Below are 288,358 nucleotides of genomic sequence, written 5' to 3' on the forward strand. Positions count from 1 at the left end.
GGCTAAACTGTGCTTATCTATTGTTAGATTGTTACATTTAAGGATCAAATCCTTCAGAGAGCACAAACCTCCATCAAGGCCCAACAGACCCCTTATGAGACCCCTTCACTAGATCAAGAGTTTCATTTGGATCTGCACTATTTCACACACTGATTTCAGCAATGAAAATGTTGAAAAATGCGTTATCTCACAATATTAAAGAAGGGGAACAAAAATCTAGATCCCCATCCAAACTTAATTTGTTCTTCGCTGACCCATTCAGCACCAAAAAACTAAAGGACAGAGATGAGAACATAACCTTCTTGGTAGAGGTAGCAGTGGCATGATTTGAAAAGTTGTCCATTGTGGTGCAATACACAGGTACATGTGATTTATGCAGAGAAAAAGTCTAAAGTAATTATTGATAATAACTGCGGCTTTAAGTTTACCAAGACAACTCTCTGAAACTCTTTCATTGAGTATGTTTATTCATGAGATTTATGTGTGTTTCCTCTGACTATTGTGTTTCCCTACGTGTGTGGATGAGTGCTGTTATTCTGTAATGCACTTGACGCATTTGTTCCGAATATTCAGTTTAATATTCGAATATTTATTTAGTATTACAGTTCATAGTAAATGGTTTGTATAATTTTCTGTGACAGTGAAGAATCTGAATACCTCTTCCATCACTTTTGCGCTACTTGGCGACGACACAGGAAATAAGCAAACCTTCAGTAAAAACAAGAACGGAGCCAGCAAGTCGCTTCAAGTATGTTCGATTTATTTCCATAAAAATTAGTGTCACCACAAAACATGGTACGAAGATACAGTAATGAAAAAAAGCTTCTGACGTCTTTGAATAGTTTCATTAGAGTGTTTTTTTTTGTCTTCTTTTTTAATGAAACTGTATAAGGTCACACAAACAGAGAACAGATGAGAGGAGGAGCTCTGAAAACCACAATGTCCTACATGATATATTGACTTACTTCTTTAAAAGCCCTTAAGAAACAGAGCCTGTCTGGACAAACTAAACAACACAAACTCCATTTTCAGAACAACGTTTCATCACAAACAGGGAACAGGCCACTCAGGGTTTTTTTGCACCAGTAACGACACATTTAAAAAAAAGAAACCACAAAGACTGGTTGATCACATTAGAATCACGGTTAGAAAAGTATACTTATGTTCCGTACATACAGTATATAAAATGAAATGTCACACATGTATGTACAGAAATGTAGCCACCACACTTACAGTTACACTTTTAATAAAAAATAATAATTTACATTACATAAGACAAAATGTGTTATCCAGGAGTCATTACACTTTCGACAAAATAGAGAAAAACGTCACTTATTTAAATAGAAAAATGTCAGGTAACTCTTTTTTGAACTCACTGTGCAAATCCGTTTCCTCTCGTCATGTCATGAGGAAACGTCATATGTACATTGTAAAGTAATGTCTTTAGCCTCGTCTGCATCTGTTAGAAAATCTATATTTGATAAGGAGTGCATACTTTAGAGCTAAGTGCAAACAAATTGCCTCTCGATGTTGTGCATTAAAATCTTGAGTTTTTGGCGGTTCATATTCAAGCAGCAATAACCCGTCCACGTAGTAAAATATCTGATAGAAATTCTCTAAAAGGTTATTTTCTTTATATTTTTTAAAAGTCTAATATTGAACCCACAGTTTGAATGGCCAGTGATATTGCTTTGATCTAGTTAACAGCTTAAGTAAGGATAACAATCTCCTTGGTAGTGCAGTCCCCTAAAACGTCAGCTTATCTTCACCTCATCCCTGTCGGAGGCACAGAGGAGGAAGCTGACGGCACAATGCGAACGTGTTGACTCTGACCGAGGCAGAGTGGCGAACCGGCCTGATTGGCTGCTGAGAAACGGGCGGAGAGGTTGGATGGATTCTCCTCCGCTACCAGGCACTTTGTTCACTGTGGTCCCCAAATGTAAAGACACGTGAAAGCTGAGTTGAGCTGTCGCCACGTCTCTGCTCTCCGCCACCTCCCGCGGCCTCTGGTGTTCGGGACCTCAGTGTTCAGGCGTCAGAGATGCAGTTCTGGATCTTGTCCATCCACAGCTGAGCGCTGGGCGCGTCTGAGGCGCAGAAGTTGTAGACTCGCTTGCTGGTCTTCAGCTAGAGAGGCATCAGATAAGAAGAGTGAATACATATGGAGTGAAGGGACAGAGAAGTACTTGAATGGGCTCCAACAACAGGGAAAGCTTCGCTGTTCTCCACATGGACAGAAAAGACAACGTCACAAGTCAGGTTTCACTCAAATGTGACAGAAAATTGTAATTTCCAATTTGTTAAAGAAAATATGAATACATGTGCAGCTCCATCTACTGCTATTATGACATAGTAGTAGTTCTATCTCTCCAGCGATTAACCCTCTATAGCACAGTGTGGCCATATGGCAAAAATGACTGTATCTCAGGTTTACTGAAAAGCAGAAATAAAGAAGGTCTTTTATTTTGATAGAACAAATGCACATCTCAGCACATGACCAGGAAATCCTGTTTGCATCTCCTGTTAGTGGACATGGGAAACTAGAGATGTCAGGGCTCCCAAAATTGACTAATTGTTCAATAATTGGCGTCAAAACTAAAATATTGAAAAAGTATCTTGGATTAGTAAAAAAAAAAGCTAAAGAACGGCAATTACATGAAAAAGTGGACAGAGAAGTCACTTTCTGCTTCATGGATTAATTTGAGGAAGGTGATACTCATCGGATCTTATGTCTTTTTAGTGGACATTTAAGTCCCATGTATTCATTGGGCTTTCATGTGTTTATTTGCTGAACCTGTTTCTATCAGCTTGCGAGGCAGCTGGCTTTCTCCCAAGTGGCTTTAGTCTAAACCACAGTGGATCGGACCAATCAGCGTCCTGCGTGTGTTAGGTGTGATGACAGCCAGAAGCTGCTGAAGAGGTTAGCGAGGATGCTGCCACAGCATCAGTTTCATCAGAACTGGGGAGTATTTCTTCACTAAAAGAACATCAATGAGGGTTTTTTCTCAATGGGAAAGACTCATTCTTCTCCAGACTGACTTGTGCAACCGTGATAAATGGTGATAGACAGATGGTTCATCCAATCACATGCCAAGTATTTCCTGAAAGCACCTGGGCTTTACTAACCAGTTTCCAACAAAGCTTTCCCAGATGGTTCTGTGCAACAAACCATCTGCTGTTCGGTTTCTATTGCACTTGGTCTCATTCGGTGTTTGATGCACCAAACTTTCCACCTCTGCCAAACGTAGAATCTTTTTTAATGTCTAAACTTTGTTTGGGTCTATTTTTGCTGGAAAAGCCAGCGTTTTAACCTGCAAATATTTGACTGTATCCAAAGCCACAGTGCATCTGTTCTACATTGACTGTGAAAAGGCTGCAAGCGTGTTTTCAATATGCAAAAAGCTGCAAAACACTGGACCTTCGTGTTTCTGCGTACTCACGTCAAAGAACGCCTTTTCACTGATGTGTTTCGGTGCTCCTAGAGTGGGCGTGGCGATCACCACGGACTCCACCTCTGCCAGATCGATGTGGCCCCTGCAGTTGGTGTCCTCCCCGGTGTCGTAGTACCTCATCTGTGGAGACATTGGAACGTTAAACCTGCGGCACTGTCTCCTGGGTCGAGGCTGAAGCGTCTCTCAGGCGCGGCGCGATCTCGCTCACCTGGTGTTTTGTGATGTCCAACACGAACCAGCGAGGTTTCCAGCCTTTCAGCAGCGCCCCGCGTTTATACAGGATCCCCTCATATGACCTGAAGAAATAACAGTGAGATGCAGGCACATTTCAACTGGACGTCCTCTTGAACCGTATTTCTACCACAGTTGTTGTTTTGTTCATATGGAGCCCCTTCCAGCAGGAAGACAAACTCGTCCTCCATATGTTCTGTTTGTACATTATGTTCCCCGCAATGTAAAGAGGCCAAAAGCGGGTGTGCGTGTTTCTCTGTGAGGGTTAAGACCAGGGGGTTCCGTGCTGGAGGTTTCAACTCTCATATTTCATCTTTCCCTACATTTTTCACTGATGTCCAGCTCATGCTCCTGGCTGAATAATTCTGCTGTAAACATCTGGCCATATTGAAACTTATATGATCCATCAACGATTTATTATCGCACATGATAAAATGTTGGTGAACATTATTTGGAACGAGAAATGCGATAAGCAGGGACAAGAAAGTTAAAAAAAGAATTTACATAAAGTAGATTTCAATCACCATTTGTCCAGCTCAGGAAAACATCCAGATATTTGGGCCAAGAGTTTGTACTTTAACCTCACAGTAATTGTAAAATTACACACCCAGAGTTTAACAGAGTACAGACAATCCTCACAAACATGACACGCAGCATACCACAGCCCTGACTCATCTTCCCAAACCGAACCGGCCCTGAGCAGCAGTTTGTGAGTGAATCAAATGTGGACCTCATGTTTGTGTTGGGACTCAGGAAGTTCACGGCCCACCTGTTCTCCTCGCTCTTGGGGGTAAACTGGTTGTAAAGCGTTGCAGCGCGGCGGTTGATGCCGTTGGCCGCGGTGGTGGTGCGATCCTCGCCCAGCGGGCTGTCCGGCAGGTGCAGCATGGAGCGCCGCTGGAAGACCTGCAGGCTGGACGTGGGAATGAGGCTTGAGATGGACACTGACTGTTTGCAGAGCTGCTGACACACAAGACAACAAATATGAGAAGGGAGAAATACACGTGAAGAGCTTTACACAGTTGTAATGACTGGATATGACGATGCCTTGTGTTTTTACCTTCGCCAAGGAAGCTTTGTTTTTGTATTTGAATATCAGGCATGTTTTGAGGACTGATATTTATGAGTGTGTGCAATTTCGTGCCGATCCAAATAAAAAATCTGGATCTAGTGAATTTAATGGTGGTTTCATAAGGGAACTGTTGGGCCTTGGCAGAGGTGTATGCTCTGGTTTTTTTTATGTAAGGTCATCTTTATTTTTCGAACACTCACATTGCCTTCTTGTTTGAGGTCTTCCTGAATGCTGATCCTGACTCTCTCCAGAGTCGTCTGCCATTTCTCAGGAGCCTGGTTCAGCTCGGCCTCCAGCTTCTCAATGTCCTGCAGCACACGTGACAACCAGTGAGGATGATAAATGCAACACGTGATCCAACACAAACTTGAGGTCACAGTTTAGGTAGAGGGCTCTTACGGCGAGGAGTTTGGTGATGGCATTGGGCTGAGCGCGGCTCACGCTGCTGTAACACGGCCAGACGATCCTCCTCTTACTGTTGGAGATGGTGTCCGCCTCCTCCGAGCTCTCCGACCTCGCAGCCATCATCCGCCAGTCGTAACAAGGCCCCGTGGACAGAGTCTCGTCCGTGAAGAAGTCCCATTTGTTCAGGCTGGGGATTCCGGTCGATGGCTTCAGGATCACCTGCAACACAACGATTTTATCGAGAATCAGATGTCGTCCTATGGTGTTGATTACGTAAAGTACTGTGGGAGATGGTCAAATAGAAATAGAAACTTCTCTATGACAGTTATTAAGAAGTTATGCAAGTTCCTCTTATTGAATTACAACACAGCTGAAATATAACAGGAAACATCATCAGCATCGAGAGACTGAAATCAGTAACAGAACTGTCTGTTAGAAAACTGCACGAAGAAAAACACTCCTAAATTATCATAAAACAAAATAACCACAATCATAAGTTTGAAAAAACTCCAGAAATATGAGATTCATAAAGAATTTCATCAAATCTAATTTGGTCAAAGCTACAAGTCAAAGTGGCAACAAGACAAAAACTGTCGGATACATTTCATATTTTTTCACTCATAGTGTGTTCCGGCTTTCATAAAAATACCAAGTTTTTAGTTTGGAAATTGTATCTATTGTGTTAAATATAGCAGTAGAGGAGGAATTATCCAAATTCTTCAATTGAGTAAAGTATTGCTATAAAGTAATGGTATATAGTTTGATCCCACCACTGAACAACAATTAAATATTATTTACAAATGATTTAGTTTGACAAAGGAAACAATAACCGTCTCGTCTGGTTACTGCAGGAAACAACTCATTACTTTTTTGATAATTCATTAACAAACATTTGGACTATGTCTGTCTACAGTCCACACAGACCAAACGATAACATATTTATTCATTTTATTTATCTCTATTTAAAGATCTGATGCAAAGTGTCCTCTCAGGCTGTGAAGTTGAAGTTGCTGCTCCTGTGCACAGAGCTGACATCAGCATCGTTACGGCCCAGAGTGGCACAAACATGTTGTGGGAGTGGGAGCTCGGCTACATGAGAGCGGTCCGGTGGTCACAGACACTCACCTCGCTCTCCGAGGGGCTGTACATGTAGTTGAAGAAGATGGGACTCCTCCTGTGCATCCTGTTGATGCAGTCCCAGATACAGATGCCTCTGCGGGCCTGTTTGTCACCTTTGTCGTCAAACAGCAAGCCTGTTAAGAAACACAGAGATGATGATGATGATGATGATGATGAAGAACAGGGAACAGAGTTCGTCTCTCAGATTATTTCGCTTGATACGAACGCTCCAGTCAGAAAGGTCGTAGGGTCTTTGGGTTCTTTGTGAACCAGACTAATTTTACAGTATATCAGCACAGAATTTATCTTCAAATAGAGACACAGTAGAACAGACACATCTCACATCTCACGTCTTCGTTTTTTGATTTGTTTCTTTTGCTTTAACTCAGCATCACTATATCAATTATCTCTCCAGGTATGTGTCAGAAAACATAAAAATAATTTCTACTCCATCCATTATCTGTGCTTCTTTTCCTTTGAGCGTAACAAGAGAGAGCTGGAGCTAATCCCAGCTGACACTTCGCCAGTGTATCTCAGGGACAAATCACACGTACAGAGAATTAAGATTAATTCTCCCTAACCCCAATCTGAATGTCCCTTGGATTGAAGGGATTTGACCCGGGAAGCTTTTTGCTTTTCCTTTTAAAAGTAAAGGGAAAACTGGTAAAAGAAAATATCATTCGTTAATGTTAAAATACTAATTCATCGGTTTTATGAAAGTCACATACAGTCAGTTTCAGTGCAGAATTTCCACAGCATAAGAAGAGATAATATTAAAAAACAACACAAAATCCCCCCCGGTTCAAATTGCAAAGGACACTGACCATGTTCCAAGCGCTCATAGTCTGAGTCCAACAGGAAGTTCTTGAAGCGGTTAGAGATGTGATGATAGGCCAGGAACTTCAGATAATACTGATTAAACTCAAACTCCAGAGGATGTTGCTCCAAAATCTGCAAAGACACGAAAAGATGGATGAAGATTAACAGGGAGAGAGAGAGAGGGTCAGGGTGAGTGTGGCAGCTGTCCTTGTGTTGTGGCTTCATATCCCTGCACTGCACAAATGACCAACTAGAAACAGGAAAGAACGTCTCCTGTCTGTGTGGGGGCAAAGGTTGACGATATCATCACTGCCAGACACAATCCAGACTGGGCCGCAGCCCCATTGTTCCCATCCAGTGGTGTGAGGTGGCCAACCAGAGAGAAGTGCCGAATATTTGAGGCCACCTGGGTCTACTGGCGAAAACAACAGCTGTTTTGGAGATGATGCTCGTCTATTTTCAGCTCTTGTCCGAATCCCCTTTCCCCCTGTTTATAGTTCTCCAGAACCCCAGGGCCCTTGCCAAACTGTCTTCGCTGCCAAGCCTACGGTTTCAAAAGACAAATGCAGAAACTATGTGTTGATGTAAGTGTAGGGGAGTGGGTCCGTACGACCCCTGGAGACACGAACGAACCCACAACATCCTCAAAAGTTAGTATTTCAGAGCGGACACTCAGTCTCTGGACCTCAGCTGTATGAGCACCCCCCCGCCCCTCAGTGAAATCCTGAGGCACACACGAACATTCCTTGAGACTCTCAATCCCCAAAACTGCAATTTTCCACATGCTGCTCTAAACACGCACTGCATTGTGAAGGGATGCTGAAAAACAAGCGCAGTCAGCTCAGCGCTGATCACGGGGGGTTCAGGGACCATCTGGGCTGCAGCCCCCTCGCACACACTCGGCTGCAACACACTGGTTTACACATACATTGCTGGGAGGTGCAAAACTGAACCAAATGTATAGTTAATGACAGCTGAATTTCTCACATTCCTCACCCCCTCGCCTCTTTGGTATTGAGGAATGCGGTGAGCTCACAGAGACGATGTGAGTGACGTTCGGGCCGCGGAGGGAAAGCAGAGAGGAGTCACGTAGCAGGGGCAGGGAGACTGGAGCGTACAGGGGAGCGGTGGAAGTGGGGAGCAGTGACACTCACCTGGTGCACGCAGTCCAGGAACTGCAGGAAGATGGGCGTGAAGCCGCTGCCCTGGCTGCTGGGGCTCAGGTTGCTCCGCTGGCTGAACTTGTGGCCGAACGACAGCCACTCCTTCTCCAGCAGCACCTGAAATCCCTCCAGAGTGCGGTAGAAAGGATCGCTCAGCAGCTGCACCAAAGACCCCACCTGCACACGGAGAGCGAAAAAACATCAGCGCCACCAACGGTAGACCAAAGGGAGTGATGCTTCTTAGACAGGGATTCTGCAGGTTTCAACAAGTGGAATTTAAGACCTTTGACCAATCTGACAGATATGAAAGAATATCAGAGTCCTAGAATTGCAAATTGAAGATAAGGTGAAGTAGCCAGTTAGAGGAAAACCATCAAAACGCCAAGTTATCTCCAGTGTTGGGATGTAACAAAGTTCATTTACTTAGTTAAAGAGAAGATAAACTTTATTCTTATTAGTTAATCGTTTTATCACCATAGGACACGAAAAAGTGGCAGCTGCTCTGCATCCAGTGTCCAGATTTTTTTTTGTCTTCTGACCACATAATGTTTAACTGATCATCAGCTATCAATAACATTTATATAACATTGGAGCAAAGTCGCACTTGAAGTCACTCCACAAAACACCATTTGAAAACCACTTGTCTACACATGCAATGTGTTTGGCCTGCTTCCCTGCCCGTGTCTCCTCCAACACTAACTAATGAGGCCTGACGCGTGTGGAATGAGCGGGAAAAACAGTCCGTGGCTTCCCCTGAGGGGTTTGTGAGACGATCAGGCCCTGAGTGGTAGAGAGAGCCCCCTGCGCCCTGGCACTCGAATAAAACCCTCAGATTATAGTGGGATTACAGCAGATTTGAGAAAAGGAGAAAGGCATGAGAGAGCGGAGTGGATATGAGAAAGAGGGTTAGACAGAGGATAAGGAGGAGAAACAGGACGCAGGGTTTAGAGAGAACGCAAAGGCGGTTCTGCATCCTGTCTGCTGGGTGTCTATGGTCCGTGGACAGACGCAGGAGAGCCAGAGCATATGGAGCCCATTTGCCTGTGTGGACCAATCAGGACGTGGCGTGATGGAGCCGGTGGCCCGTGGAGAGAGAGATGCTCCGGGCCGAACACGTGCCTGGCATAAGGGGTCCACAAAGCGCGCTCTTAAACAGCAGCCCAGGGCTTCACAAGCCCACCGTAAACACATTCGAAGGTCGAGCACTTTGCAACGTTAACAGGTCAACATGGAAAATGTGAGCTCAGAGAGCAAGTATGTGATGAAACGCTGAGTGCAGCAGCAAACAGATACTGTAAATTGATCAGGATCGACACGGACAGTTCTGTTTACATGCCTCAAAATCAGAGCCGTGAACGTTCGTGATTAAATTCGGCACAAATCAGTGACATATGGCTCCAAGACCTCGGACCTTTTCCTTATCTATCTCCAGCACCATCGTGTCAACAGTGACACGAGCGATTAGAGGATGAGCGGGAGAGGCAGGTGTGGCCAGAGTTATGATTCACACATGGCTCGTGCAGAGGTGCCGTCTGCGGAAGATCTCTAATAAACTCTGTCGTCAAAATCCAAACATCACATTTAAACCATTATAAGCTACGTGTTCCTGCTTTAAGTCTCAATATATGACAGCAGGACGATGAAGCTCTATCAACATGACACACAGTCATTTAAACAGCTGTCTACAAGTAAAGCTCTGTTTATCAGGTACTTGCTTGTTAAACTGTTGTGTGACTGCATCTGGATCCTTTTTATATCTTTATTGGAGAAGGGTAGTGTTTTGTTGGTTTTAACATGAAAAACAGAAACAAAACAACAACAACTGTTGTATGTTGTTCATTATGTAGACAAATGTTTTATGAACAGTCAGTTATTCATCTTTAACAAGTTTTAGACACATCTTAGAGTTCGTAGCCATCGGCAGATCATACATGGTGCTTGCATGAGTGAATCTGTGCACGTTCCATCAACTGCCTTTTTCTATATTAGTTCAAGGGGATGAGGACGGAACTGGATAATTACACCGAGTGCCAGTAACCCCGATACATGGCTTCATTTCATTGCTGCTCCCCACTAATGGTGGTACTTTATTGTAATGAATTAATGCGATTCTTTTGATCCACAACCTCCCTGTGGTGTTTTTATCAACTGCTATGATAATAAAGAGGGGAAAGAAATGTTACGAGGACCCCCATCTGGACTTGCACCAGGGAAGAAGTTGGTTCAAACACTTAGCGACACAAACCCGACAGGCTTTTTGTGTCCCACTCCCAACCGGAACCGAGCCTGATGTTTTGCCGATTTAAAGGCACATGCAGCGTAAAAATAAAGTAGACAGACCAGCCAGCATGACCAAACACAACCCGAGTATCATTTCAAGATTTCTGTCCGAACCTGGCCCTACTCGTCAGGTCCTGACAGGTCCCGGTGGGGTCGGGTATCCACACTCTAGTCTACAACACTTTTCAATAGCATACCTTTTTTCATTATGTTTGCGTTCAAACCTCTCTCAGGTATTTTATAATATTTCTGTTCTTCATGCAAAAAAACCCCAAACATCTGTAGACAAACAGCATGATAGAAACACACCGATAAGACAAACTTCTCACCCAGTTAAACCTCTAGATATCGTGCTCAACCTTTTTCTCACATCTGTGTGTTTATCGCTCAAGGTATTTGTGCATTTTTCTCACTTGTGTAGTAATGTCCCAGCCATCCTCCAGGCTGAGCAGAACGGATGAGCCGCTGTCCAGAAGCTCCACCAGAAACAGTGCCAGCTGCAGGATCTTGTGAATCTGCGGGGGGGGGATCAACATATGTGAACATGCACACACACACAGATTAATCCTCCCTGTGCATACAGTATACCATGTTTGGTCTACTGGTAATTATTTGCAGAGTTGCCTACTAAGGGTTTCCCACAGCTGATATTTTTCGGCAGCGTATGATATGTTCGATGTAAGGACAAAGGCTGCAGAGGGTCGATCAGATAAGCAGCACGATAAGAGCTCTGCTGTTATCCCATCGTTGTGAATCTGCTTCCCTTGGGAAACTGGCCTCAGAGTGGATTTATCCGTTATGTGAAACTGATGCAGAGGATGAGCAGGAAGAGCGGACAGCGGGGTCGTTCTCACACACTTTTTCAAATCTGACTCGGAGTCACTGTGTTGGGGGTAAAAAGTGCAGAATCCTGTTGCATGTCTTGTGTGTGTGTTTTGTCACCTGCAGGATCCATTCAGAGTCCTCCAGGGCTTTGAGGAAGGAGTCCTCGGAGTCTGAAGAAGTGGCGCTGGGAGCGCAGGCCCGCAGCAGCTTTTTAAACGCGGCTTTCACCTGCCGCGTGTCCGCAAACTCCACCGGCACCAGCTCACAGTTCAGAGCGGAGTCCACTCTGAGGCCCTGTCGAAACAGAGACATAGACCGAATAAATACAGTTACAGTGTTGTTTACAAAGTTGACTTTTAGCTGGAGTACTCTCATAGTTTTACATGTTAACTCAACTCAACTCTGTGATACATTGCTAGTATTTCATCCTACTCATTTACACACATGGAGGAGCAGTTACAGGACCGTTCACTGTTAAATAAATGAGGTGGAGGAAAAAAGCCTTTCTGAATTCTTTACATCCACTGTATTAACGTCTCTGCACCGGTGACAACCGTGGCTAGAGGAGCGATGTTTTCAGGACGTCTGTCAGCCTGTCTGTCCATCCCACTCTTGTAAACCAAGAATTTCTTCAAATTCTGCACAATTTAGCTAATTAAGATTTTGGTGGTCAAACTTCAAAGGCCAAAACTCAATAATCCATAAACTTACTATGACAAAATACACTTAACACCTTCTAATAAATTCCGTCACAACATATATTATATGAGTCTGGACAGAGATTTACAGATCATTTTCAACTTGGCAGAGGCAGACAACCACAGGGCTGTAATTCTCCCTTGCGTCACTTATTTACAAGCCTTTAAACCTTTCATCACTTACGCTGTGTCATTGCTACACAGAATCAAGTTTAATTTACTCGTCGAGCAGATATAAAAATAACTACATTTGAAAACAATTTTTATAGACACTTTTTTACAAAGAGAAGAGAGAAAGAGGAGGGACACAGAACAAACAGCAAATCTTCCTCATCTGACCTAAAACAGCTTCTGAGTTTTTCAAATTGTAAAAATACCAAAAGGTCCTCGAGCCACAGGGAACAGTGACATGGTTTTCCAATGCAGTCACAATCTTTTACAAGAAATAACAGAAGAGAGCAACACTTAAAGCTTGGCTGGTGAGAGGCCCACAGCATCCTCATGTTCCATAACACCAAAGACTGAAATCAAAGGACTGGGTTTTAAAGACTTGTTAAGGACTTTTAGACATGACAAAATAAAATAAGTCGTTTTCAGTTGACAGTTTGGGACAAACAAACGTCATTTTCTGATCAAAGGTTGAATAACAGCACCCTTGACGGAGGTTGGAACATAATCATTGACATGGTTCAAGTTTATATTCGATAAAACATTTCAAAGAACAATTAATGTGTAACAACTGTAAAATATGGCGAGTGTCTTTTGGGATACCGTGAGATGGAGAAAGCAGTGACAAGACACTTCTTAAAGGGAACTTCAAAAATAGATATTGGCCAATAAATACATGTTGAAAGACAGGCAATGATTCCTAGAAGTCGTTATCAACCCGTTATGACACATATATATTACAAGTCTGCATTGTTTATTCTGTAAAATAAGTTTTCATGAAGTTACATCATTTATTTGAATAATAACACATCAACAGCCATGAAGTAGCTCAGGTTTTAAATAGAGTCAGACTGGCTGATTATAAGTCTTTGTTAAGACGTATCAGGGTTTATGTACGATACAGATGTGTTTCTGAAAGGCTCCGCTGATAAATCAGTCCGACTCTGTTTAAAATCTGAGCTAATTTATGGTTGTTGATGGGTTATTATTCAAATATATGATGTAACTTCATGAGTTGACTTTCTCTTACAGTAGTTGGATTAATGATACAAACCTGATTTGAATTATCATCCTTTCCTGGAAAATGAGCACGGACATCGTGTTCGCGTGAGCTTTTTGTAATAATCCTCGTCTTGTCTGAAGTAAAGCTTCAAACATACTGAGATGATTGTTTTTACATATTTTACAACCTTCCTAAGATACATCTGAACAATGTTATAATGCAATACCTCTGCCATGAATTTGAGGTTTTTAGTTTCTGTCGACACACACGCTCAATTACATGTGAATTACTGAGGTCACAGTTACAGGTGGTGTTGTACTGGGCTGCACTGTATTAAGAGGGGATTAGTTTGATGTGATGTTTTGGCTTCGCTTTTCCTACACGAGGGAGTCGAGTGCACTAATCCTCGACTGTGACTGCAATGCAAAATCACAACTGAATCAACACCTCGACGTCCGTGTGACTTCATGGCAGAACAGTTGTTTTGGATGGAAACAGATTGTATCTCACCTTAGGGTCGAAACACAACAATCACGGATAACGTTTCCTCTGAGGCACCAGAGAGCAGCTGTTCTTTTTTCACGCTCACCCTCAGATGGGACTTCTCTCCGAAGATGTAGAGGGCCGCTTGCTGCTTGAGGAGCTGAGCCTGCAGGCTGCTGCTCCCTGCGGGGGGCGCCAGATCCTTCCCTGCTAGTCGGCTGCCCACGTCCGCTACCGACGTATGCTGGATGAGTCTGCTGCTGGAGCGCAGGCTGGCCCACATGCCTGCAAACACACAGATGCAAACAAAAGTCACACACACGCACACACACGCACACACATGTGGGGTTTGGGCCTGTTCAAATGCCACTGATGTACACATGCTGTCAAACAAACTAAAACTGAGTAATGGACAACACCTGACATGCGGACTACATTTACATGCACGGCAGTACAACAGCGATTATATAAACACCCTCATTCTCTCAGTCCACCAACAAAGCGGTCGCCTGTGTGGCTCGGGAGCGTTGAGATGTTAAAAGCAGAAGTTGATGGAATTTCTTGGTAATTCGATGAATCAAGAAGCCATTTCTCTGAAATCAGCGTGCAGTGCTTTCAAACAGCATGAATCACTATCCCCAGCATGAACGACTTGATTCTTCACAGTAATCACCTTCAGGTCTTGTTGAATTTGTATGGTTGTCAAACTGCTACTAATTTGGGCTTCTGCAAACAGGCCAGTTATATAACAGCTGCCGACCAAATGGATGCAAATTCAACTCGGAGATAACTTGAAATTCTTTTAGAGCAACAACTACATGAAACTGGATAATTCTCAAAAGCCGTCAGTAAAACGTTCCTGTGGGAGGTGGATTTAGAGTTTAGATGTGATGTGTAATATAGGACCAACAATATTTGCATTTGAAAACTACAAATTTCTTTTGCCTGTGTCCTATCCTCTCACAAAGTTTTGTGGAAATCTGTTGTGTAATCTTGCTTACAAACAAACGGACTAACAAACAAACAAACCAATGGACAGGGGTGAAAACATAACTTCCTCGGTTGAAGAAACAAAGAAGAAATATTACAAAATACTGATACTGACAAACAACTGAGGCCAGGTTCGAAAAACCTTTTTGATCTAGATCCATGAAATATTCCATGAGAAATCAATAAGAACTGTTGAAAAATGCCCAATCTCACAATGTTAAAGAAAGTGAAAACAATAAATATCCTGGATCCACCTCCTGATCCGGATTAACACCAACATTTAATGGGTTCTTTCTTGTTTTTGTTTAATCGTGCAAACTAACAAACAAACGAATCGCAGATGACAACATAACTTCCTTGGTGAAGATAACAACGTGTTTACCTGATAATTAGACTAGTACGAGTCCTGTCATAACATCGTACCACACACTCATTTCAAACCAATCCTTGGGGATCACATTTTCAGAATACCCAAGCTGTTTTCATTACACTAAAGACGACGACCAGAGGGGCTACGCTGTTTCTGTCTATATGTGTGTGTGTGTGTGTGTGATTCATGACTTGTCTGCCATGACAAACAGCTTAGTTTCCTCCCAAGCCTGGACCTGGCTCTTAACTGACCACAGCGGGCCCCGGCTGTGCCAACACATCAACAATGGAAGAGGCCACATCAGAGCAGCCACTTTGGTTTGTGAAAAACCACAGCTCCCAGTGGAGTGCCCACAGAGTCAGCCATGATTAGTACTGCGTCACTCAACCTCTTTGTAAAGGGTTTGCAGCGTGGTGCAGCGTGGTCGTTATTGGGTTAGGGAGCGCGCGTGCAGGTTAGCGAGAGGAAAAACAACAGCGGCTGGCGCGTGGAGAACGTGTTAGGGAGCGAGGCAGCGTTGTGGGAGGAGCGGCAGACGAAAAGAGACAGAATGACCGTACCTTGATGGGGGATTCTCTCCTTACTGGCAGGTTTTTGGTTTGAGTGAGTGAATAGTTTATCTCTGTACTCAAGCACTGGGTGGTGTTTTTTGTACAGGTGGTAGAGAGAGAGAGAGAGAGAGAGAGGGGGGGGGCATGGAAAAGATCAATGACGTCAACATCATCGGGACATCACCACCAAACCACCACTTCAGACAGACATGCAAATGAAGAGTTACGCTGATGAGGGTCAAAGGTCGGACTGGTCCACATAGGATGAGGAGAGTGATTTTTACAACATGCATGAATATGTGTGTCCAGGATTATGAGCGATGGTTTGAAGACTAAGGGACAAAGTTACCAAATGCCAGTTTGTCAGGAATGAATTTGTCTCAATCAAACAGGCTGGAGTCCCTGCTCATCATTTAACAGAGGTTGATTACATTGTTACCACATTATTAAAGGGTCACTTCTTTATAGAACACTCTGCGTCCTACACTGATGGACATCTTTACAATTAAAGGAAAAACGTTTTTTCTAATAGACAGCAAACTGACCTGTTTTGGAGATCTGGAACTTTATCATTCACCTATATCATCTGCTTTTGTACAGTACAGTCCGGAACCACCCACCACTATAATTTAAGTATTTTTGTGAAATTCTTTAACTTATTTGTTGAGTTATTTTATGAAATACTTTGAGACACATTTTGCAGGGTATACCTGAAATAATAATCCAATCTGAATTTAAGACATTTTAATACTGTTTAAGGCCTCTTATTTGTACAATTGCATTTAAGACATCTTATGATCCTGTTCATGCAAACGTCTTTGTCAACTGGATATCATAAGAGTAGATCTCAACAATCTGATTCTGTTTATTAAGTTCTCTTTCCTTTATGGATTTTATTATTTTATTTTCTATACCTTTATTTTTGTAATTATTGTAGTGGTGGTGATTTGCTTTAGTATTTTATATTTTTTACTAAGCTGTATTCTGGTACTCTCTTTTAACTAAATGCACGGGGAGTCTATTCTCTCAGTTGTAGTACAGTTATTATGTCTTATTTTTAAGTACCTTGGTATTTCCCAGGGAAGAAGAATGCATGTTAAGGCATAAAAAATATTCTAAATGGGAAATACACAAGCTGTAATCTGGGATTCTCTTACAGAATCCTCAGTGACAGCAAACAAACCAATTTTTTTAATTAAATAACATAATATTAACTAATAAAAATAGATACCAGGACTAAAAACTAGCTCAAATAACTAATTGTTGAAAATAATTATTAATACAATATAAATAGTTTTCTACTATCTGGCTGTTTTTTAATATGTTATTTTGAAACAGCGAACAAAGCATAGATGCATAGCTTTTCACCGTTTCACAGTTAACTTATATTAGAACTTGATGTTATAAAATCCCTACAGGCTAATACCTGCACTCGTCTAATTTGACATTTAAGACTTAAATTACATCTGTAATCTTTCGCAACATAAGGCATAATCTATGCCTTATGTCTGCTCTCATGCTCTCTCTGTCTAACATCTTCTCGTCAATACTGAATTACAATTTGGCCAGATTTATTAGTAATAGTTTATTAGATGAAAGTGCTGCTGCCACTTGAATATTTCACGTTCATGGTAATCTAAGAAAACTCAGACTAATTCTCGGTCATCCTGACACAGATGTATCTCCTGGGTCCAAAGAATGTACAAGAGATAACCCTGTTCTCTGAGGCCAGCAGCTCTTACTGGAACGTGCTGCAGTCGGGTGGTTGAAACCCTTTTTACAAACATTTCACGTGACGTCTCATCCTTTTTAGTGCGTTAAAAAAAACATTGAGTCACTTTCGGAATTGCTTTCACCTTTGACCTTCATCTGAAGCAGTGACTAACACCTTAGACATGCAACAGAACACAAAACACCTGTGACTGAGGGGAAAAAACTGCAGAGTTCACATTCAAGTTTACACAATCCTGATGGTGTTTGTTGCAGCTAAACAGCACATTAAGTTTTTATCTGGGAGATTCCATTTACTGCAATGCTCATTTGACCGGAACAGTTCAAAAGGTTAAAGTGTCCTTGAATTTCTGCCCTGACATCTGGATCTGGAGACTTGAGATAAATAGCAAAGATTTGCAAAGTGATTATTATACAGCTATACGCTACAGATCCTCACAGAGAGAAACCACAAAGTTTAAACCGTGTTGCATTTAGAGTCGGCTTCTCCTCACTCCAGTGCTTAAACTATTCTTGTGCTGTCCTGTTAAGCATTAAATTCAAAGTGCTTTTAATTTCAGCCTGATTCCGTTTACATCCCAATAACTTCCTTTATTGCTTTTTTTGCCTGCACCGCTTTTACTTTCTTTCTCTTCACTTGTTGTTTTTCCTTCACCATGTTTGTGAAATACTTTGGCTAAACTCCTGTTGTTTTTAAACATGATATATCAATAACTCCGTCTTCACTTGACTTAGAGCGATTACAGTCTTTGGTCTGCATCTTCACTTTTCAAGAAATCTTGGCCTATTGACTCCAGCTGCCCTGTAACCCTCAAATAATAAGAAGCATATAAATATAATGGATGGTTCAATCTTTTACATTGTTTAAAAGGTTGTTTTTGACTTGTTTTTATGTTCTGCTTTTAACTGCAATTATATGGCGCTCTTATTCTCCAGCCTCATATTTTATCTCACATTTTACTTACTGGGTTTTGTTTCCATCAAATTTGCTGTTAATTAACAGTTTTTATTTCTACAGTTTTTATTTATATATATATATATATATATATATATATAAACATCATTGTTGTTGGTTTGCATAATATTTCATGACCATCTGAGAAATAAATCAAGACAAAAGTATCCTTCTTCAAAAGTATCCTTCTTCAGGAAGTCTGCAGACTTCCTGAAGAAGAATACTTTTGTCTTCTGAACTTCTCCATCTGAACATGTGTGATTTTGCATATTGTAATGTCATATTTCTAAAATGTGTTTTACAACAAGAGAAAAATGAGCAAATATGTGACCAATGTGGAAAAACAAATCTGAGGAGAAGAAAATCTGGAAAACAAGGAGCTCTGGCAAAAAAATCAACAGCCTCCATAATCTATTGTGATTAAAATGTAATGTTTCCCTCAACTGAGTGGATGATGTTAAAAGACTATGATGACTGTACTGGTGTAGTGTGCTGTTTTGTCTGGCAGCAGGCGGACTCACGACGTCGTGCCGAGCAGGAAGCAAAACCACAGAAGCAGAAAACACTCACCTCCTCTGGTGAAGCTGTTTGAGAATGGGATGTCTAAATGGACAGGAGCCATCTTTGGTATCCTGGACGTCCTCCTTTCACTGCCTGGAGACAAATCATTCATGGGGGTGTCAGAGGAGATGGATGGGCTGGTAAGTGACCCCAAGCTGTCCTGTGATTCTTACATAACCTTTTATTGTGTACACTTCCTTCCAATTGTTAACAAATATCAGATACAGTATTTCTCCCAAGCAGTCGCTCTCTCTTTCTGACACACACACACACACACACACGCACACACGCACAAGCGCACACGCACACACACACACTTATTAAGATAAGTAGGCTTTGCTTTGCTGACCAGAACAAACACAAAGGGGATGTGATGGCAGAGAAAATACAGAGCTCGAGTGAACGAAAATAAATCTGCAGAGTGCAAGTCTGCAGATTTTCTCTTTATCAGAGGTGGTGAACTCTCCGTGGCCTCTTGTCCCTTGTAAACAAGCTCAAGTTTTTTTCCCACGACAGCACCAAGGCCATCGCGCAGCACATTCAGGTCAGGTGGGAACACGTGAGTCAGGTGATGTAGCTTTACTGTGAGGGAGCTAACTGACCAGAGTCAAACCTCACACTGCTTATTGACTCCCTGCAGAGTTAACAGTTATGTAGATAATATATTAAGATGAAATAAATGAACATAAAAAACACAATGTAGGGTTTGGGTTGGGCTTGGTCAGTTTTCTATCGGGCACGGAAGTGCTCAGAAAGAAAATTGTTGCCCAAGCTGTTCTCTGTCCTCAGATCAAAATAGTCTAATGGCAGAAATAACTGTTTCACTATGAGTAGATTATATTATATATTGATACATAGTACATTGTTATTTTCATTCCCCAAATAAATAAAAGCAGAACACCAAAAATTGGTGTTGGAGCAGTGTTACCTGGTGAGAGGCCGATGAGGGAGCGGTTGGACAGCGTGTTGTTCCCGTTCATTTTGAAGTAGATGGGGATGGAGTTGAGGATGGCTTGCAGGTACTTCTCTTGTTCAAGACTACTGGAGGAATCTGAGGACGAGGCAGGAACTAAAGGAAGAACACAACACTTTATTCACAAGGATTGGTAATAATGACCATCACTTGAAAAAAATCTAACTGCAGATCACAGATCTAGTGTTTAACAGAAAAAAAAAGCCTCTATTGGTTGTGTTTATTTCTGTCAGACCTGAATGACATTTCCAGACATTTCCCCATGTGAAGAGGCAGGTGTCAGGGTGGAACATGCAGGAGGCAAGAGGATAATGCATACAAATTCCATTGTGGAAATCCCGTTATGGTTTACAGCGTCATGCCGTATCACCAAGAGCTCTCGGATCTGTTTTTATTCCTGCAATATTTGTATTCTTTTTATTTTTTTCAGTTTTGTCACGTCATGAACACACCCACTCACTTGGTCATCACATGGGCTCAATTGGACATTTTTCGGACATTTTACTAGGGAGCTCGCAAGAAAACTCGTCTGGAGTAACCGAGTATCTGAGGTCACTAAAGTCACTAGAGTCAGCTTAAGTGTTGCCTGCTGATTTATGAGTCAGTGATATGTCATGATCATTTGATCATATCAAATGATCAAATAGATAAAATGAGTGTGGCCAGCTTTAATTCCTCGTGATTCTAACAGCATCCCTCTCACTAACTTCATAAAACAAAACCATCCATACCGTTAGAGGAGGGGTTCTGTGACTTGAACAACCCCACCACGCTCTTGCCGTGGAAGCCTCCTGAGCGGAGCAGGATGGCTTTGGTGCGCGGATGTTTCCAGCACACGACGGGCAGACGGTTGTGTCTGTAGCAGCGCGCCACTTTGTGTAAACTGCTGTCCTGTACTCCCTGGGGAACCACCAGTAGCCCCGGGTAACTGACAGAGACAAGACAACAGAACAGAAATCTCAAACACAAACAGTTTTCAAGAAAGAAAATTGTCCACGCTGCAAAGCGGTTTGTTGATACACGTATGTAGCAAGACATAGAAATGCAGCTGAGCACCTTCAGAGTTTGCAGCCAACTCGGGATTGAGGCTGTATTAGTCACGCCATGTGTGTTTTTGCATAACAGGCTGGATTTGAATTTAGTTGTCTGAATAGATACGTCAAACATCTGTCTGCCAGGTAGAGGAGCACCCCCCCCCCCTCGCTGGCCTGTTGAGATACTGAGGCTCAGAAAGCTTCTGGCAGGGCTACAGATCCTGGAAACTAATATTCTCAGTCCCGCTGTGCAGTGATTAGTGGAATCAGCACAGAACAGCAAGTTTCTGGGCTGATTTTTAGTGTAGCCGAACCGCTGCAGCTAGAGTTGATGAACTGGCAGGCAGGCTCTCCAGGCTGTGAGGTAGCGTACCTGCGGCAGAGGGAGTAGAGCCTGTTCACGGCCGTGATCTTGAACAGCTCGCCTGATTTGGAGCGAGACGAGCTGGCGGTGATGGTGCCGAGGCCCAGGCGCTGGTAGTCACGGAAACAGGACTGCTCCACCAGCTGCTCCATGGTGGACTTCTCTGAGGCCCGCAAAGTGCTGCTGGGTGGCGGCTCGCCATCGTCCGATACTGAAACACACACACGAACAGGAAGTTAATCTTTAATTCCTGCTCCCTCAACACCATTGTCGGTGTGTGTGTGTGTGTGTGTGTGTGTGTGTGTGTGTGTGTGTGTGTGTGTGTGTGTGTGTGGTTTCTCTCACTTGAAATGTCGTCATCTTCATGCCAGGTCATCCTGCTGCCTCTGTCATTCTTCTTCAGCGTGCTCTGGCTGCCACGGCCCATGGTGATCTTTCCAGCCCTCTTCGCTCCCTTGACTATAGTTTTGGACAAAGTTCTTCGAGGACCAAAGAGTGGACATACTTTTACTATGTGCAGCTTTAGCAACAAAACATTTCAATATTTCCAGAGGAGCAAAAATATATCAGGGGGCAGCATGATTGTGACAAAACAAACCTGAAGCCAGTGTTCCTCTCTTTCTGCTTCGGAAGGATTAGCTGAGGTGCGGTTTGTCCTGCAGCAAATGCGAAGGAGCTGAAGATGGATTGTGGGTAGCGGATCCTCTGGAGGTGCTTCCTGAAGATCTCGACCATCTCCGAGCTCACCTCCTCATCAAAAGCCACTTTTATTAACTAAAAAGTTACAAATCAGTAAAACAGATTATTTAACACTGGTTACATAACATTTCATATTAATATTGGATTCAAATTCCATACAACCTGTCAGGAGCATCTCATGTTTATCACTGCTAACGTTCTTCACCTTTTTACCCCCAAACATTTACTAAAGTGTGCTGATCTGCGTCTTTCACATCTCACATTATTGGTAAAACAGCTCATGCATAGTTTCCACAACAAACACCCCACACGATTACTGCAGCGAGGTCAGAAACAAGACTGTCCACAACAGATGTCCACATATGCCAAGTGACCTACACTCCATAAACATGGCCACTTTCATAATTCGAGTTTGTAAAGAGATAGGAATGAACCATAAAAAGTTTTACAGCAACATGTCTAAAGACTAAAAACACATGCTTGGCGGAAAGTTGCTTCTCTTTTGATTCTAGGAATCAAGCTCATGTTATGAAACACAGGACATGGGGTTTATAAAAGATGTGTCACACTGGATGTTAATTGTAATTTTAAGTTTTGTCGCTTATTTATTAGCTTGTGCATAGTCACAGAGTAATCAATAACGTTTGCTTGTGTTTGTCAGATTTTTAGCAGCATTACACGAAAACTACAGGACGAATTAACACGAAACCTAGCGGAGGGGTGTGGTATGGGTCAGGGAGGAACCCGTTACATTTTGGTGCGGCTCCGGCTTGGGGTTCGGATCCAGGAATTCAACTTGTGAGATGACATTTTTACAGATTTCACAGAGAATAATACATGGATCTAGATGAAAAAAATCATTTATTCGGCTGATATTTATGAGTGTGTGTAATTTGAAGAGAATTCAAATAAAATCCTGGATGTAGTGAATTAAAATGTGATTTCATAAGGGGACTGTTGGGCCCTATTGGGGATATACGCTCAACTGAGTGTATTAGTTATTATTAGTAATATTATGATGTGTGAATATCTGAGAAACAGAACCACGGATGATACTACATCACCAGCTATAAGTTGCTCAAGAGTCATCTACACTCCCTGAGAATCACATTCACTAAAACCTCTCACATCTTTAGTGATTTAATCTGTGGTGTGTTTCAGTGTTTACCTGAAATGTTGCAGAGCGGAGCTGCAGACCTTCCTGCATGTGCTGCTGCAGCTGGTTCTGGATGCTGATCTTCTTCTCTTTGGTCAGGGTGGACACGGGGAAAGCCCTGATGACTGACTGCTCCCCCACTGGACACATACAGGAATAAAGATCACACCCACATTGCTGCAACATCTTACTGACACAACACACTGCAGATTTGAATTTTTGGGGAATTTTATGCTTTTGCCAGAGAGTTAACAGGACACATGTGACAGGAAATGAGGAGAGAGATAGAGAAAGAGAGACAGTTTGGTTCATAGTCTGCTCCACCATCCCGTGGCCACTAGGGACCCCACCCCCTGATGACTTTACTACTTGAGAAACAGTATTACAGTGATGAAGAGTAGGATTCACTCGGGTTAAATGTGCAGAATGCATTGTTTATTTGTTGTTGTGACCTAACTTTATGATAACATGATTTTCATTCAACAAAAGAAAAATTATGTTTGAATTGATTTGAGTGGAGAACTATGCTGTGGTTGTAAATACATGGCACACAATTATTAGCTGAAAGTTGTTTTTCTGCCGACAAATTGTATTTGATGTTGTATAAAAATGTATTTGAAAACATATGTATTGTATTAGCACTAGAAAAAAAATCTAATGTAGTTCAGTATTTACCCAGTGGATCATGGGGGATTCCTTTGAAAATGATGCGATATGTTGTGAGAAAGAGAGCTCCCTCTGCTGGCAGAATGTGTGGGCCCCCCAGGAGGCCCCCAGTCGCCTCCTCCCTGCCGTCAGGGTCCAGAAGCACCCGCAACCCCTCCAGCACCATCTCCTCCCCAGGGAACAGAGCTGGACGTAGAATCTTAGGCTGATGGAATAAGAAAGAACATTATGTCCATGATACAAACCTGCACAGGAACACGTCTGAGCTTAAATAAGTCATTTGTTGTTGACAGTTAGCTTCTCAAAATGAAGGACACAGCAAGAACATTTGCGTCAGAATAGATTTTTTTTTTTTTTTAAGGCCAGGAAATCAATTTATCATCATAATGTCAAATCACAACACCACATTCACGCTGGACAAATATAAGCTTTGCATGCACATCATGATGAAAAACACAAATTGCAAGCAAACTGAGGATTTAATAGCATTAAAAAAAACTCAAATGAATGAATTCTCTGTGTAGAGACCAGTTTAGCATTTTTAACCCTAAAAAAAACGCATGATCTGTTTGTAAAAGAAAAGCGGTTCTGTTTGAGCTGTCGAATGGAATCATCATTAGTTTTCACTTTGTGTTTGTCAAGTTTGAACATACGGACCCTGACTGACAGGATATAATGGACCGATTGAGCACAGTTATTTTCCACTGGGACAGAAACGAACGTGCGAAAGAAACAACAACTAAACAATGGAAGAAAACTAAAACACTTTAAAGGTTAAACTCAAAACGGCACTTACTCACTACTTTTAGTCTACTCACGCAGTTGAACGAGTTTAGAAAGAGTGTGTCAATAAAGTCAGTATAATAAGTGTAACCTTTTATTATTTTTTCTTTAAAAAAGTGATATTAACTGCATCTGAAAAACAAACATTATCTGACAAACCTACTCTACTGTATAAACTGTCCAGTCTGCACCGTGTTGCTTCAGCTGCTTCTGGCCTCCGCAGCCACAGAGAAACACTCAGTTGTTCCGCTGTCACAAACAAGGACGGACATTAGATCATTCACAGCATTTCCCCATTAAGGCCACAGCCAACGTGGAGGAGTTAAGGTCCGAGGAGAATAAGAGCTTGATGAATCCGTCCTTGAATGGACACCGAGTCCCTCTGCACCTCATTGTTTCGGATGCTTTCGTCAGGACTGCACCTTAACTGCATCCCCGGTTTTTCCATTTCATGTCACTGGTGCTGTTACCACTACTGCTATACTGGCCAGTCATGGCTCCACAGTCAGTGTTGTTTTTTAGTATGTATTTGGCATGCAGCTCAAAGCTCGCAGCCCACGATGGAAGCTTTGTCCAACACGTGAACCGTGTAAGACGTTAGCCACAAAGTGCAGCAGACGGACTGCTCACCGTGGACTCCAGGTTGCTCCCCAGGCAGTACAGGCATGATGTTTGTCTGTGTGTGTAAGGGTGTGCAAGAGAAATTACTGGGAGCTGGCAGACACGTAGCACAGCAGGGTCCAAAAACACCAACTGGTAAAATATAAAAGTGCGATGATGACTGGAAAACACGGGATGAGATTTTGCAGTCGGAGAACGGGCAGCAAACCAGACACTGAGCGTGTGGACATAACTAAGAGTTTGGATATGAGGAGAATCAAAACAGTGCAGTTGGATGTACAGTTTAAAATGAGTCTAAATTCACTGTTAAATACAAATGTATGTATTTTATCCAGCACCTGCTATCAGAGTTTAAACCTCTCATGAAAGTTATCAAGGTTTTTAGTGACAATTGTTGCCATAAAAAAGCCTACACCTCCTGTTAAAGTTTTGTTTTTAAATATTACAGGATATGTAATCATAATAACTTATTACTTCTTCAATGTTTCAACAAGTTCAATTTAATACTTTTTAAGACCATAATAAATAAAATGTAAGACCCATGTCAGGTAGCACAGATATGAGGGGAAATATTTACTAACATTTACCCCTAATTGAAGATGAGGTGAAGTAGACTTATAGAGAAAAACCCATGAAATACTATGTTATTTCACAAACTGCAGGAAGAGACAGTGGGCGTCCTCCTAGTAGGTAGGTCGGTGTAATGTAGGTATCATGTTATTTTGTGTTTGTAGATCAGTTATTAGTTTTACTTTGGCCTTTTTTGTAGTTTCCACGATATCAACCAACGCTGTCTTGTGATAGAAATTCTTCTCTTTTGAAACACAACTCAGATATTGTGCTTTCAATTTGTCTCTCTCTAAATTTTAGTCTTCACATTTCTAATATTTCAGTTTCAAGTTTAGGATTAAAATACGTGAACTCCTGCTATATGGTTCTTTTTAATAAATAGTGTATGAATAGCTGAAGTCCCAGCAGCTCACCTTCTGAATGGGAGGTAACCTCCTGCTCTCCCTGTGAACTGCCTCTAGAGCCTCCATCTGCATAGCTACAATACCTGTGGGTCAGAAGTTGAAGTCAGTGAACATACGCGCGCACACACACACAAGTGCACACACTGGTGTTGTAACAGAGGAGCACGTGGACATTCACATCTTCTTACAACCACCATGTGTATTTAGAGATGTTAAGGCCATTTAACATGTCAGGAGTTAATCAGCTCAGAGGCCTGTGCTGCTGTTAGCCTGAGCTGAGAATACTCTCATCCCAGGGTTACTGTGTGTAGTGCTGGGGGGATTAGGACATCGACAGAGTGTGAATGAACACTGTGGGTGCTGTACCTGGTATCATGCTGTGCAGGCTCTTGATATGCTCCTGGGTAACTCCGCTCTCGGTGCACACCTTGTCGATGAAGCGTGCGATGAACCTGACAACAGAGTTGGCCACGTCGCTGCTCTCCGAGTCCTCGAACCCACTCTCGGTGTCGAAGCTCTCTGCCACGCTGCCAGCGATGCTGTAAAACGTACATGACAACACGGTGAAAATGAGACATTGATGGGTGCAGATTTGAGATCTCACACTTGTGTGCTCACAGAAATGGTATGAAGATGCACTGTGATTAAAAAAACAGTAAAAACAAGAGCAATTTAAAGCCTGGCGTGAGATGCTTTGATCTGGCCCGTGAGGCAACTCATAAGAATGTCATGTCAGCAATTCATTTTATCTGTGATGAAATAAAATAACAGCAGAACAAGTTAGTAAACTGACATGTCCTTCAGAGTGGTCCCTTCTGGCTGGATGCCTGTCAGGCTCATGGTCAGAGTAAAGGAAACATGCACTTTGCTGTTATATTTCTGACAAGCATCATGGTGAGAGGTAGATGCAGAGGGTTGATGTTTAGGACGACACAGTGAGCCTAGTTTTCAGGGACGTGCTCGCCGTGATGACAAGGCCCATCTCAAGCATCAAGCTGGAAACTTGCAGCTGCTGCAACAACAAGTTGGATGAAGTTCACTCTCTTCAGCAGAGTTTGGGTGCATAATAAGCAGCTTCCACAAGACCACATTCTGACAGTGATGATGTTGCACAGGCAGGTTTTGTGGTGAGCAGCTAAGAAGGAGAATTTGTGAAGGAACCTCATTGCTGCTGCAGAGTTAAACCGTCAGTTTATCTCAAAGAACCATCACAGAACAGGTTACATAAGACAACACTGAGGGAAACCAAAAGAACTTTCCAGTTTTCCTCTGTGGCCTGCAATGAAACAACAGATATAACAAATACAGACCAACTCGCCATTTTCCTGTGTGGGATTACTGCCGAGTTTGAGCAACTTGGTTTGGCTAAGAGTCAAATCATCATCATCAATACCATCTGACATCAGATGCCTCGGAGAAAAGAAGACGTTCCAGCCCACACATTAGAGGTTATGTTTTTTTACCTGTGTCTGTTTGATGGTTATTTTGTTGGTTTAGTTGTTAGCGGGATTACACAAAAACTACTGAATCGATTTCTACCAAACTTGGTGGAGAGATGAGGCCGGAGTAGAATACATCAAATTTGGGTGCAGATGCAGCCCAAGGATCAGAACCAGGATTCTTTTCACTTTCTTTCCAATATAGAGCGTTTTTCAAGATCTTTGTTGATTTTTCAGGGACTAATGTGGAGATCTTGATTTTCCAATATTTCGAACTATATTTTATGACAAATACATTGTTTCATTTATTAGAACACTTCCATTTTTTTCCATTTACCACCAGACAATCTAGAACTTAAACAAGAACTAACAATCACGTGTAGGAATGTTTGGCCTTGGCGGACGTATGCACTCGACTGTGTGCCATTCTGGTTTAATTATTAATAATTTATTATGGCCTTGGACAATGTTATGGAAATTGAAATGGCCCTTGATAGAAAAAAGGTTCCCCACCCCCCTGGGTTTAGTGTTAATGATAATCAATCGCTTGGATTCTATTAGCCAAGAGGAATGTTTCACATGAGGTGATGCAACCTTCCCTGTGGATGAACAAACACAAGTAAGTGATGAAATCCAAATGTCTTCTGGAAGAAACAAACAAGTCTGGGGCAAAACTGAAAGAAAACGAAAGGAAATTTCCACACAAACAAATTCTTGGCCACAGTGTTTCTGACATTTCATTAGAAAGAGAAAAACAAGAATAGAATAGTATCACGGTGTTCTTGAGGCTATTTGGGAATATTCGAGAGATAAAGAACGGAATGTTGACAAGGCATGTACTGTACATGATAAAAAAAAAGTAATAGGATCACTGGATTCTTCTGGCTAATTTGAACAAAGATCTTTTCGTGCCTTTAAAATCTAATATTGTGGGGGATAATCCCAGATTCATTTAATGCTACAGTTACTAAAGAGCACAGGAAATCACTTTTACTGCTATGTTGTTTAGCTTGGGTAAGTACAGTGTTGGTCCTCTTAAAGACGCCCTGAGGGGTTTGAACCTCCCAACAGAAGTACATGAGCCTCACTCTGTTTTGCGCAGTAGCGATGGCAGCCCACAGGATGGACGTGGGCCGGAAACGTTCCATTTGGCTAAATTAGAAGGTATCATGTAGACTGTGAGCTATGCCACATCCACCCACGGACCTATCATCACCTTATTAAGTGAGGAACACATGCTCCCAGGTCATGAAACCTTACCTCGAGGTTTCCTCCATGTAAGACTGATTGTTCTACCTTACAACCCTGAATACGCCAGGAATAAGTTCTGATACAGTCCATGTTTTGATGTTAGTGCACGGTCAGAACATGTGAAAGATGTTTAACAACAGTAAATCCTAGGCACATGCTCCCTCTGCTGTCGCTCCCCGTACCTGTTTGTGACGATGCTGTTGCTGCCGCTCTCCCAGTCGGCGGCGGGGGGGTTGCGCAGCAGCTTGATCTTGCTGGTGTCCAGAGGCACCAGCAGGTAAACCATGAGGCTGGCGTAGTGGATGGCCTGGCTGAACACGGTGCTCTCCTCGTTCTTCACCAGCTCCTGCTGCCTCTCCTTGCTCAAGCTGGGCCACGAACGCAGCTGCTCTGCCGCCAGGTCCATGGCTGTCTGCTCGTCATCTCTGCCGACTGCCGGCACAGCGGTCGCATCCTGGAGAGGTCGTGGAGTTTGAAAGAATTGTTTTTTTGGTGCTAGCCACTAGAGCGGTGACTTACATGGTGACAAACAATTTGATAATTATTCTAAATAAATAAATCTGAAATTGTGTTCCATAAATTATGTTGTGGCCACAGCAAAAATTATCTCAAGAGCCACTGCAAGATCCCAGTCCCCAGACTGAAAACCACAGCACATCATGAAAACTGTTGTGCGTGTCAGAAAATAAAAAAAAAATGTTAAAAATGGGTAACACAATTTGCTTTAGGCAGAAGGACACATATTTATGTTTAGTTTTGTCGAAAACAAAAATACATTCAGTTTAATATTATAAAATAGAAAGAATGGCAGCAGATAAAATGCTAAAATTTGATTATAGTATTTACTATATTATTATAATATTTAAATCATTATTTAAAGAAGGGTTAACCAGACTTCGCATGAATTCTCACACTACATTAAAACATTTGAATACAGTATTACCTTTAGCCTGGCAGTGATGCCACCTTTTTCCTCTGCCATGCTCAGATAAAGGGCTCGTATCTGGCTCTGGACCTCACTGTAGAAAGTGGCTTCCCAGAACTGCTGGTTGGTCCAGATGGGATGGTCCTGGATGCAGGTGTAAGCAAACTGGTTTATACCAGCAGCCAATTTCTGGAAGAAAAAACCCAGTGGACACAGTCAGCACTACGCAAAAATCAAACAACATTAAACAGATAAAGAACATCCTCCACTCTGCCTTTTAGTAGAGGTTTGAGTTGGGCTGGGTTTCTTTTTCAATTTTACAGATTATCCAAAAGCTTGTTTATTAGTGCAAATCATCTCCTGCTCACATTCATTACATGTGTGTTTATAAATCTAAAGATAATCACTTGAAAAACCCAGATTTAGAGATTGTGAACCGATGATTAACCTTAATAAGCGCCTGCAAAAGTAAAGTAAAATGTGTTAAAGAACAAGTGGGGAAAAACCCAGGGTCATTTACGTGTGAGTTTCTCTGATATTTATGTTTACGTTGTCTCCCATCGGAACAGATTCGTTCCAGATGTTGAATCTTTAAGGGTCAGAAAGTCAGTAATGGTGTTACTGATACAGTTTCTGATGTTAAAATCTAAATTGTACACTGACTAAACAATAAAAAAAAACATACACACACACACACACATTACCTCGTCAACCCCAGTAAGTACAAACAAATATTTTACTGTGTAAACATCAGAGGTTAAAACGGTTAAAACGTCAATACCTCTAACATTGCAACTGTAATAGGAGTCTCTCTTTTATTGAAATACTTTATTTCTTCCTGTGATGATGACAACTGCTCCTGATCAGAGTTAAAATATTTGTGCTTGGGTCTGTATTGCACACTGGATCCTCATAAAATTGTCACAGTCGTAAGTATATTTCTTACTGGGAATGTGCGTCAGTAAAGGGTCTGAGCTGAAGAGTCACTGTCAACTTCTTGAGAGACGCAGAAAACCACGCCAGCCTCAGTATTTAAAGTGAAATCAATCATGCTCCTTGGGTCGTAACTTTCTAACAGATAACAACCCCCTAGTGGAGCGACAGACCACTCCTGCTGCCCACTCTGTTTGGAAACTGTTGTTTTTCATTAGCGTGGACCAAGAGTGAAGCAAGGTTTCATAGCACAAATAACATGGTCGGAACCAGGAGCGCAAAGTGCCAATAAATGACCACCATTCATCATCCACGTCCCTGCAGAGGCTGATGGCCAGGTGCACGGTTCAAGCCTCTTTATTAGATTAGCTTCTGATTTCTTGAGTTTTTCTTTGCAAGGAGCGCAATCATAACAGCTCTATTCCCATTGTTGGTGATTCTGAAATATTTTGTTTGTGGTCCAGTCCTATAAATACGATTGTTGCTGAATGACTGAGTGATGAAGTTACACCATCTGATGAAATTTGACCTGATGCCATTCTAGTTGTTTTAAAATTATGACAAGACTACAAAAGTCCATGTTAGACTATGCTTGGTCATGGTTACTCTGTGAGCTAAAAATTTGAAAAACACAATATTGTAGTTTCCAATATAATCATACTGTTAGTATATATTACACACACCCTCCTCACTATAAATCCACCTCCTCCTACCATCTTAATTTGTCTCACTTAGCACAGATTTCATCTGAAATGTACAAGAGGTCTGTTGGAGTATGAGGCAATATGAGGATGACATTGAGTTTGGTTAGATTAACGGTTTTCTCCATAGAAACAGAAAGGATTACATTAACTATGCTATGTTTAGAGCAAACAAAAATACCCTCTTCATTGAGTATGGGAATTAGGCCAGAAAAACGCAGGATGCAATGACAAGGACAAATCTGCTGAGGCAAGAAATGCTTTGAAGAGAGATTACAATGCTCTGATAGCTGCCCCTCCTTAAGCTATCAGAGAGCAGACTGTGGGATACATGGTCTCTGGACTGGGAGGTCAAACTTAAAGGGGTATTATGGTATTTTTCAAACTGGGACCTATGTTTAAAAATGTGTGTGTGTAATGAATGATACTGTATCAATCGGTCCAGCAAATCGCCTCCACGGTCAGCCACGACACGGTGGCAGTGGCTACAATGAAATCTTATGGGGCAACTGCGTCAGTCCCTGATATGTCCACTAAAAGTTCTTGTTTCCTTGGCAAAGACCCAGAATAACAATTTGAGCCCATTATTGGCGGAAAAGAGAACTTTTAGTGGGCATGTCGCAGTTGCCTCATAAGATTATACCTGGACACTTCTGGCGCGTCATGGCTGCCGGCGGAGACAATTTACTAGAACGAATCCAAAAGTTTTTGTAACTACCTTTCATTTAACACCCACATTTAGAAGGCCCATGTTGAAAAATACCAGCATTTCCCTTTAAAGGATGGACCGAATGAAACTTGGTCAGGGGTGAGAGGGTTCAGAACTGTGATACTATTCTGTCATTTTTCTGAATTTGTTTGTTTTCGTGTCTTACAACAGATGTTGTGTGGGTGTGCGTATACAGTTATGTGGGGGGGTCTACGTGTCTGATTTGTCTATGTTGTCTTTACACAGCCTGGCCGTACTTTTCTGACCTGTCAGATATGTGCAGGTCATTTTGACCGCGGTCATCGCTTCCTAATATGATACTACATGGGAGCTTACAGAGACATGCACAAGACAGATGGTCGCAGAGGAGGACAGGGAAGGAGAAAAGAAAGCAGAGGAAAGGGAGGAGGAAGGGGGAAGTAGCAAGTGCCGATGGAGGCAAAGGAGGGAGTATAGAACCGTCAGGGCCGTCTGAACATGTGACTAGAGAAGAGGAGGACTGCACGGGTGAAAAACAAGCAGAGAAAAAAAAGAGGAGACAATGTTGTGAACAGGTCAGAGGAATGAGGTAATCAGGATTTGGGCTGTTGTTCTGAACTTTGGGACATGATCCTAAAGTTCAGAGTATGATAGACTGTGGCCTCCAGACATCAGCCAGAGACCCATCCAGCATCACACATGTCAAGTGTGTCTCGCAGGGAATGAGAGATGGCGCGTGCTCTCACTGAGCGACGTGTAAACTTGCGTGTGGACTCCGAGGGAAGATATTCTGTATGTGCTATGTCACCAGCCTTTAGGCAGCAACATTTTTTGACAAGTGCCCTGGGAGAATTCATAGAATCTCTAAATTGCAAAAGCAGTCATAATTTGTGGACATGTGCCTTGTGGGAATGCATGTCTGAACTGTGCACAATCCATCTCCGTGTTTTTCGCAGTTCTACGTGAGTCAGTGCATCGTGGAGGAAAACTACATGAATCCTGAAACCACGAGAAAACCTGCTTTCAAACAAATTGTATTTACACTATTCGGTCACGTAAAACAAACACAGAACATCACGTTGAAAGTCAGACTAATAAACAAACACATCATGGTATCCATAGGCCATGACTGTGTAAAAAACATGTGCGTGGGTAACATAAATGTTCCAAAGCAAAGTAAACATGGATACGGTAAGTCAAGAGCGGGACATTTCTGAGATATACAGGGTTCACCCAGTACGTAATTTTCCTCACGAGGACCTGATGCAGAGCAGTTTGACAGAGCGAGCTGCCAAATCCCCCCCGTGCATAAACTATGGCTGTAAGAATGCTAACATCCAAGTGTTCTCGTTGTGCAAGTCATCCAGATTTGTATTTCTGTTTTTCACTTGCTGCTGTATCCAATCTGTGTTTCCCCGTCCCCCCCTCGCCAGACAAACCCATTCACTCAGGTGACACATTCAAATGTCAGAAGAAATATCATGCAGGTTTCAGAGAGCACGATAACAACAGTTCCACATGTCAGTGACACCTGCTCATCTCCTGATAAACCCACTCCTCGCTAGATAATAAATGCCAGAGCAACAACATGTAAAACCTCACCTCTGACAAAGGGCCAGTGTGCAAAGGTTGTGCCATGTTTAAAAAGGCCAAATGACTCCATCCGTGCACAATCGCGGCACGAAGATATTTTGCAAATCCGCTCCAATTTCCTTCTGTCTGAGATGTTAACAAATATCTATCAAATACTGTTCCATAAACACCTTTGTCCGAGGGAAACATCCACAAGGGGTCGAGTTGGGGGGAAACCAAAGAAATGGCAAAGCAAGACATCTGAACATATAATGTGGGTCAACTGCAAAACCTCCTCAGTGTCAACATATGGCTACCAACTAAACACAGTCTGTCTCTATCCAGCACAATCTGGGAGCAGATGGTTGCAGATCAACGGAACTTCCCACATTCCCCGACCCGCAAGAATTATGGGTCATGGGGACAGCGACACTGTACACATGGACCCAGCCAAAGTCTGGCCACTGATACCCAACAGGGACTTGAACAGCGTCACTAGCAGTCTTAAATGTGCAGTGGCTAAAAATGTTTGGTAGGCAACAGCAGTCAAAAACAAAAACAGATATTTAGATGAATGAGAAAAGATTGAAAATGTGCAGTAAATCAAACAGGGCCACTGCCTCTTCTCATCCTGCTTATGGGACTGGTTTGTGATTAATGTCAACATGCAGTTACTCTAAGTGGGTCAGTGTAAAACATACACTTTTGAGCAGGTCGATGATTTGTTTCACTGCACAAACAACCTGCTCACTTTCCTAAAGATATTTACAGAGCCTTCCTTACACAATGACGCAACAGCACTGCACCATCATACTTAACACCATCAAGCCACTTGCACAGTAGGGCTGTAATGCACAGTGAGGAGTTTATGTGAATGTAAGTCGAATGAAATATGTCCTACACCAGGTCTGCTATGTGAGTTTAGGGTTAATTACAGATATAATAAAATTCTTCATTAAAACGTCAAAAAACGACAATGTTCAAACCCAGTTAAATCCCCAATATAAGTCAAGGTAAGGGAACATTTCCTTTTAACTGCTTCATATCCGCTTTACCCGTCTATGCTATAACTTCCCAGGCAAACGGCATCCGAGGACAGAAAGTTAGCCAGTTGCAAGTTGGCTGTTCTTTACTTCAGCTGCAGCTTCACGATGTCATCAAACTAGATCGTTATTGGTTTGATGGAGAGACCCCTTACGGGCAAAGTTACATATTGGACGTTTAAGGCTCCGTCATCTGGAGCGTGTTCTTTCATTGAGATTACTGACAGCACACTCAACACTGTCCTACTTTACTCTGGAATTAAGAAAAATCAACATGGTACTTTTAACTGAATTACTCTCACATTATATTCAGTCTATTCAGTCTTTTCTGCTCAGACTCAAACACTGGTTGATCCTTAATGAAGTATTAACAGATATAGATATATTACAGCTACTGTAATCTGAGTACAAGCTACTTTTTCTTTACAGTTCTTTACAAAAGTTTCATTTTAAATAAAACAGGCTGAGGACGGAGGGAGAATGATGAGATGGTATATTTTAAATACTTAAAATGACTGTAAAAGCAACTGCCTGCTATCTAAATGCATCTTGTTGTGTAAGCTGCAGTGTTGCTCTTTAAAAATCAAGGCCATCATGTTACCAAACTGCTGAGGCTAATTTTCATATTACTCAAATCTGCACATTAAAGAGAAGGTTGTTAAACACGTCCAGAAACATGTGATGGATCAGTTGTGAGCTGTCAGGATCATGCACGCCTCTCAATCTAATCCCATGAAGACAGACGGCTGCATGTTTTTCTCACACTTCTACTACATGATCTTTGCACCACTAAACTCAAGATTACAAATCATTTCAGCAGGCTCCCTCCTGACCCGTCTTTACTTGTCATCGTTGAGCGAGGCAGAGCTCAAGCTCGAGACCAGTTCCAAGTTCCAAGTCTGTTGCATTCTCAAAATATTCTTTCTTCTGAGCAGCTGCCAGCGCCACACAAGAAAATCATTTATAATGTTCAGACTGAGAAAAGCAGGAAATCACACCATTGTGTAATAATAACTATGACTTATATACTGGTACTTGTAACACGGTAAAAGAAGTAAGTGATTCAGTTTCAGTGCTGGTGGCCAACACATACAGTTTATCTAAGAGGGCTGCATCACTCTGGGGCATGTGAAGTGGATGACTCATGTGGTTTTGGAGATCGGGCCAGGTCCCAGTCCTGCCCATCCGGTCATGGCACCGGTACCCAACAAAAAGCCAACGGGGACAGTTGTGTCTGTCGCCATGGCAATGAGCAAGCTGTGGGGACACAGTGGCGGCAAACACGGCAGCTACCCTGTGTTGATAATGTGGTTTGGAAGCAGAGTGCCATGGCTGGACTTCCACATTTAAATGCTTTGGGATCAGCAAAGGTCAAAGGGTGGGGAGAATTGTCCTCCCTCTCACTGTTCACTGCCAACAGGCTTCTGATAACTGAGGCCCCACCACCTGTTACTAAAATATCAAAACAATACATTGGCTCATGTTCCTTTTCGACACAACAGCAGCACTAACAGGGTTTATAAGTATCCCTTTCATTAGTTTTTGAAAGACTGGGGATCATGATAAGTAATGAGCAGGACATTGTATGGTCAAAATGGTGTAGTCCATACACATACACACACAAATACACACATATATAGGCCCTGTTCAGACCTGGTATTAACATGTGTCCTGAATGTTTCTCCAATTGTGACCAATCGTGATCAGCTCTCACTATCACGCTCCACGCCTGTCACGTTCGTGCAGGCTGAATACTGTTGTTTTCACCAAGTCTGAGGTTACAGATGTGTCCAATGTCAGTGTGTTTGTGTGTGTGTGTGTGAGTCATTGTGTGTCGGCGTCAGCAAGAGAGAGACAGAGCAGAATCAGGAGGGTCTGAATGAAGGAATGATAATTTTAGCCAATTAAAGAACCATTATGTGGAGATCAGTGTTGATATTGTTGCGGTGGCCACAAACAAATGTGTATGTAAAGACACTGTGACGTTTCATTGTGAAACTTGAGTGGGTCAGAGAATGTCAGCTGAGTAGGTGGTCCTTCATATGTGGCCTAGGACACATTTGCGTTCACACACTAAAATAATGTGGCTACATTCGTACAGTGATCAGTGAGTGATCAGATCTCAGGACACATACGAAGCTCTGACCACTTGCGATTGGATCCCTCAGGACAGATGTTAAGACTGAGTGTGAATGGGGTCCTACACACACACACACACATGCATATATTCAGTTTCCTTACCCTGTAAAAGGCTGTTGACAGGGGCAGCAGGGCAGCGGCCATTGTGAACTCCTCTGAGCTGGAGCAGTCCTGTGGGCCGAACACAGAGAAGAGTGAGCAGGGCAGAACACAGCAGGAGACATGTTACACAGCTCTGTGAACACCTTTTACATGGAGCCACGCTGGTGTCCAACAGAGAGGTCACACACACACACACACACACACACACACACACACACACACACACACACACACACACACACACACACACACACACGGGACGACATTTCTGTCAGATTTGGTAACTTAAAAGGAAAATCATCACTCTCATTATACTGAAATAATGAATGCATGTATTCTGAAATGTGAAATTCTAAGAAGAAACTACATGACTGACGAGCTGCTGGAGATGGTCAGTGCAGAGATGTGATCTGGGTGGAACAATGGGGGGGGGGGTGAAGGATCTTTAGCAAACATCACTTCCTGTTATATAAAGACACTCTTGTTAAATGTCTTGTTAAACAACCATATCTGCAGAATCCACTCACTCTGCTCAACTATGGGGACTTATGCTTTCAATAGCCTTATACAATCCCTGCCCTGACACACTTGTCAGAGCATTCCAGTCTTTTTTTTTATTGGTCATTTCTATGTTTTGAATTTCTCGTTCCATCATACGACGTTGCATAAAATTCTCTGGCCACAGAATGCTGCGTTATCAAACAACCTGAAAATAATAATTTTTTCCAAAATTTAAATCAGGAAATAGCCGAGAATGTTCCCTCTCTGGCGGCCACGCACCACGCCAACCTGTCTTTGGAAATGTTTCAGGTCGAAGAGGCGGAGCTTGATGCTGCTCTCAAGAGAATTGTATTAAGATGAATGGTACATTAAGAGGCTTAGAGCCGGCCGGGGGACTTAGGGGCCCAAACAAAATTTTCCCTTAGAGATCACAGAGAATAAGAGGAAGGGACGCGAGCTGGACTTAAAAGTACTTCATTCGCAGGAAATTGGTACTTAACTCTGGTGAGCTTTTCAGGGATTTATTTTTTGAACCCCGTAAATGAGAATGGCCAGAGGTAACTTGATTTAAGACTGTACCAACAACAGCACTGATTCTGACATGGTGCCGCACCTCAGAACCCTCAGTGGAAACTCATGGACAGAAAATGTGTCTTTTCCTTTCTTCCTCTTCTTTTTTTTTTTTACAATAAACTTTCTCTTTTAATGTTGCATCACAATGAAAAAGGAAAATCTTGACTTATGGCTGAGTTTTTCTCCACACTATCAGTGTTTAATTTTGGTAGGAGAGATAGGGAGAGGAATGCAGCACTTTCTGATAGCGGTCTGCACTGCTGGGGGGGCCTCTATTATCGCCATTCCTCTGAAAAAAAAAAAAGAAAAAAAAGAGGAGGGAGAAAATGCAAAACACAAGTTCCACATGAAAGCCTGGCCCCCCCGTCGACCAGGCAACATAGTTTCTGTTTTATTTTCCTTGTCGCTTGTGTTTTTCTTTGCAGTTATTTGGGCTGCGGTGAAATGTTCCAGCCTGGAGCGGCACCAACGCATTGTTTACCAGCCGGACCTAACAATGCAGCAGGTCGCAGGAGTTCACGCACCGCAGACAAAATAGAACAACAAGTGGAAATTTGCACATGCAAGTAGTATCTAACAATCCAACAACACACAGTACAGTAATGCATGTAGGAGGGTTTATGGACCAGCAACGTATGACTCAGACGTTTTCTGCTCTGAAAAGAAAGGTGTGCTTCAGATTACGAACACGTCGAGTGCTTGTTTCAACACGTCGTGTCTCAGGTAAAGTGACATGATCAGGTTTACTTAAACCCCACTTATTATCACCTGCAAACCTCCACCTTAATCTCCTGTAAGCAGACAGAGAGGGTAAGTGACAGCTCAAAAGCTTTGGAGGTCAACTAACAAAGAAGAACGGATAAGAAATGAAATCTGGAGCAGTTCTGGAATTAGACTGAATGAAAAGTGAAAGTAGAGCAGAGCGATCTGTAGTGCTTTAGGACTCGATCATTGGGATTGAGCAGAAACGGATCCACATGGTGCAGGGTGGAAATTTATGTTCTCTTATTCAGGATTTCTAGAATGGAGGGATGGTAGGTTGTTGCAAACCCCCGTGTTTGTTTGCACGGACACCCTGCCGTCTTCCTTTCCTCCCATTATGTACGTCCCACCATTTCTTTCCCTTATTCTTGAGGCGGCAGGAGCTGCGAAGGTCTATGATGACTAACACAGCCGCTCTGTGTCAGACACGTATGCAGCGAGCAAAAACAAGAAGCTCGAACATGTGACACACAAACGCTGGAGGATGTGAACAAACAAGAGCTTCCTGTGTGTTTCAGGGACATTATCGCTTTCCAGGAAAACTGAGCAAAGAGCTGACACGGACGAGTGCTTATGGACATAGAAAAACAAAAGCGTTACAGTTGATTGCGGCTATAGAAAGAGGAATAAGCCATATATTTAACCTCTGGGATGTCAAGATGAGCAACAAACCGATTTTCCACAGTGAAAGCATGAAATCCGATTAACGCAGATGTTTACCTGGACATACTGATGCACGTACATCTTAGGGAACGTTATCTGACCATGGGAATGATACTGAGTGCAGATTCCCAGTGACCATATTACGTAAAAAAAAAACAATCCATCAGGAAGATCAAGGCAGACAGGGGCCATGTTCTCACAGCAAGAAACTAATTTATGATCTAAATAAAAATGTAACGAAGTCACGTATTCACTATTAAAGGAGATGTGCACAGTGACTGAACTCCAGCAGGCAGCCCCCAGGCTCCAGCGGGGACATGGGCTCAAGTTGGTAGGGGCTCTCGTCCATCAGCTCAGACAGGACAGTCACATTAAGTGCCTTCTACTTTTCCAGCGTTTCCGTATCCTGCAGCCGCTGCACATTACTGTTCCGCATCAAGCTCCGGGATCGTGCAGAACGCATTGACTCCATGCGGTTGCGGCCACTTCCCATGGACCTCCCGCCCTGTTCCCCCTCTCCTCGCAGTGAACTGCCATTCAGTGTGTTTTTGAGCACCATCATGAGGCCCTCGGCCCTGAGAGCAGAGCACAGAGGGCTCATAATCCTATCTGACAGGAAATGGTTGGGATGCCAGGATACATCCACAGCAGGGCTCGTTCCCCCACATGGCTTGCGCAACGTTTACTTCTAAAATCGGGAGCACCCCACACACACAAACACACAGGCACACACACACACATACACAGGCCCACAGGCACACAGGCACACACGCACGCACGTGTAAACGTGCAATTAACTCAAATGCCTTAATGATTGCTGTTACTGTGCGTGGCAGAGAAACAGATAAGGATTACAACAGATGTTTAAACAGGAAAAAATGCGTCAGTGTAAACTTTTGGTCCATGTTAACTCATTCCAGAGAGTGTCTCGACATTGTTTTGCGAATCATAAAAAATTTGAAGAATGAAAAACAAATTAACAATTACTGACACGGCACAGTACCATCTGACTCAAATGTCCTAACCTTTGACCTCTTGCACAGTTTTCGTATCACGGTTCGCCTGCAAAACCTTTTTTGGACTGAAAACCCTGATTGCAACCAGACAACAGAAATGTCATTCAGCCTGATGTTTGACATTCAACAAACAATGAATGTTGCAACTGGCCTCTTATTGATGATGTCATTGCGAATTACTGTGTCACATCAACACGTATTCCAGAAATCCAAATGAGGTATCATGCTGTCATTGTACAAAGAGCAAGCAACATTTTTGAAAGAATAGGTCACTTTGGCTTGTTAGGCACTCAAGGGTCTCTAACACGCACACACACCCACACACACACATGCACAACTTCTTCACTCCCTGTGTTAATATCGTGTCGGGTCTCTTATGTGGCCGGGCGTAGAGAGAAAGGGCAGAGTGCAGAGTATGAAAGTAATTACTGGTCATGCAATTTACTATTTATATTCCTTTCACAGCTTGTCGGAGACAAATCCCTCACAAGTCAACTGAGACTAAGAAATGAAAGCCAGGAACAACTGGTCGCCTTTCATGTTTAAGCAAGAGAAAAAGAAAGAGAAACAATACACAATAAAATCTAAAAAAAATAAAGACAAATGAGAGAAAGGCTGACTATATCGTACCCATGCTGCAGTTAACTAAAGTGCACTCCACATCAAGTCTCTTCTCCATCTGTGAAATTACTGCTTCTCTCCCCATGTGTGGCTGATTGGTTTTTCAGCAGCGGGCCAGAGGACACAAGTTAGTCTTTAAAACTACATCAATATGGTAATAACATATATAGATTTTAGTCTATGTTAAAAGTGAGGCAGACCTCTGTCGCCTTCTCTTATTATGAACGGATCAAATCAAAAGTGTGGTTTTAAAAGCTTGTGTTGAAAACAGTAGATAAAGTACAGACTACATCTGTATTTCCAGATGTGCGAGACAATTATCTGTTTTTTCTCCGAATCTGTCCTCGACAAAAGAAGAGCTGTATCACTCCAACTAGACTCATGCATTCCATATTAATCTCCTCAGTGCATTCTGCAGGGGTTCACTCTACTGATCATCATTTTGTTAACAATCATCTCATGTCCTGCTTTGAAACAACTGGGGAAAAAAAACACCCTAATCACGCATTGGTTCCAACAAAATCTAACACATCAGGATCTCATTTCAGTGCAAAAAAGACGGCCTGGCTATCAGATAGCCCCACAACAATTGTACATCAAAACAACACGCAGCTTCACGTCAATTCAGACTGGAATATAACTCAAGTCCTGACTCAAGAGGTCGTCATGCAGAAGAGAGATTGGTGGCTTTTTGGCTTTTTGCACATCACTGACAAACTACTGCCATTGTTCATCTCTGCTCCTGGAAATGAAGACTGTGCAGCATTTGAGGGATGACTCAACAAGCTGTCTATTTCACGTCACCCTGCTTACGTAGTGAGGCATAAATTACTTTGATTAATCTGCGTAGTAAACCAAAAGGTAGACATTATATTGGCCAAAGTCATGAAAGCTGCACTTAAGTTCATTTTTAACTGTTGTGTAATTGTGGACACGTCAAATATCACGTCAGACGACCTTGCATGTCCCTGGCCCGGGGAGACTGTGGGATTAATTGCTTCTTTTTTTTTTCATTAAGGGGAAAAATAAAAAGAATGACTGGAATGCGAAGTCGCTCCATAAAAGTTGCACTCTGTGAGGACTCCTTAAAATATTTTAAATCCATGGAAGGGGGCTGATTCAAGGCAGTAAAACCTGAGGAACTACCAATAAAGATCTGGCTGCTCGGGCTGAGTGAAGCCTCACTGACTCTTTATGAGCTGCGCAAAAACACATTACTTACTCACTATGACAAGTAGCCGAGGCATGAGGACCAGGAAGAGACAAACACACTATCTGATGAACAATGAGCAACATTGTCGAGACGCGCCGACACGCTGCCAGGTTGATGTAAACAAAGACAAACTTGAGAATAAAGATGTAAAAAATGTGGACGAGAAAGGGTTCGGCTTGTGCTTCTTAGGTTATGTGCACTACTGCCCCACTTAAACATCGCTATTTGCTCTATTAGAACCAGATACGGCTCATAAAAAATGGCATCTGCTGAGAATTTGGGGTAGAGCGCTAAACCATTTGCATATTAATCTAGACACGTACTACTGTACAGTGAACTTTGTCATTAGATATTTTTGGGGTGAAATTAAATAAAAAGGGCGAAATGTTATAAGTCAATTCCTATGATCAGTTTTGGTCACGTGTGTCGATGAAGCCTAAAAGAAAAACATCTGCAGACATTAACTATGGACTATATATATATATAATTTTGACAACATGCACAGTTTCTGATGTGTGGTGCAATTTCAATGAATGTTGCTTTTGTCGGAGGCTAGAAACTGATTCTAGTGATGATGTAGTTTTCTCCCTAACATTTTCTTTGAAAGTAGTTTTTGATGAAGAGTCTTAAAATGAATCGGTGTGATGTAATTCCCTCAGTGTTTAATGTATTACTATTTATTATTTAATTATAATTATTATTAAAGAAATATGAAACAATTTGATTATTCAGGCGACAATTTTCTTGAGCCCAAGATTATGTCATATGTCATATTATGTCACATAATGAAGCAGAGGAGACAAAAACCGAAATGACACAACTAATCTAAAGTTAATGTTCAGTAAGTTAAGATTATTTGACTGATTCTACATCAATATCTTGAAAATAGAAGAACAAAAAAGTCATTTAGAAAATGACATTTTTGTTGCTTCCATAGCTGCATGGACTCTCTTCAATATGGATGCAAGAGGTGTGTCTGTGACTTGTGTTCTGTCTGTTCCTCACCTGGAGGGCGCAGTTAATCATACGAATGATGTAGTCAAACTGTTGGTGGTCCAGTATGGCGCGGTTCTGCTGCACATGAAGACTCAGTTCTTCAGTCAGACACTGGCGAGCTGCTTTGCCTTTCAGTGCGCGCAGTGCAGCCGGCAGCGTCTGTTGAGAAAAACGCAGACACGGAGGGTTTTCATGAGAGAAGAAGATACTTTTAAATAAAAATGAATGAGGCAAGCAACAATTTGTGATTGATCAAAAAATAGAAAACACATTGAGACCCTGTACACACATAGATTCTTTATATTGTCATAATACCATTTCATAATGATGTCATCATGATGATGCAAAGGTCAGTGCATTACACTATGGGACATCATTTTCTGACTTCACAGTGATTAGAATATGATCAAAACATTTTTTCAATCTTTATAAGCTTTAGCTCGAGTCTATAGTTGATGCAGAGATACCTGGGAAATGCATGCCATGAAAATGTATGATTGATTTTTGTGACTTCTTCATGGCATCACTTACAATAAAAAACAAGAATCATTTTAAGCTTTAGATTGTCTCTCCCTTATTGGCTGAGATATGCACTTGGTAAATGTGTTTTTTGGATCATGTTTTTGCTATGGATTCTTACATTTGGACACAACGGATTATATATCTCCTATACGAAGCCAAGGGGATACTTAAGCAACTGGCAACCATCCCACTTTAAACATACTGGATGCATATTGGGTAGAGTGTTCACCTATGACTTTACATACGTGGGGCCACAATAAAGGAAAAACTTGAACAGACGTTTTTGTGTAAGACATATGCTTCTAGAGGAAAAACCCATGTGACAGGAGTTATTGCTCAGCAAAGTTAGCAATATACCGACATGGATTCAGAGAGTGTTTTGGCATCGGCTCTAACCATCTCTGTATGTGAGTGCTTATGTGTCAGCTGGGAGATATTAGGATGATGGAGGTGAGGAGAGAGCGGCTCTCTGCAGCTCCAAAGCTGCCTGCTGGAGTGGTGCAACACACAGAGCAGATGCCTGCAGTGCTTGAGCTTGTTTAGAGGTTGATTAGCCCCACTGATGAAAGACATTGGGTATTACCTGTTCAGTCTCCAGGGTCTTGTTGTCAAAGATGAAGGAGATGCAGCTCCGCACCACCTCCAGCCTGCGTGCGCTGTTAAACACGGAACCACTCTTACCCATAATAGACACTGGAACACAGAAAGCACAGGACAGGAGGGGAATCACTGCAGGGTGCGAATAACAGAGTAAAAGGCACAGTTTGTACCCAAACAGAACACCACAGCTATGTTATAACTTAGGTAATATTCATAATGTTGCAGACACAGAGGGGCTGTTATGTTTTGTCACATGCCAGCAGTTTAAAAGTTGGCCCTACCGACGCCAGGCCCCGCAGGAACAACGCACTTCCTCTCAAGCCGTACAGAAGCTGGTAAGCTGCTGTGTTTAGCCACACCCTCCTGCAGCATCTTCTCCACCTTTTCGTCAGCCAGCGGGGGGAAGGGTACCTGGTGCACGCGTAGGTGGGATCCCTCTGACGGCCGAGGCACTTTCTGGAATGCCATGTGGGGGTTCGGGTTCTCCTACAGTGTATCGACCGGGGGCAAACATGCATTAATAGGACACACGGCTGTAAATATAGTGGCTATAAAGCAAAACACGTGTAGAGCGTGCTAAAACGAGGACATCTGCCCTGTCCAGGAAAAACAAAAAAAGAGGAGTTGCAGTTCTGTGCATGAAGACTTACGTTTCTGTACAGCTGCTCCGACAGTTCTCTGATGTGCTTCTGCATCTTGTTAGGGCCGACCTCTTCTTCCTTAAAGCTCTCAGTGTCTAAGGCCACCAGCTAGAAAACATACAACCAATAAAGAAAACATCAAAACAGTAATATGTGCTGTTACATGGGTGCATCATCATCATCATCGTCATCATCATCATCATCATCATCATCATCATCTAGTAGAACACCCTTCCCAAGGTTTTACTGATGAACAGTGTTCTTGCAGGGCAACCCAGAGGTGTAACGACTTGAGTCAGAAACTTTTGTTTATTTGTTAGTAAGCAGCATTACCCAAAAACCACTAAATGGATTTCTCCGAAACTTAATGGAAGGATGTGAAAATGAACAGGAAAGAAACAATAACATTTTAGTGCAGATCCGGATTAGGGGACAAATCCAGGATTTCTTTTTCACTTTCTTTCACATTGCAAGATAGTTTTATGCAATTTCGGGCAGATCCAAATAAAAATCTGGATCTATTGGATTTAAATGTGATTTCAAAGGGGTGTAGGATTTTTTCAGCCACTGTATGGTGACAAATAAGGTGAGAAACCTGTAACCATCACCAACGTGGAGCTCTGAAACCTAATGTGGCCCTAGCTATAAGGCTGGTTCTAATTTAAGGGGACTGGTGGTGAAGGTATTCTACTTCTGTTTAAAGTTAGGATAAGCTGTGTATTTGGAAGCATTGCACATTTCATCTACTTTATTGTTTTTAAACTACGCGACTATTGTGGTCCCACCGCGATCGCACCATCATGATATCGCCTTCGATTAAACAATTTTTTTATTCGCTCATAATGGGTGAACTGAACTGTGGCTTGGAGAATCATTACACCTCTGATTATAACCAACACTGACCTTATTGATTAGTTGATAACCAGGTCACTGGATGAGCATGAACAGATTGACTGCATGTGACTAGACTTCAATAAAAATAGTTTCTTATCCACGTAGGAGTAGGACAGCGTCTGTGTATGAAGTCCCCGACTTCAAGAGTGAAGGCTAATGCCGCTCGGCTGTAAGCGGAGCGTCGTGGTACCGTACCTCATCAAAGAGATCACAGGCTCTGTAAGGGGGACCTCTCTCCGAGACGAAGCCAGCGAAGGCCATGCCATCCAAAACCTTGGTCAGGAAATCGTTCTCAATGAGGCCTCGCTGGCCCAGGAAGGCAGTCTGGATAATGTCAGAATTAGAGCAGTTACAATCGCAGACAGGTGGAAGCAATGTCATCCTGTTTATATGGGTAAACTGTAGACTGAAAAACAAGCACAGTGATTACAGAATACGATTACAAAACTTTCCCCGCGGTGGGGACTGACACTGGCAGCTCCGCCTTCTGAAATCACTGATTCTACAGCGTATTGAAAAAGGGCAATAAATCTTATTCTGACCATGTGCGAATTCATTTACTTTACGCGTAATTATTTGTGCTTGTGGGGAGAGAAGATAAAGCACAGTTCACTCAAGCTGCCTCCAGTCAGCAATTCCAGGCGACTAAGCTGAGCATTTGTTTATAATGCGATCCATGTGGGGTACTTTGAGGATGATGTGCTGTGGAGTTACCACGGAGACACGAACAGACACGAACAAACAAAATCCCCGGCACAAAACAAAAATGTAAACCTAATGTGTTTCATATGGCTCATCGCCGGGCCATGCTCAAGGTTACAGGACTGTGTCCCAAGCTCGCATAAACAAAGGCAGAGCCTCACTGAGGAGTCACGGCGCCTCTACAACGCGTGTAAAACAACATGCGCACTCACACATGCATGCACACAAACACACTCTCTATACATCCCTGACAGGTTTATCTGTTTGGTATTTACAGAACAACGTGTTTGCTGAGGAGGGTTTAATCTGAGGTCACACGCTGGAAAATGAGGTTTCTGTGCAAAATCTGACTTTCAACAGTGGGAATTGTGTTAGGTCGTTATCTTACCTTGTGAAAATGAATAACAGGCTCAGAGTGGATGCGGATGAGCTGCAGGCAAGACCTGTAGCCCTGGAAGAGTTGTGCAAACAGCCTGAGAAACACGGCCCTCACCTCCTTATCCTGGAACACACACATGCACATACACATGTACACAGACATGAGTCATCAACCAGCTATGCAGTCTAGTGAGTAAATTATGCAACATACATGTTGTTTGTCTTGGGGGTAATGGGTTACAATCAGTCAGTGACTGTAACCTCGTAGCAATAAGATATTTAGTTTGATGATGGTTAAGATGTCCTCCTCATGTGTGAGAGGAGGAGGAGGAGGAGGAGGAGGAGGAGGAAGAGGGCATGTTAAAGCCATGACGACTTACCAACAACTTGAGGTTTGAGGGTGCAGTGCGAGGGGGAGGGAACGCATTGTCAGCTATCTCCAGATCAGGATGCAAAACCTGAGAAAATACATTTATTTCACAGTAATTTATTTATTTCCACATCACATAACTGCCACGGCAACATTAGTCAACGCTCCTTGGAAAATGTATCACATGATTCAGATGTGGCTGAACAAGGAGGTACTTTTTAAAGTTGCTCACTTCTAAAGCAGTCATATTAATGTGTGTGTTAGTACGTGTGGGCCATGTATGAGTGCGTGTTTGTGTTTACCAGGGAAAGGGAAGTTTGTGTTTGGTGCAGCAGAGGTTCAGGGAGCAGGGACAAGTGGATGCACTCAGGAATCTTTATTGTTCCTCCATCCAGGTCAGCAATAATAACATCCAACTGGTGAAAGGACACAGAACAACGACGGGTCAGGTGGTTTGATTGCAGATGGAGGTTGTACAGTGTGGTGCAACATATTTTCCAAAACCAACTAAATAAACATCCTGATTATTCACATCCTCATGTGTAAAAACGTCAACTTCTTTTCTCCTCGTCAGTAGGAAAAACAAAATCCTAATATGCCACGATGCGTCATTATCATTTCTATCAAAATAGACTCTAAATAACAAAATTATTTCTTAATGATTTGCATGTGTTTGGAAGCACAATTTATGATCTACGAGTTCTGCACGCAACATAGAGAGATTGCTGGATGCATGCGACGCGTTCCAACTCACCAGATCTTGGATTTCAGTCTGAAACATGGAGTGCACGCCGATGATGAAGGGAGTGGGTGAACTCAGGACCTCCAGCAGCCGCGATGGTAGAATAGGGATGTACGGGTAACTGAACACATGAGGACACAATGATGAATACACAGAATACTTTCAAGTATGTTAGGAAGAGAGAGAGAGAGGTGAGAATTCAAGGATGCCTGAGCAACTGAGAGCCTAGAGTGTACAAGGGAAGTGCTTGACTGTTCTTTATTATAACATTGAAATGAATAAAATCACATTAAGACAGAAGAAAAGTTAGTAACTGTGTCTCAGATGATATTCTTACATTTTGCAATGTTATCTTTTACAAGCTTAAGTCTATCTAATAATTCCAGAAATCATTGTGTGTCTCTCATATCTTGAGAACCGTCTTTTTGCCTTCACACTTGGCAAGTGCATTGTTAAGGGCCCAAGGAGGTGCAGTGTCGAAATTGGTGGAACTCATCAATGAAAGTGACAAGCGGTTCTCCAGGTCAGGGCTCTGTGAACTGAGTCGAGCTTCACTAAACTTTGGATAAACAGGCCAACGGCTCTTTGTGCAGCAGCGGTGGAACAGCTTCAGCGTCTTTACCTAACGCGGCTCAATTGCTGCAGGTCACATTTAAAGTTTCAGTTTTAGAACGGGCTGCACTAGTTTCATTAAATAATAGCAACTAGGGCAGAGCAACATGGATACAATTACTTTAATACTGATAAACCCATGAGAGCATGTTCTCCTTTCACAGAATATATAGTACATGTTCGCCAGAATGTTGAGGAACACAATCATTGATGACTGAATTCCTATTGATACTGTATTACTATCAGTATTGTATTCTTAAAAGATGCCCATTAACTGTAGGATGACTCACTGGAGCACTGTCTCCTTGCCTCAAGTTTAAATGTCCTCAGACAAAACAGTGAACATTAGAAGATTACATTGCCTACATGACACTCAAGAAGGTGGTGAGGTTAAAAAGCCTTTCATGTCCCATGGCTATTGAATCGTATCAACAGTAAAAAATGTGTGCCAGCCAGGTGAACAGTTTCATGATCTGTGCAGACCTGTCTATACTGATCATGTGACCATTATGTGCTTGCCCATATCAGACACCTTAATGGCTTTTTTTGAAAAATGGAACTGGACCTGGAAAAGAAAATGCTCACCGTGCCAATGAAAGCCACTTATAGAAGAAGGGCATTCTTAGAGTGAGTGAGTGGAAAATCCCTTGAAAGTTACAACATGTACGCCGTTAAACAAAGTGTGACAGTTCAGTGTTGAACAAAGTTAATCATCAGTCGGATCATCCACAGGAAACATAGCAGCGGTCGAGGAGGCAGTGGAAAGTCACATGAGAAACTGTCGCGCTGCCGGGGTCAGACACACACACACACACACTCACCTGTATTTAAGGGGAAACATGAGGGCTTCCAGGGCGCGGCTCGCCTCGCCGAGCCTCTGGTAACTGGTGGAGTGGAACAAAACCTTGTGTTCTGTCAGAACCGCACAACACAGGCTCAGAACGTTTTGGATTCCTGGAATGAGAAATAAAAAACCATGAGATAATGAAAAATAAGGAGGTAGTTGTTGTAACGCGACTGCCACATTGTTCCAGATCATTTATCACTCGTGGCTTTTTGTGGGGGAATTTTCTAACCTTGAACACAGATTAGAACAAAACTATCTTTTAAGATTTATTTTGTAATTTTGGCAGTGCTGCAGAGCAACCATATCAGGCGTCACATAGATGGTTGTCGTAATACTTAAAGACTGGAGTGCAATTTCCGGGAGTGGTCTCATTTTGAAATCCGAAGAGTTAACTAAATTTTAACTAAATCTTACTTTTCAAAGACTCTTTTGAAAGACTACCACTTATTCTCAAATTAAGATTAAATCTGTTTAAATATTAATTCATATTAACTCTTTATTAATGTCAGTTGCAAATGGTTTGATATATAATAAAGGAGCCAACAGGTTGATCACATCTCCTGCAAGCTGTCCACTATTATCTAAAACCACGTAGGCTGCTGGCTCATGAAGACAAAAATAATAAGTTTCCACAACCAAACGGGACAGTTTATATTAAACACTGAATGCAAAGCCTATGGGAAAACTCATCTCTGAGAAAACAAAGGAAATTACACACTCTCGCACGGTATTAATAATATTTCAAATACTGATGTGACATTCAGGAAGAATTCTAAGTTTACAGTTCCTGTTATTGTTTCCTTTCAAGCGACTGACAGACCGATTCATCACACGTCGCAGTGATAAGGAGAGAGGAACACGGGCAGACGTATCCGCACCACTGGGGGCGCTGGGTCTGGATGTTTGGCCGCCTCAGTGGAGCGTTTCAGTGATAAACAGGAAACATGAGCCTCAACAAAATCTGACAATTGAAACTGAATGAGCCACCGACCATACCAACAGAATTAATTCATCACTTTTAGACAAGGTGGGTCCAAAGGTCACTCTTTCTATTAAAAGAGACGCACAAGACTGTGCCTTGGTCATGTGACCACATCACTGAGGCTCAGGTTGCACAGTCACACCTCAGGTTCAGGTGTTGACTTATCTCCTGGAAACAGCGACACATTTCCGACCCTTAGATAAAGAGGAACAGGCCCCGGACAAAAGCAGCAAACAACAAACAGGCTGTTGACGGCCGGTTTTATCTCGCCCCACGGAATGTACTTCCTGTCCAGTGTGACATGTTTAACACACATTCCTCTCTGGTGACTCCGGTGAACTGTGCACCCGCGGCGATGTGCCGACCTGCCTGCCTGCACAGCTACTCGCCCGTCCTTATACGGACATGAGGATGACCTAATAGGTGGGAAGGATGCACTTGTTCTCTGCGAGTGTAACTGATCAGCTGACTTGGGATATTTACCTTCGCCTCAGCAGTTGTAAGGGAAGAAGAATGATTAACTGAGACATTGTCTGAGTCTGTCCGTTACTTTCACCCTGAATGCAACGAGAGCAGATTCTCCTGACGTCCTGCTACACAATCATATGCAATTTTTTTACTACAACTATTTACTGGTGCAACAGCGGAAAAATGAAAACTTGTATAATTAGAAGACAGACCGAGGTATTAACTTCATTGATCATATATTGACCTTCTGTTACAGGAATAGTGAAATATTTTGAAAACAAAGGTACAAGGGGAGAGTATAACTCCGCCCTCTTTTGCCACGTTAAAAAGTGAAAAGGAACTCTGGATATGTCCGTTTATCCAGATCAGCTGCAAAACTTAATGGGTTCCTCCGGGGATCGTGCCCCTCCTCTCCACAAAATTTCAATAAAATCAGTCGAGTAGCTTTTCCCATTATCGTGCTAACAAACAAACAAAAGCAAATGGAAACACAACATCCTTTGCAGAGATAAATAGGATGAATGGCTTTCTTGCCAGGAGAGGGATAAGAAGAATGGTATGGTCACAGGCTCCAGCCGGGAAATTGTTAACATAAATTAGCATGCAGATTAGAGTGTGGATACCTGACCGGAGCCCGAGGGGTCGGGCCGGGTTTGGACAAAGTTTTGTTAAGGTTCGGCTTCGGTTTGGGTTCAGTCACATTGGCCTAGCTATCATCTGGATTTTTTACTCTGCACATGACTTGCTATCAAAAGTGAATAATAGTAGTGAATAAACAATAACAATATAAAGAATAACATGTCACCTGTCCTGCAGCAGCCTAAAGGTTCAAACATGTTACTATACGGCAGTGACCAGGCTGTCGTGATACTCTGACCTCAGATGACATGGAAATACTGTATAATTAAAGCAAGTCAGACTTGAGCACAACAGCACTTAACACTCATTGTTCACATACTGCTGTGCACTGATGAATGGAAACCAGCTTATGAAGACTGATGGACCACTGTTGGGTATTAAGTCAAGATTGTTTTGTTTCGTGTATCCAGATCAGCCACAAATGCCTGACTTCCACATGACCCTGATCACATGTGTATCGTGTAAGTACCCCCCATGCGCATGTTCCCCAGTGTGTCCAAACAAAAGGAGGATGGTGTTAATAGACTCAGGAAATAAAACACACTCTGTTTTCAAGCACATTCTTCTTATCAAACGTGGCTTTGTAGGGGCCAACTTTCCATTACAAATCGCATTTCAGGTGAATTATATTAAATTTCAATCTCGGCTCACAGATGTTCGCCTAGAGTTGCAGAAAATTAAATATGATTTTTCTGGAATGACCTGAAAAGTGGAAAAAAATAAAATAAAATAAAACAATGGCTCAATTCATGGTTTATGCCAAATTGTCTTTTTCAGATGAGCACAGTGCACTCCCCAATAACTGGAACTACAGACTGTACAGTATGAGTCACAGTGAATCAGGCCTGTATCTCTAACACAAGCACAAAAACAGATTTATGTTCTGACTAAACATATTGTGCAAAGAAAACGTGAAACCAGCAAACTAAATCAAATCTTCATCATGTGCACATTCTTGCCCGGACAAAAAATTACTGGGATGGGACACAGTGAAAACCACATAATCTTGCCTCAGACACATTTAGTGCAGAATTAATCCAAGTTCTTATGGGCTTACTGCAAAAGTCCCCAGATTGTAAAAGTTGTACGGCACAGTAGTTTATCACCATGTGATCAGCAGAGCCTCCAAAAATCTGATAAGGATCATCAATGAGTGAATGTAAAACATGTCACAGACAATAATCTGCTTCTTAAATTCAGCTAAGAAAACTATGGCAGTAATTAAAGACAAATGTTTTTAGAGTGTGAGCGCTCAGATTAGAACAACCAGCCTCACAAACCATACCAAATTTTCCAAAGGCCAAAAAGAAGTATTGTGTGGATGTGACATCCGGCAGCAGGAAACTGTTCTTCCTTCAACAAATCATGTAGCAAATAACAAATAAGTGACACATCAACATGCTGTTGTTGGGATTTAGTCCCACAGTCATTAACAAGTTATGTCCTGACTCAAGTCTCATCCTGTCTCATGATGACCAGTCAGTAGCTATCAAAGTGCCTGGACCCACCCAGCTGCTGGAAGAGCAGAGCAACACTCTTGCACGTGACGGGCAGTGTGTCGTTCAGAGGCGTCTGGATGAGCTGCCGGTCTCCTGCTCCCAGGCTGAACAGCTTCTGTAAAGAAAGACAAATGCAGCCAAGGTCAGAAAAGTTGTCATGGAAAAAAAAAAAAAAGGTTTCTGTGGGCACCAGGGCTGCATCATTTAAACAAGACACATGCTGACATGGCTGAATAAACCAACTAAATGAGTCAGCTTCTCACTGAGCAAAAGATCGTGACTGGTGCAACCCACAGATGCAACAACATTCCAGGAACCTCACCTCTAAAAATAGCCTTTCATTTTGAAATATACAAAAAAAGACAGACTCCTAAAGCGTGTGTCTGCGCTGCTGAAATGTACCTTTACTGATTATTCGAGTCAAATTAGTGATGCAATACTGGGAAATGTTTGAAAGCACGTTTATCACGGTTGACATAAATGCTGAACAGGCTTAAAATACGAAAACTAAAGAATATACAAATATTTATAAAAAACAGAGAATAAATAAATAAATAAAAACATTATAAATATTACACAATTAGATTATTGCACAATAGCAGTAATTATGTAAATCGAGGTCTCCAACTCAACTGGAACTGAAAGCCAGTGAGAGGAAGTGGGTGTTAAGCAATGTTTAAAGCTTCTCTAGGGTCTGAGCAGTTCTGATACAAATATATAAGCTGCTCCAGAGATTAGGGGGCAACCACTGCAAAGGCCTGGTTGGTTCCCCTCAGTGCTCAGGAATGACGGTGGAACAGTTCAAATAAATGATGTGGTGCCAGCCCTTATAAATATTTGTTTTTATTAATAAAACCTTAAAATGTATCCTGAATTTGAAAAGGAGACAGTGAACAGAGGCCAGTACTTATGTCATGTGATCTCTTTCTCCTTTTCCAGTGGCTGGTAGAGAAGAACACTAGAGGAAAAGTTCATCATTAAAGAGAAAGATCAAAGTCGTACTGATACATTTTTTGCTACTCTGCTGAGGTTCTCCGTGCAGGGGTGATGAGGATTCCTCCACAGTTGTACTAGTGAACTAACATATTTGTGAGACATGCGCTCCGGCACCGGGGCTCATGTTAAACAAACTGTCACTTGCTTGACAGTTATTTTTCCAAAGGTGTCAGTAAGTAAACTGTTGCCTGGTTCACTGGATTAACATCCTCACCTTCTGACACCAAACTGCAGCAAGGAAAGTAATGATGCGTGTTAGTGCTGTGACTTTCTGAATATATTCCTCCAAACTGCTATTAACACAGTTTAAGAGGTCTTCGCTGTTATTGGTCCCACTTTAGACTGAGGTATTTTGCTCCGAGCAACACGATGGAAAAAATGACAACTATGTATCAGAAAATGAGTGCCTGCGGCAACAAGACACTCCTAATTGGCTGCACAGCAGACATAAATCATTTTAGTGGCTGCTCCATCGAGGCATCAAGTCCAGCCCCTGGTCTTGTCTGCCTTCTGGGCCGGTAGCAGAAGTGTGACATGTTTTGCGGACCGCTGCACTTTGGCTGTGCCTCAGGTGAGACGTACCTGGGATCCACCAGCAACGGGAACCTGGAATGTGAAGAGGTTGGCGACCAGACCCTCTAATGGGAAGTTCAGGCTATCGATGTGGACGGTGTAGATCAGACCCAAGCAGCCCTGCGAGAGCAACCAGTGAAATACTAGTAAGACAGGGATACACACAGAGGATAACTACTCTTTATAGACATTAATATTGCAGCTCGTTGTTAATCATCGTCTGCTTTTACTCTATCTGGGCCATGAGACAAGAATGGTTAGGCGTCATAGCTCAGTTTATTTAGCTCATTGTAACAGCGGAGCACTTATTGCCTTAGATAGCATGACTGAATGTGAGTCTGTGATCAACTTTGGAATGAAAAGATCTGACGTACGTAGGCTTTACTGTCTTCACTTTACTCAAGTATGTAAAAAAAAAATATCTGAATATTCCTTCTGGACAAGACAGAAAAATATTTTCAATCAAGATTTCATCACGTCGTGTCTTATTACCCGGAATATTTCGGGATAATCCAGCCTGGACACGAGAATGAGACTCTTTGGTGCAAACACTTGAGCTGGCTGGATCAGTCCATCCTCCTCTGCCTCCTCATCTTCATCTTCGTCAACCTCAATACTCTTTGATCCCTGAAATATCAAAAACAAGCACAAAAAAAACCACAATTTCAGTTGAAGAGTTCAACACTGAGGCATGGACAATAGACCTTGAATGAAGATCAGCATGGTTCAGGAAAAAAATTACAGATTTTGATATACAACAACATCCAAGTTTTAATGTAAATTACTGTGTGACATATCTGTGAAGATTCTCAGTCAACAAAATCATGGTATCTTCCATGAAATGTGTAGCCTACATAGGCAACTGGAATTGATTGTGTTTCTTGAAAGTAGTGACTGGAAACTTAATTTCACCTCTAAAAATACTGAATAATGTGTATTAATACTGACTAATGTTTATTGCAGAGCCTGATTGTTGAATTCATAATTAAAGTTACTTATAGTAAAAATGAATGTTTAATGTAAATGATCAAGTCTCGATTACATTTCTTTGTCATGAGAGTTTGACAACTTAGTTTGACATCGCTTAGAAATATTTTTTTTTTATGGCCGATGCATTGGTATTAAAAACATTTTTACTATCTAATATCATATTGGAATCCACCTCGAAAAATCCATATCTGTCGCGGCCTTGTATATTGGATTTAAATTCAAATTAAATCCAAATCAATTGAGTAGTGGAAAAGTTGGTTGTACAAAACAAAAATATCAACTTCCAAAAATTCCTAAAGATGCTCTTTTGTCTCCAGAGAGGAGAAACACTTTTATGAAAGTTTGGACTATTAATTAATCTCATTTCCCAAACAGTCCCTTTACAGTTGCTGATCCCAGTCGAGTAACTGAATGAACACAACACGTTTAATAAAATTACAATGAGGTTAATGAAAGATCTCCCTTGGAAGAGGCAAGAATCACAATTTAAGTAATTGTAATTGTAGGCAATAATATTGCCAAAAACATGAGTGCAGTTTAAAATCAGATTTTGAACAGATTTTAACAATTACCGAATTCAGATCAAATTAACTCTATTTTTGTCACGTCAAACATTTTATATACCTCTACCCCAACAATTCTTTACGGGCAGCAATCTGGTTCTAATTGAGATTTAATTCTCTATTGAGAATCCCTGTGCTCTATCATAGCACTGATTCACCGACCTCTCCGCGCTCATTCCAAACTAAAGCCCTTATCACAATCTGGTATATTTCTCCAGGCAGTGAAAACATGCCATAAGTGCGTCGGTATCTCAGGACTGAGGAGCACGGGATCAAAATATCTCATTCAGATGAAGGTCACATTTCACCATTATTCTTAAGATTTGGTTCAATTATTAGACAAAATACATTCCTGCGCCGCCTGTCTGGACTCTCCCTGGAATCCGACGGTGCAGATAAGGATGTGGGTTAGAGGCTAAAGACTGTCCAAACACCCTCACGTTTCAAGAAGCATCGTCAGAGACATGAACTCAATCCAGGGAGTAGTGTTTGCTTTGCAGGAACAAGTCTGCATGAGGTCAAATATAGGCTCATCAAATTTTTAACACAAGACTGACAATAAAAGTAAGGTGGAGCTGTGGTTGAGAAGTTGATCAAATCCAACGATTTATATATAGGTTATATAAGGTTTATACATATATATTACAGTCTGTAGTGTGCCTAAAGTGACCATGTCTTTGTCTAGTTACATACTTAACATAACTTTACACATATTATTATTTTTTTTTAGAAACACGTATCAAGTTTATAGAGGGTTAGGGTTGTATAAATATATTAGCCAGAAATAAAACTTTGAAACAGGTTGTACTGACTTTAACGATCGAAGCGCAAGCGCATTACAGTTTGTCCAAATCCAAAAAGGGTTGCTGCGCAAGGTGCATGGTTCAGATGGGTTACACTGGAAGGCTATTCTAAGATCACATTTGTGTGGTAGTAAAAGTGAACGCTTCTCTGCAGAGGAAACACTTTCACTCTGCACACAGCCAGACCATCTGTCTGTGCTACGAGCGGAGCCTATGCGTGCTGCGCACCCAACTATGTGGGTGCAAATTACTACCTTGATGTTGTGCCCTTGAAATAATAGTTAAATACTGCGCCACTGAAATCAGACCAGATTTTTGTGGGTCAAAAGCACAATTACTTTCCACTGCCTCAAGATAGCAATGCACCAACATCTTGACTGATCACACCACAGTTTAAGATTAGGAGGCTTCTGGGTGTTCAGATGGTCACAATATGGGCACTGGAAAGGAAAAGTTTAAGGCCTTTACATTTTTAAATGTTCTTTTTGACAACCCTAATCTCCCATTAAAGATTAAAGGGATGAGAGGGACTGCTTTGTGAGAGCAAAGTTTAAATCCTCGCACTCAGATCTGAGCGCACATGAGTTGATGACTGGGATTTGAGTGAGGATCAGAAAACAGTTGGTATTCTACAATTTGTAATTAAATAATTGCAGTAATTACTGTTGTGAGAGTAGCAACTTTACAGCTTACTCTGTGCTCCAGAGCTAATATAAACATTAAATGTGGAGTGTGTGTGATAAACAGTTTCAGGGCCTCACTAACAGCCTTACTAGTCCCCTGATAAGAGTAAACAAAGACACAATTACAAAAACATTAGGCCCCATAATCAGGTCTAAATCTGTTGTTAAGGACAAATCCTATGAACTCAACGGACCAAGTGTGTGGAGACAGAAAACAGACAGGGATGAAAGAATGAGGACGATACACTGGTCTAATATAAACACATTTTATACAGCACAGGGACAGAGTCACCAACTAGTGGCAAGCAATGACAAGCAGAGTTATAGTGAGTGATTCTAATCCAATTTCTGTCACACTAACTCTAAACCAACCATCCTGACTTTAACCACTCATCTTTAGGGCCTAACCCTGACCCCTGGCCCTCAGGAGTCAGGAGTTTAAAACCTTGCTTCAGTCTACCCATTAAAATAACTTCTCAAGGTCATAGTGCCTTGACCCACCAATCATCGTAACCCTAACCACTCTACCTATATGCCCAAATGTACCTGTCTTGGTTTGGCAACCTAGATTTCAGACCTTGAAAATCGAAAAATAGAAGCGACACCAAACAGAAAAATTTATGAACTGAAGTAGTTATCCAAATAAAGATTTACAATTTAAACAACCCAGATATGATTCGGTATGAAGGTGATACGGGGATGAAGAGCTAATACCTGACGGGAATCAGCCAGTTTATTATAACCCTAACCCTTTTGACTCCCCATTACAACTGCCCAGAGGATGGAAGAGGGAGTCGTCAAGATAATTTAATAGCCCCTTAACTCTGGCCCTAACCCTTATCCTAGCCCTATCAGAACCATAACCCTATCAGAACCATGACCCTATCATAACCCTTACCCTAACTCTATCATAACCCTAACCCTATCATAGTCCCAAACCTATCATAGCCTTAATCCTCGCCCAATCATAACCCTAACTCTATCACAACCCTAACCCTAAGTCCAAGTAGTAGGAGAAGAGGGGAGATGGAGAGAAGACAGCAAGAGATGGTAAATGTGCCACAAATACCACTGTCACTTTAGTGTGTCCGGTAACACTGAATTACTTCTGGTCAAAGACATACGATTTCACATCTAGTTTGCCAGGTAGGTGTGATGTTAGCTATAGCAGTGGGAGAGTTGTGAGTATCGGTGTCTGCAGCTGCACTGCCGGCCACGGGAAACTGACTAATCCTCTCAGCACGTTAGCGTTGCGACAGTTTCCTGCCTTGTTGCATTTGTCCATACAGAGGAACTTAGCCTCTAAGATCTGAGTTGGCTTACAAAGTGGATTTATTTTGGATTGATTCAATGTTTGTTTTGTTCTAGCTATGAGGATAAAAGTATCGTCTTCAACACAGTTAAAGATGCTCTAGATTGTGTTGTTGCCATGTCAACCTGCCTCCATGTCTTTGGGGGGCAGCTTTTTTGGAGGAACACTGAAGGAAAGCGTGTACTTGCTTTGATGTTGACTTTAAGTATGAACAGTCTTTCTGCAGAACCGTTTACACCTAACGACTGGGCTATTTTTGGTTATTTTCTTCCCTTGATGTGACTATTTTCTGTAAATCCAACCTCCCCTGATGCGTTGGAATCAGCGTGGAAAAATGTGCCCAGTGGTTCCAACAAATGTTTGTGTAATTATGGCACAAACAGTGAAGTAACGAGAAAAGGAAGCGCTACTACACTCTTGAGTATCATCATTCCACCAAAGTGACTCTTACAGTTAATGAAAGGTGTCACCGATTTACTTAAAACTTTTAAAAAATGTAGGCTGAACTAACAGGAATGTGACGGCCGACTGCCTTCCACATGTGAGAGGATGTGAAGTCACAGTGGGCAGAACGACCAGAGTCATTTAAGGCCTCTAACGATGTCAAACACAATGAAACAATTAGCCTGGTATTCTGTGGGCTTTTGGCAGGGGGGAGAAATTAACGAGATCATTAATAAGTTAGAAAATGATCCTGTCCCAACAAACCTGTTGCAATCAATAATTTATGGGGGAGGCTTGAACATTGGTGCCGAAACCACCAATCTGCAATCAAACTCAATCTTGTATGCATGAGTAAATCATATGAAAGGCAGCGGAGAAGAGCACTGGTCCATCTTCTCTTTTATAACAGCATCCCTCGGCCAGCTCACAATTTATTAGACTGGATCCACGCAGGCTTTTGTTTTCTACCAATGCATCAAATTCTGGAAGACATCACACACGCGGCAGACATTCCTCAGAGTTACAAAAGTGCCAAAGACTGTTAAAAAAAAAACAATAAGCCGAAAATGGAAAACAGAATGAAAACAATCATGTTGGCCAACGAAGATATCCCCTATGGTCTCTGAGAGTCATGAGAGACACATGAGGATGAAAGTGACCTCATGCTCATCATTGAGTCCCCAAAACTGGGGATTATCACAGTGATGAGCTTATGTGACCCTTATAAGGAGGATGAGGAGGATGTGATGCACAGATGTCTGATGGAGGGACAAGGTGATTCCACTTATCACAAGGCTAGCGTGGTGGCAGAGTGGTTTGCACTGCTGCCTCACACCCCAACACATTCTGGGATAAGCTACAGCTACTTGTGACCTTCAAAAAGATCTGTTCATTAAAATCAATACAACTAGAATGGGCCTCAGTAGAGCTAATACCTCTTCAACAGTCCCCTTAAAGTCAATCAAGATGCACCAAATTGCACAAACTCCTAGATATCAGTCCCCCCTGTCCATCAAGAATGAATTATTCCCTGGGAAAAGTGGTGTAAATGTTGAAGATGTCCTGTTTCGCAATGTTACAAAAAGTGTTGTCTGGATGCACTGCCAAAATCAGGAGTTCTTTCTTGGTCCATGTCACATCTATTCACCAGGTTTCCTAGGAATCTGTCCGGAAGTTTTTGAGTAGTCCTGCAGACAAACAATTAAACCAACTGACAAGAACAAAACCTCCATGGGGGAAGAAATGAAAAGGGCCCTAAAACAAAGATGTTAAAGGACAGTTCAGTCGTAGCATGTGCCCCCCCCCCCCCTTGAGCGTGTGCATGCGTGCGTTGCATTCGTACCTGCAGGTTGACCTCGGCCTCGTAGAAAGTGAGGCAGGAGCAGAAGTGTCGATCTGATTCGATGTCTGTCAGCACAACTGTGAAGAAGGTGGGTGCTTTCCGATCCCTGGACAGCCTCCAACCTCCAGGCTGGCAGAACTGAAAAGATGTTCGATAAAATATCATTACATGAGCACAGCAACTACGACAATTCACCCACACAGTCTGATATATAAAGTGTTTCAGTGGCTGAAGAAGCAACAGCAAAATCTGCGTGACGTCTTTAGACATTTATGCAGAGAGCTCACTTCAGAGACAAACATTTCAATGTGTCTGTTGACGTTTTGAAGTTGTAGTTATGTTTTGGACACTCTTGGCTGGCGACCTATTCAAACCTTAAATGGACAGGGCAGCAGCATATTCCAGTAGGTGGTTTAATCCTAATACCCCCACAGAGAGCTGAGACAGGATGTCCTGTTTGAGTCCAGCAGTCACGTCTGCAGAGCGGGAAGTGGCATGTTCAGCAGACCAACATGCACGTCAACAATTTTAAATATGACGGAAGATGTTAAAATACCGGCAAGTCCAGGAATTAGGCGAATACCAGCTGAAATATTGTTTAAAATGTTGCCGTCAATTGGATTGCATTAGTCACCAATTAAGAAAAGGATATTGAAGTGAAAGTGAAGTGAACCATGTAAACAATCTAGTGTTGAAATTCAAACTATCCAGATTACAGATTTGTTTCTGAGACTTCTTGGCTTAGCTTTGGACACATATTGGGTTTCTTCATGAGTAAATCGAGTTCTTCCAAAATCTTCCTGGCATAACTTCTTATTTATTTTCCCAACACCCTGTTTATTGGGGATTTGAGGATTCAACACAAATTAACAATTTTCGATGGATGTCCAAACCGAGCAATATTTTATCAAATTGTGGGCACAGAGACTGAGAGAGGCTGTCCTCATCATAAAAAGCATCTTTAACAGGTTTGCATGTCTCAAAGCAGCAGTGTGAGTCATCACCAGTCCTGACAAAAAACATCTGCGAGCGCTGAATAAAAACAAGCTTCTTCTGATAAAGTGTTTTGTTCGACTTATAAAGTTTGTCAGTAAAATGATTCTAGATGGAGATTTTAGTTTCACATATTTTGTCAAGATTGACAAATATGTTGCTTTCACATAAACAAGCCAGTTGTACAAGTCAATAAAATGTATGAGCATGAAGAACCATGATAAACTATCATGTCAAAGCCCCAAAAATAAGCAATTTATAATGAAGGAATTGATAAATGATCATTTGAATGTGAGAGTGACAGAGGGCCAAAATTTGTGATCCAGGCAGGCATTTAGTCCGAGAGTTGAGTGTTTGTGTCTGGTCTCTGTTTTTGCTGGAGGCCCAACTGGCCTGGCTCTGAAAACGTTGTTTAGACTGCTCCTCAGGGGTTACACAAGGGATTACTGGACACATGGAGGAAGAGGAGAGGGCCGGCTGAAGGAGGGGCGAGTGAGGGCAAAAAACAGATGGATTGATGGACAGATGGATCCGTGTACAGCCAAAGAAAAATATACTGGCAAGGTAACATATCTGTGGCAGGAGAAGAAGAGGAGGAGGAGTAGAGACAGAGAGGGAGAGAGAGAGACAGAGAAAGGGGAGGGCGGTGGAGACTAGGACAGAGGAGGAGAGGAAATGGGGTAGGAAGGATTTGGCTTGTTCGACCTGGAGGATTGGACCAGGACGCCACCATCTTCCAGCAGATACAATAGCTCACAGGAAATCTGTTAAACCTGCCTTGTTTGTGTGTGTGTGTGTGTGTGTGTGTGTGTGTGTGCGTGTGTGTGTGTGTGTGTGTGCGTGTGTGCGTGTGTGTGTGTGTGTCTCTATCAGGCCAGACAGAAGCCAAGGACAAGTCGGGATAGCTGTGATCCTGTCATAAACTATTCCAACTATGCCATTCATTGTTGTCAAAAAAGAGATAAACACAATTGGGCCTGCATAGTTCAGAAGATCACAGCAGATATAGCATCCGGCAAGTGTGTGTGTCCATTGTACTGTATGCATGTGCATGCATAAGAGATAACTGTAAAGGCGAGCAGGTTGCAGAGAGCATGTGGCGGCGCGATGATGAGAAGACGACATTAAATCAGTGCTTCCTTTGATCTGCTATCTGGCCTTTAGGTCTGCAGAGACACACTCGAGGGCTGGCGCAGGTTCAAAGTCACCTCAGGGAGTCAACACTATATTCGGCAACCACTGCATCCAGACAGACTACTCACATCGTTTTAGAAACAACTTATGGACGTCATCATCTAGTTTAAATGTTGGATGTAATAACAATGTTACAAATGGGGCAATTCAAGGAAATAGAAAAGGCAAAAATCTGATCAAATGTTTCCATATTTCCTCCCCTCTTGCCTTTTTATGTAACTCAAGCTTTAAAAATATTGTATCTGCGTATGACTCATTATGATTTTCAGTGTCAACTGAGCATGCATCCTAGACAAAGGTGTTTACATATAGGGCTTGCTGTTTACTTGTGAATAAACTATTTGAAATCAAGTTGAGAGTCTTGATGGTTTCAGAAATCTGTCCTGCATTTTTGCATCTTTTGCAAAAAGCCTAGAAACATCTGCTGGGGCTGCACTGCTTTCCACTAATGTTGTTTATCATTTTAAATTTAACTATGCACAACCGTAAGTAAACAGAGATAATATGTTCATGCTATTGTTTAAAACTCTGGCATGAAAGATTTCTCCAATTCAATTCAAAACACACAATACAGTGTGGATACAAACACAAACACACACACACACACACACGCAGGCACGCACGCGCGCGCACGCGCACGCACACACACACACACACACACACACACACACACACACACACACACACACACACACACACACACAGATGATGAAGTCCTGGCAGAGGTAATGGATGAAGATCTAATATTTCAGATTTGAAATGATCAGAATGACAGGGACAGCAAAACAGTAAAAACTGCAGGAAATATTGGGACCTTATCCTTTTTCTGTCCTGCTGTTCTTAATTCTAAAAACTAAACAAAAAACTGTTAAATCACCAGGACAGATGAAGCAACAGAGCAAAGTACACAAGTGAAAGCACTGAATGACGGCATCAAACACGAGCTGTGCTGTACATTCAGCTATAGAAATCCAACACACTGGAACAGGTGCGAGGATCATTGTATAACATTAGCCTTAATAAACCCCGCACACCAACACACCATGCAAACACGCACGCACACAAAAGGACATCTATTCCAAAATTAGACCTAAGTCAAGTGACAAAGGAACTCTGCGACACACTCGCTGTATTGATGTCAATACCTGCGGCTAAATCCTCTGCATCACATGTGCTGCACCCTGGCAGGACCAGCTCCCACCACCACCACTTCACAGTTCACCTACTCATTCAGTGACACTGGATCTTCAGTCTGACCTGCTAAGCATCGTCCCAGCAGAGTGCTGCACCAATAAAAGAGGAAAAAAACAACATCACACAGGGGCTCTGCCTGATCAGGACAGGGTTGCATTCTTATTCAGTGACGAGGCATTAATCCCTGGTCACGCCAGTGCAGGCTAGATATATAACTGGCAGCGGCAGCCATGAGTAAAGATGACTCAGGACAAAGAGACGTAGAGGACAGTATCTGTCTTCAGAATCAGTGTTATTTTTCTCTGGTGTGAGACCAACATTTAAGATTCCTGTACTTGGGAGGAAATACAAACAGCCTGAAGGGGTCATAAAACCTTGAAAGGTTTCCCGTTGCGACAAATGAGCTCAATCCCATAAATCCTTTCAGAGAAGGACTTATTTCATAATTTGGTTGAGTTTCAAACCCAAAATGAAATCAGGCAAGTTCTTCGTGCAAAAACTAAGCTCTGGCATCATCGAGGATGACCTAAGCTGAATGAGGAAATATCACTAAGAAAAGAAATGACATACAACGTAAACATTATAACAATTGAAAAACCTAAAAATAAATTTAAAGTAAGTAACACGCTGCCAGATAATCTCTAATCTTAGATCAGGTGTTAAGGAAAGGATGTGAAAAAGAAATCAACAGATAAGCCATAATCATCATCCTTTCAGACAATGCCTGGAGTGACTATCAATACAATGTGGTCAGAAAAACTTCAACAACAGATGTGCACTACACCGTGTACTTCCATTAGGGTCTTCCTTACTCGTTCCCCGTGCACGTGGAAGAGACACATGCCAGGAAGACAACACAATGACGGAAAGTGAAGTGCAAGGTGTCAGGGGCCAGAGCGGGCCAGGCCGGGGGGGTGAGAAGGTCAACGGCGTGCTGCCTGCCGAGCGCTCCCTACTTTATCAGGTCCTGCAGGATGAGCATTGGACAAAACAAGCAGAGATGGCTGCTCCGGCCGAGAGGTTTGGCGCACAAACATGCATGTGTCTCATCTGTCTCCTTCACTCAAGGTTAGCGTGATGAGTGCAAGAAACAACGCTGTCAACAAAATGACCATAATAGCACCCTTATCCAAACACCACTTAGTGGTCGCAGAGAATTCATTTCTGCGCCAAAGCTTTTAGCTCCATCACTAGGAGCTGCGGCAACTGAGGTAGCATCTCCTACCCTCCATTTCTATTCTTCAACTTAGTCCCCCCGTCACCAACACTCCTGGTTTCCCTTTACTGATATGTTATGCAATACGGGACGCATATGGTTCATTTTAGGCGTAGATATTTTTAGACGACCATAATGAACCACAGTAAATAGAAAAATGTCTAGTCAGGCAGGACAGGAAGAGTCATCTAGCGAAGATTAGAAACAGCGCTGTACACAAAATGTCAAGCTTCATAAATGCCATATGTGTAGGAAACCTAACACTAGAAAAAGAGCCTACTACGATGTGTATTTATAGCCCAAATGTAAAGTCCAACAACCCTGCTGAATTTCCACAACATCCCTCGGGAAGATTTGTTCACTCCGGGGTGAATACGTAGTCTATTTCAAAACACAGCATAAATTCAAAACACAACCAGTTCACCACATGCAACTTGAAAACAGAGATGCATAAATAAAAAAAGCACCCTTTGGAGGATTGGACATTCCTACGATCAAAATCAATCTGCTGTCAGATCGCTTCTACTTGCACTCCCAAGCTCACGCCTGGAGCTAAACCTGAAGCATCTGTGTGGTGTTCAGGCCAGGCGAGGAGGTCCCAAACAATAAATGGATTTTATGATGTGTGGGTTCTTGTCAAGATTGGGTTAACAAATACTACATCTTCCAAACATTAATGAATTGAATCATAGTTCAGGGAAAAGGCTGCGGTGAAATATATTCAGGACAAAAAATTCCCTTAATGAATCCAAGGAAAATCCCTGGATTTTTCCCGTCACTGTTTAATACCAGGTTATAGTAGTAAAACTGATATTAAAACCACTTGAACAGTTAAAACAACAAGCAAAATGCAATAAATAACCGCATAGATGTGATGAAATGTGTCAAAACTGAAGTATGAACAACGGTAAGATCAACTGTGTAAAGCTTGTGGCATTTCTGCTTAAACAATCAATGACTTAAAGAAGGAGTTGCTCTGTCATGTCTGGGCATGCCTGCTTGTGCTGCTCTGTTTATCACAGGCTGACGTTGTGTTAGCACACTGTGCTTTTTAGACAAGAATAAAATTGATGTCGAAGCCGTCTGATAACCACAGAGTTTCACAATTCATGTGAGCCGTCTTGTATCGAACAGAAATCTGGCTCCAGACGGCACTTGGCTCTGCACAGTAAACAATTGTCAATCTAGCCATTGTCAAGTATAAATACGTGACAATGGCTGTATGTGTACGGCACATATTATGTTGCACGTAGAGAAGCATACTTTATTTAAAGCTCCAACACTGGTGACATATTAAAGAATTAAAATCGAACTTACACCTGACAAACACCAGAGCATAATAAACATTTATGATTCTGGTATTTGCAGAAGCCATGGTAAAAAAAAACAAAAAAAAACTGTCCTGCCGGGGTTCCACCTGTTCTTACCATAAACATTTAAAGGAGGGGGAAGTGAAAGATGGAGACTTCCCCTGAATATTCACAGTTTTCTTGCCAAACAAAGCATTAGACCTCATAAGAATTCAAAGAGGTGATGTCATGAAGGACCACAGAAGGCATATTTTATTACAAACGCACCTAAATACCTGAGTAAAGTTATAACATAAGTGACTTTTACTCGTGTTGGTCTTCTGTGCAGCCAGCGTATGAAGAATATAATTTTTGTCCTCCCCTTCAGCGCAACTTCAAAATTAAACTAAAGTATCAACCTGGTATGTGCTTGTGCTTCTCATAAAAGCAGCTCCCACTGATTTAACTTTGCCCTTTTGCTCCGCTTATAGAGCTGTGATGTCTCTGCAGGAACCTGCTACAGGTCAACCTCTGGCCTCCAAACCTAGACAGCCTGCAGCAACGCATTTGACCTTCGAGAACCTCACTCAAATCTGCATAACTGTGACCAGGCCATGGATCTGAACTACTTAAATAATGTAGTATGAAGCACAGTAAAGGCTCAACTACACTCAACATTACAAGTGAATGTGGAAATGGGCAGTGTAGCCAATAGTTAAAGTGAGACGACTGTAGGACATGAGGAAGAGACTTCAACAATGACGGAACATTTTGAGGAGAGACTTTGAAAGTTGGACCACTGCCGCTCTCAACACGGCCACTTTTGCCTCCTCCTCAAGAGGTACATTATCAGAACCTCCTCCACCATCGCCATGTTTGTGGTCGACTCTCTACTGGTTGTATTGCTTAACAGCCATGTCAATGTAAAGGATGGATAGCAGTAGCCTAAAGTGGCACCTGAGGTTATGTCCAGACTGAATGCAAACTCCTTTGATCTCTGAATGACCCATGTCGTGCATTCCTGTCTGCAACGGTATCTTTTTTTCTAACCACTGGGGGAGCCAGAGCTGCCACGCACGACTGTTATATTTCTTTATCCAGTTCTGGTCAACATCAGATGGCTCCCCCCTATAGTTACCTGCATCAGCTGAGAATGTGTAAACATGGTTGGTTTTTCCTTCATCTGTAAAAAGTAAACACGAGACATGAAAACACACCTCTGAGCTCATGGAGTGATGAATGAAAGAGCAGGATAAACAGCTTTGTCCTGAGGTTGTATATCGGTACAATGGCTGTCCTGCGTTTGACTGCTGAGCCCCGGCCTTTGGAGCCCTGTAAGATAATGGCTGATAATGACCTGGCTGTGGAACAGGTGCTTCCTCCACCGCCTTGTGGGAGCTCTGGCAAAGTTATTCACTGCGGGCCTCAGTCTCACTTCTGCCCGTAATAAGTTCAGTTGAAACCACAACAAGTTTTGTTCCTCCTCTGAGTAAACACTAATGTAGCGTGGAGAGTAAATGAGAATATGTGCAGTATGTGGCATACGTGATGAGGAACACAGAAGGGGCTAACGAGTTTCTATGTCCATCATAATGAATATGTTAATATGAGACTTCCCGCTCATGAAATCACACGCTACACCCACTGGAAGGTGACGTGTCGAAACCAGCGACTTTATCTCACCAAGTACTTCTCTGAAGCTGCACAGCTGAGATTTGAAAATTACGAAAGTGAAAGATTGTTATCCTGGAATTTCTCACAGCTGCATGGATAGTACACAAGAGAAGACAGCTCTCAGAGTAGAGAAGAAAAAAAGAATACTGTGCACACTAATACTATCACTAGTGGGAACACTTGGCACCTGGCCACAGGAGCTCCACATACTGTGTTGTACAAAAACAACAAGGGGAGGTGGTCTGTGACGTATCCTCTGAACGCGTCCTCACATCCCCTCTCACCAGTCCTCATACATATGTGAATGCAATCCAAGCATTTTTATGAATGACTGCTTAGAGTACATAACACATGTGTAGTTCATGATCGAAGAAACGCAGATGTTCTTTTGCTTCTCATACAGTGATGTATTTAGTAGCTTGATGTTCAGAGTAGTTTGAGGCATCAAACTTGAAATTTAGAGAAACCTTTCCACCAATCCACAGGCTGTGTACCACTTTGTTCCACTGTGGCATACATTTTCTATTAGTTCCAGGTGGCTTATTGGCACCACCGATTCTCCAGTAAAATAATAAAAAAGGATGAGTTGTTGCACGGATTAAAAATGGTCCCTACTGAAGTTTTATCTAAAATGAACTCAGAAACAAAACATCACATCATATCTACAGTAAAGATGAATACAGCTACACCAATACCAGGGTCCAAAAGTAGTACCCGCCACTCACCAAATGGGAGTAAAATTTCCTCACTACAACAGATAAAGCATGCTGACTATGTTTAGCAATTTCACCATTGCTATAGCTCAACAAAAAACACATGATTGTGTAAGTCTTGGTGCCAGGGAACTGTTAGCACTGAAGTCTAAAAGAGTCTGAGAGCACTGGCATCGACCAAAACGGGCAGCACAGTGATGTGGTAGTTAGCCCTTACAGCAAAAAGGTTCCTGGTTACAATCCTGGTTCTGCCAGGGTGTTCTCCGGGTACTCTGGCTTCCGCAGTCCAAAGACATGCAGATTGGGGTTAGGTTGATTGGAGTCGTCAAATCGATTGAATGTGTGAATGTGAATATATGTTTTTATGTTGACCCCTGCGATATGCTGGATGGATGGACCAAAAACGTAAATTTGGACCTTGACTTGAACGCATTAAAATCATAAAATAAAAAATGCACTCCCTCTGCAGATAACATTGTTTTTCGCTTAAGAAGCACAGCGACATCAGCACTTTGAAAGCACAGCTGGATATGTACAGTATGTTCATGATTCAACACAAACACACCTTGTTACAGACTGTGTTTCAGTGTAGCCATACTTGTGGTTTCATAGCGGTAAACGTGAACATGAGGATAAGACTAAAGGCCTCCAGGAGCCATGCTGCTCCATAAACCCAGAGACACTAACAGGGTTTGACAACAGACCAACACTACCATCCTTTCAGCCCCAAACTCTTACTAGTAGAGCTGTCGATGAATAACAGCAATGTAATGTATTACTGCACAATGTTATTATGCTGTCAGCAGCTAAGACTGTTCCAAAGAATCTGACAATTTTTCCCCCGCTGCCCGAGTCAATACCCGAATGTCTTCTTAAGTGAAACTCAGCAGGCTCAGCACACAGCAGTTTGGGCCAGATCACTTCTACGCCAGCACAAGACGGAACCATTACAGCAGGACTTTTTTTTGGATTTGGCAAGTCTTATTTTAGTGCCTCAACACTGAGGAAAACACCTGAAACTAGACATATAAACATCTGCATACAACAGGCAGTACTGGGATTTATTTCTAAATTAAAAGGTAAATAAACGGGTCTCAAAGGATCTCATAAAATCACCTCTGGCAGAAATAGAGGAACTATATATACATTGTATGGAGGCAATTAGCAGTTTGGATTGCTGCAGCTATAAGAATGTAGGCGTAAGAATGACAGTTATGTCACCTAGTTCTAGCCCTGGTATCAGCAGCAGTCAGCATTTTCTATACCAGCAACAGTGGAATTCACCAGTAGCCAGTGGGAGGAATGTCAGGAGACAGCCAGCTTTTTAGACGGGAAGGAGGAAATGTACAGGATGGCTGAGGTATCCCAAAACTTTGCTCTTTCTGGCTCCTGGCACCATTTCACAACTGCACGTTTGTCTGGGTGAACATAGAGTTGTTATTGTCATTGTCTTTTTTTCAATTTGTGTGGCCGTACTAAACATGCCTGTTTGGAATGGGCTGTATTCTTGGCCTGTGGTAATGCTGGTTGCATCTTTCTGAAACTGTACGTAGTAATTGAGCCGCAGCAAGTAAAGAGAGACTGCAGGAGTAAGTCAACAGAACCCTGAAACCGCGCCGCCGCCGCTGCACAATGAGCTGTTCACCAAGTTCAGTGAAGCTCGACTTGATATGCAGAACCTCAAACTAGAGAATCAGTTGTCATTGCCGTGATTGCGCTGTTGTCATGATCAACTAAGTCCATTAAGTTGAGTCCTAGCGCTGCCACAGAACGCTAGTCACCTGTTTATTCAAAGTTTCCAAATCGCACCAAAATTCGACACTGCACCTCCCTGGGCCTTACACAATACACATGCCAAGTGCAAAGCCAATAAGGTGAATGGTTCTCAAGATATGCGAGACACATACACACAGACAGACAGACAGAAAGAGATATTTTTGAATTATTAGAAAGAATGGAAGTTTTCTATTTCTAACTCATTCCCTTTGGTCTATCAGGAGGAAAACAACTAAATTCAAAGTGTCTGTGACAGAATAACAAGGGAAGGAACGCTTGGTTACTATTACAAAAATATATATAAACAAGAAACCATTAAGACTGAAATGTTTTACTGTATTTCATGTTAAAGCTCGGAGTATGTGCACTCTCCAGCGTACTGCGGCTTGATTTCATCCTGTGTATTCCCATTTCCTGGTGAGCTCACAGCACTTTTCAGCTTGGAAAGTCCTGCCTGCTTGACAGCCCCAGCTTTGTTTCCTGATGTGTTTAGCTTCACTGGCACACGGAGCATTGATTACTCATGTGTGGATCTTCCTGACAAACACATGATCCCATTCTTCCCCCCCCCCGGCTGGAACAGCATCCTGCTATGTGGAATGCACTGTTTAATTTTTCTCGCATAGTTTTTACAAACAGCGGGAGACCGACGTGCAGCGCGACATGTCAGGTTTATGGTCACTTGAGTGAGTCCATCAAGTGATACATCTAGGATGCATTCTTTCATCTCATTGTGGTTTGGCCCAGAGCCTGAAAGTGAATAACCGAGGCTGTTGATTGTGAACAATGCAGTTAAGCTTTGTCATGACTTGCTGCCCAGAGAACGAGGGCCAGATGAATGACTCTTCACAGCAATGAGCATGTTTCTTTTCTCCAGTGAACTGAACCTGACCCAGGGGTTCAGGTCAAACTGGAGTCAGGTCTCAACTGGAGCAGACAATTTATTTTAGTGAAACATTATGTATAAAGACGCCTCTTTTAAAAATGTTCTTCCAACTTTTCCACCCTGGCAGTCAGCTATCCACATGACACCAACAGTTTACAAATTTTCTGAACAAATCAAGCGCCCTTACTGGAAGCGTGAGGCACGTTCCTCACTGCAGCAGGAATTTGGGGAAAAGGGAGGAGTTCAAGAAGTTGAAGTTCTCTACAACAGAAACGAAACCAGCGTTTACAGTTTGGTCAAGTCAGGACAATTCCTTCATCTGAGGAAGTTGAGCCCCAAGAGGACATTTATTTATTTTTATGTCTACACATAACTGCTGGGAGAAAAAAACATAGGGATATAAAGAGGCATCACATATGCAGCATCTGTGTCTATGATGCAGTGAGCTTTCATAATGATGCTACAGTATATTCACATCTATGTATTTACTACATGTTTAAAGTCTAATACAGACAGAACAATCTTTTCTGAGGGTTGAGTTACTCTTGAAGATTGCAAAATGCACATGTACAATGTCACTACGATATAAAATGATGATACTATAGGCATATAAATAGAGAGGGTGAAAACAAAGCATTAGCACCTGCAGAGCCACCTGCTGAAGATATTTAAACCACGGTTATAGGAATGTACTCCTCTCTTATTTAAAATATAGATTGTAGAAGAGAATATCTTAAAGGATTGTTAGGTCAGACAATTTTAAATTGGGCAAAGAGCAGAGATGCAAAGTTGGAGGGGGGAAGAGGTAACCACCAATTCTTTATAAGACAGAGTGATTCTCTTGTTAATCCACAAATACAAACACTGCAAATAAAATCAGCTCTTCAGCCCAAAATGTCTTGTAGAAAATTTTTTGATTTTTTTAATTTAAGAAAAATTTTTGGACTGATCTTGATTATAGGGAAAGATTTAAGCCATTAGTGGAGCTGCATCGTAGGACACTTTCCAGTGGGCTTCAGCTTTTGGCCACTGCGGTGGACATTTGTATAAATGTCTTTCACTCAGTAACAATTATGGCTACAAGTATAAATCTGAGTTAGGAGAGGGACAGAAAAGCAAATGACCGACATGGTATGCGGTCAGGGAAACAGCTCTGCGTGCCTCGCTGACTGAGTGGAACAGAAAACCCACATCACATCATGTGTGTTGGACTCGACCAATACAGGACGACTATTGTTCAGCGCTGCAGCATCTCACCCACAGCCACACCATGTGGGACTACGTAGAGATGCAGCGGTCTGTATATTAGGGTAAAACTCCCACTGTTTTTACTGCTAAATGCCACAAGCCTTTAAAGGTAAGGTGAGGAGAGGTCACCTGCAGACTTTGAAAACAAACTGAGGGATAGTCGAGGAGGGACAACGTGTGACAAACGGAAGGTCAAGGTTTTTGAATCAACAAATCCTTGCATGATGTTTCAGCTGCTGCGTCGAGAGAGGTCGGCCTCGAACTGCTGACCAAGGTGGTTTTAAAAATGTCTGACCCACATAAGAACATTCATTTATAAGTATTTGGTGTCCAAAAGGCAATAAAATAAAAAATGTAGCTGATTATTGCATACACCAATTCAAAGTAATTATAGCTCTAAGTAACCTTTAACACAGTTGGACTCAAATTAGAACAGTTGCAAAGTGGATATTAAATATCTAGTTGCAGTAAATATTATTTTCTATTCATAAATTAGTTTTAAAATTATCATTGAAAATTCCTAAAACTAAACATTGTGTAAAAAATGCTGTTCCACAACTTTCACATTGGAGAGCAGGAAATAACTTAATTAACAAATATTTGAAAAGATAAATAAAGTCTCAAAATGTATATAGAATTATCGTTAGATCAGCTGATAAATTCATGAAGAGATTCTCATCTTTGAGCTGCAGTATAGATGGACGTCCTCGTTCTGTACACTGTGCCTGAGTTATTAACACAGACTCGATTGTGCTGCATCACCTCAAACCCGATTTTTTCATTGTTTTGACTGATCTGGGCCTACGTAATCAGAGGAGACATTTGGTTTTCCTGCGGGGAAACATTCCCTCAGAGGAGACAGCAGGAATGAGAGTGTTGACGGAACACTGTCTGCAGGCTGCATGTAATGGACTGACCCTCACTACCACACTGAACTTTGTGGTGCTTTGAAATGTGTTTGACCTCTCAGGTATTGTTGTCAAGACATCTCTCTACACCCAACACAGACGCACATGCAAGCAAACACACACAAACACACAGGTATACAGACTGAAGGTCAAGGCAGGTAAAAACAAGCCATCCTTAAGTAGGAGCCCCTACTGAGCTACATTTTGGCTGGATGTCTGTTCCTGACAGACTGACTGACACTGACCGAGTGATGACGTTACAACCTAGGTCGACTTAATACCAACCTTAAGTTCCAGAGTCACTGTAACGTTAATTCATGTGATTTATTTTGAATGTATATAAAGTAGAAATCAGGGGCTGGGGTCGGGGTGGTGAACATTTTTAAACCGGTCAGTCTTGACTCAACACACACCCCTATATGATTTAGACTGTGGCGGACTCCTCTCGTCTGTTGGCCATTTTTCTTTTATTCAGCGCGAGTGCCATGCATGATGGTGCATACTGTTTGGTTGGCGATCAATCACTTGCACACTATCTTTCACGATGCATTGTGGGATACAATGAGTCGGGTCCACTGCGTGGACTCTGTAAACATTCAGACAGCTCTATCAAATGGTGAATTCACAATATAGGGGATTATATAGTGAGAGGTAATGGATTTCGGACACAGCCAGAACCGTTCTGCGCCGGCTCCTCAGACACTCCTTTGTTCCATCCTTCTATATATCATATCTTAATTATGTTGTCATATTGCTAATTACTAATGAAACAATGCGCCCTGACACTGTCGGCAGAGGTTGCTACTTTTTAATTTTCATTATTATGAAATTATTATGAATTATTTTCATCACTATGACACTGGTAAACATTGTTAAAACCAGTTACTGTCGTGTAGGAACAGTATATATACAAACTGACCTGACTCTATCAGATGCAATAACATAAGGAGTCAGCGAGTAAGAAAAGCCTAATTGCATCCTGTATCTTCTTACATCTTACTTCTCGTCTTTCTCTCCACGGTGACGATGGAACTGATAATCAATCTAATATATAACTCAATTTGTTTTATGTATCCCTATTCTTTCATACAACAACACAAACCTTCCTTTCATAAACTGGAGACATATTGCTTCCACTGTGATTAAGTGCAAAGCGTGAAGATTTGATTTAGGTGGAGTTGGCAGTAAAAATTTGCAACTCTGACAAAACTCCTTCCCGACAAAGGCGGACTTGGACAAGATTTGGTGTTTGTTACCTCAAACACTCACCATCACTTGGATTAGATGGATTTAAAGAGTTTAGTGTCCATCTGGTTGTCTTACAGTGGACACCTTCAGTTAATACAGCCAACATGGAACATGACAGAAAAATGTGGCCGTTACAAACAGAAACATCTGAGGGGAACAAGTGCATGAGAGAAAAAAAGAGTGATCCTGAAAAGGCACAAATCTACATTTGACTAAAGAATGTTGACTCCGAGCAAAGGATGTTATTCAGATTCACATAATCCAGCCATTTAACAAATGGTGCTTAAACAAGTAAACTCAGAATATAAACAGCGAACACCACAGTAATTCTACGCATTTGTGTCACATCCAGCTCTAAACTCTCCGGTGGTAGATATAAATAGCTAAATACGGTCAACAAAAATAGATGGTCACTCTCCAATAAAAAGAAAAACGTTTTTCCTTTTTTTTTTTTAGATGGCGCAGGATAAGAATGACTATGCTTGATACTCAAACTGTAGAACCAGTCTTTTAAACCAACTATTCGTCTTCATTCAACATTGTGTGCAGCCGTTTCTTTAGCCTCCTTTCCAGGACTCACGTGTATGCGTTGGAGTTTTCAACTAAAATGCAGCTCATTCTCTTGTGGTGAATGTGGTGACGTCATGTGCTGCAGAACAGTATTGTGTTTAGGTTGCATAGCACCACGTTGAGCACAGCAAAAGTTATGCGGACGTCAACTTTTCATGCGGCAACAGAGGCACCAAATCAAATCATTTTATAAACTAAATGCAGCCGACAGCCAATCATAATAAAGTGAAAGAGGAGACAAAAGCAGCTGGTGAATCTGGTTGTGGATTCCCTTCTCTTTAGAATTGAATTAAAAGCTCACCATGGCATGTTAGCTATGTTGGTTGTCAGCCATCGTCCAGCCACCGTGACCTTGAACCAGCATTACAAAGCTGGTTCAAGGTTACAAAGTTACCAACACTGACTTGTGGGGCACTTTAGTTTCCCTGTTAAGCCAGTGGTGGAAGTAGCCACAGAGCCACATGGACATCTGTATAAAAAGGAGAGCTGGCATGGTGGGGCAGACGCCGTTGTGTTTCATGTCAGGTCTATAAAACACCAGCATGCTGAAATCACACACTGGGGCGACATCATGCCGACTTCACTCCCGAACAAATCAGCACGTTTCCAGAGGATTCGCTCAGGCAGGCTGCTGATGATGATGACGCCTGCGTGAAGCCACTGTCCGTTTACAGTATACCATGAGGACTGTGTCTAGATACTGGAGGGCAAGGCTGTGGAAATGTACTAGGTGCACAACTTGCTGACCTCCATCTACAGACCCAGCTCATCCATAACAGATGAGGATTTGAGCTGGTTCCTATCATCATCACTTGCCTGAAAAGATGAGAAACACATTTTTCCACGCACAAGTTGTAAATGCTTTTTCTTGGTGCATTCCTCATCTGTGGTTATTTAGTTTGCTGGGGGCCTGTTGTGACCGCAAAATGCTTTTCGTGCTCAGCTTCATCCACTGTTTTCTACAGATGTGCTCCTTAGTGTTTGTAAACGACTCATTTTCTTTTTCATGGAGTCGAGAAAATCTGCAAATAATAATGGTTTACATACCAGCCCAAAACAGAGCCAAAATGCAAATTGCTTAGTGGGTCTGTTAAACACTATGGTGTATCTTCATTAAAGCTTCAAAGTTGGAATTTCAGTCATTCGGCTCTTGAGTTTGTCACACACCACATACTAGGAAAGCAAATTTCTGGAACAAACCCCTGTTTTCCTGTTCCTTTCTGACCCCACTGGTTGTTGTTTCATACATGAATCTTGTTCTGTGTGTTATTCTATACTATACTGTACTTGTACTTATGGTTGTAGCTCAAAAGAACATATAGTGTGTAAATTTCAGCAAGCATGCAGGGTATTTGCCAAAAAGCCCTCGCATTGAATGCATCCTTGGTTCTGAATGACACCAATGAAAAACTTCATGCCTTATCCTTCTTTACACGCTGGGGATCGCAGTATGTCTCAATTTCAGTCTAGGCTGACACATAATGAAGAAGCATTGGAGGGAACACTTCAGCATGATGGAACACACAAACACAGAGACACACACAGCCACAAGAAATGTTATGCAGGTCCTGATGACATCTGGAAACACTAAGATAATAGATTTAGCTAAACTTGTGGCAGTGTTTCTATATTTAAACACAATGAAATCACGACAGGATACTTTATCATGCAGTGTCACTGCAAGGTTAAATACCAGTGTTAGTCATTAGGGCATCATATCAACAGAGACTCCACTTCTGGATGTGGCAGATTTTCATTCTTTACAGTTTTTAATAGTTAAATGAATGTCTACCAATTTGTTAACTGTGAGGAGTGACTATGCTTTGCCATTTGACACATCACTGTTTGACTCTCAGCAAAAACTCATGAGACACTCTTGGTGGCCACCAACAGGAAGACGCTTGCATGCTATTCAAACCGCCCACTTACAATAAGTCTATTTGTGCTCACTCCTCATTAGTTGCCTTATAAATACCACTTCATAAACACGAGTCTCTTTGACACATGTGTGCACTGAGCCAGAGGTTTCAGCTGCAGCTATAACACTCTTGGTCATTGTTTATCAATCTGTACAAAGCAAACAAGAGTTAATTCTCATCTAAAAATATTTATTTCCAACCAACGTTTATTGTTAAACTTTTAATCTGCAAATTCCGTACAAAAAAGTAGATTATATTTGTCTTTCTGCAAAGGATCCTATCCCAGTGCAAAAAAAAATGACCTCATCTAAACAGGGGATGTGGAGGAATGTGATGTTTAGTGTAACCCTCTCTCTTCATCTTGGCTGAGACATTTGACCCATATTATGCAACTTGTAGGCCTCAATACCTGCTGTTCTGCTCGCACTGGGGTCCTTAATGATAGACCTTTTCTTCTTGATCTCTGACCCTCATAGATCCACCAGACACAAAATATATTGTTATATATAGCGGTAATAAATCTAATTATCAAAAGTCGAACAAATAGTTCCTTTCAGTGGGCCATCAGAACTCTAAATTCATAAATATGATGCAGTATATTGATATTCACATCACATCATTTTAAGTGCAATATATCCATTCTATGCACTAACTAACTAATAGCTAACTAATACATAACCTTTTATAGCCTCTTTTATTTTGAAGCATGTATTCGTCCCATATATATTTAACTTTGAATTTTAAACTGGTTTTTAATACATTTGCACCGTTTTTAGAAGCACCCATTTTTATTTTACAATGACAATAAAGGCTTTTTATTCTATTCTATCCTGTTCTATTCCATTCTATTTTATTAGTGTGAACATGAATGCAAATCTTTTCTACATTGTTCTCTGAACTAGAAGTTTACATATTGGTGCATATATGCAAACATGAACACAGGTATAGATGTCGTAAACAGTTTTTTACTGCTTGGCCAAAAAAACTATATATCTGTCAGGCTCTATTTTAAACCCATAACTTTACAGGGGCACAGTTGATTTGTTGCTAAAACTGAAGTAGATGCAGCTGAGCTGTTTCAGCCAGACACAGTCAGTGATGATTATATTGAATTTCAATTAAATGGACCAAAACGCATCCTCTGTATTATAGCAAGTAATAAAAGTAATTTAGGTTCTGTACTGAAGAGACCAGAAGAATTGTCATACTACAGAAGTACGTGATGAATGGTACTTTAAAATGATTAAGTTCTCTGTTGGGATATAAAGTCATCTTGCTGTTTTCTCTCTTCTCTGCCAAAACCGTTCTGCTTGGTCGTTAAAACGTTATATATAACACATAATACAGATCTAACACAGGAGTAATGTCCTGTGCATTAACTGCTACTGTGACCCCAGAGATCGACAGCTCTGATATTTGTCCATTGCATTCTCCATATAAGGAGAAAAGACCCCCTGTCGCAGAGCCCTTCGACTGGCCCAGTAGAGAGGGAGGGAACATAGTGAGAGGAGAAACTATTTCCTTCATTTTCCTGACGAGGAAGATGGAGACAGAGGGAAACTAGGGAAGCAGATACAAAACAATGTAAAAATTCATGGGGATGAGGTTTCCAAATAAGTGATCTCTGATAGGGTTTAGAAGAAACTCTTGAGTAAACAGGCATTATGAATTTATCTGAAACAGGAAATGCCAACATCTGCAGCACAAAAAAAAAAAGTTTCTTGGAGCGTAATTTGTCATTTTGTGACAGAAAATAGTGTAGACAAATATTTACTGTATTTGTACTGTATTGTAGAAACATGTTTAACGCTCATGACAGGCAGAGGGTAAAGGGCACAAGAACAAGGACAATCACTAACTAGACAAACACAGCACAAGCTGCGAACTTCACACATTAACTAACAACAGCTCCAGAGATGCTTGCTCTCCTGTTATGATCTATGAAACTGTGATATTGGTCCACACTCACAGCAAAGGTCTCAGTCACAATAATGATACAACCATTCAAACACAAGTCCATCAATTATAAAGAGAGTTTCATAACTGATCATCAAACCATGGACAGGAGAAGGGCTGTGATTTTTTTTTTATGTTAAATATTTGCACTGTAGTACATGAGGATAGAGAATCAACACACAGAAGGGTCACTATTGTCCAAATAAAGTCACTGTTACATTTTCTAGATTGATTAACTTCCTCTTTGTGATCTCAATAGTCATCTTCTTGAAACTGAGATCTTCAGGTAATCGCACTCTGTTCAGTCGGAGTTATGTTGAGTTTACTGGAGGCTGTGGTCACTCACCATCTCCACCCCCTGAGGAAAGGCTGTTCCCTCCCAGTCCTTCTTGGGGAATCGCTGAATGATCTTCCCACATCCTTCTCCTGAACCTGCAGATAAAAAGATGAAGATCTGTCAGTGCATTGGAGGAAGAGGACATCAGCATGGCATCTCTCGTATGGAGCTGGGACACAACCCAATCCACACAGTTTTCTCAACGGCTTGCACTTTAGAGTTTGTGTTACTGATTTATATTTAGTTTTTTTGGTCAGATAAACCTTGGCATAGAGGACAGTGATGGACGGATTTCCAGATTTTCATACTTCACACTTAATTACACCTAATGTTCAAAGTCAAATTGATTCACTAGATTTTATTTCCAGCCTTTTCTTTAAAACCACAAGTAAGCAAAAGTTATTCATACATTTTTAAGATTTTGGTAAAAGTGAAGTTGATTTCACTTGGTCTGAGAAAACTATATCGGTTATAAAGAGGAATTGTGAAACTTCTGTGAAAAAAAAGGTCTATCGACCTATGTTTGACGATAGAGCAAAAAAAAAAAGTATGTGATTCTGTCATTTCAAATAAACCACCAAAGAGATTATAAAAATGTATCTTTATGCCTTAGTGAATTAGATACAGTAATGAATGACTTTATCACCAGGTTGGATAATAGCAGGCACCCCAGGCATGTGCACTGTTGTCTTCACAATACAGAAATTGAACTTAATAAAAAAATTAACTAAATGGAATGAAATGATATTATGTTCGTCTTTACCATTATGGTGAGTTATGGTTAGCGAACAGCTATATTTTAAAAATAAAACCAGAAAAATTGCATTGTCCGTTACAATAGCCTATGAAGATTAAATTTTGGCCACAGTATTGACAAAAAAAAAACTGCTGGTAGGTTCCTGGTAGGGACTGATTAGGTCAAGATGTTTCAGGAGGAATGTGGTCTAAAGTGTGAGATATGGAACTTACACCACTAACGCAAAGCAGATCACAGGAGCGAGAGGAGGGCCATTAATTTTTTTTAGATGTCAGATAATGCTCTGATCAGGAAAAACTGGGGAGGAGACAAAGTCCAACCAAGAAACACAGCATATGAAATTGTCTAATATTGTATGATCTATATGTTGCGTTGACAACATAAATATAAAACGAAATTAGTTTTTGCCTCCACTGTTACGAGTGTGTAGTCATGTGACTCAACTCTGCATATTAGCATGACTCTAACCTCAGCTAGTTAAAAAAAAAAAAGTGATGTTGCAAGCACCAGGTCAACAAGACAAAAGTAACAAGCTCCTAAATTGAGGATGCAACAGACAAAAAAGCCAAATGACAATAAACCAGAATAGTAGGACAAGTTAGGTGGTGAGGATAAAGAAAGATGGATTTTCTGAGCCCTTTAAGAGAGGGCAGGTATAACAGATGGCTTTACCATCAGTTTACTGACCAGCGCTCATAGATGCATTAAGAAGCTGCTCGTGGCAGTTCCCAAGGTCATGGACTTCTTTGTCAGATTTAAGAGTATGGATTCATTGCCCTGACCTAAACATATTCAGGTGTCCTACCAACGATTATCGGAAGTAAGACGTTAATTTAGCGGACATTTAGCCTCTGTAGCCGCTTTGACCAAACTTACAGACACCCCAGGTCCAGTACGATTTTTTGATGTACGCTAATATGTAGCTATTTGAAACACATGTCCGGTAGTTGTTCTATATTGCCATAATTCAGGAATATTCATGGCCATATTAGCGCTAAAAATCTGCAAAATCTGGTTACAGTATGTAGTTAGTGCTGCAGAGCTGGATACTGATCTATAGCAGGTGTAGTGAACTTCACATTCAACCACACAGACATGCGAGGTTGACCGTCGAAAGCATAACCAATAAAACAACCCCCTCGCAGATTTCCCACAGGACCCCACAGGTCTTGCAAAACTCTGAAGCCTAAATTGGATGCAATAATTCATGTCAACACATGTGCAAACACAACACAATATGTATTTAGGGAGTTGATATATGACATGAACACTATTATTAACTATCTAGAAACCTAACAAATGGAAATATTTATCTAATTAAATAAGAATTCCCCTCATTTAACACGCCAAAAACAGCATGTTAAAGTCTGTTTCACAATATCCACTTTGTCACACTGTGTTGTCTGACCCAATGACTTCATCTCAACGTTATTTTAAACTCTTAGTCACTCTTTGACAGTTAGGACACACTTTCTATTCATCAGCCTACGCAAAATGGTCTCCTATCAAGAGAGCGAGAGACAGAAATTGAATACATGTGGCCCATTTTCTTGGAATTCGTTTAACTACTATGGATAAACACACATACAAATATTAGTTTTTTTGTAATGAATTAAAGGATAGACCAGGAGCCCAGTAATCCTTTGACAAAGTTTATGTGTTTTGTCGTATGTTTTGCCCGTGTTGTAACAATATGCCTTCCAGCTGCATATGAGAGAGTATGTTTTTGGGAAGTGCCAGGACACAGCACTGTAATCTGCAGGAACATGTGTTATTGTATTGCCACAGTAGAGGAATAAACCTCTCATTTTTGTACAGCATCATAAATTTGATTGATCATCTCTTGCCAATGCTAGTGAGGACTTGCTAACATTACCGGCTGCTGTTACCGGCTGCTGGGGGTAGTCACGTTTACAATTCAGATCACGTCCCAAAATTGTTTTGCATTATAGCCACCCTGACAACTGTCATTATATTCTCAATGTCGGAAAAAAAAGTAGTGGTGTGAGATCAGTTATGCCATTGAATGCATTTCAAAAAGCCATGACTCAGGTCAGATACCATGCACAACTGCTTCAGCAAACAGCAGAATGAAACGCTACACCTCATGATAATGACAGGAGCTCCTCAGTGGCCGTCCGCTGAGTGCCTCAAGCCTGCTGTCAACAACTAGACCTCAGAGAGCGACTCAGGAGTGAGGCTCTCGAATAAATGTGTGGTACATTAAACAGAAAGGAGCTGGTGATACGTTTCCCCTTTGTCCACCTGAGGCGGGTGTCCAGACGCTGCATGGAGACTGGTGCTTGCAGAACACCACGTCTCTCTGACCGTTACGTGTCTTCGGGTCTTTACAGCTCGTCTAATTGAAATCACATGCGCCGAGTACTCCGAGTTCTAATTTTCAGCCACAGATGAAAATAAATGACAGAATTCCTCGAATTCCACGAGGCTACACTCTTGTATTAAAACGAGCCGGGCTTTCATAAACTACCCCCCTGACAGCTATAAAGAACCCCATCACAGCCGGTAATAGAACCCAGGCCTGAAAAAGGAACATGCTAATTTGAACATCCACTAGCAAGGCGCAAGGGGATGAAATACAAAATCAAGTTTATTTTTTAATTTTTGGCAGAAGCTGTTGAAACAACAGGAACAAAACCTGTCCAAGGCCATGGCACGCGTGTGCATGTTTAAGAGTATGGCTCATTTCCAGCTCAATACAGAACAGCCTGTGTGTGGTACTGCTAGGACTATAAAACAGCATTGTAAAAGCCTTTCAGCTTTCTGATGCAACACTATATCTACATGTCATAGTTTTATTACTGTATTGGCTACAGGGGTGTAGTTATTCGACTAAACAGCCTTTAATAAGTGACGTAAGAGATTTGCATATACCAGAACAAACAGGCCTTTTCTCTATGCACAGATTTGATCTTATCTTTATTTGTGCATAACCAAAACCTATTGTGACCTGTTATGACACTCAACAAAGGTTTCTTAATACTGAAATAAGAAAACACAATTTACGAACTAATACCAACTTTATTACTGGGGTTTGGACCAAGTTCCAAGCCATAAAACAGCTCATAAAACACAACCAATAGGAAATATCATCGGATATAACCGTTCCAACTGCATTAGTAGTTCTTAACACTTTTTTATCAGATTTCAAAGCAGCCCAGTGATTTGCTTAATATGAGATCATGACACACACACTCACCAACGCTAACCTTGACCAGATGCCTAACCTTAACCCTTATCCCAAATGAAATAGTAACCAGAAACCTAGAACCAATTCTTCTACCCTAAAAAAGCAGGACCTCATTTTAACCATATTCAGTGCAAAGTCCCCAGTAGGACATAAAAACAAGCTCACAGACACACATTAATATCTGACTTCAACACTTAGACGGATTAAATGAAGCTAATAAATTATCACCGAGTTGCGTGTTGGAAAGTTGTTTGTCTTTCTTGATTAGAGCAGATGTTTCTCCTCTTGGGGAAAAGAAATCTCCATCTTCCTGATTTATCTCCCTGCTGTTACTGTTGATTGAATCAGCCAAATGCTTATTTTACCTTGTATGGAAAGGCCACCAGTGGACTCTGCCAGTTTACGCAAGATTCACGTCAGCCTGTAACCTGATTTTGGCCCAGTCGTGCACACAGGTGGACCATTTTTGGCACCAATTCACAGGTAGCACTTATTCACTTTCCTCCACACAAATATCAAGACCCGAGATTACAGGGAAAATACACCCAAAAACCACTTTACGCAAAGCCATTTCAAGGGATGAAGATATTGACGCTCACTGAATCCGTGACTGACTCAATGGGATCACGTAGGTTTTGTTGGACATAATACATCAAAATGTGTTTGGGTTAAATGTAGAGCTTTTTCAGCTTGTGCATCAGAACATGTGGCTACAACCCAGAAAACCACCATCACCACAGTCATGTTGCCTTATTCTTTATAGTATTTGTCCCTCAATCTGCTGTTGAGCTTGAGTACAGACGGGTTTCAAACACCATAATTATAACTGATCTGTAGAGTATGACAGAATTCAGATGTGTAATATCTATATCAGAGACGATTTTTCAATTTTGATGATTAAATGGTTAGATTAGGAAAAACAAATTTGGTCTCAAAGGCGACCATCGGCAGGAAACTAAACCACTTTAAATATTTAATGTGGATGATATGCAAAGAAATAGGCTGTGGTTTTGTTTGCATGGCAGAAGGTTATCAGAGATGAGCAAATTGATGTTTTGATAAATATCTAATTCAGGAAACTTCCTCACCTCCAAAAACTGCAGGAAATATGTGGTAGACATAGATAGAGAGTCCTTAGGTCATGCCTGGGTCTAAATGTTGGTAGATGTTGGTAAATGTTTGTTAAAAAATAACTGGAAAAAAATGCCACATGAGGACCTTCAAAAATCAAAATACAGCATACATGGTATTCAGTTTCTTCAGTATCCCCTCTGCTGATAGCCACAAATATGCAACATTGTTTTCCATAGAAATCAATAGGTTAGACATTCCTCAGACTAATGATTCACATTTAAACCAATGCTAGAAAACTATTGTAAAACCCTGCTGTTACTATACCATATTTTATTTGTGCCGGTACCTTCAGAATGAGAGGGGTTTAAAAAGAGCTGATTTGATGGGCGACAACGGGGCAGTGTGTATATGCAGTGCTTTATTTCCACTCCCTGCAGGCATATGGAGCGTGCCAATGTTATTTTTTCTCACATGTACGCTGCAGCTTTGATAGTAATAAAACAATAGCCTGCTAATACAAGCGCTCTTGTCGACCCACTTGTCAGAATACCAGGTGCACAAAGTGAAAATATTTGGCATTATATCTCTTACAAAGCCACAATTCAGGGCAAGCCCACAGGCACCACAAAGCCTGTCTGTAAAACCTACGCAGACCAAGGAGCCAACACATCCAACTCATGCCAACCTGTTCAAAGAGCAACACGTTAGCAAAAGTCCATGCCCGGAAAATTTATGTCAAACGATTTGGAATTACTTTGTGATGAAACAAACCTTAATTGCCTTGATGAGGCAATAAAGGGGAAACAATTAGTGTTTAATTTAGCTTTATAGTTTCAGCTAACATCTCTTCATGCAAATGTTAAGTTCACACAAGGTAACTTTAACATAACTTACAAGCAAGTACGCAGTTCAAAACACACCAATTAAAATTGATCAATTTGTATTTAGCGCTGGGAAATGAGCCGAGCTTAATATACTGTAGCAATGAACACTAACTAAGAGAGTCTGTAGTTATACGATGGCTTATTGCTAGTATCTTAATATTGTTTTTGCAAATAACATTTCTCTGTGTCGGCCCACCATAGAAAAAAACAAAACATCCAACACCTTGGTGACTCGCCCAGGCAGGCAGTTAGTTTAATGGGGGTATCTCTCCTTTCACGCTTAGGTCCAAGCTGGCGAGCTTAGTGCTTATCCTGGATCTCTTTCCTTTCAGTAACTACTAGAGTGCAACCTGAGCATATGTACACACTTTATGGCTGACAAAAAAAAAACATGACGACCGCTAATGGTGTACACTATTCTGTGGTTGCGGCAACGTGCTGGCACTTCTTTCACACAGTGGGAGAGCCTCGCTTCCCACAACCCACTAAGTTAGACTGTTAGTCAGGCAAAGAGAGCAGGGGAGGAAAGAGAGGGAGGAAGATGAGACACAAAAAAGAACAAAACGTAGGAAGTCATGATGGGACCCATGTTAGTCTAATATCCCAAGATTCAGGCAAACCTCTTGATTTATAGGAAACACTGACTTATGCAGCTCTATGGTCTGTTGGAAAATATTTGGGCGAGTAATTCTTTTATTTGAAGAAGTGGTTGACTTGGTTTAGAGAAAGGGATTACCACATTTTTTATAGAGATTTGGTTTTTTCCCAAACTGTATTCCAACATCCTATTTCATCCGTCAAATTTTTATTTACTCTTTAAATCTCAAGCACTGCCTTATGCTCTTTTACGGCCACTCTGTTCCTCCAAGGAACGATGTCTGGCATTGCCATGCCTGCACACAAGGTAACCAGAGTCCAGACTGTTCTCATCTCTTTTTCCTATGCTGTAAAATGCTATGAGAGACCGGGAGTCCCTCACTATCTTCAAGAACCTCTTGAAGACTCATCTCTTCCAAGAGCATATCCTCTCCAAAAACCTCTAACACCCTTACTAGCACTTTGTGGTGCACTTCCTTTGTCCTATTGAACAAATTTAGCACTTATCAAGCCGTTTTCAGACATAAACTGCAGAAAATGTCCAAAATATTGGGTCCATACACAAGCATAGTTCCCCTTCCAACTATGAAGAACCCAACAGCAGACATGTTCACAACAACGGGAAAATGTTCCGAACATTCAGGCAAAGGGTGGCGTCTAAGTATTCAAGAGGCAGAACATAACGTATAACTTCCACCAAATCACGTATTTTGTTTACAGCACATTGACACCTGCACAGGCCTTGATTGTCAAAAGCTCTTCAATCTCATTGTCTTTCCAAGTTGACAACTTTGTCTGCGTCACCTCAGCATATGGCATATAGTTATTTGTATTCATTTATTTTTTTCAGTCTTGCATCAGTTGCTTGATAGAAACATCATCAACACAGCCACTCAATTTTCAGGACATTTTCCTGCTGTCTTCTCACATGGGCTCACATGGACAATTTTTAGACACTTTATTCGGGGGCTGGCAGGAAACGTTCTGCAGAAGGTCCACATTATCTGACTCAGATATTTGGACAAAACAATCTGTACAATGAGTTTATGTATTTAAAATGTCATGCCTACAACATTTCCTGACATGAACTTTATCATCATTTGCATGACCACAGGAAACACAAAGCTCTAACTGTGTCACACCTTATCAACAGACTGACTTAAGAGTAACAGAGGCCAGTGGAGTTTCCCCCACATATCAGCTTTAAACTCTACAACAGAGGAAGGAACTCCTCCATTGTGGTGAGGAGGCCTCTCACCGAAAAGTTTAAATCCAACCAAAAAGCAGCCAGATGTGGCGTTGACAAGAAGACAATCAATGGAGGCAGCAAATCTAAGATGTAAAAAAAAAAGCAAAACAATTTTAAGCCATCAAGTCATTAAGCCTGAGAAACTAAATGTACCCGTTGACCGCAACCAGCCTGTTGGTGATGAAATAATAATAGTTTGTTACTGCTGCTGTTACTGTCTGATTATTATTTACAGTGCTAACCACTGTTATTTATTATGCATATGAAGACATAGCTAAGTGAACGCAGCATCTATAATCACCCACAGAAGACAATGTAAATCAATTGCTCTCTACTTGAATACTGACTAAAATGGTAGATATTACAAGTGTGGCTTCCCAAGATCAAGATCATCTCAATCAGCAACCAAGTGTAAAAATAAAAAGATAAAGATATGTTCTGAAGAATTTGGATTTATAGTCCAGTTATTAATATGTTACTATCCTGTATGTCCACTTCATATCATGCTCTGAATGCAAAGCTTTTATGACTGTCTGTGAAGACATTTTATGAATGTTTGACATGGACTTTGTTTTAATTTTGTGTGTGACTTAATTTAATTTGATTTCAGTTCTTTTCTTTCTGTTCACCACTTAAGTCCTTTTTTTTTGCAGAAGATACCAGATGCACCTAAGCCTGAATCGCAAACTGCTCATTTTGACATACATGATTACTTGCAACAACTTTGTAAATGTTACAACAAACTATACCAAAGAATATACCATAAGCACTGAGCAGACAATCATGTGTTTATGTTACTACTGATAAAACAAACTACACGGCCTGACTTCACTTGAATAACGATTTGGAAAAACAGGCACAACACATGGCAGCACTTCAAGATCTGGCATTTTTGGAGTCAACATCACCAGCTGTCGGAAGAGATGCACTCCAACGCCAGTGAATGCACACAATGTTTACTTCATATCTATTACGTCAAATCTAGACCATAATATGTTCACATCTGGCAAGAAATGTTCTAATAACAGAGTTTAGAGAGAAAACCATCAAGATGAAATAACAGACTAGATAATTATTTATTATACCTCCTCACCATGCTTTCAAACAACACAAGCACTATATAAATATATGCTCAACTTTTGTTTTATTGCTGTGGGTATCAATAATATTTCGATAACTATAGTTTTATTGCCCAGCCCTTTAAAAGGCATTTATGAATTAAAGTACTGGCTGATAAAGAAACAACTCAACATTTGAAGGTTGCATTGCATCTTCACAGATACACATCTTATCTCACACGGCAATATCACCAAGTCAAAAGATATCAACAGATGGAAGTATTTTGCTCTTGGTCATTTGGAAGTTATTTTTCAGAATTGTGCAACGTTACATAAGCTATTCCCCAGGTCCTGATCAGAAAGTCCAGACCATAGTGTCGCACAATGATGGAGATCGGGCACAGTGTCTGTGAAACACATTTCAATAACAGTTTGATTCAATAAAGACGGATGATATCCGTCCAATAAAGTGTTTGAGAAAAAGCATCTGGAAAAATTCCTCTTTTTCACTTGGCAAATTAGAATTTATGGTGAACAGCACATCAAACTGTTCCCTTGCCAATAAAGAGAAGTTGTTCCACTGCAAACGTAAAATACAGAATGAAGAGCAGGTTCAACACAGTCTGCTTCCATCTGAACCAGGAATTTCACATTCCAACATTATTCATGAAAATATTTCCAAGGTTTGTGGCTCCTGACATTGTTCCCCAGGGAAACCGACTCTGGTCAGATTTCTGATGAAGGAATCTGCCTTTTATCACTTTCACCATTGCACATTATTTTTCACATATCTGACGCACTAAAATGACAAACAGCGTACCTGTGATAGGGTTTTAAGGCCAACAATAAACCAGAGTGCTGCCCCACTTCCAATTTCTGTTTGTATTAAATCACTTGCTCCAGCAAGCACAATGGCCATCCGTTATGTGACTTCCAATAAATATTTTCTAAATAGGTCACCTGTCTCGCAATGAAAATATTCTTGCTGGAGACACGGAACCTGGATTTATATTCCTTCCAAAAGGGCAAAGAGTACAATAAAAGCAAAGTGTCAAACTGGATCATTGCAGTTGCAAGGTCGTAATCCAGACAGAGTCAAATAAGGATCTTTACGACATAGCACTTCATACTTGTTTTGCTAACTTTAGAGACTAGCTTTACAATTCAGCGTTTATCTTTCAAGATAACTGAACTGGCTCTGCCTGTGTTCCTACCTTCACATCATCCTGTGTCACCCAGAGAGAAGCTTCATCACCACCATGATGACTAATAAGGCTGGAGCCACACACCAGGTTTGATCTACTTTAAAAGCAAAGCCTTCTTCTTATTGCACAGGTTCATGCAAACAATTCTCATCAATGCTTAGCAATCAAAACTAGAGGGTTTTATTTTAAGCTATAGATTCAGTCAATTCAGAGACTGGTTTAGTTTTGTTTTAGAGTGTAATTCTGAATCACTACAAAATTGGATCTGAGCCTATACCTCAACAGATTGCATACTTAGCATTATTTACAACTGATCCATCCATAGTAATCTAACAATGAGAAGTGGGTCAGGCCAGTGGAGCACAAGCCAGCCCGGTGCAGGAGGCTTGGTGATGACCCACGTAGGAAGGGATCCCTGGTTTGAATTAACAAGCGAGGTGGTTGGGCAAAATCTGTTGTCTAGACGATGTGCTGCACGCAACCAAAGTGGTCTCTATATAAGCCTCACTGGGTAGCGGCTCTCCTTTGAATAGTCGTGAGGAATAAAAACAGTCATTGCTTTGTTTTCCTCTGTATTCTTAATCAAAAAGTAATTTATATTTATATTTATTCCCCTTCCGAGAAAAATCTGTCCCATTCGCAAACGAGGACATCTCTGCAGGGCTGTAACCCAAACCAACATGTGATATGCTTCATTACACTGAGCAAAGCATAATGAAAGCAGACAAATACAATTTAATAAGGAGCGGGGGGATCATTCCTTTCCTCACAGAGGCTTATGAGGATGAATCATAAGCCGGTCAAAGTGTCCCGATCAACCACAATGGGAGGTGGCTTTTGGATTTTGTATTGCTTGCTCTCTCCACAGACACCATCATCATCAACAGCATCATCATCATCAGTGACCAGTGGAGAAAGAACTGAAGTCGTGGTCCCTGTGTCCACTTGTGGCTTGAATGTGAATCGATTCAGACTCTCCTCGTGCGACGCCAGGAACATTTTATCCTCGGAGCACGAAAAAATTCATTCGTCAGTTGGAGCTGATGAAAGTCTCTGTTTACCTATTGTGCATGGCGAGCTATGGCGACTAAGAGGATTCAGCTGCTCTGGCCCCTCTTTGACACACATGGTGCTGGACGGACGCCACTGAGATGAGGCAAGCAACTTCAGTTTTGTTCCCTTATGGCAGATTAGCCGAATATTATTTTTGCAGTCCCCGGGCTGCCTGCTGGGGCTGGATCCTCACAGGAAGATGAGTGACAATAAAACGGTGCAATGTGGACAATTTGAAATGTGAGCATTCTGTGTCCGTGCGAGTGCCAGGGGGTTTTCATCCAGTTATGTATCAAGTGTTTAGAAACGCTTGCAAAAGCTGTTCCCTGTTACGGATGGGAAGAATGCAAGGCTGGACCTGAGGCTCCACATGCAAGGGGAGCTTCCTGTCCCAGTGCAGGGGAGCAGAGGAGAGGAGTGCACAGACCAGTCCGGGAAGAAGGACTGCCTCTCATGCAGCTGTATAACGTTACGCCCATCATTTAAAAAAAAAAAAGTGGAGCTCTCTTCCGGCAAAAACAAATAAAACACAACAAATCAGTGACAAGTGCTGCTGAGGTGCGTAAACGTAGATGCAAGGCGGAGCGTGCAGGACAGTGCAGGACCACCGCTTCCAACATTACGCAACAAAAACACCAAACGTGGATGTAAACACCGCCTACAGACACCACTGCTAACATCGATTGTATCAGCAAAACAAATATGATCAGGGAGCTTGATCGTGTGTGATCACATGTGAGCTTCATTCAGAAAGTGAGCGCGATTGTCCGCCAGTGAAAGCAGCCCCCGGACCTGACAGGAGCGCGATCAACAGGGACAGGATGTGACACATTTCTTTTGAATCCATGAAAAGTTTCGCTAGATCAAAGTCAAATATCAAAGCGCGTCGTGCGTAAAGATCCAGTGGCGGCTTCTCGTGGGGCGTAAACACGTAAGCCCACCGGATCACATCCAGCATCGGGCCAGTAAGAGAGGAAATAAAAGGAGAACACGTTCCCACTCTCGCCTGGTAGCTGTGTGGCTAACCTGAAGCTAAAGGCAAAGCTATGTAGCATCAACATCACACACACATACACACACACACACTGTCGGCCTGGACACAAATAATTCAGCCTCGCAGCTCAATCTGTGCGTCGCCCCGCCGCCCAGACTTACCGGCTTTTTCGTGATCGTATCCCACGACAATGAAATAGTCAGCCAATCTAGCCATGTCTGCTGCTTTTCCCGAAATATACCAACACAATTCAGCATTTTCCCTTCTTCCAAGGCACAGCCATGTTTGACAGAAGGAGTGTCACTGCGCCTGCGTGCAGGAGCGGGAGACATCCATGGGCGTGGGCCCTCCAGTTTACAAATACAGCACTGTGTCCCAACACTGGCCCCAAAGCACGAGGCCCCCTCCTCTTTGATAGAACAGAGACAGCCAAACATACCGCAAAATAATACAGTGCATTATTATAACTGGGGTGGTTATATTTATAGAGGGAACACAGCAGGAAACGTGTTACCATAACAGTGATTATTACCTTGTTGTTGCAATTAAAAAAGGTAAATAATACCAGTTTGGGATTTGACCTAATTATTTCTAAGGGCTCCTGTATTGGTCCACACACCCCGATTTAAAAAAAAGCTGCTCCCAAAGTAAAAGTCAACAGCTGCTGAATAGCATTCACTGAATTAGGTTAAATAAATCAATCTTAAATGGTGGTGAAACTATTTGCATCACTGTGGTAAATAATATGATCTTACTCTTAAACTTACTACCCACTGTTTTTGTTATGACAATATACAAGCACTTTATTAGGAACGGCAAACTAATGCTAGGGTAGTTCATCCCTTTGCTCCCAGAGCAGCCTCAGTTTTTGTGGCATTGATTCCACAAGAGGTTGGAAATGTTCTTTTGCGGTTCCGCTCCACGTTGACATGATTAAATGAAATTATTTCTACAGATTCTTTTCAACTGCACATTCAAGTTGCCAATCTCCTGTTCTGCTGCATCTCAAGTGTTGTGTTGAATTCATATCTGATGACTGAGGAGGCCACTGAAGTTCACTGAATTCACTGTCATGGTCAAGAAACCAGTTTGTGACTTTTGCTTTGTCACATGGTTCATTATCGTGCTGGAAGTAGCCATTAAAGGACCCTGAATTGGAAAAATGGTAACCCCTTCAAATCATGATTTATTGATATTGATATAATGGGGTACAAAGTGTGCCAAGCAAGCATTCCTTACACCAGTAGCAGCAGTAGCAGCCTGCACAGTTGACACAAGGCAGGTTAGGGTCATCGAGCCATGCTGTTGATGTCGAATTCTGACTCCAACATCAGCAGCCTCTGTAGAAATCTAGAGTCATTAGACCAGGCCACGTTTTCCAGTCTTTAACTCTAGAATGCTGGTGAGTCTGCGTCCACAGCCTCACATCTCTGTTCTTGGCTGACAGGCTTCAGGAACCTGATCTGATGCTGTTGTCATCCACCTCAATGTTCAACATGTCGTTGAGGCGTGTTTTTCAGAGGTTATCTGAGTAACTGTAACTTTTCCGTCAGCTACAAATCATCCACAGAATTCCAGCTCACTGGATTTTGCTAATTTAATTACCATTTTTTCTACACCATTGTAGTCTATTTCCTTTCAATCCTAAGAGATCAACAGTTTGAGAAATGCTCAAACCAGCTCGTCTGGCACCAACACTCACACCACGGTCAACGTCACCATGGGATCACATGTTTTCCACATGTTTGATATGAAAATTAACTGAAGCTCCTGACGTGCATCAGCATGGTGTAATGCATTACACTGCTGCCACAGTTTATACATGATTGGTTAGTTGCATAAACAGGCGGGTGTTCCTAATAAAAAGCTCGGTGGGTGCAGATTTATCGGAAAGTTTTTGTTTCGTGGGACACTCCACTGGAGCTAATATTCGTTCATCTGTGGGCTTAACAGCTTTTAATTGAAAGGAAACCACTGGTCACGTGTGCAGCCAGTATGTTCGTTATCTTCGAAAACATTACTTCAACCCAAAGACCTGAGGGCCTCATCACTGCCTAATATGAAAAAGCTGTCTGACTTAAACTGATAGGGGGGGGGTTACTCCATGGGTCAAATTTTTAACCCAATTTCACTTAATGCTTCATGTTTTGTGGTGAGCAAAGCAAGAGGAAAGCATTCTTGGTGCTTTCAGAGGCATTTATGTTGTTTTTAAGCTTCTATGTTAGGCTGAAGGCTGCTGGGCATTGACAGTAAATGTGAGGCACAGGGCAAACTCATTTGGTTTGTGCACAACATTGAATATTTATGAGAAGAGGAAAAGCTGCCACAGGGAATCGCACATGTGCACCAGAACTTAAGCTAATGTGTGTGAGGGGAACGCACAAATCAGTCCCACTGTCGACAATAGCAGGATAACAACAGGCGATCTCCGCTGCAGCTTTTCTCTCTGCTCACCCCGCTTTTTTAATGTCTCATGTATTAGTTGTTGTTTTAGTTCTGTCTTCTTTCTCTATCATACTTGTTGCTTTTCCTGAGATGGTCAAGTAGTTAAACCAAGTCAAAATACAGATGGTGTGCGCACGCAGTGTTCATTGTCACACAGCGATAAGGGGAAAAGTCGTGGGACATCGAAGAATACACATTTCAGGGTGACAAACCTCTTGAGGTTCATCACAGCTTTATCAAAGATATGAATCATCCAATTTGTACCGCTGATGTTCACACCCTCCTTTTCCTGGCACACACGACAGTAGAAGGTGGTACCAAAACTGCCAGTCATCCGATGATCGTAACTTCATGGAGGACAAGCAAAATATTGCTATATAAGGAGTCGAAAAGAAAGAGCAGAATTTGTTTGTCGTGATTGCACAATTTCTCGTTGTAAACGCCGGAAAGGACATTACTTGTCTGCTGGAGGCAATTATCATTATAAAGTGCTTACAAAACATCCACTGGTTTACAGCACATGTGTTTGACATTTATGGGGTTTTTTCTTCTAAATATGACACTGTTTGTGGAATGAGGACGGAAGAGCTATAAATAAACTAAGGCAGGTTTTGTTTCAGTAACTAAGAACAGCAACAAAAAAACAACAATTATAAGAATCATAAGATGCAGACATGTCAGAATGGAAAGCCACATGTGAAGTGAGCTGAAAATGCTGAGGAAAGAGTCCATGGTATTTCCTCTTCAACGAAACTGAAACAAAAATCAAAAAGCGAAAGCATTACAGCAAAATACTACTAATTTACTCAATACAGCATGGACATTTTGACTCTGGGATTTCGACACTGATAAAGCCATATGGCTTTTCTCTGGTATTTACAACATTTCAGATACTGAGTGTTTATGGGTTTATGTGCTCAGTCTTTCTGGGGTGTAAATTATTTTATCGTAACAATAACAAACTCTCTACTAAATTAGACAGTAGGATAAAAGCTGCAATAAATAAAAATTGCTTCCCCCGTCAAGCGTGTTTTTTCTGATGGCTTTTTCTTTGTGTCTTTACCCCCCGGGGCTTGTTACCCACATCTGCCTCATGGACCCCACTGACAGAGCTGTTGTTTTGAGCCCTGCAGAATAAACAGTTTTTAATGCTGTGGAATAGAATATCTTCATAGTGTTGTCATGTAAAACCTCAAGCTGGTTTGGAGTGACTCATTATAGTGACTGTCTCGTGAAATCAAATATGTGAGGGGATGATTTTTTTTCTTCGGGCAGACTCGATGGCTCTCTCATTATCACCTGACAGATTCTCGTGTATGAATTCCTCAGTGAAGACATATTACCTATAATCCTTTACAGCAACAAACCAGCAGCCAATATCCTTCACTTTTTAATCCACATTATTGCTCCAGTTAATTTACTGTCTCCTGCTTTATTTATGGATCCTTGTAAAATTCCACTTCTCATTTATCCAAATATAAAAATAAAGTAAGCTGAGCCCCGAGTCAAATATTTGCCTTGTACTAAGAAATACAGTCAGTATATTGTGTTTACAGTCTTGCATACTTACTATATTTAATCAGTTACTCAATGCTCGTTTCTTTCCAAATCTCAAATTCATCATGCGGTGTACTTCTTGAAGCTGACATGGCCGTTCACTGTGTCAGGGAGTGCCCCTGAAAAGCAGACTGGAGAAAACATTCCTTAAATTTGACTCTATACACTTGGAGTGAAAGGAAAGTTAACAAAGAAGAACAATACAAAGCTGACCTTACTGTTCAAACATAACAAGATCAATGTTTGAGCCTTTTCTCCTGCGATTATTTAGATTTCTAATGGCACCTATAGAAGGCAGCCATGCATGAGCATACTGTACACTCACTGGTACAGGGGAATGAAGTTTTGGATTTATGTAACTGATGGCTGTTGATATTTTGCCATTAAAGACATTAAAAAAAACATAAAAAACACCCTGAAGTACATTTTATGATAATTCTAAGCTGTTCTTGCATCATCTTCAATGAGCTGTGACAAAGGGGATGTTTCAAAACTGGACAAATGACTTCATTGCAATTATACTAAAACGTATTCTTTACTTTTTTAAACCGATTTTCCTTCTGAGGGGTTTCCCTGAGTTGCGTTGTTGCCCCACACGAGCAGCAGCAGCAGCAGCCGCGGTAATTTAGTGGATAGGGTTGGGGGAAGGATGAGAGAGTGTGTGTCAGTCAGCGAGCCCCTCCCACCTCCTGTATAAAGGCTCCCAGCCTGGTGTGTAGGAACTATTAGCAGAGTGACACAGCTGCCTTACAGAACAGAACCAGAGGCAATTGCAAGAAACCTGTGGAGTACTTTTTACAGCTGATTCTACAAGGAGAGCTTTCCCCATTCAACTGACAGAGGAACTGCAGGTACGAGCACTTTCTTCTAAAGGAGATTTTATTTGTGATTTGCTCTGCACAGAGCTGATGGCTTTATCCTTGCTTTTATGAGGTCAGGGCACAAGTGTAGGGACAAGGACAGGTTATCTGTCTGCTTATATAAGTAGTACAGCTCCTAATTTGTGCGACTGTAAAGGAATTGTCCTCAAAGCATCCAACAGAGCCGGTTCACCATGTATTGTTTATTTTTGTTTTGTTCTGTTTAATGCAGTGAGTGAGTTGAACGGCATTTCAGGTTCTGTTGAACTTGTGAGCAGAGCCTATTTTGAACCCCTCATTGGTAGACAGTGTCCTTCGCGCTGTTGGCCAGAGGCCCAAAGCATAGTTGTAGGTTTACTTAACCAAGCAAAAGCTGACCTTAGCTTAACTTTTTAAATAAATGAATGATAAGTGCAAATAACTTGGCTTTTGGACTCTTGTGTAAGCAAGTATCTCAGTGTGGCACTTGAGGGACAACTGTATGAGCGAGTTGTACATGCACAGGGGGACAGTAGGAAATTCATGCAGTTAAATATTAATTGATTGCAAAGATAATTAACCGAAAAATGTTTTCTCTTGTCTCCATAGGGAAAAAAATGAAATTCATCTTCCAGTCCTTCCTCTATTGCTGCCTTCTGGCGACAATAGCACACTGTGTGGAACTTGAAGAGAATTCACAGTTGAAAAAAAGGTGAGTCATTCATTCAGTATGAAATATGTTTTCATGTGATACAAGATGTGATACCGGTCTGCTGGATTATCGACCTGAGACTGATTGTTTTTCCTCCTCTTCCAGGCTAAGCATATGGCTGGAGAGCCGACTGAGACAGGATCTGGACAGTGTATCAGTGGAGAAGACAGCAGAGGCTGAGCACTTAGTCAGAACAGAAGATATCAGGGATACCTTGCTGCCACATTCCAGGTGAGACACAAACCAATGCCCTCCTGAAAATCTACAAACAGCCTTTTTGTCATTTAAATGTTTTCTCAATGTTTAATGCACATCTCAGGAATGAACAGCAGAGATTAACGTCCTCTTGTCTCTTCCTCTGTCCTCCAGCACTGACATCAGTGTCCGAACCAAGAGGTCGAAAAACTCATCCGGCCAGTCAAGAAGACAAGGTTGTTCACTGGGCACCTGCACAGTGCACGACCTGGCCCACCGCCTGCACCAGCTCAACAACAAGTTGAAGATCGGGAGTGCCCCTGTTGACAAGATCAGCCCACAGGGATACGGCCGCAGGCGTCGATCTCTCCCAGCGCAGATCTTCTCACAGAGGCAAGAGCAGGACAGGCTGAGGCCCCAGTGGAGAATAACTGACTCGCAGGTTCACAAGCTTATGGCTCTTCTCAAACGGACATGAGCGGGACCTTGCAAGAGGAGTTGGGAACACAAGCAAGGGAGTAGCAGAGAGCCAGTGTCCTCTCTGCTCTGTTCTAAAATTCTCGAAATGCCTCAGACTCTTGCCAAGTATTCTCCAGCACATTTTTTCCAGGCATGAGGACTGAGTCCGAGCAAAGACTGGCTGCACTGAGTTCCTCTCAGGGCTGAGCCTCGCAGCTCAGCGATGTAGAGCGTGCAAACAGCTGCAGCGAGCTTACAGACACTGGATGGCACAGCGTGGAGAAAACTACAGGTGCTGCTCTCTGCTTGGCAGAGGGGAAGGAAGAGTGCTGATACCTGACAAAGTGCACACACATCCTCTGGCTTAAAGAGGGAACTCTCTTCTAACATTCTGGGACTTTACACACTTATTCCTCAAGGCCAGGACTTGTATAAGTGCTATCCTCTAAGGATTAAACCAACATGTTCCAAACTGTCAGACTGTCAGTTCTTGTCTGCACTTTTCCATTTGGACTTAGGGTCAAATGAATCATCAGGAAAAGACATCTTCATCACAATATGCCAAACCGGAATAGCTCTGAAGCTATCGGTTTATATCAAGTTTTGGACACTGTATAATGGAAAATGCCTTAGATTCTGTGAGATATATGTGCCAGTCCGTGATGGATTGAAATATACTTGAAATTGTTATTGTTTGTACAAAAACACGTGCAATCTATATTTGTTTTTATTGCAGGTATATGTATATATGAATTCCTTTATTTAAAATATTATATCGAGGTTACATTAAAGTACTTATGCGGATAGAACTATTTTTGTACAGGAAGAAATATATATGGGCATTGTAGCTATGTGTCATTATTCTTTTGCAAACTGTGGTAATAGGAAATCTTTTTATATATATATATATATATATTTGTAAATGTGTTCTATTTTATTTGTGTCAAAGCAATAACGTTGTCATTCAATAAACTTTTTGCATACAAAATCTAGACCTTGTCCGGACCTTTGCTCGTGGCTCTTGTAAACTGAAAGTGACATTCTATTGTCTGGAGAGCGGAGCTGCACAGACACAGAGCACCTGGTCTCTGTTAAGTGATTATAGGGTCTCATTAGAGCCTCCCCTCCTCTCGCTACATTCCCCTAGTTATGACGCCCCCCCTTGTCCCATCAACAACATAAAAAAAAAAAGGGCAGACAGGGTGCCAGGCAACATTCCTGCTTGGCTAAGCTCATATTTGTTGGCTCACCCCGCACCACAGAGCAGCCCTAAAGCCATCAGAGGAGGCTGAGGCTTTAGCTCCATCTGTGTTCAATGCTAGATGATTGGGACATGAGAAGGCCGATGCAGGGGGTTCCGGTCCAACATTCCTGCGAGTGCATCGCAAGAACCGTTCCAAACGAAGCTCTGACCTTCACATTCACGCAGACCCCCGAGACTGAGCAGCGCTGAGAGGCTGCAGATGTCTTTCACTTGACACATTATCGCCCCTTGTTTCACAGAGCCGAGACACACATATATGTAGACATCAGAGATTTCTTTTTTGGCTCTCCTCTTTTTATTCAGACCAGTCCCAGAATGCAAAGGGTCAACATGTGCACTTGCCAGTTAGGAAAGGTCGTAGCAGGGAGAATGTGGCGTGATCACTTCACAGAGAGATGGACCACGCGGACCCACTGCGGATCGTCCAGATGTTGAGAACGTGGCACCTCATCCTCCAGCTTTGCACATTCTCTGCTATAAAATTTCACAGTGCAGCATTCACTGTATCACATGTACAGTTTTACTACAATAGATCAAGTCAGGAATTCACTGAATGGTATGAAGTCACACTGAATGGATACTTAGAGAAAGAGTTTCATTGCCACTAGCGTGACTCCCAGCTTTTCTTGGAAGCAACTAAGTAACTACATATGAATAAATCGGGGGGGAAATGAAAGCGATGCCTATGACTGAAAAAACTGAGATTATTTTAAAGGACCTATAGCTCTTCACAACTCTTTAAAGTCTGATTATTAGCCACTAGAAACATAGGCTGAGACAGGTTCTGCTTTTTTTTTATTTCACTGGAAAAGCCAATCACAGAAAACTTCCTCATTTGATTGTGAACAGGTTACATAGAAACTAAGTTGCTCTTACTATGCTCTTATTCATAGTGAAGGCAAATGAGTTAAACCAAAATTGGGGATTTTTGGTATTTCTTGGTAAGACCAGACAATTGAATTCAAATCAAGTGGGAACAGAAATGGTTGAGAACTATGACTATACCTTAAATAATATATATCATATTAGCTGAGTAAATCATACAAAACTGTCAACTTACTCAAAAACAACAATTTCATCCCAATAAAGTAAAATAAGTGATGTGCAACATACATATAAAAGCAGGATATTCGTCCTCTTTACTTTTGCACCAATGAATCTATGCTTACAATATCACTTAATTCAAAGATTTATTTTGGGGGGGGTCCGTCTTTATTTGCATTTCTTTTTATCTATTCCTGAAGAAGCTTACGGCTAAATTAAATCAGCACAATGTACAGTAGCTATGTCAACAACACAACACCTGTCCAACAAATGACTGAATGACATCAGGCAATTCACAAACACTGTGAAGAAACTAAAACGAACCGAATATGCCACCTGGTGGCTGGTTAAGTTACTTGTATTTCTATATTTTGAATGAGTTTCTATGCAAAACAGTCACAGAGAAAAAAAAGAACATTTACAGTGTTTCTTATCACAGTAAGAGTTATCTAAGAATAGACTCTACTCTAACTGTGTGAACATGTCACTCCTTCAGTAAGCCAATCAGCGAGGGACGCCAGTGATGTGATGATGACCACAAGAAACAGATCCGTGTAGGTCAACTGGTAAACAATAATACCCAGTTTGCAGGACTCACTGCATACAAAGCATCAAGTCTTATTCTATTCACTGTTGGGTTCAGAAAATATTATTTTAAAATAACCAACCCAGATATTAATAAGATCCCCTATTTACACTATGTGGCACTGGTCATTGATACTGTGTCACTGGCACTACAAAGGACAGGAGAGGAGAGGAGAGGAGAGGAGAGGAGAGGAGAGGAGAGAAAGCAGATGAGCGATCAGCCCGACAACACTGCTGTCAATCAAAGTGATACAGGCCCAGGGCGAGGAGTCAGTCCTCTAAAGCCAACTCTAAAAGTACCCTGATAACCTGAGCTGAGAGGATTAGCTTTATAATCTCGAACACTGTCAGGCTAAATCAGGGCCTGTGTGCCCCCTGCTGCTTATTACTACATCAGTAAATCTGGGTCCTATGGCAGAGTTAGGAGTTCCGTCATGCTGTGCTGCAGGACGGATCATTCTGCACTGGAAGGGTTTCAGAGACAGTGCAGTGATCTGGCTGTGAGAGTCTGCCCAGAGACTGATGATGAGGTTTGAGCATTTGTCTCATTGCAACATAAACACAACACAGACATTTACTCCATGCTGTTCAGTGGTGCAGTGAGCCCAGGTCAATGTATTGTACTTAAGTTCAAGAGAGCAGGGTTTTAAAGCCCCTGGGAAATCAGTGAAAATGTTTTTTTTTAAATGCCCTATTCCATAAACTTAAAGAAAGTGAAAAAAAGTTCCTGGATCTGCCACCTGATCTCGATCTGCACCAAAATTAAATTGAACCCATATTGCATCTTTCCAACTTTCGTGTTAATCTGTCCAGTAGTTTTTGTATAACAATGCTCACAAACAAACGGGGTGAAAACACAACCTCCTTGGCGGTTATGAATAAAAACATTAACAACAAGATATAAAATAATATAATCCAATGGGGAAATTTGCAATATTACAGCAGCAAGAGACAAAAATAGGCATCAGTAAGTAATAAGTAACATGAAATATGTAAGTGTAAGGATAATAATACTTAAGTGTAAGGAATAGAAAGAAAATAGAAAAAAATTAATGGAATAAAGACTAATATATACAGTGTAACAACAAGCAAACGCAGTGCGAGAAGATTTTAGTCTCCAAGAAAGAATTGAGAAAAACTGGGAGAACATTGATTTTCCACATTAACCCGAACACATAATCAAGCATATCCGTTGGTTCTGCATGAAAAAGTAGCGTAGCTGTTAAAGCACCACGAAAACAGACCTCTGAGTTTGTTCAGCTGATGTACTCGTGCTAAGCTGCAGCAATGAAGGAGTTAAGGATGGAGTGATGTGCACTGCAGGGTGGAGGATGAGATATCATATACTCTGGTCACAACAAATACACAGCATGACTTGGATGTTCCTCTGAGGGAGATTGTGCACAGGTTTTTAAACGCTTCAGAGACAAAAGAGCCTGACAAGGTGAGTGGACTTATTTGTCTTATTACTAGATGATCACGTTTAATGTATCTCTCAATGTTTTCAATTTTCATTTTTAAAAAGTCTTGATTTATAGTTATACTGTATGTGAAACTTCAAATACTATCTGGTGTGTATGCATCTGTATCCAAACCCATCCATTAGTGCAATCATATCTTACTAGAAATGTATTTGCTAGAGATTAGGGAGGCTGCTTTGCACCTACGGGTGAGTGCACTTCCTCTGTGTGTCTTTCTTCTCCAGGCCTGATCCACTGAGAAACATGAGAAGAGGAGATTCGTTTCCTTTTAAGAGTGAGCTTCTCGACTCGCCCTCTCTCCGTCTCTCACTATCGCTCTCTGTAATGTGGCAAATGGCTTTCTCTTGCGTTGTTGACCTCGCTCTCAGATATGACTTTGTGAGAGAGCCCAAGTGGGGGCATATTGACAGTGAGGTGTCTGAGAAAAGCCAAAACAAGAAAAAGATAAAGACAGCAGAGTGTGGGTCTATGAGCCCAGTACTTTGGAAATAAATAATGAATGATGACACTGTGGATGATGATGTATAGTCAACCCCACGTTTCCATTTGTGCAGACTCACAGACACACACTCACATTAGCACAGTGCAGAGTGAGCACCATTAAGCTACACCCCACATTAGTGTCTGATGATTCTCCCTGCAGAGCTGCACTTTAACACAGTTTTCCAGTCCTCAGATCTGATGCTTCCTAAACCAGACACTTTGATCAATTAAGACAAAGGCTCCTGCAATGATGAATACAATATTTCATCTTCTGTGTCATTAGACAGAGAGGATTTCCACAAAACTTAATGAAAAAATGTGGTATGGGCCAGAAAAAAAGACAGACTAAATCTGAGCAAGATCAGGGGGTAGACTCAGGATTAAAAAAAAATGTGCCCCCTTTTTTTAATCATTGTGTGATAGAGAGGTTTTCATGGGAATAGTCATGGTTCTTGCAACACATGATATTTATGAGTGTGTGAAACTTGCACCTTGATTGAATTTAAGGGGCCTGTTGGGGGGAGGGGGAGGGGGTATGGGTTATGGGCTCTACCGACTGCCATTGTAGTTTCTGAAATATGATCCCTTTACAAATATTATGGATCAGAAGCATTATAAAAATGATTAATATCTTACATGTGATCTGAACTGCAGTAGTCTACAGGAAATGAACATCAATGTGTGTTAACGGCCGTCTGTGTTACAAGAGATAGAACAATGAGTGGTTTGTAGCCTTTTTTGGATAATTCAAGCATAGAGAGACGCAGCATGTGCTTTTTCACTCTCAGCCATATCATTGTTATACTTCAAGGAACTCGACCACATGTGCATCACAAGCAGATATGAGAAATCACCTTGTTGTTGAGCTAAAGCGTTTATGCGCAGCATATGCTTCCATTTGTCACAGATTATGATCTGAGGCCATGATTTATTATATGCTGGTTAAACAGCCTGATGAATACAGTATCCATATGAAGACTATTTAACCATACTGGCAACAAAAGGAGTATTCTCACTATTAACAAAGAAGAAGCTTGTGCATAGTGGTGTACGAAAGGTCAGTGTGGTGTTTAAAAGTGAGCAGTGTTTTTTCCAAGTCCACGAAGGCGTCTGCAGGTGGACAGGACGTTGTAGCTGGCCGTCAATTGTTGGGTCAGGCGGCTATTCTCACTCTCCAATTCTTTCACCCTGCTCTGAAGTTGTTGAGCTCATGTTGACGCCTGAGTCGTGCTCGCTGATTGGTGGCACGTCTCTTTTCTCTTACTCTGATTTCACAATATTGACAGGCCTCTGCTGGTGACATGGTGGACATAAGTGCACCGAACTCCCATGTTTCCAGGGAGATGATGAAGTCAGGATCCAGGCTTACACTGAGATCACTTGTGTCGATCTTGGTTACCAGGATGTCACTGTCAGAGTCAGTATCAGTGCCAGTGTCAATATCAGCGCCCACTGATGGTGGTGGATCGGTGGTGTCATTGAGGAGGGACAGATAGTCAACGCCATCCAGCAGTGACCATGAGGAGCAGGATGGTTGTGGACATGGGGACAACACACCTCTTTGCGAATCAGTTGGTGACATGGGGGTGAGGGGTACATCAGCTGGCATGCTGACGGATGAGGGTGGCTCTGGGTGTTGAGTAACCGTGTCTTCTGTGAGCAGACGATACATTATGGAAGATGTCGGAGGACGTGGTGCAATTTTTTCCTCGCCTGGCTATTGTTATGTGAGTGCTGAACAAAACATATGGTCCTAGTCTTATTGTGATAACATCAATCTGTGCCCCAGTGTACAGAGGCATGCATAGAGCTTTCTGTAGTTGTGCCATGTCATAGATATATTTGAGTGAGACAATGCAATGCTCCAGGTTTAGTCCTTGCAGCAAAACATATGTACTGTTCTTGTATGCCATCTGCCATACAAAGGTGTTGGCAGTAACGGATATCCTTTGAACTGCACTGATTGGCAGTTATATTGTAACTCAGTTTTGGACTTTTGAAGTGATATAGGGCCATATGGTAAAAGGTCTAGTATTGGTTGAAGGTTTTCATTATATTGTCTTTCTGCTTTGTCTTTCTTTTTACGTCGCGTCCTAGTCATATTATTTCTTGTCGATGTACGTTCCATTATTTGATTAGTTAGTTTGTTCCGATACTTCTTCATGCCTTTGTGGAATATTCATAGCTTCGTACATGCTTTCACATGACAGTTGTTCTACTTCTAGTTTGGCCATAATGACACCTTATTCTATGTCATTAAGCACTTTTCTTTAAATCAAACACCTGAAATGAGTGTGCATCCGTACCGTCTTCACCTACTCTTACCCCTCTCTTTATTTAATTACTCCCATTCAGTGCTTTACTTTGTTCAGAGGCTTGGTTAACCAAACCAATCCTCCAACATGCATTGCACACATTTAGTAGGAACTCATCCATTCTCTCCGCACCATGGTGTACCATATCTAGCACGCTGATCATGCATCAGATATGTTCTGCATTGAATTTTTACCCCGCCAGGGATTTTTAGTTTTTAGTAGGGTTTTGCATTTAGATCAATTTGTTTCAGTAATTTTAACTAGGTTCTTTAAGCGAAATAAAAATCATAATTTCCACACCTGGGCGGAATCCTGCACTCAGACATTCACCTCTGAGTTTTATGACCACTGATGTTCTGAGATGCAGGTCTGCCCCGGTTGAGGTTCCTCAGGTGCTCTGTCTCTCCTATGCTGGCTCGCTATTAAATGTTGGAGATAAAAAGTCTAATACTGGGCCAGATACTAACTACTGGTTATCAGTCCAACTCTGACACCATTATAAATCTTAGTCTTTGGAGGCCTTTGATCTGAGCCTTTAATCAGTATGACTTCATGTACCATTATCAATCGTAGTCATTGGAGGCCTTTGATCTGAGCCTTTAAACGGTTTGATCTTATTAGCCTGCCGCTGTAACTGTTTAACATGTCTGAACAAATATTATAAGTACATAAGCTTGCAAAGAATTAATGTATACAGAATTTTCTACAACAGACCCTAGTCGAGATATCATCTGTATAGTGCTTCACTGAGTCTGACCTGAGAGGACAACATCCACAGATATGGCTTCGGGTAAAGGTAAGCTTAGACCTCGTGAGATATACTGGAGACATGTTATGCAAGATAAAAAGCAAAATGCTCGTAAACTAGAGTTAAGCTTTAGACTTAACTTTCTACAAAAAGGAGTAAATCAGCAGTTAAGTTTGACAGCATTTTTTCTTTGTCCATTAAATGTCAGAAAAATGTCTAAAACAACTTCCCAGACTCCAAGTTGATGTTTACGAGTGTATTTTTTGTGATGTTCAGTTCACTGTCAGTAATGACAAAGGAAAACTAAAAAAATCGAACATTTAAGAAGCTTCAGCCATCAAAACATTTTGTTTTTTTGGTCTAAAAGTTTTATCATCCAGCTCAGCAGCATGAGAAAATATGTTTTTGTAGAAAGTAGTGGATACTAGAGGCCTAGCTAGCTAGTCGCTAGGGACAGTAAAATTAGCATTTCAGCATGATGCTAATGTTTTATGTATAGTGTACGGTGTTAGCTAATAGGCTAGCTAGTGTGTGGGTTTAAAATACATTATACTACCAAGATGTTGCTCCATTGATCAAATTTAAGTACTGCTAATTTGCAAGACCCAACCTTATCAGTTAGGTCACAACATGTGATCTAGTTCATTTCATTGTGTAACAGATTTGAGCTTTGATGTATTAATGCAATTCAATTGTTTTGTTGTATTGTTTTGTGGTAAAGCAAAACAAACAAAAAACCCACAAACAACAATCAAAACAAAAACATTTTTCCTTGATGTGAACAATTAAGTTCCTAACCTGGACATGGGATGGCGTTGTCACACTAACTGTGACTACACAACGGTTTGACAAAAATTAGGGTAAATGTGTGAAAAGTGTGTGTGTGTTTGTTTCATAGAAATGATTTCAGGTATGTAGCCTATGTGTGATGAGCGGACAGTTAATAATTCAAAAGGCCATCATCTCCAGATCAATACCAGTCTATGAGCCTGTCCCTTTTCACAGTGTGTTGTGCCATAAAGCTCCATAGCAGCGTTGATGCACACAGCTGTTGTCAGGCCAGTGTTGTGTGTTTGGAATGATAAGCTTCCTGGAAGCACCCGGCACAGTGGAACATTGGCGGACATGATACCACGCAGCATGCAGGCCTTTCTCTGTTGTTGCACCAGCACTCCACTGACCAACACTGCATCCTGTATCACTCAGGATATCAACAAGACACTGTCAGTTCAGCCAGGTTATCTCAAAGCAGAAATAGACAGTTCTCTGTTAGGCATGGCTGCTGCAGTATATAGGTCAGAGTCTGGTGAACGACTGTAAACTGATGCACTGTTTCCAAAAGGACATCCTGTTGATAGGCTGCGGTGCTGAAATGAACTGTATTGTGAGGAGACAGTGATAATAGCTCAGGAAGATTTACATTCCTGCAAAGCGTCATGACTGGAATTTTCAAAATGTCATTGTACCAGTGCACAATTTATAATGCTATTAGCATAAGTATGGTGGTAATCCATGTGAATATTCCACTGGACCAGCTAATGTTTCCTTCACAGTATCACATAACAGTCATTTGCTTATAATACTCATATTGTTGTGACATCTTTTATAATAGAAGGGACTTTTTAAAAAGAAAATATACCCAAGACTGAAAAAAACAATGAAACTAGATAATAAAATAATAATAAAGTATACTACATGAATTGGCAGTTGATGTAAATTGGCGAAGATAGGAATGAAATGTTTTTGGTCTGCTATTCTATTCACTGGCTACAGACTATTTTGTGCGACAAAAGTATAATTTTTTTCACTCCAGCGCTTGATTGATTTTCCTTAGGCTGCACAAGTCATTTTCTTTTCCATGAAAAAAGAACATTAATGTGATAGACGATGTCTGACGTAGCAGTGACAGTCCTGGTTGTGTAGGAACAAGAAAGCCCAGATAGACTGAAAACCCAGCAGTGTGCAGAAGTTGTTTTATATCTTTTAATATGGAGTTTGGAGAAAGAAACCAACACCTTTTGTTTTGTTAATGTTTTGAAAAGTTACCCTGCAGCAGGACATCTGCAACAACCACAGCGCTTCAATGTCACTTGAGCCCATTTTGAGCAGTTCACACAGAGCTCTGCAGGTGGTGACCCTGTGCAGCAGTTTACTCTTGAGTTTCCTGCATCCAAACACAGGTACAACTGTGTGTTTACAAAACAGCAGAAACCAGACAGAGCAAGTGGAGTCCATGTGGGGGAAACAGGTTGTCTCTGTGTCCTGTGATCACATGCCATCTCACTATACCGTCTGCCTTCCTGCAGACATGCCTCGCCAATTCCCAAGGGTAACTCTTAGCGAGGCGCAAAAAGAGACTCAGATGCTGGCGGAGAAGGTTTATGCATCTGCGTTAAAGGAAGAAGACACCAAAGATGCCTTATCAATGTTCACCGTGCCTGAGGACTGCCCCATCGGCTTCCAGCAAGCCATGGAGCACGAGCTGCTCAAGGAGCTGGCAGAGCAACAGTCAGAGCAGTCTACCAAGAGGTAGGTCTTTCTCCTGGTGTGGCACCAAATCACAGACAATCATCTGATCCACAGATCAATGTCATAAATGATCTTTTTTTTTTGCAGGAAGAAAAGCTTGAGGATGATTCGCTCCCAGTCATTGGGCCTGCAGATGCCAATGAGTACAGATTGGACGAGGCCAGTGACTGTTACACCATACCTGTCCCCAAGCTCCACCTGTTCATCAGTGACAGAAAACCGCCCTGATTACCAGAGGGTCACTATTAGTGGTGATTACTGTGCTGGAGTAAGTACTGTAAACCCCAGCATTAACCTCTGATCATTAGAGTTAGAGAAATTAATGGCCTTGCAGATTTACATATACATACATTTGCACAATTCCCAGTTAGCTGAGACGGGACAATACTTTGCCTGATTGTGTTTTGTGTCCTTTCCCCATTCAGATCACAGTGGAGGACTATGAACAGGCTGCCAAAAGTCTGTTAAAGGCCCTGCTTATTCGTGAGAAATACTCAAAGCTGGCCTATCATCGGTTCTGCAGAACAACGACCCAGTTCCTCTGCAGTGCTGAAAACATTCCATGGAGCGAGGAGGATGAGGTTCAACCAGGTTTGAAGCGTTTGAAGCATTGATAATGTATATATATATAAAGATGAATGACATGACAGCTCCCTGTAAGTGAAGCCAAAGTGTCTCGATCGCCCCCCTGGTGGCTGGCTACAGTATTGGCCATATATCCCACCTCCTTTATGTTAGCAGATGGGACATGGACCAAACTACAAAGTCAAAATACACGTCAAATACATTTTTCTCATCAAACTGATGTTTGTTCAAGTACAATTTTTTTTGGTAGATTTGGTTTTAATTAGTAATTTGATGCTATAAAAAAAACGGGGTAAAACGTCATGATTGACAGCTGAGACTGACTTGTGATTGGCTGAGCATGCCTGTGGGACCTTGCTACTGCGTCTCAATCCAAAGATTGCCACTACATAGACTCCAAATGACAACTTGGGCACAAAATGGCAGCATTCATGTCTGTGTTATCTTGGCTTCATTTCTGGATAGTGGGAGGAAGTAGAGACGCGTCATCCATCTTTATATGCAGTCTACGGTTTGAAGCACCACTCACTGATTTCTTATTGTGGTTTATATGACAGTAACATAACAATGCTGTGTCCTCCAGATATGTGCCCATGTCCATTAGGTGATGAAGATCCCTACAGCATGGACAACATCCCAGAGAACCTCAACTATGAACTGAAGATGAAGGATGGAATAGTGAATGTGTACGACAACGCTGAGGCGCTGATACAAAACCAGCCCCATGACCTTCCTTATCCTGACTTAGAAACATTCGCCATCGACCTCGGCCATTTGCTGGCCATGATTGCAGATGGACCCACGTAAGTTGACGCTACAGTTATGCTGGTTGAAAAAAAAAACAGCCCTTGTTGCAAAACTGGTTGTTTCTGCCTCAGTAGAACTTAATCACACACGTACGAGTTGCATACGATGTAAACCAAGCTCCACTTTCATTTTACAGGAAGACTTACTGTCACAGACGACTAAATTTCTTGAGTTCAAAGTTCTACCTCCACGAGATGCTCAATGAGATGGCCGAGTTAAAGGAGCTGAAAAGTGTTCCTCACAGAGATTTCTACAATGTCAGGAAGGTTAGTCCAACCACCGATGTTATGTAGAGTTTGAAATCCAATATAGTTTCCCAAAGATTACCTCTGTAAAAAAATACTTAACATATGACATTACAGTCTGAAGAATGACATTTTAAAGCACATATTTTAAAGCAGCCTATTTGTCCAGCAGACTGAACATATTGCTTGTTTTTCTCAGGTGGACACTCATATTCATGCAGCTGCCTGTATGTCTCAGAAACACCTGCTGACTTTCATTCAGAAAACGTATAAGACCGATGCCGACCGTGTGGTGCTGGAGACGGCCGGACAAAATATTACTCTGCAGGAGGTTTTCCAAAGCCTCAATAAAGACCCATATGACCTGACTGTGGACTCTCTGGATGTACATGCGGTGAGAAAAGAAGTTTCTTTCTTTCATGCATAAACGTGTACATTATGTTCTCATAAAAAACTGTGCTGTGTTAATTAATGATGGTGGTATTTTTGTCAGAATGTGGCAAAATAGGAATTTCATGTAAAAAGAATCTCTCTGCGGTTTTTAATAGTGCGCAACAATGGCTGCCGACTTTTAGGAAACCTCTGGTTCTGGAAGCAAAAAAAAAAAAAAGCTGAAAAAGGAAAGAAGGAAAAGGACTATACAGATTTTTTTGGTTTAATAGTGAAGGAACTACGTATCCCATAAGCCATTGCAAATGATCCCTTGCAAAAGACTCAGCAATTCTTGAATTTAACCTCGTTGGAGTAATTTTCACCCCTTTGGACACTTTTTCAACTCTATAAAACAGCACCATGTTAGAAACGGAAAACATGATCGCTCTGTGGTAAATTGAATGCTTTAACGCTGAGTGATCTGATTGTAGCTAACATGGTAATCGCGAGCTCCACCAACCACAGGCATCAGGTAGTGCAGTACCCGAATGCAAATCTTAAAACGCAGTTCTACAGGTGGATTAAATGTTGTTTCACAATCTCGTAGCCTGTGTGAAGTCTACCTTGGATGGTTGATAGATCTCTATCCAGAAAATGAATGGGACATTAAGATCTGGAACAACACTGTTGAAAAAATACCAGAATAAGTACTTTTCCATACCTGACCACCCAGGGTTTATAATTATTTATAATTTATTTGTAATTCATGCATTTTGTTCCCAGGGGAGACAAACCTTCCACCGGTTTGATAAGTTCAATTCCAAGTACAACCCAGTGGGCGCGAGTGAACTTCGAGAAATCTTCCTGAAAACAGACAACTTCATTAATGGAGAGTATTTTGCTCGCATCATAAAGGTATCAAGTCATGTTATCCTGCAGTTTAAGTCAGAACGGATGCAGGGACAGTTGAATACACTACTTCTCTCTTTTAATAGGAAGTGGCCCATGACCTGGAGGAGAGTAAGTATCAGCATGCAGAGCCTCGTGTGTCCATCTACGGACGCTGTCCAGAGGAGTGGGACAGTTTGTCCAAGTGGTTCATCCATCACAAAGTCCACTCTCCAAACATGAGGTGGATCATTCAAATACCCAGAATATAGTGAGTGCCACTGATAATCAAGAGTCGAATTAAAAATAATTTGTGAAAATATGAAATCTTGAAATTGCCCAAATGTTTCTTTATGTTTTTTCAGTGACATTTTCAAGTCGAAGAAGCTGGTACCTAATTTTGCCAAGATGCTGGAGAACATTTTCCTTCCTCTGTTTGAAGCCACCGTTAATCCACAGGACCACAGAGAACTGCACGTTTTCCTCAAATACGTAAGATGTCCTAAAAGATGCATTTTCACTGCTATTAAAGTACTACCACTTTACATTAACTTAGTTAGCATTCAGTATATAAATGTTTGATAATATTTAATAATATAGTATCGTACAATTATAAGAAATTTGTGTTGTATTGTTTTTAAATGTAGTATAACACATTTGTAGTAATACAAAAGAAGTCTTACGCTTTTTGATTGTATTTGACTGTAAGAAATTACATTTGTGACGTTTTCAGACTTCAACTCCACCATTTTTGTGTGTCTGTGTGTGTGTGTGTGTGTGTGTGTGTGTGTGTGTGTGTGTGTGTGTGTGTGTGTGTGTGTGTGTGTGTGTGTGCAGGTGTCAGGCTTTGACAGCGTCGACGACGAGTCCAAACACAGCGATCACATGTTCTCCTTCAGGAGCCCGAAGCCAGAGCAGTGGACTGCAGACGACAACCCTCCCTACAGCTACTACCTGTTCCACATGTATGCAAACATCATGGTCCTCAACAACCTCAGGAAGTAAGAGCTCATCCACCTCATCCTCCTCTTACTACACACACCTCAGTACAGGACAGTTGACTTTACGGTCTGTGGCAGCCGACCTGGTGAGTCCAGCACCAGTGGGGGGGACATTTTACTTTCTAGAGCCCTCATTGAAGGAAGTGATCAATCATTGGACAGCAAGAGGATTCCAAGTATAGAACAACCGGCTGATGAGAGTATCCAGAGCATCTCAATATAAAGCTGATATCTATAAACACAAGGATGAACAGAACGACACTCTCTTCTGATTCTCTCGTGTATTGATCGTGTATTATGTCCTTGTGTGTCAGGGAACGTGGACTGAGCACCTTCCAGTTCCGCCCACACTGTGGAGAAGCTGGATCCATCACTCATCTGGTCTCTGCCTTTCTCTCTGCTGACAACATCTCACACGGACTCAACTTGAAGAAGGTACTCGACATGTGTCAAGAGGGTTATTTTGAAACCTACTGTTACAGTCTTAAGTTCAGATGCAGAACTAATAAGGAACAAGGAGTAATGCTTCCCAGAGCAGGGAGCAAACAGCGCCCCCTCCTGGACACGGGCTTGGGAACTAAAGGTGGTCTTAATTTACGATGGTGTTTCTTTGCATCACTTGTATCATAGAAGGGAAGTAACAAGTGAGCAACAAGTAAGTAACAAGAGAACAATATAGGCTACAACTAAATGGTGGAATGAGCTCCCCATGGACATCCGGACATCAGAAAGTTTACACATCTTCCGCCGCAAACTAAAAACACATCTCTTCCGACTATACCTTGAATAATATTTTTAAACTAACAATTTAGTAGCACTTAAATGGCACTTACTTATAGCACTTTGTAGTTTTGCTTTTTTGAAGAAATTGTACTTTTTCGATTCTTGTTGTTCTGGGTTTGTACCCTCATGGTTGAATGCACTTATTGTAAGTCGCTTTGGATAAAAGCGTCAGCTAAATGTAATGTAATGTAACAACCAATGTTTTATTATTATTTAACTTCCTTCCTCTGCTTATTGTTCTCTTCTCTATTGGCTCATCCAACTATTTTTATTATCTTTTTTTTTCTTGATTATTTTTCCTTTTGACTTAATTATTCTTTCTTTTAATAATATTAGTAATATGACCTTATTTTTAATCTTCCTCTTTGCCATTCGTATCGTTACCATTGACCAGAATAGGTTAGTTTGAGTGTCTCTTTACTTTAGACCGAAAAGCTATGTAGCTCAACACTCAAAGCAAAATTTTCTTGCTTCTGTCTGTTTTGAAATATTTGTTGGTTTGAGAGCAAGTTTTTTTACCTTGTTTATCGAACATGTTTATAATCGTGGTTAATGATGGATCAGCCTAAAATTTGAGATGGACATTATATTCCAAAAACACCGGAACCACAAAGTTCGGCCTTACGAAAAAAACATTGATGACAGTGACACACTGATCAATCTATAACCCAAACTGTCCAGATTAAACTGGACAATACGTATTTTACAATGTATAAAGAGATTATTATACACAATATACGATGATTATATACAATTATATATGTCCACGTATGTTTCTTCAGAGTCCTGTGTTGCAGTACCTGTACTACCTGGCCCAGATGCCAATTGCAATGTCTCCACTCAGCAACAACAGTCTGTTCCTGGAATACTCCAAAAACCCTCTGAAAGAGTTCCTGCACAAAGGCCTGTGTGTGTCCCTGTCCACAGATGACCCCATGCAGTTCCACTACACCAAGGTACACACAAACAAACAACACAGTGTTAATACAGACTGCTGTTCAGTATCTCACATTCCTCATGTGATATCATGCCAGACTCTAGCGAGAGCTTTGCAGTGCAGATCATTCTGATGTGTTGTTTGTGTGACTCTAGGAGCCACTGATGGAGGAGTACGCCATCGCAGCTCAGCTGTGGAAGCTCAGCACCTGTGATGTTTGTGAAATAGCCAGGAACAGTGTTCTGCAGAGTGGACTGTCTCACCAGGTACAGAGACACTTCCAATCCACATCTCCATCGCGTTTCAAAAACATTCAACCCATTCGTCTCCAAACTATTTTTTTATTTGTTGTTTATTCACAGGAGAAGAAGCACTTCTTGGGCGTGAACTACCTGAAAGACGGACCCGAAGGGAACGATATCCGGCGGACCAATGTGGCACAGATCCGCATGGCCTACAGACACGAGACACTGTGTAATGAGCTTAGCTTCATAGTGGAAGCGGTGAAGTCTGAAGTCGTAAATTCCCAAAGTGACTAAAACAGACATCACATTAGTCTACGCATGCTGAGCTCAAACTTACCTCCATTTAGCTTTATTTTGAAAAGTGCCATTTAGTGACTGCGATGGTTAAATAATAATAAAAAAAACATATCCAGTCAGTTAAAGTACAATGTTAAGCTGGTTCCATGTTGAAAAAAAAAGGTTATGGTTGGGTCTCAAGGGTTTAGACAAACTGTACAGAGCTGCACGTGTGTACTATAGTTTCACATACTTGTCATTACACAAAACCCACTATGTATAAACACTTGTACTTTACACTCCATTTCATGATCGGGGTGTGTGAAATAAACTGTTGGAAACATGACAACTTTCAGGTGCTGTATACACTGCACATTGTCCATAAGAACACTTGTTGAGAGCTTTCCACACTGTTAGTTCAGACAGGTCAGAGAGATGGATGATGTCTGGGACACTTCCTCCGTCTCTGCCTTAAATAGAAAGAGGTCTCAGTGATAACTAAGCTGTTAAAAAAGTGCTTACAAAAGTTTATTTACATGGATCCTCACGGTCTACAGCAGCAAACACAGTGTTAAAATAGTAAAATCATCATTCTTTAAAATGATTGGATGGCAAACATCGCCATCTAGTGGCTGGGCAGCACCAGTTCATGACATCAGACGATAACAATTTACAAACACATCCAGTGCAACTTGTGCAAAAATAAAATGCACTTTAGGGTCATTCTGTTGCATCACTATCAGACAAATTAAGAGACACGTCTTTGTCCTCGTCCTCCACTTGTATCTTCTCCTCGTCCTGAGCGTCCTCCTCGGTTTGCTCCACACTCTTCACACACGTCCAGTCTTCTGTCTCGATGGACTCCTGCTGCTGCTTCATGTCAGAGCTCTGAGACTCAACCCTTCTCCTGTTCAAAGAGAGGAAAAACATACCACGTACTGATATATGTAGTAATAACCAAAGGAAAACAGATATGATAAAAGGAACAGATCACTATCATTCAGGACCAAATATAATTTAACAAATAAAAGACCTAGGTAATAGTTTTATATAGTATTTTCATATAGAAAAACACTTACGACTTCAGGTAGACAATGAGGATTATTGCAGTAAGAAGAAGGCCGCAGGTTGAGGTGATGAGAACAACCTTTCCTGGAACATTAAAAACATGAGAGGAACAGAACATCAGTCATAAAAAATGTTTATAAAAAAATAACATCCAAGCATTTATGATAAAAGGTCTTTAGTTATATATTTAATAAAAACAAATATCTGTTGTGGAGAAGACTCTTGTACCTCCTGCAGAGCGAATTGCACTGCCGATGTATCGGGCTGGTTCTCCCTCATGGTCTCTGGTTTGAGGAGCTGAGGAGGAAGAGGAGCGAGGCGAGGAGGAGGAAGACGCAGACTGTGTCGTCTGGGTGGAGTGTGTTTGCTCTGAGTGATCGCTGCTGCTCAGAGGGCTGGTAGTTGTTGCATCCTTCAATTGTGTTACTGCGTCTGTGAGTGAAGACCATGACAGATTGGATTATTTCCTATAAAAACATGTCATTTAATGAATGTAAATCTGTAGAATTCATTTGTTTTAACATTGAGGGAAAACTTCTATCTGCCTCCCACTTGCAGCTATGTACTGATTTTGATAGTCTTACACAGCTGTACTGACACAGTGTAGGAAAATATTCAAACTATATTTCTGAATGGTTGTTATGGTACTTCATTGATAAACTAATTCAAAAATCATGTTAAAGGAACACATCACGACTGTGGAGGTTTTAAACAAACTCTTCACGTTCCCTCTGAATTCAACCTTACTATACTTTCAATATCTTCTCAGATTTTTATCCCAAAATATGTAGAATATTTAAAAAAGGCAGTGACTCTAAACTGAGTCTGAGATTTACACATTATATCTTCAATAACCTCCTGTAATTAAATGAGGGTTAAAGCACTAGAGAGAATTGAAGATAAACAAGTTAATACCTGATTCATTGAAGCAGAACACATCAAATTGTGTTTTCACAGAGGCTCGCCATGGCACCAAACCTGTCTGGCCTCGTCCACAGGTAGAAAGTGGCTTGATGCGGGGAACGACTGCAAAATGTTCATCAATCCATCCAAACCTAAACAAAATAAAAATATCAAAACCCATGACAACAGGCTTATTATCATCTGACTGAGCTGACCCTGTGCATTTCCTCTCTGGTCCTATACCTGCACGTTTCTAATCCTCTGTCGAGCGCGCTGTTCACTTGGGCTTTGGAGGCGATGTGCACTCCGAGGGACAAGCAGAGGCTCCGAGCTTCAGAGGCGTTGAAGGCGTACTCAGGCTGGTTGAGGAGATTTAAGGAGCTGACCTGGAAAACTCCAGCAATACTTTGGTTCATTGCTGGGAAAACTGGAACAAAACAGCAAATACAACATTTTCACATTCAGGTTTAACTGTAACATGATTAAAAAAACAAAAAAACATTTTACTGCTGCATATACACGGTTAGTTACATTGTAGAAATATACAAAGTGATAAATCTTGGAAATGACTCACCTCGGATGTTGCTGGTGTCAACACTTTGACCAGAGATGAGTGAAGTAAAGGACAAGACAGATGTGAGGCAAAGCCAGATCATATTCATGACTGCTGCGAGTGGAGACGGACGACAAGTGCTGCACAGTTAATGTGTCTCCGAGCCAAATGACAGGGTTAAATAGAGTTGATTCTGTTCACTGGAGTCTCTGGGCGCTCATTGTCAGAAAGTAGAGGAAAAGGAAGAGGGAAGTGCTGCACACAAGTCAGATTATGAGACCATCATATGTCCTAAGAGCAGGCCCCGGGAGACAAAGAGATAAAACTAATATGTCAGCAGGACACAACGCTGAGAGACATTTACGTGGAAGGAAGGTTATCACAGGAACTTTCAATATTGGTGCTTTCATGAACTAGTGTGACCTTCACTTCTGGCAAAGATATAACAAAATAGAATGATGTGAGCAGTGGGAAAAGTGATACGAGTATTTTTCTCTTCCACGTACTCACATACGTACTTCACATTATATTATGTTAACCTTTGGTTATTATTATGTTTATATCAGTTAATGGAATGATTCTTTGCTCGCTGTAAAAGGAGTAGAATTTGCTCCGAGTCAGATCAAAGAAAGGAAGGGGGAAAAAAAACCCTTATCCTTATGACTTAGCTGTGACCTAAACAAAAAGGATCATTTGAGCTGCTCCCTAAATTCAAGATTTTTTTTCATACTTGAACAAGAGCCTTAATTTGAACGCTTTAGAAATCCATTCCATTTGTTGGATGTAAGTTTTATGCTCAGAGCAGAGCACGTCAAAATCGAGTTAAAACCCTTATAGAAACTTGAACATAACGTGTTGAAAATTGGTTTTCAACACGTGATAAAAGTCCGCACTCATAAAGCAAGTGATTTGCAGTGTTACTGACATGTGACTGTGGCCGCTCTGTCCAAATGATTTCCTCCCTCGGGGCCTCACTCAGTCATGATCACACTTATGATCTCTGGTGTCCTCCGATGAGCTTTCGGCACATGACGACATTCCCACTTCCACAAAAACATCTCTTCGCCAGCCCTGACGGCAGGAAATGACGCCAAGCGCGCTGACGAACACGCTGCCCTGTTTTGTCAGATGTGAGGTGTCAATGAGGCGTCCGGCGGGCACAGTAAATGACGATCTGGAGCTGTGGACAAGGACAGACAACTTCTCTCAAGGGGGAGATTTGTGCGTCTAAAGGGTCACATTAGGACCTTATATTGTTAGATTACAACAGTCAATGGTTTCCTCAGTTGATTAAGAGAGTCCAGTGGGATTATGATGGAATTTGGAAGTGATGGTTTTGGGAAGTGAATACACGCATGTTGATGTGTTGTTGGCTCTGCTTTGTCCCAAATAAACCGTGACCGTGTGGAGCCAGGACCACGGAACTGAAGCATCTAAAAGGAATTGAGCCATTATAGCAATGTCTTCAATGAAAAAGATGAATTGGATAATTCATACCAATACTTTGACCTGTTCTATATGAATATTAATATATTTTCAAAAACTATTTATTTCAATTGCTTCCATGTCATGTGACCAACTGACTCCAGTCAGGTGCTGAATGGTATTGCTACTCTAGATCAACAGGACACACTATTGGACTTCAGTGGTAATGATATATATTTATCTGGGATTTGTTTGGAGTCAGTGGGTCACATGACATGGAAGTGATTCAGAACAATGTAGTTATCTCCTCTTCAAACGGGAATTTATTGATGGTCCCTAAGGGAAAGCCCTGTGATCCGGAGTAAATGTTGAATATTTGTCGTTAAGTTAAGTTAAGTTAAGTTAAGTTAAGTCAAGCCAACTAGCTGCTGGCTCCAGCTGCATTTGTCCATCCAAGTTTAGTGGTTTTACTTTTCACCTTAAACTCTGAACAAGAAAACTGCAAATGTCACGTTAGAAAAGGGAGAACAGCGGTAATCTCCTTTCATGCACCTTTATTCAAAGGTGACGTGTTAGAGTGAAACATTCACAAAGAACCAACAACACAGGCAGAAACACATGTGCAAAGAAGATAAAAACACGTCTCATGCCGTCGACACAGTGCTCTCACAGAAGAAGAAAACCTCTCAGTGCTCTGAAGACAATCCAAAAGGACTCAAACGAGAACCGTCAACTGCAAATCATCGCACTTACGGAACTACTCTGGAATGTGCTTATGTTTTATATTTAAGACTTTAAATAAACATGGTAGAACTTAAAAAACAGATCATAACAATTAATTCATTCCTCTATCTTTAAATAAGGATTCAATTATTATCTAATGAACATAAAAAGATTACACTTTAAAGCTGAAGTGGGGAACTTTCACATATAAATAGACGTTCGTCACATTCAAGCCCTTGTTAATTATTAGTTATGAATCAGCTGCAGGTGATTCTCTTTGTATTTCTACCAGCAAATTTGCCAAAGCTGAAGAGAAGAGCAGCTGTGGCGAAGGAGATGATGTCGGTTATGTGCTATAGAACTCAGGAACTGATGCTCCAGATAAAAAACAAGTTCTGCGTTCAGAGAAGAGCCGACAGTTATAAAAAGGAAACAATTGATGGCGAGGTCAAACACAAACTACCATTGGTGTGTAGCCTCCTCCAAAAATATAGCAGCCGTGTAACAGACTGTATAAAGATGGAGGATACGACTGCTCCCCAAAAGTGAAACCAAAGCACTCCGATCGCCCCCTGGTGGCTGGCTGCAGTGTTAGCCATAAATCCTGCTTCCTCCAGGTCAGTGGATGGGACATGGACCAAATCATTTCTTCTTATAGGTGGTTTCTGTCATTTTAGGGAGCTCTTATCACACATGTGATCATTTTTTGGACAAGTTTGGTTTTAATTTATAAAAATAGGATGAAACATCATGATTTACAGCTCAGACCATCTCACGATTGGTTGAGCGCGTCCACCAATCAGACTCATGACATTTTCAGCACAAGATGGCAGTGTTAGTATATTTTGGCTTCACTTCTGGATAGTGGGAGGATGTGGAGACACGTCGTCCATCTTTATATAAAGTCTATGGTGTGTAGCGAATGCAGCCGTTTGCTCTACCTAAATATTGAATTACTGTCTCGTGTATGTGTAATTCCTCTCACTGCCAGAAGGGGGATATTACAGTTCAGCACTTCAGGTTTAACATTACAGTGAAATAAATATACATTTTTCCTGCTGTGGCATTAAATGAAAATGAAAATGCCATATTCATCATCCAAACTACCGGAATCATTATGTATGCATCTAATTTAAATACATATATTTCTTCACACTGCACTGGTCCCTAAACAGAAATAATCGTTTTCTCACCACAGCAAACAATACGTTGACTTTTCAATCCAAACTAAATAATAACTTAACGCTGACAACCAAGGGGAAGGCAACATTAACCGTGAAGCCTCCTTCTGACCCTCCAGAACCAGGGTCATGGATTCAAGTGAGTCCGGGTGTGATGATATGGTAAATGGACAGAGACAAAGAGTAACAGCGGCCCCTGTCACTCTGTGGCGGGGTTCTTTGGTCGTGGCGCTACACTCAGTCCGAACATCTTTATCTCGCGTGGTAGTTTACGTGTCCTCGCGTCTGTTGTAGTAGTGACTGAAGAATGAAAAAATACTGATGACCAGACACATCACGACGAACAGCGTCAGCGCCATCCAGAGAAGTCTCCGATTCAAGGAAATCTTGGGACAATAGCGACCGAGACGTGCCAGGACCTCCTCCATCCTCCTGTGACAAAGACCCCATAAAGAGCACAGTACTGTACATATCAGATATTTCAATTGCTGCTGACATCTTTACTTCCAGCAAGGAGGTTCTATTTTCATCTGTATTTGCGTCTCTGTTATTTGGCAGGACTACTTAAAAACTACTTAAGAGAATACCATGAAACTTTGTGGAAGGATGTGGTAAACTGTAGGTCTGGGAAGAATCTATTAAATTTTGGTGGAGATCCAGGTCAGGATTGCTTTTTTACATTGTGAGATAAGACCTATTCATTTCAACATTAATGTTACGGGTGTTGATATATTTACGAGTGTAATTTGGTGCAGATCCAAATGACAATCTGGATCTAGTGAATTTAATTTCATTGTGAGGCCTTTGTGGAGGTATGTACTCTACTGGGTACCATTCTAGTTTTTTTACATTCTCTATATTTACCTGTTTGTCTTAATTTTTCTTCCACTCTCCTCGTCCTTATTTGTTGATTCTAGTAATTTCTCCGCAGTGTTTTCCTCCTCAAGCTTCTCGTCTTGATTAACTTTGTTCTGCTTCAGTCCTTCTTGGTATCTGCATTTGAAATGTTAACATTTACTGCATATGGTTGAAAGAATGTCCACATAATCTAAATGTAAATGTTCCAATACACACACAGTACGACACAAGATTCACCTGCACCATATGAGTCATCACACATTGCGTGTTTGTGTGTTGTCAATGAGCAGGAGACAAAAGGCCTCACCCTTTATTGTACGCCTCCTCCTCAATCTTCGCCTTGAGCTCGGCTCTGATCTCGGCTCTCATCTCCTCTAAGTTGACTGAGGGCTTGGCCGGCTCACTTTCCTGCTCCAGCACACTCTTTCCACTGCATTGTTTCAAATAGGAAAGAACAATCAGCCTTGGACACCATCACGGCAGCAGGCGTTACAAAACTGTGATGAGTGTACAGTTAGGTTCCATCACAACCCTGCATGTGGCCTTATCTTCTAATGGACAAACTGCAGCGTGGACTGAGTGGCAGCGTGCATTACAGGCACCATCATACACAAGGAGAGTACAAACAGAGAAAAATGGAGCTGGCACTTAAAACAATTCCATCTCCTCAGAGAACATCGAGCGCAGACACTTGGGAGCTTCACTCAGTCTCACTTTGCAACCAGGATGTGATTAGAACCGATGTCTGGACTTTGTCAAACTCTTGCACATATGTTTAGATTATGACCCTGGATAGCATATCCATCACCCACAGCAGGGTTGGATTATTATTTTATGCTTTCAGGGTTATTTTCACCCCGCTGGTGCTTTCTCTGCAAGGCAAAGCACATCCTGAAGGCCACACAAACAGGTCGAAGGTCCCGCCGCAGCAGAAAACGCTTTTGATAAGGATGATTAGAAGTTCTGGGTTTTTCTTGGCCCATTGTTTCAAGGACTGTGGAGTGACCTTGGGAATGAAGGTATGTGGACATACTGTACATGCAGTGTGTGTCTGTGTGTGTGTGTATACGTGTGTGCATGCACAAAACACAACCAGAAAACAAAACATACCATTCAGCTGCTGGTTGTACCGCCTCTCTGGGAGTGCTGACTTTCATATCATTCGCTTCACACTACAGGAAGCGGATTTACAGAATTGTTATTATTATTTTTCTAACAATAGTACAAAATAACATGTACTCAATTACTGAAGTATTCATATCCTTCAAGTAAAAGTACCAAAACCACAGTAAAATTACTACATTACAAGTGTTGCATTTACTGTGAGAGATGTTCTATTTTCGCTCTCCTGCAAACCAAGGGTTATCAAGTACATGTGGGTTGATTAATGGGGTTGGAAAGAAGAAAAATAGAGTTCTGTTAAACAAATTTGTGGTTATATTTTAGATTGTCTCTAATCTTTGCAGTTTTCTGTGAAACATTGGATTTTTCATCTTCGGAGTTTTGCCTCTTTGGTGGAACTGCTAACAACGCAACTCATTATAAACATGAAAACCACATAAGATGTGATTTTGTGAATGTTATGATTCCAACTGTAAAGTAACTGTAGCGGTCAGATAATTACAGTGGAATAAAAAGTACAGTATTTCCCTCTGAAATATACTAAAGCACAAGTACAGTAGTTGAGTATAGTTACTTGCCATAAAACTTAATTAATATAGATTCATGCCTTTGGGCATCTTATTCCTTTTAACCAGTATTTTGCAGCAATACAAGATAGAGGGTTTACATTTTAAAACACTATTTATCCATTTTGCAGAAAAACAGTAAAACAAATAAAGAGTTATAAGTTATGAGTAAATGTCCTTGGATAAATTTACTCTACTGACTTTAAGTCAGCAGTCATGCTGAGAGAGTGGGTGTCATGTCATTCAACGCATAATATGTCATTTCCCATCATTTCCAACAGGACAGGAGGACCTACCAGGACAGGAAGAGCAGCACCAGTAGTGGGGCCAAGGGCTGGGTTGGGGCCTGAGGACAAGCTGGGCCCTAATAACAGGTTGGGGCCCAGGGCAGCTGTGGCTGGACTCTGACCTGGGATGTTCAGGAGGTTAAACTTCGGCACCACTGCTACACTCACCCTGCGTCTGGGCAGAGCCTGGAGAAGACCCAAGAAAAGAAACAGAACAGAACAGGCAACAGTGTTGGTGGTAAGAGCAGGAAATGAGAGCAGTCATGAAATCTTGTACAGACATTAAATTCAGAAATTACCTTTCCAAGGGTGAGGGACATTGATCTTGACGACCGTGCAACTCCATCATCTTCATGAAATAAGACAAATCCAGCATTACATAGGAACATGTGTAATGCTGGACTGCTGTAATAGGACTGTTCTTATGCTGCAGAGCTGCAGTGAAGCTGTGTACACAATATGTGTAAAGTGCAAACTGCAGTCAGGTTGAATAAGGTTCATGCTTTATCAAAGTCTTGGCTGGATATATAAAGCATAACAAACTTTTCATTTACAAGAAATATGATGTCAGTTGTTTGAGTGAGATTCATTCCCCGAGTTTTCCTTTGCTTTATCTGAATGTCGTCATCAGCGCATGGTCTTACCTCCAGTGTCCACAGACCCACTATAACAGCGATTTGAGTTCTGGTTGGCCAGCTTCTTAAACTCCGTCAGCTCGGCATGATCCTTCTCATACGTCCGCTTCAGATTCTCCACGTATTGCATCATGACCTCAGTGGCCTTGTTCATACGTTTCTCCTGTTGTACAGTGAAGGAGTTGGTCAATACAAAACTACATTACAGAATGGAAGCACAGAAACGGGAACCTACTGACAAAAAGCGTTTATTCTGCCATGAGCTTTGACATATATCAGCTGACTGACTGATCAATAGTTAGATCAATATCTAGATGTGCACTGGAGCTTGTTTCCTGAAATCTTATTGAAACAGGCTTGAAAGGAGTCAATGACTCAACCATTCAGAGAAATGTGCTGTAAAACCAAAACAATGAGCCAAAAGGAAAAGTGTCATAGAGCTGCCATGCGACAATACAATTGATTGTGTTTCATCGTATCTTTACCCAATCACTGGCTCCAAGTTATTTAACCACAGTAACTGGTGGTAAATATAATGTCACTGTTATAGTAACCATATGTTTGTCTCTTATTGGATCCAGCATGTGATAGTGTGAGTTCACAAGAAGAAGAAGAGTTTATGAATATCATTAAAAAGGCGTTGTTATTAATAGGTGGTAATTTATCTGAGTGGTTTAGGTGTATACATAACAAAAGACCATTATATTAAGGGAACAGTAAATTTGCCATGTTAGTGACGTTGGTCGTTGCCAAGACATCCTGCATGAGACGTTATCGTTCAATCCATGAGCTGTGCTGTGTATGTGCACAATGCAACATCTGTCCCTTAACAGTCGTGCATTGTCTCTTGTTTGCACCGTCATCTGCACGTGTTAGTAGAACTGCACCTGTCGAACCGCCCCGACGATCTCTGCCCGGCTGGAGAGGCGTGTGGCCAGGCGGTGCAGCACTGACACCGTCTCCGTGAGGCGCTGGTAGGCTTCGCGTTGCTCCAGGTTCTGGCACTGTGGCGAGGTCGTCTGCAAGAGACACACAAAATAGTCTCTCAGAAAAACAAAGTGCAAATACCTGGGATGAGACTCTTTTTCAGACTAGATAAACATTTACTGTGGGAAACATGAGGTGATGGAACTCTTATGAGCCACAGAGGATTCTTCCTTTCTAGTGAGCTGATCTGATATTGGCTGTTTTGGAGGACCGACCTTCAGCGCTCCTTTGAACTCCTCCAGCTCTTTCTCTGTGTCTTCCTCAGTCATGTTCCTCTCCCTCTCCGCCTGTTTGAGCCGCGTCTCCAGGGTGTAGTTGTCATTACGATAAGCCAGTGACAGCTGGACAAATGCATTCTGCGGGGAGGAAGTTAAAGCAATATGAACAACACGTTTAGCGCAGAGGAGCTGCAGGCAAATCAGATGAATCCATTTCAAAAGTCTCCCACACCACTCAAAACACACATATACACTAAATGCATTGGAATGTATGATCATCTGTTAACGTGTGAGGGAGAATCGAGCAGCAGCTGAAGAGGAGCCTGGGGAACTGGCTGTGATTGTGACATTCAACCTCCTCGTGCTTTGCTGTGTTGATCAAAGCCCGTCTGCACAGTTTTTCCAACATACATGGGCAACAGCTGAGAGGAAATATATGACCTCTGACTGTCCTGATCCAGACACGTCCCTGGGGGAGCAGCCAGAGGGGCCGCAGCCTGAACCCTGACAGCGTCACTAACGTTTGCATTTGCTCCACAGGAAATCACTCCGGAGTCTCTTCGGTCCGATCAGGAACAGAAAAACACTTTCCTGTTGACAGGACAACGTCAAATCCAGGGAGCCAATTTTTACGACTGTGTAATGAACTACTTTGGTAACAAAACAGGTTTTGATAAACACGGGGCTGCACGTGTCAAGCGTTCAGCGGCGAGTGGAACAGTACATCTCCACTGTGAAGTGTTTGAATGGAGGTTTCTGCTCAAAGTAAACACATTTTTACGACATGTTGTTTTATTCTCATGTCCCCAGTCAATTACCGTAAATCATATTGAAGGCAAAAAATGAGAATATTATATTTAACATATTACACTTGGGAAGTAGAACTTGACAAGAGTCCAATTTGTTTGTTTGTGTAATTTAACACTTTAGGTCGTAAATAAATGTTAATAAAGCTACTTCTTTTACAGATATCATATCACACATGCAGATATTTAAACTGCAAACAAGCACGAGAAGAAAAACCTTAACACAAACTCGACAGCGGCAGAACTTTGATACTGAACTATTAACACTTCATCACGAATAGGAAAAGGTAAGTAGTTGGTTTTTAGGAGGAGAAATCAGGGAAAATAACTCCACAACCTCAACAGATCTGATACCAACCTCAACCTCCTTCTCAGTCAGGGGTGGTGCGCTGGAATGAAAGCAGACATTAACTGTTAGTAAGGTGGGAAATGTACACGTTCAATCAAAGAGCAACTCAGACGCAGGGAGGAGTATGTTTGAGCTATTTGTGAAAGTTACACACCAGCCTGGCAGACCCCGGTGTAGTTTCAGTTTTCTCAGCATCACGTCTGAAATGTTCGGCATCGCATCCAACTTCTCCTTCGCCTCCGCGTTACTGGCCGGGGTGGGAGTCGGATGAGGACCTGCAGACACATCGCTGCGTCAATCAGACCTCAAGGAAATGATCAGGTCTTGTTTTTTGGGTCAAGTAATTTGCGACATGTCAGCAGAGTCTCAAGTCCTTTCATGCAAACCTGAGTAAAATCACACAGTGGCCACAAGTACCAGCTACAGCATAATGATAAATACTGAAATATACTATGACAGTAGCATAAGTTAAGTCATTTAGGGATGTCTGTTATTACATTTTATAATATTAGTAATATTTATCTCCCTATGTTCCGAGCTTTCATCTGCCAATCAACACTAGCTGCTAGTTCTTAAGTCAAGGCTGGTAACTAAGGGTGACCAGGCTTACACCACCAGGACCCCTGATGTTTTAAAATAAAAATATTTGGGCTATTGTCCACACAACTTACAAACAACATAATGTGTGTGTTTGTTAGGAAGTAACAAGTCCCAATCCTTGCAAATTAAGACTCAAATGTTTCTAATCCAAGTCTACAGTTTAATGTTATTTCAAAACATAAATCATACATAAAATATTTAAATTCCTCATTATATCAGATGGTCTTTGGCTCACATGCTTTAGCAACCATGCCATCTGCTGATGGAAACTGAAAACAGCAGCTTTCTCTGTTGCGAGGCCAGTTAATGGGTGGCACAGAGGAAAAACACACACGAGCAGATCATCTCCATTTTGTGACGGGAACAAATATTTTCCCTGAGATCCAGGAAGTGCACACCCTTGGCGATATTGCTGAATGTACTGTTGAAAAAAAAAAAACGTTCTTTCTTGCACGGACAAGAGGGCAAATGAGGACTGTTACCCTTTTCCTGTTCAGCAGCTTCACTCAAGTCTGCTAACTTGGATCCCACTATGCTTTGGTTACGCATCAGCTTGTGTTCCTAGATACACAAACACACACAAAAACAAAGCAGTTATGTTTTATTCCCACGTCATTTCCCCAAAGAGACATTTGACTATAAAATAAGAGCGAGTGATGACAATTTTAAAATCCTCTTCACCAATGCTTTACCTCTCTGAGTTTAGACAGTTTGGGCACACCCCCCGGCGGGGCAGAGAGGTCCTTGTACCCTGAAGACTTCAACACATCTCTGGGCTTGTCTGAGAAAGTGTCCTCTGCTTTCGGAGGGAAACTCGGCGCTCCGTTTCTAGAATTAAGGCTGCCCACAGCATCCCAGGAAACTGCTCTCATTAGTGGAGGGAAGGCCCCGATTGTCTTTATCTCTGCTGTACAGGGGGCCAGCTGAGTGGGGGGTCGGAGGACGGGCTTGGCCACTCCTGTGGCTGGGGCCTGGTTGGGGCTTTGGCCTGAACCGGCGCCCTCATCTGCTTTATTGACCGCCGGGGGACTCTTAGGTCCAGTGGGATCACAGTTCTCCTTCTGAACAGCAAAACGGGGCGTTAGAGTCCCAGAGGACACTTTCCTCTTCTCAGTGGGCTTCCAGTCCACCAACAGCCTGCCCTGAGGTCACCAACATAATGACTGTTAGTAATACAGTTTACAGTTTTTATGTTTGAATAAACCTGTGGCATTAGAATTTCATATTTGCATTGAAACACACACACACTAAATTCAAAGATGCAAAAATATTGAAATAGTCTGTAGAGGCTTTATGCTCAGACACAAGAACTGGTGAATTAAAACTTTGACACCACAGCGGTGGTAGTTTAAAAAAGTCAAATTATCAGTCAAATAGTTACAAATGCAGTGAGTAAGTCTGTTGGTCTGACCTCCGGATCCTGGGCCGTTACTTCAGTCTGCTCTCGCCCTGAAGGAACCTCTAGAAGCTACAAGAGATCAACACACCACGTTTTCTTATGTTAATGAATATTCCTTGGATCAATAATGAACTTTCACTATAAAATCAGACAGAGTTTTTAATTGTTAAGACAAGTGTACATTTTCTAATTGTTTAGCACATTTCAAACACAGACACAAGTGTCTTACATTAGGTACGAACTTATAGCAGACCAGTGATTTCTTTACCTGGCCAACAGACTGAGTCGACTCTGAGGGTCCCGCAGCTGACAAAGCAGAAAAACAACGAACAAAATCATACTCAAAAAGTCCAATGAACGTTAATTTAAGGAGTAGTATGAAGGATTTATCATCATTTCATGTTGAGAAGGGAGAATGCAATCAGTTGGGTAACGTGAAAACACTGCACGCCAGGAACAGGGTTTGGTTTGTGCATTCTGGGCGAGTGTGGAAACATGGCGGACTCAGAGGAAGAGAATCAAGTTTCTATGTCCTATAGATATGAACGTCTCAGTTTAAACTGACAAAAACACAATGATTATTGCTTTCAGGTGATTATACACGGATCAAAACATTATCTCCCATGTCTGCCAGCTCTAAATCCTACACACATGCCCTTTGAACGACAGAAAATAGTACAAAACTTTAAAATGAATAGTAAATACAGAAGAATTTCATACTAAGGAAGAAGAACAGTACACACCAGTTTGAGGGGCCACAGTCAGAGAGCTGCTTCTAGACGAGCACGGTGAGGATGATGGACTTAGAGTAGGAGAAAGACCTGGGGGGAAAAAACTAAAAGTTAGTTCAGTGAGAACTTTACAAGTAAACAAAATGGAAAAGGGGAATACATACAGAACCTCAAGCATCAAATTTTCTTCAAATTCAACAAGACAAAAAAAAAGAACAACGCCTTAACATGATTCAACCAATGTTCAAGAAATAATAAGCTCTGTTCAGGGTTGTCTGTGTGCACGTGTGTGTCTGTGCCTGCTCTACCTGTGGGTGAGTCTGTGCTGCTGGTGGAGCGGCGGCCGCGGCGCGTCAGGAAGCGGTCGCTGACCTTTTTGGCCTGTTCGAGCAGCTCCAGGTTCTTCTGTCGATCCTCCTCAGAGAGCTGCAGCTCCGGCAGCGGATCTTTCACCAGGTCGATCACGTTACCTGTGCTGTCTGAGGAGAGTGACACACACACACACACACACACATTAACCCTCATCCTAACCTTAAAACATGTCTCCAACCTAACATTTAATGATTTACATTATGAGGACTTAACTTTTATCTCCATAGGGATGAGAAGTATATATGATATGAACGTATAAACAGATGTTGGTCACTACAACATGAGTAACACCTGTCTCATAAGTAATACCCACTACTTAAAAAAATAACACATTTTCTTCTACATTTATTTAGCTGGTTTTGGACAAACATCAATTTGAATCAGTAGGTTTGTGGCCTTTTCCAAATAAAGCTTCTGATAATAAAATTAGATATTTAAAATGAATGAATTTGATCTATAATCTTTAAGAAATGTATGTTTTTATGTTTTAAAAGTGAGTGAGAGCTGCTGGGTTGGCCTCAGTTAGAGATGAGTTGTGTCTTATGGATATTTAAAGGCGACGAAGGACTCACAGTTGGACGTGAGCCAATAAATCTGGTGATGAGAGTTTCAGGCCTGTACGAGGACACACGGCTGTGTTTTTATTCATCACATGAAATCTTTTAGGAAAATGAAATCAAAGCTGTTTTGAAATCATAGTTTGACAGAGGAGGCATTGCTGTGTTTCAAATATCCACTTTAGAAAAGAAAACACAGAAAAACAGATTGACTGTAGTGAATGTTTCTGGTGATAATATCAAAATAGTTCTCATGGTGGCGTGTTTATTTTTAGGAATCATTTATTCTGCACTGTGTGTGTGTGTGTGTGTGTGTGTGTGTGTGTGTGTGTGTGTGTGTGTGTGTGTGTGTGTGTGTGCGTGTGCGTGCGTAGGGTTTTCCACCGACTGTGGTGATGGGTCCTCCAGTGGAGTTTCTGGTCAGGCGAGCTCTGGGACTGTGCGGCCTGACAGAGGAAACCGTAATAATTCAGTCACATTGTCCTTGTTTACAGCTGAAGTTCAAGCAAACCGATGGCAGAGGGTCACACGTACCTGGCCTGTTCCATGGGACGACCATCTTGTTGGACGATGGTGGCCTGCTGTGGGTAGACGATGGTGGGCGCAGTCATGACGACAGCTCGGGTTTCACAAGGTACAGACTGCAGAAATAAAAACAGATTTCCAATGAAACTTGCTGGAAGGATGTGGTAGGGGTCAGCGAAGAACCTATTAATCTTTGGTGCTGTTCCGGATCAGGGGCGAATCTAGGATTTATTTTCAGGCACATTTGCAGGAACTGAAAATTATGAGTGTTGTCGGAGGTACGCCCTCTGCTGAGTGTCATATAGTTACTTGATTCCTTAAAAAGTGGTCAAATTGAGCTGTGGACCCCCAGTTTTCATCAATCTCGGTCTTTCGTGCTGCATTTAAGTACTTGACAGTACACTACACACTGTTGGATATATTTGTTTGTCTGCTTGTTTGTGGTAATGAAACACCACACTGGCTATGTAAATCATAAGCACATACCAATCAAAGGCATGATGCAGGTATTTAAAACTAGATTCATAGTTTGTATATTGTAAACCGTTTGCGTTGTACTGCAGTTGTGTATATTACAAAATAAATTAGCAATTAATGACCACAAACATAACTTCCTGCTTTGCTCAGAGAATAATCCCCGACCGCAGACATTCTGCACAGAACTATGCAAAAGAAAGAAGATTTGCATCCACCAGTGTGACATTTAGACAGCTGTCTTTGTAAACCTATAATAAACGGTTCAATAGACTTCACCATACTGGAGTTAGACTTAGTGTTCATGGGTTTGATTATCGTAAAAATGTGACAGAGGAGGGAAGAGATGCTCACTTCAAGGAAAAATAAGCTTCTCATTTGTTAAAGCAGGCAAATATAGAGGGGTTTTCCGATTTAACTTTTTTGCTGTACATTGTGACGTTCTGATATTTGTTAGATCTATGAACCATCATGTTCAAGTGTTTACTGATCATAAATGTCCCTGGTTTGACTCCTCTTATTTGTCTGCTCTCAAATAAAGACACAAAATAAAGACACGAGTAAAAAGTGATTTCAAACAATGAGCATGAATATGGAACAAATAAAGAGAAATGTGTTATACCCAAACTATACCAAATTAAAGGTCATTCAATTTTGAGTTTTACAGTATGAACTTTTTGTCTTACTATTAAATCAAGTAAACACAAACACAGATCCAACTCTAATTCCCTTGCAGCTCCTCTCATCTTTGCACTAGATGGTAACCGTGCTGACAGGATACAGAAAGTGTGTACATAAAGCTGTATACTATTATTGTGTTGGTCTATGCCCTGAAGATTAGATTATACAGCTTCATTGCATTCTGCAGAGACGTCTTATCTGGCCTGTGTGTTTATGAGCGACTACAGCGGAAGGCAATGTTCTCAGAGGACTGAGACGGCCGACTGTTTAACACATTGTTGTCTGCAGAACAAGCGTAAGATTCTGTGTGTGGCCCTTCAGGTTTTATATTCATCATGTTGTTGTGTTGCTCCGAAACTGAAACGCTCTGTGGTGTAGTGGATGATGAGAGGATCCTGTTTAATTTGATCTGAAATAAAAACTGTAACATTTAGTCATTTTTTGTTGTGGACAGCTGAGGCCTCTGTCACTCACTGTGCTGGGAGAGCTGGAGGAACTGTCCAGGTCCTCTGGGGAATCCTCCTCTTCCTCAGGCAGTGTGGGCATGCTGGGGAGCAGTGGGGGGTGAGAGCGGGTGTGGGGGAAAATAAAAGGTCTCTCAGCAGCAGGAGCTTTGTCGCAGGACGCCCCGGAGTTCTGGTCACTTTGCTCAGAAGGAGATTTCTGCAGTACGTGTTCCTCCTCCTCCTGGAGCGGAGAGGACACAAACACACGAAGACACAAACACGCGCATTTTATGTGTGGACAGGGACATATGCAGAAGATCAGTATGGGAACTGCTGATCCTTTTTTTAATTGTCTGAGAAACTTGAATGTTAAAATTCTGAAGAAAAAAATCCTTTCTGGATTTCTGACCACAGCTAAATATATGATACACAGAACCAAACATTCTCATTATAAACAAATCCCAAAATAGCTTCATCCTCTACTGCTTTGCAACGGCGGTATTAGCAAACGTTCCCAACAGACTGTGACTAAATTATCAGAAACAAAACCTCTTCCTTTAAACTGAATTTTTTATACGACGTGTTCGGCTTTTAAAATTGTCGGTATCAATCATTGTCCCACCACCTGGGGATCAAATGAAGATCAGAAAATACTTTGAGGCAAAGTATAAGCAAAGAAAAACATGAATATTCATTTCAAGATATCCATAGATTGTGTTTGACAAACAGAATTTACACGTTGCTGTTTGTTTCTGAGTGTTTTTTAAGAGATGGGGAATTTGCTGAGGGTGCCCCCTGCTGGAGGAGCACCAAAGAGAAGGAAGAAAACGGTTTATTGATAGAAGCCCTCTCAGCTTTTAATAATCCATCTCTGCTGTCAAATGCATGAACTAGACTGTCAAAATATAAACCCCACAGTACACTACAGGTGCAGGAAAGCAGAAATAACAATAACCTACTGGCTGCTGCTTATCTTGTGACAACACAGTTCATCTGCCCTCAGCGCTGCATAAGAATCCAAAACCAGGTGACTTATTATTTGTTCGATCACGAGATCCAAACTGTGGACAAAACACATTGACACTATCTTCACTGATGCCATCTACGCACTGATGTTTTGAGCCAGTCAAATCCAAATCACTTGTTGTCGCTTCTGCAACTATTATGAAATTATTATAACAATTATGGCATAAAGATCAGACTCTAAGGGGCTGAAAGTCTCACCCAGGGCACCAAAATGTCTAGAAATGGCCAACAAGTATAAAAAAATGTATAGCTTTTCTGTCCCTGTGGTACAACTCATGAATCAGAGATGCTGAAAAGCTTGATGTTGAAAAATAAATAGACTGTTTGGGTTCGGGTAAAATAAGCATTTAAGTTAGAGGACCTTCATTGTCATGGTTACAATACAAAACACACAAGGTTATACAACAATCATGGTCAAGGTCAGAGGAAACAACACGGGAAATGGACAGTGGTCCCTAATGATAAAATATAAAGTTTTGTCGACTCCTCCAACCATTCCAACATCTCCTCCTCCTGAACTGATCATAGTTACAGTGACGTAAACATGTTGTTTTGGGGCGTTAGCTGAAATGACTGTTGCTTTTTCACACAACCACTAGATGGTGCTTAACAATAAAATGTAACTATGGGTCGTAATAGGCTACTGACCCTCGGGGTCGTTTTTTTATTGGTAGGAAAAGACCCTGGTTTTTCACATCATACCAGTGGTCACACTTCACTTTACAATGGCGGAAATGGATTCAACACATTTGTTAGACCACAGGGACTCTGGTGAGAAACACTCAATGTTAACATGAGTTGGTTTACAAGACAATGCCACATCAAGGCACCTTTCAGATATTAAATATGTTAACTAAACCTTCCTTCGATGGAAACATTTTAGAATAAAGATGCCTTTCAAGTCTTAGATTCTTGTATAATCATGAAATAATAAGCAGAGATTTTATTATTTCCTGATGTTGAGAGAAGCAATTAACAAAAACAGCAAAACTCACTGAGGGATTGAAAAGGCAAATAAATACGACTCGTGATGGAGCCGGCGAAGCTAGTTACGTGTGTTCTTGTTCCCACACTGTGGCTTTCATCAGCCAGAAAGTGTTTTGGGCAGAAACTGTCAGAGTGACTCGGATGCACCGAGTTGTTGTCAGTCTCTGCTACGTTCAGTGTTACTTGTTCTCACAGGCTCACTGAGCTCCAGAGGGACAGAGTAAAACAAACAGAGGGTCCCATGGATAGATTATGAAAATAATACAAATATGAGCAGGGAGATAAGAGAGGAGAAATGATTTCTCCACACCACAATGTTGTTTTCCCATTTAAGGCAGATAAACGTGTGACTTAAAATCTTAGTCTTAGTTTATGGTGGAAAGACACTGTCAGTGATGAGAACATAAAATTAACACATATGTGTGATGTAAGTGGAAAACCAACTGTAAAGAACAATGATGCAGCATTTAGACACAAGGAAAAAGGAAATAACTGATCAGTTACTGCATCTGAGGAAATGAAGGCATCTTGTCACTCAGATAAAAGATGGAGTCAGGAAAGTGAATATACACTCATATTATTGGCATTAATGGTCAATGTTGTATCAGCATCAGACAACCCATGATATCTATGTACATATAATATCTGTCAAAATGTGACCGCATGTTCAAATCAAAAACAAAACCTGCACTACCACTCGCTGTGGATAAATAGCAAAGCTATATCGCATTTTAATTCTTAATTTCTTTGCTGATTAATTTAGTCATTTACTCATATAAGACAAATCCCATCATATCTTATTTTGCCAGAGTCAAAAGGGACATCTTCAAATATCTTCAGTTAATATGTTCAAGATATTCAGTCATACAGCAAATATTCACAATTTGGAAGCTGTTGGTACTTAAAAAATAGAAATTTATTATTATGTTATTATTATTGTATAGATCTACTGTATAGATCTATTGTATAGAGGAGTCAGGAGCAGATTTCACCTCCTGGAGGAGCACAGTGCACTCAGGGTGCCTCTCTATCTGTCATGGTCTCGCTAAAAATAGAGAGATTTACATACTGTATCCATGACCAGCGCAGGTGTGGCTGTGTTTTCACTGCCCCTGTTGTCATCTCGATTCACCAGCTGATGAATAAGGCGAGGATTATTGGTTATTTCTGGGATATAATATGGCACGCACTTCACACCGGACAAATCCGAGCTGCTCAGTGTCATCGCAAGCATGACAAGTTCTTGGGAACGTATAGGGACAGAAAGGCTGTGAGTCACTGGGGAGGAAATGGGTTGTTTAACTATCTTCCACAGAATGGCAGATATTTCCTGACTACAGGAATACTGTCACGCAAGAGTACAGCCACCTCTCTCTCTCTCTCTCTCTCTCTCTCTCTCCTCTCTCTCTCTCTCTCTCTCTCTCTCTCTCCGCCTGCAGGAGCATTTAGTACAGATGGTTTCATACTTTAAAAAGCTGTTTTACTACACAACTGTTGAGTTTAATGTTGAATTTCTTGCAGCTGAAGAAACTGAGAACGTTTATCTTTCGTTGACATCTTGTAATTTCACCTGATTCTCATATTTAAAAGTGTAAACTTCTGTCTGAGTCTCAGTTGTTTTTTACATGGAGACAGATCACTTTTGAGGTTCTATTGCATATATGAATATAAATATGAGAGTGAGTATTTCTAATGTGATGATGTAATTGCCAGCACAGCTTTGGTATCAACCACCTGCATTTTCTGTGGCAAACATAAATTATAGATTTATTCATTCATTAATATTCTACTTCTTCTGCAACAAAATAGGCCAAATAAGGAGAGCACGAAGAAGAACAGCAAAGAAATCACAGATCATCTCAAAAGTTTGAATATCCCATCTGAGAATGCAGCCGTGTCTTTTAAGTCCATTTTACTTTAAACTAAACAATCACACAAATGCAACAAGTAAAAAGTCTTTAAACAACAGAATCTTGCTTTTGAGCAAAACAAATCCCTTAACCAGTTTTTGTTTCTTCTGCTGACGACACAGAATAAACTATTACCTCTGGCAAATGACCACTGTCCAAACAAAGATGCCAACCTGCACTGTGGGAGGCTCGACTAGGCACCGTGTGTGTTTCCCTGGCAGACAGACTCCGATAAATATTGAAAAGTAATTGAATCACGCAGATGATTTCCTGTGCAGGTCATACAAGACTGAAAACAGAGAGAGAGAGCCCCTGCACCACCACGACACAAGGACATCAATATCTTGTTCTTTACAGTTATGTTCTATAATAAAACTTCTTCCTCCATCAGAGTCAGAATGAACTACTCACTGCGGCCAGGCCTCGCTGCCCCTTTCCTCAGAGGGAGTCAAGGGGACCGCGATCCTCCTCCTCCTCCTCCTCCTCCTCCTCCTCCTCCTCCTCCCCCTCCCCTCTCCTCCTGTTACATAAGCCCACTCCCTCATGCCAGATTTGTTTAAAATTTGGTTGTGTGAAGCAGTGAGCACAGGGCCCGCAGAGGAAGTGGTTGCTACGGAGCCACAGTCTGAGATAACATGTCAGAGGAAGTGCGAGAGAGAGAAAAAAGAAATGGATGGACAGAGTCAGTGGACAAGTCAGGTGAGAGGGAAGATAAACCCACTGACTTTAAAAAATGCATCATACACGCTGAAGAAAATACAAGATCTTGTAAACTCACCGCAGAAGCTACAAGTCAGACCAACAACAACAAAAAATCCCCAAAACACTTGCTCCCTAGCCAACTGCTCAAAGAGCTGAAGTTGCATCCACTGCAGCAACACGTGTGTCCACCTGAAACCAGGACAAGCAAAGACCCCCCAGCTCACAAACAGCCCACCGTCCAAACCTGTCCTCAGGCAGCACACACATTACCTGAGTCCACTGCTGTAGAGAAGCAGACACACACACTCCCGCTGGTCCCCTGCAACTGAGAGCGACTTCCCACAGTCAAACTGTCACCCTCTCAGCCTTTCCTTCAGAAAACTCCTCTATCCTCGGGGCTTCTCCTTCCTTCTCCCGTCCCCTCTGTTCCCTGTCTTTTTTCAGCAGCAGCCTTTCTTTCACTCCTGGGAGCTTTGACCATTTAAGGAGAAGGGCTCTGTATGCTTCTTTGGGCTGCTGTGGAGTGTGTGTGTGTGCATGTGCCGTGTGTGTGTGTGTGTGTGTGTGTGTGTGTGTGTGTGTGTGTGCTCCACTGATCATCCCTCAACTTCACTCTGAAGAAAGTTGGAAAAATATGGTATTTCTTCAGGGGCTTGTTTTGGTTTGTGTAGTGTTGGAGCAGTAGGAGTCTAGTTTGTGTGTTGTTGTAGATGCAGGGGCATGTTTGTGTGCGGCTGATAGATAGATGGATAGATCCCATCTGTCTGATCTGTGTTTACTCTGCAGCCTGAGAGGAATCCACGCATCCACTTCCCGAGCTCTTGAAGATCTTTACTGTTCGGTGAGCTTAACCATTTGTGCTGCTTTTTAGCCGTGAGAGGTTTTAAGGGGCTGCGATCATACCGATTTTTGTGTAAAAAAGAACTGAAAGAAAGAAAAAAGCAGAGCAGTCACGTTGTTCGGGGGAACACAGCTGACGTTCACAGTGAATTACAGCATCACAGTTTGAATTAACGTGAGATGATAGTGAAGGAAATTGTTCATCAAAGGACTGATGTGTGCAAAAAGGTCAGATGTTCTTCTTATCTAACTCAAATCAAGTGAAAATCTTCTTTTAATTTATGTCAGGATTGAGATTGTGGTGTTTTAACCAAAGAGCGTGATAGAAAAGGGTTTGGATTCTTTACTAAATACAAGTTATATAAGGTATAAATGGAATATAGTCAAAGTAAAAGTCCAACATTCACCATTGAATACTTACAGTAGGTACTATTACAAACAAATACAGGGTAGTGAGTAGTAGAATTAAAAGTAGTTTTGCAGATAAATGCAACTGATGATGTCGCTGGGATCATTTACTGTTAATGTTAATTAATAACTACAGTATAATTGTCTAATAAATGCAGTACAATAAAGTACAACATTTTCTGTGATTTATAGAATAGTAGAAAGTAATATAAAGTGCAAGTACATGTGCCTCAGAATCATACTTAGTATGATAGTTATTGCAACTTAAGTTATTTTCCACAAACGCCCAAATCACAAAGCTAAAAAGATCAGTTGCACTATCTTTACACTACAAGCTTCAAAGAAAGTGGTACAGTATCAGGAAAGTCTCCTCTACTAAATAACATGTCCAACAGGTCAGTAATAAAGACACAGAAACACACAACCTGCAGTTCCCCCTCTACAAGCAGATATTACATCAGTATCAGTAATACAAGCAGCAGTGTCTCACCTTGCTGCAGCTGCCGCATCCTGCGCTGCCTGTTGGAGCCAGAGCACAGACACACGGTGAAGACAGTTGATTTGCATTTGACAGGAACCATGTGCAATGCAAATGTCATGACGTCGTTAAAAACACAAAAGAAAGAAAGGAGAGAGAGAGCGAGAGAGATAAAGAGAAAACAGACAGGGAAGAAGCAAATTGAGTTTTATGTCCTGTGAGGCTGACACTGGTGATGGGATGTTCACCTGATTAGTACTAACTACTGTAACTCTTGTTTCAGGAAGTGTCTCAGCCTCCTCAGCCCTCACCCTCCTACCTCCATAACTATGGGCAACAATAACCTGGCAACCACCTCGAGTGCACCAGGCGCTTGATCCGCTGGTTGAAAGCTCTCGGCCTGCTTGGTGATATTGTGATTCCAGCCCCTTTAAGATGTTTAGAGCACCGTCAGAGCTTAACAGCAATACGTGGCTCTCAAGGAGCTCCAACTAAAACAGTATCATTCACTTCTGAGAGGATACGGATTCGAAAAAAACAACACTTCCGAGAATTTCACAGCCAGATTAGACGTCATAACTCATCACACACATCCCTGACGAAAAGCGTGGAATGGAGGCCACGCAGACGGGAGCTACCGTAGATGCTGGGAATATCTTGGCAGCTATGTCCACTTCCACACATTGGTCCTAATATAACCTCGTTTTCACTTCAGACGCCATCGCATACGCGTGTTTCTGTTTTTATCCCCATGATCTACACAATCTGTCTTGTCCTGGAAGAGTTCAGCCTCACCACAAGTTAATTCTTATTATCCAGCAACAGAGATTTTGGTGTTTCCACCCTCCTTTCATTTAATGATCGCTCATCAAAGAGCAGATTGTTTATACTGTAGCCAACACACACACACACACACACTGGGGGCATTAGAGACTCTGCGTTTCTAAATTATTTACATCCAGTCTTCAGTGGATCTTGATTCATCATCACGCAGGCTGACTGTGGCTAACAGCAACATAAAACCTAAAAAGAGGTTTAACTCCTTTGTACTGTTAACAGTGATGAGGCCAAAGTTGATTTAATATCTCACATTAATGTTTTATTAGTTTAAAGTAGATAAAGGAGGAATATAAAATTGTTTTAAAAGCCTTAATGGATGAAGAGTTCCGTCTCACAGAGCTGTGAGCCGACAGTGTGTCATGAGTCTTCTACATTTTTATAGATGTTTGGAATATGATATGCCACCAAGTGTATTCATAACATATTTTATTATGTATTTGTATTATGATTACAACAAAACTGGGTGAAAAGATGCAGTGTCTTTTTTTTTTACTCTCTTTAACATTGACAGATTTTTCCCCATTTCCCCCTTTCTCCCAGGGAATAATTCATAGATATTGATTTTAAAATATTCTAATTCCACTCTGGTTAAGTTTCTGTTAATTCTTAGTACATCCTTAAAAATTTGCTTTTTTGTTTTATTTAGTCGTGTTTTCTTCGTTCATTTACGTTAATGCTTTACATCAACATGTCCAGCTTTTTTTTACTTTCAGCCATATGACGGAGAGTTTGTGCTTTCCCCTGAAAAATAAACAAAAAAAGTATTCTTGAAGCAGTGCCAACATCTAAAGTTTTAAGTGTTTGGGAAGAACTCCAAATAAGATAAAAATCTTCCTCACATAGTCATTGACAATAGCTGGATTGAACTGCACCATCCATATCTTAATGCACAGGCAGTGAACATACCAACTTGAGATGCAGTTGGACAATTTAAACTTCAGACAGGAGGCTATAGAGTAAACACTCAAGAAGACATAAGTGCTGCCTGTTCATGTAAAATATCCTCCCCCCGCCCCCTGAGCCCACCCACTGGTTCCCAGCAACTTCCACTTCCATGCCCCCACCTCATCTCTACATCACAAATAAACAATTACATATAAGACGAAAGAGAAAGCAGAGGAGCGGAAAGGGAAAAGGTTTGCCTCGACCCATTATGGTTAGCATTGTAAGTTTTGGAAAATATATAATGAAACATCAAGATTATTTGTGCACAAGCAGCAGATTTCAGGAAAATGATCAGATTCAGGCTATATAGAAAAAATGTTCCTTCAGTTTTGTGAAGACAAGTTCTTAAAGACTAATTTGATCGTAGAAATGTTTTAAAGGAAGTGTTTGTGCTGTACATAGGAAGCTGTAGCCAGAGGCTGGTTATCTTAGTTTAGGATGTACAAACAAAACATGGCATTTTAATAAGGAGGGCCTTGGGGTCAGAGCCAGGGTAGATGTTTCTCCACTTTATTTCTCAGTTAATTTTCTTCATTGGCAGTCATACCCCCGGTGTTTTTAAAGTTTGTTATTTATTTACATTTCTGTTGTTCTTTGAAAGCTGCAGGTCCTGGATCTCTCAGCGTCTTTAAATAAATTAGCTCAAAGCTCTTCAGAATAAATCAAACAACAGGGAACAACTGCTCACAAAGTGATTTGAACTTAAACAACCGACATTGTATAAACGTGCTGCCGTTTAATAATGTGCTGTAGCTAAAAATACTTGACCCTCTGTGTGTTTACCTAAAAAAATCATTCTGACCGCCAGTGATTCCCCCTTTGATAGATAACACACTCCCCACGAACCTATTCTCTGTTCCTCTTACTGTACAAGCTGTTGTGTGCAATATAAATATCTGCACACTGCACAGTCTATTTGCAGACATCCTCAGAGACAACCATTTGAAACGGAAGTGGCTTTAATTCATCTGTGTCTCACAGCATACCGGACAGAACTGAAGCTGTATTAGTGTTATGCTGCCATCGTACCGTTCATGAGTGGAGGCTCACTGACTTCTGGGATTACGGGCGACAGAGGAGGACTCTCTGTTCTTTCTCTGTTTTCAGGCTCCACGTCAGACTCAACTGTGGTGCAGGGGACTTCTGGTTCAGGATCAGCCGACAGACCAGGACCTGGATGCTACAGAGACGTACAGAGAGAAAAGTGATTTATAACTGTACATATGATATGAGTAAAGAATCAACTTCTGAGTTCAAACATTAGATAAAAACACACAAATGAAAACACACAACAGCATGCACTGCTCTTCAGTGCTGTGAATGAAAACAAAACATGTACTCAACATAAACAACATAAACACTACAATCATAAATATCAGTCCCCTAAATATCTTTTTCATCAAGATCCATTTATTAATTATTCTCTAAGAAAGCAATACAAATGTTTAAAAAGCTCTATCTTGCAATGTTAAAGAAAGTTCCTGGATCCGCCCCATGATCCCAATCCGTACCAAAATTGAATGCGATCTTCCCTGACCTATAATGTTTTTTTCGTGGTATTCCATCCGGTACTTTCTGCATAATCCTGCTAACACACAAATAGACGCAGATGAAAACACAGCCTCCTTGGTGGAGGTGATAAAAGATTTGTAACAAACCTGGTTTGGATCTTTTTCTGCGATCCTGACCTCCAGGACATTCAGCTTCTGGTCAGTGTCACTTGCTCGGCCCAGAGCCTCCTCCACCCTCCAAGTGATGCTCTCCATCCTCGCTCTCACCTGGCTCACCCGCTGCTCGCTCTCTCTCACCAGCTCGGCCTTCTCCAAGGCGTTGGTGACCATGGCCTCCATCCTTTTGAGGGTTGTCAGCAGTCTGCTTGTGGTCAACTGAAGCTGCGCTTGCTCCTGCTGTGAGGCCGCTCCGCCTTTGATCTCCGTGGTCACCGCCGCATCCCTCAGATCCTTCACCACCGTCCCCACAGCTTTGTGTGCCACTACTCTCTCAGTGCTGGTCCCTTTGTCAATGTGACAAACTCCACTGCTGTTTTTTTGCTCAGAGACACACTCCAGTGCAGATCTGAGAGAGACTTGCAGGTGGCAGACCTGCTCCTTCATATCACTGATTGTCTTCTCCGCTCGCTGGAGCTTCTCTTGCGTCTCAGAGAGCTCCTGGGTCGACTGGGTCTCCTTGGTGCGGGCCTTAGCCTGCTCCACGCTGAGGGCTCTCCACCAGTTCACCACTGCCACCTTCTTCCCATCCTGGTTCTGAGTCGGGCTCCCCGTCTGGTTTTGCTTTTGCTCCTTCTCCCAGGCTCTCCTCCGCTCCTCCACCTTCTCCCCTCTCTCCTCCCACACACATTTCTGCAGCTCCAGCTCCTGCAGCCTGAAACCACCACCACAGCTTTATAAACATCTCTTTTACACACTGTTATGTCTGTAGTGTGTGTGATACCAAGGGGTACTAAAACTGCACTTATGCCTGTTACAGTCTTACACACATCAGATAGTAACTCCAGTTGGTTGCATAACGGAGATGCCTATAAAAACACTGTCAAAACCAGATACCATTTTTATTAGCTAGAGGAAGCATAGGAACAGAGACTAACATCAACTGATTCCAGGCCGTTACCATAAGAGGAGAAAGGGAGGTAAAAATCTCACATACACATTGACAAGCTGCTGCTTGATGCTTGCCTGTTGCTGCTGGCGATGAGGAAAAGGCCTCTCCTGTGTTTCTATAGGAGAGGGGTCCTGTGTGTGAGAGATGAAACACCAGAGATAAGACAGAATTATACATCTGCATGTGAATGCATGTAGTAATTAACGTCCTTTGGTGAACATCTGCGGCCTCCTCACCCACTCTGGATACTTATTCTGCAGGAGATGAGCTATTTCCGTGCTCTTGATCCTGTGAATGATGCTCTGAATATCATCTGTGTGCGTGTGGAGGGATGGGAGGCCTATGTCGTCCAGAGCTCTGTGATGCTGTAGCAGACAAATAAAACAACATTAAAAACAGATGATCAGTCACCATGATAAAATAACCTGTAGAAGAAGATCATTTCCCACCTGCGGCATATCCTGCATCTCACTCTGCAGGGAGCGGTGGTTCGGAGGATCTCGACTGTAGAGGCTCTGAGGACTGATGCAGTGCCGGTCATACCTGTCGGAAACCAGCAGGAGGAATCCACATTCAACACTTGACTCATACATATTTGGTGAATAAAAACATTAGTCTTACCTCAGAAGAACTTGGTGTGAATGCTCCTGCAACCTCATCAGCTCGGACTGCAGATCCTGCGACGTCAACAGAATACAGGTACATTAAAAACCATGAAATAAAATATAAACACATGCAAATAAGTTCTGAAATAATGTTTATATATAAAGGCTGATATTAGTGTTGTCACATTACATTTTCTTTTGTGCTACATGAATAAAGTTGACATTGACATTTTCAGAGTGATCCATTGTTTAGCTTAAGCTAAACACATTACAGTTACATTTGGTTTCTTCTTGTGATTCAACTTGATGCGACGTGACCATTCTAGCTTCAACATAAAATGTCAAACAATGATAAAATCTAAGCAAAACTCTCTCAAGTTAATATGCATGTTTTATTTGTTTCATGACAGTGTCACACGAACCATGATCCTGTTGTGATTCTCCAGGTGAGAGTTCTTCATCTTATCCATCAGAATGTCTTTCTACACAGTCACATTTGGAAATAAAGTTAGAAAAAAAACAAAATCTAAATCAAAACATAAACATGACAGTTTTCTTCATTGCTGTGATGGACCAACCTTTGTGATTTCTCTGTCCCTCAGCGTCAACATAACCAGGGTCTCCTCAAATTCGGCCTGTGAACATTTATATGTTTAAAGCTCAGTGGAAAGTCGTCATGGAGACAAACACATGATGAGAGTTTCACTGGTGTGTTTCTACCCTCAGCTCAGCGTTGACCTTCCTCAGTTTGTTGATGCTCTCTTCACAACACGTCCTTTCAAAGGTGAGTTTTTCATTCTGTGTGGACACAAGGAGATTTCTGCTGCATGAAATGAACATTAGTTTTCTAAAGAAAACCTGTATGTGGATTTAGATTTAAAAGGTCCAGTGTGTAAGATTTAGGTGAAAATGATCTATTGGCAAAAATTTTATGTAAAATAATCGTAGTGATGTTTTCATTAGTGTGTCATCACCTAAATTGTATGAATTGTTGTTTCCTTTACACTAGAATGGGCCCTTTATATTTATATATTTTATATTTACAGCGGGAGTGGGTCCTCTCTACGGAGGTCACCATGTTTGTTACAGTAGCCCAGACTGGACAAACTAAACACCTTTTGAGTTTTATGACACCTGAAGGCTGCCACAGGTTCTCTCTCATGTTTGGAAGGGGAGGGTGAGGTGAGGGTCATTCAGCTGCAATATGCAACTTCACCACTAGATGTCACAAAATTCTACACCGAGCCTTTAAGATCAACATTACCTTGTCTTCAAGCCTCATGATGTGAACCTTCAGACATTCAACTTCATTGCTCTGAAGAAGAATTAAGTATAAACAGTCACAATAAAGAATTCCATTGTACTTTCAAGCTTCATCCAGAGATCACTCAGTGTAAGATGTACCAGTTTGGTGCAGCTGGTCTGAGAGCGAGCGACTCTCTCCTGAGTCTCTTTAAACACACGACGGGTCTCCTCCAGTTCTTCTGTCAGGGATCTGACTCTCACTGTTGACCGCTGAGCACTGCACACACACGTAAAAAAAAAAACACTTATTCAGCAGGATGAACCTCTACTCTAATTCAAAATGTTTAGAGCAGAGATATTATTCTGGTTTTATTTGAATACGAACTAATGGAAAAGAAATAGTCAAACTTTAACCTTAACTAAAGTAGTTCAGCTTTCTTTATAATGTAGACTTTCTCTACCATGTCATTATCTTCTGGTCTCATTAGCAAATATTGTTTGGACGGATGCATGACTCGAAACATGAATGAATGTTACAAATGAACAAATAGAAAATAATGAAAATAAACCAAGTAACATCAGAATTACGTGACTCATATTTATTTTCAAAAGATCCCAGAACTATGTACATAAAACACATGTATGAACAGGAGAAGTAACACCTTCACTGTGTATGTTTAAAAAGTCAGAAACAAAAAGATGGGGCCCACTTAGTGAAGAGTGAGTCCGATCCTCAGTGCATTCTGATATTATTGATTTTACACTTAGCTAAATGTGAGGGGTAAAACTATGGGGACACACTTGTATAAAAAATTATCTTTTTCTTGCTCAGACTTAAACATCATTTTCACAGTCAATCTTTACTTGAGCTATCAATTGTTTTAGAAATTATAACTTTTTAAAATCCACACTTCTGCCTCTGATAAATCTCTTGTTGACTGTTGACTACTAGCAGCTAAAAGAAAATATGCCTCTTAGGTGACATGACAGGGATGTGTCACTTGTACATCCACCTGAATATGTCACCTATTGAGTGAGTGGGATCTAAGATTTTTGTTCCTCCAGCTCCTCTTGGTGATTATTTCGTAACGCAAAAGTGATAAAGGAAATAAAATTAAATAAAAATGAGATAATGATAGAATGACTGGGGTTAATCCGTCACCTGCTCAGCTTGGCTCGCAGCTCGGAGATCTCCAGAGTGAGCTGCAGGTTGACGTCTTCACACTGAGCCACCGTCCTCAGCAGGCCGCTGTTCTGCTCACTCAGTTTGTGGTGAGCGTTCTTCAGTTCGGCCACGGCGCCCAACAGGTCTTTTCCATCACTGCTACAGCAAAACAAACAGGTTTGCGGTGAGGAATGACAACACGTTGATTACAGGGAGTAAACAAATGCTCTGATTAAAGGACTGAAACCACGAACCAGGAACATTGGTGGTTCTCTGACGAGGCTGCTTTGCTTTGAGGGCATGGGAAATCCAGAGCTGCAAGAAAATCCGGTTCAGTGATTTGAAAAAACAAATGTGATTCAGATGTTTCTGAGAAGTCTGAACAAAACCGTGACATCCTACCGTTTACAGGCGCTTTAGAGGAGTCTGGTCGAGATACATGACCGCCATCTACATCAGTGCTGAAACACGGGAGAGGTCAGCGAGTTAGATCCCACAGCTCGTTTCATATTTACATTCATGAAAGGAGGAGTTTCTTCCAGATATTTTCTCTTCTTTCATTTCAACATTCAATCCACATTCACACTATTATTGCTGCCTGAAAAAAGATGTGTTGAAATAAGCACTGAGATCTCCTGCTTTAGTACAAAGAGAAGGAACAAAATGCTTCGACCATCCACAAGTTATAACCCTGTTATCCAGTATCAGTAAAAGTCCTGTATTCCCGATGCATATATTATTGGAAGGTTTTTAACAAAGCATTTGTATTGAAGCATCATTTAATGTTGTCAAAGCCAAGTTAATATGATTTTTACAATTTAATATACTGTTAAACAATCACAGATTGTGATAAGTTTTAAAGCTGAAAATCTCAATTTGAAAATCAGCTAGAAACTTAGTAAATGTAGTCGAGTAAAAGTGTAAAGTATCATCAAATGAAGTGCAAGTGCCTTAAAACACCTTTATTTAATGAGCTTCAGTCTCATATAGTGATTAACTTAATTGGAAGTTTAATCAATTTGAAAATAATCAGTTTAAACTACTGTGCAGCAAACTGTCTGCATACATATTTCTCCTTGACTTTTATGTTCATTTCTTTGTATATTCTCCAGGCTTTTATTGTTTGCTCTATTTTCCTTTTGTAACTTATTCAATTATTCTACTTTATCCTAAATGAATAATATCAACATCTGAAGGAGCCACTGGGCTCCAATGATTGATATTCAGATTCCAGTCTCCTTAATGGTGCACCAGGTTTATTATTCTCCAGATTGTTTTTATGTTAAGTGATGTATTGTTTGGCTGCGTTATAATTAATGGAATAATGGAATAATGGAAATGTGATACTGCAAATGTGTGGATATCTGGATTTAGAATGATCATGGCTAAATCAAAACAAAGTTCTGGTTTTGATGCTTAAACGTGTCTTTACACACTAAATGATGGCGACCAGGAGTTTTACTCTCACCTGTCCTGGCTGCACTGGGCGATCCACTCCCTCATGGTGGTGTGGAACGTCTCTCTAGTCACAAGTGGGTCCTGACTCTCCGGGTCGAGCAGCCGCTGCAGAGCAGACAGTCTGTCCTGCTCCGTACTCTGAGCTGTCATGTTCTGCAGGTACTGAATGATGGTGGAGGCCAACACCTCTCCTGAGGGCCAGAGAGAAGCAGGAATAAATGATTCAACTTCACATGTGATTGTTTTCATTTGTTTATGTTGAGCACGGCATGAGCTTGTGTACCTGAGTTGGAGGTGCTGCATGTGTTATACATGATGTCAAGGAGTTCCTGCTCAGAGAATCCACCCGTGTCTTTTTTGTCCTCAAGCATGTCCCTCGTCCCACTGCCGGGGGACTCCCACACTTCACATGTAGAGAGAATGTTTAATTTAAATTCACACACAGGAAGAAAACATGTCAAGGTTCATATGCAGCATGTAGTGTTTGTATTGGAGCAAGGTAACTCCAGCATGTACCATCGTTGTTGTCTGACATTGTCCCTGTTTCTCCTGATTCTCTGGACGGACACGTTCCTACATCACCTGATTATTTAACAAACATCAAATACGTCTTTACCTCTAGAAACACAGATACATATTAAAATGTTTGAAATGTGCAGTGAGACGTCTCTGATATAAGTGGCTCGTGCTTACATGTACGCAGTGGGATCTACTCAGAGGACAACATCTTCTTACTGTCATCTCACACTGAGGGGGACAATGTGACATTAATTGACTCTGACGGACCTGATGACAACACAATGTTAAAATTATAAAACACAACTAAACTAGATCTCAACTACTCAAAAATCACATGTAATGGGTTTAATATACAATGACAACAGTGTTCCATCTTCAGTTATTTCTTTAAGGAGAAACAAGTCATTAAAATGAATTCTTACTTCTCAGTTCCGGATAGTTCTTCTGAAAAACAACAACAATATTGTCAAATGTTAAAGGAGGATCTTCATTTTCATTAGTGTAGTTTTTCTTGTCCTCCTCTGATTCACTGCGATGTTGAAACAAGTCCTCAAGATGCTCTCGTGTGTTTTTTCTTCTGCTTCACATCAAAACCAGCTGACATCCTGCAGCCCCCCATCATTCCCCACCTCAACCCACCTCAAAATGCTGCCCTGCAGAGGTCTGTGACAATGATGCACTACATGGATTTCAATTGAAATTCACTGGTTTAACATATGAAATGCTCCGTCTGCTGAGCATTTTTTTGTAAATCTCCTTTGCCAGGCAATATGTGCAAGGGCAAATAAAATAAAATATTTATCAATCTGTTAAAAAAAATATATAATATGCTACTGAATATCATGATGTTTATATTACCAAACCACAAAAAAGGTTTCTGCAGATGCAATGGAGACCTTTTCATGTAAACGTTCTGATGTTAGTGTTGTCATTAATGCACTTAAGTGCAAATCTTTACACAATAAGAACTTACAGAACTTAAATTGATGTGGTTTATTGAACTACCAAACAATAAGACAAGTGCAGCTGAGGCGATCAGTCGAAACATTGTTTTGTAGAATGACTGAAAATCTATTTGCTATTGTCTATCGTTTAACTGATGTTTCATCAAATTTGAGGATTTGTTGCTTTTGCTGTAGCATCTCTCACTATTCTCAGAACTTTTACATGTTTAGAAAACAATAAGGAAAATGTTCCATATGGAAAATGAGTGTCAGTCTTATTAAAACAGGCCTTGGAGAAATGTACCTGCACCTCAACCAACTACAACAGTGCTGCTTGTTGGCCTAAATTACTGCACATTTACAAGTTAATAGTAAAGGCTAATGTGTAAGGATACACAGTTAGTGGGGATACTCGAGTGAATTTCAAACCTTTACTTTCAACTGATACTTACTTAAAAGTACCAATACTGCTGTGTACAACCAGCGTCGAGTCTTCATCTCCTGCAGGAACCACATCCTCACAATGTCCATTATTCTGTCCGGACACAATTTCGGTTGCACTCTCCCTTTATTTGTTTCCCATCGGAAGCATGAAGTAGCTGCCATCACAAATCGGACAGAAGAGTGTTATTTCCTGAAGTAAATCGAAGTCCAGGGGGATTCGCGGACCGTCAGGATGTCTCGCGGCTCCATCGAGATCCCTTTACGGGACACGGACGAGGTAAAACTCCGCTTGACTTGTTGTTTGAGGCGAAGCTCGCCGTGCTAACGCTGCTAGCCGTCAATGCTAACGCTAGCCACAATGAGCTAATGAACTGTGGCTCTCAGCGTGTGATGAAACGTAAACAGCAGAAAGGACAGATTCACTCCCATTATAAAACATTTGATCTGTTTACAAACGTGCGACTTGTTTTTCTGTCGTTTCCCGTGCAGAGTTAAGCCTTATATCCGGTTTAATTCAACAACATGTCTCAGCTGTGGTGTAGTAAGTTACAGCAGCGTTGTTACAGGTTTATTGAAGTTTTAAAAGACATTTACATTGTAGAAACATCCAGCTGTTGATTCATTCTGACGGTGATTCTTTGTCACGGTAAATTCAGCTTTGTGCAAAAGTTTCAGATATTCAAAATAAAGCCAAGATCCTTTAAAATGATCCAATTATCGATCAATTAACTTCTGTCAAAGTGCAGTAATCACATCAGTCTTTGGTGGGACCACCATTTACATTAACAACCACATGTGTCACTGAAGATCACTCTCACTACGTTTGGGGTCGTTGTTATGCTGCAAAATAAACTTTCAATCAGCCTTATTGATTTTAGCACACAATGGATACAAATCTGAATATCTATAAGTGCCTAAACGTTGTATTGCTTTATAATGAGAAATGTTTATGAAATGAACTTCACCTGTATGGATTTAGCTTTGTGGGCAGAATATTAGAAAAATCTCTCCAGAACAACAAAGTATAATTTAGTAGCATTTATGCCCCCTAGAAAAGTTGAGTGAAAACCTCTAAAACACATACAATATATAACACTGTTACACAGAACTGTTGTATTAGTCTATTAGTTTCAGCTAAGTGTGATATTGTGTGTTTTCTGTAAAATACATTTAAACAATGCATCAATTACCTGGAAAGGATTGTTAGTTTTGGTTAATTTAGTGAAGTAAGTAATTTACCAAACATGGTGTTTTATCATGTTGAGTGAAAAGTAATCTAGAAATCCAATAATGCCATAAAATGTTGTTGTGCATTGTTTTGCAACATCACCTTCTCTGGTGTAATAAACCCTGGAGATGTTAAAAGGAAAGTCAAACAGTTTAAATGTTTGCTGTTTAAATCGGATTTGATAGAATCTCACATGCATCATTGTGTTTCCTGTCCCTCATTCGTTACACTTAATGATACATGTGTTTTGTCAGACGTTGAAGCTTTATAACTTAACTTAATAAACTGCTCCTCGCAGGTTATCGAGCTTGACTTTGACCAGCTGCCCGAAGGAGATGAGGTCATCAGCATCCTGAAGCAGGAGCACACGCAGCTTCACATATGGATCGCTTTGGCGGTGAGTCAGTGCAGCTATCTCAGACTGCTGTTACATTATTATTGTAATGTACGCTAATAGCATCATAAATTCAAACATCAGACACGATCTAAGTAGAGCAACGTTGAAATCTGCCCATATGTCCTCTTTCAGCTGGAGTACTACAAGCAGGGCAAAACAGAAGATTTTGTCAAGCTTTTAGAGGCGGCTCGTATCGATGGAAACCTCGACTACAGAGACCATGAGAAAGACCAGATGACCTGTCTGGACACATTGGCAGCTTACTATGTCCAGCAAGCGCGTAAAGAGAAAAACAAAGATGCCAAGAAAGAGCTCATCACGCAGGCCACGCTGCTGTACACTATGGCAGACAAGATCATCATGTATGATCAGGTAAGCAAAATCCAAGTCAGAGCAGCTGATAATCAGCTATGGATCCAGTATTCTTACATTTTAAGTAACTCACTCTTGTGTCAACCAGAACCATTTGCTGGGAAGAGCCTGTTTCTGCCTGCTGGAAGGAGACAAGATGGACCAGGCCGATGCCCAGTTCCACTTTGTCCTCAATCAGTCCACCAACAACATCCCTGCTTTGCTCGGCAAGTTCAATATAAAAGAGACAGAGATTGATCTCGACCTCTGTGATTGACTGAAATAATCACACCATTGTTGTTCAACAGGTAAGGCTTGTATCTCCTTCAATAAAAAGGATTACAGGGGAGCGCTGGCATACTACAAAAAGGCTCTACGTACAAACCCCGGCTGCCCAGGTAAACAAGTCACATGACAACAATTCTGCTGCTTTCTTTTATTAATATGTGGAAGTAAAAACATCTGGTAACATGAATATTTTTGCCAAAGGTGGTTAAAAAGAGCTGTTGGAAAAAAAAAAAAACATTACAATAGGGCATCTCCTGGCCATTTGCAATGTTTTTTGGGGGGATAAATGACTTAATGGTAAATTCATGTGGATTGATTTTCTCTCTGTCAGCTAACAGATTAATTGATTCAGCTATACACTAAACATTTATGGACTGTATTTCTTTCTTTTTTTTATATATATATATTGATGCAGACCCACCTGCTATAGGTGATCGTGTATTTCTCATACAAAGTGATGCGTTGCAGATGATTCTTCATGTATCATTTATCTCTTCTGTCCAACCAGCGGAGGTGAGGCTGGGGATGGGTCACTGTTTCGTCAAGCTCAGCAAACTGGAGAAGGCTCGTTTGGCTTTCGGTCGAGCCTTGGAGCTCAATTCAAAGTGCGTGGGAGCTCTTGTTGGTTTGGCGGTGTTAGAGCTCAACAGCAAGGAGGCCGACTCCATCAAGAACGGCGTGCAGCTCCTGTCGCGAGCGTACACCATCGACCCCAGCAACCCCATGGTGCTCAACCACCTCGCTAACCACTTCTTCTTCAAAAAGGTAATCACTTGATTATTGTCATTTGAAATCCTGACCCTAATTTAAACCATTTTCTTTCAACTCATGTTCACGCCTGTGTTGTTTGATCTTCCTTTCAGGACTACAGTAAAGTGCAGCATCTGGCCCTCCATGCTTTCCACAACACAGAAGTTGAAGCCATGCAGGCTGAGAGCTGCTACCAGTTAGCTCGCTCGTTTCACGTGCAGGTAAGATTCAGACCAACCCTTTTACCAGCACAACAATAATTTACTATGTCAATACTTAACATTTCTCATATCTCTGCTTTTTTCTTCAGGAGGATTACGACCAAGCCTTTCAGTATTACTACCAGGCCACTCAGTTTGCCTCGTCCACCTTTGTGTTGCCCTTTTTCGGGCTGGGACAGATGTACGTGTACCGAAGAGACAAAGAAAATGCAGCACAGTGCTTTGAAAAGGTTTTGAAGGCCTACCCCAACAACTATGAAACTATGAAAATCCTGGGGTCTCTCTATGCAACATCTGACGATCAGGAAAAGAGAGACATCGCCAAAGTACGTATCCTCTTTTGCCACATGTCTTTGTGAATGTCATTTTAGGGACAGTTTTTACATGGATGTCGCTGTTTTCTTGCTCTAGGGTCACTTGAAGAAGGTAACAGAGCAGTACCCAGATGATGTGGAGGCGTGGATCGAGCTAGCGCAGATCCTGGAGCAGACCGACATCCAGGGAGCGCTGTCCGCTTATGGCACAGCCACACGCATCCTGCAGGAGAAGGTGCAGGCCGATGTTCCTCCTGAGATCCTCAACAACCTGGGAGCTCTTCACTTCCGACTGGGCAACCTGGGAGAGGCCAAGGTAGCTAACAACATACAAAAACCTGATGTCATAAAATAGCCACATTTACTAGATGATTCAGCAACTGATATCACATTGAAAACAGTGGAAGTTGATTGGATAGAAAGTCCAATAACATGTTTTCTTCACTGTCATATTCAATTATCATGAAGCATTTAGAAGACTGTATAGTTAGCATCAATACCAGTGGCATTTCAAGGTTGGGGCTTATGTCTTCTCTCCTACAGAAATATTTCCTGGCATCTCTGGAACGGGCCAAAGCTGAGGGAGAGCATGACGAGCATTACTACAACGCCATTTCTGTCACCACCTCCTACAATCTGGCCCGTCTGTATGAGGCTATGTGTGAATTCCACGAAGCTGAGAAACTCTACAAAAACATCCTCAGGGAGCATCCTAACTATGTGGACTGTAAGCATGACACACGACGGAGTATAAAGTGTGAGACCATGAAGACTAAAGGCTGGTGTTCTAGAATATCATTTAAATCTTGTGGTTTGTAGGTTACTTGCGTCTTGGAGCGATGGCTCGTGACAAAGGAAACTTTTACGAAGCTTCTGACTGGTTCAAAGAAGCCCTGCAAATTAATCAGGTACTTCTTCTTCTGCTCTTTCTTGGTTTTCCAATGCAGGTGTGTGAATATTGTAACATCCGTAGATAAAGTCTCATTATCTGATGTCGGCTGTGTTTGGTGCAGGATCACCCGGACGCTTGGTCCCTGATAGGAAACCTTCACTTGGCCAAACAGGAGTGGGGACCGGGCCAGAAGAAGTTTGAGCGTATCCTGAAGCAGCCGTCCACACAGAATGACACCTACTCCATGCTGGCTCTGGGCAACGTGTGGCTGCAGACGCTGCACCAGCCGACCAGAGACCGTGAAAAGGTGCAGACAGATTTTTTGAAGCAAATTGAAAGAGAGAAATGACCGACAGTGCAGTTAAACATGTGTACAACACTTTGTTGAATGCTGTTGGAGCATATTTGTTCTGTTAAGTAAAATGGATTTTCAAGGTGGTGATTATCCATACATCGGCACCTGACTGTGACTTGTACTTAAATCATAGGTTTTATATAAAGATGGATGGTGTTTTGTATTTTTCAGCGGACATTGTGACAACAAAGAGAGCGTGTGATGGGATCAACCTGACACATCTCATCTCGTATTGTCAATGTAGTTAATAGATCACTGTCACAACAGTTGCCTCAATCTTTAAATCACCGGCTGAGTCCTTACTGTGACATGTAGCACCACTGTTTGCTTTCTCTGCTATGTAATGAATTTATGTTGTTGATAAAGGTGCTCTCTGCTTTAGTCTCAGTGATAAAACACAGCGTGTGTGAAGGAAACAGTAGATCCTTAAATGGAGCATCTGTGTTTTTGTCTTGACAGGAAAAGAGACACCAGGATCGAGCTCTGGCGATTTACAAACAAGTCCTGCGAAACGATGCCAAGAACCTGTATGCTGCCAATGGCATTGGTCTGCACTGCTCTATAACTTCTTTTAATATCTGGTGTGTTCATCAAACTGTCTACGTCAGACACATTAACCATATAATTGTTTTATCCAGGTGCTGTTCTTGCTCACAAGGGCTTCTTCCGAGAGGCTCGTGATGTGTTTGCTCAGGTGAGAGAGGCCACAGCAGACATCAGCGACGTTTGGCTGAACCTGGCTCACATCTATGTCGAACAGAAGCAGTACATCAGCGCTGTGCAGATGGTAAGGGCCTCATTTGTGACAACCTCTTGGAAGTGCCTGTCTTCTGTGTTTGTACAGTGAAGTACTTTGATCTTCTCCACAGTATGAGAACTGCCTGAAGAAATTTTACAAGTATCAGAACACTGAGGTGCTGCTGTACCTGGCAAGGGCGCTCTTCAAATGTGGAAAACTCCACGAGTGCAAGCAGATGCTACTGAAGGTAACATGAAGGAAGAAAATTTAATAATTTGATTTTATTCTACAGTGTGAGGAGAGTCTAATGTGGTCTTTTTTGACGCGTTTCCAACCAGGCCCGTCACGTGGCGCCCAGTGACACGGTGCTGATGTTCAATGTGGCCCTGGTGCTTCAGAGACTGGCCACTCTGGTGCTGAAAGATGAGAAGAGCAACCTGAAGGCTGTGCTCAGTGCTGTCAAAGAGCTCGAGCTGGCTCACAGGTACTGACATTAGACCTGATTGAGATTACTGATGCTCCTGGTGGTTCTCTGCTCAATCTCCTTTATCCTCCTCCTCCTCACACAGGTATTTCAGCTACCTCAGCAAAGCCGGAGATAAGATGAGGTTTGACCTCGCCCTTGCTGCGTCTGAGGCTAGGTCAGTATACATTTATCATCACACACTTGAGGTTTTTCTGTGCTTTCAATGCTATTCGAATTTAAACGTAAACATCAGCAGATAGTGATAGTTAATCAATATCTTCACCTATTTCTACGTTTAGATTATAGTGTTTTACATGGGGCATTAAGTGTGTGTTATAATATCACTGGGGGTACGTGTGTTGTGGGATTGTAGGCAGTGCTCTGACCTGCTGAGTCAGGCTCAGTACCACGTGGCAAGAGCCAGAAAGCAGGATGAGGAGGAGAAGGAGCTTCGGGCCAAACAGGAGCAGGAGAGGGACTATCTGCGCCAGCAGATGAGGAAAGAACAGGTACTTATTCTGCTGCCATCCAAAAAGAGAATAGCTCACCATGAGTAGCTTTCATGTTAAGCATGTTTTAAAGTTATGTGCTTCTTATTGATTGGTTGGTTTGTCACTTTCAAACCTGGTTAGGAGGACAAACGGAACAGAGAGGTAGAGGAACAGAAGAAGCTCCTGGAGCAGAGAGCTTTGTACGTGGAGAAAACCAAGGGCCTGCTCAGCTTTGCCGAGGGGTCGAAGGACATGGCCAAAGAAAAGAAGAAGGGAGGTGGTGGTGGACGTGTGAGTGTTAACACTGATAGCAAACTCATCATCAGACCCTTAAATTACACCGAATACGCTGTTTTTTTAAACTTGTTTTCTTTTTATCTCTCAGCGTAAGAAAGGTGACATGGATGAGTTTGTCAACGACGACTCTGACGAGGACCTGCCACTGAAGAAGAAGAAGAAGAGAAGGGGTGGAAGCGGCAGCGAGCAGGAGGAGGGTCAGGATGGAGACAAAAAGAGGAGGAGGAGGAGGTGAGTCTGCTGTAGTTAATGACAATGTGGTTTATTTTGACCGCAGTGCAAAGAGCGTAGATGCTAAGATCACGTTGTCTTGTGTTGCAGACCTGCTAGTGATGATGAGGATGGAGCATCTCGACCCAAGAAGCAGCGTAAACCCAAAGAACGCAGGAGGATCGAAAAGGTTCTTATTGATCTTTCTTTATCGTGCTCTTTTATCAATATTAAGTCATTTAAAAACATGTTTACTAACATCCATTATTTCTGGTTTTCAGAGCCAGCCTGAGCGTTTGCCACCATCTCTCAAAGGAAAGATCAAGTCTAAGGCCATAATCTCCTCCTCTGAATCATCTTCAGATGAGGATGGACTGAAAATAGCTGAAGAAAGGTAAAAAACATTGTGCTCAGAGTCAAACGCAAACATGTGCTGGAAACTGTCAATTGAATGGTGCACTTTCTCTGACAGACAACAAAGAGACAGTGGTTCAGGATCTGATGACGAGGGAGGCCACAAAAAGCGTATCGCTTCTGACAGTGACTCGGATGGAGGTAGGAACCAATCGGATGGAGGTAGGAACCAATCCGGCAGCGAGGCTGGCAGCCCTCGGCGCTCTGCGGGCTCGGGGGATGACGACTCTGGCAGCGACCGCCCAGTGAAGAAGAGGAGGGTGCAGCGCCAGTCCGACTCGGAGCAGTCAGACAACGAGAGCAAGAGGAGTCGGTCGGGATCAGATAATGAATCCCGGCCAGGTTCACCCGTCGCGGCATCAGACCGAGGATCTGAGGTGGGATCAGGAAACGAGGGCTCCCCTCGTCGCTCTGACAACGCCTCCGAACCTGAAGGCTCCAACAATGACAGCGACTAAATCTTTAAATCCCTCTTCAGGAATTGTTCCATGTAAAACTGTCCACATCTGCATTTTTATTTCTTTTTATAAGCAGGGATTTCTGTTGGTATTTCATGGAATTAGCCTAGAAAAGTGTAGGGTTTTTCCCCCCCGGCCTTTTGGCCATTTAATTCTCACGTCCACTGTAAATGTCTTTTCACAGATTCTGAGTTTTGTTAAACAGAAATGAAATTATTTGAAACCAACTAAAAGGTGTAAACATCTATTTTATATCTCATATAGTCAGACAAGACACCGGCTGAAAATGGGAAGATACACCAACAAAATGTGAAATAAAAAGAGAACAAAGAATTGTGGCATGTGCAGTTATTCTTCTTCTGCATCATTCCAGCATCAACTCAATAGATAAATACAACTTCTTAAGTGATTTCTGCTTGCTGCATTATCATTCTGTTTCCATCCATAACATTTGTGAAATGTCTCTGAATAAACTGGAGACAAAACAGCCACTTCAGCAACAGACAAACCATAATGAGCCACTTTTTCAGAGCAATTCAATCATTTGTCTTGTAAACCACACTGACATTTATTCTGAAACAAATAATTACCTCCAGGAAGGATATTCATCTCTGCTTTCATCAGGTTGTTAGTGGGATTATGGAAAAAATACTGAAGTGATTGTAATGGAACTTGTTGGAAGGGTAGGATGTGGGCTAATGAAGAACACATTAACATTTGATAGGGTTTCTAAAAAAAAAAAAGAGCTTGATGAAAAAAATTGGCACATTTCGGCAAATGACATCTACAACAATGTGGCATTTAGTGCAGCTTGATTATTAAACCGTAGCAGTTACACTCCAAGCGCCATTGTAGTGGAAAATGTGTAATCAGCTTCCTTTTAGAATTGTTTAGCATGGAAGTTGGGTACTTTCCACCGTTCATTCATAAAGACAAACAGGAGGCTTTTTGAGATAAATAAAGCATCTTTCTCCCAACATCTGCCTTTACTTTCCAAATAGACAAATGTCTTCAAGTCATGATGTAACATTTCCAGTTTAAATGTTCACATGTCCATATTCTACATTTATACTCTTTCCATTTTAAATCAAGCCTACTTAACCTGACCCATCTAATAAATATAATTTGAACAATGAGCTCCATTTGACCCAAAAAACATTAAGCTTGTATGGAACTAAACTAAACTCCAAACTATCAGATTTCACGAACTAATGTAGTCAGCTATTAAGTTTGTAAATTACTCAGGATTTAACCCACATTTCGAGACACCGAATCAAAAAATAAATCTTCAGGACAACAGAATTAACTGTTAACTTTATTTCAACCTTGAGCCGTAATTGTACACTAAACATGTCACACTTAAAATCCCGGTAGAACTCCAAAACCTTTTAAGTTTACACATACAGTACATTCTCGGTAATTCTGTGAAGATAAAAAGACCATTTAAAAACTCGACAAATATGGCAAACGGACTTAAAATTTCCACGCATGGTGGTGGTGAACATCTAGCACAGGAAACTAAGCTTTGGCTGCCTCAGTCCGGAAACGGAGACGTTCAAGTATAGTCTGAGATACGTTAGAGGTATATCCATATTAATTGATAAATTAAAAAAGTGAAGGCCACACAGATTCATTCCTAACAGCACAAAAGTTTCATACATAAAAAAAGCTCTTAATTCGTTAAGCTTAATGTGGGTTACTGAAATCACTGTGCAAATGAAAACAGACCATTGATGTTGCGGTCATCATTTCCTGCTTAAGATTTTGATTTGAGACAAAATGGTCTGATTTCAAGCACAGGAAAAGGATTCTGATCGATTGAATAAATCAGGGGAAAGTATTTTACTATTGCAACGACTCAAGATGTTGAGCGAAGTGCGTCTAAAAACTGATTAACAAATGCTGATAAAACACGGAGGAAGGTCTCTTTGCAGTACTTTAGAGCCTTTTCTCTTTTGTAAACAGTTTCGGCAGCACTTAGTGACTCCTGATAAAATGGGTCAGGTTTCGCGTCGATACGTTTTCTGCAAAATACCGCCTACTGTAAAAGAAACCAACCCAAGATGATTGAAATGTATAAAACATCAGCTGTAGGACATCAAATAAGAGAAATTAGAATGTAAAGCATAAATATGAGAAAGATGGTGATGCTGGCTTGATCTGACAAAGCATTTCATAGTGTAATGAACTGTAACAGTGGTTGAAAAATATAAAGGAGGGGGAAGGAGTTTGGAAGGGAGGGGGAAGGAGTTTGGGTGGGAGGGGGAAGAGCACATGAGACAACAAACTATTACAAAAAGTAAAAAAAAGAAAAGAAAATCATTGCATCCTGATAACACATGGCTTTGGCCTGTTCCTTAATAATCTTCATCCTCTGACTCCTCCTCTTCTGCAGTTTCCAGCCAGGTCAGCCACTGGTTCACCTGCAACGGCAACACAATATCTCCATTAGGCCAAGTTATTTATATGAGACCAACACACGGATGGTTTCTATGTAGAAGCTTTCGACAGCGAGTACAGGTACAGACAATTTTAAAAACTGATCTTATAGCCAGAATACTAGCTAGTTATTGCTGGGAACCATTTGAAAAACAATTAGAAATGTACCTGAAATAATGCTTTGCCCTTCCCTGGATACTCTTGGGTGACGTCTTCTTTCCATGAAAGGAAGGCTTCCTCTTCAATTATTTCCATGTCATAAAAGTTCACAAAGTAGCGCAGCAACATGCCTAAAAACAGGAGACAATCATTAGGCTTGTGAAAGCTTCTACACCAATGGTGCAGAACTTCTCTGCATTTAACAATCCACTTTAGCTGCTATGTGAACTACAAGTGTACGTACCTTTGGGGAACCCTTTGGTGTTGCAGTGGACCTGCAGGGCGTACAGAGCACCGACTTGGAGTTCGATGTGATCGTGCAGGAACTTTTGCATCACCGGTTTGAAAGACAGCAGCAGCTGCTTCTCCTCGTCCTGCTGTTCCTTGCTGGGTGCTGCAAGCTGCTCTTCATCGTCATCAGGGTTGGTCTCATAAGCAATGTACTGCAAGAAGCTGGGAGACAAGAGCACAATTAATATACTGTATTACTCCAGGAGCAAAATGTACCGTTTGGTGTTAAGACTAGCCAACACAGATTTCAATGCTGCTGTACCTGGTCATAAGGATGTTGACAAAGCCTTTGTCTGTGTGGAGTTTAGCAGAGATGTTGTCCTTGATCCACTTGTAGATGGACTGTGCGGAGGGATCTACTTGAATCTGTTTCAGCAGCTCCTTTTCCAGTTTCATCAGAGGGAACAAAAAGCTGAGACCTTTTCCCTCCAGAATCTCCAGCATTCTGTCCTTGTTTTGGTCACATTCTACAGGAGCATAAAAACAATAAATAAATCAGTTGACTCACATCAATAACTGTATCCATCATTAAAACTAAATTTCTCAATACAAAAGAGTCTAACTGATATATGGACGCACCGGGTAGCATCTTCTGCATGTTGACTTTGCTCAGCTGGAACAGGTCAGTCAGCCAGTCACGGTCCCTCAGTTTGACCATCTGCTGCAGACAGAGCAGGAAAAGGGGGAAATGTGCACCGTTCTCCAGGTGATGGGCCAAATCTGCAAGGCTGACCAAATCAGCGACGATGGCATGCGCTGCAAACTGGGCCAGGTAAGACTTCACCAGTGGGACTTCTTCCTCGATCTTGGGGCACTGGTCCAGGACACTCAGAACGGCCTGTTAAAAAAATATATACATTACAGTACAGAATAACCCAGACAGGGATGAAGTGAATAGTGTATATTGGTCAGATTTAAAAACAACCAACACTGACCTGCATCAGGTTTTCACCAGCGACGAGGCCCTCTGTGCAGAGTGCGTGAATCAGGGCGCTTGCTTGTTCCTTATCCTCATCTGACCGATCAAGGGACTGAACCACGATTTTATTCAGCATCTCAGACAAAAAATACTTGGGAGCTTTCATCTCCCTCACTGCATTCACTGCCTCATCGATGTTCTTGTTGTTCAGGTAGTCAGTCATCAGTGTCTCCTGAAATGAAGGGAACCATAAAGTTTAATGTGCTAGGAAACTACTAATGTGCTCAGTTCATTGTCCAGGAAGCAAGTGGAGAGTGAGCTGTGAGGCACGTACCGTCATTTTGTGCAACTCTTCCTTTGTTGGAGGAGCTTTTTTGATGGACTTTATGGGTTTTTCTTGAATCGGAAGTGGATTGGTCTTCAAGCCAAGCTGTGGAGACTACACAAAGAAAGCCAAATGAGTGCATGTTTCCCAGAGCCTTCATGTGCCTGATTTGTTTATAGAGTAAAAATGTTACCTGTCCGAGTGGTGAACCTTGGGCACTTTGGGGGATCATGGCCATGTGTGGCAGCATCTTCGGCGGTTGTTTTTTGCTCAAGATGAATGACTGTGCTGGCCTCAGACTGATCTGGAAGGAGGAAGACAACAAGGTTTATCACAATGACACGTTAGAATATTGCTGCACATCTGTAGACAAACGTAAAGAAAAGCCACAACTTAAGATTGAAAAATAATCTTTGCTGGAACAGAAAATCTTGTACCTCATCAGCATTGAGTTTTCCTTTCTTGCCGAATCGTGAAGACATTTCCTTAGACTGCATCTGCCCTGAGTGATTCTGCTTGTGGTTGAAGACCGGTGAACCCTGCCCCTGTGAGATTTCAAAACGTGAGCGTTAGCAATGTGTAGATTCACTGTGTAACAAAAACCTGACATTGACAATGTGGCATGTACCTGGTTAGGTTTTATGAACGGTTTGTTTCCTGCTTCAAACTGAGGCTGGTGTGAACCGTTGCCATTTCCGATGTGGCCGTTGTAAAGTGGGTTTGTGCGGTGACGTCCCATGGTAGGAGAGTAGTGGTCCTGAATGACTCCTGGACCTGTCCCAATGGTAATTCCTACCAAAAACAATTTGAAGTGAAAACACAGTTAGGACCAACTCCTCAATAATTGAACTTATCTTGTTGTTCAAGGTGGAATAAACGGACATACCAGGCATTTGTCCAAACATTTCAGCCAGTCCACCGAGAGTTTCCCTATCAAACTTCATCCTTGGCATAAAGGAAGAGTTGTCCATGAAGAACTCATTCCTCATTCCATCATTCGAATGTGGAATAAAAACGCCCAAATCCTGCAAAGAAAAGAGAACCTATGAGTACATGCAGACTATAGAAAACTAGACCACTTCAGTGTTGATCCTAAATCCTATTATGCTAAAATAAACCTGGTCGACTAACCTTTGCTGCCTCCTGACGAACTTGGTTGATCGTCTTTGGTCCGTTGTCAATATATGCCTTGCGTGGGACCCAGTTATTGGCTCGCAGCTCCACCATGTTCTGCAGCAGGAAACGAATCCTCGCTGGAAGTTCCTTGTTGTTCGTTATGGATCGCATGCGGCTAAAGTACTGATCTATCAAAGACTGGAAGGAGATTTTTTTGGGGTTATTTAGTGGAACAAAGGGATTTTAAAAAAGGGGCAACTATTTTCCAGTTTGCTTTTTAGGTGCTCACCCTAGCCTTGTCGTGATCAAGTTTAGGTCCCACTGTTTTCATTATCTGACAGAGGCATTCCAAATCTTCACCCATATCAGCAAGCTGGACTCTCTTCTTCTTTTCCAAAAGCTTGAAGAGAAATGAACATTTCATAAGAATTTTTCTCTTTTGTTCCGCACCACCTTAATACCAATAAGTTTATGATCAGACAAAATCATGTAAATGTTATTCGACAGAACTTACTGTTTTGATGCACTTGTGTAGAATCGATTCATGGATAAGGTTGAGTTTGCCAAGTTCACCGATGAATTTGATGTTGCCCAACATCTTATGCTTTGCAATAGCCCGCTGCTCCTCCTCTTCAGAAGTGAGTGGGCCATCGTGTTTTTCAAAGACTACAGAAAAAGAAAAAAAGAACAATCCATTAAAGACACGGCCAAGTTTGCAATTTTTTAATCTGACATCATTTATTAAATTCAATTGACTTACCTTCGACATTTCTAGCACGGTTCTCGAACTCATCTTGAAGCTTGGAGATGAGAAGCCTTCGGAAGGTCTGTAAAACAGAAGGTGTTCAGGTTTACACGTCCAGACTCTGCCATACCAATAAACTCCATTCTTAAAAACACTCACAGTATTCTGCTTTTGTGTTGCTTGATTTTCTGTTGTTGGTTCTTCAAAGTTTGGTGCATCCTCGGCTAAGCGTAGGCATAGTTGAGCATATAACTGGCTGTACTTGGGCTCCTCAAGGGCTTTGTCAACAATCTGAAAGCAGAGAAGATGACATATTGAAGGTTCATTTCAAAGGTTAAAGGATTAATAGATGAGCACACTTTAAGAAAATACTCACCAACAAGATGATTCCTTTCAAGACAAACTTTGTATCTACACCCACATTGAGGAGCTCCAGGCATAGTTTGTCAAACTTCTCAGGAGTCAGCTTATTCAATATGCTAAAATGCAGAGGAAAAAGGAAGAGTGGTTAAAAAAAAAATGTCATGCTTAAAATGACAAATATTTTTTTGTCAGATGGTACAATCATTCCTGAAATTATAATCTGCACTGTGCAAGATTTGTATCAAATATGGATTTAAATGGAAACTTACCCTCTCACTTTCCTAAAGATTACATCATTTAGTCCTTTGTTGTTTGAGGAGATTACCTCTCGTCTAGTGTTTCGAGAAGGGACCCATCTCTGAACGCTAGAACCTGAGGTTTTCCCCAGGAACTCGCTATAATGAACACAAAACAAAGCAAACGTTACAACAGAAATATATTTATCAGGAAAAAGCAAACATCAAATATCTAGCCCTGATTTTTGGTGTATAAGCTACACTGCAATGTCATTAAAATCTCACTGATTATAAAACATTTTATCAAGCAACTTTTGAGTTAGTGACAATGGGAGAAATGGCATGTTTTTCAGAGACTAATCACATTTCCAGCATCTGACATCAGTTGCTCTTCTGTTTCAAATCTCCAGTGATCAAGTCAATGTCTTCAAATAGGTTTTTTTCAGCCCAAAAGTTAACATGTTCATTTTAGTATTAGAAGTGATAAGAGGAAGCTTACCATGCCATTTTGAAGCAACTTTAACCGATTGTCAAAATAGTTGCTTATTGTTCCAATTATGTCAGTGCTACACAGATACCACCTGAGCCAGTCAAAGTGGAAGGTTAATTTAAAAAATAAAGTTGTAGAATGTTAATTGTTCAAATGAGGTTTCAGCCTAATAACATGACTAGCATCGTGTCAGAGTGTGGAGTCATATATCAGTGTGTTCAGACAGTAAAGACCCACTTTCCCCAGATGTGCTGACATAAAATAACGTGTGAGAAGGCAATTGAAGGCCAGTGAAGAAGCTTAAGGATTTAATATCTAACAAAGATTAGTGACCAAGTGTTCCAAGTGAAAGGAAAATTTGGAAAGTCACCTGTTGCCGACAGTCTTGGGATAGTGCTCAGGTGCACCCCCACCTTCTCCCCCTACACTGCGATACCAAAAGAATAAATCAATAAAAAGAAAAAGAAAGGAAAACTGTTTTAACTCATATGAAAATGTGAGCCCAAGTTTTTAAGTGAGCTATTTGAGAGGACTGTCTGTAAATAGTGAGTTCACCAAGCCTAATTAAGTGCAATACCTGAAACGAGAAGGACCCCCTGTTGCAACGACACTCTCCACTTTGGCGGCTTGACAAAGAATATCTGAAAAGAATAAATTTCTAGTTTTGGGGGTGGGAAAAGGGGTTCTGGAAAGAGACAGACACACAAATGTAATTTAATAAACATTTAACTTAGTTGTAGTTAAACCCTACCAAAGACATCTCAACTCCACATACATGTTACCTAGTATCTGTGTCACTCACATAATAATAAAGATGTGAAATCCAGTAAGGACAAGAGGGCCTACAATTAGTCACAAAGTGACTTGATTTAATTATTGTCAATTCCTCCTAAGAACATACAATAATAACTGCTAACCATCAAATGCATGGAAAGATGGGTTGACCCTTTAAAAAAAAAAACTAATATAATTAAGGTCCACATGAATGTTATGAAACAGATACCTGGAACAGGAAGATTAAAAAAAACTGAAATGTGATAAGAAACATTAACTAAGGCATGATTTTAGAATAAAACACGTGAAAGACATGTGAAAATGAGATGGAGGAGGTGAAGCCATCTTTAATCAGGTATTTAGACAGTGAAACCGAGGCTTCTGCAGGCGTGAAGGCCCGTGGATACCGTGATGTCATCGTCATCAGACACATTACAAACATGCGACAATAACGAATACGTTTTAATATGGTTTCATCTTTATTAACAGTTTGAATGATTTGATTGGAAACGATCAGCGCATGAGGGCCGGCACGTGGAAGTGAAACAGGGTTAGCTTAGCACACCGCGGTGGACGATCTGTGTCGACGTGTGTTTCCTAACCTCTGCTTTAACTCAGCAATAAACCACAACTCCTCCTCCTCTTCTTCCTCCTCCTCACGGTGACCTGGTTTACCTAACATTAACTATATCACCTACACGTAATCCCGGTCATTGAGGGCAGCGACGAAAAGGAAACTCCGGAAACAACCCGAGGGAGAGAAGCAGATTTCGACACAGGACCTGGATTACATGTGCGCTGGATTTATCCAGATCCGACGTCGGGGACATTATAATCCGATGTGCGATTTGAGTTAATTAACCTTCCGCAATCACTTCTGTTTACGCAAAATCATAGGTTTCGATCTCAATCGACGATAAATTTAATTTAGAAAACAGTTAAAAAACGTCATTTAAAATCCGGAAAATCCGTTTTTTAAAAAACCATAAATGTTCGTATTTATTTATTTAATCCGCACGAATCGATGTGGATTCAGATGTAAAAATGAGTCTGGGGAATATCGGGGGAAACAAACAGCTGATTTTATGAGGTCTTTGTTCAAACACCGGAAGTCCTCGCTGCGACGTCTGGATGAGGCTGCGAAGTAGGCCACCGGTAAGCTAATGCTAACGAGCTGTAAACAATTCTCAGAAACCGCACAAGGTTTCGACGAACAGGAAACAAATACATGTTCAGTTTATCTACACCAACAAAACCAACCGACGATACATCGTAATCTCAGATGTGTGATGCGTCGATTGGTACATGACAATCGACCTAAACGGAAAATCCACGCAGACAGGTCGGTTAGCTAACGTTAGCCGGGCACAGGGGAAAAAACAAAAAAAAAAAAAGAGGGGAAATAGCTACTCACCTTTACAAAGGGGACGTCAGCTTAGTTCTTGTCTTGGCAACCCAAGAGAAATAAATAAATAAAGATAGTACGAAAGAGAGAGAGCGGAAAATGTCGTGTTTAACCCTGAAAGGTTTTTTGTTTCAAAGGAGCAGCGACACGACGGATCAGATGTGGCAGCAGCTCCAGAGAGAACAGACACTGGCCGGCTACGTCACGTGAAGCTGTGCTTTGTATGGCGCCCGGCTCATACGTCATCATCCCTCCCCACTGATGTCACGACCGGCGGTGCTGCAAAAAAAATTGATAAGCACCGACAATTTCACAATTCAGACATGAGGCGTGATCACAGAACGTGAACCGGAGGTTATCTGAGTTTATCTGAGTTTATCCTCAGTTTTTAAAAGTCTTCGCTGGGGTTTCCGACGCACGCAGGGCCGGAAACACTTTCTCCGAGGCCCTGCGCGGAGGGGGGCGGGAGCATGATCGGGCCAATGATTAGAAAATTGGCCCAAATTTTGATCTTGATTGTTTTAGTTTATATTTAGCTCATTTGTTTTAAAGTTGTATTTTATCACACATTTTTTTCTTTTAGTATTGAAATCACCTCTGGCAGGGAACTATTATTGCAACATAATACTGAAAGCACGATCTATTGAAACCATCCATACACAGTTATTTTCTAGTTGATCAGTGTCTAAAAATATCCTCCAGATAATGAAAAACTCATATTTCTTTTCTGAATATAGGACAAGATGATTATTGTCCCTTGTACGTTTAAAGGTCTTCTGCATAAATCAAGTTACCAGCTACCAGGAGATGTTAGCAGGTGTTAGCGGACACCACCCGGATGTTAGGGACATGACTTCAGTTGTGCACCATCAAGTGTTTTGGCCTTGTAATCAATGATACAGGCCGAACTTCTGAGGCTAAAGGTAAATCTGACTGGCTACTGGCTTGTATGGCAGTACTATGAAAGCCATGTGGCCCTGCTCAGTAGATCAGGCATCATTACCTCTTTGCCTTTTTAAACTAAACACTGTATGTTCCCTTGTATGTTCTACCACACTAATGCCTACCACCAGTTGTAGTGAGCAGATTTTAGTGACCACCAGCGGATGTTAGAGACATATCTTCAGTTGTGCACCTTAGTGTCATAGGGTGTTTTGGCCTTTAAATCACAAGACACCCTCTTCTGAGGCAGGCCCAACACAGGTTGAGCAGATCTGGGTGCCTGTCCCTAGCATCCTGTGGCCCAGTTGGGATCTGTCCTCCTGATCCAAGCAAGGCTTTGGAAACAGTTCTCTTTGTTTAAATTGTTCCTGCAAGGTATTTGAGTAGCTGGTTGTGTCTTCATGTATACCTACCTTGAGAGAGACTTTATTTAAAACCAGTAAGGGTAGCTGGAGTGGAGCCTTTGCCCATCTTGCTGCCTCTTCCTGACGCCGGATTTCCAGGGCTACCGATTTTCGTCGCTCTGAAGAAGTAACCTTGTTCCACAGGACCTAGGCCCAAACCTCTCTTCCCTGTTGAACGTGGCCCACAAAGTTCCGCTTTTGCCTGTTGAGTTGCTTCTTTTGGTGTCCATTTCCATCCTGTTGTCAGGGGTGGTGCCACAGCCCATTTAGATGTGTCTCGGGTCATCTCCAGTCGTGCATCAAAACTCCCTGAAACCTGAGTGAACATGTGTAAATTGCTTTTGTTGTCTGACCAAAACAGTCCTAAAACCCCCAAAATAACATTTGATCAGTACATGTCCAGACTACCCAGTAGAGGGATGCTCATGTCAGGCACTCTGTACTATCGCATTTCTTACATTTGGAAACAGTGGGAGCCAATTTAAAAAATACAAATTTGACTCATTAAGCCAATATTACAAAACTTAGACGCTGATATTTAATAATATTAGTTCTTCATGTTTAAAGTCAAATTTAGTGAGTCAAAATTATAATATAGTATAAATTTGACTCACTACTACATACATTTGACCTGATATAGCTAACTTTCCATCTGTTTTCTTTCCTCTTGCCCTCTTTTTGGGGTTTGTGTGGTTTATTCTGCAGGGCTTTCACTTTAACTTATGTATCTTTGCGTGCCTTTTTTTTCTAGCAAAGCCTCAGAAGAATGTGAGTGTGGGGCCGATACTAAAATATAAAACTGATTAAAATGGTGACAACTCAATGTTATGTTTATTATTTGTTTGGGATTTTCCCCATTAAAAACTGCCTATAAAAACGATCCATTGTTTTCTCTTTCTTTTAAGACACCCCCAACAAAACAGAACAAAACTGATTGAATTGTAAATCTACAAGTAAAATGTATTGACCCAGGAGCCAGAAGGGATTCAATATTTTTCCTCATGGATGCAACAAGAGGAGGATCGAGTTTATTATAGGACTCATATCTTTCAGTCAAAGCCCAAATGGTATATGAACCAGCTCGGAGGTAGCATTTTAAATTTACTGTGTATAGAGGATTAAACTACTTCTGTGCAAAGAGCAAGATCTATTCACCAGTACTCGTCATATTTGCATGAATTTGACAGATATTAATAATCCCCAGAGGATAATTATTTTGGTGACGACCTGACCTTTAAAAAATACTAATGGCAAACTTTCCATTAAATGTTCAGTGAATATTTATGTGTCCCAAGAGAATCCTGATGTTCCTAGTGATCATCTGACCTTTCCTGTAGCACCACCATTAGGAGGACAGGTCAATCTGTTTCCACTCCTCTCAGAGCAGAGTTTATAGAGTTTTTACACTCTGTGTTCACTTGGTTCAGTCTGCACTTTCTTTCATGACCTAATTTTTTTTCCCCCTCAGGCTTCTATTTACAGTAGAATTGAAGGGGAGGGGTGTAACAGTTTCACAAGACGTTCTGGGCATTGTGTGGAGAATCTGACACCCACATCACTGTTCATGTTGACGTGTCGAGATGAGTCACTTCCTCCATCTGCCAGTAAGTGACTACAGGGTGAGATTGGGCTGGTGACGCCTCTTTGAGGCTCAGGTTACACTGTGCCGCCCACTGCGCAAGATAAGAGCAACATTAACCTCTGCTGTCATGACGATGAAAATAATGAAGACACTGATCCATCAGCGAGGACTCGTGAGCTTTTATTGAGCCTCTGAGCAACTGTAGTGCAAAGATATTGAATCTGTATTTATGATGATAAGCTGATTGTGTGTAGTCAGAGCATTTATATTTGCATTGACTTGCTGGGACATGGTTAGACCTGCAGATCCAGATTGTCTAGAACACTTTGTATTGACATTACTAAACAGTGTAGCAGAAGCCGGACTCTGATGTGAAACACACAATAGAAAGGTCTTCCCCATAATTAAATGGGGAAGACCTCTCTTTTGATCTGTGGTTCCAGTTCTTGTTGGCATGTGACACTTAACATGTTACTCTTGTAATTGGTTGAATATATCTGAGAGTGTGTCATATTTAGACTGATGTTCCCTTTGCAGAATATGTTTGGAGGCCTGAAGTATTTTACACTCGTAAAAATCTCAAATTAAAAGATAGTCAGAAAATTAAACACATCTATATATGGATGTAATATTCCCGAGACACAGGCATGCAGGCAATTTACGAGGTCTGTCTCTCTTTGCACCTAACTGGACTTTATTCTATTTACTGTATATGTGTGTGTCTGTTCACTGTTTTTATATTTGTATGGTGTAACTCTGTTTTTAACTTCTTTGGCCTTGTAAAGGATGTTGTGACTCTTGTCTGTGGAAAGTGCTTTACAAATAAACTTTACTTGCTTAATTACTTACTTACTTACTTACTTACTTACTTACTTACTTACTTACTTACTTACCTACTTTATTTGGAAATCAATTTGTGGACGAAAATGCAGTGACCTGATTTACGCACATAACACAGAAATCAGCTTTTTATTATTTTGAATCATCTCACAATTGCCTGGATTTGTCTTGTGACCATGTGTGATGTCTTAGATCTTAAGATCATTACTTCTCGTCGAACCCTCAAATCCACAAATGCTTCTCGGTCTGATGAATATATGAGAATGCCAGTTGATGGCTGTGAGATTAAAATAATGGCACAAAGCGTTTATTCAGGCTATGTTATCTAATCACTCAGAGAAGATTAAAATGTTTCTCCTTGCAGGCGTTCTCATTGACACACTCCGATACACCTAATCCCATCCCGTTCAGAGATGTTTGTTTCATGATGTTTATTTTATCATTCTCCCTGTTAGTCGAGGGAGCGTTAGAACTTTTTCTATGCCGGCACGAGTTTGCTGCATCACCCCTGAGGGGCATCAATCATTCATCAAAAGAAAAATGAAGCCAGTTGTCTGACAGTAAACACTCCGCTGCCAGTTAATTAAGCCCGGTGTGCCAATAAAGTCAGCAAAGGCTGGATGTGCACTCGAGGAAAAACAGGAGCTCTCGCTGCACTCAGTGGTTTGCTTTGTTTCACTTTGATGTGGACTAAACAGATTCACTCATGTTTTCTGAGCCTTCTTTGGAGAAAGTAGAAAGATGCTGATGCAAACTATATTATGAAACACCGGCCTTGTGTACAGGATTACATAGAAGATTTTGATGTTCTCTGTAGTGGAGTAATGGCGTCCGGAGCAGAGGATGAAGTCAAACCTAATTAATTCATGTGGGGAGGTTTGCACTTGACCTGCCATCACAACTATTTCGAAGCAGCCGGTCTCACTTATGACCGAGTCAGTGAATGGAAGATGAAAAATGTGCTGATATTCATAGAGGAAAGCAATCAAAATACATATGTTGTGTGACTTATTATGAGACAATTGTATTAATGAGAACAAGATTATATTATGACCACAACATTACAAAAAGGAAATCAGGAATTTAATTGTAGTCATCAATCAATATCAATATCAATTGAGCCTATTTAAACTAAAGCTGGTTTGAGTAAAGCAAACAAAGTATAATTATGTTTATCAAGCCTGAGTTTTTTACATTTTTGTGTGGACTGAATAAGCTGAACAAATGACTCATGAAAACTAATCACTAATTTAAGTTGTACATTCCGGCCAGTAGATGGTGCTACAGTGCTTCCTGCAACTTATCCTACTTGCCAAGTGGTCATTTGTGATGTAGTAGAGGGTCTTTGCAAAACAAACATGATCATCATATTAGCGTGGAGAGAGTCTCTGTGGCCTTTTCATGATTTGATGCAAGATTTATTTTCATCATCATCAAAATCTAGACTGCAAGAGGATTAAACACTTTGGAAACAAATACAATACGACAATCACATCAACATAAATGAACCAATGGTTTCAGTTGAATAGGTGGTTGTATAATTGGGTCTCATTTATTTTATATAAGAGCTAAATATGGAATAATTTCTGAGAAATAACTCGACTGATATTGTGCAGCCCAGGCATGGTGCTCTGTCCAAGCATGTTGTGCTAAAGGAAGATGTCCTAATATACAATATATAAGATAACTAATTCCCTAACATATGTCATATTCTAAACATATCTTAATCGACCAAGTGAGAACAAGAACAAGCTCTTAAATATTTATCGAAATGTGATGTTGGGAAGTCTGTTGTCATATGTTTGTATCACATACAGTACAAAATAATCACATCTTTATTATATCTTATACCCATCTTTGTCTCCCTTCAGACACTGACAGACATAGACAGACAGACAGACAAAGAGACAGACAGACAGAAACACAGACAGAACCACACACACACACACACACACACACACACACACACACACACACACACACACACACACACACACACACAATCAGACAGACATAGAGACAAACAGAAACACAGACACAGACACAGACACAGACACAGACACAGACACAGACACAGACAGACAGACAAATAGACAGAAACACAGACAGACAGAAACACAGACAGACACACAGCCACAGAGACACAGACAGACAGTGAAAGAGACACAGACAGACAGGCAGACCGACAGAGACAGCGACAGAGACAGAGACAGAGACACAGACACAGACACAGACAGACAGAAACACAGACAGAAACACAGACAGCAACACAGACACACAGACAGACAGACAGAAACACAGACACACACACAAGAGCACTTCCCAGCTCTCCCTCCCTGAGAACACATCTCCGGCCTGGTCACATTACCTCAGCCTGAATAGAGTTTGACTCCCAGCTGCTCAGCTGAGTCGTCACCCTGTCACTCCAGTCTACTGGGATCGTTCCCTGACTGACTCTATGCTGGGAGACATCTGTCAACATGTGTAACACGCTCCAGGAACTAAACTAAAGCCGGTACATGTGGGAGTAGGCTATCAGTGTCGATAAATCTCAACCTGCGCAGAGAAACACGATTGGTGATGGGAAGAAAGCAAGAGACATTAAAAAGAAAAACATCCAATTATGTGAATTCACGTACATTTGTTTAAATACAAAATACAAAAGCTTATTCAGTCCCATGAACTACAATGAATCTCATAATCCTTATGTAAATGGAAACGCTTTGTGGTATTTAATACATTAAATGATTGAATGTGTTAAAGCATCATAGAGGATAAACATAATTTCCATAATTTGATGCAGATTAACATAATACATGTTGATGCAATGAACAATATGCAGCATAATGAAGCACAACAGCTTCTGTAGAGTTTCTATAGTATGTGGGCTGAAAGAGAAATGGTGTCTTACATAGCAGAAATGTAGTTATGTCAAAATCTTGGGCTATTTCCATCCTGCCAGAAACAATATTGAAGACTCTACTGTAAACAGTAAGGGATAATGAATATTCAACAATTTGCTGAAAAGACTGTGGAACAGAGGGGAGTAAGGGATTGGCTTTCTTCAGTTCATTAGTTAATGCTGAGTGGCATCTTTAGTCTGTTCCAGCTCAGCAGAACAAATACCAATATATCTGATCAATATTTATAATAATAAATACTGTATTTGTATCACCATTTATCTGTACGGCCTTTCCTTTGAGGGTCCCGGGGGATATCCAACAGTAGCGGACATTAGGCGATTGGCGGGGCTACACCCTGAGCTGCTTTCAGACATGCACTGAACTCCGGAGATCCTCTGCTGTCTCTCAGGTGTTTGTGTGAACGCAAATGTTTGAGTGAGAGCCTTCAGACTTTCTGCGAATTATCTCTGCCTGGCCCACTAGTATAAAGAGAGACAGAAGAATCCCATGTGAGAACACAGCAGGGGATGAAGCTTCTAACGTGCGACAGACGCAAAAATTAAATATTATATATTATATATATATATTATATCCTGCCTCTGCCTGTTGCACCATCCCTCACCTCAATCCTGTGGAGGATTTGTTGCTGTTGTGAACACCCCCCCCCCCCATTATGTCCACTTTGGGATTGGTTGCTCCTTCCATGCTTGTTTGTTTATTGCTACTATGCCATGTTTTTACCCATGTCACAACGTTATGAACTGTGGGAAATTCCCTTTGGCAAAGTCTGCAGTGATGCACACTTAAGGACATTTTGCATAAAGGGCTCAGAAAGTCTGCGGCAGAGCCCTCAGACACTTGGCGATTTCACAGTGGGACGGACCTGCGGTTCAAAGTCTGTGAGTCCTTGAGGGTGGACTTGACTTTTGAGGCTCTCATTGCCCGAGCCCCAAGGAAGCAAGACAGCGAAACCAACCCGGGATTTGAACTGGGAACCTTTGTGCAGTGAGGCGACAGTGCTGACCACTCTCACCTGTTGTGCACAACCTTTTGGAAAAAAAGGAAACCAGTGAACAGGACCATTTCTGTTTTGTCTAATTTCTGTGGGCTTGATTAGACTCACACACTGTCTCCTTTTCAACAGGAGGCCACAGAAACGTGAAGGTCAAATCACAAAGAGCAAAAAAACTCAAACAATCAAAAAGCTTAAATATTCTTTATGTTTACTCTGTAGGGGGACGCGTGACTGATGAACCCCTCAGGTCAACACCCTCTGTGTCGGAGTGAAACCCTTTTATTTGTTTATTTATTCACTTATTAATTTATTTAGCAGAGTTAAGCTCGGGGTCTAAGGATATAAGTGATGAAACGCTCTGAGCAATTTTGTTCTTTTTTCATTAAGTGTTCATACAAATATTTCAAAGACATATTCGATTTTTTTCCTGTATAACTCTCCTTGATATGGTTAAATTTATTCAAGCTCCGAAATGTGTTCTTAAAGGCCTGAAGGCCACAATCACATTCTTATCAAATATATTGTCCTGCATATAACAAGAGGTAAACCACGTTAAGTTTCCTCAAAGTCATGGCATGAAAACATTCTGGCTGTTAAATATGTAACAATTTTTCATTAAACGTCTAAAAACGATTATGTTGTATATTTTGTTGACTTGTTTACTTACATTACCCCAAAAATACAAAACCCTTAAATTATTCCAAACATGTGCAAATCCAGAGAAATCCCCAATTCTATTTACATCTCATTCGTCATTCGGGCACATTTTGGTCGCCCTTTAATTGCATCATTTCCATTTTGACTTTGTCCATCTCTGCTATAACTTCTGTTGCAAAGGGCACATGATGAATGTAAATCATACTGCTTGTCAATTAGCCAGGCGGCTGTTTTTTTCCCTTCCGAATCCCATGATCCCACGCTGCTTCATCCAACTAGCTCTTTTGTTATTGTTTTGATTGAGAGACCCCTAGCGGCTGAAGTTGCATATTGTACTTTTAATTTCTGTATTTTAACCCTGATCTGAAAGCAATGATGAGCTCTTATTGAAAAGCTTTTAAGCCTTTTCTTTAGACCTTGACCAGAGCACCGAGCTTCAGTGCTGCTGCCATAGAGTGATTTTGATAAATTACTTTATTACTTGTTTGGATGTTGAGGGACGATGTATTTCTGCCGCCCATGATATTAGTTTTTTTGTCCTCACAGAATGATGGCCAGTAGACCTCACCCAGGGCGGACGGTACATTACGTTGACTGGTCCCATACAGAGGAAGAGGCACCTTCTCTATTTTTCGGAGAAATTGTTTGTCCCACGAAGATGCCTCGTGGCTTTGTACCATACATTGTCACCTGGATTAGTGGGTTTGGCTATTTGGGGAATAAACACTTGGTCACCTTCTGGCTGATGGTCTGATGGGTGGGGACACTGTCCCAAGCAAGGTCGCACATAGGCTGCACATGACAGCTGCTGTCCATCCTACACTCACACTCTGACACTGGAGCTCTGAAAGTTATGCCACACATGAAACTTTCTCATAGGGTTAGAGTTAGGTACCAACTTTACCAACTTCACTGCAATAAAAAAAAATATATATATAAGATGAAATGTTTAGCTTAAACTAACACATTTCAACCACTTGGCAGTCTCGGAGCCCATCAGCTATCATCTGCCCCTCTGGGGGCAACAGCCAATAATTTGGGGCTTCCGTTGTGGAACATTTCTCCACACAAAATACAAACCGTGTTATGGCATTTTAGGTCCAGATAACAGTTTGGCTATCTCTAGTAATAACTATCAGCATATGAACGTATAGATGAATTAAAAAGCAGCCTGGTCAAATGTGATTGGACCCAAAATCTTGTCCCTCGCCTACAAAATCTGCAGGTTCACATCTAGAATATGTTTAAAGAGATTAGTCTTGTGGTGGCACATCCTCTGGGAGCATGAATGCCTGTACAGAATTTATCATCTATTCTAACAGTTATTGAGATATTCTGTACAAACACAGTTGATCTGCTGACAATGACCAACGATGTGATTCTCATAGTTGTGATGTGTAAAGTGAAAACACTGCATTTGAATTCCACACATATTGATGTGGTTTGTCGAAAACAGTGTAATAGAAAAAAAGTACTTTAACCGTACCGGATGAAAACAAGTAGTTTTCTTGATGTTAAAAACATCTGCTTTACGGAATCACAAAATTGGACTTTCAGTGTTTGGTCTCTTTTCCACTTTTGGCTTATTACAGAGAGAACACTTTAACTTCACCCTGGGGAGCACTCTCTTCTCTAACAAATCTCATGCTAATACCGTCAGGGCCCCAGGTAGAACCCTGCTGGAGAGTAAGCCTAGCTGGAATCAGACCCAGGGTCTGTCACTGATGACTCAGACAGTCCCTCAAGCCCAACACAATTTGGCTCACAGGACGGCCACCATTGCTCTGCCTCAGCATATTCATGCAGCCTGTGCACAGAATATAAAATACACAATCATCACAAGCAAGTTTGAGAGTCCTGTATATGTTCATGTACAATATCTGGAGCCACACGCCCTCTCTGACATGTATGAGCTGCTCCGTCAGCAGTGAATAAAAGCCAATTATACGGTACACAGGGTAAACCACCATTCAATAAATGAGAGGCATGTCTCGGATAAGCCTTGCTCATGAGAACAGTAACAGCAGCGGCGAGTCAGAGGTGTGCTTTTAAGTTTTTGACACAACCTACACTGTGCTGTAGGGTGGGAGTGCCTGGGGGAGGGGATTCAATAGGCCAGTATGAATGAATAATTCAGCCAAGTTATGGTTGTTCTTAATGTGATTCATGTTCTGTATGCCAAGAGTTCACTCAATTAAATTTGCATTAAAAAAATGATTTCCCCCCCCCCCCCTTCTATCTCGAATGGTGGTTTCTAAACCTGTTGACCTCTTCACCCGATGGCTATGGAGCTCTAATAATCCTGAAGGGTTAATATGCACCAGCCGTGTGTTAATGCTCATATGTGCACATTGGCAGGATTAAGAGAAACACACAAGGTATAATTCTATACCTTAAAGCATCTGGACCATAGACTGTATATAAAGATGGAAAGTAAAGCCAATTCATCTCGATCGCACCCTGGTGGCTGGCTGTGGGTAATAAAAACCTGCTTCCCCCAAGTTAGCAGATGGGACATGGACCAAATAAAAAATCAAATAGCAAATTAAATACATTTTTTTCAAAGACGGTTTCTGTAATCACACTTATCACACTAATGTACGTCCAAGGGTTCATTTCTCTGGTAAGCTGGGTTTTAATTAGTTATTTGATGCAATAAAAACAGGGTGAGACTGACAGGTGATTGGTCGGGGGAGTATATATGCAGGGATCTAAACCTCCCTCACTACTGATCTGATGTCTGGGATATTTTAGCTTAATGTTTGTACAACGGGAGACACAGAGCCCGTCTTTGATGTATCAGCTGGAGACATTTGATTTTTTCATGAACGTCCGACTTGCACTGACATGTCTGGTTGCATATGTGTGTGTTTGTGTGCATCTGTGTGAGCACATGTGTACGTGAGAAAATTATTTTCTGTCAGCACTGAATGCACGATCAAGGACAGGCTTGTTAGTTTGGCACATAGGCAATAATCAATATCAAAGATTCAAGACTCTGGCAATCAATTTCTCATCTTCAAGCTGGAGGACGAGGGTCTCTTAAGTATTCTCATTCATATTCACTTTTATGGGAAGAGGCTGAAAATTAATTATTTCCCTGCAAAGTGTAAAGTCAACACGAGTCAACATCACATCATTTCTCTCAAGACATGAATGTCAGGGAGACTTGACAGCTTTGATTTATCAAAATTCTTATTAATTCTGAAAGCCTGCCAGCTATTGTTCAAAGAGGAATTACATTTTTTTGTAATCTCAGAACCTTTTCTCTTCAGAAATGCACTTTTGATTATATGTGCCTAACAATCATCAGCAATAGGAATATGTGTGAATTAGTTCAAAAGTAATCAAGCTCTGTTTTAGAAATGAATCTTTGAAAAATTCTAAACAATGTAAATCTGCAGTTGGATAATTACACAACATATGCATCGTTAGGCCCACAAAACACATTTTTCACTCCAGATATGATGTGATTGTCTTTTTTCCGAGAAGTTGTGTATCTAAAGACATAAAGTATCACTGTTGATGTATTTATTTATTCTAAAAATGCAGGAATGAGTAATTACAATAAGAACATCTTGTCCTATGGGATGAAAATAAAAAGACTGTTAATAAACCTGCTGCAGTTATAATGAGTGACAAACGTGACAAACAAATCTCATGTGAAGTAAATTAATCCATTAAAAGAGGATGCTGTGGTGGTGTCGCACAACATGTTGCATCCTTCAGATCAGAGCTGTCATGTCTTGTCTTGTCATGTCTCGGCTTCACAATGACACCATTGTGGAGGCAAGATTTTGTGTCACTTTCGATAGTTATCACACGTAAACGCACCAGACTCCTCTGAGCTGAGTTAGCGCAGCAACACTGTGTGACAGGATGTGAAGTTGTTCCCGGGCACTGTGTTATGCTGTTGGTGTCGCTGGCTTGTCACTTGTGGTGTGGTTTTGTGGATGTTCTTCGCTTGCAGGCATCCACACACAATGCAACAGGGGGAGGAAGAGAGATTGCTGTAATTCTGTTGTGAAAGAAGGAGAGCAGTAAGAGAGGGGTGTAAGAGAGGGGGAGAACAGGAACTATAGATGTAACATGGTTGTGTGATCGGTACAGATCACTGCCTGTAGCACTTAACCCAAGTGCCGTAACCTGAACTCTGTGAGCCTGGTGGGTGATCGTGCTGCTGCTTAGGAAGAGCAATGGACAAAATGCTCATCTGTGTTGAAATGAACATGATGATTGAGACAAATTGTTCTTTAATATACTTTGAACTTTCAACTATAGTCCCAATCTGCTTTTGTTTTTTTACTGATGAATCTGAATTTATGAAGTACACAATGTGCTTGTCCATGAAAAACGTTTCAAAACATATTCAGTGATGTGTGGCTTTGCTCAAAGCTGCAGAGCTTATCGTAAAACAAGGAGTGACTTACACGTGCACCTTACGGATGCTGGATGTATAATTGGCCCCTCTGTGTAAATTGTGGCTCCTTGAGAAAGATCCACCAAACAGTGAATTGATCCTGCTCAGCTTTGTGTGCGAGTCCCCAGAACCTGACCTCGCTGTCTCCTCCTCCATCGTTGTGAGACTATTAAAAACACATCAGTGAACCACACTTCATTAAGATGAATGTGGCCGATGTAGTTTATTTGGATCTGATCCCATAAACACTGTCCCGCTGCCATAGGTGCGGACTCCACACCAAATCTGTGGCCCTTTTAATTAAAAAGCTACAGAACTCGGCTGTTTTAGGTAATCATTAAAAATTAGACTTTATAATATTGTGACCCATATCTTCTGTCGGAACAAATTGGATCGGAGCACAGGGTTTTTGCAGCACTGTGAAATTAATGAGTCCAAACATTTTTTTGCACGAGTGGTTCACATTTGTACATTACACCCTCCTCTCTTGCTAAAGAAATGTGTGAATAAATGTTAATGCATTTTTTGTTCTCGTTCATTTCTTTCCTCTGCTTTACTAAAACATAAATGTAAGGCACGATGCTAACCTCCCTGTTCATTTTGTTTTTTCTTAACACCCTCTTGCAGCTCTGTGATTTTCTGTTGTTGTTGTGGTGCGATATCTTTTTTTTCATCATTTGAACAGAAGCAGTCGCTTCAAGCAGGGTGAAAGCAGCATTTTCCAACAAAAGGGTTCTAGGTGTTGGACACTATGGTGATGGCAGCTTCTACAGTATATCTGACGAGCAAGATAGTTCAGTGTCGGCACGTTTTTCTTATTCACTGTAAATAGACGACCCTGAAATCTTCCCAACATTTCATCCCTTTGAGGATTCATGTGCACGTGGAAGCTCCACCAGACCAGCTCTCCTCAGAAATGATTTTCTTGAAATTTGCTTTTTGATTCTCATAGGACAGCTTATTTTTATTTTGTTTTGTGGAGTTACACTATTTAACCACTAACTCAAATTCAACACAACTTTAAACTGGCACTCAGTGGAGCGTATACGTCTGCCAAGGTTCATAGATATAAGTCACCTAAATGTGTCTCAATTAAAAAAAATCCAGATCCATGAAGTATTCCCTGGGAAAACAGTGAAAATGTTGACAAAAGGGAAACAAATCTAAAAAATTCTGGATCCACACCAAAATTTCATTGGTTCTTTTCCGACCCACGCTGCATCCTTCCACCGAGTTTTGTGGGAATCAGTCCAGTCTAGTGAAAACACACTGACTTTTGCACATTTGCCAACATCACCTATTATTGTGCTACAAACACCTAAATATAAATGGTGCAGTTTTTGAGGAATTCATTGTTGACAACACAGCGTGGCCTCAGTAATTAAACATGTGACTTGTGCTTATTGCTCACCTCCCTGTAACCTTTTATTTGAACTCATGTTTACTCTATCCTCTCCCATAAGACATTCATTAATTACTAGCTCAATTAAACCATGAATATTCAGTGTAATGCAGATGCCAAACATAGATGAAAAAAGTGCTTAATTTCTTTCCTCCTGGTAAAAGCAGAAGTATGAGAGAATCTACGGAACTTCCACCACATCGCTAGAAGCAAGTGAAAAACACAACGTAAGCATTGTTTTGTCCTTGAGGGGAGATTTAGAGTTTAAATGAGCTCAAGGCTTTAAGCTCCAGTGGCAGCAATAAGTAAACCATTTTACAACGTAACCAACAGACCAACTGCACTGACAGGTTTGCAGCAACCTTGGCAAACCGAAGAAAATCATTGCTCCTTCAAAACTTAGACCTTGGTGGGTTTTTTTTTGGATTGATGTAAATTTTATTGTATTGCTCCTCCTCAGGTCTGATTTGAGATTTATGTGGCGTCAGGACAAAAAAATGCGACCTAATCTCCAACTGGTTCCGCACCTCCCACTCGTTTGGCTGTTGTGACTAAATCAGCCTCCTTCGATTTTGGAGCTCACTAGTCTGTTGTGCTTCATTACTTCTCTAATGACCCTCTCCAGTTTGAATGAACAATCCAATATAATCACCAAGAACAGATGTTTATCCGGATAAAAAAAAAAATCAAATCATGTCATAAATAACGATGAAGCCGTCCGAGGGGACATTTTTACTGCAGAATGATCCCTTTCATTATATATTGGTTCATTTGAACTTGAGTATAACAAGACTGTTATGATTGACGATATCAGTGCAACATGATAATCAGCCTGAATTACAGGACGGGACAGTATTAAGAAAATGGAAATGGAAGAATGTCACCAACCCTTCTTCTAAGACGAGAGGCTCGTATTATGTGCCATTTACTCACTTGACCCTGAGTGGCTGCAAGCTGTAAGGTAAAATTAATTGACTGTGCGACTGTGCTGATTCCGTGTTAAGCAGAGACGGTGTCCAATCATCCCGACACAAAGCTGCACCGGTTTTCAGTCTGTAACAGATAAGACATCCTGCACATAACAGTCTTTCAGTTTTTAGATTTAAATGTAAAAGGTTAAAGAGGCAACATTTCTGAAACTCACTCTCACCCCAAAACATGATATCACAAGATAACAAGCATGTATTTCACCACAGCATCCTTGTCCCCTCAATTACATTTATTTATTAATTTATTTTCTGTCATATCACTGCTATTATGCATATTGCATTATGCAGCGTGTTTTGCAGAGAAGGAAGTGCCATATAAGTTGTTCTGCATTACTGGAAATGTGAGCAGTTCCATTTTAATGGTGTGTGTGGTTGAGGTGGTGTAAATGTTTAGAGCTCAACGAACTGATCCAAAACTGTGGGAAATGAGTTTCCTAAAGCCCGGTGTGGTTTGTTAAAAAGTGAATCTCACATTAAAGAAGCAGGAACTATCATTTGTTTGACATTTTTGCTGAGAAAAAATCCAATCAATTTTCTATTGTGTGATTATTTGATTACTAATCATTCAGCAGTACTAACTTTATGTATTTATTTTAATGTAGTTTAATCTATAAAACTGCATCATATTTTATAAGCTTTTAATGTCTTGAAAGGAAACGCATCCGTCAAATAAGTAAATATGATGTACTACTACAAAATATTTAGTACATATTTCCCTTTCAAAAGTAGTATAAATGTGGTGTATGATATATAAGGCAACATGAAAAGAAAACTTGTACTGAAACATGATGTACTTATTGATATACTTATCTACTTTCCACCACTGGTTTTCAGGGTCATTTGTTAATTCGAATCTTTCTCATTGTTTTCTAATCTACGACTCAGTAATTTTGAATATTGTTGGGCCAATCCTTTCATTACATTTTACATTTCATTTAGCTGACGCTTTTATCCAAAGCGACTTACAATAAGTGCATTCAACCATGAGGGTACAAACCCAGAACAACAAGAATCAATCCAATCAGATCACATCCTTGATATGATGCTTTAAAAAGGTGAGTCCGTCCATTTTCTATCCATTAATCCAGGTCAGGGCTGAGGTGAAGTGGGGGGAACAGTAAGATTTCGTCCCTTCAGGATGTCTTGACCGAGTCTTCCCGGCCGTCTCCTTCCCCGATGGAACTATTTTTATTTGGAGCTCAAACCACTTCAGCTGGTTTTATCTGTAGGAGCACTGGCCGGACGCCAAGGTCCCCTGAAATTGCAAATTCCTCATCCTGTCACTCAGAATATGACCAGCTCCCTTTCAGACGCATCTCATTTCAAGTGCTTGTATAGGTGATGGTCATAAAAAGGAGCGGTCGGTAAATCTGGAACTCTGATTTATGGTTTAGTTCTTTCTTTACAACCAAGGTCTGATACCAGGGTGTGTGGTGCTTGAGTTGCAAAACAGTCATACACCACGGCCATCAATCTCACAATCCTACCTTCGCCTCGCTCATGAACCAGCGTGACCCGTCGAGCTGTGCAAACACAGCCCCGATCAGCCGCCTTATACCTGGAAGTCGGAGAGTGGGGTTCAGCTGAAGTTTATTGTGCAGGACACATCTCGGCTCTTTGGAGTCGCTGTAGTCTCACAACAACACAGTGCAACACAACACTGACCATTACATTACACAAGACCGCACCTGTTTGTGAGTTTTGCATATTGTACATTCGCTCGTGGGTGTTTGTTTCTTACTGACGGAGTCAATTTGCATTTCAAACAGTTTCCGCATCTAAAAATCTGTCACATCTCTTACTCCAGGAAAACAAGATCAGAGTTGCTCACCCCAGCGTCTCATGCCGCTCAGGTCATTTGTTTTCATTGAGAATGGCAGCGTGTGAAGAATATTAAACAAGCGATTGTTAACAAACTGTGTCGGGTTCTCCCAAATGAATCCCTGGCCTTGTTTACAAATGGAGCAAGAGAGTCATCCCAAATTTCCAAATGGGTTTTCTGGGTACTGATCAATCTGTGCACACCCCTGCCTTTTAAAATCTCTTGTCGCCTCTAATCAGATTGGTTGCATATAAAATAAGATAAGATTTTATTAATCCCGAGGAAAATTCTTGATATTAAAATAGAATACGGTGAGTGAACCAATACAGAATTAAGTCTAAAAATATAAGTTAAAATAATAATAATACAAATAAAATAGAAGTATAAGTGTACCGTAAATGAAATAAAAATCTAAAGTTTACACAGAATAATGCAGAACCAGTGACTAATAGTAAATATTAATAGGAATATCAATAGGAATGAGAATAACATGCATCTCTATATGACGTCATTATCATGATGTCATAGTTAATCATAATAATGCCAATATAATTTCTTTCTAATAAACTTTAGGTTGTGTGTATAATCCCATAAGAACTATGCATGACATCATTTGTAATAATTTGTAATTTTCTCATTAGAATAAAATGCAGTGTTCTGTGGTTAATAACTAATGAAAACATATAGCATGTATGTGAAGTTACAGCCAGCAGACTGCAAACAGGAGCTGACCCAGGTCTAGGTAAAGGTTAACAAATCTGTCTGTGAGTAAACTTGCAGCCTGTGATTTACAGGGCAAAGGGTAGTTGTATGAATAAGTACAGCTGATTCCTTAATGTGGTAAGATGCCTTTCTGAAGAAAATCTTTCTTTTGGGAAAAGGGGGAAAGCAGCCAGAATATCACAACCCCCACACCTCATTCTTATCAATTCCAAGTTATTTATTTACTTCATCTTCCTCCTTTTTCACGGCCTTTTTCTTCTCCCCACTGTGCCCACATTTGAGAACTTTTTTAGATACTTAGACATGCTCAGTATCTTACAAGTACCTGATTCATAAAACAAGATCCCAGTGTAGCCTGGAGGCTCACATCGAATCTCTAAAAATATGTTCTTCCCGGTTATGAATAATTTTTCCGAAAATGGCAACATAAGAGCAATCTTATTTTTCGATCTCTTAAAACGAATGTAACCTCTGTTTTGTGAACCAGGAAATGGATCTTTAAAAGTCTGTGTGAGACAGCTGTTCGGGGCTGCTGTTTCGTGCTGGTGAATATCTCTGTCTGTGAGTTTCGGTGTGGAAAGCAATCTGTTTTCCAAGGCTCATCTAATTGAGTTCTGTAAGGACATTCAGGAATAGACTACTGATGGATTTCCTATTGCAATATACTGAGGATTATAGCTTATTGTGTTGCGTGTACCCTTGATAACTTTAGAGCCAGGTGGCCATAGAAATGAGCTGCTCTCCTTCCAAAGCTCCAACCGCCGCCGCTCTTTGCTTGACAGATGCCGTTTGCCATAAATGATTCATTTTGCATCGAGGTCAGCGTGTTTGTTCGGAGCTTCAAACGTCAAACAAACGTTAATGTGAAAATGGTATGTACTGTATGTGTGACACAGATGGAATAAGCCTTTGAGGTGTGATTAAATTTTCATCAACCTGTGCAGTTCCACACTCTCCTTGTTCCTGTGTGACTTGACTAACAGGCTTTCACTGAGCCACATGTCTCCATGACTTCTGTCCTCAGACATACACAGTAAAACAATAATTTAACACTAATGTATTAAACAACAAGTCAAGTGGATAAACAGATAATGAACAACAATATAGTAAAAAACAGTTACACTAATATAAAATATGACCTCAAGGAGATCAACTTTATGGTATAGAAAACCCTTAAAATACATTTATATACAGCTTTAATTTAAACAAATTAAATCAAGATAATCATCCGTGATTGTGTGACACTCTGATAATATTCTGTGTGTTTTTGTTACTTCCTTTGCTTCTTGTCCTCTGTTGGGTTAGTCTGCCTGAAACTAACTGTAGTGATTTTGCCTGAATCCAGGATCACCCTGCCAGCCCTGCTTCACTCAGCCAGCCACTGTCACATGTACTCACTCAGATATAAGTCCGCCTCTCAGTCTGCCTCTCTCCATTCTGGATGTGGATCTACTGGACTGGTCAGAACAACAAGTTCGCTGGTATCAGAGACACATTCCCAGTATCATCCATTCTGTTCTCTTGTTGCTGATAAAAACATCTTAAGCTCTGTCTCTGCTCCTGTGTTCAGCTCTGAGACACCAGCCCTCACCTCTGACCCGGAGTGATTCAGTGGCAGAGGATGTCTGCTTCAAAACATGGAGAACACTAACAAAGACTTCCCACAGAGGAAGACAGATTTAACTCCAATAAGATCGTCCTGAAAGCTAAAAGCAAATAGACAGATAATACAGTCAATAGTCATTTTCACAGTTTAATCTGATTCAGAGGCTTCCTCGTGGAGCCTCATCTATCACTGTCAGAAGCCAGTTAGATTGCAATGGATGAAGTGTCACAATATCTACATCCTCTCACTTGTTAACACTTAGGGAATATAACAAGAGCAGTACAGTGGGATCCCAGCTGCTCAGGCAATGAGCCTTTTGAAAATCTCTTCTCAGTGTTGATGAGTTCGCTGACGGGCAGAGCTGAGATATGTAACATTCAGGCTCGTTGGTGGATCAACAAAATGACTGTGAGGGACAGTGGGAAAAAAGAAAATTAGCATCTGTAACACATTTACATAAGTGACGATTTTAAAGCTGCATCGATCAACATTTCATATGATCAATAAATCAAACCATTATGTGAAATTTTTGGTGAATTTCCCGTCACACTTGCTATTTTAAATGCATAAGGACGTTTACAATGACAAGTATTAACATATGCAAAGTGGTCCGTAAGTTGACTGTAAAAGGAGAATTCTTATTTCTTAAAATGATAAAATTATGAATTGTTAATTGCAATCCTTTTTCAAAATATGGAAGTGAAGTTAGTTAACTTAGTGAAAAAGTAATTACTGATATTAATCATTATGTAAATCACATCTTGACAAGACTAAACATAATTTCTATGTGACAAAAAAAAAGTAATTTCCACGACTGAGAATCAAATCAATGCTGATCAGTGCGACTTATTAAATGTTAAAACAGCCTGAACAGATATTCCTCTCTGAAGCTGGTGTGAGACAAAAACAGTGTCAGCGTTGTGTTTATAACTTCCTGTTTACCAAAGCGATAATAAATGCAGCTTTAGAAGCTAAACTACAAACTTATTGGTCATTCTTCTTGTTGATGAATTAAGCTGCTTGAAGTATTCTGTAGACAGAATAAAACTACATGATTCCATTGTAGTCTGTAGTTTTGAATTTGTTTTCGCATTAAGATTATTAACATTTATACTACTATACATTATTTAAAACACTTGAGTGGTGATTTTATTATTCACTTATAGACAATATAGTTTATCACAAAAATAGACTACTACAGTTTATAGATACACTAAATAGTATATGAAAGAATGAAGAGCTGTTTAAATTAAAGTGCTTACATTCAAATCATATAAACTGTAGAACGTTAACAATTTATGAATGTTTTAACAATATGCTATCAATACTAGTAACCTATTAAAAATGTCCTGGATTAAAACACATCTTCCCGGTAAATATTTTCTACCTCCACTTCATTTTTCCTCTTCTCATTTTATTTCTGCTGTAAATCTCTGATTTGCACTTTTACTTCACGTACGGGACAGACAGATATAAAACAAAACAAATAGTTTCGACACTTGCTTCATTTGCACAGGTCAAAACATTGAAGTGCAACAAAAAATGGCCAAAGATTAAAGTTACATATACCCCTACGGGCAATTATACCCTGTCAGGTTTTTTCAGCTGATACGCTCACCTGTGGTTTGACGCCTGAGGGATCGCTGAGAATATGCAGCGTTCGGCCTGTAGCCATGGCAACGAGGGCACAGCTGAGATTCGCTCTTACAGAAAACAATTAACGGTGTCATTTATCCACACGTGGAACATTCTGGCTGTGCAGCGAGCACAGATTTCACACCCACGTGCATTCTCCTGGCAAATCTGTTTTTTTTGTGTTTAAACATTCTGTTGCTGCTTTAGATTGTAAGTGAAGAGTCATTTCATCTTTGGCAGGGTTTATGTTTATTTTCATTTTATAGCACAACCTGTTTTGGTTTCTGTGTGTGTGTGTGTGTGTGTGTGTTGTCCCGTACGCCCTGCGGAACTGACAGCTTCCCCTCGGCTACCTGTGGCTCACCTGCAGGAGAGATAACAGAGACAGATGCCTCTCTGGATCCTGGGGAGCGTTCAGGCTTCCTCATTTCTGACAACCAGCTTCCGTTCACCGGGGTATCCAAAACCCAGCTCACTCCCTTGATCGCCCAAAGCTGCCAGCAACACGTTACCCTGTGTTTCATGTCTCTGCGTCACAGGGCAGAAAATAATGACAAGACCTGATGCCTCTCAGAGCCTTCTGCCACCGAAATATGAATCGTAGAGGTAGAGAAAATAGATCGATGGGGAGAGAGAGAGAGAGAGAGAGAGAGAGAGAGAGAGAGGAGAGAGAGAGAGAGAGAGAGAGATGAAAGGTGACTAAGATTTTATTCTAAGAAATAGTTTGACATTTTTATGTTTATTTGTCCAGATTTATGAGAATATGAATGGTGTCTGACTCATAGATCTTATGTATTCATGGCAAATACGGAGCTAGAGCTATAGTTAGCTTAGCTCAGCATACAGACTGGAAACAGTATAAACCTGTTCTGTCCAAAAAAACAAATCTGCCCGACAGCAGCTCTTAACTCATTGATTAACATGTTATATTTGTTTGTCTAACCCCCCAAAAAATTTGTTCATACAATATTATTATGAGACATCACGGCCAGTAACTATGTTGGAGTTTCAGCCAAAAACAGTAGGATGTATAAACCACATTTAAATTTTTACAGTTTGGTTTTGTACAAATAAAACTAAAGTATAATAAAATCAATAAATAATAAAACAAGTCAATAGATTTTTTAACGTTTGAACAGGATGTTAATATCTTAGATATTAACTGGATATTGGATATTAAGTAGGTCAATGGTCATTTTAAAAACACTATAAACTTTCTAATTAAACACTAATTTGTAACCTCATTATTTCCTAATCGCTTGACTTGACTTAACTTACATTTGTCCTGATGTAGGCGAAGTACTTCACTGATAATCAAATGTCCCCAGTAATTACTCTGTAATTTACATTAAGTGATGTGAACATTCACCTGACCTTCCTACACTAATTCCACTGTATAGCCAAATATTTCAAAAGCATGTTTAAAAGTCTTCACTTAGTTTAGCAAAGCAAAAAGATTTAACAATGAAGGGGAGCCACAAAACTGAGAATTTCTTCTCATGCACAGTAGACATCATGTTCCCAGAAATAGTGCACGATGCCCTTTCGCTCCATGCAGTTATTGCTCATTTTGTGTTATACGAGGCCAAATCACATTTCTAGCTATTTTCAACTGAAGAAGCGCTCAAGTTGAAAAGAAAAAAAATGTCTCCTGTGACGATGTGTAGATGTGAAGACAATTTTCACGCCAGTCCGTCCAGGAAGGAAGGGGATGTACCTGTTAAAGGTCAGAATGATATTTCCATAACAGGGGAAATTATTGTAATTTTGCAAATGCTAGATCTGGAAAGGCACGGCAGATATATTATCACGACGCCTTCATCGAAATCAGGACAGCACTTTTCTGAGATAGTGCATGTGAGTCATGCTCAGACAGAAACAGCTCCACATCTCAATCACCATGGGAAACAGTTAGATGTGCCTTTTACTCCAGATTTACAGGGAATTGAAGTCTCTGCAGTGTACTTTGTGCCAAACCTTAAAAAAACAACCCACTTTTTTGAGTCATTTTATGGCACAAGAAGAAGTGCTAAATCAACAAGGGTGATAAATGTATGTATGATAATAGAATATTGAGCAAATCCACACACACACAGACTCTGTATCTACAGTTATTTTCAAGCTGAAAGGATTGTTTGGGAAGTGCACCAGCAGGCAGTCAGGGTGAGAGGTCAACCAGAAGAAACTGCTGGGATGTGCATGGGGATACTGCTTTGTTGAATTTCTTTCATTGAAAAGTTTGAGCAGTCAGAGGCGCACACATTGCATATATCAAGCTGTGTTAGTGGGCCCTTTTGATGAAAGTGGGTTTGCATTTATATTTAATGCCATGGTTTGCCGAGCGCTGATTGAATGTGGATGGTAATAAGGACTGGCATGTCGAAAACAGGCTGTGCCACTCGTCTCCTCCCCAGGTGCACGCACAAGTCGCCGCCGTTTCTCGGCTTCAGCTCCTGCATTTGTGGATACAAACCGACGACATCACTTCCACGACTCTGTGCTTTCTACACGTGCATGTACATTCGTGAGAGTGTGTGTACGTTATTCAATAACAGGTTCCACTTTGTAGACAAATCTATGGTGGCTTTGTGAGAGCAACAGACAATTAAAGAAATCACCACCAATTTGACAGAGTAGTAAAAAAAAAAACATGGTTTTATGTGGATTATTATGGATTATGTTACACTCTCTTAATGGCCAGTATAAACAGAACTAATGATAATGGTAAACAACTGGTATGTATGGTCACCTGACTATTCATTTAAGACAGATGTAAAAATGTATGTGAACCTATTCTTTAAGTTGACCAGTTGTGCTCTAAAATAATTATTTAAGTTTGCTGGTTTCTGAATACAAAATTCACATGTTACAGGACAATTACATGTGAATAACTCTATGTGTGTAATGGCTGACATATACTGTATCATATCTGTTATGAATTAGCATACACTGAGTATGTTCGGCAAATGTCTTTTGATGAATAAATCTTTGCTGTGCAATTTGCAGCGTTTCTGTATTTGTTTCTGTGTTTGTTTGTGCTGTTTGAATTTGTTCCTGGTATTATGGTTTGATGCATATGAATTTATTCATAGATATGATTTCCTTATGTTTTGTATATTTCCCAGCGTTTTTAATCTTGAACTCTCGGTTTACATCAGTACGTTTTGAGAGTCAATAATCTATTTGAAACCGACGACAGATTCCAGTCCTTTCAGATTCAATGCCAAGGTAACGTCTTTTATCAATGTGTGAATAATAAATTGTGCATTAAAAACAAAACAAAAGAGGCACTTGCACTAAGTAGTTTACATCAGTTATCATCAATTTACTGTTTTATATGACAAACATTTGAAATATTTACATTTAGAAAATTATCTAATGTTTTCAGATTTATTCCAACGTTTTCCCACAACTGTACAGATGAATCTCATAATAAACCTACAAACCTGAGACACTAAAAGAACATGATCACAGCAGGGACAGGTTCAGAGAACTTGCTACACAGTAGCAAATATGAACAAAGTACAAAAACATACTGAACCCATTACATCTTTCAAGTAAAAAAAAATCTGACTGTACTGTTGTTACCACAAAATATACTAAATATACTACCTTGTCAAATCTGCAAAATGTCTGCCAGCGATGGCGGATCCTGTAGGCAAAATAAAATGTTTAACATTTGTGATGTGATGTCATCAGTGGACTGCTCATCAGAGGACATCGCAGTGCTAAAAAAAAAACATGCTCAACCATGCACCAGTCACACACGCAGACACGCGCATACACATGTGCACACATCCCCCCAAAAAACTATGTGCTATTTGGTCAGGAGTTCCTTCCAGCAGTCGATCATAATAAGCTGCTAAACAGAACATTTGTGATGGACCACTTCTGTCCAGTGCATTTCTGCAGAGCCAGTTGGTAGCCGAACTCATTGTCGCTGCTCGCTACGAGCTCCAGGCATCTCTTCGATTTCCTGTTCTGAATGGATCCTCCCTGAAAAGACAAACAGGCTGGTTAAAATGGGGCCGAGCTCCAGAAGAACAATTAGAACAACTATGTAACTTGCCTCCTCTTAAACCCACTCTGTTGTGAATGGATACGGATGCGAGCTGCCGGAGCGGCCTGAGCTCTGGGCGTTTTTGGCTGATTCACACAACCGCCCTCATCGGGGCCCACCAAATAACATCAACATGGTTTCAAGGCAAACACAACAATGCGATTGCCAGTGTAGTCATTAGCCCTCTTCTGAGCAATGCCAAGACTGTGAGAGCATGCACACGATGAATAGACCGAATGAAAAGAGACAAAAAAAAAGACACAATACCAAGCGATCGACAAAAACAAAAACATCTGGTACTGAAGTGGTATTTGGACAGATACACATTTTTTGTTCTTCAGGCTCTGAGCTTCAGCACATTCAGTGTGACATCAAATAACAGACGCTGCATTAAAGTGCCAAGTCTCAGCTTTAATTTGAGTTGCTTTACATCAGTACAGAAAGAACTGTGTCGGCGATACAGCTCCTTTAACACATGGTGTCCACAGACGTAGGGGATCAAAATAATTGGACAGATGCATGAAGTCAGAGAAATTCATCACACTTAATATTTTGAGGGGAAATTATTTGTAGTCAAGGACCCACAGGTTTCAGTGGACACTTTGTAGATTCCCCGGTGATGCTCTCTCAGAGCTTCACTGCAGCCTCCTTCAGCTCCTGCATGTTGCACGGTCGCTCTGTTTCATCTGGTCTCCAGCAAGTGAAGCTCTCCTCAGGCACACTGAGATCATGACTGACTAGAGCAGTTGAGTATATTCCATCTCCTGATCTTAAAAAGCTTCTTTTTTTTTTGTGCCATGGCTCTATGTTTAAAGCTTGGGTTGGTAATCCTGGAAAAGCTAGTGAGAGCCGGCTACACTGATACATCCCACCCCCGTCCAATCTGCCTTCCCGTCAAAGCTACAGCCACATGAACCCGCACTGCCTGACACCTCCTAGAAGAAGACTCGCTCGCTAACGTCTGGCTATCGTCTCTCCTGAAGCGGTGTATCATGTGCAGTGAGAGCATGGGCACGGTTCACGCAGGCAGGCACGTCGGTTAGTAGCAGACAGGTACGTGTTCATTACAGTCCTGAGAATTATCCGGACGTGAAAAGGATTTCAACAAATAAGATAAAAAAGTGTTTCAGAAACAAATTACCAACCCTGCCTCCAAGATTCATATCCTGCTGAACGATGACCTGCAGTCTACTTGCTCACTTCATGTGTATCTGTTCAATTACTTATGAACCCATAAACTTTAGCCACTTTGCATTCAAAGTACGTTAATATAGCACCCATTGTTTAATTTAAAGTGAATATGCTGGGACACGCGGCTCGAGGAACAGAAAATGTGGAACCAAGACCTAGGTCTGATATATGCGGAGCCTGAAGGAAGAGGAAAAACCATTAGAGCAAAAATAAAGTAAGGTCCAACAATTTACAAACTTTAGTAAGACAGCTGTTGCCTGTCTGAGCTGAGGGAGCACATCCGCTCATTCCTGATGAAATGAGTCAGGCATTTTTTCTATTACAGTGTCAGGGTTGAAAAAGGACATGTGACTGAAGAGGAAGCCATCAACATTCAATACAGTGTAGAGAGAGCTCTGAGGAGGAAGCTCCTGCAAATAGCTCAAGAGGAATGAAGAGGGACTGGGGAGAAAAAGACCTGAAGATGGGACTGGTTGTACAGACTGTGAGCTAAATTATTCTTTTGTCACTGGGCTCCAAGAGACATTTTCTTTATACATAGCAGATTGGTATTAACTGCTCTAAGTAGGCATTTATGGGCCAATATGTAACGACGCCCTGAGCCAGCTCATAAGTGCAATCAAGACATTAAACTAAAGTGTATCACTTGTATGAAGCCAGATTCATTTAGATCCTCCGTGTATTGAATCTCTATTCTGGGTACAACAGCTTCCAGCCGAGCTGTGAATGAGCGAACTGCAAAGATGATAATATCGCCATGACAACAGAGCAACTCCATGTGCTGACGCAGCCCAAAGATGTGGTGGAAAGCTTCAGACACGATAAGATACTCTTTTGTAAAAACTAATGTTTGCAAAGTAAAAATGAACTCAACCTCAATTATTATGATATTCAACTGAGAAATTAGAACATGAAGAACTATTATAAAGTTTTTCTTATTGCCAATAAGGCAGATGTGTAGCCAGTAATAGGTCAGGGCAGCACCAGCCCACCCACAGTACCCACTGGCCCACCCAGCCAACTGTGATCAAAATACATTTTGCTTCTAAAAAATATGTAAGAAAATAAATAGATGTAAACTTCTGATGAGAACTGAACTATTGGAACAAGTTATTGGAGGCCACCAGCACATTCGGTTCCCACAGAGAGACGCTCTGTTTGCCCCTGATATTCATGAGCTGACCGTAGTAATGAAGCAACAACGGCCTGTAATAAATTCTGCACTGAAAAACTTCAACAAGCAACACAAAGGTGAGACGCATGCTTCACTGGAGAGTTTTCAGGAAACATTGATTAGAATTAATAAGTTGGTTCGGAAAATATACGTCTGCTCTACTGTTCCACCTCTGGTTAAGAACTTTTCTTTTGGAGCTTCTGGGACTGTTTCCCAGATGAGATTTACCAAGTTAATTGGGTAGAGTGTATTAATTGAATTGAACATTTTGGTCAATCGTTCTGATAATCATTGATCTGTGTCTCCACTTGCCTGTACAGTGAACCCAGTTTTTTTTATCTTGCACAGAGCGATGACGTCAGTATTATTCATCCTGCCTACGGAGCTCTGATTGGCTCATTGTTTCTCAAACAGGAGGAAACTCAGCACTAAGCCCGACACCAGATCTGTTTGAATCAAAGCTGAGGGCCGTTATTCAGATAAATAAAACTCGGAATCTATGAAAATGTGAAACACCGATAGAAAGAGCTGCTCTGGGATTTTCTTGGCCAAGTTGTGCACATACAACATTTTGGCGTTCTTCTTAAAACAGCCTCCAGGAGCTGGATAATGAATGTACTGTATATATGATGTACAGCACAGAACATTGTTATTTTACTATAGGATGCTATGGGGTTTAGATTAAATTCACTATGCTATATACAGAACAACAGATATTTGTCACAGGCATCACCCACACATATCCATGAGCAAACCAAACCGTACAGTCCCACCCACTGAACATGTGTTTGCTTTTCCTAATGAGGATGACTAACTCATGACTAATAAACATGCAACCATGCACACATTTAATTCCTTATTCCAAATCCACAAACCGAGGCGGATCAAAACCACTTTGAGGTCTTTACAGTGGAGGCAGATTAAGAATATCTTCAGTTAATCAGGTTCCGTGCAGAATGGAGCAACATTTGAATAAAAAATAAATAAAATAAACTTCATCCAGTAACTGATTCATTCAGTAACTGATGCCTTATTTCAGAGACATGATTCGCTCTAGGCTTGCCGACTCCCTCTTACTAAATTATACAAACTAAATAATAAGTGAGGAGATGTGTTAAAGCACATAAAAGACTTTCATGCCTACTGCCAATTATGCTACAAAACCATATGAACACACCTACAGCAGCCGTTCCATAAGAGACATGGTCAAAAGAATATTATATTCATTATAACAAGCGTTTAATGTGAAGCACATTTGGGATTTCATACACATTTGGCTGAAAGAGGAACATCAATCTATAATTAAAACTGCACTGACAGCTTAGCAGACAACAATATGAGGTCTTTTGAGCCCGAATCAAAGCATGCTGTAAATCAAATTCACTCGCTGTCATGGGGCATTCTGCAACGTGGCTGCTCGCTCTGCTCAAACACAGCACAGAGTTGCATATGGCTCCACACGTGTGTAAATGAGCTGCAGGATGGAGCTGAACTCCGGACAGACGGTAGATTAAACCACTTGCATGATTAAGCGACCTACATCTACCACTTGTTGCTTTGACAGATTACAGTAGCTGAGGCTGCTTAATGACAGTAATCTGACTGTGTGTGTGTGTGTGGGGGGGCCGGGCCGTGCCAGGTCACCTGAGTGAAGAGCCAGTGGAGCTTCATGCGTTTGGCCACAGCGTAGCTACACTCGATGAGGCGAGGTCGGCTGTTCACGTCCACCAGGCACTTGTTGTCGTCATCGTCAACAGTGGGACTGAGGAGCCCGACCTGCAGCTGCTGGGTACTGGTGTAGTAAACATTCTGCAACAAACACCACATCCTGCCATCAACAAACTGTGTGCTGCCATACACCGAAAGCTGAGAAGGCTGAGGTGACATTTAGATAATGGCCTCTCCTCAGCTCTATGTGACCATACAGGTGATAAATTATGCAGTAAATGAGGCTCTGTGGTTGTCTTGACTATGAAAGAGACGTCTTATGAGGTTGATTTACATACACTAAAAATGCATATTTATACAGTTACCCTGACTGAAAGGAGGACAGGGGAAGACAAGGAGAGGCACACAAAAGCAGCTCATGATTAATTCAGGAATTGGGGAGAAACCCAAATAACGGTGCCCTCTATGACGGAATCCTTCCTGTTCTGTAGGACAGTTTGCTCAAATGAAGCTGAAAAAAACCATATAAACCATTTGCAGGACGAGCATGTTGGGTGTTAAAAAGGCAAAAAATAAAGACGTAAGCATGAGAGAGAGAGAGTGAAGAGAGAGAGAGAATGTGTTTATTGTATTTGCATCGCGGTGCCCAGAGTTTAATGGCGTAACACTGGCTTTAATTTGGTGTAGTGCGAACGGAATGATAAACAAGTAGTGAACAACAAGAATGTGCCGTGTATGAATATATGAGATTGGTAATTGGTGCACAAGACGTACAGCATTTTAAGAGGTAGCGTTGTACTTTTCCCTCCAGTTTTGCACAAGCTTATTGAAAAGCAATGCAGTTTTAAAGGTCAAACAGTTTCTCCAGGCCCATTTGGCTTCTTCCCCCTTTAGGAAAACACTGTCTTGTCAGGGGCACCTTCACATGTCTTTGATCTGCTGGCCGCTTCACCAAAGAGACATTTAAAAGAGGCCAATTATCCCACATTTCACAAAAAGACAGTTAAGTTGAAAACAAGTAATATGAATGGGTGTAGCAGAACGTAGCCTTTTTTATTTTCACTAAAAAAAGCATCTCACTAACGTATATAATGTATAACATTGCCCAAATTTGTGAGATCAATATTGATGCATCTGTTACAACTATCTATTAATGTCCCATATGCTGTGAGTGCTTTTATGTTTTATACTTAGAGCACATTTTACTGATAATACTCTGCTTTCACAAAACTAATAGTTAAAGTGATTTTACAATGTTTTTCTGGTACATTTACTTCAACAAAAAAATTCCAAGTACTTTGATCGCCACCAGCGAGTTCAACGAGCAAATTAACGAAAACAAAATTCAAGAGTGGGCAGATTAATTGGTTTGTAGAATCCAAACGATAAAGAGGCACAAGACGGGGACGGGGGAGTCAGATTCATATCAAGCGAGCGATTAAGCAGAAGTAGAAGTCATTACATTAAGTGGGGATCAGGATTTTCTGACTGGAAACTTCTGACTCAGGACCCCCAAAATGTTATCTATTATAAAACATAACAAACCAGGGCCACATTTGCTTGTCCGTCTTTTACTCTTATCCTTTCACTCCATTCTTATTTGTCTGATAACGCTCCAGCAGCCTCCTTCACAGACGTTTGAACAGTCTGACGAGAGTGATTTCTGTGTTTATGCGACGCAGGCTGCCGTATGTGTCTGAGGTTTTTCCTATTGTCGCTGTGCTGAAGTCGGTATGTTTTATTTCTGCTCGAGCTGAAGTGCCGCGCTGTCGCTTTGCTGACAACATGATCTTGTAAAGTCAGCCACGTGTTTGATTGTTAGCTTTGTAATTCTCATCCCTGCACGCATGCCTGTGCAGTTTTCTTTCAGCGCGTTGATGTTCTGCATTTACCGCAGCACCTTTTGATACAAAAAACCCAGCTCTCCCACAGCACCTGCACTGAAAAGCAACTGGCACTGACAATATCACGTTTTGACTGACTACAGCAAATATTTGCACCGCTCTGTGTGTCTGAACCATTACAGAGGCAATCCATCGGCTAATTCCTCCTGATGATGTAACACTGAAATACAAAAATAGAGCAGACTAGATGTGTCTTGCAAAATAGATCCCTAATCTCATTAGGAATGCTGGTGCTCCTCCAATCCTTTGTTTGATATGACTGGATGTATGAGAGATTTATAGCACATAACATATTTATTATGAACAACTTTTCAAGTTATCTAGGTCTCAGAGAGGACAGCAGAAGTTGACTAATGAGTGTTTTCAAGAAAGTGAGATTCCACAAGATTAATACAAATTTTGAACTAAAGATTTCCCCCTGAAAGAGTTATAATTTGCACTGCGGCGCAAACGTCAATTAAGCGACTGAGCTGCCAATAGATTCACTTGAGCTGAGAGGGATAATGTGAGATCAAGTCTGCCTCTAGGAGACAAGTTTATAACTGTCACAGCAAGGATAAATAATCTCTCAAAACAATCTGCTCAGACGTAATGGGATGGACGGATCGATAGGAGCTGGAGGAGGCTGGAGACAGTAAATGATAATCAGCAGAGCTAACATTTGAAAACACTTAAACTCCCTGTTATTTGGACAGAGATATTTCCTTCAGAAGAAAACACCATGTAATGGGGCAAACCGCGGAAATAAACCTGTGAGGGATCAGTTTTTCTGAATCATTGACATTAAACCGAAGAAAGCTGGAGAGAGAGGAAAATGCTCTAACCTCTAAAACAGGATTTCACATGATGTTTTTTCCATAATGTGGTATTTTATTCCGAGCGTTCAGTATTCAGTTAGGACACGCCGCCCCTAAATGAAGGCGTATGAAAAATGGAGAAGAGTTTAATATGTATTCCAAAATAACAAGGACGGTTTCTGTAAAGGGCAAAAGAGAAAACTCAATCTTGTTTCATAAGGTAAGGCTACTGAGTTTGATTGAATCGAAAAGGCAGAGGAAAGACAAGTCATTTCTTTTCATGACGGAACAGGTTTTATTGAGGAAGAAAAGCCCAAGATGCAAGTAAAATATAGTGGTGATATATTAAAACTGGGAATATGCTGCTCGCTGTGTGAAACTGTGGTGCAGAGAGAGAGAGAGAGAGAGAGAGAGAGAGAGAGAAGGGGGCTCAGGAGGGCTCTAACCTGAGGCGTCATCCCGTGACAGAGATACAGGATGGGAACATTGTCGTTGTCAGGTCCCTGGTCCAGACACAGATCGTTCTTCAGAGAGTTTTTCAGCTGAAAGACAGACAGACAGACAGACAGACAGACAGACAGACAGACACACACACACGCACACACAAGTCAGTAATCAATTGATTAATAGAGAAATAATCAGCAGATTAATCCATAATGAAAATAATCAACAGTTGCAGTTGGATACAAAACAGTTCAAAGATCTCAAGCATCTATAACAGTAAAATCATTCTTTTCAGCAGCTACACTGGGAAGTGGCAGCGCTGTGTAGTCCTTGTATCCACAGATAGACCTCAGAGTATTTGTAGATTCTTCACAGATTTTCGTGGGTTCAAGTGGACAGAATTATGTGGTTTACGTCAGAAAAATTTAAATATTTTCTGTTGCAATAAACATTATTATTAATGGGAGCAGGATCAAGAGATACCAAGGTTACAATGCATTTAATTTGCAAACTGAAAATATTGCATTCAGTGTGACGATGCTCTTTGTACGCCACCTCTTTCATAAATAATAAAGATTCCGATTTTCCTTTTTTACATTTACTGCTGCTTATTTAGTGACAATCCTATAAAGTCATAATAGAAGGTTTCGTTTTCCGAACATTTAAGACCGTCTCTGAAATTACGTTGGGGTTATACATGAACCGTGAGAGATTTTGTATTGAAAAACTTCACCTCACTTTGAAAAGAATGTTTTAAAATAATTTTGAAACAATGAACGTTCTGACTAATGGACATAATACTTAAAATGGAAACTATAAATAACCGTAGACACCATTCTGATGAAGGGAAGGAGTCGTTAGGTGAAGAAAACATGGTTCCCTGGAGAGTAGTGCTGCTTATATGAATTTTACAAATAAACGTGGAAGATACACCTACCACATGCAACCCCTGCCCTCTGCAGTGCATTAGTTCTACTAGAGGACAGAAATGACTATCCAAGCTGCTTGCTGTGATGTTTACTGAGAAAAGAGCATTACAAACCAAAGATGCTGACATCAAACAGTAGTAACCAGCATCTTCACTGGGATATAAATATGAGAGGATATTTACAGAACACTGAGATGAAGCTGGACCTGAGCAAACTAACATGTGAATCATAATCTGAATCCTGTTAAATTCATTTCTTCTTTATGAAAATGTAAATCAGATGCATTCCGCCTGATGAGCATGACTCAGACTTTGAGGCCCCAGAGGGTTATTCATGCATTTCATGACAAAGGTCTGCCTGATTGCGAGACACACACTGCACCGCGGGGAGTTCCAGGGACGGTGGTGTGTGCGTGAGTATTGGATCAGGTAAAGATGTGAGATCAAAAGAACTGTTTGGGATGATTCATCTCCCCATCGGCTCGTGAAGCGTCTACATCTGACTGATAATCATTAAATCCACAGGCAGCACATGGTCCCGTGCAACAGCTCGGGTCTTGACATTTCTACTGTGTGGGCGAACAAAATATGCAACACTATGAGAGACACCTGTGGAGGCACGATTAGCCTGAATCAACCACAGTGAAGCAGCAGTTAGAGCGTCTTTGCTTTCTGTAATGTGACATATTTCTGAATAAAACATAAGAGGTGCATGGAGGGGAATTAAAAGAGATTGAAATTAAATCCAGACTGGACTGCTCTGATGTTGGCATGGTTCGGTGAATATGGAGCCGCTGCGCCACACATGCGGGTTCACCAGGAAGAGGACGGGTCTTATGCAAGAAGATTTTCATATTCTTTCATATAAATTTCTCCTACATTTGTTCTTATGGTGAGTATAAACGTGCCATGTCAGATTCATCAACTTCCATCTTCAGAAAAATGTGCAAATGACATACATGATGAAGGCCAACTGTGCTTTTTTGAGTAAGTGCACGAGGATCAGAAATGAGCATAAGAAAAATAAAACCATACAAGGCTACATTTCCTGCCCAATGTCAGAATTGTTCAAACATGAAAACGACATTGAAGAGTAAAAAGCAGAGCTTTGTGAGTTCAGAGACTGAAGTCCTGATTTCAGAGATGCAGCAAGTAAAAGCATCGTCATCATGTCCCCACAGCGAGGCCACTGACGACTGCAACAGGAGGAGAGCAAGGTAACGTCTCTGGCCCTGATATGGAGGAACAAATATCAACCATAACAGGGGATGTTGCACTGGAATGTTTTCTGCTGGTGCTGCATCAGCACATCTACGTCCGCAGTAATATTATACAATACGCAGCAGGCTAACATAATCTGGCATGAAGAGCAGCTTGCCACCAGCTGTGTCAAGGCAGATCCACCCAGGAGGTGTCATTTTTATATTCATTTACAAGTGCTATAAACCAATGAGATATACAATCCATGAGTGAAAAACTTGACTAATGACTAACTTAATGTGACTCCTGCAGGTCAGGAGCACTCATAAATTATGTTTGTACCTGGAAGTAAAACTTACAAGCAGGGTATATTTGAGTGTGAGCGCAGGGTTTTGAGCGTTACAGAATCTGAACGTGAAATCACCAAGTGCTGCTGTCAAACTGAAAGACCACACTCTTGAATAAAGATGGTGAGGTTGGCTCGAAGCTTCACTCTGCCTGTGTTCAACCTCACAGAGCTGCTAAACATGGCTGCAGCCTCTTAATCATAGTCCCAACACGCACTTCTTCCATGGCACCCTTCTGATAGCTAATTCAATTTTACATAGAGAAACGAGAGGGATTTACTGAACATGCTTGTTGTCATATGTTAAGCATATCAAGAGATAACGGAACAATTAGGACTTGGAAATTGTATTTTTCTGTAACATAATTTATTCGTCGGTCCTTTCTGTTTTTACTGCTCTGTTGTTGAACACGGACGCTGATCTGCTCTCAGGCAGTAACTCCTCAAACCACTGGGGACTGGCTAACCCATCAAATGCATGTCACAAATAAAGGATAATGAGGTCAACAGTGTCAGAGGCATGAATGTAATGAGGTCGTTCCGTTTCCCGGCTATATCCGTCCACCATTTGTCAGTGTGTATGGGGGGAGAAAAAACATCCCATATAGCATAGCCATAATACTGCGGTATGTGTGTCAGCGTGTATTAGGGTGCGTCACCGTAATGCAAGGTGGGAGGACCGTGGAAATAAAGCTGCTTGAGAACAACTAGGGGGCAAATAGAAACACTATGACTGCATGCCCTGTTGGTTGACAGTTCCTCTGGCGTCTCCGAGTAAAACAATTCTGCTGGAGAGACCTTCGCATCTATATTTAAAGTAAGCTTAAAATTCATGTATATATGTGTCTATATCCGTCTCAAACACCCCAACATAAACAAAGTTAGTCAGATTTTAAGGAAGGAAAGAGTCAAAGTTGCTGCAGCAAACTTCGTCTTTGAACCGTTTGTGTTCCTGACTGCAGCCATCCGGATCCCACCAGGGATTAGAATGATTTACAGACATGGGGATTTTTTTTTTAAGCGTTTTTTGGGGGCTTTTGCTGCCACTGAATTGAAGTCGGGATGAAGACGGAGGCGGCTTACTACTCCATATGCGATGGTGTCGCTGTACATCCTCATCTCAGGGTAGATGTTGACCAGGTACCATCGGAAGGTTTTACACTGCAGCCTCTTCCTCAGAGCCTTCCTCTCGGAGATGTCGCCGATATCAATCCCTGAGTCCTGCATTCATCCAACAACCACCACACACCAACACACACACACGCAGACAAATAGTTCCACACAGAGCATAACAATGTTTTACCATGTTTGTGAAGAAGTGACAATGGTCCATTAAGAAGCATTTCAGAGCCATTTGCTGTGTATTTGAATCCTCTATAGGGTTTGGATATTTTTTCCTTTTCAGACATGGAAACCCTTGACAGTGTTATCGCAGCTGCTCCTTCACACAGCCCCACTCAGCCCCACTCTCATGTTAACACTGATGGAAAAGTACATTTCCATCACTGGCAAGTCCTGACTGTAATTGCAGTTTTAAAGCACTCACGTACGTTATTTCCACTTAATACTGTTTTTGATTTCTACCTGACTATGTTTCAGGCACATGTTCTGTTTTATTCTACGACATTAATCTAATGACTGTTATTGATTGGACTGTCAAGTGCCCTTCAGGGTCGGTTCGGGGACCTGTGTTATTTTCTATCTGTATTTTCTATCGGTTTCCATCAAACTTTTTATTTCACTGTTTTTAATATATCTAATAATTTATATGCAAATTACACTCTTCACTCTTCTTGTGAGTGACATGTGAGGATCTCAGTGATTTAACCAGACTAAATGAATTCATGAAAGCAATGGGAGGCTGGATGTTTCGACACTTTAGAAAACTGGATGAGGATAAAACAGATGTTCTCACTATTGGCCCTGATAGCAAACCCGCGACCTTTTACCATGAATATCAAACAACACAGAGATTAAGGCAAAACTCTTGAAGAAGAAATTAGATAATTAAATCTAAACTATTTTGCCTTCATCTTTTTCTTTCTTTTTCGTGACCTGTTGAAGATGCCAGACCCTGTATTAAAAAACCCTACTTGCATCTAAGAGGTTAACATCCCAAACAAATACAGCAGTAAAATTCTAACAAATAATATTACATGTTATAACTTAATATGAACACTGGCACTGTGTTGATCTCAGAGGTAAATTTACCCAAACAAAATTTGCTGTGAAGTTAAATCCAGGGGCTGAAACTGAGGCTAAATTGTCATGCTTCTTAAGTAGGGACTGTGTTAAATGCCTCATTATTGACTGAATGAATTGCCTGCAGATGTTCATCTATTCATAACACGGATTTACATATTCAAACAGATTATGCAGGAGAAGGAAAAAAAGCTTCAGTGAATAAACATTTGACTTAGCCTTTGAGCCATCCTACATTTAACATTAAGCAACATGGTGCCATTATTTATTTTAATTCAGTCAATCCAGATGAAGATCAAATAAAAATATGTATCCTCTGCAAACCCCAAAGCTGTGAAGAGCAGGAGACAGTGTGCAGCTTGTACATTCTGTATCAGATTCATGTTGACACTGCAGATATCTTTATTCCAATATATGAAATAATACAATAAAGCCTCAAATAAAAGGATTCAAGAGAATATATTTTATAAAATCAAATATAAAACTGAGTAAAACAAATTATGCACATATTCTATTATTTCTGTACATATCATTGTGCTCTAAATAAACATCTGTAATGCAGTTAGTTTCTTCAATTGACCTTTTAAAATGTTATTATCCATTGAATCCTCTAACTGCTATTGTTTAAATTTTATTGAATCAAATTAAGTCTAGATTTGTTCTGGGGCACGTTTTTATTTCAGACCATTTTGTGAAGTGATGAGAAATCATTACATCTGAGCCTCCTGGAGGCGTCTGGTACATGATTCCACCCATCTGTGGTGAGACCAGAGCCGGTGATACTGAGGCAGGCTTCTGTTTCCCTCCTGTTCTGAACAAACGATGCCTCAATGCTTCTAGCTGACATCTGAAATTTGCTGAGCAACATGGCCTCACTGTCTCTAAAGCTTAGAAACTGAAAGACCTTCATAGTAAAGTACATATCATGATGGTTTTATGCTATTTTACATTTTGCAATTTTGAGGGTATTTTTCTCCTTAACACACAAATATTGTTTAAAAAAATTCCCAGAAATATTTTCAGTTCCAAGACAATGTGAGGTAAAAACATTTATAATACACTTCCATTAACACTCATATGAAAACAGGATATGCAGTAAAACTCTTAACAGGCTGTGTGGTAAAACATAAAACACTTCCTTTCTTTTCTTATCTAAAACCCATCAAGTCAAGGTCGAATACCACAAAGATATTCTCTTTGTAAAAAAGCAGTGAATCCAAAAAAGTTGCTGATTAAAAACCAGGGACCTTCAAAGTGACCAAACAACTAAGGAGTCATTTCTTTAAGTTTCTTGCATTTAAAAAAAATCAGATTCCTTGGTTTTGTTAACACAAGAATGCACGACATCATGAAACCTTCCTATTGTAGATGATTGAACACAGATAAGCACAACTGATGCTATGCATGAAATATTGTGATAACATATCAAATTCAGACCTACCCTGTGAGTAGAAACTAACAAATTTAACAGGATAGAAAAACAAAGATGTGATGAACACGATCGCTCACCTCCACGGGAATATTCCAGGCCATGTACACGTGGCTTTTAAACTCATCCATCCACACCTCCGCAACTCGGAGGGCATTTCGCCGCACGTGAGACGTTAGATCCTCCGTGTAGGGTTTGTGAGCGCGCTCGATGTGGGCGATGCGAGCACAAGGCAGGACCTCGACGCTGCCGCCACACTGCCACACCTGGCGTTTTAACACAGAGAAAACATTTGTCAACGATCTACAGCAACAGCCGAGCAACGAGTCCGTTCTACGTTAAAAACATTCAACTGTGGTGTAGCACTAAGTTAAAAGTCACAACGCAGACACATACGCTTCGAGATGTGAAACCACAGCTGTAACAGAGGCTGCACAGATGTTTTTGTGACACGGTGTATAAACCTTGCACCTGATGTTCAAACAGCTACAAGTTAGTTTTCAGTGAAGAAATGTCTGAAGTTCACTTTATAAAGTAAAAAGTTTCAGTAGAACTCAATCCCTCATGCTGCCGGGAAACACAATGTTGTGAATAACATAATTTTAATATTTTATTTTTTGTACTGTTTTTTTAAAGTGCGTGTTGTGTATTTCTGTTTTGATCCGAACATCAAACTATAAACAGAAAAATCTCTGTCTGCCTCTTCTCTTATGAACAACTTCAAACTTTGCGAGCGTGTTTCTGAGGATTCAAGTGAGTGCAGTTTTTTGGAAAGTTTTTTTGGATGAGCGGTTGTCGAGAAAATCGAAAGCACAGATCCAAAATAATCAATGCAACCATCCAGCTGATGGAGGCTTCTGAGACGACCGCGCTTGTGTCCTGGGTTGTGTCACAAACATTTAACATCATGGACTTGTGCACTGCGAGATCATAAATTATACAAACAGGAATCAGCTCCTCGGGACCAGTGCTGCACTGATCAGAATTAAAAACAGACCTGAGGCTAGAGGGTTTATTTTATTTTTCTAAATTGTATTCGCTGTTTATTTAATACAGGAGACATTCACAATCAGCAAATGAATACAACACAACAAAGATATAAAAAAATAAAAGCAACACTACAAGGAAGAATCGTGAAAAACATCAGAAACCAAAGATTTAAAATCACCAACGTAGGAGATTGCAGCTCACTCTGAAAGATGAAAAATAGCTGAACCCAGTTCTGCCAAAATCAAGGGAAGGTGATATCTAAGGTGATGTAGTCACTGGATCATGTAGTGACCAGTGTTAAATAAGATAAGATAAAACTTTATTTATTGACACCGGGGAAATTCAGTTGTGACAGCAGCAGGCACGTCAGAATGAGGTAAACAAGAGAATAACAAAAATTAAATAAAAGTGCAGTGGTACAGGATGATTGTACGAGCGAATAAAAATCTGTTTGGTACATAAGAAAAAAACATTTGTACACAAACACAAGTCTGCAAAAAAAGAAAATGAAAAAAGAAGATTGGGAGCTTCATCAGTAGAGCTTTATGAGTGAATAACATGAGGACTGTTTCTTCTTGACTGTGAGGACGTCCAGCTCACCAAGTGAAACAGAGGACAGTGGTGAGTGTGAGATTTGTCCTTTGTGATAAAACTAACGCCCTGTGATACGCAGGGTTTAACTGCTGAGGTGTCGACGGGGCAGCGTGACACTACAGAATATCACCCTAATCAAGGACATGACGGTGGACTGCACAATAGTTTCACAGTTGACAGAAGACAAACATCCTTTAATTCTGTACAAGAATCAAATTAGTTTTTTAACTATGGAGTCAAATGTTCTGTGCAGCGATGTACATCATGTACTGTACTGGCCGATAAGCAGAAGTGATTCATCACCTCTGCAACCTAATGTATTCTCCGCTGTGAGAAATGAGTCCCCATGATGGGAAATGTTAATGTCCCACAATCCAGGAGGAGAAGTCCGTGTCCTTGATGACTAAAGACCTGTAGCACTCACTCGCCTCATAATGAAGACCCCTGGGAGGGTCAGGACCCCGGGGTGAGAATCTAGACAAAGCCTTTCTAATTGTGATACCGTCATTGAACGAATGTTAATGATGACAAATTCCCTCATAAATACGAAAAAAAAAAAAAACCTGCAGTTTTATAGCTTCGCCAACCACTGCAGTTTCAGTCCACATGATTTTCTTCCAGACTCATATGAAGTAAGTCAACATGACCTTTGACCACTGAAATCTAATCGGTTGATCTTTGAGTCCAAGAGACAACTGGTTATAATTGGAAAAATATCATGTTCAAGAGGCAAAAAAACTGTTTTGTGAGGCCAACATGACATTTGGCCTCATTCACAAATGATCTTAAGAAGTTTTTTTTAGAAAACTCCTCGTCAGATTCATGACACGTTCTTGGACTGCAGAAATGTTTGCAATCGTGTTCTTATATTGATGAATGCCGTGTCTTTTGTAAGTTGAAAGCGAGTTTTCCCAATTAGCAGAGGTAAACACCCTGCCAATGCCCATAACAGGGCATGAGACTGCAGTGCCGTGTGCACACACAGAAAACAGAAACTGAAAAGAACATTAAAGAAGTCACGAGTGATTCAACAAAATCTAACGACGACTCAAACCCTAAAAAAGTTGTAATATTTTGTAGTGTCGGCAGTGGACATGAAATAACACACAAAAAACTAAATACTTTGTGTGTGTGTTCTTTCAATATTTCCATGCGTTTAAAAAAATTATAATATGCACTGAAACTTGTCTGTCTTATTTTAGGATAAAAATAATAAAACATTGTGGTAACTTAAATCTTATTATACAACTGTAAAAACAACTGATTATTTTACAGAAGCATCTCAGTTTCCTTGACAACTGAGATGCTCTTCAGTGTGCGTAGATTCTGTTCTTACGGAACAAATCACAGAACATTCACCAAAAACACTGGTGAATGTCAGAACCTTTGTAAAAACTGCGTTAGTGGGTTTTAAGAAAATCTGTGAGTCAAAGTGAACAGTTGTGTCAAATCTAAAAGGATCCTCTCGAGGCGTTCTTCAGATTACATGTTCACTGGGCAGAAAAGGGTGTGTGAGGTCACAGTGCTTCCAAAATCTAATCAAGTGATCCCTGGGTCCAGGTGAAAGTTTGTGTCTGTTTTAATGGAATGCCCTTTGAGAGTTGCTGATATATCATGTTCACAAGAACATTGGGGCATTGTGACCTTGACCTTTGACCACCAAAATCGAATCTGCTCCGCTTTGAGTCCAACTGAAAATGGAAAAGAAAACTGAATAGAAATTCCCTCAAGGAGATCTTCAGATACCGAGTTCACAAGAATGGTTCGGATAGACAACCCAAGTTTACATGCCTCCAGCTACTGACGTCGCCAGCATGTTAAATATATTTTGTGTACATACAGTTATACTTTCTTTATTTGCTTTACAGCGTCATGTCTGTAAGTCAACGAAGGACAAACAAACCAATGCAGCTTCATGCATTTTTTACATCACTACTTACTGTTCACACATAATGTCATAATAAGCCTAACCCGTGCTTCCCTTCATGTATTTCTAATCATCATGAAATCAAGATTTAATATAGTTTGTTCTGTGGTTATGGTTATTTATGAGAACCCATTTGAATGATTTTCTTATTTACATTCTCTCCTGCATTTGTTGGCAGCCGTAACAAGTAAGTTATTAACATTTATTTTATTCCTTCAGTTTTTCTTTAAAATGAAAACATCAAACAGGATATGGATAAAGGAAAAAAAAAACTGAATTAAAGCTGGGAGCGGAACGAATCAGGAAATGAATCAGGCTGCTGATTAGTATCTGAAGAATTTGAATGGTATCTCAGAGCAATTCAAACGCTCGGCGGAGGGAATGAAGATGCGCTCCTCTATTTACAGGCTTACATTTTTATGGAGTTATCAAAAGAGATGTCCCGAGCAGAGCCAGCGGAGGAGCCTCAGAAATCACTTATATGTGCTGAGATGAACATTTGTCCGGGACAGTTTCTGTGAGACTGACAGCTGCGGCCGAGTCCTTCTCGTTCCTGTTTAATCAACAGCTTACGTCTCTTCTGCTGGGAGAAGACTGGACGTACAGCAGCCGTATAGAGCTGTACGCACGGGGTTTAAATGAGGTTTGACATTTGGGACTTAGTGCTCGGCAGGTTACAGGTGACTAGAGTCTGTTCGATTACGGGTAGTGTGGTTTTGGAGTTCTTTATCTTTTGCTAGAGGATAATTGGGACAATCACGGGTCCGATTCCGCCCTTTTGACGATCGTGGGGCGTCGCAGACTTGAGGCTGAGCTGAACAGGTTATTTGGCCAAATGATCCTGACGTGTGACAGATTTATAGTCTTAAAGTCACAGACTGAATCGGAGTTGTTTTGAATTGTAAGTATTAAAGATGTTTGATATTTACAAATCGAAAAAATCGGGGAGACTTGTTGAGTATGACAGGAACAGTGATTCAGAAAGCTGCAACAGCCAATAAGAGTGAGCTGAGCAGAAAGCGACAGCAACATGTTGCATTCTTGTGTCTCGATCTGAAATACTGCCTACAGCATAAATAAGACTATTTTCCTGTGCCAGTGGTATGAGTGCTTGTTTAATGTGTCCTGTTGTACAAAATATTACACAAACATGCATACAGCTAATGACGCAGGCGGTCCACCTCCATGTTTGTTTGATCACACAAGTTTCTGCAAGTTTCCAAGTATGGAATCGTCACTCAGAAATCTTGTGTTTCAACATCAAGCGTGTGGTCCTGCGTCCCCACTGGATCTTCTACTGTGTGTAAAAATGTGTTACATTTGTCGAAATGACTTTAGTCGTCCATGGTTTTAAAATCAGATTTGAAAATCCTCTAGTGTGCAGCATAGGTTAATGTGTCCAGCCAGGGAAATCCTCAGAGTCCAGACTATCAGAGGGAAAGCTTCCCTGATGTATCACTCACAGCAGGTTACTTAAATGTGTGATTCACAGAAATCTGACTGTCGTCCCTTTGACTGGTGATAGCCAAGTGTTCCACAAATACCTCGAAACAAATGTCCTTATTTTGGTGGGCTGCCACGCTGCAGTGTTGGACCATCTGCTGCCCTGAAACCTCTCTCCCTCTCCTGCCTCAATTCTAGGTGTTTTGGATCCGGATCTTCGTCCTCCAGCCTCCTCCTTTTCACTTACTCTCCCTCTGTGTGTTTGTTTCCTGTGTGAGTGTTTGGTTTTGCCTCTTGCATCTGTCCTCTTTCCAGGTCTTAATGTGGGAGAGGAGGTCGTGTGGCTCAGGTTTTATCTCTTCCCAGCACCTGGATGATGCACAATGTTCTCACAGATCATATTCTTCACTAATGTGTACAGTCTATAACGTTGTCATCCTGGCTGTCCATACTATAAATCTACTTTCTTGCTCTATTCTGTGCACATGACATCTATTGCATCTTTGTCCGTCCTGGAATGGATCCCTCCTCTGCTGCTTTCGTGTTTTTTCCCATAGAAGGTTTTTTTCTTCCGATTCGAGGGTCTAAGAACAGAGCATAAAGCTGAACAGATGTCAAACTCCCTGAGGACAATTTGTGATTAGTGATATTGGGCTATTTAAATAAAGTTTGACTTGACTTTTGACACCCCTGTGTGCACAAGGTTTACATTATCACACTGTGTCAGTATGTGAAGAACAGAAAGCACAGCAGACATCCTTCTCTTTTTAAAGTAAATGTGTGTTTAATCACCATCTGTCAGAGAACATAATATCAAACGCAGTATCATCTGACGAAAAAACGAACATCGGATATGACAAAAACTGTGGATGAGGCTTCTACCAAAATGCTGCCAGTTCCATTTGATTTGGAGGCCGTTGTGCATTGCTGAACTGCATTGTGGTTCCGTTGTGTTTCTATTATCGTGCTGTGCTCAACTTTTCATGCATCAACAGCGGCACCAGCCAATCGCATTGTATTTAAACACTGCAGTTAAACACTAGCCAATCAAATCAAGTCAATTCGAAGACAGAGGCAGCTAGTGAACCTGGTGTGTGCTGAATTTCTCTGCAGCCTTGTGCTGATAGCGGCACGTTAGCTTGAAAGACGGATATGTTGCGTGCCCCAAGCATGAAACTGGGATTGTTGACGTTGATTAAAAACCAACAGATTAATTGATAAGGAAAATAATCTGTTGCAGCCTTATTCCTTGATCAAACCCAACTAAAGACACACCATATTCTTTCAAGCTAAAAAAAGCTAAAACATTGGAACATTAGTGGAATCACTCTCTGGTATCACTGCGTGCAACCTCAGCCCAGAAATAATTCAGTGTCATCGTTCCCCTGTGACAATGAAACACACGCCTCAGAGTGTTTGCCCGTGTGACATCTCTGTAGTTAACCACTAATTATCTGCTGCCTTCTTCAAATTAATTACAAGAAATTGGTCATTAGTGTCAAGATAGTGGGAGTCGACCATTCTTATGGAGGGCTCGGATGTTCTTCAAAACCCTCTCATATTTTACAGTTATATTTCTGATGCACTCCCCTCGAACGATCAAACCCCTCATTGAATTTGCAGTGTGACTCATTCAATCTGTTTTCCCGGGAAAGCAGGACGCCTGGCTCAACAGCACTTCAGCAAACAATCACACTACACTTTACTGCTTTAAGATGGTGCTGGGAAGAGCGACTGCCCTCCTCCACCAAAAGTCCAATAATAATTAGGTTTATCAAACTTCTGACACCGGCTCCGTGTGGTTTGGCGGCTGCTATCACAGTGGATCAGCATTGAGGTACAAACAAATCACCACTCCACGTTTGTGTCCACATTGTGTTATTAAAATTCAGGAGCTCATGGCACAGTAATGGAACAATCTAAGTCAGCGCAGCACAACCCCGCCTTTTCCTTGTAAACTCGAAACTCATCTCCTCAAGAAATAACCCACATCCCCCACTCCCTCTTGTATTAGGCCCCTCTCCTCCACACCCTCCCGCAAATATGCCCCTGTCTAAATCCGATCTTCCTCGCTCTCGAGCCACTCTTCCTCTAATTTCTTTTCGTCAAACTTTCCTGGCAGAGGAGCGGTCTCACGTTTCAGCAGTGTTTGCTTGGATCTATTATCATGGCCCCATCAGCCCGATCCCATAAGCTAATTCTACTGCTGCCCTCATGATAATTTGCTTTAGATCAAAGCAAGAGCTAAATAGCTTTAATGTAGATGTAATGTGAGTGGAAGTACTTCATTCATTTATTCTGTCTAGAGTGGTGTCAATTACAAGTTGAGCATCTTGTGAATTAAAGTGGAATTTGATGGGAGTACTCACAAGGTTATTTCAAAAACTCAGTGAGTCATAATGATGATGCAGCTTTGTGGTGCAGCGGCAAATCAATTACAGGAAAATTCAAGCTTGTACTTAATGTTTGTTTTGCCAATCTTCTTAATAATTCCCTGAACTTTCGACAACCTCTGGTTTGTGTAGAGTTCACAGCCTGAAAGTACTCGACCTAAAATCTATCTCTTGAGTGTCAGCCACTCAGTCTTTGCCGGCTTTGAAAAGCGCCCGTTACGTGATTTTGTATTTCTTCTTCACTAAGAAAAGCAGCAGCATGAAGCTTTGTCAGTAACAACGGATTTCAACATTTCCCCCCCAAAAAAGTGGATGAAGATATAAGATGTTAAATGTCTCAATCCTGTCTTGCAGCAAAAGACATCTCTCTGCTGCTCATTCTTATCCTCAGTATTGTTCTGCTAAGACATACATGTCTTTGTTTGTGCCGTTACCCTCCTCAAAGTTCTGCATTTCCAACAAACTCCAGGAGAAAAGCTTTTTAATAGAAAATGAATCTAATTATACCCTAATTTAAATGTATAATTGAACACATTTTACAACAATATTACCCAGTTAAGATGAAACAAGACAAGACTTTATAGCCCAAAAGGAAATTCTTGAGTCAGGATAATATAATATCAGTGTAATAATAGTTTAAAAAATATGAGGCTTACTAGGTAAGTAGATTTCTATCTAAGTCATAATCGTTTACAGAAACTGACAATTACCTCTTTGACCTACGCTAATACATAAAGAGCACATTTCAGTTTGCAGCATCAAGTGCATTGTTAAACACAGTAAGCAGGGGGCAGAGTGTTTCAACCAATCACAGATATTGTAAACTTTGTGTAAGAACGTTAAGTTTGACATGTAGCAACAGTAACTATAGCCTTTATGTCAAGTCAGGGGTTCCATCCTTTGGAGGATGCATTTGAAGCTCAATAAAATGGCTTCCCGTGAAAAGGGTGTATTGCGTCTCGGCTTCACCACTAGGCTGTCCCATCTCAAAGGCTACTTCAAATGGCCGACCTATCCTTCCATTCCTGAGCAACGAAGGATCCAATGGGTGGATCTCTCTTGGGCCAACATACCCCAGGATTCACTGCATTCTAATGACAAAGCTAACGAGCTAGCTATGTGGGTGGCTGACCTGCAGCAAATTAGATAATTCTGCAAATAGGAAATCCTCCAGACCACCATCATTCCAGTTCGGCCTTTGCAGTCTACGTGGCTCACTAGGTCCCTGAAATGGGACACAGCTCTTTTTTTATATTTATATTACCCCCTCATTAGCATATGATTAATATCATCGACCATTTACTTGAAATATTTTCCCACATTAATGCTCTATTACAAATCTTAGATTATTCCCTTCGTACTTTATCTTGTGATGACACGATAATATATTCTTTCTTTCCCTGGAATAAAAAAACCAATGCATTCCTGAAAAGTATTTTCACAGTCCCTGTGTACCGTGAATTACACATCTAGTCAGAGATAGAGCACTATGGGACGTGTTATCTCTCAGTGAGGGCCGTGAACACACTCGAGACCCCGGAGGATTTAAAAAAGATGATATGGTCTCATTTCAAGCTGCAGTGGACGGAGATCTGCAGAACCACGAGTTCACGCATCAGTCATGCCATGACTCATCACTGCAAGCTGGAGGTGGGGTATGATGAGGAAGGGTGGATTTTCATTATAAACATCAGACACCCTAATAAAAGCTGGCAGACGTTTGAACACCGCAAGATCTAAGGATATGATGAGCAGCGCATAAATCTGTGAAAAGACTTTTTTATAGCAGCGAAGGAAAGATTCACAAAAGCTACAGCGTTTCTAACAGTTTTCTAAGTCACTCAGTTTAGTACTTTACGTCTTGACGTTGTTCTTTGGATTAGATTCAACTTTATTACAATTGCACATTGCACAAGTACAAGTCAAACGAAATGCATTTTGACATCTAACCAGACAGTGCAAATAATATATTAATGTGCTGGTGAGGCCATATTTAAAGGTGAAAGTTTGTGTCATATGTTGCATATAAACATTTACAAACAGATAATAAAAGCAGCAAATCCAATTATTTAAAGATATGGCATATAGGAGTATATACACATGCAGTGAGAAGAGTATTGTTTATGAGACCAATTGATTTGTAAGATTGATTGATTCAATTTACGCTCATGAAATCTAATGAAAATGCTGCAAACTGGGATTAAAAAGCCACATGGCCACAACCTCCATTGTTCCTTTAGAACAAAATATGTGCGGCAATGATGTTACAAGCAATGTGATGTGAAAATGTGGTGACACCTTGTCAATGATAACTGTCAAACTTGAAAAGAAATGCAGCAGCAGAGGAAACATATGATCCTACAGACTCCTGACAAGATAACCACAACTATAGGATTTTTTCTTTGCTCCAGATATTCTTGTGATTCACTATTCCGCTTCAGGAAGCTTCCCTTTTTTTCCCATTTGATACCTTCTCCGTCTTCCTATCTGGAGCTATCTGCGTTCATCTCCTTGCATCACCTCTCCTGTCCACCCAGAAACCAAAACTTGAAATGCCTACAATATTTCCCACTGCATTCATTTCACATTTCCTCTGCCTGTTGTGATCATAAAACCCTTCACATCAAAGCCCAGACTCACTTCTGGGGTGAAGCTATAGTTTCCTCCCCTGCTGCCCAGAGCACGGAGCTGAAGCGGCGCAGACAATTGGCATGTAGAGTTTCCACTGTATGTGTAGCAGCTTGGTCCGTCTGCTGTCTGAAAAGAAGGAGTAAATTCCCCAACCTCTTCACAGCAAACTAAAACATCTCCAGACAATCCGAACTCCACTTTTAGCGCAAGAGAGGCACAAAACTTCTATTCTCTGCTGCTGCTGCCGATCTTCAGCCTCCACAGACACAGTTTGGGCAGCTGAGATAGAAAAGTGTTGTATTTCTTTCATCAGCCTGTGTCTCTCAAACCAGACCACAACTGCGACAAAGCCCAGACGTGTACTCGTGTTGATCTGAGCAATTCCTGATTTCTTGTCTGGCTGGGTGATATTACGTAAAACAATTATGTAAATATAAAACAATTTATAATAATTAATTATCTCTGTTAAGGAGGCTTCGTTACCTCTCTTCGTTAATTTGTTTGTTTTTAAGCAAAATGACAAAAAAAGAGACTGGACAGATTATCACATAACTTGGAGGAGGGATGTGGTATGGGTCAGGGAAGAAGCCGTTAAATGACGGTGTGGATCCAGATCAGGGTGCAGATAGAGACGAGAGATGAGACGAGGCATTTTTTGACCTTTTCACTCTTTTCCCAGAGAATACTCATGGATCTTGATAATAAAAAAAAACAAGCATTTTTAGGGGACTGATCTCTATGTGTGTGCAATTTGGTGTCTCTTGATTGGATCTAAGGGGACTGTTGGGTCTTGGTGTTGGTATGTGTTCGAAACATTTTACAAATCAGAGGAAAAACAAGTATGTGTTATACGTCCTTGGGCTGCTTACATAATGCACAAGTATTATACTGATGTGTATTGAACCTTTGTTATATTGCTATTGATGAAAATTTGTATTGCAATAATTATTTATATTGTTTAATTTTTCATGCATAATTTTTTCTTGTAAAATATTTAACATCATTAGTGTCTCTAAATTCCACATTCTTAATAGTCATACTCTATATAAATGCAATTTCAGTTTCCAAGCAACCTGACACAGATCACTTATACGTGACAGACCTTTCTCATGCCACCTCACACATGTCTGTTTGGTGCGAGCAGCCACGGTTGACAGGAGCGTTATCAGAGTTCGAAGCTTTGGGTGAAGGAAGAAGGAAAATGTTCAAAATGAGTTGATTCAGGGTTCAAATCTGACTGTGAAAACTACGCCAAAGCCTGATTGGATTAAGAAATACATGTTCATTTTACACGAGGAAAGCGTTCAAGCATTTTAAAGAGTCATGAAGCGTCTAAGACAACAGACAGGGAAAATCCTTAACATCACAAAACTTCACCAGCTAAAGTTGTCTTGTCATTTGTCAGAGCAGAATTAATGTAATTTGAATAAATTAAGAAACTTTGAACAACTTATATGACAGAAAACTCACTGAGATGAGTGTCTCCGGCTGGTTATCACACATTCATACAGAAATGTAATATGTGAACAGGAAGCTGGACTTTTATAATTTCACAAATTTGGCAAATGGACCGTTTTTTAATTCCCTGTCATTATGTTTAACCGTCAAAAAAAGGAACCCTATTAAGTGATGGCATTGATGAGAAAATTATTGAAGCATCAACTGTCTTGTTTGGTGGACGTACCTCACACCCACTAAAGCCATTAATTGAACCAGCAAGACAAAGAGTCATTCAAATGCAAAAAAGATGTAAAACCCACTTCTTTCATGTCATTATTCTCCAGTATGACCACCTGACTCCTATCACGTTTAAATATATAGAACCATCTTAGACAACCTATCATCACTGGGAAAGATATGGTGATTCCAGCAGTGCGACAGATTACATGTTGGAACTGACAATCAATTATTACATGAGAAGAAGCATTAGTGACAAAATGCTCAAATTTGCTTCTAACTCATGCTGCGACAATAAAAATAAATAAAAACATTTTTTCACTGTTGGTTGGACAACACTGTCAAAATCGGAATCATCAAATTTGGATCAGGGAATTTTTCTTTTTGAGAGTTCATGAGCCAAACAACAAATGTATAAATAGGGATAATGATCTATTTAATGGATAATCTTCAAAAAATACTAGACTCAGCCCTATAATAAACATACTTTCACAATTGACAGTCCATTATTTTGTAAATATAAGTTTTCCCTATTGGATATGATTCATGCTACAGTGCCACTGCTTCTTCATTATGTTGAATCAGCATGAAAACGACAGACAGTGAGGTCTGTGGATGATCCGTAGAGGAGCAGTTATCTTGTGCACTGGCTGATTCTTTGTTGGCCTGAGCTTCAGGTTCGTCCTCTCCTGCTTTCTAAGTGCGTCTGCTGAACCCTGAGCCTCCTTTGCCTCCATGTAAAGATTCTGCTGAACTCTGTATTTGACCTGGATCTGCTGTCTGCCCCGTTCCACTGAAAATAAATCACTTCTACCTGCAATATATTTCCTTCATTTGGATTTTTATTCCACCTCTTAACTCTACTTTTAGGATCTAGAATATTGATATTGAATTTAAAAACGTGAAGAAAAAAACAGCATATATTTGGTAATTTGGATAAACTACTTAAATTGTAAAAATCACCCCCCAAATTTGTACTTGACAAGAGAAATGAAAACAGGCTGCCAGTGTTACGGGTTAATGGTTTACATGCTCATCCTACATCCTTTGGATTTCACTGACCCTCACTTGGCTCCGAATGTTGCCATTGAACATAAATTGCTAATGAAGAATAAATGCATATAAATGTAATTTGTGGGAAACCAGGATGCATACAGGCAGCCAAGTGAAGATTCCCAGCCTTGCATTAGTAATGGGCCACTTACCATCACATCCTATCTCACTGAAAACATGGAGTTTTCTAGAAGGGCAGTGCTGTTGACGGCTTTCTTGACTAGTTGTGGTAATTATCCAGGGGCTGTTTCTGTTGGACTAACACTAACTTTTTCTTTTTCTCTTTACATGTCTTTAGGCCTTCTGCCTTTACATATGAAGGCACAGGCAGCCACTGGTGTGTTCATTTGAGTTTGTATTTGCAGAAAGTTAATTTGCTCATGTTTATGTAATTCAAGGTCTTTCATAAAGTGTGGGTGATACAATTAACCAGGCAGCAATTCATTTAATTCACAATCCTAAACAATATCTAATGAGTGAACAGGACACATTTGAGAATTAAAAAAACAAACAAACAGATCTTTTACATTTTATATTATATTCTGAATGAAATACTTTTTTTTTCTCCGCACACGCTGTCACTGCTGTAATGCTGCAGACTGATTCTACCTTCAGGAGCAACACGATGAAGAAATTAACTCAGCAGTGAATGACAAGCATCTTTTGGCACATCTGTAATCCCACCAGTTACAACCACTTGAGAGGTGCTTATTATGAAATAGAAGCCTGCAGTCGGAACAACTACCAGCACAGTTCTGCTGCGTGGCTGCGAAATGAAATCCACAGAGAACAAAAAGCGTTGTAATGAGGGACTTGACTTATTTGTTAGACCGTTTCACTTCCTCCTCAGAATTGTTATCATCAGCACAAAAAAAAGTGTGAATCCGAGACAAGATCAACATTCGGGCATGTGACATATTTTTCTCACAACAACACTTTCCGAGGTAACACATTTCACACAATAACCAGGCAGGTACTCGACCTACACCTACACAGTTGTCTTTAATAAGACTTCTAACCATAGGATGTTTCTCCTTACTAACTAGGCTCATCAAACATTCACTCGGATGGTACTTGATGGTTTTGTTTGAAGAAGAGGAGAGGAGCAACCATCAGCCACCTCTTCTACATGGATGACATCAAGCTGTATGCCAGGAATGAGCAAGATATCGACTTTGACTGACCCTCATCACCGGGATCTACAGCAATGACATCGGAATACCATTAAGGCTTGATATGTGTGGTCAGACGGCATCGAAGAGAGGCAAGTTGAATACCTCAGACAGCAGAAACCCAATGATGATGAGGAGGAGGAAGAAGAGGGATGCACGGCATGTACCATCGACAGATAGAAAGATTGGCTAGTATCAAGAAATCTTACCAGTGGCCGGAAAAGTTGGTCTGAAAGAAAGAGGCACTAATCACGGCAGCACAAGAACAGGCACTGAGATCAATGGAGGCCAAGGTCTACCACACCAGACAGGATCTCAGGTGCAGGCTGTGCACAGATGTCACTGAGACAGCACAGAACAGCTGGGTGTAAGATGCAGGCAGGTACGATTGCAGATAAAATGCCATTACCAAGTGTCTGGCATAGTGTACAGGAACATCTGTGCTGAGTGTGGGCTGCATAAGGTGGTTGAGAACCACCGAGCCTGTGGGACTTCCAGATCCAGACGGATAAAATGGTAATGGCTGAGCAACCAGACATCGTGGTGGTCAACAGCAGAAGAAGAAGGCAGTGGTGATAGCTTTAGAGATCCCAAGCGGCAGCAACACCTTTTTGAGTATATGAACATGTAAATCAAAACAAATCCACTTTCATTTCACATACATGACTTTCAGCAGGGTAAAATGAAACCATGATTAATTAGTCTTTGGAGGGAGGTGACTCCAGAAAGATTGTCCGCTGATAAATGGCCTCATGAATTCAGACATAAAGGACAAAAGCTCGGGTAGACACCTTGAAATATTAAATAGGTGTCCATTTTACCCAAAACCCACACTCCAACCGACGCTGTAAAAAGCCTCCACTCTGTGCTCCTGAAACTCTGCCGCCACAACTCATCCACACGGCTGCAGCCACAGTGTGTTCACCCTCCTACTGTAGATCACTCCCCCTCCTGCTCATGGCAACCAGACCGTAAAGGAAACACACGCCCTCGTCAAATCTTCCTTCCCTGGATGAGATTTGTCATTGCTCCAGTAAGATTTTCTTTTTCCACCACTGTGAACTTGTTTCTCGATGCCAGGTAAAACAACTGAGCTGCCAACATCCGCTCAATTGTCTTATTTGACTATAGTATAATTATTTGATATGGTTAAAGAAGCCAGAAATCAACTTTGCTTCTATTATTAAACATGACCTAATAATGAGAATTACTTGAAATAACCTATAATTGATGTATATAACAGAATATCGTTGCTTATACTCAATACATACTGTGATAGTGAAAGTTATTTTTTATGATCATAATCATTAGGGAGCAGCGATACAGTTGTATTACTGTATTAATATTTGTTTAACACTTTCAGAACACAGAGGTCGAGGAACAGGTAGGAACGTTGTTTAAACAAAATTAAAGCCTGTGTGGTTTAAATCAGTTAGTTGAAAGTTTAACTATCTATTGTGGAGTCTTGCAGGCAATTACATTTTTTTCTTCTTTTCTAAACGAGTAATTAAAGTGAGTCAGAGTTATGTGAGCGGACTGGTGTTTGTTATCATGCATGGTTGCTGGTAGTTCCATACGGTTAATATGGCTCTAAATATGAAAATTGAAAATACAAAAATAGTTTCTTTTCTAAATATTAACATTGATAGTGAAGTAGGTAAATAGTACAAGTGTCCTTCAGGGTACTGTAAATCAGGATTAATTAAAGTAGGATTTAAGTGTTGCTAAAGTTAACTATATAATTACATATTGCTGTATGTAAGCTGTGGTATTTCACATTATTTTACTAGAGGGCTAAATAGTTTTTCACATTACCTCTGTCCGACAAAACACTTTCTCATTGATTGTTCTGTTGGGCTGAGAATTCACAGCAGGGGTTCCATAGATTTTCAGCAGCAGAGGGATCGTAAAACTGAATCAGCGCCGTTCTACAATTATACTCTGAGTGATTACGGTAAAACATTTAGATATTCAACCTGTGTAATTACACAGAAATCTAAATCTCTTTTACCTTTCACATGATGGAGAAAGTGAAAACAACAGTTAAAAACATAGATAATTACTCCTATGTTATATGTTACATACATGTTATACACATTCAGATATATATTAATCACAATGTAATATATAGTGGACTCATGTTTCACTTTGCTATTTGAAATGGTCATAAAAATATAAAAACTTTGTGTATATGTAATGTATATAGAGTCCAAATACTGGTAAATTCTACTGTGTAAATTATTATTGTGACAGTAATGATGCTTTATTGCAACTTTCATAAATACTGTGCACAGAGCTGCATGATAATTGGTTTCCAACACGTCAATGATCCTCGTTCCTCAACACAACCTTTCTGGAGAGAGCGGTGATGTGTGCTTTGGTCTTTCTAGTGACGCATTGTTGCAGCCCGGCGTCACTGGTAAATTACCCACCATTCACAGGTGTTCCACTTTTCTGTGTGTTTCCCTGCACACTCTGATTTGAAGAAACCTGAATATCTTAGGTTTGACATCCCAGATAATCAAATGACAAAAAAACCCATTGTGATTTGAAGCTCAAGCAGCCAGTGCAGCAGGACATCTGTGACAGGCCATAACTCGTGTTGTGGTCTAACTATGTATTTGAAAGGGGACAAGGACCTCTTCTAGGAATATGGTGGTACGATCCAAAAAAAAGAAGAAAGAAAAAAATCTGTATATAATTTGATATATGTCCTTCCAGACAGGACACAGTGTACCCAGCTAACAAGAGATCAGTGGAACCTCCGAGGCAGATGACTCAGTCTCTCATGATCTCTGACTGGACCCTTGTTGGTGTGTCACTAGACTGCAAATCTGAGGACTCAATGTATTGAAGTGAAATGATTTAATGTAGCAGAGCCTTGTGGTTTTTGTTGGCACAGCATCCTTCAAAGTGGTTGTTGTTGAGGGTTTTTCTCTGTAGCTGTCTGTTGAACTTGATATATTCACATTTTACACAATATTACCATCATTTCAATGGTATTTATTTGTCCATATTTACCTCCACTGAGGAGGTTTTGTTACTTGATGGTTTGTTTGTTTGTAAACAGGATTACACAACAACTACTGGATGGATTACCAGGCAACTTGGTAAAAGGATGTGATACGGGTCACGGAGGATCCCCGAAAAATTTTGGTGCAGATCCAGGACTTAGTTCCGCTTCCATTAACGTTGCGAGATTGGACGTTTTTCCACATTTTCGCCAGGATTCATGGGTCTCGATGAAACAAATCAGGCAATTTTTCTCATTTCTATGAGAGTGTGCAGTTTGGTGCAGCTTGATTGAATTTAAGGGGACTGCTGGTACTTGGCGGAGGTACGCGCTTTACTGAGCGCCATTCTAGCTTGACCATATTTTCAACATGCCGATGGTTTTATGAGATCTTAATGTCATAGATTGTGGCAGGAGCAGTAAAAAGTTAATTTTCTCAAATACATGGTGTGTGGGTCTAACTGTGCCTCTGCAGTAATGGCAGCTGTTTACCTCGGCCCTCTCTCCAGTTTTGTCAATAGGAACAGATTCTACATTTGTACATGCAGATATCTACTTACATTAACATATATAGATAGAATACACATTTATACACATCAAAAGCATGATTAGATGTTAATTGCTTATTTCTATCATGCAGCACATCAGCATTTGCTATGTTTCTCTACACACACACACACACACACACTGTACAGAAGGACGTTTCATATAATGAAATAAACATTAGTGTCACTGTAACTGTTGAAGAAACAAATTCTTGTACACCGTGGTTGAAAAATTCATCTTCCACTTTGTGACCAAATGTGAGCTGAGAGCAGCGGTTCGTTTCACCCTCACACTACCCAGGACAGCCCTTTCAAGCCTCAGCCAAAGCCTGAAGCTGTTGGCCTAGTTTGAGTGTCTCTGAGGATCTGTCAGCAGCCAGTCAGCGTGCTGGCAGGTGGTCTAGAGGCACGACCAGCGCGCAGACAGACAGGCAGACAAACAGACAGACAGGCAGACGGAGCCGCCCACCCACCAACCCTGCTGGGTGTCTCTGGGGCTGCTAATCAAAGGCCATCTCGTCGACCTCAGCTCACTGTTTCACCCTCTGTTACAGAATTACTGATCTCTAAACGACATGAACCTGCAGGCAAAGGGGGCGACTTCCTTCAGTCCAACACAACCAAGCCAGGAAACAACATGGACAGCAACACGTACTCTGAACTGAGAAACCAAGCAAGACCCAAAAATATTCATCCAACTGTTTCATAAGGGAGCTAGGATCCAGGTCTGTACTCCCATCGATGTGAATGTGAAAGTGGTTTCAGACGGAGCCCACTGTTTGTGATAAAATCATCGGAGTGTCAGACTATAAAGCCGCCAGCGAGGATATTATCAGGCCCAGGAATTGGAAAAGCATGTAATTTCTGGAGGAAAATGACTGGGGGGACTAATCTGCCTTCTTTACTGATGATTGCATCTCTGTCATTAGCGAGGACGGATATTTCCACGTTGGGCATCCTGTCCCAAGCCTGTCTCCATTTCCTCCTCGCGGTGCAAATCGAGTGATGGTGGCGCCGGGGAGGAGTCGTCCCTCACTTCTTGCTTCCATTGAGCAGGCTGATAGCTGCATTAATGATCTTTGTACAGTAGATGAGAGCTATCATTAGCGTTCCCTGAGGAGGATTGTTCCTCCCGTGGTCGAGCCGCCTGTGGTACTGCTGGACTGAGTGCACACCAAGCAACTTCCATGGTTTACGAATGAAATATAACACTGTGAGAAGAACACGACTACACACGCTGTACGTCTATTTGCTCAGAACAATGTTTTCACACATCACTGCTGACAGCAACAATGACAACAAGTCCTACAACTCTCAGATGTGCCTCTTCAGAATCACCAGGGGATGAAGGTGATCGTTCAGACTTCAGAATTAATTAGTAGTGACTATTTATTTTAAAACTACACGAGAGAGAGAGAGCACGTCACAGTGGGTTGAGGGGCCACTTGCTGAGGGCTAATTATTTCCCCTGTTTGTTCCTGTTCCTTTCAGAGGATGTATGTCCCAGCATTACATTAGTTACCCTGTGTTCAAGTATTTAAAGGATCTGGTTGGCAATTTTCTATAATGTTCTACTGATCTATAATACACCAAAAAGACAAACACCAAAATTGAATTGATCAAACATTTTTTACCTTCGTGGTAAAAGTCAGATTATTCCTGTGTGTCATAGATCTACATTCTTGTCCAGAATTATAAATGATACACATAAATGAACAGTATTTATTAAACTTCAAGCTGATTCACGTCAGTATGCAAAAATAATCGAAAGAAAACTTGTATTCCTTTCATTGTTGAGGAAGTCTTTTTTAAACTCGGGTGTTAGCATAAAGAGATGACATCAAATATAAATCAACTGTAACCAAAGATATTACAGATATCATTAAATAATCATTTAAAAATGAAAATGAAACCAGGCCACAGGTTCTGTAGTTTCCTTGGAGCCAGTGCAGATAAACCATCCGTCTTCTACACATATATCATAACTAAACAAAATGTGTATTTATCCTTTTACATTCGTTTGAGTTACTTTTGCTATAAATATCGCAGCAGCCCACCGTTGAGTGTCATTATCATAGTTAATCTTCCACACATTACAGGGATGAACAATGGCCCGTGGCCACAGCAAGACACATTATTACTCACCCTGATGCCAAGCTCCACATTTTCTCCCCCGTACACCTCCATGCCCTCATCCAGCAGACCAATCTCCTCAAAGTACAGCCTATCCACCACGAAGCAGCCAATCAGGGCCGGGCTCCTGGGGGAATTAAGGTGATGTAGATGTCAGGGTATTGGCTTTACCTTCCCCTTTTCCCTCTGTCTTCCTGGTGTTTCCCCTTTTTACTGTTTCCTGTCCGTGCCCAGTCTGTGCATTTCTAAATGTTATACTGTGGGGTTAGGGACTGCACTATGAGTATTCTCCCCAAGAGGGAACTACAAGGTTGTGTGTGTGTGTGTGTGTGTGTGTGTGTGTGTGTGTGTGTGTGTGTGTGTGTGTGTGTGTGTGTGTGTGATCCAGGTATTAGTCATGTTGTGTTAAATATTGTTACACAGTCATGTTATGGGGACTTCCTAATGGGGACCAAAAGCAAGTCCCCATAACATAAATCATTAAATTCTTAAGTAAAGACATGTTTTCAGGTTAGGTTAAGGTTAGGATTTAGGTTTGGGTTAGGCATGTAGTAACTTTGGTTAAGGTTAGAGTAATTATGTGTGTGTGTGTGTGTGTGTGTGTGTGTGTGTGTGTGTGTGTGTGTGTGTGTGTGTGTGGCTTCCTGCTTCTCTTGCCATTTCTACCTGTGCATCAGCAGTTGATCTTCTAATCCAAACAAGCCGCTGCAGTGAAGCCTTCGGCTCGTGGACAGACATCAAGGCCAAGTTCTTTGCTCTCTGCGAGGATGTTTTGTGTTCACCCGCTCTTTTCTAATCCTGTGCTCTGCCTGTGCTTCAGCATCATTACGCCTGCCTGCCTCTACACCTTCCACATGCAGCAGTGTCCTCATTTGCAAGCAGCCTGTTTGGATCTGAGTTCCCCAGTCCGCCCTGCCCACTCTTCAGTCCTGCAGGATGCTACGACCCACTGCTCTGCTCTGTCATTCCAGTTCCTCAGCCAAATCAGACTGTGAGAACCCGCCAGCCAAACAACCAAACCCGTCTGCAATTCTCCTGCAGTAAACTGTCTTCGAATCCCTTTTAAATTCCTGGTTTGTCGTTGTAATTTAGGTTCAAGTGATTATTATGTGATAACAGTGGATCTGTTCTGTTTGTTTGTTCTCTTTGCAGGTTATGTTTGTGCTTAGCCCAGTTGCTATAGTGACAGCAGCAACAAGTAAAGAAATGTGACATTGCACAAAAATTACCCTTTGATCAGAGATATTTGTTTTAAGTTTCAAAAACCATTTTAATCGCATCATGTTTGATTGAGGCTGTGAAGACTTAGTTCACTTACTGTATCGGTGCACTCTTGTTGCCCTTGTGCCACCAGGACTTGGGTGGGTTGAGGTAGCGACACCACAGCTCCCAGTCAAAGCCCTGGGCAGACAGCGGATACTCCTCTATCTCAAACGTGTCGTACTTGATGTTGTCAAACGATGGCGAGATGATTCGGGTTCTGTCCTCTTGAATTCTCTGCAATACGGGTTCAGCCCTTCAAATGCACAGATAGAGGACGTCATTTCACTGGGGATTTGTTTTGACAGGCTTGATCCATTACTCTGGTGATCATCTTTGCAAACACTTAATTTAAAATATTTAAAAATATGCACGTCTTCCCCTTCGACAAGCATGTCTGACAAGATGATAATACATTAATTGTGATTATGGTATTATTATAGTCAATATAATTAATCAACTATGTATACAGCACTTGTAAAAAGTCCAGATTACAAACTGAGTCACAAACCAGTAATTAAAATAAATAAGTAATAAAATAGAGACAATAGTTATAAAAAATAAAGAGAGTTAAAAATATGTGATATATGCCTCTTTATATACTTTATGTCTGCAATAGGTTCATATTTGGATCATAGACATTTAAAACCACATTAGCTAAAGATTTGTATCTTCAGATTTTGTCAAAGACACAGATAACAGTCTGCACTATTTGATTTTCAATTATTTCCAGCAAACCCACACAGTGTTAGGACTCAAGACCCGCTGCTCCTGTTAACATCATGCTGCTCACGTTGCGAGAGTGACTCACCAGCCGACGTTGAACTCGACGTGGGCATCAAACAGGGCAACGACCGGGGCGGTGGCGGCCCTCCACCCGCTCACTCTGGACCGGATCAGACCCTCCTGCTTGGCATGCCGCACCAACTTAATGAATCCTGGATGCTGGCTGTTGGTTTCAGAAACAAAATCCTGCAGCTTCTCTTTCAGCTCATCTGCAAAGCACACACACACACACACAAACAAACACACACACACACACTTAGACGCTGCTGCTTTTGAAGACACTTCCACCCACGAGACTCTGTCATGTCCTCCTTCACTGGGCAGTATATTATAGGGTCTAAAGTACTGATGCTTCATTGTTTTGAACACTGGACCAGCAGCTCGAGCAGCACAGCTCACCTCTGTGGGGCTTAGCAGTCATAACTGGATATTGCAATATTGAGGACTCAGCCTGCAATGCTTTTCAAAGCACGGGGGAGAAGGCGGAGGAAGTCCATCCAGTTTAATGTTTGGCTTCAGAGTTTACCTCCATTATTACCTGAGCAATATATTGTGTGATGACATACCCTGCAGGATAACAGAATCATTGGTTCCCCTACAAGTCCTATGAGGTAGCAATATGTTTGGCATTTAAAAAATGTGATAACTTACTGCAGTGCATCCGAGGTTCGAAAATACCTTTTCAGGTGTGAAATGTCAGCAGGAGGCCCCAAGGAAACAGCAACACCATAATATCACAACTGTATACTGTACTACCACCAGAACAAAGTTTGAGAACTTAAATCAGCACGGAGTTTCATCATTCCTTGTATAAATTACCTGAGGCGGTGTTCTCACTATTTCACTTTTAACCTGTGTCGAGCCTTTCCAGTTCAAAGGGAACGTGGAGCAGTTGCGGGAAGCCAGAGAGCAGGTCCGCTGTGCTGCGTCTGGCTTCCTCAGAGGCAGGGTGAGGGCCTTGTGATGAAGTGGAGAAAGACTTTGGCTTCCCAGTACAACTACACTGGAAAATGTTTTGTTGAAGAAGTAGTCAATCTGATAATTTAAGACACTGTAGGTTTCTGTTACACAAACATTGTGAACATCCTGACCTGAGATCAACCTTTCATCCGGGTCACAGAAAATACTTAAAGCAGCATATGTTCCTTGAAAATGAAGATTCTGAACTGTCCCACACTGCACTTGGGACATCAAGTGTTGATTTATCACCTCTGTCAAGGAGATTATGTTTTCACCCCTATGTTTTCCACGAAATTTGATGGAAGGATCTCAACTGTGCTGTGTATGGTTCCGAGAAGAACCCATTAAACCTTGGTGCGACTTCAGAACTGGTGGCAGATTCAGGACATTTTTGTCACCGTCCTACACTGTGAGGTTGTTTTCACCATTTGAGTTGGTTGCTCTGAGAATAACTCACGGATCTTGATGAAAAATAATATTTAGGTGACAGATATTTATGAGAGTGTGAAATTTGCTGCAGAACCAAACAAAAATCTGGAGCTAGTGAATAAAAATGTGGTTTTATAAGATAACTGTTGAGCCTTGGTGGGGGTACACGCTCTAATGAGTGACATTTAACATGAATTATAATTCATACTGCAAATATTTTTTCAGCAGCTGTATGGTCAATAGATTTAGTCAGTTAAGTGGATAGTCAATGTTGGCACCTGTAAGTAAATGCATGTCAATGAGCCTCAATAACAGTTCTAACTAAAACCATTTGCATGTTTTAATGTTGTGACTGACCGGTGTATAACATCTCACGTCCTTTTTTTCTTTATTCTACTGTGGAATTTTTGTTCTTACTAATTTATTATCAATCATTTTTCTATACACAGCAAGTGTAGTGCAAGAGGAGGCATTTTGTGCTGAGACATCTTCTTCTGAGTAGATACACTGTAAATAAACTACCAGAGGCTTCTTACTCTAATAATACATACAAGGGTAATGCATGTGTTGTTTTTTAGGAATATGAGAAAACACAGTACATCACTGTGCCTGTAAATGAGTCATTAATCAATACATTGAGTGACTGGGATTCTGACTTTTCATGTCAAGGACAATGTGAAGGACCTGAGTGCTGTGGAGTTCTCTTGTTATATCTTTACATCCACTGCTCCTCCACGCGGTGTATTGAACAAATGTTGGATATATTTCCGTCCCCACAAAACCTTTACAACTGTGGCTTTGTTCACAACCGTGTTTTGTTGTGTGCAGCTTCACTGCCTTTGTTGTGCCTCCACTTCTATACGCGTAACAGCAATGTGGGTCAAAGTCCTGTACGGCTCCAGTTATGTGTTGTTTTCATTTCTCTTTCCCTTTTTGTTCATTTTCTTTTACTCCACTCAGTACCTCTGCCTGTAACTGTGACTTAATATTATTATTTTTAAAAACCTATTCTAGATGTTTTCTCAGGTTCCCCGTCGACCCATTGTAGGACTGTGTGCTTCCATGCATGTGCACCACAGCAATTCTAATAATCAAAAATTACACAGGGTACTTTTAATTTACAATATAATGTTATATCTATTACATTAATATGTCCTAACTCTCCCTTGGGCAAAAACTGATCTTGTCAGTCATCTAAATGAAAATATGAAATAAATATATTATTTCATAAAAAGATATATGAGTCAGAGATGCTAATCATACCAGTGGATGTTCATTGAACTGCTGCTATGTGGAGCAGAATAACAGTCACTCTTCATACACTACGTGCAACACGGGACTGTGGTGGTTTACATGTAGGAGGAGCGAGCAATGATCCGTTTTCTAGCCTTCCTGTTGAACTGCAATCAGCTGACATCTGCAAGTTGAAATCTGCCCTTGATTAGATATGAAGGACTTAAATCAGAAGGGCTGACAGGGTTTTTTGGGGTAAAAATGATGATAATAATAATTTTGGACTCTTCTGCTAAAAGGAAAGGTGCTGTAGCTGCACGCGTGCTGCTGACGACCTTCCATCAGACTACTGTATCCATAATAACTCTTAATCCATTAATAATGGATACATTCTGCTGTGCGAGTGAATTAAGAATAAGAAATATGAAGTGTTATGCCGCGCAGCAAATCAAAATAAAGCACAGTTCATTACGCCAGGAACGGCTGATGGCCAACAGTCATCAATCTCTCAGGACTGACATCCTGCTGAAGCTCAGCAGGAAAGCAATAGGCTTTGTGATCGAGTTGGACCGGAACAACATGCAAACAAGCTTCTAAAATCAGCGTGCAGCCAATCCAGCTACATTATCCACAGTAGAAGGAAAATATTCAAAGGTTTGTCTCAGAAGATAAAGAGCAAAGGTACAGGTGAGGGGCAAAATGATGAACACACCATTTAATTACCTCTATCCCCCTAAGTGTGATATGCAAAATGTGTATGTATAACTACCTGAGTATGAATAGTGTTTGTCTAAATTCATAAAGTGAAACCTGTACATTCAAAGTGAAGTGTCTTCCAAACCTGATATGGCTTTTAAATCTTTTTGTTCAGCTTTTCTCTAAACGGGCAGAGAATGTAATTGTGACAATGTCATATATACTGTAGTTACACATATACACATATATATACTGTACATTTCATATGCATTTCTGTGTATATCCATACATAGGATGTTTAATTGATGAAAACGATTTTAGAAACCTTCCATACTGTTGCTGCTTCACTGCTGTTTGTTGCTGTATGTCTGAACTGGTTCTGTCTAGGTGCTGGATACTCAGTGTTCCCTTCACGCCCGTTCAAACTAAAATCGTTCATCACCATGAAGGCGTTACTGCTAGCACAGCAGATGGCAAATCGACATGAATGCAAGTCTCACGGTTGCTGTGTAGTTTGCACAACGCAACTTGCCAATTTCTCACTTCTCAATTCTGCAGTTGTGAAAATATCCATCTAAAATATCTGACTGATTCTCACCCTTCCTCCACAATTCCAGTCTTGTATCAATCCCTGGCAGTTTGTTAACAAACGTGAAACGCACGTTGCTTAAGTTCCAGCACCTCTTGTAATTCATAGTTGGCAGCACATGCAGTAAACACAGCTTAGTTGTTTTTTTCTGACCCCCCCTCCAGCTTTAGTGTGACCTTCAGGTTTCATTGGCTGCACCTGCAGCGACGGCTTGCTGGATATCCGTCTGGTTTCAAACAGCTGCTGGAACTTCTCTGAACACCCGAGGTGATGAATGAATCCACTTTATGAGATTATGAGAAGCCAAAGAATCTGATCAGTAAAAAAAATGTCACATGCTGTAAAAGCTTAACCTCAGTACACAGGTCACTCTCGACAAAAGGATTGAGCTGAAAAGATTAGCTGAAATTGACTGAAAAATAATCAGCAAAAATGTCCCAAAAAATCGGTGTGTTCAAGTTTCCCCAAAAGGATGAATTGCTTTCTTTCTTGGTGCTTTCGTAAACTAGGAATATATATTTCCATTTTAAATGGAAACAGAGTTTCAGGGACATTTTTACAATCTTCTGACATTTTTCATGGACAAAACATATTTTGATTAAATTTAGATGCTCATCACAAAAACATTCATCCTCACCTCAATTCAAAACTCCTTAGTATTATTATGATATAATTATAATTTGTTACCATGGTGATGCAGATGCAGCAGCCGAAAGCTTCCTCAAATTTTGCAGTTCATTTTCTTTACAGTTTTCTCCTCTTTATTACTTGAAGCACTTTTTACTTATGACTGAAAGACATACATGTAGGAAGCACTGGACTGGATTCAGTTCAGCAAACCTTCAGCGCAACTCTCTCCTCTGTAATTATTGTTGCGCAATCTTCTTATGCACAACAATAATTAAATTGAATTTTGAATCTTGAATGATTTAAGGTTTCATTGAAAGTAACAAATCTAAGTCCTCTCACAGCTGCTCCAATAAGTGAGCCCTTCTCAGAACCCTGCTCGTACACAGACTAGCCTTTCTCGGGCCACAGCTTGGGACATTATCCAATTAAGGCGGAATCAGCTAGGTCAATTTGCCCTTCTCTCCCTTGACGGCGACACATTCCCCTGCATGCTAATGCGTCTCGGAGGTGAGCCATGACAGTGGCGGATGACTAATATAAAGCTGTGGACGCCTGGGAGGGTGGCTGTGGACGATGACCCCCTTCAACAATCTCAGCAGCATCACGGGTCAACAGGCTAACGACATTTAGCACAGATAAGATTAACAGTCATGGTAATAATGATAACACTGGGCCTATCAGTCGCACTGTGACAGAGTGCCCAGGCAAACAGGGGAAAAAGGCCATCAGCAAAATGTCAGTGGATGATTTGGATGTCTGAAAGAGCTGAAGGCAACAGCTCCGATCTCTCAATTATCTGGTGAAATATGAATTATTATGAGACGTGATGTGATAATTCGCCTGTGTTAGAAGGAGTGAAAGTAAACATTAGGGTTCGCAAATTTAGATTTGTTAATGAGTGGTTAACTTCAGATATATTCAACTTTCTCGTTGAAAATAGCCTGACGGAGAAGGATCATTCATATTCCAGTGCATTGAGATAAGTTACCAAGACAACCAGTCTATATTGTGTTCCGGAAGGCCACAGGCCGTACTATATTCTTTGCATTATTGACTATGATAAACATATTCTCCCCAGTTCTAGTATTTCCGATGGTGATTGCCCCTAATGGTTGTCTCAGTCCTTTTTACAAGCGGCACAGCCCATTTAAAACTCTATTGCCTATAAATGACCTTGGCACAGTATCATTAGCCTTTTATAGCCTGCTTTCTGCCTTTGTAATGCAGTTTAAGTCGAACACTGTTCACAAGTAAGTGGAGTTTAGTTCTTGTGCTGTGCGTGGCAGAGGAGTCACCTATCAGTATTTTCACTCATTAGTCATCTCAGCAATCACAAGTTAACGGAGCTCAGCATTTTTACATTTTCGGCATATACTGGAAATCATTTAATCCCGATACTGTTTACACTACATCCGACGCATGCAAATGTGTGAATTAGGGTTGCAAATGCAGAGAAGATATGTGCAAACACTCCATCACCTTGCTGGATTGTTATCTGCCTCAGGGAAAATATCCTGCCTTTGCAGCTAATTAATGTTATTCATCTATCGGTTAAATCCAGTGAACACAGCCTCTAATTAAAAACATTTAAGGAGTCTAGAGGCCGTGAGCGGCACATACCACAGATACAGATTTCACCTCACAAGAGGCGACGATATGCAAACTATAGATTCCTGTAGCATAATGCTGCTGAATATTACTTTCTAGGATTCCAACGGTTTGAGAGACACACAGCACATTGAATGCAGACTTTGTAATGATAACTCGGACAGATTTCACAATAAAATTCTTGGTAAATTTATCAAAACCTGCATTCTTATTTTCAGAAGGATGTAAACCAGGGGTGGGGAATCTTATTCCTGTCAAGGGCCGTTTCAATATTTATAAGGTCATTCAAGGGCCATAAGTAAATTACTGAAAACATAAATCACACTAACTTCTGCTTCTCTTTGGTGAAGTGGCTGATGTCAGATGGTAGTAATCATGATGCTACTCGCAGCTTTTTGCCATAAAACAACTTTCTCCAACAAATCCTCACCCCTGGTTGTGCAGTACCACACATGTCTTGCAAAGATCACATCATATACATCATGTCCCTCCCTCAGCAAATATGAAATGCACAAGAAAGGCTAGCTGGGTGTAATCTTTATGTCTTTTCCGAATTTCTTCAAATTCTCTTGAAAACTGAAGCATTTGTTTTCTTGTTTTTCAGACAGTTGCCATGATGCTTGCGCTGCAGCTATGAAACAGCGAGGCCGACATGTGAGTTTCATTTACCCTGAATGTGTCCTGCAAGCTTACAACCAGATGGGACCATCATCTAGGACATGCTCGTCTACTATGCTATTGTCTTTTATTGAAGAAAAAAATATCGCTGTCACAGGAATTAGTTTTGTATATCTGTGTTTCTCCTTTTATGTTCATGAAATGTGCTATGGGCCATATATGCCCCAGTAGCTGGACGTTCACCACCCCTCATGCAAACAAAAGCAGACTTTCTATTTTCAACATGTCAGTTTTGCGGCTGAGATTAAACACTGAAGGTAGCTCCATGAGTTGGAAACTCTGACAAGCAGAGACAAGGGGGAGCCTTCCAGTGAGGCTACAGAGGTTGCCTATGGTTGCCACATTACTGACAGTTTTTATAGGGACTATTTTTGCAGTAGAAAGTGGTTCCGGTGAATTGTTGTGCTGTGTGGACCTGGAGTGTCAAGAGTAACAATGGCAGTGTTTCTGAATTGAGACATTAATATGACACTGTGTTCTCAAATTGCATCTAACCATCCAAGTGGCTAGATAGCACAAGGGAAAAGCTACATTTTCATATTTTCATATTTCTATATTTAGATATTGGTTGATTTGGGTGAAGTGACCCTTTCAATGAATTTAACGGACATTCATTTGTACACCCATCTTGAAAAAGATAATCACACTGGTTAATTCACTTTTACACTTTCACTACCTTGCAAACACTTTAAATACAGAGTACATTTCTTATCACAATGCCACATAAACTGTGCATTTAAACAAACCAAAATAACTGATGCGCATTGTGCCATAAGTGAACACAGGAATTAAACTGCTGTATTATAAAATGGTGCCGCTTACTGTTACTGCTGTTGTCATCCACCAGGATTATCTCTTTGAGAAGATGGGAAGGCGTCCTGTTGATAGCAGAGTGAATGGACCGCAGGATGACAGACAAGGCTTCGTTCACAAAAATGAACACTATGCTCACTTGAGGAAGGTTTAAAGGATAAGTGAGGTTTCTGCACCTGTGAACGACAAACAACAAATTTGTGGTGAGCTGACGTTTAGAGCTGCATCTCGTCTAAAGTGTTCACAGATAAAATTGACGTTGATCCTGAGAAAGAAGGGTAATGTCGGCTTTTCATGCCAACCCAGGTACTGGGCAGATGAGAACAGGACCCCTTTTTCATAGATGGCATAAATCGAGAAATCGAGAAATAAAATAATTGTGCTGCTGCAATAGCTGCGGGGGAATAAATGAATGATTGTGTGGTCAGGTCTGCCAACACTCAAGCTCCTCTCTTTCCCTTTCAAGATATTGTTTCTTGCTACATACTGACATTTTCACTTTTAATCAGTAGTCCAACCGCCTCTTCGAGGCAGCTGATGCCTGTTTTTTTTTTCAGAAAGAGAATGCTGTAAAAATATGACCTTAAAGCTTGAGGTAATGCCTGGATGAAAGTTTTTGAATCAGATATCATAATGTTTTTTGATTGTAATGGCATGAATGCGTTTTATAAAATCATTAAGGTATGTGGGTTGTTATATCATAATCTTCTGCAACATAATCTTATTGATGACCATTTGATTCATCGTAAAGAATTCATTTTCTGGGATTCTGACATCTTACCTGCCATGGCCATTACTACATCATGCTCTGAAAACGGCATGTTCTATATACAGAAAAACATGGTGCTACATTTGGTACAAGGTGTGTGATTGATAATAATCCCTGGAACAGTTTGGATAACAGAGCCAGTATTAGTGTGGATGGATGGTGTGAGGGGAGTGATGTGCAGAGGAGAAAGTGTCCTGCAGATCTTTGAGCTGTGCAGACGTTTGCGCCAAGGTGTCGCAGTGTGTGCTGCCGTCACCTTGGTGATGTGTACATGAAAGCTGGGTTCAAATCTGTGTCGCAGTCAACCAGCATGATGGTGTGGAATGTCCCCTGCGAAGGACTTAGTTGATCAAAGTGCCCACAGTGCATAAATAACAACACAAGGACATGTGCATTAATTTATAAGCTGCAGATATGATGCACACATACTTGTCCTGCCGACTTCAGGCAGCCATGAGGATCTGAGAAGAAGAAGGACCCCGAATCAAGTCTATCAAGAGTTTTCATCTGTCCACATATAAGTAACTCAACTGCAGGTAGCTCTACCGAATGCTATAGGCTGGTTTTAAATTAGATTCACTCAGTGATTTAAAGGGAACCACAAGTGTGTGTTTTTCTGTGAAGTAACTGCCTCGTGAGTTCTAAGGTCCTGAGAACTCAGTAACAAACACAGAACAGTCGAATGGTAGATCGAGTATATCCATTGATGCTAGAGCCAAAATCATTAGTAAGTTGCTTGTTTGACATATAACTAATTAGCTATTTTGATACCCACCACTGCAGTTGTTGTTTTCACCATTTGTTTGCTGTCTGTCTGTCTGTCAACAGGATTACTTCACAACTAATGAACCAATTTCCAGGACATTAGGTGGGTTGGGACCCGAGGAAGAAACCGTGAAATTCTAAGGTTGATCCCAGCTTCACAAATGTAGGAATTTCTCCGTCTATACAGCGGTTAATCCATTCACTGTTTGACTATTGGTCAGTCCATACAAGCAATTTGAAGGTGGCACAAAATTCACAATTTTGTAACGTTTTATATCAAGGCAGCTATGACTTAAATAGCTCTAGGTATGTTGGACCATTGGGGTCAATGTTGCATAATGACCAGCAGTGACATTTGTCAATATCTGATCATTACAACATTTCTGGGAATAACAGTGTTTGTCTGTTGGTCGGCTAGTTGGTCCAGACTTAAACATCTCATCAGCTTTTGAATGAGTCACCAAAATCTTCTGACATTCAGTGTCTCAGAGGATGAATCATAATGACTTTGGTGACTATTTGATCCCTGTATCTCAACTGCTGTCTGCAATCTACTTGAAGAACTGGCACAAAATCTGCTAGTGGCACATGGTTTCCTGTTCATTAATCCTATTAAATTTAAATCATTTGACTTTTCTTGAAGTGCCAATATAAGTTTTGTTGCACATCGCTCGACTTGATTATAAAGTGTTGCCACATCACCTGCAAAACTGATTAGATTCCCATAAGCCTTTTCTTGCACGTTGTGTTTAATTAACAAATGTCACAATATGTAAAACTAAGAGGATTTTAACTGGGTAGTATAAACATTATGCCTAGGTAACATCAGCATTTTAGCGTTGTGATGTTAGCATTTAGCTCAAAGCACAGTATCAGAGTCATGTCATCAATGTGATGCTGCACCATTAGTGTTCAAGTAATACTTTCCTGGATCATTAAAATCATTATCATAGCAAAACATAAAATTACAGTAACAGAGGAAATTTCCATGTAAACAAATCCTATGTGGACACAAAACATATTTATTAACTGATCTCACAATAGAGTGTTCAATGTATTTCAGTAAAAGTTCAATCACAAAGTGAGGAAAAAAATCTGCCTTTAATCATTTTTAATCTGTAATTCAGATTATGTCAGAAAACCACAGCGTTATAATGTATCTACTCAAGCACAGGCTACTGTGTCACAAGCTAGTATCTAGTGTAGAAGAAGTGTGTGCTGGTATATACAAACGACACAGTGTTTGAGCACCACTCCACCTTCCCTCTTACCCTTCAGGCCTCAGGTCTGATGTCGGCCTGTCTAAAGAGAGACGATCACTGAGGTAGCCGTTGTAGCCGTAGTACTGGAACATCTTCAGCGCCACTCGCCGGTTCTCCGGACTCAGATCCTGACCCCAGCGAGCGAACAGCGACGAATCAGAGAACGACGTGTCCGCCTGACCATCCTCTCCCTTCCCTGGAGTCTCTAGGAGGCAGAGGAAGACAAATAGCATCAGTATTTGTCTGGGCCGCGGCTTCTCAACCCGCCGGTGAGCTTTTGAGTAAGGTGACATTTCAGGAATGTGGAAAAATGATGGCGCTAATAAAATCCCTGTGACAAATGCTGTTTTCCTTGTGCTGTAATGTAAGTACGCAGGTCGCAGGTGAGGGGGTTTCTTTACAGGGACTAACTGGCTGTCCTTCTACAGGAGCATGACGAGAAGCTGTTGTGCCCCTGAACAAAAGATTCAATCCCCAGCAGCAGCAGCAGCAGCGTGAACTGTTCTGTAGCAGTCTTTTCTCTTTGACCTACACAGAGAGCGGAAAGTGAACTTCATTTCCCTAAAACTTTATCTCCAGAGTGAGACACACCAGCTTCCTTTAATCAAGTTTAAAGTGTGATCATTGTCGCTGTCTCCGCGTTTTTCTCACAGTGCATTAGAACCCCTTTAATATTGAGAGCTCTGAAAATGAGAGCAGTCCTGACTCATTTTACGGCCGAGCAGCAGTGACAGCGCAGCGAGCGGAGGCATTTAACAAACACTAGCTCAGTGTGACAACATTACTGCTCGTGGTCCTTATTGATAGACTCAGTTCATGTCCAGACTCCATAAAAACACTGGTAGCATCTGTTAAAAATTCTGTCCTGCTTCCAAGATGTTTTAATGCACTTTATGGAAGCAAACACTGTAACAGCCGACAGGGAGTCGGGGAGCTTTACCCACAGGCTTGTGCTGTAAATGCCAAGGATGCAGTAGAGAAAGTAGATAACGACAAAGTAGTATCATCATGAAGAGTATATGCACAGGTTAAGAAAATTGCAGTTGCATAAATACAGTGTCTGTTTGCGAAATCTATTTGTACACTTGTTTCTTTGTTCCATAAATGAAAAACAGCACAAAAAGCTTTTCACAGGTTTTTTATTGAATGCAGCAGTTTCACTGAGTCCTTGTAGCTGTTGGGACATTATGCAACGTGTCACAGTCACACTTGAACATCGCAAAGCTTCACTGTTGATGCACAACACACTGATATTTCTGGTCTGTGGAAGTAAGAGGTGGCTGATGAGTCAGCGAAGATGGGAAATTTTCATTTGGACTGAATGGTCAAAGATTTTTGCTTCTGTTTAGTGTATATAAACAAATGTAACCTCATATAATCTATACTACTGAAAACAGAAGGAAATAATCAGCAGGGGTGGATCCAAGGGTGGGGCAAGGGGGGCATTTACCCCAGCTCAATTTGTTAGTGTTGTTTATTTTCGAAGCTTTTTTGAAGAACACAAAGTCCATGAACAAGGAACAATTTTCTAAATACATTCAATGATGTGAGGCTTTGTTTAAAGCTGCAGAGCTAACAGTAAACAGGGAATGACTTAAATGTGCACCTGACTGAATCAGGAACTGTGCACAGATGTTGGACATATAATCAACCCCTCTCTGTTAATTGTGGCACCTTTTTGGCCTCTTATTTAGAAAAAAAATTCTAGATCTGCCAGTGAATCAGAGAATAAATATTTTAAACATTTATAAGAACTTTCTTTTCTCATAATTTATCTAATTGAAAAGGCCTTAGTGAAGGAGACTTTCATATCATGGATAATAATGGCAAACTGAAATCTAATGAAACCTCATTGAAACTTTATAAGGTAATAAAAAAAAGACCAGTTTCATTATGAAGCTGAAGTATTTCAGGTTGTTGCTGACAGACTGAAGTTATCAAGAATAATTCACAACCTGCCAAATAGAAAAAAAACATCTGTTTCTTGTGAGTGTAATACGACGAAACGACTTTGATAGAAATGTGATGAAAAATCCTTTTAATTAATGTTATTTGTCATATAGTGTTATTTAAGCAGTTTTAAATCATTATCTGTCTTTTGGGATTAAAGGTGAGATCAGATTAAAGAGGAATAGACACTAATGAGCGCAACTAATATCTTTCTATCTCTGGCATAAAATTAAACAGTGACAAATGAACACGAAATTAGCATCTTCAAATACCCACAACATTACTGTGAAGAGAGGAGGAACCAAACTTTGAGCCCATATGCAGAGGATAAGGTTAAGTTGTGTGTGTGTGTGTGTGTGTGTGTGTGTGTGTGTGTGTGTGTGTGTGTGTGTGTGTGTGTGTGTGTGTGTGTGTGTGTGTGTGTGTGTGTGTGTTTTAAGCAGATTGGGAAAGGTTAATATTCATGAGCAGATTGTTTTAACATGCGAGTGACAAACTGTGTGAACCAAATAAGAACGAAGACAGCAATATGGGGACCAGTGTGAGGAGGTTACATTATGAACCAAAACAAAAAGAACTGCCTATATTTATGTGAAGATATCCTGATGGCATCCTGAGCCTGAGAAGTAAGTTACTATTTTAGGATGTGTCAGTACAGTTCCACGTACAATGTGTGATCTAATGTAAGTTCTTACTGGAATACTGTAAGTAAGTTTTAACAGGGGAGTGCGAAGGTGGAAAATGACATGTTGAGGTTTTACAGGCTTCATCACTTCACTAGCTCGCTGGCTGCAGCTGGAAGACAAAGACTCTGAGGCAGAGAACTCACTGGAGGCAAGGCTGAGTTCAAAAAGTCCTCACTGACAGTCCTAAAGGTCACGGACAGGTAGGCAGTCCAAAAATGCAAACAAAGCAAGGAGGAGTGTGGCAGGAATTAAAAAGCAGGGAAACTATTGAAGTCAAAAACACACAGAAGCAAACACAAGGATAAACAATATAAAGCAGTGAAAGCACAAGGAAACAAAGACCATCTAGCAAAGAGGCATGAGAAACATGGAAGTATCACAGATAATAAGAGGCAGGTGAGTGATGGGGGGGGGCATCCTTCAGAGGCTGCATTTGAAGACCAATTTCTTCCTAGTAGCAAACCTAAGCTTACGAAGGCTCCTTCAAATGGTTCCTTTCATCCCTGAGAAATAAAGGCTCCTATGGGTGGATCCCTTCCCGGGCCCAACCAATCCCACCTAATGGCACAAGCAAGCAACGAGACGTCCAATTCTAGTATCACGCTTCAATCCAACCCAACTGCTGATGGAACAAATGTTTTTAAAAAGGGGGAATATGACTTCCTTGTTGTGTTCAGCTTCCGCCCTGTTGCTAGGCAGAGGGCAGCACAAGCTTGTGACGGCAATCCCGGAAAGCCTCAGCAGTCCAGGCCGTCTCTTTTCGGTTTGGCCTTTGCAGTCTATGCGGCCCACGAAGACCACGTCCTGTGAAGGAGATGGCCTCTAAAGTGGAAGCTGGGTAAACATATAAAGATACTACTTTCCCTCACATAATGTTAGATCGAACTGATATAGTCTGCATATACGTTTAAGCTCTAAATTGTTTGCAGCCTGAGTGAAAAGTTACCGCTAATATATTCAAATGCTTAAGGTACAATACTAACTGTGACATTTTGTAAAACCAAACTGATTCATATGATTATTTATGCTCTTTAGTCCAAAGGTGCTACAGCTACAATAAAGAAAAACCTGAGGAACCAAATCTGTATTTACAACAACCAAATGTGGACCAGTGTTGTGCACAAACAGTTATTCATCTTTTTACAATGAATTTTACAATAACGTAGCTGAAGAAAAGAAAAAAAATCAGAAAACATTATCAAATCAAAAAGTCAACCAACATCCAAGTTGAGAGAAAAGTGCAGCATGAACGTTTCAAGCCCGAGGCGGAAAGACTTCAGCTGCTCACATTCAACACAGCTGTCAGAGTGAGGAAAAGTGTCTCAGCTCTTTAGAAGGCAACGCTGTGATTAGACTGAGGACAAGATAAAAAAGTTCTGAGTCTTTCAGTCCTGGCAAGTTCGCCTGAAGGCCCATTCATGTGGTGGTGATTAATTAAGCCTACAGAGACAGTTCGCTCAGAAGTGAATCCCTGAAGCAGCGGTTAGGCCAGGTTAGTGTTGTTTGGACAAGGTAACCTTGGCAACTCTGTCTGTTTAGCATGTCATGTCGGTGTCATAACATACAATGGATGTCTGACAAGCATGTTAGTGCAACCTTTGTCATGGCTCACATCAAAGACAATGCTGTTTCATGACTTGTTTTCTCATCAAGCAGGTCATGTGACTTACGCAACCTTGCTGTTTGGAGAAGCGTTTCCTCTTGAGTACACATTCAGCAAACTAACCTTGGTGCTAACTCAAGCAAAGCGCAGCCAAATACCTGAGGCAGAAACTGGTGTGTGCGTGTATGCATCCGTGTGAGTGTGTGTGTGTGCAGACAGGGAAAGTAGTCCCTCAGCTTCCCAGCAGCACTCCAGGCGTGTGTGGATAGCAGCACTAAGTGTGCTTCCATCGCGTGCACAGCACAGCAAGGCGACTGTCTGCCGCAGAGGAGAGAGAGAGAAGCGCAGGAGAATATGCACATTCAACGTGCACACACTCATTGCCATTAACACAGGCAAAGACAAAAACTGCTGGGGAACAAAGTGAGGAGGAACAACAAACCTCCGGGCTCTACATTAGCTTTGTTTTCAAATGCACGGCAGCCCATGGTAAATTATTAAATTGGATCTCATAAAAGTTAAGTCCACGGTAATGAAACTGCCCAGGACGCACAAATTATATTTATTCATCTCCTCCTGCCAGTCCAGAGGAAAATATTTTGAATTATCAATCTCGACACATCATTAGATAACTCTGTCTCGTGCTATGCTAACTCGCGGCGGTTCAGATGCAGACCTTTTACAAAGACGCTGTAAGCCAGAATTCTTTACTTGTTAGGTTACTCTGAAGCCGACGCTCTATCCTCGGAGGTCGGAGGGAAACATTTGGCCGGTGTAACATTTTCAGGGAAAATCAATGAAAAGGTAAAATCTCAGTCAGAGGATCTTTACTGTCAAACAGATGCTGGAGGTAGAAGATCCTCACTCACCCAACAACACCCACCTCAGGAGTTAGGACATACAAGGTGTGTATTTATTCATTTTATTCAACTAAAGGGCAAAATCTCTTCTATTTTTCTTGTGTCAAAATATCAAAATTGTGTGCGTTGTCCATATATATATTTTATCGGGCTTTTAGAGGCCTGAGATACAGTGTGTGTATGTTGCTTTTCTACAGAATGTAGGTAAAAGGTGAAAACAGGTAATGTTGTGTGTCTTTATGCTATAGCCTGAAGTCAGTGTAACATAATGGTGCATTGCCAGTGCGTCAGGTACACTGCAGACCAGCATGTGTTTGTTACCGGTGGGTTTTGATGTCGTCTGAAAATGAAAGCACATCCGAAGCAGCTGATGATGAAGACTTTTCATGTCTATTGATCAGACAGATGCATTTGATGAAGGCATAAAGGCAATGCTGGCTCAGAAGAAATATACCTGAGAGTAAAAAAGAGATGGCGCTGAGACACTGAGATGCCCACGAGATGCAGTTTGATTTTCCTTGCTCGTGAATTTAGTTATTGTCATTTATTGACAAAACCTTGTTTCCCAGAAGCCTCTTAACGCTTAACTCATTGTAAATTCCAACTTATGAACCTTCTTGACCTTAGTTAAAGCTAACTGAGTGTATACTTAAGCATAACTAAAGGCACAATGATCAAAGATTAACATCTCAAGAAGCTTTTCATCACATTTTGAATTAATGATAATAATTGTGTAAATCTAAATTTTTGTCCTGAACCCAAATGTTCTTCTTGATAAGCTTTAATTAAAATAACATGAGTGATAATGTATAAATTTGTAAAATAAATTATACTAACCCAATTTAATTCAATTTTTTCACAATTTTGTGTTTCACATTTAGGTTAAATGCAGGCTTCAGAGGAATCTCTACTGTAAGCGGCAGGTAAATTAACCAAAGTTTTCTTTTTGAACTAACTTTCACCCAGGAACATGAACTATTCCCTTTGTGTCCTCAAAAATAATGTCAGTTTATATTTATTTCAATGGTTTCCATGATCAAAAAGAAGGAAAACAAGAACTTTGTGGAAACATCAGAAATGCTCTTGTTCTGTGTGTGTAGGTGTCGGATGCTTGATTGACAGCTGCTGCCAGTCTGCAATGTTCACCGCAGAGAAGAGAGGAAACAAACTTGCTCTGTAGCTGAAGCACAAGTCATGAGAAGACATTCTGTTGTTAGTGGAACTGAAGAGTGAAGAAAACATCAACATCTAAACAGACCTAAGCCACATTTGCAGATATACGTTTACATGTTCTTTAATGTGCTGAATCTAAGAAGCTAATTGGCGACCGCATGTCCCCTGGTGAAAGTGTTTACTCTGAGCCATATACCAGGGAGGAAGGGTTTAAATTCCTGCCTCTGCTGAATTATTGTAAGCACCAGAGGGGACAGAATGTATCCCACATCATATTGATTAATGCTAATTCAACAAAATATCTTCAAAACATGTTCAAGTAAGACGCTGTGAATTGAGAACAGTATTGAGCAGGGATGAAAAGAATCGAAAATTAGATATGGACTTTCACTGTCGGCTTTTTAATAGCTCTAGTATTGAGTTTTGTAACTTATAATGAAATAGTAGATACTTTTTTATTAAATATTGAAGTTTAGTAAAAACAGTATTTTGACATGCCTGGACGAGTGGTGCTATCCGGGGTACTGAAAGGGGGGGATTTAATTCTGCCATGTTAAAGTACCATCTAAGCGTTTGTTTTGTTGTGTATGAGAACATCTCCCATGTGTCTGCATGAGTGAAGGACAATATTCCTGCAAATTTCACTTAAGTTCAAGTTTTAAAACCATTTTATCCAAGTTCATATTTACTCTATAAATGTTAATTTAAGAGCTGTACGAAATATATTTTCATCACACACAAACAGACTTCATAGTCTATATAGAACAGCTGTGGTTCCTGATTTATTTTAATGGATACAAATGTTTGAAGGAGGAAACTGATGAATACAATGTAGCCGAGGATCAATTTATTTCAGTTCGACTAAAGCTCTTGACATCACACTCTAAAATACTGCTTTAGAAAATGTGTAGATATTTAAGTGCACTCTTAACTTTTAAAAGTCATTATTGGGAAACTGGGATCAAGCTTTAGTTGCCTGTAACACTATGATATGTACAAACATTGAACACAATTGGCTACCGTAAAGGGTTATAACAATTATTGGCATCTACTATAGAAATTATTGATAAAAACATGAATTCCAGGGTTGATGTAAACAGCAAAACCATTTCTGACCATCCCTACAATATATAAAATGCATGTTGTTACAGAAACCAAATCACAGTTACCTTCCGTTTTATCATATTAATATTGGCAGCTTCTCTCGGTCTTATTCAACCACAAACTAAAAGTAACAAAACTGAATATTTAAGTTAAGTCAGACGAGGATCTTTGTTTGACCAGATACATATTTTTTAAATGACTCCTCTCAGTGCTTCAGTGCTTCTCCTGATTCCTTTGTCTGTAAACGGCCCTTCAATTAAAGCAGACAGTTTGCAATTCATCCTCAGTGGTTTTGTCATTTTACATCCAACTTAATGAGAGCGGAGCATGACGCCAAAACATCAAACGCTGTGGCGCAGTCAGAGTATTCATTGTACATTCACACTGACAGAGAAGGAGGAGAAGACCTAATATATATTTGAGCGTCAAAACAAATCAGCCACATGAAACTTTCAGGACACAGGTGTTTCTACAACTTGTTATCAAAGACGCTGTCAGCTTCATCAATTATTTAACACAACTCTTCAGGTTCAAGACAGTTTTAACAATAGTGAAGAAATCCCCAAACATTCTGCCACGGAACCGTTTGACCATTTTTCCAGATGCGTTACCATCGATTCATTTGACATCTAGCTGTTTCCTGCATAGTTTGAATATTAATAATCATGACAATGGAGAACTATGGAAAGTTATCATGGCTCCAATCTCTTTTACAATAGAATCAGTGTTCATTTTTACAAAATAATTTAACCTGTGCTCGCATGTACCTGTATGCAGTAGGAGAGTTGTAGGGGGATGAGGCGTGGGGGGTGCCAACCCCCTTGATAACCTGCCAATTCTGCCAGCCCCTCTCAGTCATCCCCATCCCCAAAAGGAGCGAGAGGAGAGTGCTGTCTGTGCAGATAGCCAATTTGGGTGTGCAGGTGAGCATCCTATAGTTACAGGCTGCTCACTAATTCATGGGATCAGCAGTTTACTTTTAAAAGTTGAAAGCGCCTGCTCCTGCGAGATTTGCATGGATGGGACCCAAAGCAAAACAGGAGGAGGTCAGAGTAGGGACGCGGTCAGAGGACGCACACACATTCACTGGTGAAAACAAGTGGGTATTGAAGCCCAAACAAGAACCATTAAAAATGTTTTTTGCAGGACCCTGCGTGCTGGCACCTCCAGTACTTTCAAACGAACAGCGATGAAGACAGATTCTTTAAATAAATGATACCATTGTGGTGAATGTCTCAGCTTCTTACTTCTTTTCTATTTTCAACAGCAACAACTCAAAGTTACATTGTTCCACTTCACTATGTTGTGTTTCTTTACTGACGTAAAGGACGTTAATGGAAAAACACAGTGATTTGTATTTAGTAACAGCTTCACACAGACGGCCCCTTTCACACAGACTTCTTTAAATGTGAAGCCGTGTTCAAAGACGGTCTTTTTTATTCCAACTTGACAGGTGAGCTGATGAAGAGTGTTCCAGCTCTGTGTCAGTTTCAGAAATACTGTTGAGATAAAACTGCTCTTATCTTACAGACGCTCGTGCTCTCATCTCTTTATGACTGAACTTTTTTTTTTATTCTTGCCGTCACCATTTCAGCTGCAGGTGCAAGGAAATGTAGCGAGTTGGCTCCTAACAGACGCTAAATGACACAATTACAATAAATTACTCCCATTTTATCGTCTTTGCACTGTGTGCCTCTGAGGTTTAGAATCAATTTAAAGATTTAATAGATCACCGCATCATCTGGTTCCAAATCAAATCTGCAGTCCCCCAAGAACGAGACAGCGAGGGTCTTAGATCTTCGAGAAATAACTTCCTGACTAGTCCACAGAAGACCGAGGGGAACTAGGGCCTCGGTACAAGGTCTTTTTTTCATATGCAGACATTTATATAACTGCTTTTTTATCTGTGTATTCAGCAACTGTTCTTATTTGCACTGAATAGAAGAACAGAATGACGCAGGCCACATTTCAGTCAGACAATTCTACATCACTGCAAGGTTATAATTTGTGCCTCAAATGGCAGATTACAGATCTTTATAAACTACAAGTGGTTTCATGACAGAACTGTTCTGCAGGTCAAACGGTTCGTTGTAAATCACAGTACTAGTTTAAGGGGGATTATTACTAGATGAATGTTGCGGTCGCACCATCAGATCACACAATGTTGGTATAATTTTTCACATAGTCCTTTGTTCATAGTAAATCTTTATTTAATTGACAGTTTATTTTCACACAATTTCGATAATATTCTGTGTTTCTCTTTAATTTGCATTAACACTTACCCTTTGTTGGTACCGAGCTCTCCTGGCAAAGGGCAGAAGGAAAGAAGATATTACATTTTGGTGCGAATTTGTATCAGGGGGCGGATCCAATAATCGTTTTTGCACTTTCTTTAACATCTATTTTGACATGTTTGTGAGTTTCTAAAGAAATAATAGAGATCTTGATGAAAATAAGGCATATTTAGAAAACTGATATTTATTCAGTATTTATAATAATAAAGGATAACATTCTTGACATCCCAAGCCCGACCAACAAATTCACGCAGAGTTAGAACATACATGTTGGTCTACGAGCTGCTCTTACAAACTGACTGAGACCACGTCTTCACACACTTTCACTTTATATGATGTTGTTATTCTCTGCTCACTTGACGAACCCTCTTCACCGACAGTAAATACAGCTAATAACCAATTAGTCTGTTACTGGGTGGGAGGCTGCGCCCACTGCTGTATAGACGCCGTATAGGAATCTGAGAGTTGCTCCGAGGGAGGGGGGAATTCTCTCATTAGGACGCATCAGTAGTTGGCACGTCACGCTGACACTTTCCTCTCGAAAGAAGAGAGGGGTGCATGGCTTTGTCTTTCTCTTTGTTTATTCCCAAGAGGGGATATGCGGTGGCAGAATTTAGGGAGAGGGTCATGTTTACTTGCAGCGGCCTTTGTCATCTCTACCCTTTTGTTCATCTCTCCTCATTAAAGCGCTGAAATCACTCGTACTCGTCAGAAGGGTACAAAAGCTTCCTTTGTGCTTTTTTCATCCTGGAGGAGCACGATCCTCCTCTAGAAAACCCAACATCATTAAATCCATCAGTTTCTGAGCAACAAGCTGCAATATTTTCCTTCTTTTGAACAACAGACAATATTATGAGACGTTATTTGATATCAAGCTCCGGACGTTTTACTCCTGCGCCACATTTCTCATTTCCACTGTTCAACTTGAAAAGATGGATTTGTCATTCCATTAAATCCAGTCAGCTGAGATGCCTTTTCTATAACCTTATATCTGATCTGACTTCCTCTGCACTCAGCCTCCGTGTATTTTCACTTTTTATTTTGCAAGTTTCATCTGCGCCCTGCGTTTAACACCAGCCGTCCTTCACAGGGGTTGTTTTCTTTATAAAGGGTGTCGCCTCGTCTCAGAAAAGCACTCATCAGTGTAGGATATAAAGCAAAGATATTTCCGAGCGTTAACCCGAGAAAGCAGAAAATAAACTTGAAGGTATATGACAAAAGCCCAGGGTGAAGAAAGTAATTAATCTAGCACACAGGGAATTCATGTTTCTGATCCAACTACAGTTATTTGCTGGTGAGGATGTTTTAAGGGGGACCTCTCAAATATTCAAACCAAGAAAGAAGATTTTTCTCTTTTAACTTTTCCATGAAAACAATTTTCTTTAGTTCACTGTACTAACACATCTGGACGATAGAAGTCACAAACCATGACAATAAGAAACACAAATTGAATAAAGAAAACACAAACACAACATCTGAACTGTCACTGCTTCCATTTTCAAATAGTTAAAGTAATGAAAAATGCAGGAGGAGCAAAATGACAACAGAGGTCTTCATATATTTCATTATTGTTTTCTTGACTGTCTATTTGAATAGTTAAGCAGAAACAACTCTCAAGCTAATGTGTTCATGTATTTGTAATGGTGAAATAATGTTAAAGTTCTTGGTTTAGCATGAAGACTTTTCTTAATGAGCTCTAAACATAAAGTAAAGCTGTCATTAGTGTTGCCCTCATCAACCAAAGTACTGGACAATCTGAACAACCGTGTAACATTTAGTCCTGATCCTCTGAGTAGATGTTGAGACATTTGTCAAGATAGGTGAACATTTTGGACATTGAACCTGAAGACATTCTGAGTGTGTGAAGAGAAAGACGTAAGCTTATAGCAGACCTCTGTTTCCTGCCTCTCAACTCAACTTAGTTGCATGATGGGTAATGTAGGCGTCAGGTCCTGCCAAGAAAGACAAATGTGTGGAATAAAAAAAGGTGCATCTCTGGTTCGACTGTGCCACAATCCAAGAGCTGCAAAAAGGTTTGTGTTTAGGTTTGTGTAAAAGAAAATCAAGTGATTGACATCTTTCTTATCGTTTTTCCATTTTTGGGAATTACCCACAGGAATGGTGGTTAAATATAAACCCAGGAGGAAACTGTTGACATAAGTTACATTAAACTACATGATTTAAACTTTAGAAAAACTTGGCTATGGAGCAGCATCAAAATCAGAGCAGGCGTGCTAGTCCATCAATTTGATGAGAACATATATGAACAAGGATATGAACTGCAAGTCAATAAGTCAAGGCCTGTCAATTATTGACAATAATATTTCTCAATAGTTTACTATGCCTTTCTAGCAATAAATATAATGTCTGCTAAACAGTTAAAAAAAAAACGTTCACCTACAACTGCATCACTCCATGAAGACATGTTTTAATGAATAGGAAAAGATCTTAAGCTGTGTGAAGGTTTCTGACATTCTGTGTTTAATATTTCACTGACAAGTAGCAACAGAATTTTTAAAACACTGCCAAGTTTGTCTTTTTCTTTCTCGCTGCATGTAGAAACAGAAGTCTTTGCTCTATATTAATGAAGCCTACATGGATTTGGATGACAGACGTAGACATCCAGTATTTTATTTTATGTTTTGTTTTTGATCATGGCCACTGTTCGTGCTGGTACGGGGCATATATCAATTATTCAGGTGCAGAGATCCTTGATTTATCACTTGGGGAGTTTGGAGGGAAATAAGCCACAGGTCACTTAACAAACGAAGCAATTGTGAGCCTCTTTTCAAGTTGTTAGTCATTGCAGGTTCTGGTTGTAATGCTCTGCCCCCGATGGAAAAGCTGATAATGTCAGAAAAATGTACCTTTCACGCTGTTTGCACCGTGATGAAGAGGAAATGAACAAAACTTTTGAATGAGTCCTCTGACGTTCCATGTTTGGTGCATTCGTCTGTCGCAGCTACTGAGCTGCTCACTTTAAAATCACATCTACACAGAACCTGGTTTCTATCATCAGGTTATAGAATCAAAGGAACCTAATTTCCCCAGATACATTTCTTCTAGTCACGATATATATGCAACTGGGTTTCATGTATTAAATGTACATGTGCATAACGAAACGCTGCTGGCTCCATTTCAGTAGGAGAACTCAAAGGCTGCGTTTTAGTCTGAACGAGCAGAAAAGTGCAAAAGAGATGTTTGGAAACGATCACAGCCGCTCGTCTCCGATCACATGACCCCCTTCCAGAAGAGAATAACCAGCATCAGCCTCGGCTACCAGTGTAGAACACAACATGGAAAATCAATTACAAGCTTCACTGATCCTGTTGTTCTTGTTAAGAGCAGAATTAGAATTCTGCATTTTACAATGACTCAACTGTTGACATGTGAGGAAGCAAAACGACTTTTAACAATCTGCAACAATTCCCGTCTCCAGTGGGACCTGAGCACGATGTCTTCAGGCGCGTTAGTATGGACGGGGATTCAAACTGGTACGGAGTCAAAACGCTCGTGTGGACAGAAGTTTGAAAACGCTGTAATGTAGTAATATGGATTATAATAATTATTAGGGTGTGGCAGGTAATCAATGAAGGAAGGAAACCAGACAAAGACAGGAAGTAAAGTGAGATACACAAGGAAGTAACCTTGAAAGTAAAACAGGATATAAAGAACAAACGGAAGAAAGAAAGTGCAAACAGAGATTCGAATCAGAAAACCAAACACAAGGAAAACAACAAAGTAAAAGAGTCCAACAAAAGATCCAGACAGAATCAAGACAGCCTGATCTCTACGGGCCCCAGCACCAGCATCAGCCTCCTGACACACAAACTCTGTGTCCAATAAATTAGATTTACTCTGAAACAACAAACATGTTTAGAGGTAAAATATGATTCCACTTGAATCATATTTTTTTTAATCAAAACGTTGCATATGGTGATTGAGAAAACACATTTGCACTTTCTGAATGGAGTCTCTAAGAGACAGTGTTGCACACCCACTCGGCTCCGCAGGCAGCTACTTGTATCATGATTAGACATAAACCGTGCTTCCACAATTAGAAAGGAGGTTAGGGAAATATCTGATTATTGAACTGCTGCCTGTAAACACAAATTTACAGTAACAGGTGTATGTCAATCATTGTTAATTTCCCTGCAACAGTCTTTCTTGTGTGCATGCATGGATTCAGTGTTTTGGTTAAAGAGAACGTTATTGGGAAACAACTAAATACAAACTTCAGGTAGATTCAATGCTGACATGTGTGTGTTCTTCTGTGGTGTTTAAGGATTTAACAATAGCAAACTGGATGTGGAAGAATAATTAGCAGAACTGCTACGAATTTCTAATCTAAGGCAAGATGACAGTTTATTGATCCCACTGTGGAAATTGGCTGCACTTTCCTGCTTGTTGGCTCCTTTGACTCAGGTTGGACTGCACGTCGACTTTAAAGAAATCACCTCTATTAAACAAAGAAAGAGGTTTCTTTTTTCAGCTGCAGGGAAATTAGGATTGAGACACAAACCCTCACGACACATGGAACCTTTGGTCGGGACTTTTTTGTATGAACAATAAAAAGCTGCAGAGGACAAAGTTCATTTCTGGGGGATGTAAAAGCTGCAGAGGGGAATTTCTGCATCTAAAACAACTGCGATATGAGGGAGTCAGTGCTCTGGGTTTAAATCAGTGGCGGTGATCTAGAACCATTATTGTGGCTGCAGAGGCTGACAAGGAAGTGAAGTGAGAGAAAGTGAGAGCAGAAACGGGCTCATGGGGTAGATACACGCTCAGATGAGTAATGGTCAAGCTCTTAAGGTTTGATAACTGATGATCCATTCTCACCATCTGCGAGTTAGCAGAAGGGCGGGACCACGATATCAGTCAAGTTATTGTCATTTCTGTTCAGAGGACGAGAAATGACCTGCAGGTCGACCTGTGATGGATGGATGGAGAGATGGATGGAGAGATGGATGGATAGATGGATAGATGGATAGATAGATAGAAGGATAGATGGATAGATGTGCTTCTTTGTTAGTAATTTAATTCTCTAACGTTAGTGTTTTCTTTGTTTGAGATGAAATTTTGCAGTTGCACAGGCCTGAATGAAACATGATGCTCCTTGATATTTGCAAAATGAATACATAGATTTCTATCTTACCTTGTTGAACCGTTTCCAACAGCGCTAACCTGAGGTAAGATGCGCCACACTTGCTTTTCAGATCAGTCAGTGTCTCTTTTTGTTGTTGATGCCCTTGCCCTTCTTGGAGAGATTTTTTTTAATGAGCCCTTTGAGGTTTTGTTTTTTATCTCATCTGTGTTTTTTTTGCCTCCTTCCTTCTGTTTAATCGCTTTCATGTGCACGTAAACATGGCGTCCTGTAAATTAAGAGCGGTGGAAATCAAAGACGAAGGTTCAGAGAGCGAATCCAATACTTTGGTTGAAGTCAAACATTTAATGGGGAATAAAAACCAAGTAATCGATAGAAGATGTTAAATGTTGTAAAAAAAACAAAACACAAGATAGAACTTTTGACCAATTAGCATCTTTTCAAGTGTTAAATGCTTAATTTTCAAAAATAAAATAAATACTGTAGGTTTATCCCCATTTAAAGTTTTAACATGTAACAAAAAAAGCCTTAACACCTAATTTTTTCTTTCTATTCCTCATTTATACCACTCCATCATCACATGAGATCATTTACAATGCACACACTTAGTCTGTATCATTTCCAGGCCACTAAATATCATCAAGGCTAGAAAAGATTTGCCAGTTAAAATTAGAAACGCTCAACATTTAATAATTCTCATTGATGTACTGGTCGACTTCTGGGCGAGGGAACCAGAAGCCCAAAAATGCCTTCTCACTTATATCTAAGTTTTCCTGTAGCACTAAAAGTATAAGTATATATGCTAAAGTTATTCAAAAGTTCAGTAATTATTATGTTATTGACAGTAATATACAATATCACTTTTACGCCAAATTTAGCGATGCAGGTTTTTAAAACGTGGGTAACCTTTCCCATTGCAGACAAAAGCCAGATCTTAGTGGTGTTAATGGGTTTTGTGACCAGAGGCAAAAGTAAAACCTATTACAAGATGTGTTTGTAGTCCAAAATCGACTTGAAGAATATAATCAATACAACATGGTAAAAACCGAATAAATAAATTTCAGAAACGTGGAAAACAAAAGCAACTTTGACACAGTATAAATGCATTTCATAATCACACGTGTCATTAACCTCAGTCGTATAAAACCCCACACCACAGATGCAAGTATGAACTGGCGTGCTCAATCATGAGGAAATGGAGAAAAATAACCTCAGGCTGTTTCCACTCGCAAGACCAGCTGGCTAAATGTGTAGTACCTTTCATATCCCCCGTTCAGGGTGAAGAAACGAGCTAAAGGCCAGTAATGATGCTCATCATGCCTCTAGTGACAGACGGCTGCCACTGGTAAACATTAAAGTGGAACATTGGAACAGTTGTGAATCTGGGAAACAGTTTCATGTTCAGGGGAGGAAACAGATTAACGTTGAAATATGAAATTCACTTCAATATTTCTAAGACAATAGAAAGCATGATACTCTGATGATCTCTATTGTGCAAGTTATACCTTATTTTGGAAAGAGGATAAACAGTTTTTGAGACATTGAAATAAAGTGATTTTGTCCGTTTTCACCAAGCCCCCGTAGCACTGGTCATAGGCTGTACAATATTTGTCAAAAGTTTAAGAGCAACAACATTTTTTTCCTTATATAACCTTTTTACAGAGATTAAGAAACTAATCAATTTGCAACTTTCCTGCAGCGGTGGAAAGAACCTACGTCGTATTAATAGAGTTTTTTTGTTGATGGTTTTCAAATCCTCTGTCTCTTAACAAACTGTAACTACCCCCTCTGATGCGTTATTTGGAAAACACAGTACTGCAGGAAGTAGTTCTGTGTATTGCTACAGTGTCAGAATGTTAGAGGAAAGGAAAGAGCAACAAAGGAAGACAGGCTGGTTGGTCATGGATTCATCCCACAGCAACCTAATGACTCAAAACATGAAAAGAAGAGAAGCAGACATGGAGTTCAGATGATGGAAGAGCAGCCCAGTCTCCAGACTTAACTCACACACAGCTGGTTTAGACAAAGCGGACAGAATACAAAGCAAACTACAAGTGCAACTTCTGCAACAGTGTTGGGATGAACCTTCTGAACAAAATGTGATTTTTCCTCCATGATTGTGTTTGGCTGCTGGATGAGACCAAAACTAATTTTAAATCTATAAACATTGAGGTCTTTTTCACACCTGAAAGTATGGACCAAGGTTCATGTCTTTGTTCCTTTGTAAACATTTTATCTGTTTAGTTTAGGTGTCACATTGCAATTTAGGGAACACAGTGTATGACATATGTACATCATGTCCTGATCACCTATAAGAGTCTACCATGACATTGATTAGTTTGTAGATGGGCGTGCGTCTGACGTCCACATGTTGTCAATTCGGTGGGTGTAATTTTGTGTTTGAATAGAGAAAATGAATGAACTGGTTAATTTCATTAATTGGGATATTTTTCATTAGTGTATTATTACTAACATCACTGGTAGTATTATGGAATCATTATGGTATTACTACCAACATCACCGACTTCAGGCGCAGTACTCGACAATAATTTGAATGCACCAAATTAACATCCTTATCTTATGCTATTGTTTAAAGCGCACCACCTCTTTCGGTCGGGCTAAATCTAGGTCTGTTGGTCCGAACCGTGGTCCGAGGCACCTCTGACACCTAATTTTTGGTTCAGACTTAAAGGTTAAGTGTGTAGAATTTAGTGACCCTAACCCTAACCCATCTGGTGGTGAAGTTGCTTGTTGCAGCTGAACACCCTTCATCTCAGCCTCCCCTTCCAAACATGAAAGAGAACCTGTGGGAGCCTCCAGTTTACATAAAAACTCAAAAGGTGTTTACTTTGTCCAGTCTGGACTACTGTAAAAAAAAAAGATGGCAGCCCTTGTAAAGAGGACTTGCTCCTGATGTAAATAAAGTATTTAAATATAACAGGCCCATTCTAGGATAAAGTCAACAACAATTTGTACAGTTTAGATGAAACACACTAGTAAAAACATCAATAGGATTATATTATATTCAATTTCTGCCAATAGATCCCTTTTACCAAAATCTTACACACTGAACCTTTACCTGCAATGTCTGGACCAAACTAGGAAGGTGTGAAAGCACCCTGAGACATTATACAATTATACATAAATATTTTGCACATTTAAACAGCAGCTGGAATAATAAAACCTTTGGCAAATAGAAAACCTTTCACAACATTCAACATTTTGGAGGTCTCACCCTATTTAACAAGCTCGGTTAACTACTTGGAAAGTGGTCGATAGCTAAGCCTTATTTTAGTAAAGTTCCAGTAGAGATTATGGTTTGTTGACATGATTTGAATGCGTGCTCATTGATATTTGTAGCTGTAACAGACTTATTATTACAAAGCAGAGGTTGTAGAAGTGCAAACTCTGCACTCTTGGATAGTTTAACTCAATACGACCACAAGTCAGAACGAGCACCATGGATATACATTATATAATGTGACAACTTTCTTTGTTACTACTTGAAAAAGTAGCTACATATTTTGTAGCTGTTTGCACCTTAAGGCGCGGTACGGACAAACTGCCTCAGCACACCACTCGGAGTTAACCCACCAACCACCAGTTAATGTTTTATTCCCCAGCAGGGACCAAAGCAGTATTTCAGCCTGTGGAGTCACAGCGACCGCTGACAAGTCCAGCGAGTCCATGTGTTAAACCCCAGGCTGCTGATTCAGAGGCGCTGGCAAAGGAGCCTCTCAGCAATATGAAGGTTTAACTGCAGATGTGTTCTTACATTTCCAACGTCACCAAAAAATGCTTGTTTTACATTCTGCTCTGTACTCGTTACAACAGGACCGTTAGGAGACCATTTTATCTAACTTTAATTCCAACAACAACACAATGAGATAAATAATTAGCTCCAAAACTCTGCGCTGTGTAGCAAAAAAGTGAAAGAGCCTCGTCCTTATCGCTGCACAGCAGATGCTCACAAACGCACATGACGGGGGAGATTTTTGCACAGTGCTGGTTTGCACCTCTGGCCGGGCAGACTGAACGGCTGCCGGCTGGTTGCTGATGGCAGCCACTGGCCACTGTACCAGGCTGACAAAGCGCTGCATGGCGGCCATAAACCCCTATCATGTTTTGTTAGAAGATCCAAAAGCTTTCCGAAAGCTTTTAGAGTGTAATCTTATAAAAGGGATGACAGGGTGAAGCAGCGTTTTACTGTCAAAATCACATTAAATATACATTAAAGCAAGGGCTGTCGACATGGGGGGGAACATTGGGTCAGCTATCTGGGGCCCTCGGTTGAGGAACCTTTTAAATAAGCTGCAGGAATCATTTGCCAAAAATATATGTGTCAAAACTTTTCAGTATTTATGAGTCACATGAAAGTTTGTTGTTTTTTCTTCCTATTGGGTTGACGACAATTTCACTTTCCCTCCCTGTGATGCAAAAAATGCTTTGTTCTGTCAAGCTACTCTAAGGTAAAAATATGTTATGAGGCATTCAGACAACAATGGTGCATCCATTAAGGCAAACTAGGCAATTACCTGATGATCAAAGCCAAATGGGGGCTAAGATATACGAACTGGTGAGGGATAAATCAGTCAGGCTGCACCATAGACAGAAACCTTCTTTGAGAAAATTGTATTTCACTATTGAGAACAATGAGTTATTGGTTTGGGCCATGTTCCATCTCCTAACATGGAGGAGGGTTTATGACCTATGCTGCAGCCAGCTACCAGATGGTAATCAAGGCGTGTTGGCTTTACTTTCGGGGAGCAGTCGTGTTGTCCATCTTTATATAAAGCCTATGCACTGCACCTGCAGCCATAGCACTTGTTCACCTCTGGAGAGTGAGTTAAGCTTTATATGCATCTGCTCTCTTGTTTTTTAAGTTTCCAATCTAGTGATTGATTTAATTTGCTTGTGCATTTAATGTGTTAGTATTTTACAGAAACTGGTTTATAGGAGAGGTTTGCACTGGTATTATTTAGACTGAGGAGCTGAAATTCAATTATTTGGAGAAGCTACAGCATCATGACTCTGCTGTAAACCAGGTTATTGCAGTTATCCTGCAGACCTGTGTGCTGCATTATTTGTAAATGGATCCACAAAATGTCGACATATTCCCCCATGCGTACTTTAATATTGTTGACACTGAGCACGTGGGATGGGTCTGTGGAGATCATCTTGTTCAGGGCATAAGCGTAAATTAAAGCCCGAGTATAGAAATATTAAAAACACTGTGATATTAAAATCCAAGTTCCTTTTTCTCAATGACTTTCATGGATTTGTGAATCAAAAAATAATAACCTGGATCACTTTCTTTCTCATTTATCGCAAGAGTAATTGAGACACAAGAGACACATTGAAGTGTGACTGCATGCTGCAGTGAACACTCTACAGTATACACACCTTAAGCCAACATTTCCAATAACAACTAATGCACCTCCTTCAGAGGACTACAGATGGTAACTGACAGTGGAGTAAAGAGATAATTCTGGAGCTGTGATGCAGCAAATGTTGTTTTCCTCAGTGTATAATTCAGCTGAGACATCACCATGCAAATAAAAACCAACGTCTGAGTATTATCTTTTGGGAGAATGTGTAATGACTTCATTTCTGCACCAAATCGCCTCCTTAAAATGGATTGGATCTATTTTTGTTCAATGCATTTGCATTCTAGAGGCATTTGTGAATACTTGATGGCTTGCACTTGCACCAGAAGAGGCACAGACAGGCAGGGGATGCTGGTGCAGAGCTTTAGGGCATCAACTGTTCCATAATACCACCAAAACCAGTTGTGTCTTCATGGTGTTGTAAATCTAAAGAGGATGGGGATCCAGAAAGAGAATAAATTGATGCTGTCACTAGTCCTTAGATTTTCTTCTTCTTTATCTTTTTTCCCTTAGTTTTTTGTATTTCTAGTCTCTCCAACCCTAATGCCTTATACTGAATATTATTTTAGGAGCAGTATCTGAATAAGAGCTTTGAGCTTCTCTCCTCTTCTAATTTAGCTTCTGTTTAGCTTTATATTGTTTGAGCAAATGTGAATAGCTTACGATGTATGACATTTCTTTTATAACCATTGTTGAGTTTTAATGTGCAACATTTTGGATAAGAGGACTGAAATCATGCAGTGATAAAAGCATAATTATATGCAGTATAAGTGGTGTTTGGTAGTAGCAGCAAAAAGAGACAAGTAAACTTGTTTTAGGATTAAAAGGTTCTACAGCCAAAAGAGACTATTTCAATTGAAAAAGAATATTAAATTGTCTGGTTGCAACAGTTATACTGAGGCTGCAACTAACTATTACTTGAACAAACATAATTTTCAGGTCTGAACAATGTCATAAAAGAGTTAAAAATGGTTTTGGATTGTGAACTGAAAAATATTCAGTTCACAATCGTAAGACAAAGCACAAGTGAGAAATCTTCACATTTAAGAAGGAGACATTTCTGGGTGTTTTACATAATAAATTAACTATTGATTTGTTCTAAATTAATTTAACTTTACCTGAGTCCGTCACAGTTAAAGCGACGGATTTGTCCTCAAATCATCACATCTAGTTTGTAATGAACAAGAGGCATAATGAGTCAGAAATAACAGAGGACAACTGAGTCATGTAGAAAATCCAGATTTCCAGATACTCAGATGATTTTTAATTGTCAGCAGAGCCGTAAAGTGTATCCAGAGTTGTGGGCTGAAAAGTTTGAGTGGTTTGAGAACTTAATGGAGTAAAACACTTTTACAACCTCTTAATTTCAGAAAAAAATATGTAAATTTTTTTTAGTGGTTTAGACCATGACGGAGCCATAAAAACGTCAGGAGTACAGGAGGAGGATCTCACTTTGGACAAGTAAACTTTAATAAGTGATTTAACTCTATAAATGTTCTGCCTAAAGCTCAAGTCAAACAGGGATAAAATGAGCTATAGGAGTCTCGTGTGATTTAAGATGTTTTGCTCGTACTTTGTGACACATTTTCTCAGACTGGGATCTGAGTGCGTCTGTCTTTATCTCAAATCTGCGGGAGGAGATATGATGTGTTGTATTTACAGCGTTTCTAAGTCATTTGTGTGGGTGAATTTTTGCAGGGTAAAAAAAGTGCAGTTGTATAAAAAGGTAAAAAAATGAAGCATGCGGTGGGGATAAGAAGCTCGGATCTCTGTAAAGCCTCTCCATCTGTTTTTATGCGCAATTTTAAATTGAAAACCAAAAATGAGGACATTTGAATAAACTGTTGAAATATCACAAAAATGGAGTTTCTCTTGCTTATTTTCATTCGAATGGAAACTCCATAAGAAAAGAGAAGTTCACTTTAAAGTAATTGCTCAATTTCCACTGTAATTATTGGTGGGGTAGTGCAATAAATGTAATCTGCGCTCTGGATGAGTAAGAATCACTGCTCAGTACATGTCATATTAAAATGCCCGTGTGGAATAAATGTTGTGAAAATAGAGCTTCTTGTTTTCTTTTTGCAGATCACAAACCTGTCAGATTCTACAGGACGAAGAAAACAAAACAACCTCAGCAATTATTCCAAATCACAGGAGGACCCTAAGTCGTCATTCTTGTCCTGAGTAAACAGAGCTGAGCTGTAATAAGCTGCAGAGATAAGAAAAGTAAATAAACTACATTGGGTACATTCAGACACATGTTTGTTGTTTGAGTGACCAGTAAGTTTTTAAAAGGACGAAACCATGTACTGTTGTTATTTCTGAAACAGGATCTGTGGCTCGTCAGTGCAATGCTTTGTGATGGATAACGACAGTTCCGGTTTAGTCTGTATAAGCAATGGATTAATGATGAGTGAAGGTTGGGAAAATGCATTTTGATAGAAGATCTCAATTATAGTTAGCTTTGATGGAGCTTGTTTCCAGGCCGCAGTAATTTACTTCTGTCTTGTTGCGTCTCATCCTGTGATCCGTCTCCACCCTCCCCCGTCATAACCCCACATCACTAACAGCTGACTCGATAAAGATGAATCAAATACGGACTGTTTAACTCCGCCGCCTGGTACGTATCCACATGGATCTGCTGAGTGGGAGAAAAACGCAGTATCGATCTAATGCATGAAAGATGTTCCTGTTAATGTGGTCGGGTATGGAGGTTAGTTAATGTGAGTTTATTGAATTTACTGAAGAACTGAAGAGATTAACTTTGATGGCAAACGTGAGCTGCACATTATAAATCTGACATTAATGGACGCTGACTGCACCAGGCACAGGCAGTCTTCTTTAATACCTGTCATGATTTTGTAGGATTGTGTGCAGATTACACACTTTAAATGTTTAAAGAGATTACACTAAAAATTAAATGTCAACTATTTTGGTAATCGATTCATTGTTCAAATGACCAACAATACCAATAATTACCTTTTTCTAGTTTCCAGACGAAAATGTTGAGGTTTTTCTGACTTTGGGCTTTAGCCATTTTTAATTATTTAATCACATTTTATTGGCAAACATGATTCAACTGATTAATGGAAAGATCATCAACAAATTAGCGGATCATGAATGAATATGAGTTAGCTGAAGCCCTATGTGTGCGTCACTGCTAATTAAAGTGAAGCTGCATATGAAATGATCATTGTGTTACCACATATGTAAGTTTAATTGTGATGCGTTTTGCAGTAAAGAGGCATTGAATTGCAAAAATGGGATATTGTTCAAATAAATTTTCTAAATGATCAATGAGTAATGTTTTTGTTTTTTTTTATTGCAAATAAGATGTTAACGGGTGCATGAGTTGCAAAGTAAAATAAAGATGCCCAACAAACCTGTGGAGTTCATTGATCTGGACGACAACCTCTGTCAGGACTTAAAAATGTGGGATTTTGTGGCTAAATGGAACATTTATGGTGAAACCCAAGCCAGGCCATAAATAATGATGGCATTCATAACTTCCACCCAGGTAGGTAGCAAACAGCTGTTAAAACTAGTTATATAAGTTGATCTTTTTTAAATGCACTGGTATCAGATCTCGGTATCGATGCACAAAGTTCAGGTATCAAAATCAGAATCAGGAAGTGAAAGCTATCGGACCAACTCTACTGCACGAGAAAATGACGGACTCCACTTGTTAATCAGTAGATGAAAACATCTTGAACATAATGGCATGAGTGTGTTTGAACCAGAGAACGCTTCCACTCTTGGTGCCATTAATTATGAAAAAAGAAAGTGCAGAGGAGCGAGACAAAAAAACTGCTGACGGAACTTAAAAGCACGAAGCAACAAAACACTTCATTTTGTTCTGCTGTTGCCTTAACTGACGACGCTGCAGCATCAAGACGAGGTTTCACAAAGGTGTACAAATATATTAAAGTGGATCATGAAGATACTGATTATCAGGGAAAATATAGGTGGCTTTTCTTTTTTGTTTTTACAAATATAGATTTGTATATCCTTAGGCTATAAAAGCTGGACTCTGACTAATGAATCAGCAGGAGTATGTTGTTATTACAAGAAAATCTATGAGGAAAAAAAACAAGAAAGGATTAACTGTTTGATTACATAATAAAATCACATAAGTGAGTTTCCAAACAGTTTGTTAGCAGGATTACACAAAAACTAGTATGACCCAAGGAATAAGATCTTATTAATTTTTCATGTGGATCCATATTAGGACATTTATTTTCACTTCCTTTAAGATTGAGAGATTGAGTGCATTTTTCAACATATTCATTGATTTGTCAGGGAAATATTTGTGAATCTTGATGAAACAAATCAGGCATTTTTAGTCGAGTGTGTGGGTTTGGTGCAGATCAAACTACAAATCTGGATCTAGTGGATTTAAATGAGAATGACAGTAGAGCAGATACCTTTACCGAGGCCTGACTGTCTCCTTAAATTCAATCAAGCTGCACCAAATTGAACACACTCATAGATAACAGTCTCATAGATAACAGTCTCTTTAATATGCCTGATTTTTACAAGATTTTTACATTTTTTCATTGTTAAACAACATTCTCATGATTTTAAAGAATGACTGGATCCGCTCCAAAAGTTAAATGGTTCTTCTTTGAACCCTACCCCTCCTTCCACCAAGTTTCAATTACATAAATTCTGCAGTTTTTGCCTAACCCTGCTAATTATTACCTCCACCAAGAAGGTTGAACCCAACAGACAATGTAGATCCAAAATTGCAGCTTCTTGTCAGTCTTATAATTATATAACTTCTGTACATTAAAACAATGGGTGCAAATTATTGGAACTTGTGTTTCCAGCAAACATAATATTTGTATCCGTCAATTAAAGTGAGTCTTATGAAGTGGCTGCAGTTTGCCTCTAAAGTCAGACAGAGAAATTATTGCTGAACATACAAACACACTGTATCAGCTCTTCTACATTCAAAATGCTGCGTTGCCTCGTGGAAGCATTTGGAAAGAAGCATCACAGGATCAGCAGAGATGGCTGATGCAGGTTTAGCACTTTTTTTAGGAAATGCCCACTCATAGATTTTGTAAAGACGGAGACGGAACAGATGGGCTTTGAGATTTTTCTTTCAGCTCATTTATTGAATCTTACTCATTCTTCTGGTCTTGCTTATATATGGAAAAAAAACGAAGTTTCTCATCTTGTGCTTCTATACAGTGTTGATATAAAAACCTTGATCTTTCCCTCATGTCAACTTAGTGGTTTGAATTGACTAAACATAACCACAAAATTGGCAGCGAGCACTTTGGCAGATACATTCAATATGGATGTTTCTTTGTTATGCTGATAAAAACATTATGAGGGCAGCATCATGCTTCCTACAAAATATATTGTAACCAATATATTTAATTAGTTGTATTTGAATGAATTTGTGGGAGACGAGGTTGGAAAGTTGAGAATTTAGATGCCAACGATTCACGTATTATACTTTTTTATTAAAAACTGAAGGAAAAAGCCGACCCTCATCCTACAGGCTGTCAGCAGTATTTGATAAGCTGATAGTGCATGAGTAATGTGTTTCTGTGTTTTGGAGACATTCTGTTACTGGTCAAAAATAATTGAATCCAGCTGTAAGTCTACTGGGAATATTTACAGTGTTTCTTAAACCAACTCCGAGCAATGCTTATCAATACATCATTGTGTATCAGTGTATGGAGATAAATGGCTTCCTGTCAACTTGAGCCGTAAAATAAATCTCATTCAGCCTTGGCTCAACCAGATTTACATCTGACTTACAATGGTTGTTTTCATACTTTTGTTGTGGCTGTAAAAAAGCGTTTGGGGGAAAAAAACTACATTTGCAATAGTGAACTGATCTATTTAGTGGAAATTGTCAAGGGATGACCTTTGATTCGACACTCTTGTAAGAGGCTTTTACGTGTCTAATTTATTCCCTTCATGATGATTTTGCCCTCTGGAGTCAGAATAATTAATTGTGTTCATTACCAAACATTCTCCAGTGCATATATAACCCTGCATTTCAATAGCTGCTCAATTTATTGGAATTACCACCCAGAATATCCCTGGGCTTTATATCAACGCCCCTCACCCCAGACTCTCTCTCTCTCTCTCTCTCTCGCTCTCTCTCTCTCACAGCAGCTGCAGCTCGGCCAACAGGGTGCAAACAGCAAGTGCTGGGAGATAAATCAGCCTGGTGATAAATCTACAGCAGAATGACTATAGAAAACACAAGTTACATTAATTTTATACGTATGAAGTATGAAGAGCGGTCAAGCCTGTTCTCCCCACTCTTTTTTCCACAGAAGCACAGTCACTGCACAGTGATGAATTCATTAACTTCTATAAAGGGTTGAGCTATTATAAGCACTTAAATATAAAAACAGATATTTGCCTGTCTCAGTGTCCCCAGTGTCCAGCCTGGCTGCTCATTGAAAATGCAAGTGAAGAATTTCTGCCTCCATAGCCGAGATAAAGAATATTCTCTCAACAACCATTTTATTTATCACATCATCTTTGAACAGTGACGTCGGACGAATGACTCAGCCAGTCAATATTAAATATTTGCTAGTCTCATACCTAATGCATGGAGACGTATAAATCAATCAATATGTCATGTGAAACTGCATATCAAAGGAATAAATCATTTAGAAACAGTGGTGACTGTAAGTTATTTTTCAACTGTACATATTGTACATACATACACGTGTTACATCATCCAGTGGGCTCGGTCACAATTCTTTAATAAACACATCCTTAAAAATGTTTTCCCATGTTATGTGTTGATTTTTACATATTGGACCCTTGCTTGGTTCTAAAGTGACAACGTCAATGTGGTTCAATGTTCACGTTCCCCTTAAGACGAATGACACTAAAAAACACACAGTAACGTTAAATGTTGGGCCTGTTCAACGTTGTTTTTCTTAAACTTCACCTTGGTTGCATTTGGCCATTCTCTGTCAGGAAGTTATTCATTTGGAAGACAAGGGCACATTAGGAGGCCTTTATCTAAGCACTAAATATGTTCAACAAGACAGAGGATGGAGTGAAGCAGTGCACAGGGAGAGTTCTAGGGTGTTCGAGGTGTTGGGAGAGGAGGTTCTTTTGGAAGAGAGGAGTCATCAAGAGGATCTTAAAGATAGAGAGCGACACCCCTGCTCTGTTAGCATTTACTAGCTCGTTCCACAATCAAGGAGCCACGGATGAGACCAGTCTGGAGAAGGATTGCCTCACAGGGCAATCGCACTCCAGGCGATCATCATTGGCAGCCAGGGACGAGCACCGGAGTGACATGTGCCCTTTTAGGCTGATCGAACAGAAGAGACGTGGTGCCACATGCTGAACCAAGTCATTAGCATTTCTTGAGAACAGGTAGGAAATTAATTAGGGGGCAGAAAGTTGCCAGGTAGTTATATTCTCCCCAAAGGAGAGTTGGCCCACTGCCTGAAGCGATGGGATTTGTTCTGATAAGACAGAACTATATTAAGTGATATTGAAAGTATTCATTTAATGAGCACTCTAGTAGATAGAGCTATAGAATCTAATGAGCCCAGTAAAGCAGCTATGCTACATGTATTTTTAAACTTGAGAGAACATTCAATATAATATTGTATGTTTAATATTGTAATTCCTCTTTTAATAAGGTAGAAAGTGGTGCTGTTGAATCGGACTATATTATATTGAATTGTGTTTCTAATGTCTAATATCTTATGTAGTATTTCTAATTATGCTCTGCTCATGTGCATGGAGAGAGAAAAATATCCGAAACTCTCATATATACATTAAATCTAGTCCAGTTCTACAACCTCAATAATAAACATTTCTATTAATCTCTGATATCCAGGATTTATCTTTATCGCTTATCCTTAGAAGGTCACAGGGGGAGGGGGAGCCAATCAGCTGACATGGCAACAGGCATGGTGCACTGTGAACAGGTCACCGGCGTATCATAGGGCCAATATACAGAGAAGAACAACCATTCACACTCACATTCAGACAATCTGCATGTCTTTGGACTGAGAGAGGAAGCGGAGGAAACCCCAGCAGACACAGGGAGAACATGAAAACTCCACACAGAAAGGCTGGGATTCAAACCGGAAGGTGACAGTGCTAACCACTACGCCACCATGCCGCCCTGAGCTCTGACAGTTCTGAATTGTTCAATTGGATTGTGTTAGATTTCACATGTGTACAAAATGAAATATCTATATTGGTCTTCTATATCCAGATAATTTCTTCAACTAGCTGCTGGAAACTTCACCTCACCGTTGTGCCTGTCACTATCAGATCCAGTGATTGCAGATGCAGCCTCCTCCTCCCCAGCAGCAGACCCCAGCTGTGTGCCTTCATCACCTGCCAGAACATGTGTCCCCTATTCACCTTCATTCTGACACTCAGGTTCTGCCTTCTAGTCACCTGCCTGGTTCCATTGAGCCACTGTGACCCAATAACCTGACTAAAAGTTGGGGTAAATACCCCCTGTCAACATAATACATGAAGAGGCTCCGTCCTCATTTACAGTGGTAAAGCAAATCACAAAATATTCATCATCACCTATTATAAATAAATCTTCCCCCATGCTGCTTCCGTAAAAAATTGCTAAAAAAAGCAGCGTCTCCACCTTCACCATAGCAGCAGGAGAGAAGTTTGTTGCGACGGTCTCCTACCTGCTGAGGTGACAGGATCTCAGAGCAGCCAAATGATTTTCTTTTTCTTGCAGAAGAAAACACACGACAAATTGAAACAACCCATTCAAAAAATTAGCTGGTCTCTGCAAATGAAGCCCAGGAGAGGTTTTTCCTGGATTTCTGCCGCACTGGAGATATTTGAGTCAATACACTGCCTTGATAACTTGGGCTGCCTTAATCCTTTTTTCACGCCTTTAAGACGCCCACTCAGGCATCTTATATTTCACATTGTCATTCAAAACTTTAGTGAACAGAAAAGAGATGATGGGGATAAGGGTATTTATTCTGTAAGAAGCAAGGGGCCCTTCCTTAAAAAACTATATGAAAACTGTGTTTTTCAAGTTTTTTCTCCCAAAGAACTAAAGACTGAAAAACTGGAAGTATGTATGAGGCTAACTTGTGCTTTCCTGAACTGCATACCATAGTCTGCATGCACAAACATGCACACGCACACACACACAATGTGTATTTCTGTGCTTCCACCTCTCTTATTTCTCCCTATCGCTCATTTATTCTACTGCTGTATTCATTGTCACTGTGGAAAATCACATCAGATAAATAGCCAAATATAATTGTCCTCTGAGCATCGGCGGATGTGCTGATTTACTGAGCTTCTCCACTGACATGATGGGTAGATTTGCTTGAAGCCATCACGGGAACTGTCACCATCATTTACAGCCAAATAAGCAGTGTGTTAATGACCAGTTCTCGCAGGCCTCGTGGCCTTTCAGTCGCACAACACACTGGTAATAATCATCTTCAGAGGTCAGAGCCAGACAAGCTGCCTCTTCCTGAACTCATCTGAATAAAATCTCTACTGAAACAGCAGCCAGTCATTGACAAACATCCGACTTCAGACTGTTTTCTAATAATGCAAACGCTGTATTGAAAGTATCATTATCCGATTTTCACATACAGTTTTGAATGTTTTATGATTTGTCAGCATAAGCAACTGCTATGAATCATTTTCATTATTCAACGGAGGCATTAAAGTGATTTAATTCAATTGAGCAAATATAATGATGAGTGGAACAACTGATGAATCAATCACAACAAAAAAGTGAATCAACTGTTTTGATGAGCGATTGCTTCAGTCATTTAAAAAATTCATTTTGCTTTCTAAACTGTGCTGATTTTCTGTTTCATAGTTGCCATCTATGACAGTAAATGAAAAAATGTCTTCAGTTTTTGGGGATAAACACAAAACACTATGATCATTAAGAAATAATGAATAATAAATTAAAAAGGATGAGGGCTCTGGGAAATTAATTCTTCTCTGTTTTCTTTCTTTCTCTTTATTCTTTTTTTCCAGTCCAGAAACTAAATAAAGAAAATAAGCGATTGATTGTAGAGTCATTAAAATAACTTTAACTCACTTTAATTAAACACTTCTCAGACTTATATTGGTGGGAGTGTAATTGTATGCAGCAGCTCGTGTCAACAAATACCAACACAATTAACAGAAAAAAGCAGAAAAAAACACAGTTGATTATAAAAATCAAAAGTAATCAAAGGTAAATGTGGAATTCTGATAATAAACTGAACACCTGGATAATATATCAAAACATGCATAGTGACTTAGCTGCACTTGAGGCATACAAATTCCATATTGGGTTACTTAATTTACTGAATATGCCAAAACTATACAGAATAAGCGCTTTAATCATTATTTTTCAGTCACATCATAACACCATAACCTGACAAGGTTCCCTGCAGACTCTCTCCAGTGTAATAGAGTGAGGCTGCAACATTTTTTCACTCGTTTTTTTGTAGCATGAAGCTGAGAGTGTAGCAAACAGCCCTCATTGTGGGCGTGTGGGAACCTGCTCTGTGCAACTACCCAATAAATTCTCCTCGGCTGACTGTGCTTAATACAAGAAGAGGTTCAGTCAGGTTTCTGCCGTTGCCATGTTGCTTTGTCGTGGTAACAGGCCACTTCATCACACGGTTACAGAGGTGAAATATTCCTGCACCTTCCACGGGTGGGAAGATGACACCAGAGATTTCTCAGCTCCCTCGGCTGTCCACCGTGAGTCAGCTGGAGTGAACGTGAAGTGTTGCTCTGTGGTGATTTGGCCTCCACAGCACTTAAACTGGGTGAATCATGTGTCTGTGTGATAGGGCTGTGCGATACGACCAAAATCTCATGTCCCAGCAGATATTATTTCATAACGATAGAGATAACTACTCGTCCACCTCTTTGCAGATTTAAGTTTTTACCGACCACCATCTCCTTCCATCTTGATGATTCATACTTGCCATTTAGCCTCTTGTAACGTCAGAGTTTGGAGTTAGTTTTGAGCACTCGACTGAACTGCTGGGACTCTCTCTGTACTGTTTCTGACGTGATTCTTGTGTAGGTGGTAAAAGAGGTTAGTTTCAGTCTCTTGTGGGGACGCGTCAGCAGCATAGTTTGCAAAGAAGAGTTCTCTGGCCTGTGTTAAACCAGGTCTACGTGGGAAAAGTAGGTCTGTCAGGTACGAGCTCTGCATTTAGTCTTGGCTGCTCAGAGTCCTCAGTGTCACGTTCACTCTCCTCCAAGTGTGTCTGTGTTGCCGTCACGCACATTTCCTGCCTGCATCCATATTGTGTGGAAGAACACAAAGTACCTTCTAGGTGATGACAAATATTGCAGTAAAAGGTGATTTGTGGAATAACGGAATAAAGGAATAATATGAAATGTACTATCTATGTAAATTACCATTATCATTTTGCCGACCTCGATATTGCCCGTTTGCTTATTGTATAGCGACCAGTGTTCGATCACGTCACTGCCAACCTATCAGAGAGTTCCTTCATTTATGTTTTCCACAGTCCCCAATCTGTCAATAATACAATCACAACCCCAGACCACAGCCCCGCTTTTTCTGAACCACTATACGGAAGTGACCTGTAGGCAGCAGAGCAGTGAGAGAAGAGGTTGGAGAGGAGAGGATCGTCTGTTTTACCTTTGCAAAAGTGTGTTGTTAAGTTTGTGTGTTGGGATCAGAAGACTCGTCTCTAAAGTCGGAGTCATGAGGGAATCATCCGGTGGATTGTTTATTCCCTGTAGAGTTTCCCTAGCTACCGGTTGAAGGCCAACGCCATATTCCCACCTGACTAACCGACTTGACCTTCTACGGTACCGTGAGTGTCCTGTACATATTGTTTATAGATGACATACGACATGGATGCTGGAGATTTGTTGCTTTGAGAAGATCTGTGGTAAAACCCGCAGCGAGTTCTATTTGCTTTAGCCCTGATTTAACTGGATTGAACTGAATTGTGTTTTGCTTGTGGTTGAGACTGAAACAGACTTTCTACCGACACGGACTGAACTCTGGACGCTGAGACTGTGGGGGACAAAAAGGTCTTAAAATGACAATATTATCTTTTATCGCCATTATTTCTAGGACAATATATGGAACAAAAATAGTTATGGTGACAGGCCAAGTGATTTTGTGAGTCATAGGACTGAATCGGATTATATACAATTCCTGCACTTGTCCCACAATATGATTTAAGAAGGAAATATTTTTAGAGATGTCAAAAGTGCACTAATGACTGTGTGGCTCTGCCCAGAGCTCACTGGCTGCTGATGCCATCAGTCCTTTACAGACTCAGACTATGGGTGTTTATCTGCAGCGGTTTCATTCATATCAATTATCAGGGAAATCCAGGAAACATGATTCATACTTGAAGTGACAGGTCATTTTGTTGGAAGTATTTTTTTAGTCTTGCAAATATGACATCAACAGTGTCTTCCAGCATTAGCCCCATGGAACAGACTTAACAATGGTGCTGCACTTCACATCTCAAAAAAAAAAAAAAAGACAAACACAGAGACTCACTGTTGATATTAATGTGATTTCTGTCATGTCCCTTAAAATTCATGTCAGGGGCCTGGAGACACCCAGGTTCCTCAACTAAAATGAGTACAAACACCACAGAGCAGCCGTTAATGATGCTGGCTATCTGTGTTTGAGCTCATGAGAGATTGAGTGCAGAAGGAGTGAAAATGTTTGATATGCATGACTCTTTTTTTTTACCCAAACTAATTACAGAATGGGTGTCCTAGTTTTAAAAGTGACATAAGAAGACAATGTGCCTCAGCTCGTTTTTAAAGGGAAGCGTTCGACATTTGGGGGAAACACTCTTCTTCTCTTTCTGGTGGAGAGTTAGACACAAAGAGAGTAAAAAAAGAGAGGATGGAGAGAGCGTGTGGATGCGTCAAAATATATTATTTACTTTGATTTACTTGATTTTATGATGAAGCGTGATGCCTGCCCAAGTGGGAAATTCATTGTCAAAACATTTCTCGAAAATGCGAATGTTTTTTAAAGCACAGAAATAGAAGAAACACGTACTCCGGAGTCACCTGGGACATGTGAACAAAGCTCCACCCAGCAGAGGCCTGTGGGCGCCAAGGTGAAATGGAGACCTGCCTCCAGGAGGAATGTTTACTCAAGCTTAGCATCAGGCCATAGCGCTCAAGGAGCATGTGAGGATTCCTGTCTGCATTTTGTTTCTCTGCACCACCACTGTGCCATTAGAAATCAGGACCTGCCCAAAAATGACCCCCTCCCCCCTCTCTCTCTCTCTCTCTCTCTCTCTCTCTCTCTCTCTCTCTCTCTCTCTCTCTCTCTCTCTCTCTCTCTCTCTCTCTCTCTCTTTGTGATGACAAGAATAGCTCCTGTAAAGACACACACAGAAATTAACAGTGTGCGATCGAGCGTGTGCTAACTGTACATGGCGCGTGGAGGGAAAAGGCAAGAAGGAATTCGAGAAAGAAAAAGGGATTCCAGACATTCCTAAAAGAACAAGTTCAAGTCAAATTACGTACGAGGTGCAGAGAATTAGCTCTGACAGCTTAATACGTAAACCCAGCTCAGTCAGATATGAAATTCGACCGAAACACTTGCTGCTGCATGCAACTTTATCACATGATTGACTTGTGGCTCATAATAACGATGAGGATGCTTCATGCTGCATGTTAAGGTGGAGTGTAAAAGATGCAAGGGGCGCAGAACATGGTTTCAACAAAACCTTCATCAATTAACCTTAAAAATGAATTCAACAGAATGAACAGCTATGTCGTTCATAGTCTGTTAATCAGAAGATGGATGATACCTACTTTGCAGAGTACTCAACCATATACGTTAATAGCAGAGATACTACTTGTTAAATTGCAGTAAATCTACTCAGCTCTTGTATAAGCAGCATCTTTATCAAACATGTTGGGTTGCAGCCTCTGTGTGACCCTCGTGGGGACATTCAGCTTTGTCCTCTATCACATTACCCAGGTGTAGATCAAGTTCCTGCTCTGTCCATCTCACACTAAACCTTATTAATCCACACTTGAAGTCAAGTGTGTTCCTGAAACTTGAACATGGAGGTGCCCAGTTCTCTTCCAGCAGTGAGTTGAACAGGTTAATGGGTGCTTTACCTTGTATGTGCTGGTTGACCACATTCTCCAGCCGATCGAGCCTCTCCATGATCCGGAGAGTGTCCCCTCTTTTGTCCCCCTCCAACTTTCTCTCCGGCAGAGGCATGGGCACTTTGATGTAAATGTTGGCGATGTAATTAGTTACCCATCCCACATAGAGCAGGCACACGATGTTGGTCATGCCGCTCAGGATCACGCATGTGGACACCAAAGTTTTGGTTCTCCTGGTGCAAGCCATGCCGACATCCCTCCATGCAGCCTGCGCTATCCCGTGACACCGGAGCACAGGGCGACAGCCGCCCGCACAAAAACAAAAGGAACTGGGGGATGAAGTTAATTCCAGCCGCTGCAAGATCCGAAAGCGCCGAGCCTTTGCCTCAGATGCGCCTTTGTGCCTGAATTGTTACGCAGGTAATGTCAAACATCTACAGGTGAAGCTTCCCGCTCCTGCTCCAGTGCGAACCTGCGGCGGATCCAGCTGCATCTGAGGCTCGAGGAGGAAGGAGAGACACCGAGCATCCTGCTGCAGCCAATGGGAGGGAGGGTGAGGACTGACAGCCTCCCCGCTGCACGCGTCCCCGCTGCGCACTGGCTCACCGCGAGAGTGGATCCGACCGGACCGGCTCCACGGAGCAGGGCGCGCGGGCTCCCAACACGGTTCTGTTGGCACGACACACACCAACTCTGCACATACTTCAAGTCTGATCTTTCCTGCACAATCTCCGAGAGTTGATTTGTTTTGTTGTTTTTTTTCCAAATACGCACGACACTTTCTTGGAGAGATCTTTTGAAAACGAAGCTGCAATACTGGATCAAACCACGAGATAGAGGCAGCGGGGCTCCGTGAGGAAATCCCGGTGCGTTTGAGGGGTCATGTTGTGGGTCTGGCTCTGGTCCAGCTCTCCGTGAGACGCACAGGATGCAGAGGGGAGGCTGCTCTCATCTCATATGCGTCTGTAATTAGACCAGCGCAGGAAAAGATAGCAGGCGGACTAATTACAGCAGAAGTGCTCCAAGGGAAAACATACTGCAGACAAAGTGAACTGGAGGAGCAGCAGTTTAACCCGGTGACGCAAACGTGGTGCCTTGTCTTTACCAAACTGTGAATTTCCCTCCCAGAGTAGGTACAGGAATGTTTTTATTATGGTTCTGGAGTGTGTTCTTTTTATTCCTGTGGCCCAGGAGGAGAATAGAGGCTCATTAAATGGCACGGCTACAAGGGGAAAAAAAGCTTTAAATGCAGCCATTGTGAAGAGGATTGTGCCCATGTTCACTCGCAAAGTACCACGCACTAATTCTCATATCTGCAGGAGTGTGCTCGGTGCGGCAGTGACTGGATTCTTTGTATGTGCCAGCTGGTTATTTTTCCCAGCCTGTGTCTCTGAGGCAGTGTCTGACTTGTCATTTATTGCAAGTCATCCTCCTACTCTTTAACATCAAATCTTTTTTATTATTTATCTCCCAACTCGCAGTTACTGACGACCCACGAAATGCACATGAAAGCTGCAGCATCTGAAGGAATGTCAGGCCTTTTACTTCTTCCACTGAAGTTCTTGATTGTGTCTTCAGAGTGTTTTTCCAGTATCATCTTTGCCGGATGAATATTTGCTAATAACAGCTTTTAATTGTCATCCAATCTGCAGCTACAACACAACAGGCTGCCAGAGCGAAAGCATTATCATCAGCGACGATAAAATAAATATACTGTCATCATAATGCATGATTTTTACTTTTTCATTTAAATGAGCAGCATTATTTACCACATTTCTTCTGGATGACTGCAACGTGTTTTCAAAGTATATTATGGGAAGAAAACACGGAGAAACTTCTTTGTTTGCCACGTTATCCACAGGCACTGACTCTTCAGAGCAAATTGGAATTGAATCGCCGTCTTTGTAGTCGGCTGTTATCATACACCTCCATTACTGAGCACGGTAGACAGGAAGAAATCAGTTAATTGAATTGACAGCTGGAAATATGCCGCCTTTGAAAAAAAAAAGCTCAACTCCAATGCACATCAGTGCACATTAAAAACATGTGAGTGTAAAAATAATTTGTTCCAATTTATTTTATCAGACAATGAGCATCAGCATCACCCCTTATTACCCTTCCCTGTGTAATCCAGATGTAACGACAGAACACCTCCCTGGTCCTGTCTCCTCAGCAGCAGCCATTTATGACTGTGAGATGATCAATGCAGGAGCATGCTGCCCATTCATCTCAGCTAACAGACCTGCCACAGTGAAAAAAGGTACTTTTGGTGGTTTGCAATATGAGAGGGGCTTTTTCTGTATTTCAGTTACATCGACATGATGAAAAGTGTTTGCTCACTTTTTCTGCTCGTTTAATAACTCAAGAGAATCTACTGGAAGTCGATAAACTATTTGTGGGATTTTCAGCCACCAAATTGGTACGAATTGGACCAGTCTTCTACCAAAAGTCCTTCCATCAATGAGGTTGATCAACAGAAAATGTGTATACTTCAGTTAATGTTTGAACAGATTAGAAATTATTGTTCTCAGCCAAATATGATCCCTGTCAAGTGAAAATCTCCTGCCTTCTTTAAAAAGCTTTAGTAAAGTTAAAGATGATTATTACCGATAATGCTGTGTTGTTGTTAAGTATCCAAAAAGGTTAAAAAGGAAAAAAAAATTGTTGTCCATTACTTTGTCAAATGCCAAGACAATGTCAGTTTCTCTCAGTCTTTAACCAAAAGTCCATAACACAATACTTAAAAGATAAGGTGCAGACCAATCACTTTTGCATTTTTATTGGAAATGATCTTGAAAAGGATTCAGCAATTATCGAAGTAATCTGCAATTTCTTTTCTGTCAATTGACTAATTGATTAATTGATCTGTCAAACTGTGATGAGCTCTTGGCAAAAATCTGACAATTAATCAATAACAAAAAGAACATTGTTACAGCCCTAAAGTTATGACCAACTTTTCACATGAAAAGTTGATACTTATATATTTGAGCTCACATGGCAGGTCTCTCTGGACAATTTTACAACTACAAATTACCTCAAATTTCTCTCTGATCAGAGAAACACTTGAATTAAATGTCGGAAACTGAAAAATGTGCACAGTGTAGCGTTGAATACAATAAAAATGGATTGAAACAAATTATATACCACCAGTCACCGTGAAGGGCAAATTCGAAGATGAGCTTGTTTTCTAACAGTGTGGCACTGCGTGATGTTCGAGTGTCATTGGTGAGTATAGCTTCGTCTCTGGTTTCACTTTATATCTTTGACTGCTGCTCTGCAAAGGGCACTTCTGAAAAAGAAAACATGTCCTTGTGAACGGGTGTCATCACAAAATGTTGTCAGGGAGGCAACTTCAAGCTGTTTACGCCTTTAATTGACAAGCCATATACACCTGCAGCTGTTAGACCTGCACTATTGATTTCTGTTGAATCGGAGCCAGCCTCAGGGACACTTTGAGGTTGGTATTAGGTACCTATGATCCTCCCATTGAATGATCCACCCGGCCAAGCAGCTGTCACATTTAGTCTGAATGAATGGGCTTCTTCTGGCCTGATTAATTACCGTGCTAGAGGTTATCCTATAATCATCACTGTGAGGGCCAGAGTGATGAGAGGCAAAGACACTACCACTGTAAGTTCCTCAGCTCTGGAGACAGCGGCCATTAATCAACAAACCACACACTCGACATGTAAGTATTAGAACTTGACAGCACTGAAAGATAAGTAAATAATTACAGTAAATTCTACATCAAATTTAAACCCTCCTTTGAAATCATGCCTTTGAATTATGGATAATATTTTGCCCACATTGAGGCTGATATGAAGACTGGAAAATGATCCCTTCCTCAGAGCAGTACCTTCAAGAGGTGCTGCTCTGAGACTGACCCCCTGATAGTCTCACAATCCCTCCCTTAAATGGTTGAAATGGCGGACACAAATTCACCTTTCATATAGGAGTGGGGGAGATGACCCTTTACTCTGAACTTACATGGGGGGGCTTACATGAAAGAGGAAATTTCCCCTGAGACACAGGAGTTTCAGTTAACCCGTGTTTAACGGCTGCACACTGCTGATTGTTGTAGAGGTGCCTGGAAAAGTCAATTCATTTCATTCAAGAAAACCTTAAGCACCAATGAAATAAATATAAAGTCAATGTGGTGCCCTGTGTGAGGTTGTTTGCTTGAATATACCAAAGGACTGTATGTGACCGTAAACACAACCCGCTACAGATGCAGACACAGACATGTACTACACAGGTACAGATTTACCGTGTTTGTTGGGGAAAGAATTAACCCGAATATAACCCCAAACCATAAATTCTCTCACATTCAACCAACAGATATAGGAAAGACAATTACTTTCAAAATATCAGATAAGAGAACCTGCCCATTCGTTCTGATAAGCATGGTCAGTTGCACAGTATTGTGCTATTCTCTTAATTTAGTATCCCACATGAAACATTTTCTCAGAAATCAGATGGATTTAGTTTTCTATGAAGAATATATCAGACCTTTCCGTGTGACCAACATCTGATCTGAGTCACTGTACTTTGTTAAAAAAAAAAAAGATGGATTCAAGTGATATTATGAGACTGCACTGCCAACAACTGAAGGGCAAAAATTGTGATTAGATTTGTTTTACGCCAAGCTGGTGTGTTTTGAATATTTGTACTTTTTGATGAGCCCACATATTACAATAAGTGGCTGCGATGTGGACACAGGAATTGTGAGATGAAAATCACATTAAGTTCAAGCTAATTTATTTATAGAGCCCTTCATCAGAAGTGCTATCCCGATGGACGTCACAGAGAGAAAGCGCCAACCTATCTAGATCTCTCTAATCATAATCATTCACATGGCAAAATGAAGTGCTGTAATACATGATGAAACAAGTGAAATACAAGGTAGCTAACAAGGCTCAGAATAGCCTTACATGTCTATTTAATAAAGAAGAGGTAGATACACAGATATCACAGGTAGTTGGACAACCTAACGCAATTCAATTTAACAGTCCTTAAATGAATAATTCATTTTAGAAGCTCACGTTATAATGTTATTTTGTAAAGTTAGACTGGGTAAACCATGAACTGTAAATTATGCTCTGTATTATTTATATCAGATTCAATCATACATGTTGAGAGGTGAGCTGGTAGCGACAAAATAGTGAACACCTTAAAAATGTCAAATTATGAAGTATTCATTTTTGAGGCACTGTTGGACAAAAACTCATCTGGCTGCACAAATTATTCATGATAACGTGTCCACACACTGTAGCCAAGCCTCATCTGGCGGAAGGTCGAGAGAACCACCCTAACTTAACCTTGTTGCAGTCAAAGCTGCGACTACCTGGTGCAATCTCATTCGAAATATAGCACTTTTTCAAACCAGAATAATTTAAAAAATCTCATCTCTCTGTGCATTTGGGCAATAACATATTGTATTTGTGGGCTGCCTGTGAAGTGCAGAAACTCATCTTTTTAAAATAATGCCACCAAAAATGAGAAGGCTGGGGTTTCAGGTATAGGCACACATGTAATGGACCAAGAAAGTAAGAAATCTGTGTCTTAATTTTGGAAAGTGAATGAGGCCAGAAAATGAGAAAGTACACCCAGACTGTAATCAATGAGGGGACTGATTTTAACTTTCACTCCTCTGTTTGGGTGAAACAATGAATGCAAGATGGAGGCACTCAAGAGGGGTTTTTGATGTAGAAAAATTGACTGATGTGTCAGGAAGTGATGGCGGAGGGTTTTGAAGAGAAGCACCAGTCAACTTTGGCAGAATGTTGAAGGATAGAGGTGGGTGTACTCACACGGGCTTTCAAAGGAAGCAGAGTTTACGAGCTCAGTTTGTGGCCCTGAAAATGACGTCTGGGTTGTTTTTTCTCCACATGAGCAAGACAGAGTCAAATAGGATTGGAGCTGATTCAGAAAAGTGAGACAAAAAAACATACTGGATTTCAACAAAAAAAATACGAAGGCTGAAATAAAAAGGGCAAAAGATGGGTAATTAAAGCACTTATGTGATTAGCCTCCAAACACGATGCTGCTGCAGCTCCACAGCTCCAGCTCTGTATCCTAAGTATCCTATTTTTCTGAGGTAAAATGAAAAGATTTTGACTCTTTGTTTTGAAGTTGTGCTGCGATGTCTGAACCTCATCAAAAATACACCCAGTGACAGGTTGGATAGAATACAAGTCTCAGAATTGTGCTATGAAAATATTTATCTGTTAAATGTTCTGACACATCCAACTGCAGGAAATGAGTTGCTCAAAGAAATTAAAAGATAAAATCTAATAATTTCTTGACTGTCCTCTAAACCCAGCTGATCTTAGTTACTGTTGCTATGCCTTTTTCTGTTTTCACCCCACAGCTACAGTTCACAATGATGATAATGGCAGATTTAACCCAACAACGGTCACAAAATCCAATGGGTTTGTTTCCAACATTCTGCAATGCTCAAAGCAACATGTCCAGACAAATGCACATTAGGGGACAATTATACAGCATTGTGCTTGTATTGCAGTGGAAAGCTGGTTATTCCTTGTGCTTATTAAAGTGTTTTGGGAAAAATTGTATTTATTAAAACGTTACCTTTGTGTCTTTGGTCGTTTCTTTGGTTTGTAGAAGTGATATAAATTGTTAAAACCCTAAAATGATCTTTATACTGAGCATACATGAAGCACAATTTAACTTGGGACAGCCTTTGCCCATTTGTAATGAGGGGAACAGTGGAAGAAAAGGATAGAGGCCTTACAAAGCTCAATCTGTAACTTTGAAAAGTGATTAGGAATGTAAGTAACATATAATCTTGGCTGAATGAATCATTTGACATGGATAATTCCACTATGCGGGCGAAAACAATTATTGAGCCTCTTATATTTCTGAGGCAGTCATACAAACTGAGCTCATAAAGTGGCTACTAAAAGTCATTTCAAAGAGTCGTTTCCTGCAGTGGAACATCCCTAACATTTAATTGATATTTAGGTTTTTAAGAATTGTAATGTATAATATAAGGCAGTGATTCCCATCAAATTTAGAGTTCGATAATTTCTTTCTGATAAAGACTAGTTATACTGCTGTGTCTGTTGTGACAGTTTCATGGTCATGCCAAGAGTGTGAAAGTCTGGGTGAATTTATGTCAATTAGGACTATTTATTGTCCACGGTATTTAATGAATACGTATATGTTTGCTTTTAATATTGTAACATACAGAGTGGTTTCCTCTTTCTTATTATCACAACAAATGAGCAATAGAACTCCTTTTCTCCCTGAGCACTTACTCTTGCTCTATAGTGTATTCACCTTTGGGTGCTTTAAGTTTAATCCTAATAATACAAGCTTTGTAGAAAAAAATAAATCCCTCTTAAATCCCATTGTTTATAAGCCTTTAAGCCAGGAATGATTCAGTATTACAAGCAAATCTAAGCATTTCCCGCTAAACCTCAATTTATCTGAAAAAATATATAAATGTAGGAAATGTAGAAGGCAGGAAATCATGCTTCAAATCCACTTAAATCATTTTGACTCACAGTAAAGATGGCAACTCTTTGTTTTGGTTGACTGACTTAAGAATTAAGAGTCATGTCCCCTGTTCGGGAAAAACTAACTTGGTCAGGTGAAATTATGGTCAGGGTCGGACTACAGGAAATTAAGTCCCAGAAGTGACCTCTGTGTGTGTGTGTGTGTGTGTGTGTGTGTGTGTGTGTGTGTGTGTGTGTGTGTGTGTGTGTTTGTGGCTGGTCCAGTCTGTTTACACAGTCACAGTACATATTGTCCTCATGGGGACAAAAAGCAAGTCTCCATAATGCAAAGCATTTTAAGGTGAATACACGTTTTTTAGTTCGGTTATGGTTCGATATATGAAGTGAAAACAGCATCTTTGTTTTTTGAACCAATCAAACTTCTCCAGGAAATAACTCTAACTTTTTGTTGAATATTGCCTCAATTGCTTTTGTTGAAGTGTACACAAATGCTGAATGTGTAGAATGACAATGACGGTGAGTCTTTGAAAACAAAATCAGATGCAGGCCTGGCCATGTATTGACACATAATGCTGACTGCACTGTTTTCAACATAAATCAAAGTCCTTTAATCCTACATATAAATAATATAGTTGATTACTTCTGATGGAGCAACACCCACCATGGGAGATATAAAACTCAGTGAATATGTTATCATCATTGGTCAGTCATCTACTCCGAGAGCAGACTCCAACAGTTGTAACACGTAATAATTTGTAATGTGACCATTTGCAAACAGCTATTACATCAACAACTACTCCTCCTTTACAAAATTAAAGTTTATTTTATGAAAATATTAACTTTTTAATTTTGTAATGTGTCATAGTTGGACACTCATCTGTGGCTGTCATTGTGAAACTGACCATCGAAAACAATAAATCTAAATTAGGTGGTTTATTTAAAGAATAAATACAACAAAATAGCTCATGGAGCTGATGGAAAATGTTCGAACATACCTTTCTCATATTTTCCTTGCTACTCTACAACAAAGACCCTCCATAACTATCGATGCAGTTGTTGCAGGAGACGATTCATCTCAACGAGGAAGATTCAATACAGATGATGATTCTCAGCTGAGGTACTTTAATACAGCGCTGGGTCAATGCTCATTCTCTGCATGCATTAGAGGAGAAATCCACACAGACAAAGAAATGTGCAGCTCTATAGAGCTCTCCGGGGTAATATCCGTTACACATGAGACATAGCTCAGCAGGCATTATAGACTTGTTTCTTTCTCATATGCACATAGAGCACATGCTTCTGCAGGAAGAGCATCCTGAGTATAGGATCTACAAGTCTCGTGACCATGACCCTTCTTGACATGAACCATTAAATCATCCTCCACAGGGACATAGCATATCAATAAATGTAACCTTAGAGCATGGAATTGCTTTACTTGACCTTTTTCTGTTGAGGGTGAACCTGTATTTTTATTTAAACGGCAAGAGAAACATTGTCAATACCTTGTTTTTTACAAGTGTGAAGGAATCCTTATTTCCTATCATCCACTGAACACATATCTAACTCAACCCCGATGTTTCAGGCACCAGATTCAGACAATGAAATTATTCTCAATCCAAAGTTAAATAATTGGAAGTCAGCAAAACACAAGATTTCCACTCTGAGTTCATTTACTCTTTACGGAAACTCAGTGTTGATGTAGTAATTAATATCTGAAAGCTGTTATGTAGCGCTCAGCATTTGAGTATTCAGATCGTACACAGTCGATAAACATGGACAACACGTCTCCACTTCCTCCCACCATCCAGAAATAAAGCAGAAATATCCCAGATACTAACGATGCCATCTTGTGTCCAAACCATCATTTGTACCCAGAGTCTGTGCAGTAGCGAATGGGGGATGGAGCAGTGGCACCAAATCCCGTGCCCAGAAACATGAACAATTGTGCATACATAAATGTGATAATACCCGAAATGACAGAAACCATCTTTAAGAAAATAGATAAGTTTGACGTGTACTTTGACTTTTTATTTCGGTCCATGACCTATACTGCAGCCAACCACTAGGGGGCAATCAATACACTTTGGCTTCACTTTTAGAGAGCTGTCATGTTCATCTTTGTATAAGATTCTAAGATTCAGATGAGACCGAATGCTAGACCTGGTTCACTGAGTGTTGGAGACAGGACATGAACATATATGATTGGACGGTCAGTAAAATTTGACAGGTATATGAAATTACTGCCTGCCCGAGTGACTGAGAATCTCTATTAAAACTTGCTCCTTTTATGAAATACACTGATGAGGAACATCCAGGTTAGAGCGATTATTGTTGAATTTTGATTAAATTTCTGTGAAACCCAGGGAGGAAATGAATTGAAGTGAAGCTAAAGGTCGTGTAGAGGTTGTATAAAAAGGACTGAAGTCGAAGATGTTTCTAATATTTAGTAGATCGGAGCTGTCTCATAACAGAATCTGCTGCTTCCCACTCAAATGCAAGCAAAGAGCTTTTTAATTATAAAAGCCCTCAAAGGGGAAACAACATCGACTGCGTGTGTAAACTGTGGGAAAACTCAAGCTAAATGTGAAATGAAAGAAATGTATTTAGGAGGAATAGAAGCTGACAAAAAATACCTAAAACTTTATATTTTTGTGTTCTTGCACCCACCACAGTTGCTGCAGCGATGAAGGACAAGTCGCAGGTGAAGCCATAAAGAGTGTTACTCTCCCATCTATGAAGCCTCATGAATTTTAACAGGCAAGTCGTTCGGAAAGTGGCTTTACACACGCTCACATACACTTATATAAGGACTTATTGACCTTGGTGAAAGAGATACACTTACATCTGGTTACACCGTGCGTGGCCTCAGAACTGTAAAATGGTCTCTGGTGTACAGTCTGCACTTCACTCTCATACATCAGTGGAATCTGATTTGCACTTCAAAGCAACGCAGCAAGAGACAGGGGGGAGACGAAAAGACAGAGAGCAAGGGAAAGAAGGAAAGAAAGAAAGAAAGAAAGAATGAGAGAAAGAAAGAATGAGAGAAAGAAAGAAAGAAAGAAAGAAAGACTCGCCCCCGGTTTAGTTTTGATTTGATGTTCATTAGACAAGAGAACATAAAAGTAAAATCATTTAAAATGTGAATCTTTGTTCCGGCTTGTCACTGCAGGTTAGTGTGAATGTGCCGTCGGGGCGAGCAGGGAGGAGCCCTCCACACCCAGCTGCTGCTGTTACAGATCTGAGAGCAGCTTTGATTAGCGGCTCCATCTCCAGCTCCCTCCGTCTCTTTCCCTTCGTCTCTTTGGTTGCTCGGTGGTGGGGTTAGGAGCAACTAACCTTTGTTTGTGCCGAGAGACGCAAGCCGAGAGCACGCGGCTTCCTTTTATCAGACGTTGTTATGAAGTTAGGACTGTGAACTGCCTGCTTTGTCGATACATAACACAACTAAGACTCAGCTCTGAGATGTGAAGGTGCTGCTTAGCTCCAACCTAAAATAGCTCTGACCTTATTCTGATATATAAAAATAGCAGGCGTCATTTACTTTAAGTGAAGCGGGTTCGTGAGCACAGCCTCCAACACTCAGAGCATCACAGTCTCTGGAGAGTGGGATTTTGCACGGCTCCTCCCAGAGGTGTAGTGTTGAGTGATGCACGTGGTTATGTGTTGGCTCATTTTTGAAGGTTATGTAAACGCTGTTTCTACGGTGACAAGTTTACATACATCGGTAAAAAACAACTGGCCACACAATCATGTTGAGAATATTACGTAGCAGTCAGCCGGACATCTAGCTAAGTTGTATTAGACAATAGCTGGGAGGTAATAGGTGATAAGTGTGGTATTTAACAATAAATCAATCATTTAGCATTTAAATGAGCTTTTATATAATTTTATAGAAATACAGTTAATATTCAGAACATATGAAATTATCATTTATTATTATCTGTTATATTATTCACAATGATTTAACCCAAATTTATTTTCTGTAATGTTGTTATTTTAGTATATTTTATTTTATTTCTTACAATGTGACAGTTCAATCAATCCCCAACAATCATCAATTTATCAATGTATGGCCCATGTATAGAGCTGATGTTAATATCTATGCTGTCATGTTCCAAAATTTGTATGTTCTACAACAGGGGGATTCATGGGTTTATGGCTTTAATATTTCTCTCTTTTTGTTGGAAAGCTCTTTGCGCCTTGAGTGCTGTCTAAATAAAATCCAGTATATTATGTTATTCGGGTTTTTGAAAGATTTCATTTATTTGTGCAGTATTGAGCAAATGAAGCTGCATTCAAAACATCCACTCAGAGAAAGCGTTGTCGAGCAGGCAGAGGTCAGGCTCATCTACTAAGCTACAGGCTATGGAAACATAAAGCAGCTTTCATCTGTGGAGGCAGCACAAGCTGTTTAACGGGTTGGCTTTGTGCAAACCATCAGATAAGTGAAGGATGAACGAGAGGATGTCTTTCATCTTCTTCAGATTTACTAGTCGAGCTTGGTAGAAAAAATATTTATTTCAAGGTGGAATGTTTTCTTGTGTGTTAATCTGTGCACGATTTGATATTGTGAATCCATCAACACATCTTAATGTATGACAACTTGGACAATTAAATTTGCCTTTGTTGGCTCTTTCATGGCATAAGCTTTTGTGACAATTGCATCTTCAAGTGCTTAAAGTTAATACATTTAACTGGATTTCCTCACTATGGAGGAAAACATGTGATGCTCCTGCAGCACTACACCTATGTTGCCTATGTTACATTTATATAAAACTGAGTTAAAGGTTCAGCTTGTAGAATTTAGTGACATCTAGTGGTGAGGTTGCATATTGCAGCTGAATACCCCTGACCTCACCCTCCCCTTCCAAAACATTAAGAGAACCTGTGGGAGCCTTCAGTTGTCATAAAAACTCAAAAGGTGTTTAGTTTGTCCAGTCTGGGCAACTGTAAAAAAACATGGCGGGCTCCATAGAGAGGACCTGCACCCGATGTAAATATAAAGTATTTAAATATAAAAGGCCCATTCTAGGGTAAAGAAAACTACAATTTGTACAATTTAGATCAAACACACTCGTGAAACATCACTAGGATTATTTTATATTCAATTTCAGCCAATAGATCCTTTTCACCTAAATCTGGAAGTGGACCAGAAGTTGACTTGTGACATCTGTTCAGATCAATGGTCGTTGTCTGTATCTATATGAAAGTCTTCTTAAGATGACACTTCATGAATGCATTACCACTAATCTAGCTGCCTAAAACACATTTGGCCAGACATTGTACAAAATCCAACGCATTTTCTCCACTAAAAATACTTTGATGGCCGAACTAGTGAAATCCTTTTTTTTAAGTAATTAACTTCTTATGTATTTGACCAAAGTTCCCTCCAAAACAACAGAGCCAGAAGGAAACAGCATTAGACCATAAATTACAGCAGACTCACACAGCCTCTTGGAGGAGATTTATAGCCGCTCACAGGCTTTGTTGTTATATTCGCTAATTCATCATCTAATATACAGTAAACCATTCATGCCTAATAAACAATTTACGACCATATGTTGCTTGACTCTTGAACGTATACAGTCATGCACAGATGTGCAGAAATGAGATGGATAAGACAAAAGAGGTCATTTAGATGAAATGTAATTTGGAAGGAAACTTTATTTAATAAAGTAATTCTTTGGAAACATGGAGACATCAATGAGATATTTGTAGCTATTTATAGGAGAAAGAAACAAACAGGTTATCTTCTTTACTCATTTGTAGGACTCCACTAATTGCAATTAGCCCTGAGTTTTGAATTTATGATCACAGAGGTAGTAACGGTAACCTAATAAGAGCATTAATCAACAAGCCTTGCTTTTCATTTGTCTTAATTATGAGGTGTTTTGAATTAAAAAGGATGAAACTTCAAACAAGGTATATCTGCCCTCAGGCAAATATTGGTTTAATTTAATCTTGGCATTAAAGACTTGTTTCTTATTTCAATCCCACTGGATCTCACCTTCATCCCAATTTATTTTTCACAGTTTTGCACACCAGAGAAATCACATCCAAAGAAGTGATGCCATTTTATTCATAACTCTGTATTCAATAAATTACTTCCACAGTGACACAATTACTATTTCCTAAATTACATATGCATAAAGTTATTTCATACATCATAAATGTTTTAAGGTAGGCCTGTAATTTACAATGACAAGTCCTTCTAAGAGCCAACTGACCTTTCACTGTTGAGTCAAATGCCTCAATAAGACCTACTGTATATATAAATTCAAGTGAGAAAACTCTCATGGAGATTGTTGCCATATAAACACGTCAGGCACATACAGTATTTATCACCGTCCATATTTCTTACATGGATTTAATGACAGTAATATCTGCCTCAGAGGAAGTGGCACACACAGGTTATTCTGAAGGCATTTTGCCATGATGTTAGAGGTGATGTCAGGAGGAACAGCTCAGGGGGATGGATCGGTCAACACAACGTCTAACTTTAACATAAGGGACGGCTGTTTGACCACCATTATTCCCCACAGGGTCATCATTGTGCACAAAACATTGTCTCTACTAGGGACATATTGAAGTTGTCTCTAGTTTTGCAAAAAATGCATGAAAACACTACTCACACCGTGCAGACCATCATGTAATTATTTGGACCACTGCCAGTTAAATCATACACCAATGCACTTCTTCCTGAAGAAAAATGCCAAGGGGAAAATCTTGGAAATAAAAACCCATAAGTTTGTCACTGTTATCTGATTCATAGACTGGAATCAAGCTGTAAAACAAGGTTAAATGACAGGAAGTCAGCAAAGACTGCTGTGAAGTTCCTAGGGACCTTTCAGTCACTGCCTGAACCTGAGAGGTCTCACGACTCTCACCTTTTAAGTTTAGCAGGTACAACAACAGCAGTGTCGAAACAGCCTTCCTTTCTATCTCAGCCACAGAGCACAAAACGAAGAAAGAAACATCCTGCTGAAAACACTGTGCTGCACAATCAACAGTGTGTTATCTTCTTTTAATATGTGCATAGATCTGCACTCTGCAAACATCTGTTCACCTGTAAGAGCTGTGTGGTCCCAAACTCAGCCTGACTTCAGGTCAAAACAAGCCATGTCAAATTCTCCTCCATGGTTTTACACCACCCTGTCTCCTAGAAATGATGATGTTGGATAATTATTGGTTATGCTTTATCGACAGTTAGTTTTATTTGTGTGGATGTCCGGTTGGTTAAAATCTTGGAAATATAGTGGTTTTGGTTGAATGTAGTAACATGAAAACGATGTATCTCATCCTATACGTCACATCTGACTTTTTCATTATTTAACTAAGATGGCAATCAATTCTGAAACTTTCTGTGCTGTGAGTGTCCAAAAATCGCGCTGTGAAAAATATGTAGAACCAAACAGTTATGATATTAAAAAATTTAAGAATTATATGATCAAAACAGGGCAGCTGGGATTGGCTCCAGCTCCCCCTCAAATGATAAGCGGTATAGATAATGAATATAAGCACAAGTACAACATGTCAGTCAGGTGGCTGTTCCATACTAGCAATATATAAATGAGAGAGGGTTTTAATACAATATAGTTTTTACGATATAGTTTATCTGTGAAAAAGAAGCCTTGGTCTAATCCTCTGTTGTGTTTTCAGAGAGATGTGGGAGCTCCACAAGCAAATTCACGCACACACACTAACAGGGTTCGTCCTTGAGCCATATTGAGCAGTTAAATTAAATTGGCTCACTCAAACAACAGCATTAAATCCAAATACCTATGTTTGCAAATGGGATGTAATGGTGTCTGCTTATACAATGAGCTGGCTAAATAGTTCTTTCCCTGAGCTCCCCGCTGGGTCACTACGGGTGTTTCACACAGCTTGAGCACGTTCAATAGCATCATCAATGGAACCTGCAACCCACAGACAGGCTCTATTTAACAGCCTCGGCTTTGGTAAAATTTGCCCAACTTTACGGCCTCTGATCAGAGTTAATGGCCTCCCGGGAAGGAGTCTGAGGCGTTTTGCTGAGCAGAGTGGAAGTTCTTATTTTCCTTTGACCAATCAATGAAATCTCTTAAGTCGCAGGTCCCTCTGTTAAATGGAAGAAATTGGTCGTGACTGCAGGTGACAGATTCATTTCGTGACTTAATTAAATTCACTCTCCTGGTTGCACAAATTAGAAAAAAGTAAGAGGGGATAGTTGGTCTGCCAATAGAATCAACCAACTGGAGGGAAACTTCTGAGAACTGAGGGTGCGAAGGAGAAGACTTTTGTATTGTAGGGAAACCATAGTCCCTGCACTCCAAGTCTGAGAGACCTAACTCTGGTAAGACTGTGTATCGCTGATGTACGTGCAGAAAACAGCCAGTTCCCTCAAAACCACAACAGCTAAATGTTGTGGTTTTCCAGCCCCAGAACCCAGCAGCCCGACAGACACTATCAAAGATGATCTATTAAATGTTGCCCTGAAGAGTTGGTGGAGACCAAACACGGAGCAAAAAAGGAGTGAATGTTTGTTTGATCAAACAGCCAGAAACGAAACTACAAAATATAGGTTACAATTTCCATTACCTTAAAATTTGATATTACTCTATGTCGTGTTTACAAATGGTTTCTACTGCCCCCAGAGGCCAAAATAACAGTTACTGTAGGTTTAAATTAAGGGGTATTATATTTATTTATATTGGGTTAGGGTTAGGGTTATAGTCATCTGTTTTGGTTGGTGCTGAGGGTGTTTTGTTGTTTCAATGGACCACACTGAAATAGAATAATAGTTGTATTCTATTCCAGAATATCTGCTTCTAATGCATTCTATTGCCCTTTTACATGCATTCAAATCCACTGAAGTGAAATCTATTTGTTAAATAATGTTTGACTAACTAGCAACTTGGCTCTTGACTATTCAAAAGACTAAATAAAGTTAAATCAAAGTTGACACTTGATGAAGACAATGGCAGTTGTTGGTCTTTATCTGATAATTTGCTGTGTATTGATTGTCGTTCTGCATATATTAATCTGGCATTCAGCCACTGAATAGATGTAATTGAATAACTGGACAGTGATCTTGATCAACCTAATTGATTCATTGCTGTTCCTCCAAGTCCCATAAATCAACTTGTCACTGTCCAACTGGCAACAGATGTAGAGGACAGTCCACAGTCTATTATGTTCATGTATAACTGCTGATACAAAGCACTATTATGCTGTTGAGGACACAGATCCTTAATAAGCAGGAGGGTTTCTGGCTACTTTCAGCAGTATAATTTGCTGAGACTTGAATGTACATTGATTTATGCTGTTATCTAACATCTAATGTAAAATGCGTTGAGAGGTAAAAACTCATCCTTAAGTTATTTGCTGCAACTATTTTTCACCTTGTTATAAAAGAGAACAATGTGGCCTCCACTTTTCACACACATAAATGGAAAGAAGGAAAAAAATGTAATATTGTGCACCACAAGAATTCTGTCACAGACAATGACATTTTGTAGATACGTGATAGAGACATTTGAGAAAAAAACATGTTTTTCTCCCAGATAATTTTCTCCCTGATTGTCTCATTTGTTGTTGTAGGTCACAAAGAGGCAGCAATATCAAAATAAGACGGTTTCAAAACCAGTTGAAATCTCCTTGTAGGGGCTTTAATCAAGATTGGACAGA

At 40.8% G+C, this 288,358-nt stretch overlaps 8 protein-coding genes across 10 annotated transcripts; 3 read left to right on the forward strand and 5 right to left on the reverse strand.

Moving 5' to 3' along the window:
- Window positions 1-739: 739 nt before the first annotated feature.
- sbf2 (SET binding factor 2) lies at window positions 740-92,397 on the reverse strand. Of its 2 annotated transcripts, XM_035159150.2 has the most exons (42): window positions 92,251-92,397; window positions 80,017-80,102; window positions 60,887-61,024; window positions 55,242-55,376; window positions 54,759-54,869; window positions 53,190-53,295; window positions 49,567-49,699; window positions 48,146-48,254; window positions 47,694-47,807; window positions 47,402-47,479; window positions 47,032-47,145; window positions 46,137-46,265; window positions 45,057-45,155; window positions 44,688-44,892; window positions 44,390-44,499; window positions 43,294-43,443; window positions 36,940-37,008; window positions 29,780-29,950; window positions 29,019-29,290; window positions 26,513-26,685; window positions 26,156-26,229; window positions 23,778-23,973; window positions 23,115-23,242; window positions 21,846-22,021; window positions 21,593-21,726; window positions 21,257-21,458; window positions 20,581-20,777; window positions 19,805-19,945; window positions 18,886-18,969; window positions 15,639-15,713; window positions 13,825-14,003; window positions 11,484-11,660; window positions 10,955-11,056; window positions 8,253-8,438; window positions 7,104-7,230; window positions 6,286-6,413; window positions 5,155-5,379; window positions 4,956-5,063; window positions 4,453-4,643; window positions 3,661-3,748; window positions 3,441-3,572; window positions 740-2,127 (listed from the first exon to the last, which is right to left on the reverse strand). In XM_035159150.2, the coding sequence occupies exons 1-42, from the start codon at window positions 92,303-92,305 to the stop codon at window positions 2,029-2,031; spliced, it is 5,706 nt and encodes a 1,901-aa protein (XP_035015041.1). In that variant the 5' UTR covers window positions 92,306-92,397; the 3' UTR covers window positions 740-2,028. The 2 variants fall into 2 exon arrangements, with proteins under 2 accessions (XP_035015041.1, XP_035015126.1); XM_035159235.2 differs by lacking the exon at window positions 15,639-15,713.
- A 4,406-nt stretch (window positions 92,398-96,803) lies between these two features.
- On the forward strand, window positions 96,804-99,288 carry adma (adrenomedullin a). Its single transcript, XM_047343996.1, has 4 exons — window positions 96,804-96,942; window positions 97,540-97,642; window positions 97,748-97,873; window positions 98,012-99,288. Exons 2-4 carry the CDS (start codon window positions 97,548-97,550, stop codon window positions 98,313-98,315), a joined length of 525 nt encoding a protein of 174 aa, XP_047199952.1. The 5' UTR covers window positions 96,804-96,942; window positions 97,540-97,547; the 3' UTR covers window positions 98,316-99,288.
- Window positions 99,289-102,544: 3,256 nt separating this feature from the next.
- Window positions 102,545-114,902, forward strand: ampd3a (adenosine monophosphate deaminase 3a). The gene is made up of 15 exons (XM_047340570.1): window positions 102,545-102,633; window positions 108,523-108,745; window positions 108,833-109,013; window positions 109,171-109,336; window positions 109,914-110,133; window positions 110,274-110,403; window positions 110,582-110,776; window positions 111,538-111,669; window positions 111,750-111,913; window positions 112,008-112,134; window positions 112,480-112,643; window positions 112,958-113,078; window positions 114,209-114,382; window positions 114,519-114,629; window positions 114,726-114,902. The coding sequence occupies exons 2-15, from the start codon at window positions 108,525-108,527 to the stop codon at window positions 114,900-114,902; spliced, it is 2,283 nt and encodes a 760-aa protein (XP_047196526.1). The 5' UTR covers window positions 102,545-102,633; window positions 108,523-108,524.
- On the reverse strand, window positions 114,685-117,617 carry lyve1a (lymphatic vessel endothelial hyaluronic receptor 1a). The gene is made up of 6 exons (XM_035159657.2): window positions 117,430-117,617; window positions 117,099-117,282; window positions 116,868-117,007; window positions 116,181-116,384; window positions 115,964-116,036; window positions 114,685-115,791 (listed from the first exon to the last, which is right to left on the reverse strand). Exons 1-6 carry the CDS (start codon window positions 117,515-117,517, stop codon window positions 115,605-115,607), a joined length of 876 nt encoding a protein of 291 aa, XP_035015548.1. The 5' UTR covers window positions 117,518-117,617; the 3' UTR covers window positions 114,685-115,604.
- A 1,755-nt stretch (window positions 117,618-119,372) lies between these two features.
- On the reverse strand, window positions 119,373-141,631 carry mrvi1 (murine retrovirus integration site 1 homolog). 2 transcript variants are annotated; one of them, XM_035159633.2, is made up of 22 exons: window positions 141,516-141,631; window positions 138,714-138,742; window positions 132,379-132,591; window positions 130,759-130,865; window positions 130,609-130,670; window positions 129,604-129,774; window positions 129,308-129,385; window positions 128,833-128,870; window positions 128,577-128,633; window positions 127,858-128,307; window positions 127,648-127,726; window positions 126,720-126,840; window positions 126,575-126,605; window positions 125,408-125,548; window positions 125,093-125,224; window positions 124,215-124,368; window positions 123,870-123,919; window positions 123,580-123,756; window positions 122,706-122,767; window positions 121,903-122,025; window positions 121,602-121,730; window positions 119,373-121,169 (listed from the first exon to the last, which is right to left on the reverse strand). In XM_035159633.2, the coding sequence occupies exons 1-22, from the start codon at window positions 141,520-141,522 to the stop codon at window positions 121,007-121,009; spliced, it is 2,574 nt and encodes an 857-aa protein (XP_035015524.2). In that variant the 5' UTR covers window positions 141,523-141,631; the 3' UTR covers window positions 119,373-121,006. The 2 variants fall into 2 exon arrangements, with proteins under 2 accessions (XP_035015524.2, XP_047196524.1); XM_047340568.1 differs by lacking the exons at window positions 138,714-138,742; window positions 141,516-141,631 and adding an exon at window positions 137,246-137,434.
- A 7,968-nt stretch (window positions 141,632-149,599) lies between these two features.
- On the forward strand, window positions 149,600-157,689 carry ctr9 (CTR9 homolog, Paf1/RNA polymerase II complex component). The gene is made up of 23 exons (XM_035151543.2): window positions 149,600-149,762; window positions 151,012-151,110; window positions 151,243-151,482; window positions 151,571-151,688; window positions 151,770-151,859; window positions 152,258-152,514; window positions 152,613-152,720; window positions 152,810-153,046; window positions 153,132-153,350; window positions 153,578-153,761; window positions 153,854-153,942; window positions 154,048-154,233; window positions 154,741-154,828; window positions 154,920-155,068; window positions 155,151-155,267; window positions 155,359-155,504; window positions 155,590-155,661; window positions 155,860-155,995; window positions 156,119-156,268; window positions 156,363-156,505; window positions 156,596-156,674; window positions 156,766-156,878; window positions 156,957-157,689. Exons 1-23 carry the CDS (start codon window positions 149,718-149,720, stop codon window positions 157,354-157,356), a joined length of 3,465 nt encoding a protein of 1,154 aa, XP_035007434.1. The 5' UTR covers window positions 149,600-149,717; the 3' UTR covers window positions 157,357-157,689.
- Window positions 157,690-158,658: 969 nt separating this feature from the next.
- On the reverse strand, window positions 158,659-165,124 carry eif4g2a (eukaryotic translation initiation factor 4, gamma 2a). Its single transcript, XM_035151555.2, has 19 exons — window positions 165,017-165,124; window positions 163,983-164,108; window positions 163,727-163,829; window positions 163,510-163,641; window positions 163,366-163,432; window positions 163,120-163,271; window positions 162,895-163,005; window positions 162,621-162,803; window positions 162,376-162,514; window positions 162,118-162,281; window positions 161,927-162,034; window positions 161,683-161,793; window positions 161,499-161,603; window positions 161,181-161,396; window positions 160,825-161,083; window positions 160,508-160,712; window positions 160,199-160,407; window positions 159,964-160,085; window positions 158,659-159,779 (listed from the first exon to the last, which is right to left on the reverse strand). The coding sequence occupies exons 6-19, from the start codon at window positions 163,201-163,203 to the stop codon at window positions 159,714-159,716; spliced, it is 2,082 nt and encodes a 693-aa protein (XP_035007446.1). The 5' UTR covers window positions 163,204-163,271; window positions 163,366-163,432; window positions 163,510-163,641; window positions 163,727-163,829; window positions 163,983-164,108; window positions 165,017-165,124; the 3' UTR covers window positions 158,659-159,713.
- Window positions 165,125-190,859: 25,735 nt separating this feature from the next.
- On the reverse strand, window positions 190,860-272,096 carry galnt18b (UDP-N-acetyl-alpha-D-galactosamine:polypeptide N-acetylgalactosaminyltransferase 18b). The gene is made up of 11 exons (XM_035164954.2): window positions 271,221-272,096; window positions 236,960-237,155; window positions 234,164-234,330; window positions 226,544-226,727; window positions 225,791-225,988; window positions 224,485-224,599; window positions 204,982-205,167; window positions 202,354-202,491; window positions 198,799-198,894; window positions 195,628-195,792; window positions 190,860-191,554 (listed from the first exon to the last, which is right to left on the reverse strand). Exons 1-11 carry the CDS (start codon window positions 271,456-271,458, stop codon window positions 191,408-191,410), a joined length of 1,830 nt encoding a protein of 609 aa, XP_035020845.1. The 5' UTR covers window positions 271,459-272,096; the 3' UTR covers window positions 190,860-191,407.
- Between the last annotated feature and the right edge of the window lie 16,262 nt (window positions 272,097-288,358).

Source organism: Hippoglossus stenolepis, chromosome 1 (genome assembly GCF_022539355.2).
Source record: "Hippoglossus stenolepis isolate QCI-W04-F060 chromosome 1, HSTE1.2, whole genome shotgun sequence".
NCBI classification, from domain to species: Eukaryota; Metazoa; Chordata; class Actinopteri; order Pleuronectiformes; family Pleuronectidae; genus Hippoglossus; species Hippoglossus stenolepis.

Excerpts from the sequence above, each read along its gene's own strand:
- galnt18b (XM_035164954.2), bottom strand. The coding sequence starts at position 271,458 with ATGGCTTGCACCAGGAGAACCAAAACTTTGGTGTCCACATGCGTGATC. Across the intron at positions 226,728-234,163 it reads GGATGACAACAGCAGTAACA|ATGAGCTGAAAGAGAAGCTG; the intron begins GTAAGCGGCACC and ends TGTGCTTTGCAG. Across the intron at positions 224,600-225,790 it reads AACAAGAGTGCACCGATACA|GAGCCCGGCCCTGATTGGCT; the intron begins GTAAGTGAACTA and ends TAATTCCCCCAG.
- mrvi1 (XM_035159633.2), bottom strand. Across the intron at positions 130,866-132,378 it reads CCTCCAGCTCTCCCAGCACA|TCTGTACCTTGTGAAACCCG; the intron begins GTGAGTGACAGA and ends TTATTTCTGCAG. Across the intron at positions 126,606-126,719 it reads CACCGGGGTCTGCCAGGCTG|CGCACCACCCCTGACTGAGA; the intron begins GTGTGTAACTTT and ends CTTTCATTCCAG.
- lyve1a (XM_035159657.2), bottom strand. The coding sequence starts at position 117,517 with ATGAATATGATCTGGCTTTGCCTCACATCTGTCTTGTCCTTTACTTCA. Across the intron at positions 117,283-117,429 it reads TGACACCAGCAACATCCGAG|TTTTCCCAGCAATGAACCAA; the intron begins GTGAGTCATTTC and ends GTTTTGTTCCAG. Across the intron at positions 116,037-116,180 it reads TGCAATTCGCTCTGCAGGAG|GAAAGGTTGTTCTCATCACC; the intron begins GTACAAGAGTCT and ends TTAATGTTCCAG.
- adma (XM_047343996.1), top strand. The coding sequence starts at position 97,548 with ATGAAATTCATCTTCCAGTCCTTCCTCTATTGCTGCCTTCTGGCGACA. Across the intron at positions 97,643-97,747 it reads AATTCACAGTTGAAAAAAAG|GCTAAGCATATGGCTGGAGA; the intron begins GTGAGTCATTCA and ends CTCCTCTTCCAG. Across the intron at positions 97,874-98,011 it reads ACCTTGCTGCCACATTCCAG|CACTGACATCAGTGTCCGAA; the intron begins GTGAGACACAAA and ends TCTGTCCTCCAG.
- eif4g2a (XM_035151555.2), bottom strand. The coding sequence starts at position 163,203 with ATGTTGGGCAACATCAAATTCATCGGTGAACTTGGCAAACTCAACCTT. Across the intron at positions 161,604-161,682 it reads AAGGTTCACCACTCGGACAG|TCTCCACAGCTTGGCTTGAA; the intron begins GTAACATTTTTA and ends TTCTTTGTGTAG. Across the intron at positions 160,408-160,507 it reads GTCAACATCCTTATGACCAG|CTTCTTGCAGTACATTGCTT; the intron begins GTACAGCAGCAT and ends CTTGTCTCCCAG.
- sbf2 (XM_035159150.2), bottom strand. The coding sequence starts at position 92,305 with ATGGCTAGATTGGCTGACTATTTCATTGTCGTGGGATACGATCACGAA. Across the intron at positions 37,009-43,293 it reads TGATTAACTGCGCCCTCCAG|GACTGCTCCAGCTCAGAGGA; the intron begins GTGAGGAACAGA and ends TTCGGCCCACAG. Across the intron at positions 8,439-10,954 it reads GCTGGGACATTACTACACAA|GTGGGGTCTTTGGTGCAGCT; the intron begins GTGAGAAAAATG and ends CTCCGTGTGCAG.
- ampd3a (XM_047340570.1), top strand. The coding sequence starts at position 108,525 with ATGCCTCGCCAATTCCCAAGGGTAACTCTTAGCGAGGCGCAAAAAGAG. Across the intron at positions 111,670-111,749 it reads ATTTTGCTCGCATCATAAAG|GAAGTGGCCCATGACCTGGA; the intron begins GTATCAAGTCAT and ends CTCTTTTAATAG. Across the intron at positions 114,383-114,518 it reads TGCAGTTCCACTACACCAAG|GAGCCACTGATGGAGGAGTA; the intron begins GTACACACAAAC and ends GTGTGACTCTAG.
- ctr9 (XM_035151543.2), top strand. The coding sequence starts at position 149,718 with ATGTCTCGCGGCTCCATCGAGATCCCTTTACGGGACACGGACGAG. Across the intron at positions 155,505-155,589 it reads GAGCTCGAGCTGGCTCACAG|GTATTTCAGCTACCTCAGCA; the intron begins GTACTGACATTA and ends CTCCTCACACAG. Across the intron at positions 156,879-156,956 it reads CTGAAAATAGCTGAAGAAAG|ACAACAAAGAGACAGTGGTT; the intron begins GTAAAAAACATT and ends TTTCTCTGACAG.